Consider the following 288,358-nt stretch of genomic DNA (forward strand, 5'->3'; position numbering starts at 1 on the left):
AAGATTCATGAGAAATAGAAACAGCTGGAGATATACCTCCATTTCTCCCTTGGGGCGACTTTATAGTCATCTTTCTTGTATGCAGTTTTGGTTTAATAAATTGCGAAAAAAATACAATGATGAAATATCTTCTTTTTTTTTTTAAACTACTTATAATATCTGCTGAAAAAGTAACTTTAGCCATATTGGGTTAAATAGGGATATCCTAAATAGGCAGTAAAATGTTTAATCATATTCATTAAACATATTATTAGATTCTTATGTGCACGCATTAGGCTTTTTCATCTATTTACATAAGCTGGTGTATTTCTTTCCATCTATCCTTTCAAGGTGCCAAATGACTATCATTAGCCAAATGTTTGCCTTTTTTAATACATTTTACCATTATAATGGTCAACATACATTATTAGCCATATTTAGTGGAATTTTTTAAATGTAATGCCTAAGGCTATGGACACACATTGCGTTTTTGCAGCTCTTTTTCGTTGAGTTTTTTAAGCAAACTTTAGGCTATGTTCACACATTGGGTTTTTTCTGTGTTTTTTTCCACAGGCAAAACCTGTTCTTGCCAGTAAAGAAGCTGCTCACAAAAAAGCAGATTTGCTGCGTTTTTGCAGCTTTTTTTTATTGCTGCATTTTTATTGTCTTTTATGCGTGTTGATAAAGTTTAGTTTCCCCCCAAAAAGCATGATTTAACTTCCTTAGGTTTTTGCACTAAAAACGCAGCAAAAACTGATACCTGCGTTTTTTGCTATGTTTTTGCGCTAAGCCATTGTTTCCTATGGGTGAAAAGACGCTGAAAGAAGTGATCTTCTGCAGTTTGCAAAAATGCTGCCATTTTCCAAATCAGTCAAGAAAATAAAACCAATTTGTGTGCATGAGATTTGTGAAATGTCATAGACTTTGCCTCTACTGTAAAACGCTGCTAAAAATTTGCTGTAAAAAACACAGCAAAAAAACAATACAAAAAGGCAATGTGTCAACATAGCCTCACTGCATTTTCCAGTTTTTATTTTCCCGACTGATTTGGAAAACTGCTGCCTTTTTGCAAATGTGTGTCTATAATCTCACCAAGGCCACGTTCACATACTCAGTATTTGTTCAGTATTTTACCTCAGTATTTGTAAGCCAAAACCAGGCTTTATTTATATGTATTTATCACCCACTCCTGGTTTTGGTTAACAAATACTGAGGTAAAATACTGAACAAATACTGAACGTGTGAATGCGGTCTAAAATGAATTATGTCGATGCTACATATTAGTGAATAAAATAAAATAACTAATGATTAGGATATACCATAAGATTCAGATCGCTGGTGGTCCAACCCCTGTACTCCTAAAAATGAAATGCAAATTGTGGCCTGAGGGGGTGTCCGGTGCTGATATTTAATGAAGACTTTGTTCACATTGTGAAGAAAGTGTTCTGTTGTGAAGATGCGTGTACGAATGGATAGAGAAGTTCAAGAAACTTCCCAAAGTGTCAGTCGTAAAGAAGGAGTCACACACCTGTTCACATCCATGACTGATGACAACATTGAACATGCAAGTGAATTGTTTCTGTTGCCTAGATGAGTGACAGTAGATTATGCGGGAAATCAGCAATATGAGGCCATAGATTATTGTCTGATGAAGGGGAGAATATTTTTTTAATAAGGGAATGCGAAAGCTTGTTGACAGGTGGACAAAATGTATTGAAAAGCAGGGAGAAAAAGTCGAAGAATTATGTATTTGTCTTTTCTGAAATTTGAATGAAATCAATTGAATAGTCAGAATGTGGCTAATTTTTGACGCAGCCTTGTATTGTGTGTCTATATATACAGTACATATGTACAGTACATTTTAAAAGTTTTAGGGAGGTGTGGAAAAATACTGCAACATAATAACTGAAGATGAGTAGATCTTTTAAAATCAAATATTCCAGCTTTGCCTAATTTTTATTGGCGTTTGCGTGTTCCCGCTACTTAAAGGAATGAATATTCACTGCTCTCCACTCCCATAGGCGTGGAATGCAGTGAATATTCACTCCCTTTAGTAGCGGGCACACGTGAACGCCTGGCAGCTGCAGGAAGCAGGCGGATGCAACTAATACTGTGACGGCTATTAAGGAGCAATTAATATTTACTCCTCTTGATGCACATAGTCCCTGCGTGGGGAGCAGTGAGTTTTCTGGCAGCTGTCCTCGGCTTGTAAGCAGCGCATGATGTCACTGCCATGCACTGCTTACAAGCATAAAACAGCTGCTGGCATTTAAACATGACGCTGTGAGGGAGTGCAGGAAGGGGACCAATTATACCATGATAAGGGTGAGGGGGCAATGCCTACCATGATAGGGATGAGGGGGCCATGCCTACCAAGCTACGGATAAGGGTGAATGCCTACCAGGCTAGGGATAAGGGCCATGCATACCAGGATGGGGTTGAGGAGGGCGTGCATACCAGAATGGGGTTGAGGGGGGCCATGCATACCAGGATGAGGATGAGGAGCCATGCATACCACAATGGGGATGAGAGGGCCGTGCATTCCAGGATGGGATAGAGGGGGCCATGCATACTAGGATAGGGGTGAGGAAGTCATCCATACCAGGATAGGAATGAGGGGGCCATGTATATCAGGATAGGGATGAGGGGGCCATGCATACCAGTGTAGGGATGAGGTTGCCATGCATACCAGGGTAGGGATGAGGTGGCCATGCATACCAGGGTAGGGATGAGGGGGTCATATATACCAGGATAGGGATGAGGGGGCCATGTATACCAGGATAGGGATGAGGGGGCAATGCTTACCAGGATGAGGATGAGGGAACCATATATACCAGGATAGGGGATATTAGTACAGAATTGACCACATTTTTTTTGCTTCCTTTTTTTTTTACTAATTTCCTAAACCTAGGTGTTTCTTATGGTGTGAAAAATACGAAATACGTATATATATACAGTACAGACCAAAAGTTTGGACACATCTTCTCATTTAAAAATTCTTTTGTATAAACGTAACAAAAAAGTGTGAAACAACTGAAATTATGTCTTATATTCTAGGTTCTTCAAAGTAGCCACCTTTTGCTTTGATGATTGCTTTGCACACTCTTGGCATTCTCTTGATGAGCTTCAAGAGGTAGCCACAGTTAATGGTTTTCACTTCACAGGTGTGCCATGTCAGGTTTAAAAAGTGGAATTTCTTGCATTATAAATGGGGTTGGGACCATCAGTTGTGTTGTGCAGACATCTGGTGGATACACAGCTGATAGTCCTACTGAATAGACTGCTAGAATTTGTATTATGGCAAGAAAAAAGCAGCTAAGTAAAGAAAAATGAGTGGCCATCATTGCTTTAAGAAATGAAGGTCAGTCAGTTTGAAAAATAGGGAAAACTTTGAAAGTGTCCCCAAGTGCAGTGGCAAAAGCCATCAAGTGCTACAAAGAAACTGGCTCACATGAAGACCGCCCCAGGAAAGGAAGACCAAGAGTCACCTCTACTTCTGGGGATAAGTTTATCTCAGTTACCAGCCTCAGAAATCGCAGGTTAACAGCAGCTCAGATTAGAGACCAGGTCAATGCCACACGGAGTTCTAGCAGCAGAAACATCTCTACAACAACTGTTAAGAGGAGACTTTGTGCAGCAGGCCTTCATGGTAAAATAACTGCTAGGAAACCACTGCTAAGGACAGACAAGCAGAAGAGACTTGTTTGGGCTAAAGCACACAAGGAATGGACATTAGACCAGTGGAAATCGGTGCTTTGGTCTGATGAGTCTAAATTTAAGATCTTTGGTTCCAACCACGGTGTCTTTGTGTGACGTAGAAAAGGTGAACGGATGGACTCTACATGTCTGGTTCCCACCGTGAAGCATGGAGGAGGAGGTGTGATGGTGTGGGGGTGCTTTGCTGGTGACACTGTTGGGGATTTATTCAAAATTGAAGGCATACTGAACCAGCATGGCTACCACAGCATTTTGCAGTGGCATGCTATTCCATCCTGTTTGCGTTTGGTTGGACCATCATTTATTTTTCAACAGGACAATGACCCCAAACACACCTCCAGGCTGTGTAAGGGCTATTTGACCAAGAAGTAGAGTGATGGGGTGCTACGCCAGATGACCTGGCCTCCACATTCACCAGACCTGAACCCAATCGAGATGGTTTGGGGTGAGCTGGACCACAGAGTGAAGGCAAAAGGGCCAACAAGTGCTAAGCATCTCTGGGAACTCCTTCAAGATTGTTGGAAGACGATTCCCGGTGACTACCTCTTAAAGCTCATCAAGAGAATGCCAAAAGTGTGCAAAGCAATCATCAAAGCAAAAGGTGGCTACTTTGAAGAACCTAGAATATAAGACATAATTTCAGTTGTGAACTTCAGTGTGAATGTACAATTTTCATAGTCATGAAAATACTGAAAAATCTTTACATGGGAAAGTGTGTCCAAACTTGTGGTCTGTATTGTATTTGTATATGTATATATATATATATATATATATATATATATATATATATATATATATATATATATATATATATACAGTGGGTACGGAAAGAATTCATGCCCCTTTCAATTTTTCACTCTTTGTTTCATTGCAGCCATTTGGTAAATTCAAAAAAGTTCATTTTATTTTTTTTCTCATTAATGTACACTCCGCACCCCATCTTGACTTTAAAAAAACAGAAATGTAGTAATTTTTGCAAATTTATTAAAAAAGAAAAACTGAAAATCACATGGTCATAAGTATTCAGACCCTTTGCTCAGTATTGAATAGAAGCAACCTTTTGAGCTAGTACAGCCACGAATCTTCTTGGGAATAATCCAACAAGTTTTTTTTTCACCTGGATTAGGGGATTCTTCCATGCAGATCCTCTCCAGTTCCATCAGGTTGGATGGTGAACATTGGTGGACAGCCATTTTTAGGTTTCTCCAGAGATGCTCAATTGGGTTTAGGTCAGGGCTCTGGCTGGGCCAGTCAAGAATGGTCACAGATTTGTTCTGAAGCCATTCCATTGTTAATTTAGCTGTGTGCTTAGGGTCATTGTCTTATTGGAAGGTGAACCTTTGGCCAAGTCTGAGGTCAAGAACACTCTGGAAAAGGTTTTCATCCAGGATATCTCTGTGTTCATGTTTCCTTCAATTGCAACCAGCCGTCCTGTCCCTGCAGCTGAATAACGCCCCCATAGCATGATGCTGCCACCACCATGTTTCACTGTTGGGATTGTATTGGGCAGGTTTTCTCCACACATACCCCTTAGAATTATCACCAAAAAGGTCTATCTTCATCTCATCAGACTAGAGAATCTTATTTGTCATAGTCTGGTAGTCCTTCATGTGTTTTTTTTAGCAAACTCTATGCAGGCATTCATATGTCTTACACTGAGGAGAAGCTTCCGTCGGGCCACTGCCATAAAGGCCCGACTGGTGGAGGGCTGCAGTGATAGTTGACTTTGTGGAACTTTCTCCCATCTCCCTACTGCATCTCTGGAGCTCAGCCACAGTGATCTTGGGATTCTTTTTTACCTCTCTCACCAAGGCTCTTCTTCCACAATTTCTCAGTTTGGCTTTCTCAGAAGGAAGACTTCTGGTGGTCCCAAACTTCTTCCATTTAAGGATTATGGAAACCACTGTGCTTTTAGGAAACTTAAGTACTGCAGAAATTCTGTTGTTACCATGGCCAGATCTCTGCCTTGCCACAGTTCTGTCTCTGAGCTCCTTGGCCAGTTCCCTTGACCTCATGATTCTCATTTGGTCTGACATGCACTGTGAGCTGTGAGGTCTTATATAGACAGGTGTGTGCCTTTCCAAATCAAGTCCTATCAGTTTAATTAAACACAGCTGGACTCAAATGAAGGAGTAGAATCATCTCAAGGAGGATCACAAGGAAATGGACAGCATGTGGCTTAAATATGAGTGTCTGAGCAAAGGGTCTGAATACTTAAGACCATGGGATGTTTCACTTGTTCTTTTTTATTAAATTTGCAAAAATTTCTACATTTTTGGTTTTTTTTTCAGTCAAGATGGGGTGCAGAGTGTACATTAATGTGAAAAAGATGAACTTTTTTAATTTAACGAATGGCTGCAATGAAATAAAGAGTGACAAGTTGAAAGGGGTCTGAATACTTTCCGTACCAACTGTATATACACAGTCATGTCGAAAGTGTTTCCTCCCTGTTGGTGTGTATATATAAATATATTTTACATGTGTCTACTGCATGTTTTAGTATACAGTGTAAAATAATCACAAAATTTTCCTATTAGAAACTAAAGAAGCAGGCTATAAATGATTGCCATTAATGAGCCCATGTTTAACGCCTTCACGACCTTGGGATTTTCCGTTTTTCCGTGTTCGTTTTTCACTCTCCTCCTTCCCAGAGCCATAACTTTTTTATTTTTCCGTCAATTTGGCCATGCGAGGGCTTATTTTTTGTGGGACGAGTTGTACTTTTGAAAGACATCATTGGTTTTAGCACGTCGTGTACTAGAAAACGGGAAAAAAATTCCAAGTGCAGTGAAATTGCAAAAAAAGTGCAGTCCCACACTTGTTTTTTGTTTGGCTTTTAGCTAGGTTCACTAAATGCTAAAACTGACTGTTATTATGATTCTCCAGGTCACTAAGAGTTCATAGACACCTAACATGACAACATGACTAGGTTATTTTTTACCTAAGTGGTGAAAGAAAATTCCAAACTTTGGTAAAAAAAAAAAAATTGCGCCATTTTCCGATACTCGTAGCGTCTGCATTTTTCATGATCTGGGGTCGGGTGAGGGCTTATTTTTTGCGAACCAAGCTGACGTTTTTATTGATAGCATTTTGGTGCAGATACGTTCTTTTAATTGCCCGTTATTGCATTTTAATGCAATGTCGCGGCGACCAAAAAAACGTAATTCTGGTGTTTCTAATTTTTTTTTCTCGCTACGCCATTCAGCGATCAGGTTAATGCTTTTTTTTATTGATAGATCGGGCGATTCTGAACGCGGCGATACCAAATATGTGTAGGTTTGATTTTTTTTTATTGATTTATTTTGATTGGGGCGAAAGGGGGGTGATTTAAACTTTTTTATTTTTTTTATTTTTTTCACATTTTTTTTTAACTTTTTTTTTTTACTTTTGCCATGCTTCAATAGCCTCCATGTGATGCTAGAAGCTGGCACAGCGCGATCGCCTCTGCTACATAGCAGCGATCTGATGTTCGCTGCTATGTAGCAGAAATGCAGGTGTGCTGTGAGCGCCGACCACAGGGTGGCGCTCACAGCTACCGTGGATCAGTAACCATAGAGGTCTCAAGGACCTCTATGGTTACTATTCTGAAGCATCGCTGACCTCCGATCATGTGACAGGGGTCGGCGATGCCATCACTTCCGGCCGCCTGGCCGGATGCAGTAGTTAAATGCCGCTGTCTGCGTTTGACAGCGGCATTTAACTAGTTAATAGGCGTGGGCAGATAGCGATTCTGCCCGCGCCTATTACGGGCACATGTCAGCTGTTCAAAACAGCTGACATGTCCCGGCTTTGATGCGGGCTCACCGCGGAGCCCGCATCAAAGCGGGGCTTCTGACCTCGGACGTACTATCCCATCCGAGGTCAGAAAGGGGTTAAGCATAATGTAGTGTAAAAATTAAACATTTGAGAAAATACTATTTGCAATTGACTGGATTTCTTTCTATTCATTGATAGTATTTCTGGATCTCTCGCTCTTTCCGATGTATGAGATATATGTAAGCATATGTTCATCTCTCTTCATGAGATATTTCTGTCACTCAGTTAACAAACAGACCTCTCGTTTAGCCTCATATTGTTTGCTTGAGAGGGGTCTGAAAAAGGTGAGATAAGTAAAAATTCACACAGGGGAAATTAGTCCGACATAATCTCATTATAGATTGGTCCCCAGGCAACTCATTAACCCTTTTAATGAAGAGGTGTGGTCTTATCACAGCTCATCTTGAGCAAAGGTTTTAATAAACATCCTGGATTTGTATACATCTGCATTGTACTATATATATATATATATATATATATATATATATATATATATATACTGTACATATATAGCTGAAAAACAAAAGGGGGACACTAAAATACCACATCCTAGATATCACTGAATGAAATATTTCAGTTGCAAATCTTTATTACATAGTGGAATGTGTTGAGAGCAATAAACATTAAGATTGATCAATGCAAATCAAAATGAATATCCCATGGAGGTCTGGCTTTGGAATTCTACTCAAAATCAAAGTGGAAAATCAAATTACAGGCTGATTCAACATCAGTGCACATGCCTCAAGACAGGAAAATGAGGCTCAGTAATGTGGGTGGTCTCTCTACAACGCCTGGGCATGCTGCTGATGGATGTTCTCCTAAGGCATCTCCTTCCAGACCTGGATTAAAGCATCCGCCAACTCCTGGACAGTCTGTGGTGTAATGTGGCATTGGTGAATGGAACGAGACAAAATGTCCCAGATGTGCTCAATTGGAATCAGGTCTGAGAAATGGGCAGGACAGTCCATACCATCAATGACTTCACCATGCAGGAACTGCTGACGCACTTCAGTCACATGAGGTCTAGCATTGTCATGCATCCATGCATCAGAAGGAACCCAGGGCCGAGTGCACCTGCATATGGTCTCACAATGGGTCTGAGGATCTCATCCTGGCACCTAATGGCAGTCAGGCTACCTCTGGTTAGCACATGGATAGCTGTGCGGCCCTCCAAAAAAATGCCACCCCAAACTATTACTAACCCACTGCCACCGGTCATGCTGAAGGATGTCTGGCCCTCATACCACCATCATGGAGTCTGTTTCTGACAGTATAAGCAGATACATGGATGTTAGTGACCTGCTGGAGGTCATATTGCAGGACTCTGGCACTGATAATCCTGTTCCCCCTTGCACAATGGAGGAGGCAGCGGTCCTGCTGTTGTTTTTTTGCCCTCCTACGGCCCTCACCATGTCTCCTGGTGTACTGGCCTGTCTCCTGGTATCTGCTACACGCTCTGGACACTGTGCTGACAGACACAGCTACCCATCTTGCCACAGCTCGCATTGACGTACCATCCTGGATTAGACGTACTACCTGAGCAACTTCTGCGGGTTGCAGGCACCTCCTCATGCTACATCTAGGGGTGAGAGCAGTGATAGAATGCAAAAGTGACCAAAAACAACAGCCAAAAAGGATGAGAACAGAGAAATGATCTATGGTCACCACCTGCAAAACCACTATATACTGTATATCTATATCTCTTTCTCTCTCTCTATATATATATATATATATATATATATATATATATATATATATATATATATATATATATATATATATATACTAGATGGCAGCCCGATTCTAAAGAATCGGGAGTCTAGAATCCATATATACTTTATTTATTCAAATGTAAGAATAATACAATTAATAAATAATAGTAAGAAAGAACAAAAAATGGCTGCACTCACCAGCTCTTGACAATTCTTGTTATTTAAGGTACAGTTACACAGGATCCATGAACATGCTTATGAGGGGAGTGATGAAAGACATCAGACAACAACTTTGCGTGTTGTGGCAAATGCCACAACAACGGTTCTTTGCTTAAGAACAATAATGTAAATAATATGTATCAATAACTATGTATATTGGTATGTTCTTTCTTGGCACAAATTGCAGGAAGTACTAATTCTAGGCAATTATATATTAGATGGGCATTTCCTGAAGGAAATACATGGTGCTTGAACAGCGCTACCAGCTTTACAGCAGCACTTTTCACACACGGGACTGGGGGGCGCGCTTACTTTTGCACCCGGGGCCGGGGGCGCGCTTACTTTTGCACCCGGGGGCGCGCTTACTTTTGCACCCGGGGGCGCACTTACTTTTGCACCCGGGGGCGCACTTACTTTTGCACCCGGGGGCGCACTTACTTTTGCACCCGGGGGCGCACTTACTTTTGCACCCGGGGGCGCACTTACTTTTGCACCCGGGGGCGCACTTACTTTTGCACCCGGGGGCGCACTTACTTTTGCACCCGGGGGCGCACTTACTTTTGGGGCCGCACTTACTTTTGGTGGGCGGGGCTCCTCAGCCTCCGATTTGGTTGGTGGGACCCCTCATCCTCCGATTTGGTGGGTGGGGACCCTTGGCTTCCGATTTGGTGGGTGGGGACCGGCCTCCGATTTGGTGGGCGGGGACCCTCGGCCTCCGATTTGGTGGGCGGGGACCCTCGACCTCCGATTTGGTGGGCGGGGACCCTCGGCCTCCGCTTTGGTGGGCGGGGTCCCTCTGCCTCCGATTTGGTGGGCGGGGACCCTCGGCCTCCGCTTTGGTTGGCGGGGCCCCACGGCCTCCGATTTGGTGGGCGGGGTCCCTCTGCCTCTGCTTTGGTGGGCGGAGCCGCTCGGCCTTCGATTTGGTGGGCGGGGCTCCTCGGCCTCCGATTTGGTTGGTGGGGCCCCTCGGCCTCCGATTTGGTGGGCGGGGACCCTCGGCCTCTGATTTGGTGGGCGGGGCCCCTCGGCCTCCGATTTGGTGGGCGGGGCCCCTCGGCCTCCGATTTGGTTGGCGGGGCCCCTCGGCCTCCGATTTGGTGGGCAGGGACCCTCGGCCTCCAATTTGGTGGGCGGGGCCCCTCGGCCTCCGATTTGGTTGGTGGGGCCCCTCGGCCTCCAATTTGGTGGGCGGGGACCCTCGGCCTCCGATTTGGTGGGCGGGGACCCTCGGCCTACGATTTGGTGGGTAGGGACCCTCGGCCTCCGATTTGGTGGTCGGGGCCCCTCGGCCTCCGCTTTGGTGGGCGGGGCCCCTCGGCCTCCGATTTGGTGGGCGGGGTCCCTCTGCCTCCGATTTGGTGTGCAGAGACCCTCGGCCTCCGCTTTGGTGGGCGGGGACCCTCGACCTCCAATTTGGTGGGCGGGGACCCTCGGCCTCCGCTTTGGTTGGTGTGGACCCTCGGCCTCCGATTTGGTGGGCGGGGACCCTCGGCCTCCGATTTGGTGGGCGGGGACCCTCGGCCTCCGATTTGGTGGGCAGGGCCCCTCGGCCTCCGATTTGGTGGGCGGGGCACCTCGGCCTCCGATTTGGTGGGCGGGGCCCCTCGGCCTCCGATGTGGTGGTTGGGCCCACTCGGCCTCTGCTTTGGTGGGCGGGGCCAGGCCCCTCGGCCTCCGCTTTGGTGGGCGGGGCCGCTCGGCCTTCGATTTGTTGGGCGGGGCTCCTCGGCCTCCGATTTGGTTGGCGGGGCCCCTCGGCCTCCGATTTGGTTGGCGAGGCCCCTTATCCTCCGATTTGGTGGGCGGGGACTCTCGGCCTCCGATTTGGTGGGCGGGGACCCTCGGCCTCCGATTTGGTGGGCGGGGCCCCTCGGCCTCCGATTTGGTTGGCGGGGCCTCTCGGCCTCCGATTTGGTGGGCGGGGACCCTCGGCCTCCGATTTGGTGGGCGGGGCCCCTCGGCCTCTGATTTGGTTGGTGGGGCCCCTCGGCCTCCGATTTGGTGGGCGGGGACCCTCGGCCTCCGATTTGGTGGGCGGGGACCCTCGGCCTCCAATTTGGTGGGCGGGGACCCTCGGCCTCCGATTTGGATGGTGTGGACCCTCGGCCTCCGATTTGGTGGGCGGGGCCCCTCGGCCTCCGATTTGGTTGGCGGGGCCCCTCGGCCTCCGATTTGGTGGGCGGGGACCCTCGGCCTCTGATTTGGTGGGCGGGGACCCTCAGCCTCCGATTTGGTGGGCAGGGACCCTCGGCCTCCGATTTGGTGGGCGGGGACCCTCAGCCTCCGATTTGGTGGGCGGGGACTCTCGGCCTCCGATTTGGTGGGCGGGGACCCTCGGCCTCCGATTTGGTGGGCGGGGACCCTCGGCCTCCGATTTGGTGGGCGGGGACCCTCGGCCTCCGATTTGGTGGTCGGGGACCCTCGACCTCCGCTTTGGTGGGCGGGGCCCCTCGGCCTCCAATTTGGTGGGCGGGGTCCCGCTGCCTCCGATTTGGTGTGCGGGGACCCTCGGCCTCCGCTTTCGTGGGCGGGGCCCCTCGACCTTCGATTTGGTGGGCGGGGCTACTCGGCCTCCGATTTGGTTGGTGGGACCCCTCGGCCTCCAATTTGGTGGGCAGGGACCCTCGGCCTCCGATTTGGTGGTCGGGGACCCTCAGCCTCCGATTTGGTTGGCGAAGCCCCTCGGCCTCCGATTTGGTTGGCAGGGCCCCTCGGCCACCGATTTGGTGGGCGGGAACTCTCGGCCTCCGATTTGGTGGGCGGGGACCCTCGGCCTCCGATTTGGTGGGCGGGGACCCTCGGCCTCCGATTTGGTGGGCGGGGACCCTCGGCCTCCGATTTGGTGGTCGGGGACCCTCGACCTCCGCTTTGGTGGGCGGGGCCCCTCGGCCTCCGATTTGGTGGGCGGGGTCCCGCTGCCTCCGATTTGGTGTGCGGGGACCCTCGGCCTCCGCTTTCGTGGGCGGGGCCCCTCGACCTTCGATTTGGTGGGCGGGGCTACTCGGCCTCCGATTTGGTTGGTGGGGCCCCTCGGCCTCCAATTTGGTGGGCGGGGACCCTCGGCCTCCGATTTGGTGGGCGGGGACCCTCGGCCTCCGATTTGGTGGGTGAGGACCCTCGGCCTCCGCTTTGGTGGGTGGGGCCCGTCGGCCTCTGATTTGGTGGGCGGGGCCCCTCGGCCTCCGATTTGGATGGTGTGGACCCTCGGCCTCCGATTTGGTGGGCGGGACCCCTTGGCCTCCGATTTGGTTGGCGGGGCCCCTCGGCCTCCGATTTGGTGGGCGGGGACTCTCGGCCTCCGATTTGGTGGTCGGGGACCCTCGGCCTCCGATTTGGTGGGCGGGGACCCTCGGCCTCCGATTTGGTGGGCAGGGACCCTCGGCCTCCGATTTGGTGGTCGGGGACCCTCGGCCTCCGCTTTGGTGGGCGGGGCCCCTCGGCCTCCGATTTGGTGGGCGGGGTCCCTCTGCCTCCGATTTGGTGTGCAGGGACCCTCGGCCTCCGCTTTGGTGGGCGGGGCCCCTCGGCCTTCGATTTGGTGGGCGGGGCCCCTCGACCTCCGATTTGGTTGGTGTGGACCCTCGGCCTCCGATTTGGTGGGCGGGGACCCTCGGCCTCCGATTTGGTTGGCGAAGCCCCTCGGCCTCCGATTTGGTTGGCGGGGCCCCTCGGCCACCGATTTGGTGGGCGGGGACTCTCGGCCTCCGATTTGGTGGGCGGGGACCCTCGGCCTCCAATTTGGTGGGCGGGGACCCTCGGCCTCCGATTTGGTGGGCGGGGACCCTCGGCCTCCGATTTGGTGGGCGGGGACCCTCGGCCTCCGATTTGGTGGTCGGGGACCCTCGGCCTCCGCTTTGGTGGGCGGGGACCCTCGGCCTCCGATTTGGTGGGCGAGGTCCCGCTGCCTCCGATTTGGTGTGCGGGGACCCTCGGCCTCCGCTTTCGTGGGCGGGGCCCCTCAACCTTCGATTTGGTGGGCGGGGCTCCTCGGCCTCCGATTTGGTGGGCGGGGACCCTCGGCCTCCGATTTGGTGGGTGGGGACCCTCGGCCTCCGCTTTGGTGGGTGGGGCCCGTCGGCCTCCGATTTGGTGGGCGGGCTCCTCGGCCTCCGATTTGGATGGTGTGGACCCTCGGCCTCCGATTTGGTGGGCGGGGCCCCTCGGCCTCCGATTTGGTTGGCGGGGCCCCTCGGCCTCCGATTTGGTGGGCGGGGACTCTCGGCCTCATATTTGGTGGGCGGGGACCCTCGGCCTCCGATTTGGTGTGCAGGGACCCTCGGCCTCCGCTTTCGTGGGCGGGGCCCCTCGACCTTCGATTTGGTTGGGGGCGCTCCTCGGCCTCCGATTTGGTTGGTGGGGCCCCTCGGCCTCCAATTTGGTGGGCGGGGACCCTCGGCCTCCGATTTGGTGGGCGGGGACCCTCGGCCTCCGATTTGGTGGGCGGGGACCCTCGGCCTCCGATTTGGTGGGCGGGGACCCTCAGCCTCCGATTTGGTGGGTGGGGCCCGTCGGCCTCCGATTTGGTGGGCGGGGCCCCTCGGCCTCCGATTTGGATGGTGTGGACCATCGGCCTCCGATTTGGTGGGCGGGGCTACTCGGCCTCCGATTTGGTTGGCGGGGCCCCTCGGCCTCCGATTTGGTTGGCGGGGCCCCTTATCCTCCGATTTGGTGGGCGGGGACTCCCGGCCTCCGATTTGGTGGGCGGGGACCCTCGGCCTCCGATTTGGTGGGCGGGGCCCCTCGGCCTCCGATTTGGTTGGCGGGGCCCCTCGGCCTCCGATTTGGTGGGCGGGGACCCTCGGCCTCCGATTTGGTGGGCGGGGCCCCTCGGCCTCCGATTTGGTTGGTGGGGACCCTCGGCCTCCGATTTGGTGGGCGGGGACCCTCGGCCTCCGATTTGGTGGGCGGGGACCCTCGGCCTCCGATTTGGTGGTCGGGAACCCTCGGCCTCCGCTTTGGTGGGCGGGGACCCTCGGCCTCCGATTTGGTGGGCGGGGCCCCTCGGCCTTCGATTTGGTGGGCGGGGCTCCTCAGCCTCCGATTTGGTTGGCGAAGCCCCTCGGCCTCCGATTTGGTTGGCGGGGCCCCTCGGCCTCTGATTTGGTAGGCAGGGCCCCTCGGCCTCCGATTTGGTGGGCGGGGACCCTCGGCCTCCGATTTGGTGGGCGGGGACCCTCGGCCTCCGATTTGGTGGGCGAGGACCCTCGGCCTCCGATTTGGTGGGCGGGGACCCTCGGCCTCCGATTTGGTTGGCGGGGCCCCTCGGCCTCCGATTTGGTTGGCGGGGCCCCTCGGCCTCCGATTTGGTGTGTGCTCTGCCTGGGGCCACTGTGCTCTGCCTGGGGCCCCATATGCTGCCTGGGGCCCCTGTGCTCTGCCTGGGGCCCCTGTGCTCTGCCTGGGGCCCCATGTTCTGCCTGGGGCCCCTGTGCTCTGCCTGGGGCCTCTGTGCTCTGCCTGGGGCCCCATGTTCTGCCTGGGGCCACTGTGCTCTGCCTGGGGCCCCATAAGCTGCCTGGGGCCCCTGTTCTCTGCCTGGGACCACTGTGCTCTGCCTGGGGCCCCATATGCTGCCTGGGGCCCCTGTGCTCTGCCTGGGGCCACTGTGCTGTGCCTGGGGCCCCATATGCTGCCTGGGGCCACTGTGCTCTGCCTGGGGCCCCATATGCTGCCTGGGGCCCCTGTTCTCAGCCTGGGGCCCCATATGCTGCCTGGGGCCCCTGTGCTCTGCCTGGGGCCCCTGCGCTCTGCCTGGGGCCCCATGTTCTGCCTGGGGCCCCTGTGCTCTGCCTGGGGCCACTGTGCTCTGCCTGGGGCCCCATATGCTGCCTGGGGCCCCTGTGCTCTGCCTGGGGCCCCATATGCTGCCTGGGGCCCCTGTGCTTTGCCTGGGGCCCCTGTGCTCTGCCTGGGGCCCCATATGCTGCCTGGGGCCCCTGTGCTCTGCCTGGGGCCCCTGTGCTCTGCCTGGGGCCCCATGTTCTGCCTGGGGCCCCTGTGCTCTGCCTGGGGCCACTGTGCTCTGCCTGGGGTCCCATATGCTGCCTGGGGCCCCTGTGCTCTGCCTGGGGCCCCATATGCTGCCTGGGGCCCCTGTGCTCTGCCTGGGGCCACTGTGCTCTGCCTGGGGCCCCATAGGCTGCCTGGGGCCCCTGTGCTCTGCCTGGGACCACTGTGCTCTGCCTGGGGCCCCATATGCTGCCTGGGGCCCCTGTGCTCTGCCTGGGGCCACTGTGCTCTGCCTGGGGCCCCATATGCTGCCTGGGGCCCCTGTGCTCTGCCTGGGTGTAGGACACTGGTGACGTCACTTATCTCAGGACATTATCTCAGGACATTATCTCAGGACATTAGCTCCGGACAAAGCCACGGAAGTTGGCACAAATTGCAGGAAGTAGTATTCTAGGCAATTATATATTAGATATATATACAGTACGGACCAAAAGTTTGGACACACCTCATTTAAAGATTTTTCTGTATTTCCATGACAATGAAAATTGTAAATTCACGCTGAAGGCATCAAAACTATGAATTAACACATGTGGAATTATATTCTTAACAAAAAAGTGTGAAACAACTGAAAATATGTCTTATATTCTAGGTTCTTCAAAGTAGCCACCTTTTGCTTTGATGACTGCTTTGCACACTCTTGGCATTCTCTTGATGAGCTTCAAGATGTAGTCACCGGAAATAATTTTCACTTCACAGGTGTGCCCTGACAGGTTTAATAAGTGGGATTTCTTGCCTTATAAATGGGGTTGGGACCATCAGTTGTGTTGAGCAGAAGTCTGGTGGATACACAACTGATAGTTCTACTGAATAAACTGTTAGAATTTGTATTATGGCAAGAAAAAAGCAGCTAAGTAAAGAAAAACGAGTGGCCATCATTACTTTAAGAAATGAAGGTAGTCAGTCCGAAAAATTGGGAAAACTTTGAAAGTGTCCCCAAGTGCAGTTGCAAAAACCATCAAGCGCTACAAAGAAACTGGCTCACATGAGGACCGCCCCAGGAAAGGGAGACCAAGAGTCACCTCTGCTTCTGAGGATAAGTTTATCCGAGTCACCAGCCTCAGAAATCGCAGGTTAACAGCAGCTCAGATTAGAGACCAGGTCAATGCCACACGGAGTTCTAGCAGCAGACACATCTCTACAACAACTGTTAAGAGGAGACTTTGTGCAGCAGGCCTTCAAGGTAAAATAGCTGCTAGGAAACCACTGCTAAGGACAGACAACAAGCAGAAGAGGCTTGATTGGGCTAAAGAACACAAGCAATGGACATTAGACCAGTGGAAATCTGTGCTTTGGTCTGATGAGTCCAAATTTGAGATCTTTGGTTCCCACCACTGGGTCTTTGTGCGACGCAGAAAAGGTGAACGAATGGACTCTACATGCCTGGTTCCCATCGTGGAGCATGGAGGAGGAGGTGTGATGGTGTGAGGGTGCTTTGCTGGTGACACTGTTGGGGATTTATTCAAAATTGAAGGCATACTGAACCAGCATGGCTACCACAGCATCTTGCAGCAGCATGCTATTCCATCCGGTTTGCGTTTAGTTAGACCATCATTTATTTTTCAACAGGACAATGACCCCAAACACACCTCCAGGCTGTGTAAGAGCTATTTGACCAAGAAGGAGAGTGATGGGGTGCTACGCTAGATGACCTGGCCTCCACAGTTACCAGACCTGAACCCAATCGAGATGGTTTGAGGTGAGCTGGACCGCAGAGTGAAGACAAAAGGGCCAACAAGTGCTAAGCATCTCTGGGAACTCCTTCAAGATTGTTGGAAGACCATTTCTGGTGACTACCTCTTGAAGCTCATCAAGAGAATGCCAAGAGTGTGCAAAGCAGTCATCAAAGCAAAAGGTGGCTGCTTTGAAGAACCTAGAATATAAGACCTATTTTCAGTTGTTTCACACTTTTTTGTTAAGTATATAATTCCACATGTTAATTTATAGTTTTGATGCCTTCAGTGTAAATTTACAATTTTCATAGTCATTGAAATACAGAAAAATCTTTGAATGAGAAGGTGTGTCCAAACTTTTGGTCTGTACTGTATATGTATATATATATATATATACTTGCTTGCCAAGAAGATACAGGAACAGATAAGACAGTTATGTGATCCAAGGACTATGCATTCCACAGTCCAGATTTCTGCTTTTTAGGCATTTATAACAGTGATGGGGCGGATGATGGAGGTTGAAAATTAGGCATATACAGTCAAAATGTATTATATTTGACAAGGGCTTCTGCTTAGGTGCCAATAAATGCTTATTTTATATCTGGTTAATGATCTATTACCGATTACTAAACTCCATTACTCCATTCAATACAAGTGCCAGCACTACCCAAGGCAGTAGAGAACCACAAACTGTGCACATAAGCTGCCATAAGGTTGCTTTACAAATAAATAACTGTAGACAATATGGTTATAAAGGTTCTGGTATTGGTTCAATATAGTCTAAAGATAGATTGACACCCCAATTAGCGGCCACCAATCATAGAATCATAGAATGGTAGAGTTGGAAGGGACCTCCAGGGTCATCATGTCCAACCCCCTGCTCAATGCAGGATTCACTAAACCATCGCAGACGGATGTTTGTCCAGCCTCTATTTGAAGACTTCCATTGAAGGAGAACTCACCACCTCTCTTGGCAGCCTGTTACACTTATTAACCACTTTACCCCCAAGGGTGGTTTGCACGTTAATGACCGGGCCAATTTTTACAATTCTGACCACTGTCCCTTTATAAGGCTATAACTTTGGAACGCTTCAACGGATGCCGGTAATTCTGACATTGTTTTCTCGCAACATATTGTACTTCATGATAGTGATAAAATTTCTTTGATATTACCTGCGTTTATTTGTGAAAAAAACGGAAATTTGGTGAAAATTTAGAAAATTTCGCAATTTTCCAACTTTGAATTTTTATGCAATAAAATCACAGAGATATGTCACACAAAATACTTAATAAGTAACATTTCTCACATGTCTACTTTACATAAGCACAATTTTGGAACCAACATTTTTTTTTGTTAGTGAGTTATAAGGGTTAAAAGTTGACCAGCAATTTCTCATTTTTACAACACCATTTTTTTTTAGGGATCACATCTCATTTGAAGTCATTTTGAGGGGTCTATATGATAGAAAATAACCAAATGTGACACCATTCTAAAAACTGCACCCCTCAAGGTGCTCAAAACCACATTCAAGAAGTTTATTAACCCTTCAGGTGTTTCACAGGAATTTTTGGAATGTTTAAATAAAAATGAACATTTAACTTTTTTTCACAAAAAATTTATTTCAGCTCCAATTTGTTTTATTTTACCAAAGGTAACAGGAGAAAATGGACCCCAAAAGTTGTTGTACAATTTATCCTGAGTATGCCGATACCCCATATGTGGGAGTAAACCACTGTTTGGCTGCATGGTAGAGCTCGGAAGCAAAGGAGCGCCATTTGACTTTTTAATGCAAAATTGACTGGAACTGAGATGGAACGCCATGTTGCGTTTGGAGAGCCCCTGATGTGCCTAAACATTGAAACCCCCCACAAGTGACACCATTTTGGAAAGTAGACCCCCTAAGGAACTTATCTAGATGTGAGGTGAGCACTATGACCCATTAAGTGATTCACAGAAGTTTATAATGCAGAGCCGTAAAAATAAAAAATCATATTTTTCACAAAAATTATCTTTTCGCCCCCAATTCTTTATTTTCCCAAGGGTAAGAGAATAAATTGGACCCCAAAAGTTGTTGTACAATTTGTCCTGAGTACGCTGATACCCCATATGTGGGAGCAAACCACTGATTAGGCGCATGGGAGAGCTCGGAAGGGAAGGAGCGCTGTTTGACTTTTCAATGCAAAATTGACAGGAATTGAGATGGGACGCCATGTTTTGTTTGGAGAGCCACTGATGTGCCTAAACATTGAAACCCCCCACAAGTGACACCATTTTGGAAAGTAGATGCCCTAAGGAACTCATCTAGATGTGTTGTGAGAGCTTTGAACCCCCAAGTGTTTCACTACCGTTCATAACGCAGAGCCATGAAAATAAAAATTATTTTTTTTCCACAAAAAATATTTTTTAGCCCTGTTTTCTATTTTTCCAAGGCTAACAGTTGAAATTAGATGACAAATGTTGTTGTCCAATTTGTCCTGAGTACGCTGATACCCCATATGTGGGGGGAAACCACCGTTTGAGCGCATGGCAGAGCTCGGAAGGGAAGGAGCGTCATTTGGAATGCATACTTAGATGGATTGGTCTGCAGGCGTCACATTGCGTTTGCAGAGCCCCTAATGTACCTAAACAGAAACCCCCCACAAGTGACCCCATATTGGAAACTAGACCCCCCAAGGAACTTATCTAGATGTGTTGTGAGAACTTTGAACCCCCAAGTGTTTCACTACAGTTTATAATGCAGAGCCGTGAAAATAAAAAATCTTTTTTTTTTCCCACAAAAATTATTTTTTAGCCCCCAGTTTTGTATTTTCCCAAGGGTATCAGGAGAAATTGGACCCCAAAAATTGTTGTCCAATGTGTCTTGAGTACGCTGATACCCCATATGTTGGGGTAAACCCCTGTTTGGGCGCACGGGAGAGCTCGGAAGGGAAGGAGCACTGTTTTACTTTTTCAACGCAGAATTGGCTGGAATTGAGATCGGACGCCATGTCGCGTTTGGAGAGCCCCTGATTTGCCTAAACAGTGAAAAAAAACCAATTATAATGGAAACCCTAATCCAAACACATCCCTAACCCTAATCCCAACGGTAACCCTAACCACACCTCTAACCCTGACACACCCCTAACCCTTATCCCAACCCTATTTCCAACCGTAAATGTAATCCAAACTCTAACCCTAACTTTAGCCCCAACCCTAAAGGTAGCCTTAACCCTAGCCCCAACCCTACCCCTTGCCCTAACCCTAGCCCTAACCCTAAACCTAGCCCTAACCCTAACCCAAGCCCTAACCCTAACCCTAGCCCTAACCCTAGCCCTAGCCCTAACCCCAACCCTAGCCCTAACCCTAATGGGAAAATGGAAATAAATACATTTATTTAATTTTTTAATTTTTTGCTAACTAAGGGGGTGATAAAGGGGGTTTGATTTACTTTTATAGCGGGGTTTTTTAGCAGATTTTTATGATTGGCAGCCGTCACACACTGAAAGATGCTTTTTATTGCAAAAAATATTTTTTGCGTTACCACATTTTGAGAGCTATAATTTTTCCATATTTTGATCCACAGAGTCATGTGAGGTCTTGTTTTTTGCGGGACGAGTTGACATTTTTATTGTTAACATTTTCGGGCACGTGACATTTTTTGATCGCTTTTTATTCTGATTTTTGTGAGGCAGAATGACCAAAAACCAGCTATTCATGAATTTCTTTTGGGGGAGGCGCTTATACCGTTCCGCGTTTGGTAAAATGGATAAAGCAGTTTTATTCTTCGGGTCAGTACGATTACAGCGATACCTCATTTATATCATTTTTTTATGTTTTGGCACTTTTATACGCTAAAAACTATTTTATAGAAAAAATAATTATTTTTGCATCACTTTATTCTGAGGACTATAACTTTTTTATTTTTTCTTTGATGACGCTGTATGGCATCTTGTTTTTTGTGAGACAACATGACGTTTTTAGTGGTACCATGGATATTTATATCCGTCTTTTTGATCGCGTGTTATTCCACTTTTTATTTGGTGGTATGATAACAAAGCATTGTTTTTTGCCTCGTTTTTTTTTTTTTTTTCTTACGGTGTTAACTGAAGGGGTTAACTAGTGGGACAGTTTTATAGGTCGGGTCGCTACGGATGCGGCGATACTAAATATGTGTACTTTTATTGGTTTTTTTTTATTTAGATAAAGAAATGTATTTATAGGAACAATATATAATTTTTTTTTGCATTTTTTTAGGGAATTTTTTTTTTTTTTTTTTTTACACATGTGAAATTTTTTTTTTTACACTATAACATTGCCCCAGGGGGGCATGACGTTATAGTGTAAGATCGCCGATCTGAAGCTTTGCTGTGCACTCTGTCAGATCAGCGATCTGAAGTGCACAGATCCTGGAGGCTTCCCGGCGCCTGCTCTGAGCAGGCGCTGTGAAGCCACCTCCCTGCAGGACCAGGATGCCACGGCCATCTTGGATCTGGGCCTGCCGGAGGGAGGAAGAGGTAAGAGACCCTCGGAGTATCTCGATCACATCGCGTTGCTTCGGGGGTCTCAGGGAAGCACGCAGGGAGCCCCCTCCCTGTGCGATGCTTCCCTATACCGCTGGAACACTGCGATCATGTTTGATCGCAGTGTGCCGGGGATTAATGTGCTGGGGGCGGTCCGTGACCGCTCCTGGCACATAGTGCCGGATGTCAGCTGCGATAGTGAGTTGACGCCCGGTCGCGATCGGCCGCGCTCCCCCGGTGAGCGCGGCCGGTCGCACTGGATGTACTATCCCGTCGGTGGTTATACGGGCCCACCCCACCTCGACGGGATAGTACGTCCAATGTCAGAAAGGGGTTAATCAATCTCACTGTCAAAAAGTTTTTTCAAATATCTAATTTGTATCTTCTCTCTTTTATTTTCATTCCATTGCTTCTTGTGTTTCTATTTGCAAATGAGAATAAGGATGATCTCTCTACACTGTGGCATCCCTTCAGATATTTGTACAAAATATCAGCTATTTCTTTGCTACTTGGTGGGCTTTTAACCCCTTTCCGACAACGGGTGTAATAGAACGCCGATGTCGGACTCCCTCCCTTTGATGTGGGCTCTGGCGCTGAGCCCACATCTTTTCCAACACATGTCAGCTGTTTTGAATACCTGACATATGCGTCTAACTGCCGTGTGTGGAATCACGATCCACCCACGGCTGTTAAATGCATTTAACTTTTGTTTCTGGCAAGCGCACCGGAAATCACGCCCATTGGTGACCCCGTCACGTGATCGCAGGTCACCGATTGGTTGGCATGACAACCAGAGGTCACTGCCAGAATGCTATGAGTGCCGCCCAGCGCTCATAGCAAGTGAGCATTTATGATACATCTATATATACACTCACCGGCCACTTTATTAGGTACACCTGTCCAACTTCTTGTTAACACTTAATTTCTAATCAGCCAATCACATGGCGGCAACTCAGTGCATTTAGGCATGTAGACATGGTCAAGACAATCTCCTGCAGTTCAAACCGAGCATCAGTATGGGGAAGAAAGGTGATTTGAGTGCCTTTGAACGTGGCATGGTTGTTGGTGCCAGAAGGGCTGGTCTGAGTATTTCAGAAACTGCTGATCTACTGGGATTTTCACGCACAACCATCTCTAGGGTTTACAGAGAATGGTCCGAAAAAGAAAAAAAATCCAGTGAGCGGCAGTTCTGTGGGCAGAAATGCCTTGTTGATGCCAGAGGTCAGAGGAGAATGGGCAGACTGGTTCGAGCTGATAGAAAGGCAACAGTGACTCAAATCGCCACCCGTTACAACCAAGGTAGGCCTAAGAGCATCTCTGAACGCACAGTGCGTCGGACTTTGAGGCAGATGGGCTACAGCAGCAGAAGACCACACCGGGTACCACTCCTTTCAGCTAAGAACAGGAAACTGAGGCTACAATTTGTACAAGCTCATCGAAATTGGACAGTAGAAGATTGGAAAAACGTTGCTTGGTCTGATGAGTCTCGATTTCTGCTGCGACATTCGGATGGTAGGGTCAGAATTTGGCGTAACCAACATGAAAGCATGGATCCATCCTGCCTTGTATGGAGCATCTTTGGGATGTGCGGCCTGTGTTATATACTATGTGGGCTGTGTTATATATTATGCGGGCTGTGCTATATACTACGTGAGCTGTGCTACATACTACGTGGGCTGTGTTATATACTACGGTGGCTGTGCTATATACTACGTGGGCTGTGTTATATACTACGTGGGCTGTGTTATATACTACATGGATTGTGTTATATACTATGTGGGCTGTGTTATATACTACATGGACTGTGTTACCTGGGCTGTAAGCTACTTGGCTGTGCTATATTTCTCTGCTGTATCTGTGCATCATGAATCGTGGTATGTGTTAAAGAGGGGGGCCCACCTAGACTCTTTCGCCCGGGGCTCTCAAAAACCTGGAGCAGGCCCTGGCTTCACTGATTGGTCACGGCTGACCAATCAGCGACAGGTGCAAATTGGCGTGGAATTTGAACCACGCTTCGCTAATTGGTCGCGCTCGGCCGGCCGAATCCTGTGTATAAATTGCATTATTCTGAAAACTTCATAAATAAACTACATACACATCACCCCCCTTTTGTCCCGTTCAAAATAAAACAATAAAAAAAGCATACACATATTAGGTATCGCCGTGTTTAGAATCACCAGATCTATCAATATAAAAAAGAATTAACCCAATCACTGTATGGCTTAACGAGAAATAAAGTCAAAACTCCAGAATAATTTTTTCTTAGTCGCTGCAACATTGCATTAAACTTCAATAACGGGCAATGCAAATATTCGTATACACACCAAAATCGTATCATTAAAAATGTCAGCTCTGCATGCAAAAAAAAAAAACCCCTCACCTAACCGAAGATCACAAAAAATGGAGACACTATGGGTATTGGAATATGGCGATTTTTTTTTTCACAAACTTTGGAAAAAATTTTCATTGCTTCAATAAAAAAGAACCTAGGCACATTTGGTGTCTATGAACTTGTAATGACCTAGAGAATCCTAGTGGCAGGTCAGTTTTAGCATTTAGTAAACAATTTCCAATACAGGATATGTTAAAAACAAAAGTGTCATTCAAAAGTACAACTGCTCCCACAAAAAACAAGGCCTTTCATGGCCATTTTGACTAAAAAATAAAAAAGTTATGGCTCTGGGAAGAAGGGGAGCAAAAAAATGAAAATGCTAAACCAAAAATACCATTAACGGGTTAATAACATGTTTCTTTACATGGGCAGATCACATTTAATATGCTGGCAAACTGATGATAGAACGTTCCATGTGCTCCGACTGTCATTATTCTCAGTAGCACAGGTCCCGATTGCACAAAACGATGTGCTGCTATGATTAATATTTTTTAAGAAAACCAAAAGATTCCTTCACTCAACGAAACTTCACATGTCCAGAAACAAATCATAATAGATGACCATCTGTTATGAAAAGAGTAGATACAATGTTTAAAAACAGTGTTTCGCCGGGTCCCTTGCATCCTCAGGGACTGCAGAAAACAGTCCTAAAACACCTTATGATTTGATACTCATTTATCTTTGTTTTTGATCATTTTGATTTTTCTTTGTGGTGAAGCACTATGTTTTATATTGCATTATTTAATTTTTATACATTTTCTATGTCATGTTGTGCACACTAATGTCTACCATCGGCACCTTGAAGATTTGCTCATATTAGACAACTATTTGGAGGGTTTAGTCATATATTCTAATTGACTCCATGTTGTGTGGAGTTTGTGACCTTATTGTGGTCTGACACTGGTTTGTACACTTTTGTGTCTCTTCCATGTCTTAGAACGGTTCTTTTGATCATTTTTTGTAATGTTTTTGTGATCTCATAGTAAAGATGGTATATTTTTTATTCTTACTTTTTGGATCAGCCAATCTATCTGCTCTCTCCTTAGTTCATATGTCGCTGTGCATTGTGCCCTACTTTTCATATTGGTGTGATACATAACCATGGTTTATTCGTTCACATGTTGGCCTCTCGTTGCAGCTAAGTACTCGAACATTGCCACCAAAAACCACACTAACATGCAAATCGATGTGATGCTAAAATGTGTATTTCCTATAATATAACAATTCCGGAGCATACAAGTTATGCCATTCCTCTGTTATTCCTCCTAAGAAATTTATGAATAAATTGACAACTTGGCCCTTCCAGCTTGTGGTGTTGGGGTGGGGGTATCCTTCCTCACACAGTCTGACAATGTTCAATCAGTGCCAGACTGATAATGACACACCTATTTGACAAATGGAACGGGTAATGTCCAAATGCCAATTTTCCGTATTTTTTAAAGATTCAAAACTACAATTTTCAGAACAAATTCTCCCGAATTGCTATTTCCTGGACAATACAAGAATTTACTAAAACAGATAAGTTAGGAGAAATGATAGGTACCGGTTCTCTGAGATATCTGGAAACTTTATAGATTCAATTGAGACTTGGTTAATATATAATAATGTATAATAATGTGATTCTGTTTTAGGCATTCATATGATAAAAATTACTGTGTGTTCCCTTCTATATAATTACAAGCTCCTGCCAAGCTTCATAAACTTGATTGCCATGTGCACAGTTTTTAGCTGAGGTGTGCTTATTATTTATAAGAAGTGCTGTCTGGGAGAAATCTCCATATAGCTCAGACACGACATAGGCAAGAACCATTGGACCCTTCCAGATTTATCATTACCCGGGAAGAAGGAACAGTTGGTCAACATAAGGAAGAACAGAGCATCGTTGTGTCCTAAGCGAAGTGTACTCATTATTTAGATAGAGGAACTTGTTGATGGGTTTATTTAAAGTACCGCACAGTCTTGCAATTTCTACTTTTAGGGAATTAACATGCAGCATTTCTTCGAGTAACACCAAATGAAGAAATGAACAATAAGGGAAACGGGAGATTAAGTTGTCTGCTCGTTTTGTACCGGTAGGATTTTCTTCAGCTCCTGAAACAGTCTTATACCTTTTCCTACTGATTTTTTTCACTTTTTACTGGTTAATGTCTGAGAGGTGTGGTATAGTCAAGGGCGGGGTAAACATTCTGTGTCTCCGTATGGAGACAGAGTACTGGGGAGAGGCTCCTTCTGCAGCCATGCAAATAGATAGGGATGGTTGCTAGGATTTTTAAAATTAATCTGTTTAATATTATTTTAAAAAATTAGTACTGGAACTCAATGCTAAGAATATATTCTACTCTCAGATTCTCTAAGATTCCCATTAGATAAATGGTGCTGTAAAATACCTCACAAAATTGTAAAGTTTATTAAATATAAAATGTAACAGATTTTGTTAAAAATAGAGTAGCTCAATGAAGGATTAACAACCTCCCAAAGCTATAAACAGTATATAATTAGTATGCCCACATAGCTATTGCAGAACATTCCCTAATGGTTAACATATACATCAGATAAAAGATTAAAGGAGGAAAACATACATAGTAATAATGTGGAGCCTGTTAAGTGTGAAGCTTTTCAGTAAGCGGGGACATTTAATGGGCTCTAGAAAATTATAAAATAAAAGAGAAAATAAATTAATTGTAGTGCAGGACAGCCACCTAGGGCAGGCATGCTATCCATTCTCCAGGCATTAATAACACAATTATACATACCGTTATAATATAATCATTGTTTCTTTGTTTTTTAGCTACTTTCAGTTTAATCTCGGGTCATGTCGCCTCAATGGATGAATGACCTGTAGGACGATCTATCAAGCCATCGGGTTGATGGTCTAAAGGTACCTTCACATTAAGCGACGCTGCAGCGATAGCGACAACGATGCCGATCGCTGCAGCATCGCTGTTTGATCGCTGGAGAGCTGTCACACAGACCGCTCTCCAGCGACCAACAATGCCGGGGTCCCCGGGTAACCAGGGTAAACATCGGGTTACTAAGCGCAGGGCCACGCTTAGTAACCCGATGTTTACCCTGGTTACCAGCGTAAAATGTAAAAAAAATAAACAGTACATACTTACATTCGCATCCCCCGGCGTCCGCTTCCTGCACTGACTGAGCGCCGGCCCTAACAGCAGAGCGGTGACGTCACCGCTGTGCTGTACTTTCACTTTCACTTTACGGCGCTCAGTGAGTGTGGGAAGCGGACGCCGGGGGACGCGAAGGTGAGTATGTAGTTTGTTTTTTTTACATTTTACACTGGTAACCAGGGTAAACATCGGGTTACTAAGCGTGGCCCTGCGCTTAGTAACCCGATGTTTACCCTGGTTACCAGTGTAAAACATCGCTGGTATCGTTGCTTTTGGTGTCAAACACGACGATACACGCCAGTCTGACGACCAAATAAAGTTCTGAACTTTGTTCAACGACCAGCGATATCACAGCAGGATCCTGATCGCTGCTGCGTGTCAAACTAAACGATATCGCTAGCCAGGACGCTGCAACGTCACGGATCGCTAGAGATATCGTTTAGTGTGAAGGTACCTTTACTCTTCACCTTGTTCCTTCTATTCTCCCAATCATGATGTCTTTCTCCTTTATCAGTGATTGCCTAGTACTTAGTATGTATGACTGTGTATAATTAATTATTGAATTTAAACAAAAAACATCAATGTAACACTCAGTATAGATTAACACACATGGAATAAACAGAAAAATTAAGTATCAATTCTAACCTAAAGTGCAAAACTCGTTTTAAAAATCAGATTACTCTTTTTTAATTGTACTTCCCTCCTTGCCTGTCCATTATTACTGTAGATCGTGTCACTTATTGCTGCAAAGTCCAAAGATTTCTGTCACTGACAAGTGCAGATGGACTGAAGAAGAGCAGTAACACATATGTTCCTTTCATTGATGGTCACTTCCAGCTGGGCCTCCTACTGGGACAGGAAAAAGGTTCACAAACATTTGCTGATATCTGTAGGTTTATTCCTTCAGACCTTTATTCTGAACTTATTCCTTTATGTGCTCAGCACAAATATGGAGAACATAAATCAATGGTCTGATTTGTAGTACTAAGGACTAAAGAAGCAAGCTACAGAGAATGTGATCATGGACATCAGTATCTGCTCACTGAAGCTTACAATCTAATTCCCTTGTGATAGCAAATTGCAGAGGCACAGCAGAGCCAAATTTACGGAAAGTAGTTTACTCCGAAGATAATGTCCACATAGATTATAGATAGATTTAAGATCAGAGCTATTTCACCCAACTTTCTGACACACAGGAATACTCCACTCAGCTGAGTACACCAACGGCTTATCTCCAGGGAGAATAAACGGGTAAACCATTGGAAATCCAACAGGCCAGATCCTTCTCTCTCATCACATCATCTGCTGGGGGGGGATGTTGGTTGGCCTCCATTAGAGATGAGTGAACCTTTTAAGGTTTGGTTCAGCTTGGATTTCCCAATGTTCGCCAAACTTATCCAAACCCCATTGAATTCAATGGGAGGCAAAACCAAACGCATAGACAACCCCCTTCAGTAGGGGTTCAAAAGCTGCCAAAACAGCTCAAATTAGGGGCAGTGTTGTGAACTGTGTTTCTGGGCTCCCTCTGGTGGTCACTAACGGTATTGTGTTAGGTATGTCTTGTTGCAGGCCTGAGCTCCAGCTGTGTCGTTAAGCAGCGGGTGTTTCCTATTTGAGTCTCCTCTGGACTCAGTCTCTTGCCTGGCATCGTTGTATCCAGACCTATTTGGTCTCCTCCGGATTCCTTTCAGCCTGTGTTGTGAAATTGGATTTTGGGCTCCCCCGGTGGCCACTGGTGGAATTGAACTGGTGTGCATCATCCCCTCTGTTCACCTGTTTCCATCAGGATGTGGGAGTCGCTATTTAACCTTGCTCCTCTGTCACTTCCATGCCGGTCAACATTGTAATCAGAAGCCTTTCTGTGCATGTTCCTGCTGCTAGACAACTCCCAGCTAAGTTGGACTTTAGTCCTCGTTTGTTTTTGCATTTTGTTCCAGTTCACAGCTGTAGTTTCGTTTCTGTGTCTGGAAAGCTCTTGTGATCTGAAATTGCCACTCTGATGTTATGAGTTAATACTAGAGTCTTAAAGTAATTTCAGGATGGTATTTTGATAGGGTTTTCAGCTGACCATGAAAGTGCCCTTTCTGTCTTCCTGCTATCTAGTAAGCGGACCTCAATTTTGCTAAACCTATTTTCATACTACGTTTGTCATTTCATCTAAAATCACCGCCAATATATGTGGGGGCCTCTGTCTGCCTATCGGGGAAATTTCTCTAGAGGTGAGCCAGGACTATATTTTCCTCTGCCAGGATTAGTTAGTCCTCCGGCCGGCGCTGGGCGTCTAGGGATAAAAACGTAGGCAACGCTACCCGGCTACTGTTAGTTGTGCGGCAGGTTTAGTTCATGGTCAGTTTAGTTTCCATCCTTCCAAGAGCTGGTACTTATGTTTGCTGGGCTATGTTCTCTTGCCATTGAGAACCATAACAGTTTGACCGGCCCAAAAAGGGTTAAATTAATTGACAGAGAAAGGAGAGAAAAGAGAAGTCTGCTGAAGATTTTTTTTTTTTTTTCCCTTCTCTTCAGTTCTGAGTGTGCTTGTAATTGAATCTCTTGCTAGTCTGCCTATATTGCAGCCTTTCTCTCTCTCTCTCTCCTTCTAATCCTGGAATGGCTCTGTGTTCACCTGTTTAAAATGGATATTCAGAGTTTAGCTGCAGGTTTGAATAATCTCACCACGAAAGTTCAAAATTTACAAGATTTTGTTGTTCATGTTCCTATATCTGAACCTAGAATTCCTTTGCCTGAATTTTTCTCGGGGAATAGATCTTGCTTTCAAAATTTCAAAAATAATTGCAAGTTGTTTTTGTCCCTGAAATCTCGCTCTGCTGGAGATCCTGCTCAGCAGGTCAGGATTGTGATTTCCTTGCTCCGGGGCGACCCTCAGGATTGGGCTTTTGCATTGGCTCCAGGGGATCCTGCGTTGCTCAATGTGGATGCGTTTTTTCTGGCCTTGGGGTTGCTTTATGAGGAACCTCAGTTAGAGCTTCAGGCGGAAAAGGCCTTGATGTCCCTATCTCAGGGGCAAGACGAAGCTGAAATATACTGCCAGAAATTCCGTAAATGGGCTGTGCTTACTCAGTGGAATGAGTGCGCCCTGGCGGCGAATTTCAGAGAGGGTCTCTCTGATGCCATTAAGGATGTTATGGTGGGGTTCCCTGTGCCTGCGGGTCTGAATGAGTCCATGACAATGGCTATCCAGATCGATAGGCGTCTGCGGGAGCGCAAACCTGTGCACCATTTGGCGGTGTCTACTGAGAAGACGCCAGAGAATATGCAATGTGATAGAATTCTGTCCAGAAGTGAACGGCAGAATTTAAGACGAAAAAATGGGTTGTGCTTCTATTGCGGTGATTCAACTCATGTTATATCAGCATGCTCTAAGCGTACTAAGAAGCTTGATAAGTCTGTTTCAATTGGCACTTTACAGTCTAAGTTTATTCTATCTGTGACCCTGATTTGTTCTTTATCATCTATTACCGCGGATGCCTATGTCGACTCTGGCGCCGCTTTGAGTCTTATGGATTGGTCCTTTGCCAAACGCTGTGGGTATGATTTGGAGCCTCTTGAAACTCCTATACCCCTGAAGGGGATTGACTCCACCCCATTGGCTAGTAATAAACCACAATACTGGACACAAGTAACTATGCGGATTAATCCGGATCATCAGGAGATTATTCGCTTTCTTGTGCTGTATAACCTACATGATGTGTTGGTGCTTGGATTGCCATGGCTGCAATCTCATAACCCAGTCCTTGACTGGAAAGCTATGTCTGTGTTAAGCTGGGGATGTAAGGGGACGCATGGGGACGTACCTGTGGTTTCCATTTCATCATCTATTCCCTCTGAGATTCCTGAATTCTTGACTGAATATCGTGACGTTTTTGAAGAACCTAAGCTTGGTTCATTACCTCCGCACCGGGAGTGCGATTGTGCCATAGATTTGATTCCGGGTAGTAAATTCCCTAAGGGTCGTTTATTTAATCTGTCTGTGCCTGAACATGCTGCTATGCGAGAATATATAAAGGAGTCCATGGAAAAGGGACATATTCGTCCTTCGTCATCTCCCTTAGGAGCCGGTTTTTTCTTTGTGGCTAAGAAAGATGGCTCTTTGAGACCGTGTATTGATTATCGGCTTTTGAATAAAATCACGGTTAAATATCAATATCCGTTGCCACTGCTGACTGATTTGTTTGCTCGCATAAAGGGGGCCAAGTGGTTCTCTAAGATAGATCTCCGTGGGGCGTATAATTTGGTGCGAATTAAGCATGGGGATGAGTGGAAGACCGCATTTAATACGCCCGAGGGCCACTTTGAGTATTTGGTGATGCCTTTTGGTCTTTCAAATGCCCCTTCAGTCTTTCAGTCCTTTATGCATGACATTTTCCGTGATTATTTGGATAAATTTATGATTGTGTATCTGGATGATATTTTGATTTTTTCGGATGACTGGGACTCTCATGTCCAGCAGGTCAGGAGGGTTTTTCAGGTTTTGCGGTCTAATTCCTTGTGTGTGAAGGGTTCTAAGTGCGTTTTTGGGGTTCAAAAGATTTCCTTTTTGGGATATATTTTTTCCCCCTCTTCCATCGAGATGGATCCTGTCAAGGTTCAGGCTATTTGTGATTGGACGCAACCCTCTTCTCTTAAGAGTCTTCAGAAATTTTTGGGCTTTGCTAACTTTTATCGTCGATTTATTGCTGGTTTTTCTGATGTTGTTAAACCATTGACTGATTTGACTAAGAAGGGTGCTGATGTTGCTGATTGGTCCCCTGCTGCTGTGGAGGCCTTTCGGGAGCTTAAGCGCCGCTTTTCTTCCGCCCCTGTGTTGCGTCAGCCTGATGTTGCTCTTCCTTTTCAGGTTGAGGTCGACGCTTCTGAAATCGGAGCTGGGGCAGTTTTGTCGCAGAGAAGTTCCGATTGTTCCGTGATGAGACCTTGTGCCTTTTTCTCGCGTAAATTTTCGCCCGCCGAGCGGAATTATGATGTTGGGAATCGGGAGCTTTTGGCCATGAAGTGGGCTTTTGAGGAGTGGCGTCATTGGCTTGAGGGGGCTAGACATCAGGTGGTGGTATTGACTGACCACAAAAATCTAATTTATCTTGAGTCCGCCAGACGCCTGAATCCTAGACAGGCGCGCTGGTCGTTGTTTTTCTCTCGGTTTAATTTTGTGGTGTCCTACCTGCTGGGTTCTAAGAATGTTAAGGCGGATGCCCTTTCTAGGAGTTTTGAGCCTGACTCCCCTGGTAACTCTGAACCTACAGGTATCCTTAAGGATGGAGTGATATTGTCTGCCGTTTCTCCAGACCTGCGGCGGGCCTTGCAGGAGTTTCAGGCGGATAGACCTGATCGTTGCCCACCTGGTAGACTGTTTGTTCCTGATGATTGGACCAGTAAAGTCATTTCTGAGGTTCATTCTTCTGCGTTGACAGGTCATCCTGGAATCTTTGGTACCAGGGATTTGGTGGCAAGGTCCTTCTGGTGGCCTTCCCTGTCTCGAGATGTGCGAGGCTTTGTGCAGTCTTGTGACGTTTGTGCTCGGGCCAAGCCTTGTTGTTCTCGGGCTAGTGGATTGTTGTTGCCCTTGCCTATCCCGAAGAGGCCCTGGACGCACATCTCGATGGATTTTATTTCGGATCTTCCTGTTTCTCAGAAGATGTCTGTCATCTGGGTGGTGTGTGACCGTTTCTCTAAGATGGTCCATTTGGTTCCCCTGCCTAAGTTGCCTTCTTCTTCCGAGTTGGTTCCTCTGTTTTTTCAAAATGTGGTCCGTTTGCATGGTATTCCAGAGAATATCGTTTCTGACAGAGGAACCCAATTCGTGTCTAGATTTTGGCGAGCATTCTGTGCTAGGATGGGCATAGATTTGTCTTTCTCGTCTGCTTTCCATCCTCAGACAAATGGCCAGACCGAGCGGACGAATCAGACCTTGGAGACATATTTGAGGTGTTTTGTGTCTGCAGATCAGGATGATTGGGTTGCTTTTTTGCCTTTAGCGGAGTTTGCCCTCAATAATCGGGCCAGCTCTGCCACCTTGGTGTCTCCTTTTTTCTGTAATTCGGGGTTTCATCCTCGATTTTCTTCTGGTCAGGTGGAATCTTCGGATTGTCCTGGAGTGGATGCTGTGGTGGAGAGGTTGCATCAGATTTGGGGGCAGGTAGTGGACAATTTGAAGTTGTCCCAGGAGAAGACTCAGCTTTTTGCCAACCGCCGGCGTCGGGTTGGTCCTCGGCTTTGTGTTGGGGACTTGGTGTGGTTGTCTTCTCGTTTTGTCCCTATGAGGGTTTCTTCTCCTAAGTTTAAGCCTCGGTTCATCGGCCCGTACAAGATATTGGAGATTCTTAACCCTGTGTCCTTCCGTTTGGACCTCCCTGCATCTTTTTCTATTCATAATGTTTTTCATCGGTCATTGTTGCGCAGGTATGAGGTACCGGTTGTGCCTTCCGTTGAGCCTCCTGCTCCGGTGTTGGTTGAGGGCGAGTTGGAGTACGTTGTGGAAAAAATCTTGGACTCCCGTGTTTCCAGACGGAAACTCCAGTATCTGGTCAAATGGAAGGGATACGGTCAGGAGGATAATTCTTGGGTGACTGCCTCTGATGTTCATGCCTCCGATCTGGTCCGTGCCTTTCATAGGGCTCATCCTGATCGCCCTGGTGGTTCTGGTGAGGGTTCGGTGCCCCCTCCTTGAGGGGGGGGTACTGTTGTGAAATTGGATTTTGGGCTCCCCCGGTGGCCACTGGTGGAATTGAACTGGTGTGCATCATCCCCTCTGTTCACCTGTTTCCATCAGGATGTGGGAGTCGCTATTTAACCTTGCTCCTCTGTCACTTCCATGCCGTTCAACATTGTAATCAGAAGCCTTTCTGTGCATGTTCCTGCTGCTAGACAACTCCCAGCTAAGTTGGACTTTAGTCCTCGTTTGTTTTTGCATTTTGTTCCAGTTCACAGCTGTAGTTTCGTTTCTGTGTCTGGAAAGCTCTTGTGATCTGAAATTGCCACTCTGATGTTATGAGTTAATACTAGAGTCTTAAAGTAATTTCAGGATGGTATTTTGATAGGGTTTTCAGCTGACCATGAAAGTGCCCTTTCTGTCTTCCTGCTATCTAGTAAGCGGACCTCAATTTTGCTAAACCTATTTTCATACTACGTTTGTCATTTCATCTAAAATCACCGCCAATATATGTGGGGGCCTCTGTCTGCCTATCGGGGAAATTTCTCTAGAGGTGAGCCAGGACTATATTTTCCTCTGCCAGGATTAGTTAGTCCTCCGGCCGGCGCTGGGCGTCTAGGGATAAAAACGTAGGCAACGCTACCCGGCTACTGTTAGTTGTGCGGCAGGTTTAGTTCATGGTCAGTTTAGTTTCCATCCTTCCAAGAGCTGGTACTTATGTTTGCTGGGCTATGTTCTCTTGCCATTGAGAACCATAACAAGCCTGCCTCATGCAAGAAAAGCTAAGTCTGTTTTGTACAATTTGGATCGTTTGCATTATTCAGTGTTTTTGTCCAGCTTGCTTTACATTTGATTTTTGACTCGCTGGAAGCTCTAGGGGGCTGATATTCTCCCTCCACACCGTCAGTTGATGTGGGGGTTCTTGAATGTTCAGCGTGGATGTTTTGTAGGGTTTTCTGCTAACCGCATAGTCCACTATCTATTTTCTGCTATCTAGACTATTGGGCCTCACTTTGCTGAATCTAGTTCATCTCTACATTTGTGTTTTCCTCTTGCCTCACCGTTATTATTTGTTGGGGGCTTTCTATATCTTTGGGGTTCAATTTCTCTGGAGGCAAGCGAGGTCTTATTTTTTCCCTCTAGGGGTAGTCAGTTCTCCGGCTGGCTCGAGACGTCTAGAACCAACGTAGGCACGTTCACCGGCTACTTTTAGTTGTTTGTGTCAGGATCAGGTATGCGGTTAGCCCAGTTTCCACCTCCCTAGAGCAGTATTTATATTTTTGCTATCTTGCCGGAATATCAGAGATCCTCTGCCATTGGGGTCATAACAGGGCAGACACCAGGAAAAATGCTATCAATTGACTCAGAGTATAAATAGAATAATTGCATAGCATGGATGCATGGGACAGGGCCTGAACCAGTATTTGTAGCTTAAAAAATTGATCAGTAACAGATGGATGAGTGACAGGTGTAGGCCTGCTGTGCTGGGAGCCCCGTCAAATTCAGGCAACACATATGAAAGAGACTCAACTTGGAGTCCAAACATTTCCAAAAATTAGGGGCAGACACCAGGAAAAGTGACATCAATTGACCCACAGTAGAAATTTTATAATGGCGCGGCAATCAGACATGGACCATGCATGAGACAGGGACTGGGCCAGCATTCACAACTTTGAAATTAAATTTAAATTATAAGATGGGTGAGGGACTGGTGTGGGCCTGCTGTGCTGGGAGCCCTGCTAAATTCAGGCAACACACATGAAGGATACCGAACTTGGAGTCCAATCATTTCCAAAAATTAGGGGCAGACATCAGGAAAAGGGGTATCAATTGACCCACAGTAGATGGATGGATGGGACAAGGCCTGCCCCAGCATTTCCAACTTACAAATTGTTCATTAAGAGGTGGATAAGCGTAGGTGTAGGCCTGGTCTGAGACCCCTTCCACTACAGGCAACCCACTAGATGGAGACCCAACTTGGAGTCTCCACACTTCAAAAAATTATTGGCACACACTATTAAAGTGCCATAAATTTCCCTAGAGTAAAAATAGTATAATGGTGCTCTGAGACCCCTTCCACTACAGGCAACCCATCAGGCCGCCATCAGGGCATTACTGCCCTAACTGGAGAATGGGGCCCGGTGGGCAGAAGCCCCGACTCATCTGCCCATCAGACGTCAGCGCTGGACCGCGGCCAGGTACAAAGAAAGGTGCTTTTATTTTTATTGAATGCAGCAAGCTCGGGGTAGAATGGAAACACGGGGACAGGATGGAGACACGAGGACAGGATGGAGACACGGGGCAGAAGTGGAAACACAGGGGGCAGGAATAGAAACACAGGGGCAGGAATGTAAACAACACAGGGGGCAGGATGGAGACACAGGGGGCAGTATGTGAGTCACAGGGGGCAGGAATGGAAACAACACAGGGGCAGGATGGAGACACGGGGGAATGTGAGACACAGGGAGGCAGAATGTGAGACACAGTGTAATAATTATATTGGTACCACGGAATCTGATAGCATGGGATAAAGCCAGTCTGAGAGCAAAGTTGCAGCAAAAGAGGTATTTACTCAAAAACAGTAAAGTAAACAGAACTAACAGATATTTCTGCAATTGAAATGAGGTCCTGAGCTCTATATAGAAAATAGCCAACAGGATAGTGAACAAAACATAGTACAGATATTCCTGAAATAGTAACGGGGTCCTCAGCTCTATATAGAAAATCACAGCAAACGGAGTAGCGGGGCACAACCGCTAATGTGAACCAGTCCAGCAAGGAAATGATGTGGAAGCAAACAAGACACTTAAACAAAGAAGTCCAATAAGGTTATTAGTGCAAATGCACACAGCACTTAAATGATGAAGTCCAGCAAAACTTGCTCACACGTGCGCACAGTACTTGTTAGTAGGAGTCCAATAGTTCACAGATGGTGCATAATGTGAATGATGTCCTGGAAAAGAGAGGATGAGGGGAGAAAGAGGGAGAGCGCTATCTAAGCGTAGTAGATGAGTAGATCTTTCTTGAAGAAGTAAGCACAGCTTGAATTTTGCTCACCTGGTGTGGTTGTGCAAAGAGGCACTGGGAAAAGTTTTATAAACAAAGGAGATCCTTCCACTGGTGCGCAGCCCATCGCAGCAGTTCCAGAGGCGAGAGGTAGCTGAATGGAGTGAGGCAGACCACCAAGTAGTGAGCAGCAGAAGCAGGGATTTAACCAGCAAACAGGCAGATGATCAGGAGCCAGCAGCACAAAATACTCAGGCACAGTTGTACACAAGACCCAGACTTAAATAATCAGGACAGACAGGAAGTTCCATGACAGGGCGAGATCCAAGACTCCATCTTGGATCAGGGCGAACTGACACCAGGAAAGTCCGAAATCCTTACACACAGGTAGGCAGCATGTGAGACACCGAGGAAGAATGTGAGACACAGGGGCCACATTGTGAGACACAGGGGGGCACAATGTGAGACATGGTGGCAGGATGTGAGACACTGGGGCAGGATGTGAGACACAGGGAGTCAGAATGTGAGACACGGGGGCAGAATGTGAGACACGGGGGCAGAATGTGAGACAGGGGCAGAATGAGACACAAGGAGCAGAATGTGAGACACAGGGGGCAGGATGTGAGACTCAGGGGGCAGAATGTGAGACAGGGCAGGATGTTAGACACAGGGGTGCAGAATGTGAGACACGGGGGCAGGATGGGAGACACAGGGGTGCAGGGATATGGGGCAGGATGGAGACAAATGGGGCAGGATCATGGTGCAGGATGGAGACACATGGTGCAGGATCATGGGGAAGGATGGATACGATGGAGACAGATGGGGCGGTAGGATCATGAGACAGATGGTCAGGATCATGGGACAGATGGGGCAAGATCATGGGACAGATGGGGCAGGATCATGGGACATTACTGTGCAGAACGACACTATGTCGCCTTTTTTCTTCATCTGGTGTAGTGTAGAAGTTGGGAAAAAATAAGTAATGTGTTCTGCAAGCGGAGCTCTAGATAACTGCTATTTCCTGCAGAGACAAGTCATGGCTGGAGGACGTGAGGGCGGTCTGTGCTGGATGAAGATGAAAAGCGAAGCTGAAGGGCTTCACCTACAGACATCACTGGGGAGTCAATGTGTTACCTGTACACTGACACTATACACTATATACAGAGTTTCTGCGTACAATGTCACCAGTGATCACTGTATTGCCTGTACACTGGCACTATATACAGAGGTCCTATGTACAATGTCACCAGTGATCATTGTATTACCTTTACACTGACACTATATACAGAGCTCCTGTGTATATTTTCACTGGGGATCACTGTATTACCTGTACACTGACACTATATACAGAGCTCCTGTGTATAATATCAATGGTGATCACTGTATTACCTGTACACAGACACTGCATACTAAGTACAGATCTCCTGTGTATAATGACACTTTGGGTGATAGAATTGTGCTTTTCTTATTGATCAGTATTGTATTATTCAGTTACTATGTGGTGGTAATATGTTGTCCGACCATGGTATGGCAGTATTTGTCCCTTATATGTGCTATTATTCAGTCATTGTGGTGGTAATATGTGATCTGGCCATGTTACGGTGGTATTTGTTCCCTGTATGTGGTATTATTGGTCACCATATGGTGGTAATATGTGATCTTGACATGGTGTGGTGGTATTTGTTCCTTGTATGTGCTATTATTCGGTCACTGTGGTGGTAATACGTGATCTGGATATGATGTGGCAGTATTTGTTCCTTGTATGTGTTATTATAGGTCATTATGTGGTGATAATATGGTGTCCGGTCATGGTCCAGTGGTATTTGTCCCTGGATGTGATATTATTATTATAAATAAAAATATACCTAAATTGTATTGCATATTTTAACAAATTTTTAATAGGTTAGTGTAGAGTAGGGCCTGGCCAAAAGAGTCTGCCTTCTTGTGGTGGCAGATTAGAAAAATCTTTTGGCCAAAACAAAAGTTGCTGGCTATATGTGTGATCTGGTGATGGGAACTGTTAATGTGTGATTGGCGAGAAGTGGAGTTTTTCCAAGAGAGAACGGTGAGACTGTGGACAGTTAGAGGGGAGGAGGCGGGGCTGGGGTTGGAGCCTGGACGGAGTCTCAAGGGGGCCTAAAAATGTTGCCAGTATGGGCCCCGAAATTCCTAGTGGCAGCCCTGACTGTATGTAACAGTGCTGTGGGGAATAGGGATTCAATGCCTGTAGGATTTGAGCAAAACTCCTACAGGCATTGAATCTCTATTCCCAACCACAGTGCACCATATACAATCTATCTAAAGAAGGTCTTTTAGACCGAAAAGCCACTGCTTTTGGATTGCTTTGCTACTAAATCTGCTATTATTTTTCTGCAACTTGAGTGCTGGATTCTTTTTTCGTTGACTATATGGAGTTGTATCCTATCCTGGCACCATAATTTTATACAGAGTGACATACAATCTATCTATATCCTCCATAAAGTACAGTGGTCCTCCACACAATATGATAGTCCTCCACACAATATGATGGTCCCCACATGGTATAATGGCCTCGACTAGTCCTCTAAACTGTATAATGGCCCCCATATAGCCCTCTAAATAGTATGATAAAGCCCACACAACCCTCCAAATAGTATGATGGACAGCACACAATCCTCCACACTTTACAATAGCCCGTATACACTATAATGTCCTCCACAATCCCTCTAAACAATATAATAGCTCTCCACATAGCCCTCCAAACAGTGTAATGAACCCCACATAGCCCTTCAAACAGTGTAATGAACCCCACATAGTCCTTCAAACAGTATAATTTGCCTGCACATAGCATTCCAAACAGCATAATGGGTCACCACATAGCTCTCCAAACAGAATAACTGTCTCCTGCATAGCCTTCCAAACAGTGTAAATGGCCCCCGCTTAGCCCTCCAAACAGAATAATTGGCTCCTGCTCAGGGCTACAGCCCTATAATTGGCCTCCGCTTAGCTCTTCAAACAGTGTAATTGTCTCCCACAAAGCCCTCCAAATAGTATAATTGGCTCCTGCATAGCCCTCCAAACAGCCCTTCAAACATTATAATTGCAGTGCATATGCAGCGCCCCAGAGACCTGGTCGTTGCAGTAACGTCGCTCTGCCGCTAAGGGGAGTGATGGTACGTCTGATTGCGCTAAAAGAGTTCACCTGAAAAGAGTATCACAGTCACACATTACACTTCACACTCTGGCCACCAGGGGGAGCAAAAGGTTCTATGTATTAGGCCACTCCTCACACTCTGGTAAAACTGGGGGTTGGATAGGAAGTTAGGGAGAAGCTGACTGGGTTTTTCCCAGGTAACATCTAGTGAGAGGAGAGCATTGCTTGGGAAGATTCAGGGGGGTCCCTGTCAGGGGTGGGATCCTGGCAGAGGCCTAGCAAAGGACAGATCGTTATGGAGCCGTGCCTGCACCTCATTGCAGCGGCATCTTAAGCAAGGACACGAAGCGAATGAAGCAAAGTATATTGTGGAGAATTGAGAAACGAGATCACAGCACAAAGGCGATAGAACCAGAAGGAGTCGTGCCGCGAGATCGGCAACATCCTTCTGAGGCACGTAGCCGGCGGCCAGAATGCCGAGGAAGTAATAGACTCTACGCATTACTTTGAACTACGGCAGGGCAGTTAACTTTAGGTTGGCTGTCTCACCTTTTACACCTAATGAAGACAACGGAGGCAATTGTGGGAGAGGGGCGTCTCTAGGGTCCCTATAAAATAACTCCAGGCCTACCCCGTCATACGGGTGCGTCCTATCCATATCATCTGGGGGACGGAGAGAAAGAACAGAAACATACACGACAGTTGTGAGGACTATCCCATGGTGCTCAGCAGGGAAGTACTACAACACCCAGGCGCTAGTAGGTAGGCTACTGATTTCCACCTGAAAAGGGAACTCTGGATGTGCCTTCGGACCGGCCGGTCTCAGCCAGCCCTGTTAGCAGCGCTCTGGATTGCGGATGCTGAAGCCTTCAGTAAAGAGGTAAAGAGACTGCAACCCTGTGTCCTCGTCATTTACTGCGACCTACTCCGTCACCTACATCTTTAATTGGGCGCCCCTTAGCAGAGCCACGGACCGGGTCAGGCCACCGTGACGTCCCCCAGAACCGAGAGACCTGGTACCGAGTACCCCGCTGCCCTGCGTTTGGGGGCCGCTCCACATAAGTAACAGAGGACACAAATGACAACATTAGTTATAAAAAGTATTGGTGTACGTCTACCTATCGAAGTCCTGTGGAAATGACAATAACCCATTTTGGTGCAATGCCTCTGGGGGCCAGACGAAGGCATTGCACCAAAACACTTGTCGGGGCTGACGTCATTTGAGCAGGAGAGGAGGACTTTCATGAGAAGCTGTGCACCAATACTTTTTATTACTGTTGTCTCTTATGACTTCGGTCACTTATGCATTACCCTTTACAATTCCCATGAGATGATGTATGTCTGTTTACATAGTCGTCTCCTGCTGTGTATGACGCCCTTTTATACTGTTGTATTCATTCTCTGAACCTAGACTGTTTTTATCAAATCAAAGTTCTTTTGTTTCATTCATGTTGTTGTGGGGTCATTACCATTTCTTTTTATTGGTTGCTTTGCTGTTGGTCCTTTGGTTTTCCATAGAGTTAGTGCTTTATCAGATACACTTATTCAGGTCACTTGTCTCTATAGTGTATAGTACACATTTATACGTAAACAGGGAGGGTTTTTTTTATTTCTTATTGCACTAGTAATTAGAATATTGGGTGGATGGCCTCTTTAAGTACAAGAAAGTAACTTCTATAAAAGTTTGTCTACACTGTACAAACTGTCAGTCCATTTGTTTTTATTGCACCTGATGGCTGTTTAATGAAGCCTTGTAGCTTTTCCACCAGTGGCTCCAGTACCATTGTTTACATAGCCTTGGGAAGAAAAGATCATAAAAGTTTATTGCTCTTTTTAATTCACATTCATCAAGAATCTCAACAAATAATTATTATTTGTAACTTTACAGACAGAATCTTCATAGAGAGTTGTGCTCGGCGATGTGCAACTAATGACATGCTACTGTAGGAAATGACATTCTATAGATACCAGGTTTTTTAGATAATTGTTATTCTGGATTCACCTAACATTTCAATGAAATCTTTATAATCACACTGCTTGAATTTGTATGTTGCAACAACATCATCTTTTTTGCCATTTTTTTTTTTTACATCTTCTTTTTTGAGCCTTTTATTCATGAGGTTTTGAAAAATGTGACCTACTGGAAGAATTGCTTATGAAATGACTATATCTTCCATAATAGAAATCATTTAAAATTTTGATTTTTGGGGGATGTTAGAGGGATTACTCAAATTTAATCTGATCACACAGTCACAGTTATTAAAGACCCAGTAATTTGTGGGGAAGTCTTGGAGAATACATTTATTTCCATCAATCTCGTTAACAATACATAACACAGTACAACAAGTATAACTAATCACATCTTATTAAGAGACAGGTACAATGGGAGAGAGGACCCTGACCACAAGGACTTATAATCTACAAGAAGAGGAAGAATGGGCAGTAGGTGAAGGTAGAAGATGCTTATATACAGAGGAATGTAAAGCGTGGGCACCCCTGGTCAAAATTAATGTTTTTGTGAACAGTTAGGCAAGTTGAAGATGAAATGATCTCTAAAAGGCCTGAAGTTAAAAATGACACATTTCCTTTGTATGTTTTACGTTTTAAAAATGCAAAAAAGAAAATGAGCTGATGGTAAAGTTTGGGCACCTGCATGGTTAGTACCTAGTATAATCCACTTTTGAAAGCTTGTAAATGCTTTTCGCAGCCAGCCAAGAGTTTTTCAATTCTTGTTTGAAGGGTTTCCATCCATTCTTTCTTTGAAAATTCTTCCAGTTCTGTGAGATTCCTGGGTGGTCTTGCATGCACTGCTATTTTGATATCTAGCCACAAATTTTCAATTATGAAAAACATAAAGAAACAAGAGCCTTTAAATCCCAAAACATAATAAAGCATAAGAAGAAATAAATGACTAAAGTAAGGCCACCAAGTATAGAAAATATAACTTTATTAGTATATAAATATATAGGCCAGACACACAAGTACACTACATAAAAACAATAAAACAAAACAAACTGGACAGGTCTACTGAAAGATGATGCAAACTGGCAGGGGCCGGCAATCCATAGCAAGAGAGGGCGCTCACAAATGTACAGTATAACAAACACACATACCTAATACATAGTAAATAACCGACCAAGTGTCATATAGCGTGGTATGTGTGAATAACAGAGCAGCCAGATAAAAGTGCCCTGAGATAAACAGGGGTAAGATATGCCACGTGTCACAACGAGTAACAAGCCAAAGATATAACTCATAACAAGCTAGCCATGTGCCCATAAGACCAGCAATGCAATGTCAAATATACATAAATGTAAAGTTACGGGTATATCTCACCTATGGACGCCGTAGCCCGCTGCGCAGGTACCCCAAATTTTCAATTATGTTCAGATCAGGGGACTGTGAGGGCCATTGTAAAACCTTCAGTTTGCGCCATTTGAGATAGTCTATTGTAGATTTTTACATGTGTTTAGGAATATTACCTATTTGTAGAAGCCATCCTCTTTTCAAATTCAACTTTTTACAGCTGGTGTTAGGTTTGCATCAAGAATTTATTGAAATTTCATTGAATCCATTCTATCCTCTACCTGTGAAATGTTCCCTGTGCCATTGGCTGTAACACAACCCCAAAGCATGAGTGATCCACCCCATGGTTAATGATTGGAGAGACACTCTTTTACTGAAATTGTGTGCCCTTTTTTTCTCCATGCATACCTTTGATCATTGTGGCCAAAGCCAGCAAAGTGATATACTGGGTTCTACAGGGTGAAAAAAGCTCTTAAGGCTAGGTTCACATTGTGTTAGGGTGTTCCGTTTAATGGATCCGTTACTTAGCGGCACTAATGCAATGTAATGGATCCGTTAACGTGCCCATAGACTTCCATTATAGTAACACATCCTAAAGCATGTCAAAATCGGCATGCGTTATGTTGTGAATTCTGCTCTTGGGCTCCCTCCGGTGGTTGTTGGTGGTAGTGCAGTTGTCTTGGGGTTGTAATCCGGGCAGGTGTTTCTGCTGATTGCAGCTCTATTAGGTATTTAGGTGTGCATGCTCCATGAGTCAGTGCCAGTTGTCCATTGTACTTGGAGGGATTGCATCTCTCTCTGGCTCCTCATGCCATGCTGCCAATTCAGATAAGATAAGTGTCTGTTTTTTTGTCTCTGTGCACACATGCAGTGTGCTTTGCAATTCAGTGCAATTTATTGTGTTTTTTGTCCAGCTTTGTTTGGATTTTTCAGTCATGCTGGATTCTCAGGAGATGCAGATATACTTTCTATGTCTTTAGTTAGATGTGGAATATTTGTATTATCTGCTGTGGATATTTTTAGGATTTTAATACTGACCGCTTAGAATTCTGTCCTATCCTTTTCTATTTTAGCTAGAAGTGCCTCTTTTGCTAAATCCTGTTTTTCTGCCTGCGTGTGTCTTTCCTCTTATACTCACAGTCAATATTCGTGGGGGGCTGCCTATCCTTTGGGGTTCTGCTCTGAGGCAAGATAGAATTCCCATTTCTATCTATAGGGGTATTTAGTTCTCCGGCAGTGTCGAGGTGTCTAGGACGTGTTAGGTACATCCCACGGCTACTTCTAGTTGCGGTGTTAGTTTAGGGTTTGCGGTAAGTACAGGTACCACCTACTCCTGAGAAAATCTTTCATGCGGCTCCAAGGTTACCAGATCATAACAGCGTTAGCGATGATGCATTACTTTGTGATGCACCCTCGAATGCGGTCTACCACATTTTCCGGTACGTTAGGTCTAACGCACAGCGAATGGATTCGGTCACTGTGCATAGACCTCTATTCCTAACGCATGCCAATGCAATGGTGCCATGCATTAGCACATGCATTAGCGCGATTGTCAAAAAAAGATATTTTGGGCATCAGCGTTAGTGCATCCATTTAACGGATCCGTTAATCAGATGGCACTAATGCGATGTGAACTTAGCCTAACAATCACTTTCAACTCTGGATGATAATGTTGAATGGGGGATTCAAATTTGAACAGTTGGAACCAATATTTATTTATGTAAAACAAGTCGATTGCAATGTGTATAAGAAAATTTTAGTTTCAGAAAATTCTAGCAACAATTAAAATATGATAGAGGGTATTAAGAATCAGCAATAAGTGTGTTAAGGAAATAAATTAGTCCTAAAGGGGTATTCTTAGAGATAATAAAATCTTTTGAAATGGGAAATTGTCAGGTTCATCAAATTGTTACCAAAAATTGATTTGTAATTAAACAATTCACAGAAAAATTGCAATTCTGCAATGCCTATAATTGAGCAACACAAAGAGGTCTTCTAGAACTGTATTAAATCCCATTTATGCTCTTTCACACAAACACAGTTTTGGTAAAGCCAAAGTGACCACACCATAGAAAAGGATAGTATGTCAATAGTAACCAACAGTCCATTTAATGGGAACCTTTCAGCAGGAAAACTGACCCATTAGTGGCCATCAAAAGAGGGCATATGTCGCTCCTGTCTAAGGGTAAAAGTGTCCTGAAAATCTAGCAGCACGGGGAGCTCCTTAAAATATGGTGAGAGTCATCATATAAATATAACTGTGTGATATATCAGAAAGTGGAGTAACCCCAAGCCCAGTAATACAGAATAGAGGTTCTGTAGAGTCATCTCTCCTTAGGGCTGACAAGTTCTGAAACATGTGGCTTCCAAAGTGTTTTCTTTAACCGATTCTTCAGGGGAGGCTAAACATATCAGTGGACACAAACACAATTTGAAATAATAATAATATTGGCTGTGTTTGGATAAATATCCAAATTCCCCTAGGAGATAGCCACTGCCGATTGACTGAGGTGGCCGGTAGCCTAGTCAACAAGCAGTAAACTAGAAAATTAAAATTTCCTCTGTGCTTGGGAATGGAGATGATTTGTAATAAAAGGTAGATTGTCAAGTTCCTTTTTTTTTTACAAGCACTTTGCAATTTTACCCTTTTATGAACATGATACAACCCTTTTAATTAAATGCCCAGATTAGGAACTCTCTAGTTTTTTCTTTCATCCAGTCTTTCACTTGGTCCTCTTTCATTACTGTTCATTCATTTTTGCATCCAAAGTTTCTATCCATGTGTACATGATTTCCCTTTTTTGTCGAACATACAAATCTGGACATTAGGTGGGATCTGGTTGTCCAATCCAATTACCCATGTCGCCATTTGCGGCTGCACTCCCTGTAAATGAATGGCTGTGATGTACATCTAGAGATCTGATCCTATTATAAAGCAATGGGTGATGGTGTCAGCAGTTGAGATGATGAGCACCTTGAGATTTATACACCGCACCAACAAAGCAAAATCCAATTTCCGGCATCATATATGACTGCAAACATCTCATCTACCAAGCTTCACACTGTGTCCCATTTTCTCAAAGTATTGCTGACTGCTTTTTTTCAGTGGTATGTTTTACAAACTTCAGCTCATGTCAACACAGTAATGATGGAGAATGCCGCCTGCACACAGCGCGCTAACCTGCTTTTACCTGTGGGCTCTCAGGTAGTCACCAATTGTGGCCCAGACAATTGAATTAAATGTCAGGCTTCTGGTCCTGCAGTACAATTTAGATTGATAGAGTAAAAAAACCCTGCGTACATTTTCCTGTTTAACCCTTTGTAATGTTGCAGAATACTATGTAAATTCCATAGTATTGAAGGCGGGAAGGCGACTGCCTTTAATACCGTTGTCTGCGAAAACAAAATCATGAAGGAATATTATTCCGGTTAGCCTGGTCATTTTCTTTTAATGGTTTTCTCTAATCTTGCTTTTTATTTATTTATTTTTTTTAGATTAGGATTAGAATAAATACTCTGACATTATCTGGAATCATCGAATCCTATAAAAGACAATAGGGGGGACAATCCTTTACATGTGAAGCAAATATATTACAAATAGAGATTGACAAATTGATCTTTGAAAAGTTTTTCACAATTTGGAACTCAGTTCTTGATCCCCTATCCCTTAGTATTTATTGGGGAAATTATTTGACCTCCTGCCTTTGTTTGCCGATGGTTCTATATTTGGTTGATAATCTCTTCCAATCTCCACAAACAGGATTAAAGTTATTATAATTGTCTTCAAAGCAGGGTTCATCTAGGCATTTTGCAGGCATTCCTAATGAGAACTGGTGGGGCTAAAAGTGTGTGTGTATGTGAGTAATTACATTTTTTCGGGTTATTAAATGACTTATAGCCTGTATTTTTCATATTGTTTTCATATTTTTCTCTTTCACACTCACTGCTATAATACACAGCACATACAGGCACGAATGATCCCTGCTTTATTATACAGCTCTGGCAAAAATTAAGAGACCACTGCAAAATGTTCAGTTTGTCTGATTTTTCTCTTTATAGATATATTTTTGAGTAAAATGTAAATTGTTATTTTATTCTATAAACTTCTGACAACATGTCTCCGAATTTCCAAGCACTAAATTTGGGGGTTTTTTTCTGAAAAGGAGAAATGGTCCAAATTAAAAAAAACAACAACAGTGCTTTCAGATGTCAAATAATGCAAAGAAAACAAGTTCATAATCATTTAGAAACAACAATACTAATGTTTTAACTCAGGAAGAGTTCAGAAATCAATATTTTGTGGAATAACCATGACTTTTGATCACAGCTTTCATGTGTCTTGGCTGCTTTTCACCAGTCTTTCACACTGCTCCTGGAGCATTTAAGCAGTTCTTCTTTATTTGCTGGCCTGCGACTATCCATCATCCTCTTGATTACATTCCAGAAGTTTTCAATGGGGTTCAGGTCTGGAGATTGGGCTGCCTATGACAGGGTTTTGATGTGGTGGTCTCTTAATTTTTGCCAGCGCTGTATCTGTGTAGCAAATATTAAGAAGCAGCAGCTCGGAGGACATCATAAAACAGTACTGAGCATGGTATCTGGTAAACTTACTGAGCAGTGCAGATGTAAATCCAGAACTGAAGTGAGATAAATTACTTTTTAGAAGCTGCAGCACCGTATTTCTCTCTGTCTATTCTGCTGTTACTCATTCCACTCTCCATAAACTTTAGAATTGTGACCTGATATTTTAGTAAGCTGGCAAGAGGTCTTGCTTTGACCAGTTTCTCAGAGTAAATTGTGAGATTAGGCAAGGTGGGGGGCAGGAATAAGTGGCTCATAAGTGGAGAAAGAAGTACGTACGATAAGATATATTACACAATTTCTTATACATGATAGTTCTATTAATTTATGCAAACATTGTTGAAACAACAGGGATCATTTAGTATGTCCCATGATTTAGTTTTCAAATGTTGACAAAGTACCGGTATCTCTTTTACTCCTCTCCCTCTGTCAGCTTTTCCTGGAATCACCAGGTGACAAACCTCTGTGTACATACATGTCTACATTAATCTATGCTTACATATGAGAACTCACAGCTGTGAACTGCATAAAATGACAAAATCCCTGTTATACAGAATTTTTTTCTTAGTGATGCGAGACAATGTAGGATATAACAAATAGGAAAATATCTGCCTTATGTATTTCTATGCAAATCGCATAACAAATGCACGTAAGCACTGAGCAAATACAGAAAAATATACTGACAAGGGTTACTATCATCCTAGTGAATACTTTGTAGCTTAGCATGCTGGACAACATAATGCTGGTGAAATCCCGTTGTGATTTCACACATCATTGATGGCATATACCCAAAATGTTGTAATTCAAACCAATGGATTTTAGTTGTCTCCAAAATCTCTGCTCCCCTTTAATACTGTTTGAAATAATTTAAGGTAACACCTAGAGTTGAGCAAAAGGATTTCTGGTGCCCTGGTCTTGCTTCCTATCTAGTCCTCCATGGCACCTGAATCAGCCAGCATATTTGGGGGATGTTTCCTAGGTCCTTCAACATCAAGATGTTGTGGGGCTAGTATATGTCAAAAGTGTCCTATGTGCTTGGCCGAGAATGTCATCCGCAGAAGTGATGGCCTCTCTGGCTTGGATCTGGATTCATGGTTTGATAAGTATAAATGTCACTATTTTTGAGGGGGTATTTTTACTTTTATGGACAACATTGTTAAGGAACCAATAAGGAAGCATTGTTACTTCTCAAGGAGACACTCAGAGGACATTATTTTTCATGCATGGACACTTGGGTCATCATTAGCCATTAAAGTGGTTGTCCACTACTTGGACAACTTGTTCACATTACTCATGTTTGGTCCCGTAGAAATAATAACACTCATATTCCCATTCGGTGCCAGTGCCATTTCAACGGTATTGGCACTCACATTCCCGTGGCTCACATGATGTTGTGGGCATCACTGTCCCCACCTTTAGACAAGTTGAACATCAAGAGGAAATGGGAGAGCAGCCGCTGCCATGATTTCCTGCTGATGTTCAATTAGTCCGACAACGGGGACAGTGACACTAGAAATGATTGGGCACAGGCCTCGTGACAAGACAACCTCACGTGAACCCCAAGAACACGAGTGCCAACACTGCTGGAACGGCGGCAGCACGAGAAGTGAGTATAGATGTTTTTATTTTAACGGGGCCACACATAAGGAATGAGAAGGTTTTAATTGGGGCATTATGATCCGTTTAATGGGGATTTGAGTCATTATTTAAGGGGGAGACTTGGGGCATTATTATTTGCTAATGAAGCATTTTTCTAGTTCAAGGGATGCTCTAGGCATTACTACAGTCTGGGACAAAAGGCACTTTTAAAATGCACACAGGGGACTTTTTTTAGGGTATCACTGTCTAGAGAGAATATTACTATGTAAGGCATGAAGAATACTATTACTCTGGCACAAAACGTGGCACTTTTTCTGTGCTGTGCACAATATTGGGCACTATTCTGCACTATTATCAAAAAGGCCATCAGAAAGGACATGATCTGTGAGTGACTGTATGTAACTGTACTGTAACCTCACATATGATCAGCAGAGCTGGTATCTACCACTACATCTCCACTCTACGCTGGTGATAATGTGCTTTGGATTCAGTAACAGAATTGTCATTTGCTTCAGTGCCCACTATATCCCTGACCACCCTGTACACTTTCCATGAGCCGCCTTATAATGAGGGTTGGAAATAAATCCGTGGCCTGAAATTCAAGATGACGACCCTTATAGGAGGATCCTACCAGGAGATTGTCCAAAGCCATTTTTTTAATACGAAATGCTGGTTGTAGTCTACATTTCATTTTCAGAGCTACGCAAATCTTCAGAAGTATTTGGGTGATTGTCAACCTCTGGACCTACCAGGTTTTTTCTTACGGAAGCTAAATGATGTTTATATGGCTACATTCACACGTCAGTCTTTTTATCAGTATTTGTAAGACAAAAGCAATAAAAAAATCCAACAATCCTAAAGGAAAAATATTACAGTTAAAACATCATATTTAATGAAAATCCATTTAAAAACATATTGAAGAGGGAAAGGAAAAAGGGACATAAAATTTAGAGAAAGGATGAGTAAGAACCATGCTGGTTCGAAAAGCATCATCCTTTCTCTAAAATTTTATGTCCCTTTTTCCTATCCCACTTTAACATGTTTTTAACGGGTTTTCATTTAATGTGAAGTTTAGACTATAATATTTTTCCTTTGGGATTGGTGGATTTTTTTACTGCTTTTGGCTAACAAATACTGATTAAAATAGTGCCATGTGAATGTAGACTTATAAGCACTGGTGACGTTCCGTGAGAATAAACCTGGTAAGTCCAGAGGTTGACAATAACCCAAATACTTCTACCTCACCCATCCTTCAGCTGGAATTTTTTCCTTCCATGCATCCCTTCCTTGATTGAAAGATCCAAGGTCTACATTATATTTCGGGAGAGCTGATAAGTATTTTTTCTTTTTGTATTTATAAGCCAAAACCAGGAGTTGACCAGTCAGAGGAAAAGTATATTAGAAACACGTCACCGCTTCTGTATTTTTCACCCACTTCTGGTTTTGGCTTACAAATACTGAGGTAAAATACCGACCAAATACTGAATGTATGAACGTGGCTTATGAGTATAATATTAATTAATGAGTACATTATTACCCATTTAATGGTTTTATTACAGATATACAGGACGTCACAATAACTAATGACCTAATCTTCTTATGAAACCACAAACTAAAGATATCAAGCCAAGGGTTAGATACCCTTCTTGAAAGCACAGTTAACACATTGTTTGCCACACATCTGTGCTCTGCCCCACCACAGCTGCTCAGATATTCATTTTCAGTAGCATACAGCTTTTACAGCTATGGGGAAACTATAACTCCCAGCATTCTCCACCATCAAGAATACGTTGTAGTTCTGCAGGACTTGGATCGATGCAGGCCGTCTACCTGTAGTGAATTTTATGATGTATTTTATCAGATTACTAATTGATTATTTGACTCTTTCTGCACTTATCAATATGCTGTGAAATCCAGTTCCATTTCCAGTCACTGTTCCTCTGCGGTGATTATTATATTGATGTATGGTTTAAAGCAAACAATATAAATGATTAATGCTTTACCCTGTTAATTACCTTAATTAGCCATGTAAATGGATTTCCTGGGCAATGAATAGGCTTTGTGCAGTGACTGCAGTTGAGGATCTTCCAAGACAAGTTATTCCGTCGAGGTTGCCCGATCGAGTAAATCTACAACCTGAGTGTAAATACAAGCGTAGTCTTACAAGATTATAGCGTGAAACTGGATTATCATGCCACGATCTGGCAAAGATCTGGCATATGATTAAATTATTATAATTCTATACGCAGGCTAAATATTTTTAGTTCATTTCCATTTGAATAAAGAGCACCAACATATTCAACAGTGCAGCACAGAGATTGTGATCACTCATATCAGGTATTGTCTCATAGGGGAAAAATATTGTACAAGCAGACAACTGATTCTAAACCAATCAATTTCATTAACATTTTCCCAAAACGCGTGGATTCAGACAAATTCAAATCTTGTCTGTCCAGCATTTTGCTGGTCTCGCGGAGTTCAGTAATGTTTCCTTGACCCTATTCATACCGATATCACCGACACTCTCCACCCATACCTGTATTCAGCTCCTCTCCATTCTTCTTCTCCTTCTGGGTCGTCTGGAGGGCTTCCCTACTGACTAGGTTCCATGCTGGCAAATGGGATGTGATATACTTCAGTGTTATGCATTGCATCTAACATGACCATGTGGGGTGCAGTGTAGATCATTAACATCAACGATGTCCATCATCACGTTTCCTAGAAAAAGAAGAAAGAGGAGCCAATCAGAGGGTTGGGCAGGGAGTAATTGTAGGATAAGTATGTGGATGGGAAATGAGACGGTTTTTTAACTAATTTCTGGCAGAATAATTTTTCACTGAATTTATTCAAAGAAATCATATTCCCATCCTGATTTTTGAACCAGTTACAGAAGAAGAAGTAATCAGGCTCCTTACATCTTCTCGCCCAACCACTTGCACCAGTGACCCCATTCCGTCACATCTCCTCCAGTCCCTTTCCTCTGCTGTCACCTCTCACCTAACAAAAATATTCAACCTCTCTCTTCCAGTATCTTTCCCTCCTCATTTAAGCATGCCATCATACATCCATTACTTAAAAAACAATCACTCGACCAAAACTGTGCCGCTAAGTATAGACCTGTCTCTAATCTTCCCTTTATCTCTAAACTCCTCAAATGCCTGGTCCACTCTTGTCTTATCCGCTATCTCTCAGATAACTCTCTTCTTGACCCTCTTCAATCTGGTTTCCGCTCTTTACACTCTACTGAAACTGCCCTCACTAAAGTTTCTAATGATCTACCAACAGCTAAATGTAAAGGTCACTGCTCCATGCCAATTCTCTTCGATCTCTCCGCAGCGTTCGATACTGTGGATCATCGGCTCCTCCTCACTATGCTCCACTCCATCAGCCTCAAAGTCACTGTTCTTTCCTGGTTCTCCTCCTATCTCTCTGACCGCTCTTCAACTGTATCTTTTGCTGGGTCCTCCTCCTCTCATCTTCCCCTTACTGTTGGGGTTCCTCAAGGATCAGTCCCAGCCCCCCTCCTCTTCTCTTTGTATACCGCCTTTGTATACCCTATTGGACAAACAATCAGTAGATTTGGGTTCCAGTACCATCTATATGCTGAAGACACCCAATTATACACTTCTGCTCCTGATATCATACCTGTTTTTTTAGAAAACATCAGTGATTGTCTTACCGCTGTCCCTATCATCATGTCCTCCCTCTATCTGAAACTGAACCTGTCAAAAACTGAACTCCTCGTGTTTACTCCGTCTACTAACTTACCTTTGCCTGACATTGCCATCTCTGTGTGTGGTTCCACCTTTACTCCCAAGCATCATGCCCACTGCCTTGGAGTCATACTTGATTCCGAGGTTTCTTTCACCCCCACATCCGATCACTGGCTCGCTCTTGTTATCTGCACCTCAAAAACATTTCTAGAATTTGACCTTTTCTTACTTACAGCTCTGCAAAAACTCTTACTGTTTCTCTTAGGTTAGTTTCACACTAGCGTTCCAGGGCTGCGGATTTCCTCCGTGAAACCAGGCCCACTGTCACGCCTCTTCATTCAGCTCCGCCTACGGCTGCATGCGGGGTGCGTACCCTATTTTCAACACTGGGTGCGCATGCCATGTGGATGTATGCGGATGCCGCTGCAAATGTCGTTTTGACGGTGCTACGACCGCACAAAATTGCAACTTGTTGCGCTCTGTGCAGGTTGTCACACCATCAAAACGGCGCATGCGGCGGCATCTGCATGCATCGGCATGGCCTGAGTACCCAATGTTAAAGATAGGGTACGCACGCCGCATGCAGCCGTAGGCAGAGCTGAATGAAGAGGCACGGCAATGGGTGGGGTTTCATGGAGGAAGTCCGCAGCCCTCCGCAGCCCTGCTGAATGCTAGTGTGAAACAAGCCTAAGAGAAACAGTAAGAGTTTTTGGCTCAGTACCACCCTACATTTCCTCCCTGGTCTCAGCCTACCACCCTACCCATGCTCTCCGTTCTGCTTATGAGGTTAACATCCTCAATAATTAGAACCTCCCACTTCCATCTCCAATACTTTTTTCATGTGCTGCGCCAATTCTTTGGAATGCACAACCCAAGTTAATATGATTTATCCCTAATCTCCAGTTTTAAGTGTGGCCTAAAAACGCATTTGTTCAGACTGGCCTACCATCTCAACGCATTAACCTAACTATCCCTGTGTGGCCCATTCAAAAAACATAAACCATAATCAGGTTCCTCACATCATGTTCTCATACACTTTATGCACTTATTAGACCTCTGTGTCTGTATCGTTACATATTTAGGCTGTTAACTGGTTCATGCAGCTTTACACGAACACCTGATTCTTACACTGTGACTGGTCCAAACAATGAAAGCAATTGTTACCTTCCACCTCTCGTGTCTCCCCTTTTTCCTCATAGTTTGTAAGCTTGCGAGCAGGGCCTTCATTCCTCTTGGTATCTGTTTTGATCTGTTTATTGTTATGCTGTAATGTCTATTGTCTGTATAAATCCCCTCTATAATGTAAATTGCTAAGGAATATGTTGGCGCTATATAAATAAAAATTATTATTATTATTCAGTGAAAAATTTGTGAAAAATGTATTCAAGTTTGATAATTATGTGTTTCTGTGGTATGCAGATTAGCGCTATTCCAGAAGGATGTAAACTTTCTGTACTGCCAATTATAGATATCTATCCTATTAGTAAATATTCAATATTTAAAGGTAACCTGTCATCCCCTAAAATGGAAGGTGAGCTAAGCCCACCAGCATCAGGGGTTTATCTACAGCATTCTGTAGATACAGTATCCTAAAAGATGAGAAAAAAGGTTAGATTATACTCACCTGGGAGGGCGGTCTGGTCCAATGGGCGTCGCGGTCCGGTCCGGGGCCTGCCATCTTCTTAGGATCACGTCCTCTTCTTGTGTTCATGCCGCAGCTTTGGCGCAGGCGTAGTTTGTCTGCCCTGTTGAGGGCAGAGCAAAGTACTGCAGTGCGAAGGCGCCGGGAAAGGTCAGAGAGGCCCGGCGCCTGCGCACTGCAGTATTTTGCTCTGCCCTCAACAGCTTTACAGAATGCTGTAGATAAACCCATTGTCAGGACTCTGAACATTTTTTACCTTTTGTGATTACTGCCCTTTTCCAAGATGGCGTCTTTGGTCTCATGTGCACTGTGTCTTCCTGCTATAAAACTCCACCCCAGCTTTCAGTCTGTGCTAGAGTATTCTGCCTTGCATCCAGCTCCTGACCTCTGATTACTCCCTGGCTATACACCTGCTCCTGTGAACCTGTGTGGTGATCCTGCTACTCTGCTCTGAGTTCCTGCTGCATACACAAGTTTCCAGTAATCCTCCTTCATCTGCTGTTCATGTTTTACTTCCATCTGCATTTGCTGGACATGTAAGCTGTTTCTGCTTTGCAATAACCTGAGACTATTAAACAGGCCTCCCTGGTTGAGCTAAGATATGATTTGAACTGCCTAATAAGCATATCTATCTGTGCCTGGACTAAGACAAGGATTTATTCGTGTCAAGTATCCTCAAGAATAACTGTGCTTCATAGACTTTCTGCTTGATTGCATTTTCCTCTGAAGTGTCCTATAGACTGATAAGCTGCGTTTATTATTTGCACCAAGTGTTGTGGACTTGAGTTTCTCTCTGCACCTGTTTGAATCACCGCGTGATAATATAGACTTTACCACTTATAAAACTGTGTCCTGTAGTTGTCTTGTTCCACGCAAAGAGTCTCCTGAGTTATCCCCTATAATTATTACAGGATACTCTAGCCTAAAAAAAAAAAAAAAAGCGACTTTTCCCTCTGGGCAACCGCCACCAGCTAGCTCACCTAAGTTGCCCCCATTCAGATTTAATGGTGATCGTGACAAATTTTGTGGCTTTGTGAATCAATGTATGCTATATTTTGATGTGCATGCTGACCATTTTCCTACTGATAGAGCCAAAGTATTGTGTGTAATAATGTTACTGACCTCACGAGCGCTCGCATGGGAAAATCCGATGATTGAGTCTCGTGACCCACGGTTAAATGACTTGGATGATTTTTTGTTCACTATGGCATTAATGTTTGATGACCCTAATCTCTGTGCAACCGCTGAATCTGCTTTGTTGTCTTTACGCCAGGCTAAACGTTCTGTTATTGAGTATGCCACTGAATTCAGGAGATTGGCGGTAGATACCAATTGGGACAGTTATGCACAATTGCCTATTTTTAAAAGGGGTCTGTCTAGTATTGTAAAAGATGAACTAGCCCGCTCTGAGTCACCACAAGAGCTAGAGACATTTATACAGCATTGTGTGTGCATAGACATTCGCCTTACTGAGCGTAGTCAGGAGAAATTTGCTGCATATAACCGTGTTTCTAACTTTTCCCTTCCTTCCAAAGAGCCTGCAGGTAAAACCTGTTGGGAGCTGGAGGAGGTGCCCATGCAAATTGATTCTGTTCGGAGGCGCGAGATCAATGAGCGCCGGGAGCATCGCCTTCGTGAAAGTCTATGTTTCTACTGCGGCCAGTCTGACCACTTCTTGATCAATTGTCCTAAGTGTCCTAGACGGCCTAACAAGGTGCTAGCAGCAATAGGGGAGTATGACAACTGTGATGATGAATCTGACATCTCTGAATGTAGCCTGCCTTTAAACGCTTTATTCCATTCACTTTCTATGACTTCACCCCCCAAGGAGCTGAAGGAAAAGAACTCTCACTGTTCTCTCCCTATTAAGATCCTGTGTTCAGGACAGTGGATTTCCAGTGCAGCTATGATTGACTCTGGTGCAGGTGGCAATTTCATGGATATCACATTTGCCAAGGAACATGGTATTAAAAGTAAGCAAAGAGCCTCTCCAATTACCATGGAAACAGTGGATGGGTCACCTTTAATCTCTGGGCCTGTGGATCAGGAGACCATACCACTTGAAATTTTGTTGGAGCCTAATCATCAGGAGCAACTTTCTTTCTTGATAATTTCTTCTCTTCATTTTCCTGTGATTTTAGGCATTCCTTGGTTGCGTTCTCAGAACCCAATTATAAACTGGGAGACCAAGGAGATTATCTTCCCAACAAGGAGCAACTCAGCGTTAACAGGAGCTGTCCCTGAGTCCACGGCTACGGAACCACATGTATAGGTATTTTCTTTACCTCCAGCTTATAAAGAGTTCTCTGACATCTGTGACAAGAAGAATGCAGATCAGCTTCCTCCACACAGGCATTATGACTGTCCCATTGAGCTGCTTCCTGGGGCAGCCATTCCTTTTGGTAACGTATACCCTTTGGCAGCACGTGAGCTTCAAGCCTTAAAAGAGTATATTGATGAAAATCTGGCCAAAGGCTTCATACGTCCTTCTTCCTCACCAGCAGGGGCACCTATCTTTTTTGTAAAGAAAAAGGATAAGATCCTGAGACCCTGTGTTGACTATCGAGAACTCAATAAGGTAACCGTACGAAACCGTTACCCTTTGCCTCTGATTCCCGAATTACTGGAACGAGTCCGCCATGCTAAGGTGTTCTCTAAACTGGATCTTCGTGGGGCTTATAATTTGGTGCATATTCGTCCAGGGGATGAGTGGTAGACAGCATTCAGATGCCGGTATTGACACTTTGAATCTCTTGTGATGCCCTTCGGGCTTTGTAACGCCCCTGCAACATTTTAACACCTTGTTAATGACATTTTCAGAGATTTGTTGGACCAGTTTGTAGTGATCTATTTGGACAATATACTAATCTTTTCTGACTCTCTACAGGAACATGAAGAACATGTCAAAACTGTTTTAAGACGTCTGAAAGAGAACCATCTGTATATTAAGCCGGAGAAATGCGAGTTCCATCGTTCTGAGATACAGTTCTTAGGTTATATCATCTCTCCCCAGGGGCTGAACATGGAATCTGGTAAGATTCAGGCTATCCTTGACTGGCCGGTACCCAAGAACGTTAAGGAGGTCCAATGTTTTATTGGTTTTGTAAATTTCTAGAGACGCTTCATTCGAAATTTTTCTGATATTGTCCGTCCCATTACTTCCTTGACAAAGAAGGAAAAGCCCTTTAAGTGGTCATCACAGGCTCAAGAAGCTTTTGATCGGCTTAAGATCTGTTTCACATCAGCACCGCTGTTGATACACCCAGATCCAACACTTCCTTTCATTGTGTAGGTGGATGCTTCTGATAATCCTTTGGGGGCTATTCTCTCCCAAATAACGGGAGAGAAGGGTCTGCTACATCCTTGTGCTTTCTTTTCCCATAGACTAACCTCAGCAGAGAAGAATTACGACGTGGGAGACAAGGAATTGCTGGCTATTATTGTGGCTTTCAAAGAATGGAGGCATCATCTGCAAGGAGCTGCACAACAGATCATAGTGCTAACTGACCATCGCAATCTAGAGTTCCTTAGATCCGCTAGATGTCTTTCTCCTCGTCAGGCTCGTTGGAACTTATTTTTAAATCAATTTAACTTTGTTATCTCGTACTGTCCAGGTTCTCGTAATGGGAAGGCTGATGCTTTATCCCGAATCCATGCTGCGGATTCCATACCTGGAGCCCCGTCCAAGACCATTCTATCTGATGCCAATTTCATCGGAGTTATCCATGATCAGGACTTGAGGAAGGAGTGCAGGGAGGCCTATGAAGGTGATGTATTTCTGGCCAACCCACCTGTGGATATTAATCTTGTCTTTAAGTGTGGCATGTGGTTCAGAGATCGACGTATCTACGTCCCGGAGGTCGTCCGTCTGCAGATCCTCAAGTTGGTACATGACTCCAAGTTGGCTGGTCACAGGGGGTACAGAAGACACAAGAGTTCCTGAGCCGATTCTTCTGGTGGCAAACTTGCCTGAAGGATACCAAGGACTATGTTCTCTCTTGCGGAGTATGTGCCCGTTACAGGACTCCTCATGTGGCACCTACGGGTCTTCTGCAACCATTACCTGTTCCGTCCCGCCCTTGGGGGTCTATATCAATGGACTTTATTGTGGAGCTGCCTACATAGGGGGGCATGAATACAATCATGTTGGTAGTTGATCGCCTGACTAAAGCTGCTCATTTTGTTCCGTGCACCGGCCTCCCCTCAGCTAAAGTTACAGTGAACTTGGTTATACAGAATGTCTTTCGGTTGCACGGTGTTCCGGATGAGATCATCTCTGACCGTGGAGTACAGTTCACTTCAAGATTCTGGAAGGAGTTTTGCTCTGCACTCAATATTTATGTCTGTCTCTCTTCTGCTTACTATCCCCAGACAAATGGTCAGACTGAGCGTACCAACCAGACGCTGGAACAATATCTAAGATGTTATGTCAGCCATCTCCAGGATGATTGGTTGGGAGTTGTTGCCGTTAGCCAAATTTTCATATAATTCTCAGAGCGCCTCCACTAAATTTACACCTTTCTTTGCCAATCTGGGTTATCATCCGTGTATTTTACCTAGGTCTCCAATGAATTCTCCGGTTCCGGCAGTGGAGGAAAGGCTGTCTGTGATGAGACAGAATCTGGAGGTTCTGAAGGAATCCCTGACCACAGCTCAAGAACGTTATAAGAGATCGGCTGATAGATTCCGTAAACCTGCACCCATGTTCAAGGTAGGAGATTCCATGTGGTTAGCAACTAAGAATCTGAAGTTAAACGTTCCTTCACAAAAACTTGGACAGATATTTATTGGCCCTTTCAAGATCAACGGTATTGTGAGCTCTGTGGCCTGCCGGCTGAAGCTGCCTAGGACAATGAATGTACACCCAGTTTTTCATGTATTTTTACTAAAGCCTGTATCTCCTAATACCTTCCAGGGACGTGTTGTGCCACCTCCGCAGCCTGTGGTGATTCATGGGCAAGAACAATTCGTGGTGGAGGAAATTATTGATTCCAGGATTCGCAGGAATCGGCTCCAATATCTGATAAGATGGCAGGGATATCCCCCTGAGGAAGACTCTTGGGAACCTGTGGAAAACATCAATGCCCAACAGAAGATTTCTCGTTTTTATCAAAGATTCCCTGAGAAACCAGGTCCAGGATCGTCCTGAGGCCGCTTCTAAGGAGGGAGTAATGTCAGGACTTTGAACATTTTTTACCTTTTGTGATTACTGCCCTTTTCCAAGATGGCGTCTTTGGTCTCATGTGCACTGTGTCTTCCTGCTATAAAACTCCACCCCAGCCTTTAGTCTGTGCTAGAGTATTCTGCCTTGCATCAAGCTCCTGACCTCTGATTACTCCCTGGCTATACACCTGCTCCTGTGAACCTGTGTGGTGATCCTGCTACTCTGCTCTGAGTTCCTGCTGCATACACAAGTTTCCAGTAATCCTCCTTCATCTGCTGTTCGTGTTTTACTTCCATCTGCATTTGCTGGACATGTAAGCTGTTTCTGCTTTGCAATAACCTGAGACTATTAAACAGGCCTCCCTGGTTGAGCTAAGATATGATTTGAACTGCCTAATAAGCATATCTATCTGTGCCTGGACTAAGACAAGGATTTATTCGTGTCAAGTATCCTCAAGAATAACTGTGCTTCATAGACTTTCTGCTTGATTGCATTTTCCTCTGAAGTTTCCTATAGACTGCTAAGCTGCGTTTATTATTTGCACCAAGTGTTGTGGACTTGAGTTTCTCTCTGCACCTGTTTGAATCACCGTGTGATAATATAGACTTTACCACTTATAAAACTGTGTCCTGTAGTTGTCTTGTTCCACGTAAAGAGTCTCCTGAGTTATCCCCTATAATTATTACACCCCTGATGCCGATGGGCTTAGCTCACCTTCCATTTTGAGGGTGACAGGTTCCCTTTAAAGGTCTGTCCAGCCACTGAAGACTTTAAGGAGAGCTCACCACCTGTCGTGGCAGCCTGTTTCACTCATTGATCACCCTCACTGCCAAAACGTTTTTTCTAATATCTAATCTGTATCTTCTCCCTTTCAGTTTTGTTCCATTGCTTCTCATGTTTCCATGCACAAATAAGAATAATCATGCTCCCTCTACACTGTGACATCCCTTCAGATATTTGAAGACGGATATTAAGTCTCCTCTTAGCCTTTTTTTTGCAAGCTAAACAATTGCAGATTCTTTAACCATACCTCATCCTGGTAGCTCTTCTCTGAACATGATCTAGATTCTATGCTCCTCTTAATAATTCCCAGAACTGTTTGATTTTCTTGCTGCTGCATCACACTGTTCAGTCACATCACATGTGCAGTCTATCATCTATTAGTATACCCAAGTCTTTTTCACATGTGCTGTTGCTTAGTTCTATTCCTCCCATTCTGTAGATGTCATTTTTGTTTTCCTTGCTCAGATATAGTCTTTTATTTGTATTGTCTGCAAACTTGATTAGTTTACCTTTAGTTCCCTTATCTAGATCATTTATAAAAATGTTGCACAACACAGGGGCCAGGAGAGAGCCTTGTAGTACCCCACTTAAATATATTACTACTCTTTGAGTACGATCACTGAGCCAGTTCTGAATCCACCTAAATATAAGCCTTGTCAATTCCGTATTTGCTCATTTTTCAATAAGGATAGTATGAGATACCTTATTAAATACTTTTCTGAAGTCAAGATATACTATTTCTACCGTTCTGCTGCTGCAGGAAGTCGGCAGTTGCAGCTAACATGTGTGCATGCTATTAAAGAAGATGAATATTCACTGCTCCCCAAGCCTATAGTCCTGGGCGTGAGAGTAGTGATGGGATGGTGGCAATGTGTACTAGGATGGGGATGAGCAGCCATATATGTGTCAGTGTCAGCACCAGCTGCCCCCATAACTGTGTGTCATCATGACCACGTTTTTTGCTTCAATTTTTTTTTTCTATTTTCCTCCTCTAAATCCTAGGTGCGTCTTATGGTCAGGTGTGTCTGATAATCTGAAAAATATGGTAATTCATTTTAATTTAATGGCATAAAACAAGTATTTGATGAGATCTTGCATGGAGCCCTATACTGAGGAAGATTGACCATCATCTTGTGTTTCTTCTATTTTCTAATAATTATGCTAACAGTTGATGCTGTCTCACTTAGCTGCTGGCCTATTGTACTGTAGCCTATACCAGCCATGCGCAGGTCTACAATCTTGTCCCGTGTGTCCATAGACAGCTCTTTGGTGTTGGCCATGGTGGAGAGGTTGGAATATGATTTATTGAGTGTGTGGACACTGGACAGTTGTCTAATAAACAGCTAACAAATTCAAAACAAGTGCAATTAATACGGGTAATGAGTGCAGAGTAGGAGACTTATTAAAGAAAAACTAATAGGTTTGTGAGAGCCAGAATTCTTGCTGGTTGGTAGATGATCAAATACTTATTTCTAGAAATAAACTGCAATTTAATTGTTTAAAAATCATACAATGTAATTTTCTGTTTTTATTTTTAGATTCTGTCTCTCACTATTGAAGTGTACCTACTAGTGTTGAGCATTCCGATACTGCAAATATCGGGTATCGGCCGATATTCGCTGTATCGGAATTCCGATACCGAGTTCCTATATTTTTGCGATATTGGAAATCAGAATCGGGATCCATATTCATGTAAAAAATAAAGAATAAAAATAAAAAATATGGATATACTCACCCACCGACGGCCCCTGGCTCGCAGCGGTGCAACCGGCAGCCTCCGTTCCTAAGAATGCAGTGAGTGTAGGACCTGCGATGACGTCGCGGTCTTGTGATTGGTCGCGTGACCGCTCATGTGACCGCTCAAGTGACCGCGACGTCATCGAAGGTCCTTCACTCTCTGCATTCTTAGGAACGGAGGCAGACGCCTGCAGCGGTAACAGCCAGGGTTCGTCGGAGGGGTGAGTATATCCATATTTTTTATTTTTATTCTTTATTTTTTACATGAATATGGATCCCAGGGCCTGAAGGAGAGTTTCCTCTCCTTCAGACCCTAGGAACCATCCAGGATCGCTCCCTATTACGTTCCGATATTTGTGTCCCATTGACTTGTATTGGTATCGGGTATCGGCGATATCCGATATTTTTGGATATCGGCCGATCCAATCCGATACCGATACTTTCAAATATCGGAAGGTATCACTCAACACTAGTACCTACTATAATAATCACAGACGTCTCCATTCTTTGTAGGTGGAAAAACGTACAATATCGGCAGTGTATCAAATACTTATTTTCCCCACTGTACTTGCAGTTTGTAATTTGTTTAAAGGTCTTTTCTGGTATAAAATTAAGACTCACTGACGTGTAATTTCCTGGCTCCGTGTACGTCCCTTTTTTGAAGATAGGGACATTTGCCCTGCTTCAATCTTCTGGGACTTCTCCTATTTTCCAGGATTTTCAAAGATTCTGGCTAGTGGTTCTGCAATTTCCTCTGCTAACTATTTCAGTTCCCTAGGATGCAATTCATCTGGACCAGGAGATTTAAATTCTTTTAAATTAGCTAAGTGTTCCCTCACCATCTTTCTGCATTTAGAAAGTGTTTATTATTTTATTCCTTCAACGGCATCATGAAGATTAATTGATGTTGCATTTGTTTTCTTAGAGAACACAGATGCAAAAAAGGAAATTAAACGTTCGGTCTTCTCAACATCATTTTTGATCACTACACCCTGTAAAAATCCTATAGCATCTTTGACTTTTCTTTTGCTATTGACATACCCCCAAAATCATTTTTTAATGCTGTTGGTCTCCCTTACAAGTCTTACTTCATTACTGTCATTACTGGCTTTAGCTTTTCTAGCGCTTGTCCTGCATTCCCTACAGACAGCATTATATTCTTATTTAGATACTAGATGGTGGCCCGATTCTATTGCATCGGGTATTCTAGAATATGTATGTATGTATATAGCAGCCACATAGTATATAGCACAGGCCACGTAGTATATAGGAGGCATGTAGTATATAGCAGACAAATAGTACGTGGCCTGTGCTATATACTATGTGGCTGGAATATACATACATACATATTGTAGAATACCCGATGCGTTAATACAGGCCACGCAGTACATAACACAGCCCACGTACTATATAACACAGCCCACGCAGTATATAGCAGCCACGCAGTATATAACACAGGCGACGTAGTATATAACACAGGGCACGTAGTATATAGCACAGCCCACGCAGTATGTAACACAGCCCATGCAGTTTATAACACTGCCCATGTAGTATATAGCACAGCCCCTGCATTATATCACACAGCCCACGTAGTATATAACACTGCCCATGTAGTATATAGCACAGCCCCTGCAGTATATCACACAGCCCACGTAGTATATAACACTGCCCATGTAGTATATAGCACAGCCCCTGCAATATATCACACAGCCCACGTAATATATAACACTGCCCATGTAGTATATAGCACAGCCCCCGCAGTATATCACACAGCCCACGTAGTATATAACACTGCCCATGTAGTATATAGTACAGCCCCCGCAGTATATCACACAGCCCACATAGTATATAACACTGCCCATGTAGTATATAGCACAGCCCCCACAGTATATCACACAGCCCACGTAGTATATAGCACTGCCCATGTAGTATATAGCACAGCCCCTGCAGTATATCACACAGCCCACGTAGTATATAACACTGCCCATGTAGTATATAGCACAGCCCCCGCAGTATATCACACAGCCCATGCAGTATATCACACTGCCCATGTAGTACTGTATATAGCACAGCCCCCACAGTATATCACACAGCCCACGTAGTATATAACACTGCCCATGTAGTATATAGCACAACCCCCGCAGTATATCACACAGCCCACGCAGTATATCACACTGCCCATGTAGTATATAGCACAGCCCCCGCAGTATATCACACAGCCCACGTAGTATATAACACAGCCCATGTAGTATATAGCACAGCCCCCGCAGTATATCACACAGCCCACGCAGTATTTAGCAGTGTGGGCACCATATCCCTGTTAAAAAAAATAATTAAAATAAAACATAGTGATATACTCACCCACCGGGATCCACCAAAGCTCTAGCTATGCGCACGCGGCTGCCGCCATCTTCCGTTCCCAGGATGCATTGCGAAATTACCCAGAAGACTTAGCGGTCTTGCGAGAGCAGGTTTTTTGTTTTTTTATTATTTTTAACATTACATTTTTTTACTATTGATGCTGCATAGGCAGCATCAATAGTAAAAAGCTGGGGACACACAGGGTAAATAGCAGCGGTAACGGAGTGCATTACCCGCGGCATAACACGGTCTGTTACCGCTGCCATTAACCCTGTGTGAGCGCTGACTGGAGGGGAGTATGGAGCTGGAGCCGGGCACTGACTGCGGGGAGTAAGGAGCGGCCATTTTGCCGCCGGACTGTGCCCGTCGCTGATTGGTTGTGGCCGTTTTGTTGCGACCAATCAGCGACTTGGATTTCCATGACAGACAGAGGCCGTGACCAATGAATATCCATGACAGACAGACAGAAAGGACAGAAAGACGGAAGTGACCCTTAGACAATTATATAGTAGATTTCCCCTATTTCCAATTTGTATGTGTCATTTCTATGTGTCTTATACATCACACCTTATCGGTTAACTCATAGAAGCCCAAAATGATGATTCAGCACCTTTGCATGTAGATTAGATTTAGCCATATTAGTTGGCAAAATATCATTTCACAACACAGTGCAAGACATGATACATCGGATTTAGGGAGGGCAAGAAATGTCCTACAGTAACAACAAAAATGGTACAATAGTCATATGTTTTTCTTCTTCAGGGGGAGAATTCAAGCTGGTATGGCCACAACTACAAAGAAGTCCAATATTTAGGTAGCACTTGCAAATAAAGGTAATCACAAATGTTTAGTCCCTTACAAGATACATCTGTACGAGAACAAGAACATCCTCGGGGCACTGCATAAATTGCAACAAAATCCATTTACAGTTGTATTTAAACACTGTTTTTGGCCAAAACCAAGAGGCAACTTACCCTGTGGGTTATTGACCTAATAAGTTATCTTTTAAGTTGTCCCTTTTTCTACCCACAATAAGATGTCAGACAGCAGCCATTGTCCCCGATGCGCCTTTCTTTTCATCCTATGACAACTTCGCTTATTTGTTTACTCTCCACTTTAAGAAATTGACTTTGTCTTTCTTGAACAATTTCGACTAGTCTGCCCAGCTCTCAAAAAAAACCTTTTATGTTTCTACAGCCAAAGGGTTAAATACACACATTCAATTAAGTCTATGTTGACATTAGCAATGTTATATGTCAAAGTGATGGGCCAGGCTCTTTAATGAGGGTTACAGAAAATACACATTCACATGGAATCAGAGCACAGATCGGTGTGAGAGACGGCAGAGCTGTACCATAGTCATAACGGCTAATCATCCATGTTTTATTTACTGCAAGGTTTGTAATGAATTTCTATAGATATAGCAAAGATGAATTATTGCATTACTTTTTTAATATTTTTTTCCTAATTTTTATTTGAATATTTGGAGCTACATTGCTAATGCAGTGAGTAATAATTATACATAGCTTACAATCTTGCATATTAGGCAATTTTCTAAGAAATGCGCACAAGTCGATTGTTTCTACATAATAATAATAATAATAATAATAATACTCATAATGATAAATAAAGTTTAAAAAAAAACTTTAGAAACTTAAGGCTGTCGAAAAACTGGGCAGAGGTGCTGTTGTTAATTTCTATAGTTTCCCATAACTTAATTTTATCTTTACACTATACAATCATATAATAGGAATTGTGCATGGTGCGTTAAACCTGCTGAGCCATCCAAGAGACAGAAGGCTCAGTCTCTGTGATGTGTAAATGCGCGACATTTAATCAATTTAGTTTTTAGGTGCAAAATATTTGTCTAAAATAAACCACCGAAAAGGTGACCTAAGGAAGGAGAAATAGTCTAACGTACCTAGACACGACATATCTACACTTCTCAACATTGAAATTACAGCACCAAGAAGGACAAGTCGTAAGGTTTCAAGGAAGTAGCAGGGGTTGCTAAGATCTTCAAGTCATTACATTTTTAAGCACTTATTTCCAATCTGTGACCTGTGGGAAGGGAATAATGGCAGACTAAAACCAGATTTATTTTTTAGCCACCATGAAACCTCAAAAATTGGATCAAGTCTTGTGGGATGATTTTGCGTTGCTTTCTGTTAGTTGACCTATCAGTTATCGCCACTTGCCGCAAACTGAGAAGAACAGAATTCCTAAGATACCTTGGTTTATCCCTCCAGCAGACCATTATCCATGCAGGACTACACTGTGTTCCAAATTATTATGCAAATTGGACTTAAGTGTCTTAAAGATTTAATTGTTTTGTTTTTCAAATAAACTCGTGGATGGTATTGTGTCTCAGGGCTCAATGAATCACTGAAATCAATCTTAAACACATGTGATAATTAGTTTTCCAGGTGATTCTAATTAAAGGAAAACTACTCAAAAATGATGTTCCACATTATTATGCAGGTCACAGGTTTCAAGCAATATGGGAAATAAAAAGGATCTCTCTGCTGCTGAAAAGCGTTAAATAGTGCAATGCCTTGGACAAGGTATGAAAAAATTAGATATTTCACGAAAACTTAAGAGTGATCATCATACTCTGATGAGATTTGTGACTGAAACAGAGCACAGACAGAGTTCATGCAAATAAAGGCATAATGAGGAAGTTTTCTGGCAGACAAATTCATTGGATTAAGAGAGCAGCTGCCAAAATACCATTACAAAGCAGCAAACAGTTATTTGAAGCTGCTGGTGCGTCTGGAGTCCCTCGAACCTCAAGGTGTAGGATCCTTCAAAGGCTTGCTGTGGTGCATAAACCTACTATTCGGCCACTCCTAAACAGTGTTCACAAGCAGAAACGGTTGCAGTGGGCCCAGACATAAATGAAGACTAATTTTCAAACAGTCTTGTATACTGATGAGTGTCGAGCAACCCTGGATGGTCCAGATGGATGGAGTAGTGGATGGTTGGTGGATGGCCACCATGTCCCAACAAGGCTGCCACGTCAGCAAGGAGGTGGAGGAGTCATGTTTTGGGCTGGAATCATGGGGAACCAGCCCTTTAAGGTTCCTGAAGGTGTGAAAATGACCTCAGAAAAGTAAATAGAGTTTCTGACTGACAACTTTCTTCCATGGTCTAAAAAGCAGAAACGTGCCTTCAGGAACAAAATCATCTTCATGCATGACAATGAATACCTCTGAGTAATTGGCTGCTATGGGCATAAAAGGTGATAAACTCATGGTGTGGCCACCATCTTCCCCTGACCTCAACCCTATAGAGAACCTTTGGAGTACCATCAAACAAAAGATCTTTGAGGGTGGGAGGCAGTTCACATCAAAACAGCAGCTCTGGGAGGCTATTCTGACTTCATGCAAAGAAATACAAGCAGAAACTCCATAAACTCACAAGTTCAATGGATGCAAGAATTGTGAAGGAGATATTAATGAAGGGCTCCTATGTTAACATGTAACTTGGCCTGTTAGGATGTTTTGGAGTTAAATAGCTTTTTTGTTCAGTGAATGTGACCTCCTAATGCTGCAAATTCCACAAATGAGCATTTTCAGTTCTTTAAAACATATCAAATGTTTAGAAATACTACTGTGCCTAATAATTTGGAACAGTGCATTTTGAGTTATTATTCATTTTGGAGATTATACTGTTATCATTGGGAGGTTTCTTCAATAAAATTCGATGTATACTCTAACGGGTGATGACTTTTATTAGACTGACTGTCATTTGCACTGACCATTTAGGAAAATCCGAGAAAAATGTAATTTGCATAATAATTTGGAACATAGTGTAGATATCAGCACTGTTCAGCATTGGATGTCCGCCTCCTCCCCACCGTGGTTTGGAGAACAATGAAGAATTGGCATGACATCAAGAAGTGCACGGAGGCGAACTTCTGCATAGACAGTTAGGCTACTTTCACACTAGCGTCGGGCCCGGCCCGTCGCAGTGCGTCGGGCCGAGGTCACCGACGCTAGCGTTGTCTCCGCCGCACAACGGGGGCAGCGGATGCATTTTTCCAGCGCATCCGCTGCCCCATTGTGAGGTGCGGGGAAGTGCGGGGAGGTGGGGGCGGAGTTCCGGCCGCGCATGCTCGGTCGGAAAAAGCGGACCGTCGGGAGCAAAAAACGTTACATGTAACGTTGTTTGCTCCCAACGGTCCGCCACAACACGGCGCAACCGTCGCACGACGGTTGCGACGTGTGTCAATGCATCGCAAATGCGTCGCTAATGTTAGTCAATGCAGAAAAAACGCATCCTGCAAGGACTTTTGCAGGATGCGTTTTTTTGGCAAAACGACGCATTGCGACGTATTGCAGTTAACGCCAGTGTGAAAGTAGCCTTAGAAGAATCTTGCATAATGATCCATTCCGTGCTGCAAGGGAAATTGGACATCAAATACCAAGCCTCAGGCATCGAACAATTTCTACACACATCATCAGAAGATGTTTGCACGACATTTTGCTACAAGTCTGATGAACAGCAAAAGGTGTTCCATAGACCTCATGCTACTTCTGTCAAAGGCTATCTAGGTGTAAACTGGCAATGTAGGCTGGAATGGAAGTCTATCCTCTTCAACAATGAGTCCCATTTTTGTCTTGGGTGCAATGATAGCCAGAGATTGGTCTGGAGACCACGTAAGCAACGCCATGAAGGAGCCTTCATGAGGGAACGTCACTCTGGTCCTACTGCTGAACTTACAGTGAAGGGTGGCATAATGTATTCTAGCTGGACCCCTCTTGTCTTCATTCCAGGTCTATTATTTTGGTGGTGAAATCAGTAATATGGCCATTTCTCCAAAGTATCCCATGAGCCGTTCTTCATCATAACACCACCAGGCCAAGCTACTATGAGCAGCTAGCATGGCCTAAACATGCTATTCTACCAAGGCCGGCACAATCTGAAAACTTGTCTCCTATCAGGCACCTCAGGGAAATCATTGCGCAGCAATTTCAAAGGGGGCTGTGAGCAGAGGATCTTGATGATTTGCCTAAGTGAATTCAGCGTGGTAGAACATAACCCAAACAATCATTAATAACCTCATTGATAGCAGCCAAGGTGTCTATTTCTGAGAGTGTCACTCATCCTCAGTACTTAATATATTGTGATTTTTTTTTACTTTTTGTTTCCATTTTTCATCATTTGCATATCAGTGACATGTTTATCCTTCCTGTAATATCCATAATTCCTCTACTTTTCCTTCTTGGTGTTGCAAGTTCAATGCTGATGAGTGTTTAACACAAAAGATGCCACTTTGATAAGTTTAGATGAAGGCTGTAGGGAAGCAGAGCGCACCAGACCATAGGGTGATACCCTCATAAAAAATGCTATAGATCCAGGTAACATGCTCACCTGAGCGAGTTGTGCAGGCACAACTCTTGGGAAAGCTCAGTAATGGTTGCTGCTGCTTTGTGTCTGGGAAATGATCTCCACAAGTATGTATGAGAAGACATAACAATTCACGTTTTTTGGCTGCACTGCCAAAACAAAGATTCTTGATTCAGATATATAGGAAGTGGTTTTTATTCCACCACACGTTTCAATGCCAGGATGGGGTCTTTATCAGCTGTACTTATAGTTGGAATTTACCTGGAATCATTTGTGGAATAAAAAACGCTTATATCTCTGGATCAAGAATCTTTTGTTCAGTATCGTCACTGTAATAAGTTTGGCACATTTTTCCTACTTCTCTATGTTTTATTTTATTTAAAGGGGTTGTCCAGGCTTATCACAAAAGTCAGCAGTCACTCTACTGTATGTAACTATTGCAGACTCGTGAATCCACACATTCCACACAGGGCACACTGTAAGGATTCTCCGGTGCCGGTGACAAGACCTCGCAGTCTTGTGACCACTGCATGAGACGTAATGAGTTACACAGAGTGACTGCAGACTTTTGTGATAAGCCTTGACAACAGCTATCACATATCTATCTATTATCTATCTATCTTTGTATCTATCATCTATTAACTATCTATTATATTTATCTATTATCTATCTCATTTCTATCTATCCATTTATCTATCTGTCTATCCCTCTATCTATATCTATTATCTATCTATCTTTTATATCTATGTATTATATCTATCTCATATCTATCTATCTATGTATCTATCATCTATTACCTATCTATTATATCTATCTATTATCTATCTAATATCTATCTATCTATTACCTACTCATTATTTATCTGTCTATCCCTCTATGTATCCATTTATCTATCTATCTATCTATCTATCTATCTATCTATCTATCTATCTATCTATCTATCTATCTATCCCTCTGTTGTGAATTTGGATTCTGGGCTCCCCCGGTGGCTACTGGTGGAATTGAACTTGTGACATCATCTTCCCTGTTCACCTGTTCTGATTAGATCTGGGTGTCGCTATATAACCTGGCTTCTCTGTTAGATGCTTGCCGGTCAACAATGTTATCAGAAGCCTCTCTGTGCTTGTTCCTGCTCCCAGACATCTACTAGATAAGTTGGACATTCGTCCATGTTTTGTTTTTGTATTTTGGTTCCAGTTCACAGCTGCAGTTTCGTTACTGTGTCTGGAAAGCTCTTGTTGATCAGGAATTGCCACTCTGGTATTATGAGTTAATGCCAGAGTCCTAAAGTAATTTCTGGATGTGTTTTGTTAGGGTTTTCTACTGACCATGAAAGTATGCTTTCTGTCTTCTGCTATCTAGAAAGCGGACCTCAAATTTGCTAAAACTATTTTCCTGCTGCGTTTGTTGTTTCATCTCATATCACCGCCAATATATGTGGGGGGCTTCTGTCTCCTTTTTGGGCATTTCTCTAGAGGTGAGTCAGGTCTTATATTTCCCTCTGCTAGCATTATTTAGTTCTCCGGCCGGCGCTGGGCATATAGGGATAAAAAGTAGGACATGCTACCTGGCTACTTCTAGATGATGCGGTAGGTTTAGTTCATGGTCAGTACAGTTACATCTTCCAAGAGCTTGTTCCTATAGAGGCTTATGCTAGTTCTCTGGCCATGGAGATCATGACAGTTTGACCGGCCCACTAAAGGGTTAAAATCCTTGGCTGAGAAAGGAGAGAAATAAGAAGTCTGCTGAAAATTTTTTTTTTTTTTTTTTTTCTCTAGTAGTTAGTGTGCTCTTAATTGGATCACTTGCCAGTCTGTCTATGCTGCAGTCTTTCTTTTTTTTCTCTCTCCTTCTAATCTTTGAATGGCTCTATGTTCACCTGTCTATAATGGATCTACAGAGTGTAACTGCAGGTTTGAATAATCTCGCCACGAAAGTACAAAGTTTGCAAGATTTTGTTGTTCATGCTCCGGTATCAGAGCCGAGAATTCCTTTGCCGGAATTCTTCTCAGGGAATAGATCTAGCTTTCAGAATTTTAGAAATAATTGTAAGTTATTTTTGTCCCTGAAATCTCGTTCTGCTGGAGACCCTGCACAGCAGGTTGGGATTGTGATTTCCTTGCTCCGCGGCGACCCTCAAGATTGGGCTTTTGCATTGGCACCAGGGGATCCTGCGTTGCGCAATGTGGATGCGTTTTTTCTGGCCTTGGGCTTGCTGTATGAGGAACCTCATTTGGAACTTCAGGCAGAAAAAACTTTGATGTCCCTATCGCAGGGGCAAGATGAAGCTGAAATTTACTGCCAAAAATTCCGTAAATGGTCTGTGCTTACTCAGTGGAATGAGTGTGCCTTGGCGGCTACTTTCAGAGAGGGTCTTTCTGATGCCATTAAGGATGTTATGGTGGGGTTCCCTGTGCCTGCAAGTCTGAATGAGTCCATGACAATGGCCATTCAGATCGATAGGCGTCTGCGGGAGCGCAAACCAGTGCACCATCTGGCGGTGTCCACTGAGAAGACGCCAGAAAACATGCAGTGTGATAGAATTCTGTCCAGAAGCGAGCGGCAGAATTTTAGACGGAAAAATGGGTTGTGTTTCTATTGTGGGGATTCTACTCATGTTATATCAGCATGCTTTAAGCGTACTAAAAAGCTTGATAAATCCGTTCCCATTGGCACTTTACAGTCTAAATTTATTTTGTCTGTGACCCTGATTTGCTCTTTGTCATCTATTACTACGGACGCCTATATCGACTCTGGCGCCGCTTTGAGTCTTATGGATTGGTCCTTTGCCAATCGTTGTGGGTATGATTTAGAGCCTTTGGAGACTCTTATTCCTCTGAAGGGGATTGACTCCACCCCATTGGCTAATAATAAACCACAATACTGGACACAAGTGACTATGTGTATTAATCCGGATCACCAGGAGACTATTCGTTTTCTGGTGCTGTATAATCTACATGATGATTTGGTGCTGGGATTGCCATGGCTGCAGTCTCACAACCCAGTCCTTGACTGGAGAGCTATGTCTGTGTTGAGCTGGGGATGTAAGGGGACTCATGGGGACGTACCTTTGGTGTCCATTTCATCATCTATTCCCTCTGAAATCCCTGAGTTCCTGTCTGATTATCGTGACGTCTTTGAAGAACCCAAGCTGGGTTCACTACCTCCGCACCGTGAGTGCGATTGTGCTATAGATTTAATTCCGGGTAGTAAATACCCAAAGGGTCGTTTATTTAATCTGTCTGTGCCTGAACATACTGCTATGCGAGAATATATAAAGGAGTCCTTGGAAAAGGGACATATTCGTCCATCGTCATCTCCCTTAGGAGCCGGTTTTTTCTTTGTGTCAAAAAAAGACGGCTCTTTGAGACCATGTATTGATTATCGGCTTTTGAATAAAATCACGGTTAAATATCAATACCCATTGCCGTTGCTGACTGATTTGTTTGCTCGCATAAAGGGGGCCAAGTGGTTCTCTAAGATTGATCTCCGTGGGGCGTATAATTTGGTGCGGATCAGGCAGGGGGATGAGTGGAAAACCGCATTTAATACGCCCGAGGGCCACTTTGAGTATTTGGTGATGCCTTTTGGTCTTTCTAATGCCCCTTCAGTCTTCCAGTCCTTTATGCATGATATTTTCCGTGATTTTTTGGATAAATTTATGATAGTGTATCTGGATGATATTCTGATTTTTTCGGATGATTGGGACTCTCATGTCCGGCAAGTTAAGAGGGTTTTTCAGGTTTTGCGGTCTAATTCTCTGTGTGTCAAGGGTTCTAAGTGCGTTTTTGGGGTTCAGAGAATTTCCTTTTTGGGATATATTTTTTCTCCCTCTTCCATTGAGATGGATCCTGTCAAGGTTCAAGCTATTTGTGATTGGACGCAGCCCTCTTCTCTTAAAAGTCTTCAGAAATTTTTGGGCTTTGCCAACTTTTATCGTCGATTTATTTCTGGTTTTTCGGATGTCGTTAAGCCATTGACCGATTTGACTAGACAGGGTGCTGATGTTGCTAATTGGTCCCCTGATGCTGTGGAGGCCTTTCAGGAGCTTAAGCGCCGTTTTTCTTCTGCCCCTGTGTTGCGTCAGCCTGATGTGACTCTTCCTTTTCAGGTTGAGGTCGACGCTTCTGAGATCGGGGCTGGGGCAGTGTTGTCGCAGAAAAGTTCTGACTGCGCCGTGATGAGGCCTTGTGCCTTCTTTTCCCGTAAATTTTCGCCCGCTGAGCGGAATTATGATGTTGGGAATCGGGAGCTTTTGGCCATGAAGTGGGCGTTTGAGGAGTGGCGCCATTGGCTCGAGGGGGCCAGACATCAGGTGGTGGTATTGACTGACCACAAAAATTTGATCTATCTTGAGACCGCCAGGCGCCTGAATCCTAGACAGGCGCGCTGGTCATTATTTTTCTCTCGGTTTAATTTTGTGGTATCGTACCTACCGGGTTCTAAGAATGTTAAGGCGGATGCCCTTTCTAGGAGTTTTGAGCCTGATTCACCCGGCAACTCTGACCCCACAGGTATTCTTAAGGAGGGAGTTATCTTGTCAGCCGTTTTTCCAGACCTGCGGCGGGCCTTGCAGGAGTTTCAGGCGGATAGACCGGATCGTTGTCCGTCTGATAGGTTGTTTGTTCCTGATGATTGGACCAGTAGAGTCATCTCTGAGGTACATTCTTCTGCATTGGCAGGTCATCCTGGAGTTTTTGGTACCAGGGATTTGGTGGCAAGATCCTTCTGGTGGCCTTCCCTGTCACGAGATGTGCGAGGCTTTGTGCAGTCTTGTGACGTTTGTGCTCGGGCCAAGCCTTGTTGTTCTCGGGCTAGTGGATTATTGTTGCCCTTGCCTATTCCTAAGAGGCCTTGGACACACATCTCGATGGATTTTATTTCAGATCTGCCTGTTTCTCAGAAGATGTCTGTCATCTGGGTGGTGTGTGACCGTTTTTCTAAGATGGTCCATTTGGTTCCCCTGCCCAAATTGCCTTCTTCTTCCGAGTTGGTGCCCCTGTTTTTTCAAAATGTTGTTCGTTTGCATGGTATTCCTGAGAATATCGTTTCTGACAGAGGAACCCAATTTGTGTCTAGATTTTGGCGGGCATTCTGTGCTAGGATGGGCATAGATTTGTCTTTTTCGTCTGCTTTTCACCCTCAGACTAATGGCCAGACCGAGCGGACTAATCAGACCCTGGAGACATATCTGAGGTGTTTTGTGTCTGCTGACCAGGATGATTGGGTTGCTTTTTTGCCATTGGCGGAGTTCGCCCTCAATAATCGGGCCAGCTCTGCCACTTTGGTGTCCCCGTTTTTCTGTAATTCGGGGTTCCACCCTCGATTTTCCTCCGGTCAGATGGAATCCTCGGATTGTCCTGGAGTGGATGCGGTGGTGGAGAGATTGCATCATATCTGGGGGCAGGTGATGGACAATTTAAAGTTGTCCCAGGAGAAGACTCAGCTTTTTGCCAACCGTCACCGTCGTGTTGGTCCTCGGCTTTGTGTTGGAGATTTGGTGTGGTTGTCTTCTCGTTTTGTCCCTATGAGGGTCTCATCTCCTAAGTTTAAGCCTCGGTTCATCGGTCCGTATAAAATATTGGAGATTCTTAACCCTGTTTCCTTCCGTTTGGACCTCCCTGCATCCTTTTCTATTCATAACGTTTTTCATCGGTCGTTATTGCGCAGGTATGAGGCACCGGTTGTGCCTTCCGTTGAGCCTCCTGCTCCGGTGTTGGTTGAGGGTGAGTTGGAGTACGTTGTGGAAAAAATTCTAGACTCCCGTGTTTCCAGACGGAGACTCCAGTATCTGGTCAAGTGGAAGGGATACGGCCAGGAGGATAATTCTTGGGTCACTGCATCTGATGTTCATGCCTCTGATCTGGTTCGTGCCTTTCATAGGGCCCATCCTGATCGCCCTGGTGGTTCTGGTGAGGGTTCGGTGCCCCCTCCTTGAGGGGGGGGTACTGTTGTGAATTTGGATTCTGGGCTCCCCCGGTGGCTACTGGTGGAATTGAACTTGTGACATCATCTTCCCTGTTCACCTGTTCTGATTAGATCTGGGTGTCGCTATATAACCTGGCTTCTCTGTTAGATGCTTGCCGGTCAACAATGTTATCAGAAGCCTCTCTGTGCTTGTTCCTGCTCCCAGACATCTACTAGATAAGTTGGACATTCGTCCATGTTTTGTTTTTGTATTTTGGTTCCAGTTCACAGCTGCAGTTTCGTTACTGTGTCTGGAAAGCTCTTGTTGATCAGGAATTGCCACTCTGGTATTATGAGTTAATGCCAGAGTCCTAAAGTAATTTCTGGATGTGTTTTGTTAGGGTTTTCTACTGACCATGAAAGTATGCTTTCTGTCTTCTGCTATCTAGAAAGCGGACCTCAAATTTGCTAAAACTATTTTCCTGCTGCGTTTGTTGTTTCATCTCATATCACCGCCAATATATGTGGGGGGCTTCTGTCTCCTTTTTGGGCATTTCTCTAGAGGTGAGTCAGGTCTTATATTTCCCTCTGCTAGCATTATTTAGTTCTCCGGCCGGCGCTGGGCATATAGGGATAAAAAGTAGGACATGCTACCTGGCTACTTCTAGATGATGCGGTAGGTTTAGTTCATGGTCAGTACAGTTACATCTTCCAAGAGCTTGTTCCTATAGAGGCTTATGCTAGTTCTCTGGCCATGGAGATCATGACAGTCCTCTATCTATCCCTCTATCTATCCCTCTATCTGTCTATCTTATCTATCTATCTATCTATCTATCTATCTATCTATCTATCTATCTATCATCTTTCAGTCCGCCCGTCCGTCTGTCTATCTACCTGTCGATCTATTTATGAAAATAAAAAATGGCAGCACTACCATTTCAAAAAAGTGAAAAATGATATTTATTAGTGGCTGAAATGGATTTTCCTAGATTTCTGGGATACAATTATTTCCATCACTAAAATCATTGTGCCCCATCTGTTAATGGTTGTATCTGGTATTGCTGCCCAGCTACATTACAGTGAGTGAGACTGAGCTGCAGGACCAGACACAGGTATAGGGCTTCCTTCGGCAAGAGAAAAAACAAACCTGTTTTTCTAATCCTGGATAATCCTTTACTTGAATTTTAGGACACTGCTCACACCAGCACTGGAACCAGCTGCTGCAGAACATCTCTGAGAACAGCATGGGACAGTCTATACAGTGACATGAACCTCCTTCTAGAGAGAAGGTGTAATTGTGTGTATACACGTATAGATATGTGTGAATATATACTGTGTATATATATATATATTTATATTTATTTATACGTATAATGCGCTACATTCTGCTGCTTTCTCCTGCCAATAAGAAGACGGTTAATCATTCATTTGTTAGGAAGGGCTGTCGGAAAAAAAAAAATTAAAGCTGGTCACGGAACAAGAGTGTTAAGACATTATTATAAAAGGCATGAATGTAACTTTTACAAAACAATGCTCTCTGCAAAGTCAATAAAGGGAAGACAATTAAAAAGAGAACATTGATTGCAGTGGAATATGTTACCTCGCTCAGATCCACTGATAATATTTAACCTTTCTCATGCAGGAGGGGAATGTTCAATTTCTGGGCGTACAATGCTCCGCAGCCTTCGCTGCATGTGTAGGGTTAATATTAGAAATTGACTGCACTCCCATCAGTCAGCCCGCTCCATTATTTCACAGTTCAGTGTACTAAGGGTAGAGGGACTGACCTTTGCCCTATCTCTCAATAATTTACTGCAGTTTTATCATTAAATCAGAATCTCATTGCAAAGGAAATTAGTGTATTTTCACAGGGAGGGTAAAGTAACACTCTTAAGGTAATCACTTGGAGAAGAAGAAACTTTTTTTTTGCTGAAATTCTAATTCCCGTTTCCTAATTGAAGATTCTTTTGCTAATTTTTGTTAACATAATTTGGTGAAAAAAATAATATGCGTGTTCAGCTTTAAGAAAACTTCCTGCAAAAAGGTGAAATCTCCCACCACAGCGCCCCCTTCCACCCTCCTACCAAACTACAATACTATAATAATGATATAATAATAAAGTTATTAACCACATCCTCTTCTTCTTGTTTTCTTTCCTGGCTCATTCGACGATTGTTTCCTTGGGAAAAATTCCAAGCAAAATAATGGCGGAAGTGATTGCCTGTGCTTCATTTCCTGATATGATCTTAGTAATAAGTAATTACAGGTGGTGAGACACTTGTTCCCATAGACTGGGGAGTTAGGAGTCTTTAAAAGATGAGTGATGGACAACCCCTGAGGGTTAGACTTTATTCTAGTAGTCCCTCCAAAATACATATTTACAGTGGTTCCCCAGCCTTTCTTACCTTGGGAGCCATGTTCAGCTCTGATAGAGGATTGCAAGCCACATCCAGAGCTCCCCAAGTATTATAACATCCAACGCTTGCTCTCCACCATCCCCCTCAGAGTAATGACACTCAGATCCCCCAGGACCAGAATAATAATGGCCAAAGGGTCCCCAAAGAGATCACACCAAGGCAGTATACTTAGATCTGGGGTTCCCACCTTACCTACCTTTTGTATCCTCTCCTCAAGCATTCCAACCACACTATCGCATCAAGCTCTACTCTGACTGGCACTACCATCCCATACCAAGACCAGTATATGCTCGTGGCACTATAATAACCAATAATAATAATCCAGATCTGCTCCTCCATGTGGGGCTATTCACAAAACTCACCATCTGGAGACCTGCTCTTCATGGCTGTCTGATAGACCTGGTGTTAATGCAGCAAGCGGAATGACTCACATCAAAGGCTCTAAAGCTGCACGTGGCTCCAAAGCCACAGATTGGGGACCCCTGGTGTATAGTAAACATTCCCTGTGCCCTCCTTATGATGCACTGTGACACCGTTTCCGTTTTGTGGTTCCCAATGCTCCTCTTCCTAAAATCGACTCCACTGACCTAAACAGCGTTCTGAAGAATGCCGGAGAGGCTTAGACTTAACTCGGCTGAACCCGCCGATATCAACAGGTTTGGCCTATGGTGTAATGTGTATGCGGGTGCTGGCAGACTGATGGTTGGGAAAGGTCCAATTTCGGACTGCCGATCACATTGTTCTGCCTTAGATATGCCTCTGGCCGATGTGGCTTTCTCATAGAAAACACAGAAGCTCTTGACCAAACTCCTGTATGAGCATGTTCACTAGACATGTGCCATGTATAGTAAAATGTTAGGTATCGACTAGAGCAGGGGTGGGGAACCTCAGACCCCAGGGCCATTTACGGCTCTCGATGACCTTCTGTCAGGCCCCTGAGCAGATTCTCAGGGACTACATTTGTGGGCAAGGAGCTGTATTTTGATTGCCACAAGCTCATAAAGGCTACTTTCACACTAGCGTTTTTGGCTGTACGTCACAATGCATCGTTTAGGAGAAAAAAACGCATCCTGCAAAGTTGTCTGCAGGATGCGTTTTTTCCCCATAGACTAACATTAGCGACGCATTGCGACGTATGGCCACACGTCGCAACCGTCGTGCGACGGTTGCGTCGTGTTTTGGCGGACCGTCGGCACAAAAAAACGTTATATGTAACTTTTTTTGTGCGTCGAGTCCGCCATTTTCAACCGCGCATGCGCAGCCGAAACTCCGTCCCCTCCTCCCCGGACCTTGCAATGGGGCAGCGGAAAGTGTCGTAAGACTGCTTCCGCTGCCCACGTCAGGCATTTCTTTCACAATGCGCGTCGGCACGTCGGGCCGACGCTAGTGTGAAAGCAGCCTAATTTCTTCCTGCTCTGTTAGCACACATGCAGTGTTCACTACTGAACACTGAAGAAAATGCAAAGAAAGATTACAGCAGTGCCAGAATCAGAATGTACTTTGTGGGCGGAGTTTGTACGGAACCCGGAGGATGGTATAAATATGCAAATGGCCCTTGGCAGAAAAAAAATATTTCTCCCCTGGACTAGACGGTCACTTGAAGGAGATCAGTGAAAACATTCAGAGGACTGACTTAAAACCACAATTTTAAATTTCAACTGGAGGGTCACTTAAAGTTGGGCATACACCTTAAACAGCAATTTCTTCCACCCTCCCACCCCTATACACATGTGTGTTTAGTTCAGCTAAGCATGCATGTGCCTTCCATTGGGTCACTCCTGAAGGCAGCTTTCCCCATCTGTCTAGGGGAATGTCATGTCGGACGCTGTTCAGACCAGGTCGTTCGACAGACAGCGGTAATTCCGCTTTTGACCACTATTTGCTCATTGGCATCGGCTAGATTTTATCTAGCTGTTCCGGGGTTAATTTACATGATCCTCGGATTGGAAGCTGGGCCTTGCCCATTGCCTTTATATAGTTCTCCTGATCATTGGGCGTCGCCGATTATAGCTTCTGTCTTGAGCGTTGTTATCTCAGTCTGGAGTGGAGAGCTGGTTGTTGGAGATTCGTTGCTGGTGGTGTATTTTCCTTAGTCTTATTTACTCCTTCCTATATTTGTATTTATTTTGCCCTGCACATTTATAGTGTATTCCTGAGTGACTGCGGCGTGGTGTATATTTTCCTTTATCCTTGTCTGTGCTAACTGTGGGTATTGGTGTATTACCTCTTCACTGGGTGGTGGGCGAAGGTTTCAGCCTAGGGTTGAAACAGGAGACAGGGTGAGGTTCGAGGCCTGGACATGCACACCATCAGTGTAAACTCCAGGTAGAGGGTCAGTCAGGATTTCCCTAGTCTGAGGGAAATTGCAGGGGCCCGGGTTATTAGCTCTCGCTCACCTAGTCTCCCCGTGACATTATAATCGGCCCAACAACAACAAAAAAAAAAGAAAAAAAAAGGGTTTCTTTTTTTTCTTTTGTCATGGATCCCATGACTTCCATAACCTGCCAGTTGGAGGTGCTGTCCCTACAGGTCACTGAGTTGAGGGGGGCAGTTCAGCAACAGGGACTAGCAGTATCTAATGTGCAAGCTGGAGCGACAGGAAGAGTTGCTGAGCCTAAATTCCCTTTGCCTGAAAAATTTGCTGGGGAACGCAGTAAATTTGTTTCTTTTCGTGAAGCTTGCAAACTATATTTCCGTATGCGCCCGATCTCCTCGGGTAATGAGGCTCAGCGTGTGGGCCTGGTGTTGTCATTGTTAAGCGGGGATCCCCAAGCATGGGCGTTTTCTTTGCCATCTGATTCTGCTGCATTTGACTCTGTGGAGAGTTTTTTTTCCTGTCTTGGAAAAATCTACGATGAACCTGACAGAATGGCTCTAGCAGAATCTAAGATACGCACTATTCGCCAGGGGGAGCGAGTTGCAGAGGATTACTGTTCTGAATTTTGTCCCTGGGCGATCGATACACAATGGAATGATCCAGCATTGCGGAGTCAGATTATTCATGGGGTTTCTGGAAGGGTTAAAAAAGCCCTTCTGATGTACGAGACTCCTGCTTCTCTAGATTCCGCTATGAGTCTGGTTGTCCGCATTGATCGCCGTTTGCGTCAGGGGGAGCATGAGACGCCGCCTATGGGAGAAGGTGTAGGTTCACGTGAGGTTGCTGCAGGTGAGCCCACGGAGCCTATGCAAATCGCAGGGGTGTCACATGTTAAGCGTCGAGCCCCTGTGCTCAAGAAGCAGGGAGCCTGTTTTTACTGTGGTAAAACTGGTCATTTTATTAACATCTGTCCTCTGCTGTCTAAGAAAAACGCAACGGCGGAAAACTTCTAAGCTCAGAGGGTGTGGAGGAGACCAATCTGAGCTTATGTATATCCTCCATGGTGGTTCCTCAATGCATGCTCCCTGCTAAGGTTTTTGTCGCTGGCAGTGAGCTGCCAATTACTGTTTTTGTGGATAGTGGTTCAGCCACAAATCTTATTGATGAGGAGTTTGCGCGCACAGCAGGTTTTAGGATTGAAAAACTGTCTCAACCTATCCGCGTGGTCACCATCAATGCAGCTCCTCTCTCTCAGGGGGAGATTACTGAATTTGTGGCTGAGGTGAAACTCCACATTGGGATTCTACATTCCGAGCGGGTTACATGTAAGGTGCTCAGGAATCTTCCTGCTCAGGTGGTTTTGGGTTTTCCTTGGTTGTCCATGCACAATCCGGTAATTGACTGGAAAACTCAGGACATAATTCAGTGGAGCGAGTTCTGCCAGGAGAATTGCCTGGCCACATGTGTGGCTGCGGTGACTTCAAGCGTTCCGGAGTCACTTCTGGATTTTGTGGATGTGTTCTCTGAAAAGGGTTGTTCAGAGTTGCCGCCACATCGTCCCTATGACTGTTCTATCAGGTTTAAACCAGGGGCCAAGTTGCCTAAAGCAAAGATGTTTAACATCTCCGGTCCGGAGAGACAAGCGTTAAAAGATTATATTGCTGAAAGCTTGAGCAAAGGGCACATCAGGCCGTCATCCTCGCCGGTGGCAGCAGGGTTCTTCTTCGTGAAGAAGAAAGATGGCGGATTACGCCCGTGTTTGGATTTCAGGGAGTTGAACCAGATTACGGTTCGTGATCCATACCCGATGCCACTGATACCAGATTTGTTCAACCAGGTGGCGGGTGCTAAGTGGTTTACCAAGCTTGACCTCAGGGGGGCGTACAACCTCATAAGAGTCCGTCAAGGTGATGAGTGGAAGACAGCTTTTAATACCCCTGAGGGTCATTTTGAAAATTTGGTGATGCCTTTTGGGTTGACTAACGCACCTGCAGTGTTCCAACATTTCATCAATGATGTGTTCTCGCATGTTTTGGGGAAATTCGTTATCGTGTACCTAGATGACATCCTCATATATTCTTGCGACCGTGATGCTCATTTAAATCATGTCAGGCAGGTGTTACAGCTTCTCAGAGAGAATAAGCTGTATGCTAAACTTGAGAAATGTGTATTTTCTGTTCAAGAGTTGCCTTTCTTGGGTTATATTGTGTCTGCTTCTGGTTTTAAAATGGACGCCGCTAAGGTGCAAGCGGTGCTGCATTGGGAACATCCTGATAACCTGAAAGCACTTCAGCGGTTCCTTGGGTTTTCTAACTACTATAGGAAATTTATCAAGGATTTTTCCATCATTGCTAAACCGCTAACTGACATGACTAAAAAGGGTACCAATTTCTCCGTTTGGCCTGAGGCTGCGGTGCGCGCATTTGAATTTCTTCAGAACAGTTTTGTTTCAGCCCCCATTCTGGTGCAGCCAGACATATCAAAACCCTTTCTTGTGGAAGTCGATTCGTCTGAGGTTGGTGTGGGGGCGGTACTATCTCAAGGCTCATCTTTGAGTGGTTTGCGTCCGTGCGCCTATTTCTCAAAGAAGCTGTCGTCCGCCGAACGTAACTACGATATCGGCAACAGGGAGTTGTTGGCAATCAAGTTGGCCTTTGAGGAATGGCGACACTTCTTGGAGGGGTCGGTACATCAGGTTACTGTTATTACCGATCATAAGAATCTGCTGTATTTGGAGTCAGCCAAGCGTCTGTCCCCCAGGCAGGCTCGATGGGCATTGTTTTTCACGCGGTTCAATTTTGTTGTCACTTACAGACCGGGGTCTAAAAACACTAAGGCGGATGCTCTGTCCAGGTGTTTTCCGGGGGGTGAACCTCGGGAAGATCCAGTACCCATCCTCCAAAAGGATGTTGTGGTTTCGGCTCTCACTACCGAGGTTGAGGCTGAGATTACCGAGGCTCAGGAGGAGGTACCATCTGAGCTTCCCATCAACAAATCTTTTGTACCGCTTCATCTCCGCTTAAAGGTTTTGGCGGAGCATCATGATGCTGTCCTGGCTGGCCACCCAGGGGTTAGAGGTACCTTGGAGTTGGTGTCACGTCGGTTTTGGTGGCCCAAGATCCGACAGGACGTGGTCTCATACGTGTCAGCTTGTACCACGTGCGCTAGGGCTAAGACGCCCCGCTCCCGTCCTGTTGGCACTCTACTTCCTCTTGAAGTACCTAGTAAGCCATGGACGGAAATCTCCATGGATTTCATCACTGATTTGCCCTCATCAGCTGGGAACATGGTCATCTTGGTGATTGTTGATCGGTTTTCTAAAATGTCGCACTTTGTGTCTTTGCCTTCATTGCCTAATGCTAAGACTCTGGCTCAGGTATTTGTGCAGGAGGTGGTCAGACTTCATGGGGTTCCGTCTGACATCGTGTCTGATAGGGGGTCTCAGTTTGTGGCAAAATTTTGGAAAGCATTTTGCTCACGGCTGGGGATCAAGTTGTCTCATTCTTCGGCGTTCCATCGTCAGTCAAATGGTCAGACTGAGCGTATGAACCAAAATTTGGAACAGTACCTACGCTGCTTTGTCTCTGATAACCAGGAGGAGTGGTCTACCTTTCTTCCTTTGGCTGAGTTTGCCATCAATAATCACCGCCAGGAGTCGTCTGGGGAGTCTCCGTTTTTTTGTGTTTACGGGCTACAGCCTCAATTTTGTACCTTGAGTCAGAGGGGCTCTTCCGGCATTCCGGAGGAGGATCAGTTAGGAGCACAATTGTCATCAGTCTGGAGGAGAGTTAAACAGCGCCTGTTGAGTGTGGGTGCTAGGTACAAACGTGTGGCTGACAGTAGGCGTGTGCCAGGTCCGGACCTGAGTGTGGATGACTGGGTGTGGTTATCCACAAAAAACATAAGACTCAAAATACCGTCCCTTAAATTGGGTCCACGGTTTATTGGGCCATTTAGGGTCACCGCCGTCATTAACCCAGTAGCGTACCGATTGGAGCTCCCTACGGTGTATAAGATACACAACGTGTTCCACAGGTCTCTTCTAAAGAAGGTGATGGGTTCTGTGGACGCGGCGCCTATGCCACCTCCAGTCTTGGTGGATGGTAATTTGGAGTTTGAAGTCTCTTTCATGTAGTACGTCGCACTTTACAATACTTGGTACACTGGCGTGGTTATGGGCCTGAGAGGTCCTGGGTACCAGCCTCGGATATTCATGCGGTTCGGCTGGTCAGGTTTTTTCATCCAGACAAGCCGGGTCCTATAAGCCGTGAGGGCCCTGGGGTCCCTCGTAGAAGGCGGGGTATTGTCATGTTGGACGCTGTTCAGACCAGGTCGTTCGACAGACAGCGGTAATTCTGCTTTTGACCACTATTTGCTCATTGGCATCGGCTAGATTTTATCTAGCTGTTCCGGGGTTAATTTACCTGATCCTCGGATTGGAAGCTGGGCCTTGCCCATTGCCTTTAAATAGTTCTCCTGATCATTGGGCGTCGCCGATTATAGCTTCTGTCTTGTGCGTTGTTATCTTGGTCTGGAGTGGAGAGCTGGTTGTTGGAGATTCGTTGCTGGTGGTGCATTTTCCTTAGTCTTATTTACTCCTTCCTATATTTGTATTTATTTTGCCCTGCACATTTATAGTGTATTCCTGAGTGACTGCGGCGTGGTGTATATTTTCCTTTATCCTTGTCTGTGCTAACTGTGGGTTTTGGTGTATGATCTTATTGGTATTGGTGGTGGGCGGAGGTTTCAGCCTAGGGTTGAAACAGGAGACAGGGTGAGGTTCGAGGCCTGGACATGCACACCATCAGTGTAAACTCCAGGTAGAGGGTCAGTCAGGATTTCCCTAGTCTGAGGGAAATTGCAGGGGCCCGGGTTATTAGCTCTCGCTCACCTAGTCTCCCCGTGACAGGGAAGCCTGGAGACCTCAAACATATTAAAGAGATTATCCACTACAGTACAACCCACTGCTAAAGTGCTAAACTGGCACCAATAAAATGAAAAAAAAAAAAAAACCTCCACCCTAGGACTGCACTCCCCATGCCACTGCGGCGCCATCTTGAAAGCAGGAGGAACACAATGCTGATCTGAAGGGAGGATTCAGAGGGTGACATGTATAGCGATCATGTTCAGTCCCAGGGAGGACAGTCACGTTATAGACAACTTGTATGCGGTCCTTCCATTTTGACTCCAGCCGATCTTAAGGACGCAGTGATGCTCCATTCATTGTCTACAGGACTGCCAGTTCTAGCTAAGTAGAGAAGATCATTCAGCTTTTTCACCAGTTCTATATACAATGAATGGAGCAAAGTTTTGCATGGGAAACTACTGCTTAATTCCGACAGGGCATAATGATATGCCCCATTTTTGGGATCAGTGGGTGTCCCAGTGGTCAGCAAGTTGTCGCCTATCCTTAGAATACCTAGTAGTGTTAGGATTAACCCTTTATCTGTACAATAAAGATATTTTATAGATACAACGTAACTATCCTCAGTGCAGAGTTCAGCACATTGTAACTTTGTGTTGGATGTGCAGTTTACAGCTCGGACCATAGTCCTCCGGGAGACAGAAAGTTTGTACTTTACACATCTCACAGACGTGTCTCTGAACTTTGCATGACCAAAAACAAAACTTTTGTTTTGCTTTCACATGTTGCTACTGAAAACTCTGAAGGATTAAATTACACCTGACACTCCTCATCCTGCAGCCGCCAAGAGAAAGTGGTATACAGTAGGGCTAATTGCACACTGACTCTACAAATTACCACATTAATGCACAATTAGATTTTATTTGGGTCAGAACACCTACTACAGTGAAACCAACCCAAAAGACCACCTTTTTGAAAAAAAAAAAATGATTCCCATGTACAGGCCTTATTCAATGTGACAGATTTTTTGTTCCACCATATATTATACATACTGGTTATCTTGTTTAAGAAAACCACCCTTGAGAAGACCACCCCAAGAAGATCATCCCTGAGAAGACCATCCCCAAGAAGATCACCCTAGAGAAGACCACTCCCAAGATCACCCGAGACCATCCCCTAAAAGATCCCCCCTGAGAAGACCACTTCCAAGAAGATCACCCCCGAGAAGACCACTTTCATATTTGGATGATCGACTCAAAGAGGTCATACTACATGTCACCCTCACTTCCTCCACATTTGTGCATTTGGGACTGCACTATACACACTAGGTCTGCCTCATTGCATCGATCAATCGACTTATCCAGTGGGTGTAGTAGAGACGCACAATCATGGCGATTACGGGCCGTTCACTGCTTTGTGCAGAAGAGTCAATTCTCTGATATTTATAAAATATTGCTATCATGCCCACATAAATACAACCTACACTACACTCTTTCAATGTTCCCCAGTAATTATGAGGAAATTGCATAATTGGCAACTCCTTGTAATAATATTATTATTCCTTTAAGGTGCAGAAGAAATGAGAAAATACTAGATGAACATGGGAAATTTTCCACATCTCATCTACAGATCCAAAAACTGCATTGTGTGGTCTCCAAATGGGAGGCGATACTTGGGGACAAGTTTGTAGCGAGCGATGAGTGCACGAATGGGTAATTGTGTAAATGGGGGAAATATAGGCAAACAAATCTTCCTGCATATAGCGCCCCTTAAATTCAAGATGTGGGGTTTGATGGGTTGCATGTAAATAGACAGGCCATAGTACTGCTATGGGTGGGGAGTTGTAGTTTAAGGTCGGGGTCACACTTGCGTGTGCAATGCGGGAATCTCGAGCGAGTCTCTCACATCAATACCCGACACTGCAGCCGGCACTTGGGACCGGAGCCGCATGCTCCGGTCTCAAGTGCCGACGGCAGTGCCGGGTAGTGAGGTGAGAGACTCAGATTGCACACGCAAGTGTGACCCCGGCCTAAGAGTTGATTCTATGGAATAGAATTTTTCTTTTCAACACTAAACTTTATCAGCATGCACAAGAGACAAATCTAGCATGCCAAAAACACAGCAAAAAAACGCATCAAAACCGCTTGAAAAAACAAAGAAAATCTACTTTTTTCTGCACCTTTTTTCCTGCCAAGAGATCAGGTTTTACTGCAGAAAAAAAAAAAAACGCCTAGTGTGAACTTACCCTAAATTGGAAAGTTGCTTGTATCCAATAATGCCCATCAGTGAAGACGGGAATAACCCTTTAATGCTTCATCTATGGTAGCACTGCAGGTTGATGCTTTTTTTTTTTTGCGTACCTCAGGTTTATAAGTATATTATGTTATCCAGATGAAAAGCGGGGACGTAGGCATGTTTCATAAAAGGCTTGTGAAGGCCGCTTTCTATTCCAGAGCATGTAGAGCACCCTTCGGGCATTGATAAATGATCTCCTCCGTACATGCATATATCCTCTGCACTCAATTTCAGAACAGCTGCACCTGCACCTGAAAAAAAAAAAGCCCATTATCTCCTGAAGGTGGGTGGAAGACGTCCATATGTTTATTAGGCCTGGGTGGTGATTTTATCTGGTAAGTCTCTTTAGCTTGTGTTTGTGTGTGATGGGCTGTACACTGGGGGAGGCTGCGGCGGGGGAAGCCCTCCTGTACCTGACAGATAGAGGAGACACTAGAGAGAGTGACTGGCTTTGATGGCTCTCCCATGAGCAGACACAGATTAATGAAGTCACCAATGCGGCATCACTACAACATGGCTCTACATCCTTCATTTCTATCCATCGAGACAAATGCAGCTTTCATCTCGCCTCAAACCCATGTTAGAGAAGGGACAGATGTACATTTCAGTTTCACACATAAGGAACTGCCCACCGTTCTTAATGCGCTGGTCATGTCACAGGAGGAACCGAGCAGACGGATATGTCGTTTTTGTAGGACAGAACTTGCATGTCCTTCATTCATTATCCCGAGGTTTTGTATTCATAGGAGTCCAGTGGGAGGTCCGAGCTATTAGCTGCACACTCATACAGGAACGACAAAGACCTCATACCGGACTCCAAATCATAGAGGGGGGGCATTTAATTGTATAAAATTTTGCCACATAACTACTGTATGTGTCAATCTGATTGGCTTCATCCGCTCTTTAACATGCTGCCTGCAGATCAGACGACATATTTAATGTAGTAGATTCCCTTCAAATCTATTAACACCAAGATCAAAGCAACAGAAAAAAACAAGTAGAAAATTGATAGATAGATAGACTAGATAGATAGATAGATAAACAGACAGATAGATCTGAGATAGATATATAATAGATAGAATAGATAATAGATAGATAGATAGATAGATAGATAGATAGATAATAGATAAATAAGATAGATAGATAGATCTGAGATAGATAATAGATAGATAGATAATAAATAGAAGGATAATAATAATAATAATAATAATTTTTATTTATATAGCGCCAACATATTCCGCAGCACTTTAAAATTAGCGGGGACATGTACAGACAATAAATTCAATACAAGTTAAGACAATTTAAACAGTGACATTAGGAGTGAGATCCCTGCTCGCAAGCTTACAATCTACAAGGAAAAGGGGGGACACAATAGGTGAAAAGTGCTTGTTATATCAGGTCTGGCAATTATAATACATAGGGATTTTCATATAAAGCTGCATGATCCGGTCATCAGCCCATGTGTTTAAGTGCAATAGTCAAGTATCAAGTGCAGTTATCGTGTGCATGGAGGGTGTGGAGACAGATGAATAGTAGGGTGCAGATTCAGAGTAATATTTGGAAGGAGGGAACAGGGCAAAGTTAGTTTACTGAGAAGTTGATGTGGTAGGCTTGTTTGAAGAGATGGGCTTTTAAAGCGCGCTTGAATAGGTCGGGGCTAGGTATCAGTCTGATCGTCTGGGGAAGTGCATTCCAGAGAGCACGAGAGAAGTCTTGGAGACGGAGGTGTGAGGTTCGGATTATGGGGGATGTTAGTTTTAGGTCATTTGTAGAACGGAGGGCACTTGTAGGGCGATAGACAGAGATGAGAGAGGAGATATAAGGTGGTGCAGAACTGTGGAGAGCTTTGTGGGTGAGAGAGATGAGTTTATACTGGACCCTGTAGCGAATGGGTAGACAGTGTAATGACTGGCACAAGATGGAGGCATCGGTGAAGCGGCTGGACAGAAATATGACCCTGGCTGCCGCATTCAAGATGGATTGGAGAGGAGAAAGTTAGGAAAGAGGGAGACCGATCAGAAGAGACTTGCAGTAGTCCAGACGAGAATGAATAAGAGCGACAGTAAGAGTCTTAGCAGTTCCAATGGTGAGAAAAGGTCGAATTCTGGAGATGTTTTTAAGATGCAGGTGACAAGAGCCAGTGAGTGATCGGATATAGGTAGTAAAGGAAAGTTCGGTGTCGAATATGACCCCAAGACAGCGGGCATGCTACTTGGGAGTTATGGTTGAACCCTCCAGGGTAATTTCGATGTTGGGAAGAGTGAGGTTAGTAGAAGGGAGAAACACAAGAAGTTCCGTTTTGGAGAGATTTAGTTTCAGGTAGAGGGAGGACATGATGTTAGAGACAGCAGACAGACAATCCTTGATATTTTGAATTAGGGTAGGGGTGATGTCGGGGGAAGAAGTGTATAATTGGGTGTCATCAGCATAGAGATGATACTGGAACCCAAATCTGCTGATTGTTTGTCCAATAGTGGCCGTGTATAGAGAGAAGAGGAGGGGGCCTAGGACTCAGCCCTGCGGAACCCCAATAGTAAGGGGACGAGGAGAGGAAGAGGAGCCGGCAAAAGATACAGTGAAGGAGCGGTCAGAGAGGTAGGAGGAGAACCAGGAGAGGGCTGTGTCCTTGAGGCCTATAGAGCATAGGATAGACAGATAATATAGAAGGATAGATGATACATAGATAATAAATAGGATAGATAGATGATAGATAATAGATGATAGATAGATAATAGATAGCTATAGAGATAGATATAGAGATGGATAGATAGATAATAGATAGATAGATCTATAGATAGATAGATATTTGATAGGAGTCCAAAAAATCAAGAGGCTTGAGAAAGGCTCTCCATGGGCCGAAACGTTTCCATAATGGGCTATTAAATTTTGAACATCTTCTAAACTTTAATCTACAATGGTGTGCTGCCTCTGATTTTTTGGACTCCTACAATAAGGTTTGGTACATGCCTGGGGCCTTGCACCCTGGTTTTGTTTTTTGTTTCTTTGTGCTGCTCTTAACCTTTTTGCAATTAGACAGATAGATAGATTATAGATTGATAGATAAATATAGAGATGGATAGATAGATAATAGATACTGTAGATAGATCGATCGATCGATGGATAGACAGAATATATGTAAGGGGCATACAAGGACTGTATTGTGCCTCCAAGCATGGCCCGTTTCCATTTTGGTGAATGTTGCTTGTGTTACTTTGTATATCTCTTAATGCTGTCTATGGTACTACTGTATGTATAGTTTTTGCCCTATAATGTTTCTTAAATGTACATTATATGCTTTCTATAGTTGTCTAGGGACAGTGCAGTATAAAGTTAGCCCACTAGAGGGGGCAACATTAGGACTTAATAGAAGGATAGGAATAGATAATAGATAGTTAACATAGGAGTTAACTGGGATAAGGCAAAAACAGTTTGCTGGTTAGAGCCAGAAGGGCTAGGGAGTCCATACAACTTGGGTGGGCTTTAGATCCCGAGCTAGTAGATCCATAACGTTTAAGCTTGGAACCCAGCCATGCAAGGCCCAAGGGGCCAGAAGTACAGCTTTAGCAGCAGTGGTGGAGCGGAGGCTACAGCGAAGGCCACAACAGTATGGGGGTGCAGGTGGCTTAATAATGTGGCAGCTTACTGCATGGGCTGATGCCCTCAGATCTGGTGCGAAACGGATGAAACTCCTGAGCATACTGAGTCTGCACAGGGAGGACGCTGCGGTAATCCAAGAGTCAGTACAACCTGTGCACGTACTGAAGGCTGTAGGAAGAGATGCAGGGAAAGTGGAGAATGATGACTGTTTGGAGCCCTATGCTTATGTTGTATCTAATAAGGATGTGCTGCGAAGAGAAAAAAAGTAAAGTTCTACATTTTAAGTTACAACTGAACTGTGTCTGTGTGCAAACGTATGGAGAAGGCCTTCAGCAACTCAGAGAAGATCCTGATGGAGCAGAGAGAAGAGAGCCAAGTACATTGGTAAAAAGACATTGTTTGTATGTGAAGAGAGACCAGGGCACGCAAGAGCCATTAGTCTCAGCCACGACTACGGCCCTGCCTCTCCCTCACATATAGAAAGATAGATAGATACTAGATAGGATAATAGATAGATAGGATAGATAATAGATAGATAGATAGATAGATAATACAGTGGGTACGGAAAGTATTCAGACCCCCTTTACATGTTTCACTCTTAGTTTCATTGCAGCCATTTGGTAAATTCAAAAAAGTTCATTTTTTTTCTCATTAATGTACACTCTGCACCCCATCTTGACTGAAAAAACAAAAATGTAGAAACTTGTGCAAATTTATTAAAAAGGAAAAACTGAAATATCACATTGTCATAAATATTCAGACCCTTTGCACAGTATTGAGTAGAAGCACGTTTTTGAGCTAGTACAGCCATGAGTCTTCTTGGGAATGAGGCAACAAGTTTTTCACACCTGGATTTGGGGATCCTCTGTCATTCTTCCTTGGAGATCCTCTCCAGTTCCGTCATGTTGGATGGTGAACGTTGGTGGACAGCCATTTTCAGGTCTCTCCAGAGATGCTCAATTGGGTTTAGGTCAGGGCTCTGGCTGGGCCAGTCAAGAATGGTCGCAGAGTTATTCTGAAGTTACTCCTTTGTTATTTTAGCTGTGTGCTTAGGGTCATTGTCTCCTTGGAAGGTGAACCTTTGGCCAAATCTGAGGTCCAGAGCACTCTGGAAGAGGTTTTCATCCAGGATATCTCCGTACTTGGCCGCATTCATGTTTCCTTCAATTGCAACCAGTCGTCTTGTCCCTGCAGCTGAAAAACACCCCCATAGCATGATGCTGCCACCACCATGTTTCACTGTTGGGATTGTATTGGGCAGGGGATGAGCAGTGCCTGGTTTTCTCCACACATACCGCTTAGAATTATCACCAAAAAGGTCTATCTTCATCTCATCAGACCAGATAATCTTATTTCTCATAGTTTGGGAGTCCGTCATGTGTTTTTTAGCAAACTCTATGCGGGTTTTTATATGTCTGGCACTGAGAAGAGGCTTCCGTAGGGCCACTCTGCCATAAAGGCCTGAAGGTGGAGGGCTGCAGTCATAGTTGACTTTGTGGAACTTTCTCCCATCTCCCTACTGCATCTCTGGATATCAGCCACAGTGATTTTGGGGTTCTTCTTTACCTCTCACACCAAGGCTCTTCTCCAACGATTGCTCAGTTTGGCTGGACGGCCAGGTCTAGGAAGACTTCTGGTGGTCCCAAACTTCTTCCATTTAAGGATTATGGAGGCCACTGTGCTCTTATGAACCTTGAGTACTGCAGAAATTCTGTTGTAACCTTGGCCAGATCTGTGCCTTGCCACAATTCTGTCTCTGAGCTCATTGGCCAAGTTCCTTTGGCCTCATGAGTCTCATTTGGTCTGACATGCACTGTGAGCTGTGAGGTCTTATATAGACAGGTGTGTGCCTTTCCAAATCAAGTCCTATCAGTTTAATTAAACACAGCTGGCCTCCAATGAAGGAGTAGAACCATCTCAAGGAGGATCACAAGGAAATGGACAGCATGTGACTTAAATATGAGTGTCTGAGCAAAGGGTCTGAATACTTATGACTAGGGTTGAGCGAAACGGGTCGTTCATTTTCATAAGTCGCCGACTTTTGGCAAAGTCGGCGTCTCATGAAACCCGATCCGATCCCAGTGTGGGTCGGCCACGTGGAACGCGAACTTGGCGCCAAAGTCGCGTTTCGAATGACGCCTTCCCCGCCATTTTTTTGAGCCAATTAATTGTGGGCAGCGTGATGACATAGGTTCCGGCTCCTGCGGCATCATAGTGCTATGTTACGTTTTCGGACGTAGTAATTTCCGGAGTCAAAAAATAACATATGCCTTGCACGGAGGAGAGAGAGAGAGAGAGAGAGAGAGAGAGAGAGAGAGAGAATAAAAAAAATTATTTCATTGACATACACCCGACTTTACAGTAGAATCGGCCGATTCCATACGATCCGACATCCGAGAAGGTCGGGTTTCACAAAACCCACCTCGATCCTAAAAAAGCTAAGGTCGCTCAACCCTACTTATGACCATGTGATATTTCAGTTTTTCTTTTTCAATAAATTTGCAAAAATTTCTACATTTCTGTTTTTTTTTCAGGCAAGATGGGGTGCAGAGTGTACATTAATGAGAAAAAAATAAACTTTTTGAATTTACCGAACGGCTGCAATGAAACAAAGAGTGAAAAATTTAAAGGGGTCTGAGTACTTTCCGTACTCACTGTATATAGATAGATAGTTAGATAGATGGATAGTTAACATGAGAAATAAAAAAGAAAGCAAGAACATATAGATAAATAATAGACGGTAGATGAGACAGCACTCCAAAATAAGTGCAAAAAAAGATAGATAGATAGATAGATAGATAGATAGATAGATAGATAGATAGATAGATAGATAGATAGATAGATAGGTGGATAGAGTAGACTACAGAGGTGTGTATGTGTTAGTGTAAGTAGTATTTTGTAAATGAAGCTAACATGCCGGTCTGGTAGTGCTGTGATATTTACAGTAAACACCGCTCTCACATGTCGCTGCTCCACTTTCTCTGATAGTCTAGAGCCCCTGTGTTGTTTTGGAAAAAAAAAGAAAAAACTAAGTAAATTAAAATAAGATTTTAGGGATTTGGTCATTCTATGACAGACTATGTGATGGGGAGCGGTGGGGGAGGGGAGTGGCATTCAAATCTGCTTTTAATCAGTTGTGTGGTTTTGGACTCCATCTCCTGGGTAATATCGCTGTGGGGAGAGGCAGAGGGAGCTGCTGTGATCGCTCTCGTTTTGGACCATGCAGTCTGTGGATAGAGAAGCCAATGGCTAGTGACAGATCGTCTGGCATCCATAGTTAAACCATTGATAAAAACGGGGGTAGCTCTTGATTCCACTGTGGAGGGCTTTGGTAAGACTTTGTTAGGGATTCTGTGTTCCTTATTACCACGATATTGATACAGCAGTAAGGGGTCCATAGATGATTACCGGTAGTAGAAAATCTGAGCCATAAACGTCATCATGAAGTATGCCTATCCTTAAAGAAACAGCCTCTCCATCAAAAGATATCAGCTAAAAACAACAGGGAGAAGACTTGGGGTAGAGTGGAGTCTACTGGAAGAGCAGTGCTGGCTTAAAATAGACTTTCAGTAAATGTGGTCAACCATAACCTATGGTTCAATAGCCGCCCTGATGACATAAGGCCCTAGAGGCAGAGGGCTTTGGTCATTCATCCAAAGATTCAGCTCTGACTGCTCTTGCAGAACTGTCTGACAATGGCACCATGAATACAACCAAATACCCAGAGGCAAATGTCCAGCTACCCCTCCATAGCTATGCTCTTGGCGAGGAAGGGTTTCTATGTTGAAATGTCTCATTCTGATCCTCTGTGTGGACCCCTGGCTTTGAGATTTTTTCCCCATAGTTGTGGTAGCCATGTGAAGTGAATTTAAATGGGTTATGCTAGAATCAATGCACATCTCCTATCTACAGGAAAAATATCTGGTCTTGGCTATACGTATGCTGGGAGCTTCATGTAGCCATGGTTCAGCATGCGCTGCCTTGTGAAATGGTTAAGACCTTATTTTCAGGATCGGTAAAAGTCCCAATGGTGGGGTCCCAGCACGCTGATGAGCAATTATGTAGGTTGGTGATAAGGGTCTGTTTACACTAGTCACCAAACAAATGGCTGATCAGAAAGACCAATGGAATAGATGGAAGAGGCAAATGTATAGATAGAAGGGTAGATACATGAATAGGTAGAAAGATAGACAGATAATAGATGATAGATAACAGATAATAGATAGAAATGATAGATAATAGATATATAATAGATAGATAATAGATAGACAGATATATAATAGATAGATAGATCATAGATAGATAGATAGATAGATAGATAGATAGATAGATAGATAGATAGATAGATCATAAATAGATAGATAGATAGATAGATAGATAGATAGATAGATAGATAGATAGATAGAGTATGGGACAGATAATAGATATGGGATAGATAGATGATAAATAGATAATAGACAGATAACGGATAGATAATATATATATATATATATATATATATATATATATATAAGATAGATGATAGATAATATATATATAGATAGATGATAAGATAGATGATAGATAAATAATAGATAGAGATAATAGATAGATAGAGCTGATAGATAGATGATAATGGATTGATAGGAGATAGATAAAATAGATAAACTATATAGTTTAATAGCCTATTTACCTAGGCAGATCGGGCACTGAACGATCGGTAACAGATATACTGTCGTTTTTGGTAGCTCAGGTCTGATGATAATGATAATCTTTTGGATAAGCGTTGGTAAACGTTTTCTACATCGTTGGCTGATCGGTTCAGGATTTTTCACAATTATCTTATAAAGTTTCACGATTATTATGAAACACGCAGTCCTAGGGTCACTCGTCCTACCTTGGTTAGGGTGTATGACTACAAAGTTGCTATGACTCTACCTTAACACATTCATGGATAGGGACACATCATTGTTGCAACCCAGGGTCCCCAGAGGTAAGGAGGCCTACGGCCACCTCCTAAGCAGGTGGAATTGTGCATGATGATGGATTATTGGAACGCAAAGGGCCCATATATCGCTCTTGCACAGGGGTCCTCTTTGGTCTGTGTCCACCAGTGGGCAGAAGCCTCACCAACCATGGTCCACATGACATCTGCCAGTCTCCAGACCCCAAGATTTCCACCAACACCTCTTAGCTACCACCTGTATGCCCAACAAACACTTCCAAGTTGAGATATCTGACCCAGTCTTTGCTTGTTTGTCCGATCTAGCGGGAAAATAAAATAAAATCGTCCATCACTCTTGCTCACTTGTATAAGAGGAGAGCATGAAGCAATTCTACTCATCTCCTCCTCCTCCTCCTCCTGTAAGTCTCCGCAGTCCAAACCCAAAGCCTCGTCCCATCTCCTGGTGCTCACAGTCAGCTCCCACGGCAGGCTGCTTGTCCTGAGAGGGTTAAACGCGGAGGAATGGCCACACTGCAGTGTGAGCTGGGCTCTGGCAGCCTGGAGTTGGCATGGATGGATGGATGAGGAGGAGGAGGAGGGTGGCAGCCTGCTCCACCGCGGCGCGGAAGGGGTTAACCGCGGCTGGGAAGCTTCATTTCACAGGAGCTGGGTCTGCCTCGCCGTGACATCACACAGCTCGGAGGAGCAGCAGCAGCGGCGGCAGCAGCAGGGCAGGCAGAGGGGCAGACCAGCCTACTTTATAGCTGGGTCATGTGACTGGGAACAGTAGTAAGACAGGTGCCTTCAGCTGAGCCTCAGTGAGGGGCTAGTCGCCTGCATGAGTGTTCGCTCTGTGTGCGCCTGTGGATTGGACTTCCAAAGCTTTACTGCCGTCATTCAGGGACTGAATGGCGTGGGACATGTGCAACCAGGACTCTGTATGGAGTGACATAGAGGTGAGCATGCACACAAACCCTTTCGAAACCTACAGCCTTGCATTCTCTTTTTTTTTTTTTGCATGCACATTTTATTTTATTTTATTTTTTTTGCAATATTTTACAATTTTTTTTTTGCTTTTTTTTTATTTTTTATTATTATTCCTTTGCAATAGACTTGTAAGCCCCCAAACAGATGAAGCCTTGCACTGTATGGAGGAAGAAGTCTTCACATTTTCTGCAGGCTATTTTAAGGTTTTTTACTTGTATGATGCTGGAGCCAGAGATTAGCTGCTGTCATCAGTGCCTCTTGCAGTTGGAAACTATTTGCATGTGTCTTTGGCTGTGTCTCTCTCCAGTCACATGCAATATGTATGCTCCAAGATATTGATATGAATCAGTGTCTGAAGTCTTTCCAGTGGCCTGCTTGGAAGCCAGCCATGGCTATTTATATAACAATTAACTTAAAAATAATCGCACTTATTGCTGCCTGCATTCTGCTCGTCCATTGGGAGATGTATGGCTTATCCTATGCCTGGGTAATTATTATGGCATGGTTGTCAGGATGCTGCTGCTACTTTCTTCTATTATTATTTATGATGATAATATTGATGGTTATTACTGCTGGGGTTTGTCTGATGGTGGCTCCCTTTGCTGGCCAGAACAGGTCCATGTATCACTACTACTCTGCATGATGGAGATGAGCTGTTTATTCCCATTTGTGATAATAGGGTGAATGCTGGAGAATAGCAAGTGTATGGGATGGTGCTGTGTATGATGTTGCTGCTTGTGTAAAAATAGGTAGCCATACATCAATTCTACAGCTACAATTCATATTGAGGGGTGGGGGGATTAAAAAGCCAGCAGTTCTGGACTAGTCCCTGGAGTGTGATGTAGGAGATACAGTTCTGCAGGTTTGGCATTCTACAATTGTGATGTAGAATGGGAAGGAAACTTTGTATCCAAATAAACCAGAAATAATTGTATCAATATTTATTGATACATTTGACATATGTTTATCCTATTTTTATTCTATGCATGCATTTGGATTGTCATTTTTTTTGCATTACAGATGCTCTATTAATAATAATAATAATGCATGCAAACATTAATTCTTCTGATCGACTAACAGAACAGTAAGTGAAGCAGCTCCCGACTGCAAAGTCCTAATTGTTTTTGAGTAGCCCAGAGTCCTGTGGCTGGCTGTGGAAGCTGGTCGCTTGGGTCTCAGCTGCTGTATCCTCATTTTTCCATCATGCATTATTCCTGATGCCGCCTAGGAGCTGATTGAGGAGCAGCTAGCACGGAAATACCCGAGATTTATTTTTTGTAAAACCAATGATTGCAAGTAACGTATCAACAGTCATTGATCTTATGATCGCCATGGTTTGATCTGGCATATCTTATTATTGTATGCAGAAGCGGATTAACTCTTGGTGTTGCCTGAGTCACAATTTGCTGCTGGAGATGCATGCATACATCCCCGTTCCCCGTTGAACACTGTAGGCTTTTTTTTTTTTTCATATTGTACATGAAGCTAATTTGTGAAGCTTGGTAAACTGAAAAAAAAAAAAAAAAAACGCTGATTAAAAAGGGGAAAAAAAAACACTTGCTGGAAAATACAATCTGTCTGCTGCTCCCAGAACAGGACAGACCGATGCTCATATTAATAAAGGCCCACGTAGCTCAAGTCCCAGATGTTTCACGTTTTAATGAGGACGATGTGCGAGGAGATTGCGAAGATTGATAGAGCCGTTCTTACAGGACACATTGCAACAAGTTTACCATCCCCTGGCGCTCTTTCTAGGTCTATCTGCACTTCCCAAATGCCAAAATACAAGTCTGACGTTGAATTGACCCCTCAAATTGGTGTTTTCAGATGACAGATGACACCTGTCATCTTCTGCTTTAAGGCCACCTGAACCTGAAGTTCTACAGACACTTGCATGCAATGATATAGAATTCCATCAATGGTCATTTTTAGCCTATTTTTTCGATCCCTGTAAGCATAGAATTCCAACATAATCGATAACTTTTGCAGAGACCAATGGTCATTTTTTTGTCTGTTTTTTTTCGATCCCTCCCAGCATAGAATTCCAACATCGTCGATAACTTTTACAGTGACCAATGGTCATTTTCAGCCTGGTTTTGACATGTAGGGTATAGGAAGTGGATGGCGTAAAAAATTGATAAGCACCTGTTAGAGATGTGTGATAAAGTGGCAGGAATGTGACTGTGACAGGAGAGGACAGTTAGGCGTGTGAAGCCTGGAACCTACTGAAAGGTCAGATTACTTGGTTTTCCTTGGTCAACATGCTATCCAAAGCTCGCTAGATGAACTCATGAATAGAGTATCAATCTTTTACAGTCATCTGATTCTTTTGGCTCCAAAATGTTGCTTCCAGAAATGTTCTACCCAACTGATGCTTTTTGTAGATAGAATGACTTGCAAGTGTCCTAGATATATCAAAATAGGCATTGAAATGTCATCTTGTTACACCATGGCTATGCACTTTCAAGAAAAGCCTTTCTATGAAAATATTTATTGGCCAAGAATTAAAATATAGCAAGTGTGCCCCTGCTGACCCTCCTGAGTGAGGCTTTATGAAATGTGGCAGTGAGCCATATACTGATGAGACATTTTGATGGCCACATGTATGGTTGAAAGATTGTTCAATCTGGAAGGCTTCCAAACTTTTCAAGCATAGTGTAACCTTGATGGACACCAAGAAAAGAAATACCTGATCTCAAGATACAAGAGGCTGATTGTATGTCATCAGATGGTGGTAAAAAAAAGTGATGATTATTCTATGTTTCTTGCAGTGCGCTGCTCTGGTTGGCGAAGACCAGCCCCTTTGCCCCGATCTTCCGGAACTGGATCTTTCTGAACTTGATGTAAATGACTTGGATGCAGACAGCTTTTTGGGTGGATTAAAGTGGTACAGTGACCAATCAGAAAACATTTCCAATCAATACAGCAACGAGTCGTCAAACATATTTGAGGTACGGTACCTGCCGGTGGATCAGTTGATGTTTGTTTTTTTGTCATGTGCTTTTGAGTTACTCTTGTGAAATGTGTATACATTCAGATGCAATAATGCCCAACAAAACATGTGAAAGGTTTTGCAATATTTGGAAAGTATCTCATATGACTGGGAGATTTTCAAAAAAATACATCTCTGCAGATCATGAAGGATGATGCCTTATTGGCCACCAGCTTGTAGAGTATAAATAAAGTTATGTTCCCTCTGGCTGTTGGGTTTCTCGGGGTAGTTCTCGTAAGACTAAGGAAATTAAACATAGGATTTTACAAATATGCTGAATATTTAGCTGGAGTAGAACCTGTGGCCAAAAGTTTCTATTGGAAGTCATTGTTTCAAGTCTTGTAACGGGACTCGAGTGGCACTTATAAGCACTTATACGCGTTATATTGGCCCAGCGCCACGTGGGTAACTTGAGTCCTGCATGATGCATCATTTATACGGGGAACACATCTATATAGACATATCAAATGCAACTTATTTATCTCTACCCTTCATTATTATGGATTAGCGAGTTATACTTTTACTAGCACACTATCGTTTACATCACTTAGCGATTCTGTTACTGGAATTAAGGGCAGGAGCCAGGTAGTCATTTCACACAATTTGCTCCTGATATCTTAACATGTTGGGTTCATTTTTTTTTTATGAAAATTCTTATTCCATGGTTTCTTCAAACTCTACCAAACTTATAATATTGATTATTTTTTCAAAGCCTTTTCGAGGGGATAGATTCGGCCATTTTGAATTCTCGTTAAGACTCGTTGACTCAAGGATGTAATGAGTCCTTTATGTCACCAGTGCAAGTTTATTGAAATACTTAATTGCTCAATTATGTTTTGACCTCCCTGAGGTCATTTCTCTACCACAATGACCTCTTCCATAACATTCAGTATAGCTAAAATTTGGTTGAAACACATCGGCTTTTAATAACTCCCCCCCATTATATAGGCTACTGCCAGAAATTGTCTTTATTGATTTATGCCTCCAGTTCACAAGATGAGGGAAGAGACAGTGACAAATAAGGACTACTTTCATGTCTAAAGTGGAATGCCTTAAAAGACAGCTGCATCAATTGTTGTCCTTGAACTTCACCAGTGCTTCCTTTGTCAGTGTAACATTACACTGGCATGAAAAAACCCAAGTACACAACGAGGAGAGTGGCCTAGCCACGTGCCCTATTATGTTACAGCAGTTAGTTGATGGAAAAGCCTTAATTGAAATGGACAACATGTCTTTATTTAACCAGTTTGTCGCTGGTAGGCTATTTTAGGTCCATCACAAATAAGTTCCTATGCCTATGTAATGACATCAGATTGCACAGAGTGGAATGTTATATATAAATGTTGCATCGGCTCGTGAGATGGTGCGAGATTAATCAGACAGATGGCATTATAGATTCTTCATGAGTCATATCATTTCAAGAAGGACCTAGGAAAAAGGACTATCCAGGTATATAATTAACATCAGTACCAATCGTAGACTGAATTATTGCGTGAATAATGTTAAAGAAAAGAAAAAGTTGTAACTATTTAGAACTTATTTCCATGGTCCGGAAACTTTTCTCTTTCAGGAGTTCTCCCCTTTCAGAAAAGTTTTCCTGATATGTTCAATGACTGATCTTTACTCACCTCCCCGGGCCCAACACTGGGTCTCCACTAGTGACCAAGTCTCAGTTGTTTGACTGCAGCAATCGCTAAGCAGCAGCTCTGTCAGTGTGATATCACCACTGCAGCCAAGCAACAAAGACTGGGGCAGCTACAGAGACACCGAGCTGGACCTGGGAAGGGTGAGTAAAGCTCAGTTATTTTTAGTGATTAGATCAAATGGTGAAAACTTTTGTGAAAGGGCATCCTTTAAGGAGACCACGTGAGTATGAAGTCTTATTATCAGTGCTCCATGAAAAAAACATGTAAATTAGCTCTCCTTGACATAACGAAAGCCTCACTAGTGCCATCTATTTTAGGTAAGACAGTGTTAGACCCTTGAGAAGATGTGGACAGGGGCAAAAGCACGCACAAAAGAGGGCAATACCGTCTGGTGAAGGATAAGTGAAAGCGATGGTAGCTGTCACCCGAAGGAGTTGCCTGCAGGCGAAACACATATAAAATCATGGAAAGCCGCCGCTGCTGCACCATGGCTGGAGGAAATGGTTCTTCCTGGTGTATAAATGCAGAATTGGAATGGGCTTGTTTAAGCAGGGTGCACTGAGCAAATAAAGATCTTTGGGATTCCAAATTGGTTTTAATTAATACTAACTCGTTTCTGAGCCAGACAGATGCCTTTTTTCAAGTGTAAGACCCTTGCAACATTACTAGGCATAGTAGCCAATCCAGAAACCCATATACATACAGCTGTTTTGGGTTTCTTCAACCTCCTCAGTACAGAGCACGGTTTTCCTTACTGAATGCGACTCCCGGTTTAGTCACTCTTGATTTATTATACAAAATAGCTCTCTTTTGAGAGGATAAAGTCTGTAAAGTGTCAGCTATGGGTGGACATTAAAGGGAATCTGTCACCCCAAAAATCATATATGAGCTAAGGCCTCCGGCATCAGGGGCTTATATACAGCATTCTGTAATGCTGTAGATAAACCCCCAATGTAACCTGAAAGATAAGAAAAACAGGTTATATTATACTCACCCAGGGGCGGTCCCGCTGCGTTCTGGTCCGATGGGCATCGCGGTCCGGTCCGGGGCCTCCTATCTTCATCAGATGACGTCCTCTTCTTGTCTTCCTGCTGCGGCTCTGACGCAGGCGTACTTTGTCTGACCTGTTGAGGGCAGAGCAAAGTACTGCAGTGCTCAGGCACTGGGCCTCTCTGACCTTTCCCGGGACCTGCACACTGCAGTACTTTGCTCTGCCCTCAACAGGGCAGACAAAGTACGCCTGCGCCAGAGCTGCAGCAGGAAGACAAGAAGAGGACGTCATGAAGATGGGAGGCGCCGGACCCGGACCACGACGCCCATCGGACCGGACCGCACTGGGACCGCCCCTGGGTGAGTTTAATATAACCTGTTTTTCTCATCTTTCAGATTACATTGGGGGCTTATCTACAGCATTACAGAATGCTGTAGATAAGCCCCTGATGCCGGTGGCCTTAGCTTGTATACGATTTTTGGGGTGACAGATTCCCTTTAACTTGCACCATATCCACCAAAAGGGGCACTAGAAAGGCTCCATGTTATTCCGTATTTCCCAGGGGCATCACCCTAAGGCTGTGTTCACACGTTGCATTTTTTCTGCGTTTTTTAATGCAAATTAAAAGCTGCTTTTTACAGTACCAACAAAAGCTGTGAGAGATCAGAAATCTCATGCACACACATTGGTTTTATTTCCTGACTGAATTGGAAAACCTATGCGTTTTTGCAAACTACAGCATGTCCCTTCTTTCAGCGTTTTTGCAGCTCGTTTTTCACCCATAGAAAGCAACGAGTAAGTGCAAAAAAGCTGCAAAAAAAGCATAAAAACCTGCTTTTTTTAAAGCAGCTGCTTTACTGCCAAAAAAGCAGGTTTTACCTGCAGAAAAAATGCAGTATGTGAACATAGCCTTAGCTGGATCTCTGCATAGTAAATCAGTACCGTTCAGCAAGGTTTGCTATGGTCAGGGCTGGAAATGCTAATTCTTTCGTAGCTTTTTGTCTTTAATAATTTGCCAGACCCATGAAAGAGGTTTATATGTAATAAAATGCAATGCCTATAAGACATTTGACTCCTGACCTAGAAAAGAAAATTGGATGTATTACCGTTAATTTGGACAAAAGTATTTTATAATAGATCTTTGGCTTAATAACAGTCTCTGTAGGGTTAAAAAGACATTTTCTCCTTTTTTAGGGCAATTTGCCAGTTCCATCCCAACGTTCTTTTTAACTCCCCGGTATTCTCATTCCTGCTGACTTTATAATTATACCGTATTTTGCTGAAGCACATTAATATATCTGCCTAAACCATTTCATTATGCCTACCGGTGTAGACTGGAACAGAGTGAAAGAACGTGGCGTTACATATTTTATAGGACAGCGAGTCCCTACATTGTAGACCTCTTCGTAATACGACCCGTCTTTTGCCCCATTTCTTAGTAGGTCTTGTGACTTCTCCCACGAGAAGGTCGGAAGGGTTTACATTACACTGTTTCCTAAACTTGGCATCGCGTTACGTGTGAATATGACCAGACTTGTACTATGACTTTTAATCTCTCCATAAGCCAAACCCTGCAATTCCAAATATCCTGATTAATTTGATTACAAAGTAGAAGCGGGCTGGTATCACGCTGCCAATGATTTTCCTCTGCGTCCACTGCCCACTCAGGTTTCCCCTGTCATTATGTTCAGTCACATGCTCAGAGGAAGGCATGTCAGCGAGCGAGCGGCCTGCGTCTTCCTGCTCGGGTTTATGTGACTCCGGCTGTAGCTAGCAGGAGGCCGGTTGTTTCCAGACTCTAGGGAATTATGTGCCTTTCAGTGGGTGTGAGGGAGGCTGTCTTGGCTGAGTGCATTGCAAGAATAAAAAAAGTAATAAAGTCACAAGACTCAGACTTACAGGTATGACAACAGGTATATTGTCTCCTCAATAACCCCTGTCCCTGCGTCTGTGCAAGGACACCCGCTTTAGCGAGACACAAAGGCTAGCTTTGTTACAGGCTAGGTTTAGGAAAATAAGGGAGAACTGGCACCCGCTTTTCAGAACTTTGCATCATATCACCCTTGACTTGGGCTTTTGTGTTAGGGTTCTGCGTAACGCCAGATTGCTACAATCAGCTCTGTGTGACTGAAGCAATGACGTCCTACCGCGCTGCTTTCCCATGGCACGCTTAGCGTTCGCACTGGGCACAATCAGGTTTTTATGAATATATCTACACCTACTGGTTGGCATTGATATTATAATCCAATTAGTTAGTGTTCATGGAGTGTGTGTGTGGGGGGGGTGTTACCATTTGTTATACTACTATTAGCTCAATAGGGATCAGTTGATCCCGTCCGTATGGAAATGGGGAAGAAAGTGGTCCTCTTATTCTGCTAAGGCAACTCCAAGATCACCGCAGTAATGTATAGTCACTATTAATTTAGTAATAGTCATTTTCATATAGGTTAATGGTGACTTCACTTATGCTGGAACAAAGCTTATATACCCAAGAAAGTAATTCTTCTCACTCTTTTTCTAATTATTTACATAAATGTTTGCTGAAGGGGTCGAAATACTGCTCCTATAAAGAAAGCACCACTCCAGTGTTTGCTTTTTTTTATTACAGCGCTGGAGTGGTGCTACTAATCTAAGTTCCCTGCCCCATGTCTTATACTTACCAGCCGCCTTCTTCTTCTGTTATCGGCACCACTCGGGTCAGTCTCCAGCAGTTTGTGACCAGTTTGTGACGATCCGGAAGTCACATCTCAATGTAAGTCTATGAGAACCAGAATGAGGCCAGAACGAGGATCCCATAGACTTACATTGAGAGCTTCAGACCGTTACCTCTGACCTACTGAATCCATTAATCAGCCATGCATTTTTCTTTCATTTGCATCAATTTTCCAAAGACTTCAATGTTAAAAAAAAAACGGATCCAGCCTAGGTCTGTTATTTAAAAACTGACTGCAAAGTTGTTCTGCGACACTTTTTTTGGCCAATGGATTCTACTGGATCTGTTATAATTGATCATTACGGGACATGTGAACATAGCCTTACACATAGTCCAACATGTACCAAGAAGGGTTAGGCCTATACTCACAAACTTACAATCTATGAAAAAAACAAAAAATGGACGGACCTCAGGGTAATCCGTTGTCGCACCCCTCTGCTTATTCCGGTATTCCGTTTCCTAAAACATATCAGATGAATGAAATGTTCGAAGAAATAGTAGAGCCTAAGAAGTAAGGGTTAAATTGATGCAGAATTGAATAAATCCTATTTGGATCCTTTTCTTACTAACAGATTGGAGTTCTAAGATAATAATAAAAGAAAAAATATAGGATAGACTTTTTTTTTAATTAAAATGTTATACCCTTTGTATTTGCATTTTTTTTTTATTTGCATTTTTTATTTAATTTGGATGGATTTTCCTAGCAGCGAAGACGGGGTTAATAGTATCCTGTGGCCAATAAAGGATTTGGCCTTCCCAAAAAAATAAAATGCCTGTAGCATTGTTATTTTGTCAACCAGTAGGTGTCACCCGGTAATCAGTCTCTCGGCAGGGTGCTGAGTCAACATTACTCACAAGTATTCTCACTTAGGAATGCAATCTAAATCCTCTGCTTTATATCTATAGCTCAGTCTGTGAGCATTTTACAGGAGCTGGGACTCCGGCAAAGCACATTTACATAACAGAACGGTAATGTCGGCCTCATGAAATGCATAGTGTATATTAGCGGGAAAAGGCAAATTGTTTTACTGATGATCGAAATAGGCCGATATGATTGCAGCTGCCTCGTCTTCCGAATGAGGGCAGAGAATGAATCAGCTGGAAAAAAAAAATAATAAAAAAGCCGAGAGTTTGTCATTCTTGGCACAGGACAGATTTTACAAAGATGAATGACTTTCCGCCAACGTCACCCGCGTGCAGCTCTGTGGCATTGAGACGAATTTTGTAACTTTATCAGGTTGCGTAGAGTTAGATTACGAGCGTTCAGCAGATCTGCCAGCTTCGTTACTACTGCAGGTTATTCATTGTAAGACCGATTAATGAGTTACCAGATCTTGCGTAAAATGACTTGGCTTCACTTTAAAACAAGTATCGGCGTTGTATTCGCCAGTCTTGTGACCGATGTTAATGGGTTTTCAGTCAAACTAAACCTCTATAGAATTTTCTACTTTTTCCATTTTTAATTTCACTGTAATGGCAGTGCCTGGGGCTAAAAGTTGAAGGAGATGGAATTTAAACGGGGAAAAGTCATTGCGATGACTGCCGGGGCCTCAGGTTCTAGTAAGCAAGAACTAAATATGGCTCATTGGTTAGCACCACAGCCTTGCTGGGGTCAAATCCACCAAGGAGAACATCTACAAGGAGTTTGTATGTTCTCCCTGTGTTTGCCTGGGTTTCCTCCTGGTTCTCTGGTTTCCTCCCACACTCCATAGACATACTGATAGGGAATCTAGATTGTGAGCCCCAATGGGAACAGTGATGGTGATGTCTGTATAGCACTATATAAGCAATGCATAATAAATATATATGAATTGTACCGCCAACCACATATCATTTTTTTTCGATTGTTTCGCTTTTTTTTTTGTTCAGTGCCTCTAAATTACAGATCTGTGCATCGCCTGTACTTGTCTGGCCCTTGCCTGTGTGTAAGGGGCTGATTACACCCTGGGAAAATCATTCTTACTTTTACAGGATGAGCAGTCGGAAAAAAAAGGCAATCCTGTTGCCAAAAAGAAAGGTCCACTTTCAAGATAGTCAATGGGAATTTCTCACAACACTAGGAATCAGCACGGAACTTGAGGCTCACATTATCTATTACCTATTCTAAGATGAAGGGTTTCCCAAAATTTGAGGTATGGTGATGTGAACCAGAAATATAGGGGAAAAACTCTCCCTTGGAACCACCAATTTTTTTCCCCATTTAAATAGTACTTAAAGGAATTGTCAAGGAACACAAAACATGGACTAAAGGCAAGACATGCCTAAAAATGTTAAAAAAATAGTTTAATAACCATTTGCTCCAGTGCTGACACTGTAATGGTCCCCACAGATCTTTCTTATCTGAAGCGATGATGACATTATCGTGACCACTGCAGCCAATCACTGGTCTCAGCACTCTCCTAAAGCATCCCAATGAGGCCAGTGATTGGCTGCTGTGGTAATATGGGCAGTTGTGACTTTATTGCACAGGAGAGTAAACCGAGACAAGAGGGGCCACCCAAACACCGATGTTGGAGCTGTTGGAATTTGCTGGTTGCGACCCCATTCTCTTGCACTGTCGTGCGATGTAGCAGCGGCACCACATAGAAGAAAATGCGGGAACATTACCATGCGTGGTGATCCTATCTAGTCAGTGGCAGGATTATTTGCTCAATTTAGGGTACATTTAGGGTACGTGGCGATTTGTTGCGTGACACTCAGATCACAGCATCTTGTTGCGACCTCGTAATTAATGATTTCTTATGGTGTCACATTTAAACCGGTCACCTACCACAACTGTGATAGGGTCACAAATGTTTCCAGATGTTTTAGATTTTACACAGCTGCTTTCACGTAGCTCACGACTCACTTGCCGTAGACTTCTCAGCACTAAAATATCGTGCAAAAGCAAGTTGCAGGCAGTTGCGCAGAAAATATTGGTTGCATGGCTTGTCTAAAGGCAGCCATACACATTAGACTACTGTAGGCCACGTCTGCCTATATTGATGGGCTTGGCCAACCCTCTAATTTACAGTATATGGGAGCCCTATATACTGGGGCGGACACATAATTGGTGTGACCTATGCAGTCGCCTAGAGGCCCAAGAGATACGGGGGCCCATTTCTACTTCCAAGGCAGGTGGAATTGTGCACTATGATGATATATTGGACTGAAAAGGGCCCATACATTGTTCTTGCACAGGGGCACCCTCTGTTTATATCTGCCCGTATACATCCGTAATGTCTGATTTCGGATTGCCAATCTATTTTGTTCTGACAGAGATAAGCCACTACCAGACATATCTGATGGTGGCTGTCTTGTAGAGAGCACAAGAGCCCTCAGAGGAGTGAGAGTTTGTGTATATGGGAGAGCCGGCCAAGATGGCTGCTGGCCGAGCATTGTTCCGTTGACAGCCATATCGTGTACGGGAGGCTGTCGCGGCACACGTGTCGTAGCCCCATCATTATTGAATGTTCAACAAAAAGCCATTTTAACCCCTAAATCACCTTAACTCTGCTTGTCTAAGATCATAGATTGTCTTGGGTTGTTATACTTCTTCTAGACATATGTTTCTCCATTGTTAAGTGGTTAGGAGAGGTTATCTGACCGGTTACTTAACAACTGAGTGTTTCATGTATGCGATAGTATTATAAAACATTAAAGCCTATCAAAAGCTTTACAAGAGCGGATATTATATGCGCAGTTTAATGTCATATCTGTAGTTACAATGAAGGAACAAGATAGAGTAAGATACAGAGTACAAACATATCTAGATTACGATGAGCCAAGTTCAACTCGGGCCTAGTTGTTGCCTTTCTTAATCAAAACTACTCAAAGTTGCCCATGGCAACCTGTCACAGGGCAGATCTCATTTTACCATTGATCTTGTAAAAATGAAAGCAGGGCTGTAATAGCTATGGGCAACATAGACTTTTTATGTGGATGGTTTTGGATAAACAGGGTACAGTAAGTCACACGTATCAAAGCTGTCTGATGGTGAAACTGCCTTTGTTGCCTGTAGCAGCCAATTAAAAATCAGCTTTCTTTTTCCACAGAAGTTTTATGAAATTAAAACTGAGTTCTGATTGGTTGCTTTACAGTGAAGTCAGTTTTCAGACAGTTTTGATAAATGAGGCCTAATAAATGTATTACTGGCAGCATCGCTATTAGTTTTTATATGCTGCTCTGCCATTATTTATTTATTATGCTTTTGTAGCACCATCATATTTTGCAGCGCTTTACAGACATCATCATCACTGTCCCAATTGGGGCTCACAATCTAAATTCCCTAGCAGTATGTTTTTGGAGTGTGGGAGGAAAACGGAGTACCCAGAGGAAACCCACGCAAACACGGAGAGAACATGCAAACTCCTTGCAGATGTTGTCCTTGATGGAATTTGAACCCAAGGCCCCACTGCTGCAAGTCAACAGTAGTAACCACTGAGCCACCGTGCTGCTCTACCATCACCCATTGTTAGTAAACGTAGCCCTGCTGGTCGCACATGATCTATATAAGTCCAGGCTTTTGCATAGAGACATGTAACTAAAAGTATGCACTCATTTAGTGATCAATGGACATACAATTTCAGTTTTTCCTGCAAAATCACCATTAGTTATCTCTTTTGGTCCACTGGTTTCAGCTGCATGAAGCTCCTGCAACAGAGAATCTAGAAGGAAAAGTAATCCAGTGGATAACTGGAAATAGCTGATAAAGTCTATGGAGAACATTTCTTTCTAAAGCCGACTTAACACCCGAGTTCCGTGGACTGAGTAGGGGCCATGATGGATGAATTGGTCTTTGGTCTCCTGACCTGAACTAGACAGGCTGATAGGAATATATGAGAAGGTTGAGTGATACTCAGATCTGTGAAGTCGACCTAATACACAATCCTGCATGGTTTCATGAATAAACGTGATGCTCATTATCCATACGGTCTCAGGATGGGGCAGCAGAGTGATCAACCTTGGACAATTCGTAATTTTATTTAGTTTTTTTTTAATGGCCTTCGGCTTGATCTTGAGCCATGGTGACTTAATGGATGAATGATTTATAGGAAGATCGATCTTGTACAAGCCTAGATATTCGAACTAACCTCATCCTGAAAGCAAGACAACTGGTATCAGGAGTGAACCGCAAGCATTGATACAATACAGTTATATTCTCCATTCATGTTATAGCCTCTTGTATTGTCCTTCTAAAGTTAAAATGTCTCCTGGATGCAAAGTATCTACGTATCAGGTGTTGTGTAAGTTGCTCTCTTACAACCATTTCCATGCTGGGACAGGAAAACTGTCTTGGTCTCCTTCCAACTCTTGGCTTCTCTTGTAGAAGAGAAGGATTGTGTGACCCTTTGGCTGGTTTCCCACTTTCGTCATTTGCTAAGATTGCATTGCCTGTGCAGAAGGAGGACTGTAAGCAGGTTCACATTGACCATTCATGGGGAAGGAGAATAGGGGCCACTTGAAATAAGCCATGCTTTCCACAGATACACTTTATAGACATAAGTATTGGGACACACGTCTTGATCACTGAATTCAGCTTTTTCATTGAGTCCCATTACTACTTCGTATAAAATCCAACCTTTGACTGTGCCGTCTGCCTTTACTAACGTGTGACAGAATGGCTCCTTCTAAAAACTCACCAATGTAATTCCATAATAGGATGCCATCGTTTTAAGTTAGTTGATGATTTTTTTTCCCTAAATAATCCAAAATTAACACTGAGTGATGTTAATGAAAAGTAGAAGCATTTGGGAGCCACAGTTCTATTGAAAAGACATTTTAAAGAGGACCTAACGCTGGATTTTTTTTTAATTTAAACTGAGTTACTCCTCCAATTGGATCTGCTCCACTGATTTTCAAACAGGTTTTCTTTTTCTTCCATGCCCCTCCTTTCCAAAGTTATGCCCCTGGTTAATAATTTTGTCTTCAACCAACTGGGCGTATTCCACAGAACATTTGTATTTTTTTCTCTACCACTGGCCAATCAATGCACGGCCGTGCCCACTGTAGTATATGCCCAGTTGGTTGATGGTAAAATTTGCAACATTCATACCAGGGTGCATAATTTTGGAATGGAGAGGCACAGAGGAGAAAGAAAAACTGTTCCAGCATCAGTGAAGCCAGCACCAAGTGGAAGAGGAACTCACTTTAAAGGGAATCTGTCACCTCATTTTTCGTATATAAGCTGCGGCCACGTCATTAGGGGCTTATCTACTAGCCCCCGATGTAACCTGAAAGATAAGAAAAACAAGTTAGATTATACCACCCAGGGACGGTGCGGTCCGGGTCCGATGGGCATCGCAGTCCGGGTCTGGCGCCTCCCATCTTCATGCATCCTCATTGCTTCTGTCGCGGCTCATGTGCAGGCGTAATTCTCTGCCCTGTTGAGGGCTGATCGAAGTACTGCAGTGCGCAGGCGCCCGGAAAGCTCAGAGTGGCCCGGCACCTGCGCGCTGCAGTACTTCACTCTGCCCTCAACAGGGCAAATCAGTATGCCTGCGCAGGAGCCACGACAGACACAAGGATGATGACGACATCGTATGAAGATGGGAGGCGCCGGACCTGGACCTGCGACACCCAGCGGACCTGAACCGCACCGGGCCGCCCGTGGGTGAGTATAATCTAACTTATTTTTCTTATCTTTCAGGTTGCATCGGGGGCTTATCTACAGCATTATGGCGATGGCCGCAGCTTCTATGCAAAAAATGAGGTGACAGATTCCCTTTAAATTATGCAAAAAATCCAATGAAAGATCCTCTTTAATGTTTCAGCATGCAAAAACATTTTTGACAATTGTATGCTTCCAACTTAGTGTGAACAATTTGGGAAAGACCTCTTTCTTTGCAACTGTGAATCAGTGCGCAATGCCAAGACCGTAAAGGCATGGTTGGGTGAATTTGGAGGTTGAATGTGACTGGCCGCACAGAGTCTGCACCTCAACTCAATTGAACCTTTCAGATAATCTAGAATGGAAATTACAAGCCCGAGCCTCTTCTCCAACGTGAGTGTCTGACGTCACAAATTGTCTTCTGCATAAATGGGCAAAATTCCCACAGATACACTGCAAAATTTTGTAGAAAGCCCTTCCAGATGAGTAGAAGTTGTTATTTCGGCAAAGGGGTAACTAACTCCATATTAGTGCCTATGGATTTAGTATTGGAAGTCATAAAATCTCCTGTAGGAGGAATGTGGAGGTGTCCCAATAGGGTCTATTTGATGCACAATCTGTAAATCTTGGTTCATGCTTTACATTTGAGTAGTGATGAGCGAGTATACTTGTTGCTCGGGTTTTCCAGAGCACGCTGGGGTGACCTCCGAGTATTTATGACTGCTCGGAGATTTAGTTTTCATCGTGGCAGCTGAATGATTTACAGCTACTAGCCTGCTTGATTATGTGTGGGGATTCCCTAGCAACCAGGCAACCCCCACATGTACTCAGCGTGGCTAGTAGCTGTAAATCATTCAGCTGTGGCGATGAAAATTAAATCTCCGAGCAGTCATAAATACTCGGAGGTCACCCGAGCGTGCTCTGGAAAACCCGAGCAACGAGTTCACTCACTCATCACTACATTTGAGCAAGTTATTTTCCTCGTATTCTTGAACTTTATAAAAAAAAAAGAATTGACAGAACCATGTCTATTCAAATGATATCACCCAAATAGCTATTTGATTGAAATTCAAATGGTATGAATTGTTTCATGTTTCTCAACTTTACTGAGGACATTGTGCAATGCGGAGCTGTCTCTTGTAATGACGCTTCCCAGTGCCAGAAGCCATTTCAAATCACAGACTCTTCCCGTATTACAAAAGGAACAGGAAGGTACAGAAATCAAAGTGTGATTGCTTATACAATTTATACAGCAAATTGCTAGTCCTTCTTAACTCTATAAAAGTGAGCAGGTAAAACCCAGCGAGGTCCCAAAGTCTCCCGTTTATGGGAATATTAGATTTTATAGGACAGGTTTAGGAGACTCATGGCATTGTAATTTCTACCACAATAAATAAGAAACTAAGCTAATGCTGACTCGAGTTGTCAAACTTTACAAGAATAATAAAGCTTGAATGTAAAATATGGAATGACGGTATAGTTAAGCTTAATGTTCTAAGCGACACTACATACTGTATGACAAATTAAAATTTTCAAAAATAGTCATACGATATTGGAAAATGCTGAAATGTGACGGCTGCTGATTTGTAGTTATAGGTTACAGCATATTTATTCACGTACCACTATTATAAAATGCTGGTGAAATACTAAAATAATTCTGGTCAGTAATTTCTAATTTAGCTAGTTGATTCATAGCTATTAGATTGAAGAATAACAAGTTACATTTGGGTTCTTTCACTAAACCGTCACTATACCCCACTGTACCATGGCTATGGTTACTTGGATTTCTAGAGTGCACAGCAATAATGCACACAGTTATGTCACAATACAGGGATAATGCACACAGTGATGTGATAAAAATAGGATTATGGTCACAGCGATATTACAGCACAAAGTTAATGTGCACAGCAATGTCACAGTACAGGTAAAATGCATACAGTGCTGTCACAATACAAGGACAATGCACATTGGGATGTCACAGTACAGGGATAATACACACAGTGATGTCACAGTACAGGGATAATACACACAGTGATGTCACAGTACAGGGATAATATACAGTGATGTCACAGTACAGTGATAACACACACAGTGATGTCACAGTACAGGGATAATACACACAGTGATGTCACAGTACAGGGATAATACACACAGTGATGTCACAGTACAGGGATAACACACACAGTGATGTCACAGTACAGGGATAATACACACAGTGATGTCACAGTACAGGGATAATATACAGTGATGTCACAGTACAGTGATAACACACACAGTGCTGTCACAGTACAGGGATAATACACACAGTGATGTCACAGTACAGGGATAATACACACAGTGATGTCACAGTACAGGGATAATACACACAGTGCTGTCACAGTACAGGGATAATAAACACAGTGATGTCACAGTACAGGGATAATACACACAGTGCTGTCACAGTACAGGGATAATACACACAGTGATGTCACAGTACAGGGATAACACACACAGTGATGTCACAGTACAGGGATAATACACACAGTGATGTCACAGTACAGGGATAACACACACAGTGATGTCACAGTACAGGGATAATACACACAGTGATGTCACAGTACAGGGATAATACACACAGTGATGTCACAGTACAGGGATAATACACACAGTGATGTCACAGTACAGGGATAATACACACAGTGATGTCACAGTACAGGGATAATACACACAGTGATGTCACAGTACAGGGATAATACACACAGTGATGTCACATTACAGGGATAATACACACAGTGATGTCACAGTACAGGGATAATACACACAGTGCTGTCACAGTACAGGGATAACACACACAGTGCTGTCACAGTACAGGGATAATACACACAGTGATGTCACAGTACAGGGATAATACACAGTGCTGTCACAGTACAGGGATAATATACAGTGATGTCACAGTACAGGGATAATACGCACAGTGAAGTCACAGTACAGGGATAATACACACAGTGCTGTCACAGTACAGGGATAATACACAGTGATGTCACAGTACAGCGATAATACGCACAGTGCTGTCACAGTACAGGGATAACACACACAGTTTTGTCACAGTACAGGGATAATACACACAGTGCTGTCACAGTACAGGGATAATACACACAGTGCTGTCACAGTACAGGGATAACACACACAGTGCTGTCACAGTACAGGGATAATACACAGTGCTGTCACAGTACAGGGATAATACACAGTGATGTCACAGTACAGGGATTATACACACAGTGCTGTCACAGTACAGGGATAACACACACAGTGCTGTCACAGTACAGGGATAATACACACAGTGCTGTCACAGTACAGGGATAACACACACAGTGATGTCACAGTACAGGGATAACACACACAGTGCTGTCACAGTACAGGGATAATACACACAGTGCTGTCACAGTACAGGGATAATATACACAGTGCTGTCACAGTACAGGGATAATACACACAGTGATGTCACAGTACAGAGATAATAAACACAGTGCTGTCACAGTACAGGGATAACACACACAGTGATGTCACAGTACAGGGATAACACACACAGTGCTGTCACAGTACAGGGATAATACACAGTGCTGTCACAGTACAGGGATAACACACAGTGCTGTCACAGTACAGGGATAACACACAGTGATGTCACAGTACAGTAATAACACACACAGTGCTGTCACAGTACAGGGATAATACACACAGTGCTGTCACATTACAGGGATAACACACACAGTGCTGTCGCAGTGCAGGGATAACACACACAGTGATGTCACAGTACAGGGATAATACACACAGTGATGTCACAGTACAGCGATAACACACACAGTGATGTCACAGTACAGGGATAATACACACAGTGATGTCACAGTACAGGGATAATACACACAGTGATGTCACAGTACAGGGATAATACGCACAGTGATGTCACAGTACAGGGATAATACACAGTGATGTCACAGTACAGGGATAACACACACAGTTTTGTCACAGTACAGGGATAATACACACAGTGATGTCACAGTACATGGATAATACACACAGTGTTGTCACAGTACAGGGATAATACACACAGTGATGTCACAGTACAGGGATAATACACACAGTGATGTCACATTACAGGGATAATACACACAGTGATGTCACAGTACAGGGATAATACACACAGTGCTGTCACAGTACAGGGATAACACACACAGTGCTGTCACAGTACAGGGATAACACACACAGTGCTGTCACAGTACAGGGATAATACACACAGTGATGTCACAGTACAGGGATAATACACAGTGCTGTCACAGTACAGGGATAATATACAGTGATGTCACAGTACAGGGATAATACGCACAGTGCTGTCACAGTACAGCGATAATACGCACAGTGATGTCACAGTACAGCGATAATACGCACAGTGATGTCACAGTACAGGGATAACACACACAGTTTTGTCACAGTACAGGGATAATACACACAGTGCTGTCACAGTACAGGGATAACACACACAGTTTTGTCACAGTACAGGGATAATACACACAGTGCTGTCACAGTACAGGGATAATACACACAGTGCTGTCACAGTACAGGGATAATACACACAGTGCTGTCACAGTACAGGGATAACACACACAGTGCTGTCACAGTACAGGGATAATACACAGTGCTGTCACAGTACAGGGATAATATACAGTGATGTCACAGTACAGGGATAATACACAGTGATGTCACAGTACAGGGATTATACACACAGTGCTGTCACAGTACAGGGATAACACACACAGTGCTGTCACAGTACAGGGATAACACACACAGTGCTGTCACAGTACAGGGATAATACACACAGTGCTGTCACAGTACAGGGATAATATACACAGTGCTGTCACAGTACAGGGATAATATACACAGTGCTGTCACAGTACAGGGATAATACACACAGTGATGTCACAGTACAGGGATAACACACAGTGCTGTCACAGTACAGGGATAACACACACAGTGCTGTCACAGTACAGGGATAATACACACAGTGCTGTCACAGTACAGGGATAATACACACAGTGATGTCACAGTACAGGGATAACACACACAGTGCTGTCACAGTACAGGGATAATACACAGTGCTGTCACAGTACAGGGATAACACACAGTGCTGTCACAGTACAGGGATAATACACACAGTGATGTCACAGTACAGGGATAATACACACAGTGCTGTCACAGTACAGGGATAACACACAGTGCTGTCACAGTACAGGGATAACACACACAGTGCTGTCACAGTACAGGGATAACACACACAGTGATGTCACAGTACAGGGATAATACACAGTGCTGTCACAGTACAGGGATAACACACAGTGCTGTCACAGTACAGGGATAACACACAGTGCTGTCACAGTACAGGGATAACACACAGTGCTGTCACAGTACAGGGATAACACACAGTGCTGTCACAGTACAGGGATAACACACAGTGATGTCACAGTACAGTAATAACACACACAGTGCTGTCACAGTACAGGGATAATACACACAGTGCTGTCACATTACAGGGATAACACACACAGTGCTGTCGCAGTACAGGGATAACACACACAGTGATGTCACAGTACAGGGATAATACACACAGTGATGTCACAGTACAGCGATAACACACACAGTGATGTCACAGTACAGGGATAATACACACAGTGATGTCACAGTACAGGGATAATACACACAGTGATGTCACAGTACAGGGATAATACACACAGTGATGTCACAGTACAGGGATAATACACACAGTGTTGTCACAGTACAGGGATAATACACACAGTGATGTCACAGTACAGGGATAATACACACAGTGATGTCACAGTACAGGGATAATACGCACAGTGATGTCACAGTACAGCGATAATACGCACAGTGCTGTCACAGTACAGGGATAATACACACAGTGATGTCACAGTACAGGGATAATACACAGTGCTGTCACAGTACAGGGATAATATACAGTGATGTCACAGTACAGGGATAATACGCACAGTGAAGTCACAGTACAGGGATAATACACACAGTGAAGTCACAGTACAGGGATAATACACAGTGCTGTCACAGTACAGCGATAATACGCACAGTGATGTCACAGTACAGCGATAATACGCACAGTGATGTCACAGTACAGCGATAATACGCACAGTGATGTCACAGTACAGGGATAACACACACAGTTTTGTCACAGTACAGGGATAATACACACAGTGCTGTCACAGTACAGGGATAACACACACAGTTTTGTCACAGTACAGGGATAATACACACAGTGCTGTCACAGTACAGGGATAATACACACAGTGCTGTCACAGTACAGGGATAACACACACAGTGCTGTCACAGTACAGGGATAATATACAGTGATGTCACAGTACAGGGATAATACACAGTGCTGTCACAGTACTGGGATAACACACACAGTGCTGTCACAGTACAGGGATAACACACACAGTGCTGTCACAGTACAGGGATAATACACAGTGCTGTCACAGTACAGGGATAATACACACAGTGCTGTCACAGTACAGGGATAACACACACAGTGATGTCACAGTACAGGGATAATACACAGTGCTGTCACAGTACAGGGATAACACACACAGTGATGTCACAGTACAGGGATAACACACACAGTGCTGTCACAGTACAGGGATAATACACAGTGCTGTCACAGTACAGGGATAACACACAGTGCTGTCACAGTACAGGGATAATACACACAGTGATGTCACAGTACAGGGATAATACACACAGTGATGTCACAGTACAGGGATAACACACACAGTGCTGTCACAGTACAGGGATAATACACACAGTGATGTCACAGTACAGGGATAATACACAGTGCTGTCACAGTACAGGGATAATACACACAGTGCTGTCACAGTACAGGGATAACACACACAGTGATGTCACAGTACAGGGATAATACACAGTGCTGTCACAGTACAGGGATAACACACACAGTGATGTCACAGTACAGGGATAATACACACAGTGCTGTCACAGTACAGGGATAACACACACAGTGCTGTCACAGTACAGGGATAACACACACAGTGCTGTCACAGTACAGGGATAATACACAGTGCTGTCACAGTACAGGGATAACACACAGTGCTGTCACAGTACAGGGATAATACACACAGTGCTGTCACAGTACAGGGATAATACACACAGTGCTGTCACAGTACAGGGATAATACACAGTGCTGTCACAGTACAGGGATAATACACACAGTGCTGTCACAGTACAGGGATAACACACACAGTGATGTCACAGTACAGGGATAATACACAGTGCTGTCACAGTACAGGGATAACACACACAGTGATGTCACAGTACAGGGATAATACACACAGTGCTGTCACAGTACAGGGATAACACACACAGTGCTGTCACAGTACAGGGATAACACACACAGTGCTGTCACAGTACAGGGATAATACACAGTGCTGTCACAGTACAGGGATAACACACAGTGCTGTCACAGTACAGGGATAATACACACAGTGATGTCACAGTACAGGGATAATACACACAGTGATGTCACAGTACAGGGATAACACACACAGTGCTGTCACAGTACAGGGATAATACACACAGTGATGTCACAGTACAGGGATAATACACAGTGCTGTCACAGTACAGGGATAATATACAGTGATGTCACAGTACAGGGATAATACGCACAGTGAAGTCACAGTACAGGGATAATACACACAGTGAAGTCACAGTACAGGGATAATACACAGTGCTGTCACAGTACAGCGATAATACGCACAGTGATGTCACAGTACAGCGATAATACGCACAGTGATGTCACAGTACAGGGATAACACACACAGTGATGTCACAGTACAGCGATAATACACACAGTGCTGTCACAGTACAGGGATAACACACACAGTTTTGTCACAGTACAGGGATAATACACACAGTGCTGTCACAGTACAGGGATAATACACACAGTTTTGTCACAGTACAGGGATAATACACACAGTGCTGTCACAGTACAGGGATAATACACAGTGCTGTCACAGTACAGGGATAATACACAGTGCTGTCACAGTACAGGGATAACACACACAGTGCTGTCACAGTACAGGGATAATATACAGTGATGTCACAGTACAGGGATAATACACAGTGCTGTCACAGTACAGGGATAACACACACAGTGCTGTCACAGTACAGGGATAATACACACAGTGCTGTCACAGTACAGGGATAATATACACAGTGCTGTCACAGTACAGGGATAATACACACAGTGCTGTCACAGTACAGGGATAACACACAGTGCTGTCACAGTACAGGGATAACACACACAGTGCTGTCACAGTACAGGGATAACACACAGTGCTGTCACAGTACAGGGATAACACACAGTGCTGTCACAGTACAGGGATAACACACAGTGCTGTCACAGTACAGGGATAACACACAGTGCTGTCACAGTACAGGGATAACACACAGTGATGTCACAGTACAGTAATAACACACACAGTGCTGTCACAGTACAGGGATAACACACACAGTGCTGTCGCAGTACAGGGATAATACACACAGTGATGTCACAGTACAGGGATAATACACACAGTGATATCACAGTACAGCGATAACACACACAGTGATGTCACAGTACAGGGATAATACACACAGTGATGTCACAGTACAGGGATAATACACACAGTGCTGTCACAGTACAGGGATAATACACACAGTGATGTCACAGTACAGGGATAATACACACAGTGCTGTCACAGTACAGGGATAATACACACAGTGATGTCACAGTACAGGGATAATACACACAGTGCTGTCACAGTACAGGGATAACACACACAGTGATGTCACAGTACAGGGATAATATACAGTAATGTCACAGTACAGGGATAATACGCACAGTGATGTCACAGTACAGGGATAATATACAGTGATGTCACAGTACAGGGATAATACACACAGTGCTGTCACAGTACAGGGATAACACACAGTGATGTCACAGTACAGGGATAACACACAGTGATGTCACAGTACAGGGATAATACACACAGTGATGTCACAGTACAGGGATAATACACACAGTGCTGTCACAGTACAGGGATAATACACACAGAGCTGTCACATTACAGGGATAACACACACAGTGATGTCACAGTACAGGGATAATACACACAGTGATGTCACAGTACAGCGATAACACACACAGTGATATCACAGTACAGGGATAATACACACAGTGCTGTCACAGTACAGGGATAATAAACACAGTGATGTCACAGTACAAGAATAACACACACAGTGATGTCACAGTACAGGGATAATACACACAGTGATGTCACAGTACAGCGATAACACACACAGTGATGTCACAGTACAGGGATAATACAAAAACAGTGATGTCACAGTACAGGGATAATACACACAGTGCTGTGACAGTACAGGGATAATATACAGTGATGTCACAGTACAGTAATAACACACACAGTGCTGTCACAGTACAGGGATAACACACAGTGCAGTTATGGAACAGGGATAACACTTGCATGGTTGTCATCGTAAAGGGATAACATGCACATTACTGTAATGGTAGAGGTATTAAGCACAAGGTGATGTCATGAAATGGGATAAAGTTAGTGAAGTTAGCGCACAGAGGTATTTGACATAGTGATGTTACAACAAGGGATAATGCTCACAGTGACGTTACAGCAGATTGTTAATGGGCCCAGTGATGTCATTTTACAATGATAATACGCAAAGCAGTGTCATAATATAGGAATACTGCATATAGTGATGTCACAATTATGGTGTAACCTTGCTGTTATAGTGTACACAGTTATGTTAATGCACAGGAAAGCAACAATATAGAAATTATTTCAACAGTGATGTCACAGCACAGACATTATATATAAAGTGGTTCCATGGCACAGGGATAATGTACTGAGTGATATCCCCGCACAGTGATAATCTAGTGCATGATGCAGCAGCACAGGAATGATACTGGAAGTCACAGAGCAGAGCTGAGGTAATGTGCTCAGCAGGGATAACATGGGGATTCAGAGGAAGGCTGCCGTCACACGTTCAGTATTTGGTCAGTATTTTACCTCAGTATTTCCAGCCAAAACCAGGAGTGGAACAATTAGAGGAAAAGTATAATAGAAACACGTCACCACTTCTGCACTTGTCACCCACTCCTGGTTTTGGCTTACAAATACTGAGGTAAAATACTGACCAAATACTGATCGTGTGACGGCAGCCGCATGATTTGCATTTTTTGCTGCCTTTTTTTTTGCTTCATTTTTTTTTAATGCAAATTGTAAGCTGTGTTTTACAGTACCAGCAAAGTCTATGAGATTTCAGAAAACTCATGCACACACGTTGGTTTATTTTCCTGACTAAATTGGAAATCTGCTGCGCTTTTGTAAACTGCTACATGTCACGTATTTCAACATTTTTTGAAGCGTTTTTTTCACCTATAGAAAGCAATGGCAAAGTACAAAAATGCAGCAAAACGTGGAGGAATCAGTTTTTGGTCCAAAATCCCAAGGAAGTTAAATCAGGCCTTTTCTTGGGCCACTAAACTTTATCAACATGGACAAAAGACAAAAAATAACGCAGCAATAAAAGCTCAAAAAAACGCAGCAAAAACTCAGGAAAAGCTGTTTTTTCTAAGCAGCTTCTTTGTTGCCAAGTGTTGCCTGCGGCAAAAAAAACGCAGCAAAAACGCAACGTGTGAACATAGCCTACATGCATACAATTTTATTGTTTATTGTGAGCTGGGGGAATGACAAGGTAAACCTGGATATGCAGTCCAGCTCCAGACAACTTCAGACAAAGGCCATTATTTATTAACATGGAGGAAATAGCATGCTCACTCTCAATCATGTCAGCTAAGCAGCTATAGGTTTCCATTAGTCTAATGTGCTATAGAGTGATCACCACAGAAATCTGATTGTTTGCCTGTGGTTCTAGTCCACATGTGTTATATTCTTCACATTACTGTGGAAGATATTAGATGCATTTGAAGGATTACATATGACGAGACCCTACTACATCTCATTTTCATCTGTCCTCTACAGATAGACAGGCAACTAACAGGTAGTGGAAAATTCTGTGCAAGGACTTATGACTGCTCACGCGGTAATTGACGGTGTCTTTGTTTCTAAGGGTTAGTAAACCGGATTCGTTGCCTAGAATCTTGTAATTATTATTGAAGTCTGCATTCCTGAGAAATACGTTTTCTAACGTAAAGATATCTCGGAACAAAGTGTAATATTCTGCCCCCCAGTAGAGTCCATGTTGTTCATTATTTCAGCATGACTTCGGTGGTAGATTTACAAGACCATATTAGTTATTCCTATAGATCCTCACATGTTATCCAAGCATTCTCAGGTGTTATCCGAGTATCCTCAACTTTCTCGAATAATATTTTCGAGTCCCTGCGACTGCATGTTTCGCGGCGGTAGGCAGCCACAACACATGTGAGGATTGCCTAACAATCAGGCAATCCCTGCAAGCGTTTCGATTGTCTACTGACGCAAAACATGTCCCCCCTTGATACTCGGATAACACGTTATCTGAGCACATTCATTCATCACTAATCCTCACATATCTGATATAAACCTGATGTGAATGTGCCAGAGATGTGCTGCTGTGAGCAACAGATCCATCCAAGTATCTATTAATTTTTATTTTATATTATATACGGTAGTTTCATTAATTCCACAGCGCTTTGCCCCAACATCTTTACATATTACTAATTCTCTGCATTTTCGCCCAAAATAAGTAGCAAGTTACCTATTTCCACGATACATTTGTAGCAAGTTACCCATTTCCATGACAGATTTATTTCCATGTTGGCTACAAAAATTTTCCCCGAAAATTTCTGTTTCACATTTGTATACTTCATACTGTAGCTATGGTCAAATGTGGAGCCATTCGGAAATTACTCTCAGATGGCATTAGTCCTAAAAATGTTCTCTGCCATAGGTCCTACAGATTCTACTGCCATAAATAGCATATTTGGTCCAGTAACTGGTTCTTTATTACACTGGACCTTGATTAATTGAAAGACAGACAGGAGTGTAGCTATAAAGGAATCAGAGGTAGCAACAGCTTTAGGCCGGCCTCACACTCAGCGTATGTAAATACGGTCCGTTTTTTATGGCCGTAATACACAGAAAAGTCCCCAAAATAGTGATCCGTATGTCATCCGTAGGCAGGGTGTGTCAGTGTATTTTGCGCATGGCATCCTCCGTATGTAATCCGTATGGCATCCGTACTGCAATTTTTTTTTTCGTAGGCTTGCAAAACCGACATCTAATGGATTTATGTGCTCAAATGTTCGTTAAAGCATATATACAGTATATATATATATATATATATATATATATATATATATATATATATATATGTCATTGAGACACACATATATATATATATATATATATATATATATATATATATATATATATATATATATATATATATATATATATATATTCTGTATTTATATTTAATTCAGCGCGATGTATGTGAAAAGCCGGTAATTCAATTGCCGGCTTTTCATTTCTCCTTCCCAAACCCGACAGGATATGAGACATGGTTTACATACAGTAAACCATCTCATATCCCCTTTTTTTTTGCATATTCCACACTACTAATGTTAGTAGTGTGTATGTGCAAAATTTGGGCGCTGTAGCTTGAAAAATAAAGGGTTAAATCGCGGAAAAAATTGGCATGGGCTCCCGCGCAATTTTCTCCGCCAGAGTGGTAAAGCCAGTGACTGAGGGCAGATATTAATAGCCTCAGTCCATGGTTATTGGCCCCCCCGGCTACAAACATCTGCCCCCAGCCACCCCAGAAAAGGCACATCTGGAGGATGCGCCTATTCTGGCACTTGGCCACTCTCTTCCCACTCCCGTGTAGCGGTGGGATATGGGGTAATGAAGGGTTAATGTCACCTTGCTATTGTAAGGTGACATTAAGCCAGATTAATAATGGAGAGGCGTCAATTATGACACTTATCCATTATTAATCCAATAGTATGAAAGGGTTAATAACACACACACACTTGATTTCAAAGTATTTTAATGAAATAAAGACACATGTTGTTGTAATATTTTATTAGACTCTTAATCCCTCTGAAGACCATTGTCCTGAAACAAATTTAAAAAAACAAACAACAATATTCCATACCTTCCGTCGTTATGTCCCACGATGTAAATCCATCTGAAGGGGTTAAATCATTTTACAGCCAGGAGCTGTGCTAATGCACTCGCTCGTGCCTGTAAACCCCGGGTACTGAAAGGAAAGCTGGGTGATCTGTAGTTACCTTGAGTTGCGGTGATGCGCCCCCTGCTGGATGTCCTCATATGAACTCGAGCATGGGAACTTTTCCAAGGCTCCAGTTCATGAGGACATCCAGCAGAGGGCGCCTCACCGCAACTCAAGGTAAGTACAGATCATCCTGCTTTCCTTTCAGTATCCGGGGTTTACAGGCACGAGCGAGTGCATTAGCACAGCTCCTGGCTGTAAAATCATTTAACCCCTTCAGATGGATTTACTTCGTGGGGCGTGACAGATCATCGGAAGGTATGTATATTGTTGGTTTATTATTTTTCAGAGCGAGGGTCTTCAGGTGGATTGAGAGAGCAATAAAATATTAAAACAACCTGTGTTTATTTCATTAAAATACTTTCTAATCGTGTGTGTGTATGTTTTTTTAACCCTTTCATACAATTGGATTAATAATGGATAGGTGTCATAATTTACGCCTCTCCATTATTAATCTGGCTTAATGTCACCTTACAATAGCAAGGTGACATTAACCCTTCATTACCCCATATCCCACCGCTACACGGGAATGGGAAGAGAGTGGCCAAGTGCCAGAATAGGCGCATCTTCCAGATGTGCCTTTTCTGGGGTGGCTGGGGGTATATGTTTTTAGCCAGGGGGGGCCAATAACCATGGACCCTCTCCTGGCTATTAATATCTGCCCTCAGTCACTGGCTTTACCACTCTGGCGGAGAAAATTGCGCGGGAGCCCACGCCAAATTTTTCCGCCATTTAACCCTTTATTTTACAAGCTACAGCGCCCAAATTTTGCACATACACACTACTAACATTAGTAGTGTGGAATATGCAAAAAAAAAGGGGATATGAGATGGTTTACTGTATGTAAACCATGTCTCATATCCTGTCAGGTTTGTGAAGGAGAAATGAAAAGCCGGCAATTGAATTACCAGCTTTTCACTAACACCGCTGCGTATTTCTCGCAAGTCACACTGCTGGTCCGTGTGGAATCCGTATTTTTCTCGCCCCCATAGACTTTCATTGGCGATTTTTTTGCGCAATACGGTGACAAACGCAGCATGCTGCGATTTTCTACGGCCTTACAAGACCGTATATTACGGATGCGTAATATACGGCAGATAGGAGCTGGGCCATAGAGATTCATTGGGCCGTGTGTAATGCGTATTTTACGGACGTAGTTTATGCGCTCATACGTCCGTAAAACTCGCTAGTGTGAGGCCGGCCTTAGGGTTTCTACATTCTTACAAATTCAGCATTTTAGTATTTCTGCTACAAAAAAACAGAATAGAGTGTTGGCAGGAAAAATGCTGAGTAAAATACCCACATTTGTTCCTGCATTTTTATATGCATTTTTGTTATAAATGTTTACTTACTTTTCCCCCATTCATTTGAACGGGTGAAAAATGTTGTAGAAAAGCTGAAAAAAGGGGAAAAAAAGCAGCATGTTCATGAGATTTTTCTTATTCACTTTGCTTGTACTGGAAAATACGGCAAAATCGCACCATATGAACAAGCCTTTATAGGCATATATGAATCTGTAGAGTTTGGCTCAGAGGAAGTACGAGCGGTCTGGAGAAGTTCTGATGTCAGACTTTACACTGAGAACAAGCAATGTATCACATGGAGTAAAGTGTAAGATTCGGCCCTGTACATCCAGAAGTACGTCAGGTAAATGCACCCAGCTCAGATCTACCCAGAGGAGGCTGGGAGACGGCCTTGTGCTTCTGTCCTTTCCTCGTGTCCGAGCACGGCAATCTTTAAATGGCTCCTTCTCTTGCTAATTGCCTTATACCAATAACTTTTGACATTGGCTGCAACCTTTTCCGTACGTCCTTGATCGAGTAAGCGCTGAAAGATTAGGAGGACAAAAATGTACATATTAGTATGAGAAAGAATAAGACAATTACTCTGACAGCTCATATTGTATGATGGCTTATGTGGCTCTCTGCCATTTGTAATCATATGATCGAGGCACGAGAAGCAATGTGACAATCCAGCAGCCCGGTCATACACACATTCCATAGCGCTTGCCAATAGTTTACCTGCTAGGGGACAAGGTTTAAAGTACTCGATGTAATTCACACAAGAGTTGGATCAGGATTACAACTGTACTCTTATCCCTTATTTTTCAAAAATATTTTGTTTTACCTTTCTCTCATCCTGAAAAACAAGGCACAAAACAGAATGCATTTCTTAGAATCCAATGCAGTGCCCCACGATACATGATGTACTTTGCAGAGTCACACCTCGAAATACAAACTAGTCAGCTGCCTCACAGACACTTAGAGATAACCGCCCGGAGTGTGTAAAAATGCAGCAGGCGGCTGACATTTAGGTCAAAATCCATTCCAGTTATGGTACGATGCTTGATAATGAGGTTGTCCACTACTGTTCGACTGATGACCTATCCTTAGTGTAGGCCATCAATGGCTGATCGGCCGGGGTCTGACAGTGGCCACAGCAGGGTACTGCTCATCCATCTCCTAGTCTCTTATTGATTTGAACAGGAGGCAGATATGTAGTACCAAGCCGTGGTCACTAACAGAAGATGGAGCAAGTGAACACTTCCCGTGACCGCCACCAACACCGACAACAGCTGATCGAAGGGGGAGCCGGATGTCAAACGCCACCCGATCAGACTTTGATGACCGATACTAAGGATAGGTCCTCAATCAAATAGTAGTGGACAACCTCTTTAAGTATTTATTAAAACAACCGACTTCTCAAAAAATGGAAGGGTTATTATTAGTGATGAGTGAGTGTACTCGTTGCTCGGGTTTTCCAGAGCATGCTCAGGTGGTCTTCGAGTATTTGACTGCTCGGAGATTTAGTTTTCATCACGGCAGCTGAATGATTTACAGCTACTAGCCAGGCTGAGTAGATGTGGGGGTTGCCTGGTTGCTAGGGAATCCCCACATATAATCAAGCAGGCTAGTAGGTGTAAATCATTCAGCTGCCGCAATGAAAATGAAATCTCCGAGCAGTCATACATACTCGGAGGTCACCCGCGCGTGTTTGGAAAAACCCGAGCAACGAGTATACTCGCTCATCACTAGTAGTCAACCATCTTTTCCAAAGGAAAAAAAAAAGATTAATTTTGAATCAAATTTTTAACAACTTCATTAAAGTTGTCCCTTTCCATGAAAAGATTTTTCTTACCTGGTGTAAATGCCATTGTTCTCCTAAATCTGGCATTTTTCTTTTTGTTCCTACGCCTGTCTACTCCTGATTTTTGGCCACTAGTGAAAGGCGAACGTCCTCTGATAAGGTGTTATCTGCACATGCTCATTTGCTAATTGAGTATCTTGGGCACGCTCAAAAAATATGCTCAAGTCCCCGTGGCTGCATATCTCGCGGCTGTTAGACAGCCTTAACACATGCAGGGATTGCCTGTTTAACAGCCGCGAGACATATAGGCTTGGAGACTCAAACATATTATTCGAACATGCCTAAGTCACTCGGTTAGCACCCGAGCATGCCGGATAACATCTTTATACGAGGATGTTGGCTCATCACTATTGGCCACCTCTACACTGCATGTAAATCTAGTCTTTAGCCAAGTAGGTGTGGTCATTAACCCTTCTTTGCCAGCGTCTTCATGAGGGTCACACCCAGTTAGCTGGCAACGCTAAAATTTACATACAGGGAACAGGGAACATATATAAGGAATGGAGGGGTGCAGGAACAAAAAGAAATGCCAAATTCAAGAGAACAACAGAATTTAGACCAGATGAGAGAAATACAAATTTATGGCAAAAGACAGGTCCTCTTTAAAGAGAATGGTTAATACATTTATACCTACTGTTATTAATTGTTTGATGGGGAAAGTGCGATTTTGGGTTTTTGGTGATCACAGGAATACAAGTACCAGTGGTTTAAGCTGTTTTGCCCAAATATTTACAACTTCACGGTCATCATGGTGAACCTCCATATTGCCATTGGTGACTGCATGTTTTCTTCTGCCTTGTAGTGAATGGTAATGGCGACTTTCAAGGAAAAAATGTAAGAATTGTAATTACTAGCTGGCAACAATCACATTATCATGGCAATTTATCATCACAGCATATTTTCATATGTCATCAAAGCCAAACTAGCATCCTCATGACTGGATGCTGAATGCTTGTGTGTCTGCCAAGCCGAAATATACTCCAGATAAAGTTTCATCGTCCAATGCTAATGGCATCAAATATGCGCAGACAGGGTGACATTTAGACAAATGTCAATGATATTAACACCTATGATGCAATACAATTATTTAGTCGGTAGTATCTTAATAAAATAGTAAAAAAAAAAAAATTGAATGTACATCCTTATAAGAATATAATCCCAAACCAGTCACTGTTTTGAGACCGCCATTATTGAATCTATACCTGTAGACTGAGAAACACCATCTGATGTAAAATGGACAAAATGTCATCAGGAATGTTTAGAAAGAAAAAAAAAAAAAAACCATAGAATTCAGGGAAGGGTGCTCCTAGAGTCACATCAGTGAGTTAGGAAGTGGTGTCTATGTCTCGTTGGGTTTTATTCCTTTTTCTAACTCTTTGTTCTGGAAAACGTCAGGTAAGGGTGGGTTTTCATTACCCGATTCTGCGGCATTGCAGCGGTAAATATCTACCGTTAAGGCGGTCGTTTTATCACTTGTTTGCACAGACAGACCGCTCTTGATGTGCGTCGAATGATCTGTAATAGATCATTCAGTGAACATAAGCTGCCATTTTTCTTGAGTCTTGTTTATTTAACATGATGCTCAGCCGAGAAGCAAGAAAGATAATTTTCGTCTGACGTTTCATCGCTGGTCGGGTGATTGGCCGTCTGGTTAGAATGCAAGATCTTCATGAAATGAGCGTCTTGTGACATTGAAGTAAAGTAATTGGTCAAGTTTATATCTTCATCTGGGACGCTGTAGAACATTCTGTCAAATTAATTGGAATAAAAAGTGTAACATGCAGACCTGAATTTCCTATAAAGTGATAGACATTTTATGGGGACCTGGTGGACCCTTTCATGAATCTGTAGAGTCTGTCTGGCACCATTGGTATCTATTGTATGAAAGTTCTGTGCCATGGTCTACTTTTTAAATTGTCACCAGAGCACAAAGTTAATGACCCCAATTCACATTATAATGTCAAAGCACCCTTAAATCAAAGTGACCGTTCCTACCTAGCACACCGGCTGAGTATACCTTTGGCATGGCCAAACAGTTTAGTGCATCTATCTTTGCCCTTCTCTGACTCCTGTACAGTCAAAACTCTCAATAAAGGGGCATGGATGGATAGAAAATAAGTACGGTATATGGGAATTTGCACTGAACTGTTTGACGATGCCAAGGATGCACTGAGGACCTGTGCTGGGATTTATTGACCATTTTCTAGGCATAGACTCCCGTCAAAGTCATTTGATCTTGCCGATTTTGGTGGGACCATCAGACCAAGCATTAGGTTAAACCCCCCCCATACACTATAGTTAGATGTCAGTTGAACAATATTTTGGCTGATTGTTCCCATCCCTGTGTTCTCGATGAGGGAGCCATTGCCAGACTCCCCCGGAGGTGGGTTATCTTGGGGAGAGCAAAAGGATTGGCACTACGAAATGAGACGTGTCGAATCCTTCTCTCCCCAACTTTATTTTTGGGGTAAAGTCAAGAGGCCCATATACTCATTAGACTGTTGGCCAATCCCACCAATATTGGAGGGTTTGATTGATTTGAGTCTAATATGTTTGAAGGCCTTTAAGGGCCTCCTGACCCTCTGGCCATGTGCACACGTTCAGTATTTTTCGCGTTTTCTTCGCGTCTTTTCGCTATAAAAACGTGATAAAAACGCGAAAAAAACGCTTACATATGCCTCCCATTATTTTCAGTGTATTCCACATATCTTGTGCAAATGTTGCATTTTTTTCCGCGAAAAAAATCGCATTGCAGAAAAAAAAGCAACATGTTCATTAAATTTGCAGAATTGCGGGGATTCCGCACAACTAGGAATGCATTGATCTGCTTACTTTCCACATAGGCAGATAATGTCAGGAGAAAAAAGGATCAGGCATGATGAATTACAGTAGGCGCCTTACGTTTTTGTTTCCACAGAAGATAAGACACCGCAAGAGGTGTCTGGCAGCGGCTCCCTCCCTTCTCACACCAGGGCCAAAGATACATGTGTATGGGCGGTGGTGTAACTTGTAGCTTCTGTGAGCCAATTCAAAGTGTCCAACAGAGCCCCCAATTATCAAAGGTCTGTAATAATATTGATCTTGTGATGTGGACCAATGGGACCTAAGTACTGGAGAGATGCGTCTGGAGAGACCTTCCTAATGTACATGGCTCTCCTAACAGATTATTTCATCATTCATTTACATGCAATTCCAATAGTGAGAAAAGGGGAGCTGCTATCTCATGCACCTTCAATGCTGAACTATGTGAAAGAATAGGGTGTAACACATCATCTGAGCTAAATAAAAATTACTTTTTGAAACCTATGAACCCTTAAAGCTCACTAACCTGGTGCTTGAAAGTGCAAAAAAAAAGTTTAGCACCAGGGTGTCCCTTTAAGAAAGATGTATCTTGACGTAAACGGAAAGTCTTGATGGACTGGTTGGAATCTGTCATCGACATTCTGTATTTCTATTAGCTTCCATGGTGCAGATTTAGCCTCCTGTAGGGGTTCAAGTCATTAAAATCTCATGAGTTTTGGAGTCACTCAGGTCTGCCAGCACCTGTCATCGTAGCACACTGGCCCCGTAGTTCTTAATTAAACGTACAGATGTGTATCTGCTCAGCCGTAGTGAGCCGCAGCACTTTCCTGGGAGGACCTATGCACAGCCAAACTCTGCCGTGACGCTCGATATAATGGGCCTGCTGTCACTGCAAACACATCTTGACACCGGATCCTTACGCGTTCTCCACTCTTATCTAATACATATCTGTGAAGCTACGGAAGGATCTATCAGATAGTCTCCAAACCTAAAGTTTAGAGCAGGCTTGGTTCACTCCTATCAGTCTTTGGGTCCATTGATAAAAAAAAGAAAAAGATGCCACCTACGATGAGTGATGAGTACAACCATCATAAACTTACCAAATTACATAAAGATGCAAACCCGCAAAGCTGAGTGAAAGCTTATGTTCTCTTATCAGCCAGCCATTGATTGATTTCCTGTTGCTTACATAGCACCAACATATTTCGGAGCGATGTACAGTTTTTACCATTAACACTATTACTATATCTGACTTATCTTCCATTCTGAGAACATACATATGTATAAGGCTCTGCCAACATCTGAGTTTAGAGCATTCATGGAGGTATCTATCACATTTGCCTGCAAGGATTAAAGCAGCAAGGAGCAGTGTCGTAACTTGGATCTCATGGGCTCAACGGGGCCCCCAATTATTGCAAGTCTTTATTAGTATTGGTCTTTTCATGTGGGCCATAGGGAGTTATTGGCCCCCGTAGGCTCCATGGCCCAGGTGTGATTGCAATCTCTGCACCTATTGTTGTTACTCCCCTGACAAGTAGCGCTAGTCTTCATGTCCAAATAATGGGAACCTATACCAACCTTGTCATAGGGGTTCATAGGTCACTTTTCGGGTCTGTTTTGTGAAAAATGAGTTCACAGCAGCTTGGCTACTGTTATATACAGAAATTATAATACTAATGTATATAACCTTAAAGGGCCACTGTCACCCCCCTCCAGCCGTTATAAACTAAAAGAGCCACCTTGTGCAGCAGTAATGCTGCATTCTAACAAGGTGGCTCTTTTAGTTTTAGGTTCAAGTATACCCCCAAAAAAGCGATTTGATACTTAGCCACAATTCCTGTCTCTAGCCAGGGAGGCGGCTCCTCACTCCCCAGCTCGAAATGCTCCTCTGCCGTCACTCACATCTTCTTGGTCTTTCTGCGCCGCCCCCTCAGCGCTGTTTACGTTTTCAAACCGGCGCCTGCGCTGTGTAGTAATGTTCTGCGCAGGCGCAGTAAGCTCTGGCCGTCTGCCGTCCAAGCAAGGCTTGCACACTGCGCCTGCGCGGCAGTGCGGCCACCCACCTTTGGAATCCCAGCCCCGCACTGTGCATAATGCATAACACAGTGCGGGGGGGCTTTTTTTGGGGTATACTTGAACCTAAAACTAAAAGAGCCACCTTGTTAGAATGCAGCATTACTGCTGCACAAGGTGGCTCTTTTAGTTTATAACGGCTAGAGGGGGTGACAGTGGCCCTTTAAGTGGGTATTCCCATCACCAAATGCCTATCCCAATAGTAGGTGCAATAATAATTATAATAATACTAATACAAATATTAACAAATACCTACAATTATAAATATAGTATAGTTCTCCTAATTTAAGATGTCTGTTATTTTTTGGAGGCTGAAGACGCTTCTACAGATTAACATCATTTTACAGCTTACAGTGAACGCAGCTGATATCTTAATATCAGAATTATGAGCTGTAGAAATGGATAACTTATACTAAAAATGATTAATTAGGGTATGTTTCCACGGTCAGTATCAGCAGCGCTTTGAACGCAGCACATGTCCGCTCCGTCCAAAGTGCTGCCGGCTTTTGTATGCGCGGTGATTCCGCATGTGTTCACTGAACCGTGCGGAATGACCGCGCCAAATATATTGGACTGTGAAATTTATCTTGCGGAGACTGAGCGTCTCCACAAGATAAATAGACATGCTGCAGTCTGGAAAGACGCGCCGCATGTCCGGTTACGAAGGGAAGCCGGAGGCGTCCATGCACGCATAGCATAGTGGAGATGGGATTTCATAAAATCCCATCCACTATGCTGTAACATCTGGTCGCTGTGGAAGTACGCAGTGTCCAATCCGCAGTGTTTACTGACCGTGGAAACATAGCCTTAAGGTTCTCCAATGTGTCCATAAACAATGTTGTCTGACAGTGATTTTTTGATAAAAAATAAAAAGTCAAGTTGGCACCCCTGGTCCTTAGAAGCCTAATATCTCAGTACTTCTTTACATTTTCTGCTTCCATTCGGAATGTAAGCTTCTCTAAGATTACAAAAAAAAGTAGCATGAAAGCTGAAGACTACTTGTTCATCCAAATGTAAAAATAACTTGAAAAAAATCTAAAAAAATGTTTTCTTATCTACGATATATATATATATATATATATATATATATATATATATATATATATGTATGTATGTATGTATATGTATGTATGTATGTATATATATATATATATATATATATATAGATATATATATATAGATATAGTCCACATCCTGGACTGAAATGTCGCACATGGGCCAATAAACCACTTTCATTTTTTCTGTTGGAGTGCTGGCTTCATTTTTTTGGATAATAGCATGAGGTTTGGTATATACCTGCAAGGATTGTTTGCACCCTTTGTTTTCTTTTGGTGCTGCTTTTTGTTTTCTTTCTCTCTCTCTCTCTCTCTCTCTCTATATATATATATATATACACTCACCGGCCACTTTATTAGGTACACCATGCTAGTAACGGGTTGGACCCCCTTTTGCCTTCAGAACTGCCTCAATTCTTCGTGGCATAGATTCAACAAGGTGCTGGAAGCATTCCTCAGAGATTTTGGTCCATATTGACATGATGGCATCACACAGTTGCCGCAGATTTGTCGGCTGCACATCCCAAAGATGCTCCATACAAGGCAGGATGGATCCATGCTTTCATGTTGTTTACGCCAAATTCTGACCCTACCATCCGAATGTCGCAGCAGAAATCGAGACTCATCAGACCAAGCAACGTTTTTCCAATCTTCTACTGTCCAATTTCGATGAGCTTGTACAAATTGTAGCCTCAGTTTCCTGTTCTTAGCTGAAAGGAGTGGTACCCGGTGTGGTCTTCTGCTGCTGTAGCCCATCTGCCTCAAAGTTCGACGCACTGTGCGTTCAGAGATGCTCTTAGGCCTACCTTGGTTGTAACGGGTGGCGATTTGAGTCACTGTTGCCTTTCTATCAGCTCGAACCAGTCTGCCCATTCTCCTCTGACCTCTGGCATCAACAAGGCATTTCCGCCCACAGAACTGCCGCTCACTGGATTTTTTTCTTTTTCGGACCATTCTCTGTAAACCCTAGAGATGGTTGTGCGTGAAAATCCCAGTAGATCAGCAGTTTCTGAAATACTCAGACCAGCCCTTCTGGCACCAACAACCATGCCACGTTCAAAGGCACTCAAATCACCTTTCTTCCCCATACTGATGCTCGGTTTGAACTGCAGGAGATTGTCTTGACCATGTCTACATGCCTAAATGCACTGAGTTGCCGCCATGTGATTGGCTGATTAGAAATTAAGTGTTAACAAGAAGTTGGACAGGTGTACCCAATAAAGTGGCCAGTGAGTGTATATATATATATATATATATATATATATACACTCACCGGCCACTTTATTAGGTACACCATGCTAGTAACGGGTTGGACCCCCTTTTGCCTTCAGAACTGCCTCAATTCTTCGTGGCATAGATTCAACAAGGTGCTGGAAGCATTCCTCAGAGATTTTGGTCCATATTGACATGATGGCATCACACAGTTGCCGCAGATTTGTCGGCTGCACATCCCAAAGATGCTCCATACAAGGCAGGATGGATCCATGCTTTCATGTTGTTTACGCCAAATTCTGACCCTACCATCCGAATGTCGTAGCAGAAATCGAGACTCATCAGACCAAGCAACGTTTTTCCAATCTTCTACTGTCCAATTTCGATGAGCTTGTACAAATTGTAGCCTCAGTTTCCTGTTCTTAGCTGAAAGGAGTGGTACCCGGTGTGGTCTTCTGCTGCTGTAGCCCATCTGCCTCAAAGTTCGACGCACTGTGCGTTCAGAGATGCTCTTAGGCCTACCTTGGTTTTAACGGGTGGCGATTTGAGTCACTGTTGCCTTTCTATCAGCTCGAACCAGTCTGCCCATTCTCCTCTGACCTCTGGCATCAACAAGGCATTTCCGCCCACAGAACTGCCGCTCACTGGATTTTTTTTCTTTTTCGGACCATTCTCTGTAAACCCTAGAGATGGTTGTGCGTGAAAATCCCAGTAGATCAGCAGTTTCTGAAATACTCAGACCAGCCCTTCTGGCACCAACAACCATGCCACGTTCAAAGGCACTCAAATCACCTTTCTTCCCCATACTGATGCTCGGTTTGAACTGCAGGAGATTATCTTGACCATGTCTACATGCCTAAATGCACTGAGTTGCCGCCATGTGATTGGCTGATTAGAAATTAAGTGTTAACAAGAAGTTGGACAGGTGTACCTAATAAAGTGGCCAGTGAGTGTATATATATATATATATATATATATATATATATATATATATATATATATACATTAAGACGCCAATGTGCTTTTTTGTTCCTCTACTTTTCCTTCCCAGAACTTTTGCCCAGACGCTGGCCTGCTCCGTGTAGCAGATGATGAGGCGCTTTGTGCTGGTTTGTGCCTCTGATGCGCGGCAGCCAGGACTGGGCGACCCTATAATCAGTTCATGAGCTGGGATTTTTCAGTCACAGTCATAGTCATGATGTCTAAAAGCAGTTGCAAACACGCAGCTATTTTAGAGCCGCACTTTGAAATCGATCAGGTTGTTACATGCGTCCGTGTCAGGAATTTCTGTGCGGCCTGAAGCATGTCACTGTCCATACATTAATAGCCGGCGGTGCTGGACTAACAGAGTGGGGAACGGACGCCCGGACCTCGGGATCATACATGTGTTTTATCAGAATATTAAACAAAAAGCCGCTAGAACTTCACCTCCCTATGTTCTTATGGACCAACCAGGGGACATAAAAAACCCCTAAGTGGCTGAACACTCACTGCTGCATCCATAGCACATAGATACAGGAACAATACAAACTAATGAATGAGGAAACTCTTCCAATAGGCAGTTCTCTCATTTTGTTTACAAACCAGGAGGCTCTGGATGAACAGCGCTAGAGGTGGCAAATCAATATGTACACATGAGGAGCATGTATGGAACATAGCACATTTGTCTCAACACATTTCCTGATTGTCATCCACAGATTTATCAATAAATAGATAGTAAGAAGTAAGAAATAGTAACAGCCATAATGTAGACTATGGGGGGACAAGCCCCTAGACCCCGACCCTAGGTCCGCTATAGAAAATGTAAAAAAGGCAAGCAACACTACAAATAAAGTGTACAGAACAGTGGGGGGACATTACTGACACATCACAAATGTAATTTGAAGTTTCATAGGAGGGAAGAAGGAAAGGAAGGAAGGAAGAAGAGAGAAAAAGAAAGAAAAAAGAAAGAAAGAAGGAAAAAGAGGGATAGAAATATGGGAAGAGAGAAAGGGAGAAGAAAGGAAAGAAAGATAAATAAATAAAGAAGGAAAAAGAAAGAAGGAAGGGAAAAGAAAGAAGGAAAAAAAAGAAAGAATGAAACAGAAGCAAGGAAGGAAAACATAAAGAAAGAATGAAAGAGAGAAGGAAGGAACAAATGAAGGAAGAAAAAAACAAAGACGGAAACAGAGAAAGAAAGAAAAAGAGAGAAAGAAAGAAATGAAATAGATGGAAGGAATGATGAAAGATTGACAGAAAGAAAGGAAGAAGGAAAGAGAGAGAAGGAAAGAGAGTAAAAAATACATTTGGAATGGGGGAAAAAAGAAGGAAAGAAATAAAAAAACTGAATGGAGGAAAGAGAAGAAAGACAGAAGGAAGGCAAAAGAGATAAAGAAAAAAGGAAAGAGTGAGAAGAGTGAGAAGGAAGAGAAAAAAAGATAAGGAGAGAGGGAAGGAATAGAGGAAGGAAGGATAAAAAGATAAGGAAAGAAGGAAAGAGAGATTATGAGAAAGAAGGAATGAAGGAAAGATAGACAAAGAAAAAGAAAGGAAGGAAAGAAAGAGAGAGATAAACAGGAGAGAGACAAAGAAAGAAGTAAATAATGGAAAAGAAAGAAAAAAGAAAGAAAGAAAGAAAAGAGGAAAGAAAGAGAAAAAGATGGAAAAGGAAAAATGGAGAGATAACAGAAAAAGGTTGGAAAGAAAGAGAGTGAGAGGAATAAGAGAAGGAGCTGATAATTCTGCTTCCTGTACCATAAATGTTGCGTTTCCTACACGTTTTACCAATCCCGCTCACACTCCATTGGTTGCCATGGTTACAGTACCTACCAGTAACATTAAAATGTCAGCGGCTTAGAATTATGTGGTGGAGCGTTATCACTGATCCTATAATTTGTCTGTACGTCTTGTCATACCAAGCTGAAGGCAGAGATATCTTAGTTTGTATACTATTAATGCTGTCTGAGCTATTCCGAGATCGCTCTCAGATCATTTATAGACAACTGGGAATTCGGCGAAATCGTCTGAATCGTCTCTTTGCAGCATCTGGAGCAGCGCTTTATTATCTGAGAGGTGAAATAAAGGGTAGGAACTCACTTCATTTTGTATGCCAAGATATTGGTAGCTTTTATGTTGCAGATGTAGCAGAGCTGAGTTTGTCAAAAAACTGTCTCCTTAGGAAATCTGAGGCAGTGAAAGAACATCCAGAGATGGAATATGGTCGTGTGTATGAGCCTCAATGCTAAGAATGATCCCAAAATGACAAACTCAGCTCTGCTACATCTGTCATTGCTGATTATTTCATGGATAAAAAAAAAAAAAAATCTGTTTTATTTACATTTCTAAAAAGGTTGAGAAAATTCCATTTCCCCTCCCGGTGCGCAGCGACGGCCTGCGCTGTACGTGACCTTTTCTTTTATAATGCCCTTTTCATTTCATTTTGTTTTATATGTATATGTGGAGAGAGAAAAAAAAAAAAAAAAAGTTTTTGCCTGAATTAAAGAAAGATGAATCAGCCCTAACAGCAACACAAAGTCTGCCAAAAAGGTGGACGAGATAACGAGGACGTAGCGCCGTGAATCAGCGCTGCTATAAAAAGCCCAGCAATTACCAAAAAAGGAAGCATATGGCGGTTATCTGCTCCGACGAGGGCGAGCAAGTTTTCTAGTATTTAAGATAATTCTCTAGTGCTTGCTATTTAAAGTCTACGGGTAAGCTTCCGTAAGAGCCTTTTACCAAGGCCTCTGTGTAACCGCGCCGCGCAAACTAAGCCAATAATCCGTCTGACTTCCATATTACAAGAAACAGATCCACTAATGATTGTTAGCGTAGACACTACTGTGAAAATGTGACCCGGAGTGACGCCTTATTACACCCACGATGCCAGGATAATAAAGACTCGAGATTACTTCTTATATAATAATCATCATTGTGCTTAGAAAATGTCTAATAGGCTCTGTTTTCAATTTTAAAGGGAATCTTGCAGTGGGATGAACCCTCCCAAGCAGTCAATAAAGCCATGTAGGTCATAGGAAGCTGAATAAAAAATGATATATTGATATCTGTGATCCCATGATTTATTCCAGGGAAATTCATGTTTTTAATATGTAAATGAGCTGTTGAGAAATAATGGGCCGGACATAGATCTCCCCGAGAATCTGCCCCCAGAGATTATTTTAATTGAAAGGAGACGTTACAAGTGTGAGACATGTAGATCAGGGGAGCAAGCTGTCAGTCATTACATGTCTCACACTGAAAACTCCTCCTTTGATTTAAAATAATCTCTGGAGGCAGATTATCAGGGAGATCTATGTCCGGCCCATAGATCTTAACAGCTCACTTGCAGACGAGGGAATCTAGGATTTTAGGAATCTATGGGCCGGACATAGTTCTCCCTGAGAATGTGCCTCTAGAGATTATTTTAAAGGAAAGGAAACATTACAAGTGTGAGACATGTAGATCAGGAGAGCGGGCTGTCAGTCATTATAATGTCTCACATTGAAAACTCCTCCTTTGATTTAAAATAATCTCTGGAGGCAGATTATCAGGGAGATCTATGTCCGGCCCATAGATCTTAACAGCTCATTTGCATACTAGGAAATCTAGGATTTTAGGAATCTATGGGCCGGACATAGATCTCCCTGAGAATCTGCCTCCAGAGATTATTTTAAATCAAAGGAGGAGTTTTCGATATGAGACATGTAATGACTGACAGTCTGCTCTCCTGATCTACATATCTCACACTGGTAATGTCCCCTTTCAGTTAAAATAAGCTCTGGAGGCAGATTCTCGGGGAGATCTATGTCCGGCCCATAGATCTTAACAGCTCATTTACATATTAAGAAAAATGTGAATTTTTCATCAGATTGCAGACATCAAGGTGTAATTTTATTCAGCTTCCTATGACCAACATGCCCAGATAGAAGGTTGATCCTGCTGACAGATTTCCTTTAATCGTTCTTGCTTGCTGTTAGTGAATGTGAGCATGCTTTATATAGAGGATATACCATAGAAACTGAAAGGGATCCTGTCAGTGGATTCATGCTTCCCAAACCACTAGCAGGATAAATGGCTGCGTGACTGCAGCCAGGTATGTCTCAGGGTATGTGCACACTGAGGCCTCAAAACTAATCAAAACTCCAGAAAACTGGAGTAAAAAGCTTTGAAAAATTGCAAAATTGTTTGCGCAACGCGAGGCTGTACGAAAATGTTGCAACTTTTGGCGTCTTCATGCCATTTTTTGCCTGGCTCCTTCAAAGTAATCAGGGGCGTAATGTCTCTCGCTCATCAGATTCATCACGAGCAGCAGCATTCTGTACGCCACAAATCTTATTCTGATTCCTGACCGGAGTAAGATTTGTAGTGAGGCCCTCGGAGGCGAGCGCCACTTTGCACCTCACCTAATTCATTAATAGGTATATGCCTCCTAAAGAATTGGGCACCTCGCACTCTACCCCGCCATCTCATCAAGAATGGCATAAAAAACACCATTGTTGATTAATCGGGGCCTGAGTCTTTTTGCTGAGTTTTTGGAGTGGAAACTCACCAAATCCTTTCCAAAAACTCAAAACTCCTCAAAAACTTTGAATTTTTGCTCTGTTTCTGCTCCAAAAATGCAATAAAAAGCGTGTTACTCTGAAACTGGCTTCTCCTTGTTCCTGTGTGTTGACAGGTCTCTTCCATATGTGTATCTAGGGAGACACCTGTCAATGATCTGGAGTGGGGCAGAAGATGAAGTTGGACGTCATCAGACAGCTCAGGTCTCTCCCTATAGTCCCCGGTCTGCCTTTCAAGCTGTGTTTTATCAGAAAAGTACAGTGTGAGCATGAATGTATCGACAGGTTCCCTTTAATATTTTTCAATGGTGAATTTGCTACAATGTATCTAATACAATGTATCAGTAGAACATATTTGCTATCTGAGCTGATAGTTTAGAACATTGTGTCAGTGCAGTTAATGTATACCATGTAATTATATCCTCCTTTCATCTGTGAAAAGTCCTAGGATTTACTCACAGGTCTCGGATTACAATAACATGTGCCGCAGAGCCACACGAGGATTAGCTCTGTTGTCATTTTAGGGGACTGATCTGTAACCTCTCCATGCAGAGTATGGGGTAAGATACATTTTCTGCACCAACTACCTGTTATTCTTCTGTATTGCTGCCTGTATCCCCCAACGGTCTCTCCATCTGTTCTGGCTTAATCAGTGCGTGACCGCTGCAGTCAGTGTAGCACTCAAGCTACATGTGCCATGACACCATAAAGAGAAGAGGACGGAGACCTGGACAGCCTTACATAGGGGCGATAGGCAATCAGTAGGTGAGTCTGTGTTTTTTTTAATTGTTTTTAGATTGCACTCTGTTACTTTGTAAAGAATAAAAAAAATGGACAACCCCTTTAAATTCCCTATGTTCTTGTATTGGCTGTGCAATTGAGGAAGATTTTGTCTCAGGTTTCATGTTCATCAAATCACATGTTCATTTTCATCAAAATGACATGTGCCATATTTCCTATAGGCTCAGTCTGCAAAATAAGTTCCCCCGTGTCCCGCCGACTAATTGGTTTATTACAGATTCTCCAATGGAAAGTAAATTTGCAATTAGCGCCTGGTACTTCATCTGCACAATGTGACAGATCAGGTTTGGGAGGTTCGGTAAACTTTATAACACTACAAAACTAGTTGTAAGTATATGACAATCTGCAATAAATTCCTCCATGTAAATTCATGCCTGAAGGTCACTCCAAGGCTTATAAATCGGAATATTATGCTCTATAAACTGATTCCGCTAAGTGGAAAGCACAGTTCTATGCCGGCAGTGTATAAAACCTTCCCTCTAACTTCAAGAAACTCTTGTAAATGTAAAACGATCAGGTTGTTCTCTTCTACTGAGACATTTTATGGAGATTTTTCCACCACTTTTTTATGAGTAACATCCACTATGGCCGCCTTTCTGGCTCCCGTAGAGGTTTTCGGATATTTTTCCCTAAATGTTCTAAAAGCCGAATCTTCCTAGTCGTCTGGTGATTCATCATATGCTTCAATATCAAAGCCGAAACTGACACCTAAGTGACTTCCTCTGTGTGACACCAACCATGTCGGTGGTCTCCCAACTTGCCCCAAAATAGATGTAATGGCTAAAGTAATTATTAACAATCACTGATCCACTTATTAACTATGGCACTGCTGGAGCTCTTTACTCAACTTTCTCCAGCAGTCCCATAGGGAATAAATGGAGCGGCCAATGAGCATGCGCACTGCTGCTCCAGTCTGATGGGGCATAAGGTGCCCTCTTTAGGCTATCTCTTAGGGAGACCCCCCAGTCTAGAATTTATCACTTATCCTGTGGATAAGTGATAACTTCTCCCTAACAAAATACACTTTTAAGTATGGATCTTAGAGGGCTACACATTTTAAAGGAATTTTCTATGTTTCTTTTTAAAGGGTAATGCCAGGTACAGGAGCAGCCTGCATGAAATGCAATGTTCTGTCTTTCAGGTCTGTGTGGATAATCGCTCATGTGCACGGTCACATCAGGTACCATTGGTATGTGTGCTGTGCTCAAATGTGACCTATTGTATATTTGAAATCTCCCATCTGATCCAATGTTGCAACTCCGGTGGTCCCTACCCGTTACTTTGCCACAGTGATTACAAGACATGTAACCACACGACTGCTGCAGCCAATCACTGGCTGCAGCAGGATAGACTCCATGTGTCACATGAATGTATAACATGTCATGTGATAACTGCACAAAGAAAAAAGAGTGACAGAAACCACTGGAGGAATGAAAAAGGGAATGTGTCACTCCTCCTCACTGCCCAAACAATTTATATGCACAGGTAGCTCTTTCAAAGACAAGTCCAGCGGTATCTTGATTTAGACACTCCATTGGTCCGTTGGTTGGCTTTGGATGCATGGAAGCCCTTCCCAAGCCTCTGTCACTCCAGCTCTACTCCCCGTCCAATTCTTACTCCTGCCTAACTGACACCTTCTTCTTGGCTTTAAGTCATACATCGAAAGGAGCTGTCAGTCACTGTCAGTCACTCAGCACTGAGGCAAAATTAGAGCTGGAGAGAGCAGAGGCTTGTGAGGAGCTTCTACGCATCCAAGAAACTTCAACCTCATTTGCATATCCATTCAAAAGCTCATTTCTAAGTAACGGAGGATCGGACTGGCCATGTAAAGACTTGTCTTTGAAAGAGCTACATGTGCATAGAAATAGTTTGGAGAGAGAAATCTTGCTGCTAATTAAAAAAAAAAAAACCTTACAAGAAAACCTAAGGTCATTTCATGTTTTTACAATTTTTTTTATTTCTTGGACATCCTCTTTAAGACATTAGATGAATAGAAATGAGCAACGAGATTTGCAGCATCCTGGTCCGGCGACCAAGGTCCTTCAACCTTCCTTGCCCCACCTTGAAATGGCTACATCCTGGGCAACTCCAGCATTTACAGGACCCTCGTAATGTCATGAGGCCTAGTCACTAATACTTTGCCCGGACTTTTAAATACCATTTCAGGCGAACCCTGGTTGTCAGCTGCCACCGAGTACCAACGTAAATGCCGTACTTGGGTCCCGCAGATCGATTGGTCAACTGTTTAGATGGATGTACTGTATATATAATATATACGATGTAATCCAGCCATATTTGTTGAGAGGATCACCGTTCCTTGTAGACCACCATTTTGGCTGGTAGTTTAACTGTGTGAGTGTGTAGATACATAAAGCTATATATTCATTTAATGGAACATTCATTAATAGTTCTACAAAGTCAAGTTCTTGTGTTTCCAGGACATCCTCCCCCTAGTGATCTCAATCTAGTACAAATCATCTTGGCTACAGGTAATGCATTTATTTACTAATCAGCAAATTACTTTACTCCGTCAGTAAATGTTAAGGTCTAAAGAATGATAAGATCATTTGCTTTCAGGTGTTTTCTCAATATTGTTCTCAGCATCAAGTAGAAATTGAAAAGAGTGACCTTTTGATACTGACTTAAATTGACTGCATTTCTAAAGATTCAGTGGTTTCAATTACCATAAATTTTTCATATTGGGCCTACAACCAAAGCTGCGGCTCCAGAAAAACAGTATCTTATCGTCGTCTTGTTAATGCAGTCAGCTCGGCGATAGCTCGTTCCTAGACTTTTTTTTCTTTTCAGAATTAAAGCCTGGTGTCAAGGACAGAAAAGATATGAAGTTTACACAAATAAAATCTAATCATTAATTGACTTCAGAAATGTGAATAGCGTTCGTGGTCATGGGGTGGAATATTCCTCTAGAGGTTTGACTTCTTTGTGACTCATGGTGATGAGTCCAGCTTTACGCTTTCTATGGTTCTTTATATGTTCTCTTGTGCGTTCCTAGAAGATGTTCAATTAAGGACTTTACTGAAGTGTCCATCATGGAATGAACTTACAGTTTTAGGCACTAAGGAGGTGATCGATCATCACACATAGCATTATCATTTAAGTGGAGTTCATTCAACTGGCTGAACCTCCAAAGATGGGGTGTATACAGGCTCGGACTGGCTCATAGGGGAACAGGGGAATCCCCGGTGGGCCCCTGTGCAGACACGGGCCCCCAACCCTACTATATGGGCAGTACTTGATTCACTCAGTACATAAAAAAACAGCATATCATCATTCATTTATCATACTACCAAGTTTATTGTTGTATAGAGGTGTAGGTAAATTTTTGAAAGATAGTAGTGTAATATTTGCATGCAGATGAAAAGTTGCCCCCCCAAGTCAATGTTACTGGTGGGCCCTTGGCACACCAGTCCGACACTGGGCATAAAGGAAAAAAAAATATATATATTTTATATATATTTTATAAAGGTCTCCTCTTTTGAGTAGCCTCTTGAAGGCTAATATTAACTTTTAAAGGGAATCTGTCACCCGAAAAATCGTATATAAGCTAAGGCCACCGGCATCAGGGGCTTATCTACAGAATTCTGTAATGCTGTAGATAAGCCCCCAATGCATCCTGAAAGGTAAGAAAAACAGGTTATATTATACTCACCCAGGGGTGGTCCCACTGCGGTTCAGGTCCGATGGGTGGCGCGGTCTGGGTCCAGCGCTTCCTATCTTCATACGATCACGTCCTCTTGTCTTCCTGCTCCGGCGCAGGTATACTTTGTCTGGCCTGTTGAGGGCAGAGCAAAGTACTGCAGTGCGCAGGCACCGGGAAAGGTCAGAGCGGCCAGGCGCCTGCGCACTCCAGTACTTTGCTCTGCTCTCAACAGGTCAGACAAAGTACGCCTGCGCCGGAGCCGTGGCAGGAAGACAAGAAGAGGACGTGATCGTATGAAGATAGGAGGCGCCGCACCCAGACTGTGACGCCCATTGGACCTGAACCGCAGTGGGACCGCCCCTGGGTGAGTATAATATAACCTGTTTTTCTTACCTTTCAGGATACATCGGGGGCTTATCTACAGCACTAAAGAATGCTGTAGATAAGCCCCTGATGCCAGTGGCTATATCTCATATACGATTTTTGGGGTGACAGACTCCCTTTAAGGAGGACCTTTCCCTTTCACTATATTTTTTATTTAGGCCGGAGTCACACTAAACATCGCATAACACTCAGACCAATGTTAATCTATGGGGAAGCTCACATCACCGTTTTTTTTCTCAGGCGTATTCAACGTGCGAGTGAAATCACACCATGTTGCAATTGTACATGTACATCGCCCGAGTCTCGCCAATGCAAGTCTATGGGTGCGAGAAAAAATTGGACACAACACGGACCATCCATGTGACTTTTGAGAAATACGCACACATTTTCCTCATTTCAGCCCATTGAGCCATTAAATTCATTAGTGAAAAGCAGTGAGAAATGTAAAGCCATACGCATGTCATATGGATGTCGTACGGATACTTAGATGCAAGGAAATCGCATCATCACATTGCAAACGGATTACACACGGATGACCATACAGAGAACATTTGTGCGACTCTCTGCTTAGAATATCAGACCAATTTTTCATACGTTAAGTGTGACGCCGGCCTTAAACTGTATTCCTTCTCTAATTGTCGCTGTTCTGATTCTAGAACAGTTTTTTCCATGACAATGGGTATCCGTGACTCCTGTGAGCTTTTAGTATAAAAACCTTTACCTTACCTCATATTACCCCTGACATAAACGACCGCCACCCCCTTTATCTAAGAAAAAACAGAAAACGCCATTAAAACACACAGACAATTAGGTTGGATTAATTGGCCACAGCAGCCGTTTATTAACATTTAAACATATAAAATCATGAAACAATAAACCCCGGAAGTGGGTGACCCTCGAAGCCCGAAACATATGTCCAACATTTTTCCGCCAAACGTCCCGCCTATTTTTGGCCTTATATCCGCCTTACCCCCAGCCGCTATGCACCAGCTCAGAGGCAAACTCCACCCGCCAGGCCAAACCCGTACACCTGTTTTGGTTCCCCTACTAATCCCTTCCTGGGATTATCTGTGCCCCTTTGACCAATTTAAAATCACCCCGGGGAGTCCAGGACCTATTGAGATCCCCCCCATCCATCCACCATTTTCCACTTCCACCAACTTCGAGGATCACCACCCCATGCCATGCTGCCGCGACAGATCATTTACCATACTTAGTCATAGTTAAATATCTTCATAAACTATAAGCCTATTCTTAGCCCAAAATTACTAACACCCAAATCAATAACCTTAGACTAATGACAATAAAAGGGAGGGTGGGTGGGAGCTTTCGTCTGTGGCCGGTGAGTACCCAAAATGGTTGCCCCACTCACGTGGCCGCCCCTTTTTATAAAGTCCCCCCCCCCTGCCCATAACCCCTCCTCCGCTTTCAAATTAAAAAAACTCTTCCCCTCCCCTCAGCTCCTTTAACCTTGTCACCCCCAGCAATCCTAATAAGCTCACTTACGTCGCACGTTCCCCTGTCATGGCGGCCTCCCCTAATTGCCAGGGGCCCAGTACGGCCTTTCTTGACCCTTTGTTCCAAAGTTATGCATCCCTGTAAAGAAACAAAGTCCTCCTTTAGCCAACTAGGCGTTTGCCACAGAACTTCTGTCATAGAGGAGAGAAAGCAAACGCCCACAGAGAAGTTCCATGGTATACGCCCAGTTGATTGAAGTGAAAATGTGCATAGTGATTACTGGGGGTATTATCTTTAAACAGAGGGACACAGGAAAAAAAATGTTTGGAATCAGTTGAACAGTCACAATATAGAAGAGCTACACTATATGATAAATTAAAAACACTAGCGAGAAGTTCTCGTTGCCCCTCCCCTCTGACACTTCTAATGGTATGTTCCCACTGTCAGTAATCTGTATCGCTTTTGTGTTCACTGAAGCGTGCGGAATCACCACTCCCAATACATTGGATGGGAAATTTATCTTGAGGAGACTGAGCATCTCCGCAAGATAAATTGACATGCTGCGGTCTAGAAAGACGCGCCTCATGTCCGTCTCCGCAGGTCCTTGCACGCATAGTGGAGATGGGATTTCATAAAATCCCTCCACTATGCTGTAACATCTGGCCGCTGCAGGTTGGACGCTACGGAGGTACTCAGCATCTAACACGCAGCTTTTACTGACCGTCGGAACATACCCTTAGTCAATTAGCAGAGCTAATGTATAAGCCATAGAGCAGCAAAAGCCATTATTGAAGGGTCTGTCTCACAAAGACAACCCCTCTGTAAATAGCTGATTAATAAGGGAGTCCATACACATTGATAAAAACTTGAATAAAATGATTTTGATCATAATGAATGATTGTCGGATGGTTTGGGGTAACAAATGATCGTTCATTTCAACTGTCTAATGTCCAAAGTCAATCAAAACATTGGTCAGCATATTGGATTTTTTTGGCTTATGATCAGCAGTGGATGAATCACTGGCTGAAGAAATCCAATATTGGCCAATGTACTTTGTGGGTGTTGGGTACATCGGCGAACAAATGATCATTTGACCCATGAATGCTCATTCACCTGGCCATTTAAATCTAATGTCTGTAAAGACCTTAAAGAAAACCTGTCACATTCCCAAACACTATTAACCTTCAGATATGGGGTTAATCTTCAGGTTAATAGCGTTCTAAAGCTCCCCATACCTGCATTGAAAGCCCGTTTATCGGGAGGTTAATGAACTTTATTCCTCCCGGCAATCTCTAACTTTCAGTCATAAAGTTGAAACCAGTATGGCTTCAGTCACCATTCAGTATATAGTGAGAAGCAGTGCTCCTAACCATGCCCCGGCACTGACTGACAGCCGGCACACCGCTGATGCACTGCAGATCTGGCAGTCACACAGTGAATAGGTGCTCACTGTTTACTGAACGGTGACTAAAGTCACACCGGCCTCGTCTCTATGACTGAAAGCCGGAGACTGTGTGAAGGAATAAAGTTAATTTCCTCCCAGCAGTGGGGCTGTTAGTGTGGGCGCCGGGCAGCTTCACAAAGCTATTAACATGCAGATTAACCCCATATCTGCAGTGTAACAGCGTTTGAGGATGTGACAGGTTCCCTTTAAGCATCCAAATTCTCAATTACTTCACAATTCACTCAAATGAATGAGTGCATAATTGAGAATGCATGAATTCAGAGGGAGAATGTTGGTGTAAGAGGGAGTCAAAAGGGACAGACTTTCTGCCAACAGCTTTCTAAGGCCCCCTTCACACACCCAAAACAAAACTAGAAAAAAACAAACGGTGTCATCCTTGTTTTCCATCAGTGTGTCATCAGTGTTTTTCTGGCATGGATAAAGAAAGAATGAAATTGCAAACCTTCTCCTATAATTTCCAATGTTAAACATGCGTAACACATGGACAGAACACAGATTATACACTTATGCCATCTGTGTGCTGTTTCTATTTTTGACGGACCCATGGGCTTGTATTGGCCCCTGTCGTCCGTGCAGCCGGAAAAATACAGACATGTTTCCATGTGGACAAGTTCATAACACCATAGGTTATAATGGGAACTAGTGTTGAATCCATGAAAATAGATGCCACATATATTGGAAAAAAAAATGTGAAAGGGGGCTAAGATGTATGGACACCTTTTAAAGTAATTAAAGAGAAGCTGTCATCAAGTTTTTGTTAATTATATAATTCTAACATTTTTTACTATGTTTTTATTCTTACGCATTTCATGACTATCACTGTGTATATAAAGAAAAATTTTTTAGTAAATTTCACACTAGCCACTAGTCCCAATATTAGATTCCTGCTTCCTGTTAAGCACATGACCATCAGCAACAGTAGATTGACTGGGGCCCTATTTGTTTCTGTAGAAGCATTATCTGGGCACGCTCCAGTCAGGACCAAGGTCATTGGGAATGGTGGAACCTGTGTTATCATCTGTGTATAAAGGTGTGACCTGTCTCCATAATCCCGTCTGTTGTAGTAATGAGTGCTGAAAAGTCATCTGTACAGGACCGGAAGTGTCAGTTCAATATAAGGTCTTTTGTTCCATGTGAAAGCTGAAAAAAAAATATTTTTTTATAGATAGTAATGTAGAAAATTAAAAAAAGTATATAAAAATGTATTTTTCCATCAAAAAACTGATTTAGTTTAAATACATTTTATTTGGAATTTTTTAACAAATCGGAGAAAGTCTCCCATACAAGGGAGATAATTATTGAGAAACAAAGCATATAATAGAAAAGACAAAGGGCAGACTAGACTTACATAAATAAAGACAAAACAAGTACTAGGGGTAAGAGACACCAAGGTGGGGGATACAGAAGGTTTCCACAGAGTAGTAGATGACCGTTATATATAAAACGGTATTATGCATCTAAACTGACGATTGAGCCATCAGAAATTCTATGTAAACAAAGTCATGCATACATGTCCAGAATATAAAATTAAGGATTGCTTAATGAGATAGAAGCTTGTCCATAGGTTACAGGGGAGGCCATTCCAATAAAGGCGCAGCATCCAAGTCGTCTTCATTACACATGTACGTGGTTTATCATGGGGATAACGTGAGGGCTTGAGTCAGTTGAGCATTGGGGTCTAGGTCGAGCCAGGGGTTCCATATTTGAACAAAGGTATTCCAATCATCATTCCTAGTTGCTTGAATACGCTCATATAGTAAAATTGCATTCATCCTATCTCTGACTAAGGATATAGAGAGTGACAAAAAACTGATTTAAACAATAGATATTATATTTTCTGGTGACACGTATTTTTTAAGTAAAGAACTCATTAACTCCGCTTTGATATATCCCTACATACCGTAGATGGCTAAAATCTAAAATATAAAGGCTAGGCAAGATATTAACTAAAACCATGTGCACACGTTGAGTATATGCTGACTTTTTTACCTCAGTATTTGTAAGCCAAACCAGGAGTGGGTGATAAATACAGCATAGCTCCCAACCGTCCCTCATTGTGCGGGACTGTCCCGGTTTTCAGCCTTTGCCCCGCTGTCCAGCACAGGACGCTCTGATCCCGCAGACAGAAGGAGAACCAGCCGACACGCCCCCTTGTAAGCCATGCCCCGGGCCCTTACCCTTCCGTATGGCTGCCTGCTTTCTGTGCACAGGACCTGTGATGAGGTCACAGGAGGGGAGGAGTCAGGGGTCACATGATTGGGACCTCCGTGGATTGCAGGACTCGGCTGCCTTTGCTTGTTGCCAACTTGCTACATGGTGCTGCAGCCTCAGGATAAGGTAAGTAAGTAATGCCTTGTGTGGGGTCAGGAGGTGTACAGTGTGGATGTAGCAGAGCCGTATGTGTATGAGGTGTATGGAGCAGAGTCGTGTGTGTGCGCGAGGTGTATGGAGCGGAGCCGTGTGTTTACGATGTGTATGGAGCAGAGCCGTGTGTGTATGAGGTGTATGGAGCGGAGCCGTGTGTGTGCGATGTGTATGGAGCGGAGCCGTGTGTGTGCGAGGTGTATGGAGCGGAGCCGTGTGTGTGCGAGGTGTATGGAGCAGAGCCGTGTGTGTGCGAGGTGTATGGAGCAGAGCCGTGTGTGTGCGAGGTGTATGGAGCGGAGCCGTGTGTGTACAGTGTGGATGTAGCAGAGCCGTGTGTGTACGAGGTGTATGGAGCGGAGCCGTGTGTGTGCGAGGTGTATGGAGCGGAGCCGTGTGTGCAAAGTGTATGGAGCGCAGCCGCGTGTGTAGGAGTAGCTATGTGTGGCCATTATATGGTACGAAGTATCATGTGCGGCCAGTATACAGTATGGAGCATCATGTGCGGTCATTATACAGTATGGAGCATCATGCGCAGCCAATATACAGTATGGAGCATCATGTGCGGTCATTATATAGTATGGAGCATCATGCGCAGCCAATATACAGTATGGAGCATCATGTGCGGTCATTAAACAGTATGGAGCATCATGTGCAGTCATTATACAGTATGGAGCATCATGTGCGGTCATTATACAGTATTGAGCATCATGTGGGGTCATTATACAGTATGGAGCATCATGTGTGGCCATTGTACAGTATGGAGCATCATGTGTGGCCATAATACAGTATGGAGCATCATGTGCAGTCATTATACAGTATGGAGCATCATGTGCAGTCATTATACAGTATGGAGCATCATGTGCGGTCATTATACAGTATGGAACATCATGTGCGGTCATTATACAGTATGGAGCATCATGTGTGGCCATTATACAGTATGGAGCATCATGTGTAGCCATTATACAGTATGGAGCATCATGTGTGGCCATTATACAGTATGGAGCATCATGTGTGGCCATTATACAGTATGGAGCATCATGTGTGGCCATTATACAGTATGGAGCATCATGTGCGGCCATTATACAGTATGGAGCATCATGTGCGGTCATTATACAGTATGGAGCATCATGTGCAGTCTTTATACAGTATGGAGCATCATGTGCGGTCATTATACAGTATGGAGCATCATGTGTGGCTGTTATACAGTATGGAGCACTGCGTGGCCATATTTTTTTGTTTATAATTGTTGTATATGAAACAGTGGGATCAGCAGTGCTAAATGGGTGTGGTTGGGACGTGGATATGGGTGTGACTAATTATGAATGGGTGTGGTCAGAGGCGTGGCCTAAAATTTGCCGCGGCGCGCGACGCAAACGTTGTCCCTCTTTCCCATCTTCAAAAGTTGGGAGGTATGATACAGAAGTGGTGACATGTTTCTATTAGGCCATGTTCACACGTTCAGCATTTGGTCAGTATTTTACCTCAGTATTTGTAAGCCAAAACCAGGAGTGGGTGGTAAATACAGAAGTGGTGATGTGTTTCTATTATACTTTTCCTCTGATTTTTCCACTCCTGGTTTTGGCTTACAAATACTGATGTACAATGCTGACCAAGTACTGAATGCATGAATGTGGCCTTATAGTTCTGTAGCCTTTGGGATGGGGTTGTGATTAGTAAAGATCGAGCACTGAAACACTCGAGTGCTTGGTACTTGAATCGAGCATGAAACACTAGCATTTTTCCAGAGATCTCTCTCTTTCTCCCTCTCCTGTCCCCGGAGTTCTACAGCACACAAATATTCCGTCTGACAGAGGAAACCCTGGACTCCCAACAGCGGGATACCCCGCTTCAGTTCGACACTCGACTCATTATTAAAATGAGCTTTTTATGGGGACCCGAGCACTTGAGCACCATGCGATACTCGATCGAACATCCAGATGATCAATCAAGTATCGAGCAGTGCCGGTGACGCTCGCCCATCACTAGTTGTGATAACTGGTCCTTCAATATAAGGTGCCACCTTTGTGGTTTATTTTTGGTGTCATGCTAATAGCCCTTATAGACTAATTTTTCAAGATTCATTCTGCATTGAGTATTACTGCCCTGACATGCAGGAACTTTTTGCAATTTTTGTCAATATTAGTGGCCCATGCAGTCTTAGCATTGAGATCAATGGAATATATTAGGTCTTGATGGCAATGAAAAAAAGACATGTTATCAATTCCTGTTGTGTTTTAAAAATGCCGATTGAATAATGCTATTATCTCTTACACCCTGGCCTCTTTTATGACTTGACCCATAAATATGAACCGTCACTTACCGTAGTGCGACCGACATGGTCGTAACATCCACGGCTGTGATATACCATCTGTCTGCCAAGAGAGTACCTGAGTCCTAAACTCAAAGCTCTTGGTATTCATCTCTATGTCAATATCTCCAGCTGACATCTCCAATATTTTATTCTGGTTCTTTCTGACTCTATCTTTATGGCAATGTCCCCAAGGAACAACTTTATAGGCGCCATATTTCATCATTCATTCATCTCCAAGACTTGTATGAAGAAGCGAGGCCTGTAGCAGTATAAGAGGATGCAAATTCTTGACACCATAAAGCTATTGAATGCCCATGAAAAGCTACAGCGGATGTTTTTTTTTTTCTACCTTCAGATGAAAGGATGCGAGAAAAACTGCTTCCTAATCTATTATTTAGAAAGAAAGCAATATATCTCATTCAATTCTATATTCCCTAAAACAAATGTTCACGCGTAACCCTGTACATCACTCATTTTTCTTCATATATTATCCTGACACGCAGCCAAAAAATGTACCGTATATACATTTTTTTTCATATATCTGATTCTCTGCCAAGGAAAATTCTAGGGAAAAGGCCGTCAGGAAAAGAAAAATGTATTTTTAAGCTGGTGTTATTTGCTTCTTTTTCTTATTGTATTTTTTAGAATAGTTGTACAGTTATTGGACAGAGCTTTCTTGTAAAGCCTTATATACCTTGAATTTAGATGTTTTGCTTAAGGATCAAACTCTCACTTGGAATGTGGCAGTCAGATCGTTATGATGACTGTTTATACGTAAGTTATGAAAAAATTAGATTAGATTATAAATTGTGTTACATGAAACAGCAAAACTATAAGCCACCATTGAAAACATTAAATAGATTTTTGGAGACATTTTTAGTATTAGATTGGTGGGGTCCGACTCCTGACACCTGCACCGTTCAGATCATTGATTGTGCTGTGGCGCACTGGAAGTCACATAGCGCCGTACATAGTATAGTAGCCATGAGTGGTACTGCAAGCTTTCTCCCTTACGGCCACTGGATGGTGTAAGGAAATGTGCCTTTTGGATGCACTATGGCACCTTCAGTTGGCTGATCGGTAGGAGTGCTGAGTGTCAAACCCCCACTGACATATTGTTGATGACCCATTTATATTACATATTCCCTTAAATGTAAAAGGATTTTCTGGTACTTTAATTTTTTATCATATTCTATACGACATTGGTGGGATCCTACTTCTGTTTTGCTGATTGAAGGTGCTGCAATTGGCACAGCTCCATACATTGTATAATAGCCGTGAATCGTACGTATGCTTTTTACGTATGTCATACAAGTGATTCAGAAAAGCTGGTAGAACCATTCACGGCCACTACACGTTGTATGGAGCTGTGCCTTTTGGGGTGTGCTATTGGACCTTCAATCATCTGACCATTAGAAATGCTGAGTATTGAACCTCTACTGATCTAATTGTGATGACGTGTTCATTTAAGTTATTCTAAGGTGAAAATAACCCCTTTTTATAATGACGTTGGTCCAGAGATCTTCTAATTATGCAGATTCTGCTTCTTTTGATTAACCACAACCAAACACAAATGAAGCATGACATGGAGGCTATTGAGAATGGCCATCCATGTAAAACATGGATTTGCCAAGTTTGTATGAGTGACTATTTCCAATAATGACCATACAACATATTAGGGGTGATGGATTTTGTTCACAATTCCATGGGTAACATTTCTTTTCATCCATAAACAATGGCAATCATTGCAAATGCTCATGTGGGACAACATGTTCCCTAATCACACCTTTAATTCTATGTATCATATAAAAAAATCACCATAGAACATTACTCTAAGTGTAATTATCCCATTATGTTATTAAAGCTCATATGGATCTGTCATTCTAACGCCCAAGAACACAACCCATGTCTGCGGGGCACTCGTTCTAATGAAATGAATACTGGCAGAAATCTGAAATTTATCAAGCATGCTTTTCCATGGTTTGGCTTCACAAGGATTGAAATTCATCAATATTTCCAAGACTGTTGCTGGTTGTAACATATTCGTAAAATTGGTGCAAAAACTGCTCGAACGTGATAGGTGTGTGCATGGAAAGCATTCGTACGCTCACAGCTGTTTTATCAGCAACTTAACAACCTTGAAAAGGCAATTCCAATTGCCTAATTCTTCACAGCAATGACTTTCAAGCTAGTCCTCATGGAGCCCAGTACAAGACAGAACTCAGAATATGTAAGCTATTGCCATCTAGTAGGCCGATACTTGATTTTCTCACATATATATATATATATATATATATATATACACTTGAGTGTGTGTTTTTCATAAGCAAATTACCTCTTCTGAGAAAAAGAGGACTTAACTCTATAGCGCCACCTGTTGGAAGTAGCGATCCTACAAGTCACAATCAACCCTCTAACGAGTCGTGCAATATGACTTAGGATAAAAGCCAAATCAGTATCTCAATTCGCAGACACGGTGTTTCATGCTGTTGGCCCTCGTCAGTGCGAAGCATGAGAACTGATTTGGCTAGGTGAGAGGCTCTGGACTGGGGTCTTAGGGGTATCGTTTCTCCTTATGGAGAGTGACATACCATCTCTGGCTTTTCAAGGTAAGGAGGCTTATTTGCCGTACAATGCTCCTCTGGGAAATTAAATATGCAAATTACCTCTTCTGAGAAAAAGAGGACTTAACTCTATAGCGCCACCTGTTTTTCATAATACATCTTTGGTACACAGGTTGACTATATTTTATCTGCATTGTCACAAGCAACCTCATAGCCTATAAATGCATAATAATGGCGCCCAAAGTAGAAGACCAGGAGGTTTGTAGCATAGGTGTTCCATGTACCCTAACCAGGCAAAAGAAATTATGGATTGACATCAACTAAGTCCCAGTCCATGCAGTTTTTTAATCAGAATTAGTGATTAGCGAGTGTGCTCGTTACTCGAGTTTTCCGTGCATGCTTGGGTGGTCTCCGAGTATTTTGGGCGTGCTCGTAGATTATGTTTGTGTCATCGCAGCTGCATGATTTGTGGCTGTTAGACAACCTGAATACATCTGGTGATTCCCTAACAAACTGGCAATCCCTGCATGTGTTCAGGTTGTCTATCAGCTGCAAATCATGCAGCTGCGGGGACACAAACATAATCTACGAGCACGACCAAGATACTCAGAGACCACACAAGCATGCACGGAAAACTCGAGTAATGAGCACACTCGCTCATCACTAATCAGAATATGTCAAAAGATTACTGGGCTATGTGAACATGATCTAAAGTTTCCCATGTAGATAAAAGCCAATCAGGTCATACCTCCTCAATTCAGTTGATTGCCAGTTGTTAGCTGTTGGCCAAATGAAAATATGGATGACATCCATGTCACTCTACATTCCCATATTCAGGAATGATCGATTCAACTGCTGCCGAGGAGTCTTATATCTGCCCCAAACCAAGGAACCATGATTGAAATTCAACAGGCCAGATCCTTTGCTCCCCTGAAATCATCTTTAGAGGCAAAGTCTGGCGGTCTCCATACACATTAGACTGGCTATCGCTCCTGCCCATATCAGCGAGTTTGGCTGACTTTATTCTAAAGTGTATGGAGGCCTTAAATGTGACCACACACCTTACCTGTTGTCTTTCGCTCATGTTTTTTTCTGACCTCCTTTCACAATAGGAAGAGGAAAATAGGGTTTATCACTCTTGAAAAAAGCATTGCTGGATCTTTTCTTATTCAACATGTAAACATGAGTATTGGCCGAAAACTTACGCAATACAGATTTACAATGGGTTTGGGTGCCATTAATCCTTTTTATTGTATAAGGGCAATTCACATAACACCTAAGGACAGATGTTAGCGAAAAGCTAGATGGGACCTGTTGCATCTGAGCATGTCCTATACTTGGTCACCATAGTTGTTGCCTTACTCCTTAGTATGTGTGTCTAGATGTGGTTTGGGGAACCTACGTGATATTAGTCGGATCAAACATTATATTATTGAGGTGTAACCACAGTATTAATTGTAGCATGGAGACAAAATATATATTTATTTCTGGTTAAACAAAACAACAAGAGTAAATTTATTTCTTCTGATCCATTGAGAAGTGAGTAGAAGGCATTATGAAGCTGTATCACTTCAAGTGTGGTTTGATGTGTCCAGGATTAGGTGTGAGGGTGTTATAAAGTGCCAATCTTTTTACCAGTTGTAATTTGACCATTAAACAGTATTCCTCTTTGGTGCTCACACAGCCTATAAATATGGCTGTCTCCAAATTGAGCAAGGGGCGCTTTAAGTGACAAAATCGAATATTCTCTCTTGTTATCTCGCAGAACAATTGGTTCCGAGCTTGTGTTCTTCCCACCTTTTGATTGATTTCTCGCTCTCAAACTCCATCCATCCCTCCGCAGTTAATAAATTTGTTTCTATATAAATAGCAATTTGCGATAATTAGAAATAATGGCTTCGTCAAAAATATAAAGGTTACCTTGCAGAGTCGTTTTAGTAAGTAATGGGCTGCTCTGCCATGTCACTTTCTAAACAGACATGTGTTAGTCGGCAAGTGCACCTTATTTATTGTGACGTTGATTTATTTGCTGTGTAAATTGGGACACGGGCGATAATATAATGTGACATTAATTGTTTAGCGAAGTCATCTTTGTTACATACAGAGCTTTCTCCTGAGCGTTTGATTGCTGAAACTTGTAGAAAACTAATTGAGACTGCTCCGTAGAAGACCTGTGCCCACAGTATGTGTCAGCCTGAGCCCGGTGCCAGTCTATCTATGACTGCAGTAACTAATCACCCACTTTGTACGTTCATTGTCTCTAGGCACAATGCTAAAATGGAGTGTAAGAGGCTTCAATTGTGATATTATTATAGATATTGGCTTTGATATTGTGCCAATTTTTGTAGATTTATATGTAAATATTTGCCAAGCTTACACGAGCCTGGAATACAGTAAATAAAACAGGCCGTGGTTTACCGGTAGACGGTCTACCGTAGACCCATTGTATGTGTCTAATGCACAGGCACTGCTTTGTCTCCACTGACAAATGCAGAAAGAGTGCGCTGTTAGGTGACAGCTTTGACTTTTAGTGTCACACATTCACTCCGTAAACAGCCAAGATTGTGCCACAGCTGGAGAGATGGCACCATGCCATAGCAATATAGGGCATCTGTTTGACTGCACTGCAAAGCCCCTCTCACAGCTTAATAAATTGCTTACTGATTTGTTCTGTTCTGGAAAGTTGTATCCATTTATTTTAGCTTCTATACAATCTTTTTTTTTTTGTGAAGATTTTTACTGCTGGAGAAGTTTGACATCCAAGGATCTAACAATTGCCGTCATCTTCCGTTGTACGCAGGCCTGTCTGTATCATTACTGTGGCTATTATGTTAAAAATATATGCTGACGGCAAAACTTACTTGGTTACGTGGTAATCTATAGGGAGTTTATCTAGGAAAGTGGATAACTAATATATTAAATGTGAACTGGCCGTATGAACATGTTACTTTGGCAGCGTTTGAAAGCCAGCCATGTTTACAAATCAGAACATGCCCTTGCTTCTCTCAAACCTAGACCAGATAATGCTCTTATTTATTGCCAACAGGCCAGGTTATCAGTATACCTCCAGCTATAGATGAAATGGCCAATATATGTAGCTGATAAGTGGTCTTCCTGGGTACTAAAGATAATGCTGGTCGTGTTTGGACAACATTTCTGCTGACCAACTTTCTGACTCTACAGACACACACGGATTATTGTATCAATATCGTTTAATTGTTTTTTTGAGAATCAAAATAATAGACCAGAGTGGAAAGTGATTGACTTGAAATTTGGTTATCCTCTGCTGGACCTTTAAGGTCCATTAATCTGCCATTTGTTTTGAGCATCGTCCCAACATGAAAGTGCTTAGATGGGCCAGTCTGATCTAAAAGTTTCCATACACATTTGATGAAAATGGGCCACGAACAGTCAAACATTTGTTTGTTGGTCAAACTTTCATTTATTGATGAACCCAAGCACATCACAGACTATTTCAACCAATATTGGATTTTTCTGCCCATGATGCAGCCTGTGCATGTTTTGAAAGGGTATGAACATTTGTCAGTTGGTCATCGGTTGAAACAAAGAATCAGTTGTTTCACCACATCATCTAACAATCAGTTTTTATAGTCAAAATCATCCATTTTGTTTGAGTTTTACCAAATGGGTGTGACTTTTCTTACTGTGATTATAGAATTGGTGGTCTTACGAAATAGCGTCATGTACACATGGTCAGTGATAGACCAAATTTAGACTTTTGACGACTCCACAAACCTGCCTTTTGAAGTATTTTTTAAGCCCCCATACACATTAGATCAAAGTATGTTGCTGGTTGAACAATCATAATACTGATACAGCCATACATCAGTAGTCATTCCACATTGTCATAAAGGTTCTATGACATCGGGCTACTAACAAATGGTCGTTCTGGTAATATTCTTTCAATAAAAGGACGTTCATGGATGATCTATCTTTGATCAAAAGAACTTTCATCCAAAAATGATAAACATGGCAGATTTCACTTGAAACGATGAATGCCTGTGATTGGTCAGCTATCGCAATAATTTGTTCTTGAGTTTTTACCCAAGAATGATGGATTTGGTCGATGGTGGAATGTATGTTTATGGAGCATTTAATCAGCAGCAGAAGACAACTCAACAATGTCCCAGCCTTGCTGCTATCTGTCTTAGGGCTCTCACACGAGCGTATAACTCCAAAGAATCCGATGTTTTAAATGTATGTGTCCCTGGCCTCAGTTGAATTATCTACTTTTGGCTACATGATTGACATCCATTCATGTCTCATAGACTGACGCTCTTTAAAATCTTCTAGATTTTTCTGATCATTGTGGTTGTTGTTTCAAGGAAAACAGGCAATTGCAATAAAAGGTTTATCACGTATACATAGTGACTGGTAATGTTAGAATTTAAAAGGTTATTACATTTCAAGACACCTTAGTGGAAGGATGTTCGAGATACAACAGTGCTCACATTACATCCTATTGACCAATCTGCCATTATGGTTTCCTACATTACGATATGGATTATATGGTTGAAACTGTAGATACAGGACGTGTAGTGCACACTATTATGCCTATAGGTGTCCATAGTCCTAAAAGATGTTTTGTTAATTTGCTTTCATGGGGCAAAGGAAGATAAGCATCTTCCAGGCAGTTATCTCAGGGGAAACAATAAAATTGGTCAGGAAATCCAACCTGTCCAATCTATTTTTCCATTGACCTCTGACACTGGTAGAAAGATCATTGCACTAAACAGAAGTTTACTCGTCATCTTGGCTAACGTATGTGTGTGTGGCCTCTGATGGGCTTTGCTGTGACACCATACTTCAGGAACCCCATAGTAAATCCTGCATCAAGGCCATAAAGCCGCCAGTTAACAGCAGCTAATGATAAGCCAGTGACATCTAATTATAAACCAGTGACATTGAATGTATGTACTTGGTGTAGGGTGACTACTGGTGAAATGATGGCAGTTTATTATATTATTGACACTTTCAATTATTGGTCTTGCAGAAAATAGAAGAGGAGAATGAAGAAAACCTGCTAGCAGTTCTTACTGAGACACTGGACAGTCTCCCAGTGGATGAGGATGGATTGCCTTCATTTGATGCACTGACAGATGGAGATGTGACCAGTGAACATGATCCCAGCCTTTCATCTATGCCTGACGGCACCCCTCCAACACAGGAGGCAGAAGAGCCGTCACTAGTAAGAACCCTTCCTACTGTTTAACAGGAATTGGATGTGCCTCTGGCTACCCCCTGCATGGGTATGATGTAGTCAAAATAAGGTTTGGACTTTAATTTTAGGTCTAAAAAAAAGAATGACGTAGCTGTAATAAGATTGCACATGAAATGCTGACCTTTGAGTTGGGAAGTGCATGGATGCTTTTTTATATAGGGAGGTTTATTTTTAACTTCTAACATTGATTTGAAATGTTATCTGGGACCCATAATCAATATCATCCATTTCACCACTTTCAAGGCAAGAGTGCTCTTCTCCTGGTTTATTGACCAGATTACAGATACTTGCGTGTAACCTCAAATTATTTTAGTCACTGTAATGGAATTGTCCGTACTTGGCCAAAGGAGGTGCTTCAAAGCAATGTGATGGGAAGGTGTTAGTAAATGAGGCCAGTGACAAATCTCCCTATTTACAGTAATGCTACTCTATTATGTAATATGAAGAGGATGGTAGGAATCTAAGTTTGCATTTAAACAGATATTTGGGAAGTCTACTTCCCAGGCTTTTTCTTTTCAGGGAGGACCCGCCACTTGGCAATAATATGTAATTCCTTTGTCTGGTCAAAATTCCGCTGTTCTCTTTTGTTTCTGTATTTCCATTCCTGAGATATGGTCCCATCTTTCCTTTATATAAATCCAGTTTTGTTAGCCAAGAAAAGTGGGATGGGGGTGTAATTCTCATTAAGACACCCTCAAAGAAGATGTGAAGGCAATTCCCCATTGGCTAGCAAGACTAGATTCACATACAAGGAAGATGTGGCCATGTTTCAGGGACGGAGAGCCTATAAGAACAAGCCGAGCTATAATGTAAAGCATCACAGAAGGAACCTCAGCCATGTACAGGTGCATCTCACAAAAGTAGAATATCATCAAAAAGTTTATTTATTTCAGTTCTTCAATACATGAAGTGAAACTCATATATTTTATAGAGTCATTACAAACAGAGTGATCTATTTCAAGTGTTTATTTCTGTTAATGTTGATGATTATGGCTTACAGCCAATGAAAACCCAAAAGTCATAATCTCAGTAAATTAGAATACTTTATAACACCACCTAGAAAAAATGATTTTAACATCAGAAATGTTGGCCTACTGAAATGTATGTTCAGTAAATGACTCAATACTTGGTCGATGCTCCTTTTACATCAATTACTGCATCAATGCGGCATGGCATGGAGGCGATCAGCCTGTGGCACTGCTGAGGTGTTATGGAAGCTCAGGTTGCTTTGATAGCAGCCTTCAGCTCGTCTGCATTGTTGGGTCTGGTGTCTCTTATCTTCCTCTTGACAATACACCATAGATTCTCTGGGGTTAAGGTCAGATGAGTTTGCTGGCCAATCAAGCACAGTGATGCTGTTGTTTTTAAACCAGATATTTTTACTTTTAGCAGTGTGGACAGGTGCCAAGTCCTGCTGGAGAATGAAACTTCCATCTCCAAAAAGCTTGTTGGCAGAGGGAATCATGAGGTGCTCTAAAATTTCCTGGTAGATGGCTGTTTTGGCATTGGTCTTGATAAAACACAGTGGACCTACACCAGCAGATGACATGGCTCCTGAAACCATCAATGATTGTGGACATTTCACACTAGTCCTTGGAAATCAAGGTCCAAGAGTCTGAAGGAAGAATGAAGAGGCACACAATCCAAGCTGCTTGAGGTCTAGTGTGAATTTTTCACAATCAGTGATGGTTTGGGGAGCCATGTCATCTGCTGGTGGAGCTCCACTGTGTTTGATCAAGACCAAAGTCAGCGGCAGCTGTCTACTTGGAAATTTTAGAGCACTTCATGCTTCCCTCTGCCGACAAGCTTTTTGGAGATGGAAATTTCATTCTCCAGCAGGACTTGGCAGCTGTCCACACTGCCAAAAGTACCAATACCTGGTTTAAAAACAACAGTATCACTGTGCTTTATTGGCCAACAAACTCGCCTGACCTTAACCTCATAGAGAATATATGGGGTATTGTCAAGAGGAAGATGATAGACACCAAACACAACAATGCAGACGAGTTAAAGGCTGCTATCAAAGCAACCTGGGCTTCCATAACACCTCAGCAGTGCCACAGGCTGATCGCCTCCATGCCACGCCACATTGATGCAGTAATTGATGCAAAAGGAGCCCCAACCAAGTATTGAGTGCATTTACTGAACATGCATTTCAGTAGGCCAATATTTCTGATGTTAAAATCATTTTTTCAATGTGGTGTTATAAAGTATTCTAATTTACTGAGATAATGATTTTTGGGTTTTCTTTGGCTGTAAGCCGTAATCATCAATATTAACAGAAATAAACACTTGAAATAGATCACTCTGTTTGTAATAACTCTATAAAATATATGAGTTTCACTTTATGTATTGAAGAACTGAAATAAATTAACTTTTTGATATTCTAATTTTGTGAGATGCACCTGTATCTATAGAATAAAGGTCTGGTAACTCATTGTTTTATATAAGTATCACTTTAAAAGGGGTATGCTTTTGTAAAAGGTGTAATTCCATGTGTGTAATATATCAATATAGGAAAGTATGAGAATACAGCACGCCATGGAGCCATGAGAAGACCTCTGTATGTCTCCAGTACATTGAGATATATCATGGGCTTATACCAGGCTTATACCAGACATTGTAGGCCTATATTAGGCTGTGAGTGGCACATTACAGATCTCTTACAGTATGGGCCTATACCAGGCTATGGGTGCCACATTACAGATCTGGTACAGTATGGGCCCATACCATCCTATGGGTGCCACATTACAGATCTGGTACAGTATGGGCCTATACCAGGCTATGGGTGCCACATTACAGATCTGGTACAGTATGGGCCTATACCATCCTATGGGTGCCACATTACAGATCTGGTACAGTATGGGCCTATACCAGGCTATGGGTGCCACATTACAGATCTGGTACAGTATGGGCCTATACCATCCTATGGGTGCCACATTACAGATCTGGTACAGTATGGGCCTATACCAGGCTATGGGTGCCACATTACAGATCTGGTACAGTATGGGCCTATACCAGGCAAACAGTGCCACATTACAGATCTGGTACAGTATAAGCCTATACCAGGCTATGGGTGCCACATAACAGATCTGGTACAGTATGGGCCTATACCAGGCAAAGGGTGCCACATTACAGATCTGGTACAGTATGGGCCTATACCAGGCAAAGAGTGCCACATTACAGATCTGGTACAGTATAAGCCTATACCAGGTTATGGGTGCCACATTACAGATCTGGTACAGTATGAGCCTATACCAGGCTATGGGTGCCAGACTACAGGTCTGGTACAGTATGGGCCTATACCAGCTTATGGGTGCCACATTACAGATCTGGTACAGTATAGGCCTATACCAGGCTATGGGTGTCACATTACAGATCTGGTACAGTATGGGCCTATTCCAGGCTATGGGTGCCACATTACAGATCTGGTACAGTACGGGCCTATACCAGGCTATGGGTGTCACATTACAGGTCTGGTACAGTTGGGGTCTATACCAGCCTATGGGTGCCACATTACAGATCTGGTACAGTATGGGCCTATACCAGGCAAAGGGTGCCACATTACAGATCTGGTACAGTATAAGCCTATACCAGGCTATGGGTGCCACATTACAGATCTGGTACAGTATGAGCCTATACCAGGCTATGGGTGCCAGACTACAGGTCTGGTACAGTATGGGCCTATACCAGCTTATGGGTGCCACATTACTGATCTGGTACAGTATGGGCCTATACCAGGCTATGGGTGTCACATTACAGATCTGGTACAGTATGGGCCTATACCAGGCTATGGGTGCCACATTACAGATCTGGTACAGTACGGGCCTATACCAGGCTATGGGTGTCACATTACAGGTCTGGTACAGTTGGGGTCTATACCAGCCTATGGGTGCCACATTACAGATCTGGTACAGTATGGGCCTATACCAGGCAAAGGGTGCCACATTACAGATTTGGTACTGTGTAGACCTATATTAGGCTATGAGTGCCACATTACACGTCTGGTACAGTATAGGCCTATATTAGGCTAGGGGTGCCACATTACAGATCTGGTACAGTATAGGCCTATATTAGGCTATGGGTGCCACATTACATGTCTGGTACAGTATGGGCCTATACCAAGCTATGGGTGCCACATTATAGATCTGGTACAGTATGGGCCTATACCAGGCTATGGGTGCCACATTGCAGGTCTGGTACAGTATGGGCATAAACCAGGCTATGGGTGCCACAGTACAGATCTGGTACAGTATGTGCCTATACCAGGCTATGAGTGCCACATTACAGATCTGGTACAGTATAGGCCTATATTAGGCTATGGGTGCCACATTACAGATCTGGTACAGTATAGGCCTATATTAGGCTATGGGTGCCACATTACATGTCTGGTACAGTATGGGCCTATACCAAGCTATGGGTGCCACATTATAGATCTGGTACAGTATGGGCCTATACCAGGCTATGGGTGCCACATTGCAGGTCTGGTACAGTATGGGCATAAACCAGGCTATGGGTGCCACAGTACAGATCTGGTAGAGTATGTGCCTATACCAGGCTATGAGTGCCACATTACAGATCTGGTACAGTATAGGCCTATATTAGGCTATGGGTGCCACATTACATGTCTGGTACAGTATGGGCCTATACCAGGCTATGGGTGCCACATTGCAGGTCTGGTACAGTATGGGCATAAACCAGGCTATGGGTGTCACATTACATGTCTGGTACAGTATGGGCCTATATCAGGCTATGGGTGCCACATTACAGATCTGGTACAGTATGAGCATAAACCAGGCTATGGGTGCCACAGTACAGATCTGGTACATTATGGGCTAATACCAGGCTATGGATGCCACATTACAGGTCTGGTAAAGTATGGGCCTATATTAGGCTATGGGTGCCACATTACAGATCTGGTACAGTATGGGCCTATACCAGGCTATGGGTGCCACATTGCAGGTCTGGTACAGTATGGGCATAAACCAGGCTATGGGTGCCACAGTACAGATCTGGTACAGTATGGGCCAATACCAGGCTATGAGTGCCACATTACAGGTCTGGTACAGTATGGGCCAATACCAGGCTATGGATGCCACATTACAGGTCTGGTAAAGTATGGGCCTATATTAGGCTATGGGTGCCACATTACAGATCTGGTATAGTATAGGCCTATACCAGGCTATGGGTGCCACATTACAGGTCTGGTACAGTATAGGCATAAACCAGGCTATGGGTGCCACATTACAGGTCTGGTACAGTATGGGCCTATACCAGGCTATGGGTGCCACATTACAGGTCTGGTACAGTATGGGCCTATACCAGCCTATGGGTGCCACATTACAGATCTGGTACAGTATGGGCCTATACCAGGCTATGGGTGCCACATTACAGATCTGGTACAGTATGGGTCTCTACCAGCCTATGGGTGCCACATTACAGATCTGGTGCAGTATGGGTTTATACCAGGCTATGGGTGCCACATTACAGATCTGGTACAGTATGGGTCTCTACCAGCCTATGGGTGCCACATTACAGGTCTGGTACAGTATGGGCCTATACCAGGCTATGGGTGCCACATTACAGGTCTGGTACAGTATGGGCCTATACCAGGCTATGGGTGCCACATTACAGATCTGGTACAGTATGGCCCTATACCAGCCTATGGGTGCCACATTACAGATCTGGTACAGGATGGATTTATACCAGGCTATGGGTGCCACATTACAGATCTGGTACAGTATGGGTCTCTACCAGCCTATGGGTGCCACATTACAGATCTGGTGCAGTATGGGTTTATACCAGGCTATGGGTGCCACATTACAGATCTGGTACAGTATGGGCCTATACCAGCCTATGGGTGCCACATTACAGGTCTGGTACAGTATGGGCCTATACCAGGCTATGGGTGCCACATTACAGATCTGGTACAGTATGGGCCTATACCAGCCTATGGGTGCCACATTACAGATCTGGTACAGTATGGGTTTATACCAGGCTATGGGTGCCACATTACATGTCTGGTGTAGTATGGGTTGATACCAGGCTGTGGTGCTTATTTCAGATTTGTACGTCATGGACATCTGTTTTCATGAAATGAAAGACAAAATTATGTATATTTATTTTTTAGAGTTAATAACATACACCTATTGTCTGTACATGTGGGACCTGATCTGTTAACAAAGAAACTGCAATTGTTGCCCATAGCAACCAATCACATCACAGAATTCATTTTCCAGAGCTGTTTAAAAAAATAAAAGCTGAGCTCTGATTGGTTGTATGAGCAGCACAGTCAGAGGCCCAATGTGTATACAATATACTATGGGGCGGGACGGTTGGTGTTTGTAGCAATACAGTGCTGTTAATTAATCCATAATTCCCAGCATGCCGTGTGTACATAATTGGTCAAGTGCTGTCGGATGTCACAATTAACTAATTAAAGATGCTGTGGCTTTAGCTGTTTTTTTTTTTATAATTGTTTTCCTTTTTTTATATAAATGTATTTGTATTTCTTTAGCTTTTAGCTTTTTTAGGTTATTTTGCATAAGTCTATTCTAATTGTGTTGATTGCATTCTTTTTTTTTTGTAAGTAAATATTTAGTCCTCATTACTAATTGGAATTAATGTTTTAAAATTGCGGAGACCTCATTGTAATTTGTCATTGTCTTGTAACTGTGCCCCTTCTCGGTTTATGTTTCCAGCTTAAAAAGCTCTTACTGGCTCCATCCAACACTCAGCTGATTTATAATGAATGCGTCGGACTCAGTGCACACAACCATGCGAGCCCTCACCAGAGGATGCGGACCAGCCCTGCGCCCGTCAAGGTACAATGGCTTCCTTTACATCCATCCAGAGAGCAAAGGAATGATGAGTGGTGAAAGCCGAGCTGGGGTGACACCGTCCTATATTCTCTGTGTCGTGCCGAGCCACATCATACTCATGTTGTCATTTCATAGTGATATCATTGGCTTTATATCATTATTAGAGGTGGAGGGCAGCGATGTGCAGGACCTGTCAGTAATGGGGGCCCCAGGAACCTCCTCTTATCTCCCGTCACCATCTGCTCTACTTCTGATTAGCTGATATGACGTCATCACATGTGCATCAAAAGGAGAGCCGTTCTTGTGGCCCAAAGATTACAGGGTTTTTTTGTGTGAAATGTATGTTGTTAAAAAATGTTTGCAATATTTTGGTTTATAACATATATTTCACAATTCATATTTTAAAAAAAATTGCAAATCTTGCGAATTTTACACTGGCCATTGAGGCTAGTTTACTCTCACACATTCTGTTTTTACATAAGATTTTTTAGCAGGCTCATTATCATTGCAGGCAGAACCATAAGAACCCTCACACATTATGTTCTTATATAACACCTTTCAGCAGGCTCATTATCATTACTGACAAAGCCATAAAAACCCTCACAGATTCTGTTCTTACATAAGACTTTTCAGCAGGCTCATTATCAGTACAGACAAAGCCATAAAAACCCTCACAGATTCTGTTCTTACAGAAGACTTTTCAGCAGGCTCATTATCATTACTGAAAAAGCCATAAGAACCCTCGCACATTATGTTTTTATATAAGACCTTTCAGCAGGCTCATTATCAGTACAGACAGAGCCATAAAAACCCTCACACATTCTGTTCTTACATAAGACTTTTCAGCAGGCTCATTATCATTACAAACTGAGCCCTAAGAACATTCAATTCTTACTTAAGACTTTTCAGCAGGCTCATTATCATTACAGATATAAGCCCACTGCTCTTCTTATGATTAGCAACATAAGGCTCTATGGTATGTGCCTCAAACAGCAAGCATGACGTCGTGACAGTCCAGCTAATCAAAAGAAGAGCCTTTCTTAGGTCTCCCATCCAGGGGCCACAGATTACTAACATGGTTGATGGACAGGGTCCTGAAAATCGATTCACATTAGCTCTAATCATTATGACATTACTCATGATGGTTGCTCCACGAATCTTAAAGGGGGTTGTCTGAAGTTAGAATACAGCACCACTCTTGTTCACTGGCTGAATGTGGTACTCCACCTCTGACGTATTTATTTGATTTGGACTAATCTGCAATGTAATTGCCATAGATTTCACTGCAAGTCACTTGCCACTGTGACTTACCTGGGACTTTGCTGTGATTTTGCCATATTTTGTAGCAAAATCACAGCTCTAAAACAGTTGTGTGACGGCTAGTCACAGACAAGTGGCAGAGATGTTTTTGGTCACGTGAGTTGTCCGACACACATGTCACCGTGCAGCTCCTGCCTAATTGGCACAGCATTTTTTCAAGTTCCTGAGCCCCTTTATTCTATTGATTGGCAGGACACTTTACTCCCTACTGAAGGCATCTTTGGACATTCTGACTTACTGCTTAAGTCAGGTAATTTTGTATGAATTGTATTTTTTTAATTTTTTCTTACAATTTGTTTTATTACATATATAACACATTCCGTGTTTTTTTTTTTAAATTACAAATCTTGGAAATTTCACACTGGCCTTTGAGGCTATTTTACACTTATACATTATATTTGTACATTAGACTTTTCAGCCAGCTCATTGTCATTACAGACAGAGCCCTAAGAACACTTTCACATTCTGTTCTTACATAAGACTTTTCAGCCAGCTCATTGTCATTACAGACAGAGCCCTAAGAACACTTTCACATTCTGTTCTTACATAAGACTTTTCAGCCAGCTCATTGTCATTACAGATAGAGCCCTAAGAGCACTCACACATTCTGTTCTTACATAAGACTTTTCAGCAGGCTTATTGTCATTACAGACAGAGCCCTAAGAACACACACATTCTGTTCTTACATAAGACTTTTCAGCAGGCTCATTGTCATTACAGACAGAGCCCTAAGAACACTCTCACATTCTGTTCTTACCTAAGACTTTTCAGCCAGCTCATTGTCATTACAGACAGAGCCCTAAGAACACTCTCACATTCTGTTCTTACCTAAGACTTTTCAGCAGGCTCATTGTCATTACAGACAGAGCCCTAAGAACACTCACACATTCAATTCTTACATAAGAGCTTTCAGCAGTCTCATTATCATTAGAGGTAGAAACCCTAAGAACACTCTCACATTCTGTTCTTACATAAAACTTTTCAGCAGGCTCATTGTCATTACAGACAGAGCCCTTAGAACACACACATTTAGTTCTTACATAAGATCTTTCAGCAGTCTCATTATCATTAGAGGTAGAAGCCCTAAGAACCACCTCTTCCCTCCTGTCATCAGCTGCTCTTTTTTTGATTAACCGACTTGTCACGCTGTCACAGGATTACAATGACTGGTACTATCTCTATACACAGCTGATAAAGTGGATCCATTTTTTGCAATAGGCGATGTCACAGCTGATCCTGCTCCCCCTTCCTTCGCAGTGGCTTTTGCACACGCTCATTAGATGCTTGAATACAAAGCTAGGGAGTTGAGTGCCAGTTGCTGCTAATGTATATCTATATGTGAATTTCCTAAAAGTACAGGAAGCATACGCCTAGAATAGCCCTAGTGGCCATTGTGAAAATTGCAAGATTTCTTATTTTTTGTTTGCAATTAATAATATAAGAAAAAGAATCACCAACATTTTTTAAAATTACACTTAACATAAATACCTGATTTAAACAGTAGGATATTTTCTGATAGCACTTTTCCTTTAGTTAGAGGCTGAAGATGTTAAAATGGGTATATGGCTCTTACCCTGTGATGGCATCATTTATTGTATATTTTTGCACCACTTTTAATCTTGGTCCCACCATTGTTCTATCACGTAGAAATAACAGATGAAGAAGATTAATGCAAAGAATTGAATTGGATCAGGAGCATTATTGCTACTTTCTATTTAGCCTTAAATAATAATTAGTGATGAGCGAGTATACTCGTTACTCGAGACTTCCCGAGCATGCGCGGGGGTCCTCCAAGTATTTTTTTAGTGCTCGGAGATTGTTTTCTTGCTGCAGCTGAATTATTTACATCTATTAGCCAGCTTGATTACATGTGGGGATTCCCTAGCAACCAGGCAACCCCCACATGTACTTATGTTGGCTAACAGATGTAAATCATTCAGCTGCGGCAATAAAAATGAAATCTCAGAGCACTAAAAAATACTCGGAGGACACCGAGCATGCTCGAGAAATCTCGAGTAACGAGTATATTCGCTCATCACTAATAATAATCTTTCCTTACTGTCCATGCTAGCCAAAAGCAGAGCATTTTAATAAGGACACTTAGGAGAGCCGGGCAGCGCTGGGCTGTAGCATCTAGCAACAAATAAACTTTAAGTGGTTTTAATCCCATCCTTTATTACAAGAAGCCTGTAAAAACAAGTTGTCTCTATGTTTCCGAGGATAAAAATGGGAGAAATGAAATAAAACTTTGCATAAGTGGCATCGGGGAATATTAAATGCAATTTTCTTGCCTTGTTCTGCAAACAATTATTCACATATCATAGAGCTACACTTATTGTGAACACTTCACAAAATTAATAAAAGACCAGATAGGATGATTTGTAATTTTTTTATTTTTTTCACTGAGGACTGCGCTCACTAATTTTATATTGCCTATTTTTTTTTTCCCCTGCGAAGAGCGAGAACTATTGGAGTAATAAACCCAGAAACATTTGTCAACCGCAGAAGCCACAAAGACGCCCCTGCTCTGAGCTCCTTAAGTACCTGACTGCAAATGATGACTCTCCTCAGACCAAATCGACAGAGAGCAGGACGAACAACAGACTTGATAAATGCACCAAAAAGAAGCCCTGCCTGCATCCTCAGCCACATTTTCAAGGTAGATCGGGGACTCATAGATGTGGCGCCCAACGTGGTAAATTTAATGTCGTCTTTACTCATTGAAATGGCTCTGCATGCTGAAAGCGTCTTGTGGCGTACCGTATGAAAGGACGGCCCTGAGCTTGCCCTCGCTCAGTCCTGCGCGCGTGATGGCAATGTTTCAGCCTTTTGTCTTCTAGAACAATAGAAGATGTTTTTATCAGCGCAGGATACTTATAATAATGAATGTAATAAAGTGTCACACTGGGTGCAAAGGGCCGACCAGTAACCAACGCCAAGGCCCCAAATGATCAAATTATCCTCAATCAAAAATTTATATAACAATGAACGGGGTAGATTGTTACATGAATAAGATGCCGCCTTTACCTGTACATAGGGAAGCAAATATATTGTGCCAAGTATTACTCATTTAATATGGTGGTGGCCAACTCTTCCACAGGGACCCACCGGAGGATTCTCCTGTTCTCCTGTGGGCCAGTCCAAGCCTGGCGTTGGGTCTTCTGTCCGCTACCTACCTTTGGTCTGTCTCATATTTGGTCTGTCTCAAATTTGGTCTGTCTCATATGAACTTCTTATACTGTACTACAGCACGAGAGGGATGTCCTGATGGGAATAGCCATTTATACCTTTACACTGCCCTGTTTTTGCACTGCCATACCTTTTTGAATTAAAAGAGATTTAAAAGGGATCTTATAAATGAATGGCATATTGGTAGGATGTATCATCAGTTTATGATTGTCCTGTGTTCGACCCTTGAGGCCTCCTCCAATCATGAGGTTTAAGGAGGATATAGTTCTAGTGAAACACTGCATCTCTTTCCAAATTTCCCCTGTACAGCTGTGCTGACGACTACTTGACTGTGAAGGGAACAGGATGAAAATTCCTGCATAAGTGATATCATAGCATTATGCAATCACTTTATTAAATGGGAAAACTTGTTTAAAATAAACAGTTGGATCACTTGCAGTCTTAGGTATAACATATCCAGTAGGATCACTTGTAGTCTTAGGTATAACATATCCAGTTGGATCACTTGCAGTCTTAGGTATAACATATCCAGTTGGATCACTTGTAGTCTTAGCTATAACATATCCAGTAGGATCACTTGCAGTCTTAGGTATAACATATCCAGTTGGATCACTTGTAGTCTTAGCTATAACATATCCAGTAGGATCACTTGCAGTCTTAGGTATAACATATCCAGTAGGATCACTTGCAGTCTTAGGTATAGCATATCCAGTAGGATCACTTGTAGTCTTAGGTATAACATATCCAGTAGGATCACTTGTAGTCTTAGGTATAACATATCCAGTAGGATCACTTGCAGTCTTAGGTATAACATATCCAGTAGGATCACTTGCAGTCTTAGGTATAACATATCCAGTAGGATCACTTGCAGTCTTAGGTATAACATATCCAGTAGGATCACTTGCAGTCTTAGGTATAACATATCCAGTTGGATCACTTGTAGTCTTAGCTATAACATATCCAGTAGGATCACTTGCAGTCTTAGGTATAACATATCCAGTTGGATCACTTGTAGTCTTAGCTATAACATATCCAGTAGGATCACTTGCAGTCTTAGGTATAACATATCCAGTAGGATCACTTGCAGTCTTAGGTATAACATATCCAGTATGATCACTTGTAGTCTTAGGTATAACATATCCAGTAGGATCACTTGTAGTCTTAGGTATAACATATCCAGTAGGATCACTTGCAGTCTTAGGTATAACATATCCAGTAGGATCACTTGCAGTCTTAGGTATAACATATCCAGTAGGATCACTTGCAGTCTTAGGTATAACATATCCAGTAGGATCACTTGCAGTCTTAGGTATAACATATCCAGTATGATCACTTGTAGTCTTAGGTATAACATATCCAGTAGGATCACTTGCAGTCTTAGCTATACCATATCCAGTAGGATCACTTGCAGTCTTAGGTATACCATATCCAGTAGGATAACTTGCAGTCTTAGGTATAACATATCCAGTAGGATCACTTGTAGTCTTAAGGTACCTTCACACGAAGCGACGCTGCAGCGATAGCGACAACGATGTCGATCGCTGCAGCGTCGCTGTTTGGTCGCTGGAGAGCTGTCACACAGACCGCTCTCCAGCGATCAACTATGCCGAGGTCCCCTGGTAACCAGGGTAAACATCGGGTAACTAAGCGCAGGGCCGCGCTTAGTAACCCGATGTTTACCCTGGTTACCAGCGTAAAATCTAAAAAAAACAAACAGCACATACTTACATTCACGTCCCCCTGCGTCCACTTCCTGACTGACTGAGCGCCGTACAGTGAGAGCAGAGCGGTGACGTCACCGCTGTGCTGCTTTCACTTTCACTTTGCGGCGCTGAGTCAGAGGAGGAAGCAGACTGCAGGGGACGCAATGTGAGTATGTGCTGTTTGTTTTTTTTACATTTTACGCTAGTAACCAGGGTAAACATCGGGTAACTAAGCGCGGCCCTGCGCTTAGTAACCCGATGTTTACCCTGGTTACCAGTGTAAAATATCGCTGGTATCGTTGCTTTTGCTTTCAAACACAACGATACACAGCGATCGGACGACCAAATAAAGTTCTGGACTTTATTCAGCGACCAGCGACATCACAGCAGGATCCTGATCGCTGCTGCGTGTCAAACTAAACGATATCGCTAGCGAGGACGCTGCAACGTCACGGATTGCTAGCGATATCGTTATAATGTCGTTTCGTGTGAAGGTACCTTTAGGTATAACATATGCAGTAGGATCACTTGTAGTCTTAGGTATAACATATGCAGTAGGATCACTTGTAGTCTTAGGTATAACATATGCAGTAGGATCACTTGTAGTCTTAGCTATACCATATGCAGTAGGATCACTTGCAGTCTTAGGTATAACATAGCCAGTAGGATCACTTGCAGTCTTAGGTATAACATATCCAGTTGGATCACTTGCAGTCTTAGGTATAACATATCCAGTAGGATCACTTGTAGTCTTAGGTATAACATATCCAGTTGGATCACTTGCAGTCTTAGGTATAACATATCCAGTTGGATCACTTGTAGTCTTAGCTATAACATATCCAGTAGGATCACTTGCAGTCATAGGTATAACATATCCAGTAGGATCACTTGTAGTCTTAGCTATAACATATCCAGTAGGATCACTTGCAGTCTTAGGTATAACATATCCAGTAGGATCACTTGTAGTCTTAGGTATAACATATCCAGTAGGATCACTTGCAGTCTTAGGTATAACATATCCAGTAGGATCACTTGCAGTCTTAGGTATAACATATCCAGTAGGATCACTTGTAGTCTTAGGTATAACATATCCAGTTGGATCACTTGCAGTCTTAGGTATAACATATCCAGTTGGATCACTTGTAGTCTTAGCTATAACATATCCAGTAGGATCACTTGCAGTCTTAGGTATAACATATCCAGTAGGATCACTTGTAGTCTTAGCTATAACATATCCAGTAGGATCACTTGCAGTCTTAGGTATAACATATCCAGTAGGATCACTTGCAGTCTTAGGTATAACATATCCAGTAGGATCACTTGTAGTCTTAGGTATAACATATCCAGTAGGATCACTTGCAGTCTTAGGTATAACATATCCAGTAGGATCACTTGCAGTCTTAGGTATAACATATCCAGTAGGATCACTTGCAGTCTTAGGTATAACATATCCAGTAGGATCACTTGTAGTCTTAGGTATACCATATCCAGTAGGATCACTTGCAGTCTTAGGTATAACATATGCAGTAGGATCACTTGTAGTCTTAGGTATAACATATGCAGTAGGATCACTTGTAGTCTTAGGTATAACATATGCAGTAGGATCACTTGCAGTCTTAGCTATACCATATGCAGTAGGATCACTTGCAGTCTTAGGTATAACATATGCAGTAGGATCAGTGGCAGTCTTCGCTATACCATATCCAGTAGGATCACTTGCAGTCTTAGGTATAACATAGCCAATAGGATCACTTGCAGTCTTAGGTATAACATATGCAGTAGGATCACTTGCAGTCTTAGGTATAACATAGCCAGTAGGATCACTTGCAGTCTTAGGTATAACATATCCAGTAGGATCACTTGCAGTCCTAAATTGTAATGTAGCTCTGCTCGTGGTAGCCTGACAGCTCTTAATAGGGTTTCCACTAATAGACTTTCAAGAAGCTATTACATTTAGTATTTCTCAGGGGACCCCTGGCCTTCACCCTTTAACCCACATACAGAGATTTGGACTTGTGCATGGCCACCTGGAGTGACCTGGCAGAGAGATATGTCATTGATATGGGTAGCTACGAGAAGGTGAAGGTCAGGAGCAAAATGGAATTACACTCGGGTACTGGAAATAACCCAGTGGAAAGTTCACTTTAAATAGAGTGTGGCCCCGACAAAGGGTCACAGCAGGGAGATAATTAGATGAATAATGTTACAGTGTTAACCCAAAAGCTTCCTGCACCACAAGTCCCAGAAATCACTTAATCACTTGACAGAGCTGTTCTTGTGTTGCTTTGCATTGTCCGCAATTAAAGTGCGTCACCGCCTAGCGACAGATCCAGAGGTTGTAGGAGCGAGTTCAGATATCGATGTTACAATGATAAATAACACACAGCAATACAAGTATGAGTTGTGCCGAATGAAATGAAAAATTCTAATATACTGCAACTGATAGATTTTACATGTACAGATGCAGCAGGGTTGAATATAATGAAATTTGTCACCAGGTTTCAGCTATGTAATCTGAGAACACCATAATGTAGGAGCAGAGACCCTGATTATAGTGATGTGTCACTTACTGGACTTTGTTTTTCTGTTTCAATACAATCAATGCTTTATGAGCGGGAGATTATCATTACAGGACAAGGGGCCTTGTGCTTCCTAGTCTAACCATGCCCTCAGCACTGACTAACAGCTCTCTGTCACTATACAATATACACAGATATCTTCCAATCAGTGGTGTTGGCCGGGTTATACAGGGCTCAGTATTCCGAGATCTGCTAAATTTGCAGCAGAGAAAACTGTGAGTCTATCACAGCTACTTGGCCCAGCAAACAAAGTGATACATCGCTGGAATCAGGGTCTCTGCCCCTAAATAATGATGGTGTATGAGTGCATAGGAAAAACCTGCTTGACAGATTCCCTTTAAAGTCGTTAGATATAACTCAGAAAATAATTTAAAAATCCCTAGTTTTCCACAGAAGTGTAGGTAAACCTGTGGACATCATAGTGTGTAAGAGAGAGAGATACTGACAGATAGATAGTAGATAGATAGATAATAGAAAGATAGATAATAGATAATACATAGACAGATAGATAGATAATAGATAGATGATAGATGTGAGATATATAATAGATAGATGATAAATATCAGATTGATAGATATATAGATAGATAGATAATAGATCGATATGGGGTAGATAATGAATAGATAGATGATGGATGGATGGACGGAGAGATCCATGAGTCCACATACCTCATTCTCTGATCCGGCTCCGGTGCCCTCCTGCCATCCTTCCTGTGCCTTGTACCTGTCATACACCGGTCCCCCAGTCAGAGCTGAGGACGAGCCCTAGAGACACATTTCTATGAAATGTCTGCACTTTTGTCTATTTTATGCCTGATGGCGTACTTTTCTACATTACTATTCCTTATGTAACTCGGGTAATATCCATTGTAGCTCCCTTTCATTTTTATTGCTAAATAGCATGCTTAATGGGTAATTTTCCACATGGTAATTCCAGAAGGGCTTTAGAATTTTTTTCCTCTAGTGTACACTTGCTTGTCTATAAATCACATCACTTTACTCCTACATGAAAAACAAAGCAATAAGCTATTTCCTTAAAGAGAAACTATCAGCAAAATATACTTTTATATGAGCCATAACTAGAAATGTTTACAGTCTTTATGGTATTTCTATTGTAATTAGTTTGCTAGTATAATCCGCTGCAAATACCAATACGACTGGTCTAAAGTCATCCATAGATAAATTAATATATTTACATACACTATGTACAGTAGTGCTCAAAAGTTTACATACCCTGGCAGAATTTATGCTTTCTTGGACTTTTTTCTGAGAATATGAATGATAGCACCAAACCTTTTCTCCACTCATGGTTAGTGGTTGGGTGAAGCCATTTATTGTCAAACTGCTGTGTGTTCTCTTTATAAATTATAATGACAACCCAAAACATCCAAATGACCCTGATCAAAAGTTTACATGCCCCATTTCTAATACCATGTATTGCCCGCTCTAACATCAATGACAGCTTGAAGTCTTTTGTGGTAGTTGTGGATGAGGTTCTTTATTTTCTCAAATGGCAAAGCTGCCCACTCTTCCTGGCAGAAAGCCTCCAGTTCCTGTAAATTCCTAGGCTGTCTAGCATGAACTGCGCATTAGAGATCTCCCCAGAGTGGCTCAATGATATTGAGGTCAGGAGACTGAGATGGCCACTCCAGAACCTTCACTTTGTCCTGCTGTAGCCAATGACAGGTCGACTTGGCCTTGTGTTTTAGATCATTGTCATGTTGGAACATCCAGGTACGTCCCATTTGCAGCTTCCGGGCTGTGAGTGGCAATCTTCCTCCAGTATTTGCTGATAATGTGCTGTATTCATCTTTCCATCAACTTTGACCAAGTTTCCTGTGCCTTTGTAGCTCACACATCCCCAAAACATCAGCGATCCACTCCCATATTTTACAGTAGGAATGGTGTTCCTTTCATCATAGGCCTTGTTGACCTCTCTCCAAAAGTAACATTTATGGTTGTGGCCAAAAAGTTCAATTTTAGTCTCATCAGTATTTGTAACTGCTCGGAGATTTAGTTTTCCTTGCCGCAGCTGTATGATTTGCGACTGTTATACAGCTTGATTACATGTGGGGATTCCCTAGCAACCAGGCAACCCCCACATATAGTCAGGCTAATTAGCAGCCGTAAATCATGCCGCTGCGTAAACAAAAACAAAATATCTCAGCAGTAACAAATAGTCGGAGACTACCCGAGCGTGCTCGGGAAAACCCCAGCAATGAGTATACTCGCTCATCATTACTCATCACTACAAATTACCTTGTTCCAGAAGTTTTGAGGCTTGTCTCTGTGCTGTTTAGTGCATTGTAGGCGAGATACTTTGTGGCATTTATGCAGTAATTTCTCTCTTCTGGCAACTTGACCATGCAGCCCATTTTTCCTCAAGTGCCTTTTTATTGTGCATCTTGAAACAGCCACACCGCTAGTTTTCAGAGAGTCCTGTATTTCAGCTGATGTTATTTGTGGGTTTTTCTTTGCATCCCGAACAATTTTCCTGGCAGTTGTGGATGACGTTTTGTTGGTTTTCCCTGACTGTGGTTTTGTTTTTACAGAGCCCCTGATTTTCCATTTGTTAATCATTATCAATTCCTTGGATATCGTTTTGTATCCCTTTCCTGTTTTATACAGTTCAGCTACCTTTTCCCGTAGATCCATTGCCAATTCTTTTGTTTTCCCCATGACTCACAATCCAGAAACATCAGTGGCTGGATGAAAGATGCAAGAGTCTGCCTGGATGCCAGAAACACACTCAGTTTTTATGCACACACACTGATTACAAGCAAACAGGTCACAGATGAGGATGTTACCTTTAGTAGACATTCAAACCCATTTGTGTCAACTTCTGTGCATGTTATCAGGCCAAAATCACCAGGGTATGTGAACTTTTGATCAGGGTCATTTGGACGTTTTGGGTTGTCATTATGATTTAAAAAGAGAAAACACAGAAAAAAACACAGTAGTTTGACAATAAATGGCGTCAACCAACCACTAACCATGAGTGGAGAAAAAAGTCTTGGCGTTATCATTCATATTCTCTGAAAAAAGGCCAAGAAAGCTAAAATTTTGCCAGGGTATGTAAACTTTTGAGCACAACTGTATCTACAAGATTATATCAGCAAACTAACCAGGTGAGTATATTAGGAAAGTGATATCATGTTTTCATTTATTAGATCATACTGGTCACATTAAAATGTTTAAGGGACAACCCCTTTAAATATTTTATTATTATAACTAGGTTAGTATTATAAAATATATGATCAATTAATTGGGGCAGCACTGCAGCCTTGCAGCGCTGGAGTCCTGGGTTCAAATCCCACCAAGGACAACATCTGCAAGGAGTTTGTATGTTCTCCCCGTGTTTGCGTGGGTTTCCTCCGGATTCTCCGGTTTCCTCCCACATTCCAAAGACATACTGATAGGGAATTTAGATTGTGAGCCTCATCGGGGACAGCTATATCTATGAATATTTACCTCTTGGACCTATGACACTCCTTTGCACTTGGCACTGTGTTTGATCCTGTTTGAGCGAAGTGCCCATGAGCCATTTTCCACACGTTACCTAGGTTGAGCCCGATCCTTGCCCGGTTTGCAGATTTTCAAAAGTTCATGTAATGGCCGGCAGCTGCGCACCCAAAACAATGTACATCTGAACCCGGCCTCCTCATCTGAACCCAACCTCCTCGTCTGAACCCGGCCTCCTCGTCTGAACCCAGCCTCTCTAGGTGCCACTTTTGGTTGTGTTGCATCCAGTTCGATGAAAACTTAGTTGGGCTGCCCTGCTGAAGGAAATCAATTCTTCTGAAATAATAAGAATAGGATTTTTTATTGACAACACATTTCAATGCCATACCGGCATCTTTATTAAGTGTAAAAGCCAAAACATTCAGTTGTGTGACCCCTTTAAAAAGATTTTAATGACTTGGGTTATCAGTAGACTTGTGTTTAGGGGATGGCATACTGGACAATGAATGTAAAATATTGTCTCCTAGACAAATGAGAAGGGCTTTGTAAACCATCACCTCCCTAAACTTCTGTGGATAACATAACATGAACATTCATTGCCCCAGTCCACCAGTATCCAGCATTGTATAGGAAATGTCCAGCAGTACTATGTAGACACTTATTGTAGTAGTATGTCATTACTATATGTACTGTTAGTAGTATTATTTAGGCATTGCATTGGAGTACTATACAGCATTGTGTTGCAGTTTTCAGGTAGAAACATTAGAGAGGTTGTCCGCTCGTATTAGGATTGTTCATCAGTATTGGTGGGGGACCAACTCCTGGCACCCACGCCTATCAACCTCAGCCGTGGATGGCACTGAGAGCTCCACTCTGTTTAGCAGCTGCTGGTCTGATCTGCAGCTCCGTTCAGTGTTCACATGCTTCCAGAGCCTCTAGCAGCTGATCAGTGGTGGTGCCTGGTGTTGGACCCCAATGGACTGATAGTAATGACATATCAAAAAGGTAGATCATCAATATCATATGAGTGGACGTGGACAACCACTTTAGGATTTTTTATTAAATTATGGTACTGGCTACCTAACCTAGCAAGAGGAGAAGGGGGTGCTTGTAGCCCACAGAGGCCCCACTTTCTTTAAAATCAACCTGGTAAGATAAACCAAAGTAGAGACATTCATTTGGATTTGGTGCTGTACAAACGATGTGTGAGATGCCACGGGCGCTGCTCAACTAGAAATTCTGGTTCTTCTTGCCAAGAGCCACCCAAGGGTCGGGGTGGACCTTGACTTCCAATTTATCTTGGATTTTCCTGCAGCTTTTAATTCCAACACTTACACCTTAATAAAAAATAGAGGAAAAGCCAAAAAATATAACTAGTCAATATATCGAAACTGTCGATAACTGGTCTGTTATAATTGAGGCTCGACCTATTCTGATCCAATCTATCACAGTTATTTTTTATGTATGATTACCCTAAAGAACGCATTTAGATTTAATATTTTTTAAAAACTCCATAAAAGTAGCACTTCTTAAAAAAAAAACGGTAATACCTTGAAAATCGTAATGTGCAAAGTATCTCGTGAATCTTTATCCTCGGGAAAATGTGCGAAAATGTCAGAAATCACCAGAAAAAAAAAAAAAATTACAATATAAGACATGAGAGATTTGCATCAAATAATATATTCCTCATTGCGGCGAGGAGATAAGCGAAGAATCTATATAAGGCGGTTTATTATTCAACAGCTTGTGCCACTTGTAATCTTTGTGCTGGAACAAAAGCTAAGTATTTTGTAAGGCTTAACCCTTTATGGCAGGTCTAGATACAGTGGTCTGAGGAAGGCACTTAGCGCCTAGTCCATGTTTAATGAGAAGCCCTTACAACGAGATGATTTCTATGCGGTTAGTGATGGCATATGCCGTGTGTCCGTTCATTATACTTTAGCCTCACCTGTATGGCAGTAGTGCTCGGAAGCTTCAAAGCACATAGAACTATATCTCCTAAGCCTTCCTTGTCCATGAGTGCCGAGGTTATAGTGAGATGAAGTCAGTCTTCTTTAGGAATCTGAATTTATTAATAGGGAATATTGTTTTTACCCAAGTAAACATTGAAAGGATAGCAAAAAGTAGGCAACCACCTAGATTTCCTTAAAGGGAACCTGTCACCCCCAAAATCGATGATGAGCTAAGCCCACCGGCATCAGGGGCTTATCTACAGCATTCTGTAATGCTGTAGATAACCCCTCAATGCATCCTGAAAGATGAGAAAAAGAGGTTAGATTATACTCACCCAGGGGCGGTCCCACTTCGGTCCGGTCCGATGGGCGTCGCTGTCTGGTCCGGCGCCTCCTATCTACCAATACTGATGTAAAATACTGAACATGTGAATGTGGCCTTAAGGTAGTATTGACTTGCACAGTGCAGGGGTTCACTTCCACCTCTCAGTCTGTACATACCTTGCAGTTTTGTGCCATATTTGTCCCTTTTTTTTCGTGCAGATTTGCCCCAGACCTGAAGGGTTTCCTAGTCCCAGCAATGTGACTAAGATCCCTGAAGTCTCATTCACACTGATTTTTTTTCCTCGTGGATTTGCAGCAGGTTTATATCTGCAGCATGTCAATTCTTTTAGTATTTTGGCTGCAGTGTTCACCCATTCTAATTAATGGCAAAGGCATAAAAAATGCATGCAAAAAAAGGCGTCAAAAAGCACTTCTTTTATACTGTGTTTTAATGACCAACACATCAGTATATGCAGCAGATTTCTCTGATGCAAATACTGAATGTGTGCACATACCCTTTCAGCGTTTTTGCTGTAGATTTATCACACACTAATTAATGGGTAAATGCATCAAAACCACGTGAAAAATGCATCAAAAACGTGCCAAAAAACGCATAAAAAATCCACCTATTTTATGGTGCAATTCATCAAGTACTTTCAGCAGATTTACAGCAATTTTTTTCTGCTGCCAATACTGCACATACGAGGGGTGTTCATGAAAGATTTCACCTGACCCACTTCCTGTGGACTGAGAGCAATGAAACTTGGCCCAGTTATTAGTCCTTCTCTACATAGGTGTCACCTAGGGACAAACACTTGTCCCATCTCTTTAAGCAACTGTAAACGCTTTGCTTGTAGAAGTCGACAGGTTGCTCCAGAAGCCACGTTGTGACTTCGAAAATCAGAGTCTCATCGTGTGGAAAATGCTTGCCCTTCAACAATAACTTAATTGGTGGAAAGAGGTGGAAGTCCGATGGTGCGAGGTCAGGCAAATAAGGGGGATGCGGAAGAATTTCAGTAGTATGCTTCCATTTGGGCAACATGTGAGTTGTCAATTGGTGCATTGTCTTGCAGAAGGCTTACACCTTTGGTGAGCATGCCACATCTCTTGGTTTTGATGGCCTCCCGCAATTTCCGCAGCAGTGAAGCATAGTATGCCCCAGTGATCATGGTACCCTTTGCTAGGAAATCCATCAAAACTACTCCGTGCTGGTCCCAAAATACTGTAATCCTGACCTTGCCTGCCGAGGATTGGGCACGTGCCTTCTTTGGAGGCGGTGAGTCATGATGCTTCCATTGCATCGACTGGACTTTAGTCTCAGGATCATAATGATGGACACAGCTTTCATCCTGTGTGATCAGTTTGTGGAAAAAGTCCTCCTGGTTTCCATGGCACATTGTCAATAGAGCTTGAGAGCATTCAACTCGTTCCTGCTTCTGGAAAGGTGTGAGCAGCCAGGGAACCAAGTGAGTGGATACCTTATGCATGTGAAGATGGTTTTGGATGATTTTTTCCATGAACCCCACACTAATCTTCACATTTTGGGATAGGTGGCGAATGGTTATCCGGCGATTTTCCAAAGTGGCGACCTCCACTTACTGGATGGTGTGTTCATCAATAGCAGAGTGGGGTCACCCTGGAATTGGAGCTGTTTCCACTGAAGTCCGACCACATTTGTATTGACGATGCCAGTTCTTGACTGCATCATATGATGAGAAATCATCACCATAAACCTCTTTCATCTCTCGAACGTCTCCTTTGGTGTGCGACCTTTCAAGTGAAGTGACTTAATGACTGCTCTGTATTCCACTGGGTCCGTTATCAAACCTCACACCACTTCAGCACCTGTAAAATCAAGACCGTTATCAGTTCTGAGTTGCAAATTGGCACGTAACCTATAGAAACTGATATTATTACACATGTGCAGTTTCAGGGTCCTGTGATAAATATAATTGGGTCAGGGGAAATCTTTAATGAATGCCCCTCGTACCTTATCTATAGCTAGAATATTATCCATACAGCAATGAATGGCAGCTCTCGAAACTAGTGAAAATAACCTGTGGCCTTTATGCCCCCATGTATGTGCAACGTTTCGGCTCTTCATACTGTGAGCCTTTCTCAAGAAAATTACCCACCTACAATATTTTATTGGAGTAACACAATTATTATTCGGAATGATAGACTTTATACACTGAACGGTGGAGAATTTACCAGTATTTTAACAGAAAGGTATTCAGGAAGGAACATTCCTATGTGATTCCTTAATTAGGGTATTAAAATCTGCCCCTACAACAGATGTGTCTACCCTTACTTTATCATATGTCAATTCAAACAATAGCCCAACTTGCTAGCAAAACCTTCTATATCACTGTCCATATTAGGCTGATTGATTCCTAGGATGTAACTTCACCTCGCTTACACCCATAATATATCTGTCTCCTTCATGTGCAGCTAGGGGTGACTTTCACTTGGGTTCTCTAGGCTGAGGCTGACACTTTAACACATATTTCCACCAACACCTACCGAAGCTATCATTGCCTAACAGTTTTAATACTTAATTAGTTGTGAAGTATTCTGCCTCTTCTAAAATTAGGTATTCACCTGTTAACAATTCATTTGGCAAGAGGCCCAACCAAGCTGCTTCCCTCCTCGGTTGCACACATTGTAATGTCAGGCCAGCTGATGTCTACAAATCGAAAAGCAGGCGCTTGGCAGCTTTACCACCTGTTATTTACCTTCTTCTGGGGGTCGTTTCTGAAGAGGAGTGACAGGGTAGTCCATTCATAATGAATAAATTGTAATAAATGTACAGTACTTCGCATTTTTCTGTACAAAAATACATGCAGAATTGAATGGATAAACTCTTCCATGGCAAAATCTATTGCGCGACGTTGAATTCTTTAAGGGAAAAGGTTAATGCATCAGCTGTTCTGCAGTATTATGATTTATTGAATCTAAAGCTAGCCGACAGATATATCCCCTTGGCATCCTCATTTACGCTCTTACCTCAATTAAGACTAAAAGACTGGGCATGTTCAGATTCAGCATGCCCGATTTTCTTTTTTTTTTCTTCGACATCTGCTGAACAGATGTCAGCCAAACACAGAATCATGAGATTATTGGCGATTTGTGACCAGCGGGTTTCACCACTAGACATCTTCATTCTGAAATTGTAGATGGGTTATCACTCCAGGAATCAGAAATAGAAACACTGACACATTCTCAGGGGTAATGGTCTATTTAAAATGGCTGAATACAGCACATTAATGAGCGTCAGTTGATTATTTACACATTGGTCGGCACTCGTTAATTGGCCTGTTTTTTGGCCGAAAAACTGATCATCATATCCCCATATAGCATCATGTTGTTGGCAGCACATCACCTGTTTACACGGGCCAATGTGCTGCCTATAAGGACCCGTGCACATGAACGATTATATTGGATGAGTGATATCCATGGTTTTCATACTCATGTTATTCTATGGGGCTGTGCACATGTCTGATTTTTTCCTTGGACCGAGTCATCCAAGGAAAAAAAGTCGGTGACATGACTGATTTTGATCAGTATCAGATCAATATTGGCAAAGTAATTTTACGGGTCTGTGGAAAACATTGGTATGATTCTTACGGCTTGACATAATGGAGAACATGGAGAAACTTATTTTTTTTCTCTTCACCTCCGTGAAAGACTGATCCCGCTCTGATCAACATAATTGGACCCTTTCTTCTTGGATGGAGGGAAAAATGGTTGTGTGCACCTGCCCCATCAGTGATTTTTATGCCAGCATAAATTATCTGACCGTCTTACAAAAAAGCATTTTACTCATTCCTTGTGTGAGCACTGGCTTATTCACACTTCATTGGTTTGAATGGATCTTTAGATTGTGGGGTAATCCCCCAGCAGCTTGTGATCACCAGCCGATTGATGACCACCAGAAGATTGCAGCATGTTTCCTGCTGATCTTCTTTGGGTAAATTGTTGGAGTATTTCCGCTCCTGCTTTGTTTAGGCTGAAGATATTATTTTCCTATGGATACATATAACTTTTTTAAAACTGATCTGATAGGAGCCAGACTGTCTCCTTTTTAAATTTTTGTAGAACAATATAGAGAATGTTGAAAGGTGGAGATCCTAAAAGTAGACCAACCATGACAGTGCCAACATAAGGCAAAGGTTAGCAGCATGTAAGAACAAGACTCCTTCCACTTCTACAAATTTAAGTTGTTTTTAAGAGGACACCTTTCATAACGATGAGCGACAAATTACTTGAATTTTGCCTCCCCACCAACATTTGCCCCTTCAGTTAGCAAACAACTAAGAATAACTTGAACTTTCCAAGTGTGTCTGTTAATTGGCCCATAGTGTTACTAGACTTTGGGCCATTGAACTCAGCGAGTCAACATCTGAATACAATGTGCATGTTCTTTGTTTCTTTATTTTTTTCCTACACTTTTGATTTGATTCTTGACTTTTCATAAAACTGGCCCTGGTTTGTGTGAATTGGTTTGGAATAAGTAATATAATAACTGAGACTAAATATTCCAGAATCGGAGCAAATATCGATTGTTAGATGCAAAAATACAAACACCTTTTCTAGAACAGCTTTAACCTTATTGAAGTATCTACATCAGTGCTTGAACATATTTTTTTTCTGTCTTATTCACAGTCAAGTCAACAAGTCTGTCACTTCCTCTGACACCCGAGTCACCAAAGTAAGTATTAAGCAAAGGGTAGATTTGTTGGCAAGGGATGGGTTTCTTCTCATCTTGGCTACAATAGCTCCATTTCAGCTTGTTTTTATAATTATGCGCTGTCTTCCAGTGACCCCAAGGGTTCCCCATTTGAGAGCAAGACTATTGAACGAACCTTAAGTGTGGAGCTCTCTGGAACTGCAGGTTAGTACTAATTATTAATATTTTTGGACAATGTTTTTTGGTGGAGATGTTTTGGGAAACTTCTGGAGAAAAGCTTTAGAAATTCCTTAATTGATGTCGTTGGATGAGTATTTCATAGAACATTCTGGTGTCTCGGGTTCGAATCCAAGCATCCGTGTAGAATTTGTTTGTTCTTCTGATATTGGTGTGGATTTACACCGGGTTTTCTGGTTTCCTCTCACGCTTCAAAACTGGAGAAATCAATAATTCCATTTAGAGGATAGTTGACTACTAAAGGAACATGAACAGTTTTGTCCCAGTGAGTTTTGTAATTTTTGTCACTGCCTATGCAGAGTGCTGTATACTGTGACAAACTCATTTTGCTGTGTGCTGTGCATAGGCAGTGACAGCATTGAAATCAAACATAATATAACAATTTAGGACTTTGATTTTTTTAAAATGTTATGTCAGATTTCTGAAAAAAGTAGAAAAACACTAGAGGGTCAAAGGGAAAACTATTACATCAGTATTTTCTTAAAATAGAGTACATGTCCTTGGGGGATGAGTTCACTATTGGACTGTTGGAAGGGACTATACCACTAGTGCCTGATGTCTAATCCCTTTTCCTTATTGATGTCCCATGTCCCGGCGCAATGTAATCGTGCACATGTTTTTACCAACTAGTCTATAAAGGGGATGAGATTGAAAAATGTGGCCTTTTCTCTAAGTGCTTTCACAGTCTATACATGTATGTCTTTTGGTTTGTATGTTCTTTATCCTTCAGAAATAATGCCTCTTTTTATTATCTGTTAAAAGAGATCATGAAAATAGTAAAGAATTAACATTTTTTTTACAAATGTGTGTATTTTAATTTCCACAAAATCACTAATTTTGTTGAATGCCCTATTTTATGCCACTTTTCTATAGAGCGGGTAGGACCTTGTGTTGGGTCGGTACCAACAAAGTTCTAAAATATTCACTAGAATGTGCACTAGTAATTGGTTTAGACACTTGCGAAGATCTACACAAGCTCATATCTGGTCAGGTTATGGCGTTCGGACCACCCAAAAGCGCCATATTTATACAATTGCACGTGTCAACTTTCATTTGCCAGTCGTAAGTCGTTGGCTGGAGTAAGGGGGCACCATATTTATATAAAAGAGTGCAACTCTTACTAAATCAGCCATCTCTCACTTTGGGTGGACTTATCATTAAGACTGGCATATGAAACCATAGTCATTTTCCCATAAATTGTTTTAGAAAGTTGAGGAAGTTTTGCTACATAAAATCCCTGTTAACTTTTCTTCTCTTTTCGGAATATTCCCATTTTAATTGAGAAAATATTTCTTCTTTATCTATGTGTCTTTTTTTCTTTTTCCCTCTCTGCATTAAAAATTAGCACCGAAATAACAGACTGTGCGGCATGTACACTGAATCCATCAGTCTGGGCTTTATGAGAGAGCTTATCTTCAGCCGGGATTATCACTTTTTCTTCTTTTTTTTTTTTGTTATTGTTGCCAAAACAGATTTATCACAGACTAGTTGCAGGAGACAGTTTCCATATTTTCTCTTATAAGCTTGTCATTTTGTCTGTTAATTACATTGTTACATTCTTTCAATGCAGACAGGTCCCTTCCAGTCTGTCAGTACACGGAGAGGCAATGGTGGCTGATGGTTTAGTTAAACGAGTGGAACAGGCTCCTGCGAGGAGCAGTAACACATTTCATCTTCAGGTGAAATATCTTTATGTTTTAAGTAGTGTGAGGTTGATCAAATAAGAGAAGCCTAAGGCTGTGAGACTTGTCTTTCCAGAATCTTATGTAGTCAGGTTCCTCCGCTGATAATGTAATGTCAAAACTCGAGGATGGATGGTTCTCCTGCAAGTGCTGAATGCTGGAAACTATGGGGGAGAGATCCTTACTGACTCTTCTAACTCCAGCCTTAAACTCTTTTTCAGCCGGAGCATAATGCGTCAAATGTATTAGAGGTGTATAATGTTTGGCCAATTTTTTTTTTTGTACTTAACCCCAGAAAATGAAGTGCACCCCTTCTATGTTTGTGCTATTCTGTGACGGTAAATCTGTTACTGTCTAGAATCCCCCTCACCTAAAATGTGTCTTCTTTCTGCACTACTTCTAAAAAGTAACTTTCTACTTACACTATGTACTTTCAGATGGTTTTCTACATTGTTCATGTGCTATTGAAGATCTTAGCAATTTTATTCATTTTGAATGATCTGCAGAGATAGATAATGGATAGACAGATAGATAGATAGATAGATAGATAGATAGATAGATAGATAGATAGATAGATAGATAATAGATAGATAGAAATGAGATAGATAATAGATAGATAATAGATAGATAGAGAGATAACAGATAGATAGATAGATAATAGATAGATAATAGATAATAGATAGAAATGAGATAGATAATAGATAGAGAGATAACAGATAGATAGATAGATAATAGATAGATAATAGATAATAGATAGAAATGAGATAGATAATAGATAGAGAGATAACAGATAGATAGATAATAGATAGACATATAGATAGATAGATGATAGATAGATAGATAGCAGATAGATAATAGATAAATAGATAATAGAAAGAAATGACATAGATAATAGATATATAGATAGATAATAGATAGATAGATGATAGATCATAGATAGCAGATTGACAGATAATAGAGAGATAGATAGAAAGATATAGATATATAGATAATATATAGATGGAAATGAGATAGATAATAGATATATAGATAGATAATAGATATATATATAGATAGATAGACAGATAATAGATAGATGATAGATATTAAATAGGTAGATAATAGATAGATAGAGAGATAGAAGGATAGATAAATAATAGATATTAGATAGATAATAGATAGATAGAGATAGATACCAATGAGTACAGCAGCACACTGTGTGAGCCAAATAAATAGATAGCTTTGAAAAAGAGGTTTTCCCGCAAACAAAAGTTGATTTTAATCAATAGATCTTTGAGTAATAATAACTTCCACAATTGGATGTGTTTAAAAAAAATGTTCCTGTGCTGAGATAATCTTATAACTGTGCCCCTGCTGTGTACTGTGTAATGGCTGTGTCTGCAGGAACATGGTCTGATCATACCACAGCTCCTGGGAAGGGGGCAAAGCAAAATATACAGACAGGACGGCATGGGATCACAGATTATTCTTTCTTTGAAGTAAAACATTTAATCGCCTGTTTTTAAACAATGTTTTACTTCCAAGAAAGAATCAGCTGTGATCTCCTCCTGTAATGTCTGTAGTCTTTTTTGCTTCCTCCCCTGCCCAGGAGCTGTGGTATGATCAGACCATGTTCCTGCAGACACAGCCATTACACAGTACACAGCAGGGACACATTTATAAGATTATCTCAGCACAGGAACATTTTATTTAAACACATCCAATTGTGGAACTTATTATTATTCCAAGATCTATTACCGTAATAAAAATCAACTTTTGTACGTGAGAAAACCTCTTTAACTCCTTTTTGCCATTGGATGTACTATTCCGTCCATGTGGGGTGGGCCTTACTTCCCAAGGACGGAATAGTACATCCAGCACGATCAGCCGCGCTCACGGGGGGAGCGCGGCCGACCGCGGCCGGGTGTCAGCTGACTATCGCAGCTGACATCCAGCACTATGTGCCAGGAGCGGTCAAGGACCGCCCCCGGCACATTAACCCCCGGCACACTGCGATTAAACATGATCGCAGTGTTCCGGCGGTATAGGGAAGCATCGCGCAGGGAGGGGGCTCCCTGCGGTCTTCCCGGAGACCCCCGGAGCAGTTGCTCCGAGGATCTCTTACCTCCTCCTCCCTGCAGCAGGCCCGGATCCAAGATGGCCACGGCATCCGGGTCCTGCAGGGAGGTGGCTTCACAGCGCCTGCTTAGAGCAGGCGCCGGGAAGCCTGAATCTGTGCACCTCAGATCGCCGATCTGACACAGGGGCAATGTTATAGTGTAAAAAAAAAAATATTCACATGTGTAAAAAAAATAAAAAACAATTCCCCCAAAAAATTAAAAAAAATATATATATCTATTGTTCCTATAAATAAATTTCTTTATCTAAATAAAAAAAAAAAAAACAATAAAAGTACACATATTTAGTATCGCCGCGTCCGTACCGACCCGACCTATAAAACTGTCCCACTAGTTAACCCCTTCAGTGAACACCGTAAAAAAAAAAAAGAGCCAAAAAACAACGCTTTATTATCATACCACCAAACAAAAAGTGGAATAACACGCGATCAAAAAGACGGATATAAATAACCATGGTACCGCTGAAAACGTCATCTTGTCCCGCAAAAAACGAGCTGCCATACAGCATCATCAAAGAAAAAAGTTATAGTCCTCAGAATAAAGCGATGCCAAAATAATAATTTTTTCTATAAAATAGTTTTTATCGTATAAAAGCACTAAAACATAAAAAATGATATAAATGAGGTATCGCTGTAATCGTACTGTCCCGAGGAATAAAACAGCTTTATCCAACGGTATAAACGCCTCCCCCAAAAGAAATTCATGAATAGCTGGTTTTTGGTCATTCTGCCTCACAAAAATCAGAATAAAAAGCGATAAAAAATGTCATGTGCCCGAAAATGTTACCAATAAAAACGCCAACTTGTCCCGCAAAAAACAAGACCTCACATGACTCTGTGGACGAAAATATGGAAAAATTATAGCGCTCAAAATGTGGTAACGCAAAAAATATTTTTTGCAATAAAAAGCGTCTTTCAGTGTGTGACGGCTGCCAATCATAAAAATCCGCTAAAAAACCCGCAATAAAAGTAAATCAAACCCCCCTTCATCACCCCCTTAGTTAGCGAAAAATTACAAAAATGTATTTATTTCCATTTCCCCATTAGGGCTAGGGTTAGGGCTAGGGTTAGGGTTAGGGCTAGGGTTAGGGGTAGGGTTAGGGGTAGGGTTTGGATTACATTTACGGTTGGGAATAGGGTTGGGATTAGGGTTAGGGGTGTGGTTAGGGTTACCGTTGGGATTAGGGTTAGGGATGTGTTTGGATTAGAGTTTCAGTTATAATTGGGGGGTTTCCACTGTTTAGGCACATCAGGGGCTCTCCAAATGCGACATGGCGTCCGATCTCAATTCCAGCCAATTCTGCGTTGAAAAAGTAAGACAGTGCTCCTTCCCTTCCGAGCTCTCCCGTGTGCCCAAACAGGGGTTTACCCCAACATATGGGGTATCGGCGTACTCAGGACACATTGGACAACAACTTTTGGGGTCCAACTTCTCTTGCTACCCTTGGGAAAATACCAAACTGGGGGCTAAAAAATAATTTTTGTGGAAAAAAAAAGATTTTTTATTTTCACGGCTCTGCGTTATAAACTGTAGTGAAACACTTGGGGGTTCAAAGTTCTCAACACATCTAGATAAGTTCCTTGGGGGGTCTAGTTTCCAATATGGGGTCACTTGTGGGGGGTTTCTACTGTTTAGGTACATTAGGGGCTCTGCAAACGCAATGTGACGCCTGGAGACCAATCCATCTAAGTCTGCATTCCAAATGACGCTCTTTCCCTTCCGAGCTCTGCCATGCGCTCAAACGGTGGTTCCCCCCCACATATGGGGTATCAGCGTACTCAGGACAAATTGAACAACAACTTTTGTTGTAAAAAAAAAAAGCAGCTTTATTAACATACCAAAAAGAGACAAAAGCCACAGCATCAAAAATGCAATAAAAATGCGTGAAAAAAATGGGCAATGAAAAAACGCAAGTGACCTAATTTACCTAACAGATGCAGGAATGGTACAGAAACACCAGAACACTAAAAAGTCACCTAACACTCATCATGGGAACTTAGCCTAAAAGGGTTGTCCTATAACAAATATACAGGATACATGATAAATGTATAATTACTGGGGATACGACTCCTATGATCGTCCCAAAGGATCCGTTGTAAATGCAGTGGTAGCGCGCGAGTGACCACAGCACCATTTACTGTCTGTAGGAGAGGTGGTCGTACCTGATCACTAACAATCCAGGTGCAGAGAGGATTCGGGTTTACCCCCACATATGGGGTATCGGCGTTCTCAGGACAAATTGTACAACAACTTTTGGGGTCCATTTTCTCCTGTTATCCTTGGTAAAATAAAACAAATTGGAGCTGAAGTAATTTTTTTGTGAAAAAAAGTTAAATGTTCATTTTTATTTAAACATTCCAAAAATTCCTGTGAAACACCTGAAGGGTTAATAATCTTCTTGAATGTGGTTTTGAGCACCTTGAGGGGTGCAGTTTTTAGAATGGTGTCACACTTGGTTATTTTCTATCATATAGACCCCTCAAAATGACGTCAAATGAGATGTGGTCCTTAAAAAAAAAATGGTGTTGTAAAAATGAGAAATTGCTGGTCAACTTTTAACCCTTATAACTCCCTAACAAAAAAAAATGTGTGTTCCAAAATTGTGCTGATGTAAAGTAGACATGTGGGAAATGTTACTTATTAAGTATTTCGTGTGACATATCTCTGTGATTTAATTGCATAAAAATTCAAAGTTGGAAAATTGCGAAATTTTCTAAATTTTCACCACATTTCTGTTTTTTTCACAAATAAACGCGGTTTAATATCAAATAAATTTTACCACTATCATGAAGTACAATATGTCTCAAGAAAACAGTGTCAGAATCACCAGGATCCGTTGAAGCGTTCCAGAGTTATAACCTCATAAAGGGACAGTGGTCAGAATTGTAAAAATTGGCCCGGTCATTAACGTGCAAACCACCCTTGGGGGTAAAGGGGTTAAGTGGAGAGACAAAAGTTGTCAGTTTTAGTCTAAAAGGTGAGCTAGAGTGAACAAAGAAGACTTTGTAGTGTAGATCCAGCCACTGGACCAGAAGCATAAAACAGTACGATGGTGTCCAGGTGGATACCGTCATTGTCAGCACATGAAAGAATTATGAAAATCTTGTAACACCAGTAAGAGGATGGGGTGAGATAAGATTCCTCTGCGAATACATAGTGTAGATACATACGTACAGGCCAGCGTTGTCAGGATGTGTTTGCCCGGCCATGGAGATGTGTGTTGGTTTCCTGTTCATCCATTGTCCCCGGCGGCCCCCAGGTCTGTTTGTTAGCAGAGGGGCTCATTAGCAGTTGCCAGGACAGGTAACAGGTAGCCCCTATCCTCTATCCATCTACATTGGAGTGACTTTTTGCTGGTCTGTTTGTTTGAAGCCTATGGAGCAGATGTCTTGTTGGCAAATCTGTCACTGACAACGGCTTATATATCTCTTTTTATGTGATATATGCAATTTAAACGCAAATTTGCTGATTCGGCTAACAAATGGCTGTAATGCCATTGTATTGCTGCGCTGATAGCCCTAAATCTTAGCTCTTTGCCAACAGATTACAAGAGCTTCATAAAGTGTTTTTTTTTATAGTTTTATCGGGGAAAATGTTTACATCAGCCTGGAACATTTGTCCTAGCGCTGGTTATAGTAAGCTATGTGTGCATAGATTTGATAAGCCGTAAAATGTCATTTCAATTATGAGACAAAAAAACATAAAACGTGCCTTTCATGTAAGTGAATTCTTTGTGGCGGACGAGGATTCTCGCGCGCCACGTATTATGTTATAGCTTCATTGTCACATTGTGTTTGTGGCGTCGTACTAACATGGCGTTCTAATAAAGTGTAATAAGGGACACGCTCGAGTTCAGGCCATAACCGTCCTCGCAGGAACATTGCCCTCGGTAATTATGCAGATATACTTGAGTGACCTTGAAGACGTCGTTCGTTGGGTGTCCTCTCAACCAAAGTTATTTTTCATTTGGTAGAATGAAGGACGCTTGGACGTTCTCCACGTCATGGAAGATCATTAGATAAAGGCTTCGCTTGTTGTCTCGTATCAGCCATTTATTTGTGAAATGTCTTTTCCAGGTTGGGAGATTTCATATTGTAGCTACATTCCCATTGAGTCATCAGGGTGCGAGAATCATTTCATTGGCTTGCATTATTATTATCATTTATATTTGCTAATGTATTAGTTTGGGGTTTTTTCTATTTTATGTTTGTTTTTTTTTTACTGTTGAGGAACCATTTAGAAACCAGAAGATATGGACAATGTTTGTTGTTCTTAGTAAAGGAGTAAAGTATTAACATCTCCGAGTGTTCAATTATAGGTGGACCTCAATGGGCTTGTGACTTCCTTCAGTCTTCTAACAATGAGACTATAAGGGGGCTGTCCCATGAATAACATAAAGGGAGTCCCAGCAAGGGGTTGTCGTATGGATCATATTTGTCACTTGTCCACAGGATAAATAAATGATTACTGTGAATTTGGTTGCTGAGACCCCCATTGATTGTAAGAACATGGGGCCCGAATCCTCTCTGCACCTGGATTGTTAGTGATCAGGTGCGACCACCTCTCCTACAGACAGTAAATGGTGCTGTGGTCACTCGCGCGCTACCACTGCATGTACAATGGGGTCTTTGGGACGATCATTGGAGTCGTATCCCCAGTAATCATACATTTATCATGTATCCTGTATATATGTTATAGGACAACCCTTTTAGGCGAAGTTCCCATGATGAGTGTTAGGTGACTTTTTAGTGTTCTGGTTTTTCTGTACCATTCCTGCATCTGTTAGGTAAATTAGGTTACTTGCGTTTTTTCATTGCCCGTTTTTTTCACGCGTTTTTATTGCGTGTTTGATGCTGTAGCTTTTGTCTCTTTTTGGTATGTTATATTTTTAATTAAGCTGCTTTGTTTTTGATACTTCCTGTTATTTGGGTTTGACAAAATTGTATTGATCTAGTCATTTGTGGATCACATGCATTTTTAATTAGTTTCCTCAAGGGAGAGAAAAAGGACTTGATCTCTCGCGCTACCTATTGGAAGTAGCAATCCTAAAAGTTAATATTGACTCATTAGCGAGCCTTGCAACATGACTTATGATAAAAGCAAACCAGAATCTCAATTTGACACATGTTTGGGGAGTGTTGCTTCTCATCAGTGCAAAGCATGAGATCTGATTTAGCTGTGTTAGAGGCCTCTGACTAAGATGATTAGTCCTCATAGTTTGTAAGCTTGCGAGCAGGACCCTCATTCCTCCTGGTATCTGTTTTGAACTGTGATTTCTGTTATGCTGTAATGTCTATTGTCGGTACAAGTCCCCTCTATAATTTGTAAAGCGCTGCGGAATATGTTGGCGCTATATAAATAAATATTATTATTATTATTATTATTATTAGTTTCCTTGCTGTATGTAGATAGAAGTCACCCTGCAAGAACTGGAAACATATGGTAAAACCAAATGGTATGCGTACACTGGCCAAGCCCGTCCAACCACTGCTTGGAGGTAGGGTGCTATAAGCTGCACATAAAGACAGAGCCAATAAAATCAGATAGTATCACAATATTAAAAGATTTCCCATGGATTATTCCATGAACATTTACATTGTCATGCACTACTAGTTCTCAAGTAGTTGACACAGGTGACCTTTCCATCCGATGAGGCTTATTGCTTTGGTCAATAAGTTATGTAAGATAAAGTAATCTAATATATAAAGCTGAATGTGTGTATGTATGTATGTGTGTGTGTGTGTATGTCCGGGATTGGCATCTGAACCGTCGCAGCTACAGCCACAAAATTTTGCACAGTCACACGTCTGGACCCCGAGAGCGTCATAGGCTATATTGTGAGGTGAAATTTTAACCCCGCGCTTTCCAATTCACCAAACAATTTTGCCCCTATCTACATAATGGGGAAAAAGTGAAAGGAAAAGTGTTGGAGGCGTCGCAGCTACAGGCCCAAAATTTTGCACAGTCACACGTCTGGACCCTGAGAGCGTCAAAGCTATGTTGTGAGGTGAAATTTTAACCCCGCGCTTTCCAATTCACCAAACAATTTTGCCCCTATCTACATAATGGGGAAAAAATGAAAGGAAAAGTGTTGGAGGCAAATTAACAGCTGCCAGATGTGAACAAGGGGGACTTAAAGAATGAGAGCGATGGCGCCAAAGAGTATATACTGTACAGTTGCTAACGTGGTGCCCCGACATGGGATACTCACCACACCACCACGGGGATATGAACACACACACAAAATGCGCCACACACTACCACATGCTCGAACACATACCACCCTCAGCGCACATTTCACCACACATACACCAACCTCGCCACATAAAAGTTGAAACACAAAAGTCGCCGCTCAAAACTCGCCACGCGCTAAACTCTCCACATGCAAAACTCGCCACACATGCAAAACTCACCTCATGGAAAACTCGCCACACGCAAAACTTGCACACGCGGAAAAATTGCCACATGCACAAAAGTTGCAACACATGCAAAAGTTGCCTCACACAAAACTTGCACATACTCAAAAGGCACCACACATAAAACTCGCCACGTGCAAAACTCGCCATGCGCAAAACTTGCTGCACACAACTTGCTACACTAACCTGTCACATGCAACTCGAGACAAAAAGTTGCTACACGCATGTCGCCACACAAAACTCATCTCACAAAAGTCGCTACATGCATGTCGCCACACGCAACTCAACACACACAACTTAACACACGAAACTCGCCCTAAAACACACACAAGTCTGGTATTATCCTTCAAAAATAAAAATCTGATTAATAAGCTGACAAACTACAAGAGCAACAAATGTACCATATAGGAATCCGGCAGCTGTCAGTCACATGACTAGTCTATTATGTGTATGTGTGAGCTAATATATACTGCCAGGGGGTGGGCTTACTGTTGGCTGGGGATTTATCAGGCTGCCAATTTAGCTTACAAATACTGAGGTAAAAATACTGACCAAATAACGTGTGAACGAGGTCTAATACAGGAGGAGATGACATACAGATATATACTATATACAGGAGGAGATGACACTCAGGTATATACTATTTACAGGGGAGATGACACACAGGTATATACTATATGCAGGAGGAGATGACACACAGATATATACTATATACAGGAGAGATGACACACAGGTATATACTATATAGAGGAGGAGATGACATACAGGTACATACTACATACAGCAGGAGATGACATACAGGTATATACTATATACATACGGAGATGACACACAGGTATATACTATATACAGGAGCAGACTACCTACAGGTATATAGTATATACAGGAGGAGATGACATACAAGTATATGCTATGTATAGGAGGAGATGACATACAGATATATACTATATACAGGAGGAGATGACACACAGATATATACTATATATAGGTGAGATGACACACAGGTATATACTATATACAGGAGGAGATTACATACAGGTATATACTATATATAGGAGGAGATGACATACAGGTATATACTATATACAGGGGAGATGACACACAGCAGGTATATACTATATACAGGGGAGATGACATACAGGTATATACTATATACAGGAGATGACATACAGGTGTATACTATATATAAGGGAGATGACAAACATGTATATACTGAGGTGAAAATGAGAGGTGTGAGGTGAAAATGAAAAGGTGTGAGTGCAAAATGAGAGGAGTGAGGGAAAATAGTGGAGTGATCGGAAAATGACAGATGTGAGGTCGAAATGACAAGTGTTAGGGGGGAATGAGAGGAGTGAGGGGGAAAATAAGAGGAGTGAGGGGGAAAATGAGAGGTGTGAGGGAGAAAATGAGAGATGTGAGGGGGAAAATGAAAGATGTGATGGGGAAAATGAGAGGCGTGATGGGAAAATAAGAGAAGTGAGGTGCTATAACTAACCACAGATATTTACTATGCCCAGGCAACGCCGGGCTCTTCAGCTAGCTTAGATTTACAATCTCCATGCTTTTCTCATGGTCAACTTTATGTGGCCTGTTCAAGAGTTGGAACAGCCAAAAATCTGTTTGTCTTTGCACCTGAAGGAAAAACTAAGAATGTCGTTTATCAAAAGGCTCTCGAATAAGTAGTAGAAGATTACTTCACATTACTTGGCCAATTTAGTTAAATCTGTGTGGAATATCTCTGGTGTTGAAATATATGTTGTAAAATGCTTCTATTAGCTTAGTTTTTGCCTTTTAATAATTACATTTCTATCTATTTGTTTTGTGTGTTTTTTTGTGCAGAATAAATTTTTGTTAACACATTCTATTTTGCTAACAGCAGTTATTACCCCGGGCGAAGCCGGGTAGTACAGCTAGTAATAAATATAAGTAATACTGAATGAGGCTATTGTAGCAGAATATTGTAGCCAGCCCTTATCATGTACTTATTGTATGTACACGGCTATTACAGGTTGTCAGGCCGTAATAAACACATCACTATTGTCAACGAGAGCTAGACAACGTTTAATTAATTAGCTCGTTTTCATCAAGTTTTCCCATTTTTCAGCAGCAATCACCTATGCGATTCAGCATGTAGCTGATATGTTATCTTACAGATTAGATAAGAAAGCCTAATAAACTGAACTCCTTTGTGTTTTCATGTTTTTTCACGTTTCAGCCCATTTCCCACGTGGTGTATATGTGACATAAGATTACATCCCGAATCGTCCGCTTATTCTAAACAGTATGAGCATTATGTGTGATAGTGACCCGTGCTCACGGAATGGCCATTGGGTCTGAGACTTACATATAAAAATGTTCCTGGTGTATAAGCAAAACATATCCCTACGATTCCCAGTCACCTGACCGTGGCCAAAAGAGCCTCTTTTTGGTCTTTGACGAGGTTGTACATATTGGTTTACCTATTTTTCAAACTGTATAGAGAAGCATAGTATGAATGGGTGACAGACGTGAGTGTATGCCCATACAGTGTCATAGGTTGGAGGCTCCAGGTGTGGACAGAAGAGGCAAGAACAATATGTGGACCCTTAGCAGCAGTCCACTAGCTCATTATCATGCACAATTCCACCTGCTTTGGAGGTGCCAGTAGGCCTCCTTACCTCTTAGGCCCCTTGCGGTTGCACCAATGGTATGTCCGCCCCTGGTTGGAGCCTTAAATTGCATTAATACATTTTGAGCATACACCTTCGGATAAAAGCGGGAACACCCTTCTATCACTGTATTTGGAGAGACTACAGCTGTAACATGTTTTTTAGTAGAGCATCTAATAAGTCCCACTTTCAAGAACCAATGTTGCCACCTTGACGTGACTGTCTGGTATCGCTTCAGCTGATAACAGTGGAGCCATTATTTAGTAAAGAGCCACTGACATATGGCAGTCATGTGTAGCAAAGGTACAGTATATGCAGCATTTTAACAGTTTGTTCACTGCATGGGCATAGTGATTGGAAGATACGTGAACAGTCAAGCGAACATGCTTCTCTCAGCAATCCCATGTCAACCATCATCATGAAAATATTGGGGATATCTGAATGTTATGGTCTTTCTCATGGATAGTCTAACCACTATTTGCTGTAGCCTAAAGTAGCATTCCTATAATAAAAAGTTACTTTGCTGATATAGTCAGACACTTTAAAAATGATCTGTACTTTCAGTAAAGTTTGCCTAAATCAATAGTACATGTGAATATAGGAATCTCTGTAATAACTCATCTGAGAATTCAGCTCCTTTCTTCACTTGTGAGACACTTCTTGTTACCCTTCTTTTTCCTGAACTCACCATCCACTCTGAAGAGTAACTCAACTTTGTCTTTCTCAGGACAAAACATTGTGCCGGCACAGTGAGATGTCAAGTTACACAGACTATTATTCTTCATAGAGATGATGGGCAGGGACATGAGGAGTGAAGAAGAGAATGAGAAAACGTGCAGAGGGAGACACAGAAAGATCGTGCGATATTTCTAACAATTTGTGTAACTCACCAATAGCTGGGTTCACATCTACACAGTTCAGTACTGTTGTCTAAGTTCCTCCATGTTGCTGCTCCTTTTCGCTGTGTACTAAGGAAATAGGAGAAGGAATCTATTCCTGCATGCTAGTTTTCTTCCACTCCAGTTTAGTATTAATTGCTAATTAAAAGATGGAGTCTGCAGGGGAGAAACGGATGAAAATGCAAGATACAAGTAATGTAATGGCCAGACGTAGTGTTATCCATCAGGCACACACGCATGACAACTTACTCAGAATTTTACTGAAAAGTACTGTTGCCCTTAAATGATTGTTGGGTGGCGGAGATCTGGGTTCTGCAACTACCACCTGATATCCTGTTTTTTCATGCACAAGAGTTCTTCTATCATTCAGGGAACTTTCGCACAATCTCGTTCACCACAGTCGGTGAAACACTGTGGGTGCGAAAAAGCTGTAATGTTTTCTGGACACTTTCTATGCAGAATGCCGTAACTTTTGATGGTGTAAAAACTTTAAGTCACAGTAGCTCCATAGACACAGGACCGATATGTGACCAGGAAGTAGACACTTATACACAAGACCACCAAATTATATTTTTGAGGTTATTTATTTATCTTGAAACTTTAGGCAGGTAAGGGGGCCCACTTCTATCACCAAAGCAGGTGGAATTGTTCACTATGATGAGCTATTGGGCTCCAAAGGGCCCATATATTGTTCTTGCACAGGGGCCCTCTTCTGTCTGTGTCCACCAGAGTAAGAGATGATACTTCACCATGATACACGATATTTGTGCATTCAGCCTGTGACTGCCTGTGACCTGTTCTACGCAGGTTTACCTGGGGAAAAGTGAACATCCCTTATCATTTTAGCATTTTTTTTCATGTTTGTGTTATGACATTTGATTCGCATCTTCGCAATTGATTGTTTACATATAGTATAAGAACAGCGAGGAAATATTCCACTGTAGAAAAAAATATCCAGACAAAATATGCCTAGCTTTCAGCTGCACCTGGTACAACTTGTTTCTGACATTTCCCAGCTCCGAACATCCATTTCTAGATGCGGAGGATTAAAATTGTTCGTCTCCTCTCCAATCCGAGTGTTTGTTTCTTAAGTCTTCCCGTTGTTTCCTTGTTGTCGTCTCGGCGGATATTGTTGTTTACAAATTGTAAGATGTACATCTTTAAAGATAAAAATGGCTGTCGCTGGCTGTGTATGCCCATTACTTTGTCGTCTTTGTGTCACCGGAGACCTGAGCCTGTTTTTTTTTGCCTCGGGCAGATGCAGCCGTGCTAGTCTCTGACAGTCTTTGTATTAAATGATTTTGCCTCGTCGCTGCCAATGTGGCCGGGTTTGTAAGTCATCAGGGGAATACAACTTGCAGTCTGTAGCTTATGCTGATTTATGGTTGATGCTGGTTCACAGTTTATACTGGTTCATCCTTATGCTGGTTCGTGGCTTAAACTGGTTTCCTACTTATGCCGGTTCATGTTTGGATTAGCGTAAATTAGAATTATGCTTCATCGCTCATGCCGGTTGGTGACATATGCTGCTCAGTTACTTATTTTATTCTGACGGACATTTCTTTCTAATAACGCTTCTTATTGTAAAAGCAGCAGGTGGTTGTAATAGACTGAACTCTACAGCGCTGCTATTCCTCTGCCTCTTAAAGACGATATAAAGATGTTTGGGAAATGAATGTGGTGCATAGAAAGATAATATTTTGGTTATTTTTATTGATTATGTTATTCATTCTTGTATAATATTATGTCTAATTTATTATTCTTTTTAATTTTATTTTTTGACTATTATTATAGCATTTATTTTTTTTGGGGGGGTCTGTGTATTCTGGCTAGTAGTGTCATAGTATTTGCTTGAAACATTTCTATCACTTTATCTCAAAAAATATATTACCCATTTTAAAGTCGTATTTCTAAGCAATCTAGTAGCTATAGAGGCAGCTAGAGGTTCTTAAATGGGTTTTTTGGCCTTAGTCTACAAGTCTGCAGTCACTCTAGGTGACTGCAGACTTGTGAATGTTCATATTGTGTGCACTGCACGCTGTGAGGAGGCCAGGAGTGGTGTGACCTAAAGTATGTGATTGACAAGCATGTGGTTATGTGCTGATTAGATAGGCATGGCTTCTCTCAATGCAAGGTCATTGAGCCAGGCTGGACACAGTCTAGTCGGAATGTGGCCAAAGTCTTCAAGTTGCATATTTGTTGTCACATGATCGCCTGCTCCTGGCGCCGAGAACGGTGAATCCTCGCAGAGCGCTTTGTGAGTATTCACAAGTCTGCAGTCACATAGTGACTGCAGACTTGTAGCCCAAGACCAGACAACCTTTTTAAGGCACATTCATACATCACAATTATCGGAAGCAAATAATTTTCCTGATAATTGAGCAGCGCAACCAGACTATTAGTCACCGGACTAATAGGTAAAGTGCTCGTTCATTGCAGAAATTTATTTTTAAGCTTACTTAAACATCATCAACCTCGGCAGCACATTGTCCTATGTTAACAGGTCCTGTGCTGCAGAGAACAGTGACAGCTTATGTGCCCAGTATGATTCATTAAGAATCATTCTGTTCACATCAACATTGCGGTCAGCGTGTCTAAACAGGCTATTAAATGACCTCCTATCGGCAAACATGTAGTCGATTGTTAAAACTCGTTTAGATGAGAACTATACTTTCAGCAAACTTTGGATAAATTAATAGTATAAGTAAATGTAAGAAATAAAACACATCTTATCAGAGAAATGTTTTTCTTTCTCTTATTATGAACCACTTCTTCCCCTCTCCCATTTTGTCAGCTCATTATTCTGAGTGTTTACTGTATGGGCAATATCATAACAGCTAGTGTCTACCCACTAGCTCAGAGTCAATTGCAAATTAGTGATAGAGCCAGCAGCAAGAAAAACTGGAGAAAATGGAGGATGCAGAAAGCATATAATGGCCAGAAATAATATGTTCTTCCTAATGTACCCACGCATGACCGCTTATTCTGAAAAGTTACTTTAAAGCTTTAAAGTATAGTTTATTTGAAATTGCATTCCTGTTAATTATTAAATGTTTATTATATCATGTATATGGCCTGTGTAGGGATCATCTAGAGATTAGCTGATAACTGCGGGAGTAGCAGCTGAAATCCTCACTGTTCAGCTTTTATCAATTCCCATAGAGAGGTGGTGTTACATAGAACTCATTCCAAAAAATAGGCAATTATGTAATACAGGGATGCACAATAGTTTTTGGTCCAAGCAACACAAGCAAATTTAAAGTGATATTTAGAGAACTACATCACCAGAACCACTATCAGTATATAAATACATTATCAGAACCAAGTGTGAGTAGTTTTGAAAATGATTTTCTGCCTCGTTTCTGCTCCCAGTTTGAATACACCCAAATTTACACTAACTTTTAAGAGCAGAAACTCAACTAAATCCACTTCATAATCTCAAAACTAAGGTTTCGTGTTTTTTCAGTTTTAGCATAGCCATGAAACACGTTTTGGAATGCTACATGTGGAGAAGACCAGAATCATTTTCAATACATGAATTCACCACCTAAATCACCATCAGTACATGAATACAGCACCAGAACCACTATCAGTACATAAATACATCACTAGGACATCATCATTACATATATACAGCACCAGAGCCACCATCAGTACAGGAATACATCACCAAGCTTAGTACAGTGATCAATTGCAGTTTTAGGTCATCCCTATATACACTTATATCATGTGAACTTGCAAGTTCCAGTATGTCCTTAACAATGTTACCTGTCATCATCAGATTGTAGACTATACAGGAACTTTAGTACTGATGAGACTTAGTCAGTGTTACAAATAAACACTTGCATCCAGGTAATTTATAGGTGACATCTTCTCTGATTAAAGTTATTTCCATCTCTTTTTTTCTTTCTTTCTTTTTGTCATAGTACAGATGCCATAACGATGTTTGACATCCATAGCTTGTCTCTTCAGACTTCCCTCTTCTCTGGTCTTTGGTAGCAGTTTCTGACATAATGCCATTAAAAATAAAAGTATCGTTATAATGATCAACAAATTATAATATTTCCCATGCTGTGCCCCTGAATAAATAATTGCCACTCTACATAATGTCCCTCCCCCACTCTGCCCCTCTCCATAATGTCTCCCTACACTGCTCCTGTTTATAATAAAAATCTGCATGTAGTAGCACAGTTCTTTCTCAAAGAGGGTTTTTTTTGTAGGAAACCTCCTTTTGTTGTCCATGTACCATTAGAGCGCATGAACATGCTGGTAATATACTCCTTGTCACTATACAGCCCTCCAAAGCTAAGTAGGCATCCCCAAAAAAATATTCAGGTATTATCATTTAGATGGCACAACAGCCTCCATAGTTACTAAACATTTATGGAACATTAGTCTTTTTAGAAATCTCAATTTGTTATCATCTATATCACAAACAACTAATTGTTTCCCATAAATCTTTCTCGAATTATTGAGATCAAAATGTGCATTTTGCAACCTCAGAAAAGGCATTCGAAAAATAATGATTGTTGAGCGCGTATAACCGGCAAAAGATCTGAGTGCAAAAAAATCTGTAAGTGTGAGTGATATAGAGGCACTTGTTTATTATAGAACACATTTCAATGCAGTAATCATAAATACTGCTAAGGTTGTGCTCCGCTGAAATATGGCCTACATAGTGTTGATTGTTTGTGTTATGTGATTTGTCTGACACCCATTACATTCTGGGTAATGGCAGCTATTTGTTGCTGTGCGCAGCAGGCTCCTTTGACAAAAGAAAATAGACAGCAATAAAAACCATAGTCAGAATTTCATTCTGAGAGCAGCTTCACTGCCTATAGTTTGTGCAAGTGTGATAACAGTGTTCTGCACCGTCTTTTGTCAGTTCGCAGCCTGTAACAGTCACCTGTCTTTTCATAAATCTGGCAGTGCTCAGTAGCGGCAAACAAAACATTTTTGGGAAGAACGCCCTCAAAAAATGAAGGGTCAGATTTTGACCGTTTGAGATTTAAGCACTTGTACTAAAGTCTGAATCTGCTCATCAATAAGTGCACATGGAAATTGCTCATCAAACACTTCCATCAGATATGTGGGTGAAACATAAGGCCACTTTACTACGATAGGTTTTTCTTCAGTTTTGTATGCTACATATTTTTGAATAAATGCAAGTAGCCTATTTTACATAATATGTGCAGAAAATCTGTGACATCAAAAACTCACCAAAAGCTAATCGTGGGAACGTAGCCTTATGGTGCCAAAAGCAGTCACCTAAGGTTGACCATACACATTAGATGGCTGACATCCATCTCAGCCAACTCTCCCATACACAGTAGCGCTAGTTTGGCTCCTGTGTTCTCTGTAAGAAAACTGCTGACTGATACATCTTATCTCAAATAGAACAATGCAATCAGGAGTCCAAAGTCAGACATGTCTGATCAACATCTCTCCCGACCATCAGTTGACCGGCACCCTATACACGTTAGACCATTGGTCGAGCACATAGAAATCGGCAAATTCGGCAGAACTTAGTTTAATGTGTATTGGGGTTTTAAGCCTGAAAAATGTCAGTGAAACTAGCCAACTATCTTATCTGTATGGAAGTCTCCTAACTATCCCCCGATAAACGATGTTGACGGAAAGAAAGATTGGGCTTGTTCATTTTCATCTCCCTTTATTTTTTTCCTTGGAAGAGAGAGTCATCTATCAGAGGTGTCTGAGAAGCACGTAGTCCCATCTCGGCATTAAGAAGACATGTTCAGCTGAGCCGAATGTGCATGAGTATTGCAGGGTCGGGAGGAATAGCTGTTGGCTGAATTCTCAACTATTGAAGATGTTTAGGCATCGTCATCATAGGGCTTGCAAAATCCAGGGGTGACAGGATTGCCGCCTGTGCTTTTAATGACCTTTTAAAGTTTTACAATTTTATAAGTATTTGCTATGGGATATTAACGGGCACTGTCGCTCCACTATCTTCCACGTTGGGTGATGAGCAGGTCCAGTGCCGTGACGTCTACTGCTACCTGCTGGGTATGTACAACACTTCTGCACACAACCCAGCAGGTATCAGCAGTCGTGAACGGCTCTGCTCCCTTCCCAGTGCAGAAGTGAGCTGACCATAGACATGGGTGACTTTTCTAAGGAATCCGCCCACAGTCTGTATGGGAAGCTATCTAATTTTACAAGGTCTGTCAACAGGGATTAAAAAGATTGAGCAAGCTATATTTTTTTGCATATATATTGTATATTGATAATTATTGCAAATTACCTATGGAAATATATTTTGCCTACCAGATAATCCGACCTGCAGACCATTGGTTGTTTTAACATATAGATGGTCATCATGAGGAAGACCCCACTGAGAAGGATAGCCGTCTTATGATCATGGCAATCATTTTTCCTGTAAATATAGTTCACATAGTAGCAAAACATCTACAGACGAGCATCCTAATATATAATACTGAATTATCAGAACATTTATATGACTGTAGGCACCACAGCTGCAGCCTGGAAGTCATGCTGATCAATGCAAAATGCCTGAACTAATATACCAGACGCGGATACATTAGCGTATCTCACACCGGCTCATGTTTAGAAGATAATATCAAGAGGTCTCAATCACTCAAACAAAACAAGGCTGCATTGTGCAATAGGGTAAATGGAGTCATCTCTAGCACTTAAAAACCATGGAAACACTTTAATAGCACCAAAAAAAGATTCACTAATATGCATTTTATACTCTGAATAACTCATACTAAAAAAATAACCGCATAACCGATCACAGCACCTTTCCGAATGTGCAGAGATAATGCTTCTAATCAGTGATCCTATGCTTCTTATATAATGGGCTGTACTAGTCAACCATAGTACTAGAGGAACATCAGACTTGTAGGAGCCATTTCGACATCTCTAGTATTAAGTAGTATTTTCAGGGTAGTTGTAAACAGGGTTGGAATATCTCACCAGAGACGTGGCAGACCAGTAGGAGCCATTAGACATTCTCTGTATGTCGTGTTTTTGGGGTAAGTCTGCAAAGGGTTGTATTAGCCAATTACTGGACCAGACGACTTACTGCTACAGGGAGCCATTAGACCTTCCCTGTATGTCGTGTTTTTGGGGTAAGTCTGCAAAGGGTTGTATTAGCCTATTATTGGACCAGACGACTTACTGCTACAGGGAGCCATTAGACATTCTCTGTATGTCGTGTTTTTGTGGTAAGTCTACAAAGGGTTGTATTAGCCTATTATTGGACCAGACGACTTACTGCTACAGGGAGCCATTAGACATTCTCTGTATGTCGTGTTTTTGTGGTAAGTCTACAAAGGGTTGTATTAGCCTATTATTGGACCAGACGACTTACTGCTACAGGGAGCCATTAGACATTCTCTGTATGTCGTGTTTTTGTGGTAAGTCTACAAAGGGTTGTATTAGCCTATTATTGGACCAGACGACTTACTGCTACAGGGAGCCATTAGACATTCTCTGTATGTCGTGTTTTTGGGGTAAGTCTATAAAGGGTTGTATTAGCCACCCACAGTCCCAGAGGAGTATCAGACTAGTAGGCACCATTAGAAGATGTCCTGTTTTTTACGTAGATCTATAAAGAGTTGTATTAGTCAACCTCAGTTAACAGAGTAGTATCAGACTAGTGGGAGCCTTTAGAGGTTCTTCTGTATGTTATGTTTTTGGGGTTGGTCTATAAAGTGTTGTATTAGCCATCCACAGTACCAGTATTAACCAAACACCAGTACCACAGGCTACTAGGAACCATTACACGTTCTTCTGTAGTTAGGTTAAGTCTACCGAGGGGTGTATACCACAGTACCAAAGGAGTATGAGATTAGTAGGACTCAATTTGATTTCATGTTATGTACTATTTTAGGGTAGGATTGTACAGGGTTGTATCAGCTAATGACACTACCATATGTTTGTAAAAGGAATCTGTCAGCAGTTTTTTTTGCCTTGAAATCTGAGAGCAGCATGATATATGGGCAGAAAGCCTGATTCTAGCAATGTATCACTTACTGGGCAGATTTGTGCAGTTTTGATGAAATCCCTGTTTTCTCTGCTGTAGTTGCAGCAGTGCTGTGAATGCTGAGCCTTGTATGATCCCACCCACACCACTGATTGGCAGCTTTCTAGCAAGCTGCCAATCAGTGGTGAGGGCGGAGTTACACAGATTATCTAGACTGCCTTACACATGAAACCTAGTCGAGCAGTGACATTCTCATGATGATAAAACACTGATTGTTTTGAAACTGCAAGATGCTAAACAAGTGAGGCATCTCTGGAATCAGGCACCCCACCCCTACATTTTGCTGTTCTCAGATTTAATAAAAACCTACTGACAGATTACTTTTAAGGTAGATATATCTAGGGTTGAACAGTCCTACCAGTATACCAGAGCTGGTCTTCAGAATGTTTCCTTTACTGGGCACAAGGTATCCTGCTGGTCTGTAACTACCGATGATGCTGATATTTGGCTTGTTTCATGGTGTCGGCGGAGAGATAGGGTGAATTGAATCTGGTGACACTTTTCCCTGAATCACTCTTCTATTTCTCAAGTATTTTTAGATTCTTTTGTCATTTCATTTTTAATGAACTTTATCATTAAAAACATCAGGATATAATTATGCTCTTTTAATATCAATAGCCTGGTGCGTCTGTACACATAATTACTTATTAGTACTAATTATAATTGTTTTTTTATTTGAAAAGAAATGCACAGAAAGTAAATGGAGAAAATCATTTTATTTACATCCCCTATAGCTAATGATTTAACATTATTACTTCTCGTTTTGCATTTTAATTGAGCAAATTACATAAGTTGAGGAAAATTAAACCCCCATCTTATCGCCTTGCCGGATGCTCGGCTTTTCATTGTTAGTGAGTTGCTTCATTTTTGGTACACAAATACTTGTGTTAATCATGAGCAGGAAATAATAACGAACTGTAGAGTAATGATATTGAGCCTCTTCCGTATAATTATCTGCATGATGTATTAGTACATGGTAATGAGCTGGTATTGTTTATGTATGAGGTATATAGTAGTTTAAAAACAGAAGATCATGTGGTCATAGAGAATTGTAAATTTATTGGTATGTAAAGCTACCAATAATTTTTAAGTAGTTATGAACCAATTGATCATAAAAGTTGGCCAGTACTTTTTTGTTGATGGCCTACCCTTAGAATAAGCCATCAAAGTTTGATCGGTTGATCACAGATGCTGCCAGAATACTGCTGCAGCTCCTTGAAAATTATAGTGGCCGCGGCCGGGTACTGCAACTCCACCCCCTATGGATCTGCAGCACCTGGCTGCGGCCACTGTAGAAATCACAGAGGTGCTGGGTTCCAGCAGTATCCCAAAATTTCCGGGCACTGCCAGTAACAGCTTATCGGCAAGGGTGCCCTCACTGATCACATGTTGATGGCCTAACCTAAGAATAGGCCATAAATAACAAAGTACTGGCCAACTTCTTTAAGCTGACAATTGTTCCTCTGGACTTTCCCATGGATGCTCAGTTCTGCTGAGCAAACATCTGTTTTTAAAAATGAGAAGGAAGTACGTAGCTGCCAGCTCCTGTTAGGTGACGTTAGATTGTCTCCTGTTAGAATAAAAGGAAAAATAGAGAAATATGGAGCGCACTCAGCGTTAATGAGAGGGTGCAGGTTTTGAATTGGTAGACCCAAGTTGTAGACTTGTAGAAAATCAACCACACTCACACAAAGGATTTCAGTTTGATGCTGGTTTATTTAACACAATAGTTCACCGTTGATATCCTACAAAACACCGACAAATTTGAAAAAGACCTGGGACATGTCGAATGTCAAGCTTCTAGCACTACTTGTCACTTTTCTGTCCCTTACCCAGGACTATGTTGAACTATTGTGTTAAATAAACCAGCATAAACTGAAATCCTTCGTGTGAGTGTGGTTGATTTTCTACAAGAATAAAAGGAAAGGACATTGTGAAATTCAACATGTCCAACCTTTTTTTTTTTCACATTATTTGGAAAGAATTTAGACACTCTTATATGCATTAAATAATTGGCTGGTCCCACTGAAATTGTCCAGTTCGGAAAATGCATGGCTGCATTTAAGGTACCAACCTTAGCTAGCAACATGGCACCTCTATTTGTTTGATTGGTTATAAATGATGGAAATACTAGAATGGCTATTGAGGGTATAAATTCTTTCTTTTTTTTAATTTTAGGACTAACCCCACCAACAACCCCACCTCATAAAGCCAACCAAGATAACCCATTCAGGACTTCTCCAAAGCCGAAGTCTTCTTGTAAGTCTGGTGTGCCACCCGCTAAGAAATCTCGTTACATTGAGTCTTCCAGCATCCAAGTAATTAACTCAAAAAAGGGTCCTGAACAATCCGAACTATATGCACAGCTTAGCAAAACCTCTGTGGTCATTGGACAAGACGAGAAAAAGGTGAAGAGACCTAGTTTACGGCTTTTTGGAGACCATGACTACTGTCAGTTTATGAATTCAAAATCAGAAATACATATTAGCTTATCACAAGATTTACAGGCCTCAAGACAACTTGAATGTAAAGATTCCCTGCCCGGGAAAAAATCACAAGTCTGTTCATTAAAAAATCAAAAGGAAAGTCCAAAAGACAGTTTTGAGGGAACCATGACAAGCTCTCAGAACTGCAGTCGCAAACCACTGCAAGACCAGGAAATCCGTGCAGAACTCAATAAGCACTTTGGAGACCCAACCCAAGCGGTTTATGAAGACGAAAACAAAAACAGTGACCTGGGAAACAATGGTTACAATGATGATCAGTTCTCTAGACTACCTATGTTTTTAACGTCTGGACTGGGTATGGATAGCTTGTTTGATGACAGCGAGGATGAGAATGATAAACTGTGTTATTCCTGGGATGGAATGCAATCCTATTCATTATTTGATGTATCACCATCTTGTTCATCCTTCAGTTCTCCAAGCAGATATTCTGTATCCCCACCAACATTCTTATTTTCACAAAGGTCACAACGGATTTGTTCTCGATCAAGGTCTAGATCTTTTTCTCAACATAGATCATGTTCACAGTCTCCATATTCACGTTCAAGATCCAGATCACCATCAAGCAGATCTTCATCAGGGTAGGTAAAAAGTAATGATATTATGAAGGATTTTATTAGACCTTTGATGTCCTGCTAAAAGCCTTGATCACATATCGACGTGTTTCGCTCTTGTTATGATATAAAATAGGCGAGAAGAATAAAAATATGCGTGGCAACCATGCCGTGGCAACCATGCTATCGTAACCCAACTTTATAGTGTTGTTAAACTTGCTGGCTATTAAGTCGGGGACAAAACTAAGTTTTAAAAACTTGTCTTTTCTTAATTCTTCTCTTACCCTGGGCTTATTCTGTGATGATATGACCAGCTGTGGAATGAAACTATGAGTTTGTGATAAATTTTTTCCACATTTTTTCACATTATATCCAAAAATGTAAATGTGTTTTATTGGGGTTTTATGTTATGTATACCACCAGTAAGAAGCCAGTATTTGTAAAGTGTAAATGAAATGGCACATGGTTTCTAAATATTTTAAAAATATAAGTTTGAAAATTGTAATGTGCATTTGTATTCAGCCCCTCCTAGTCAATACTTTGTAGGACCACCTTTCGCTGCAGATACTGCTGCAAGTCTTTTGTAGTCTGTCTCTACCAGCTTTGCACATCTAGAGGCTGAAATGTTTGCCCATTCTACTGTGCACACTAGCGTTAGCCGAGTGAGACTGGTTGGAGGCTTCCATGACCAGCAATTTTCAAGTCTTGCCACAGATTCTTAATGAGATTTAGGTCTGGACTTTGACTGGGCCAATCACACACATAAATATGCTTTGATCTAAACCAATCCATTGCAGCTATGGAAGTATGTTTAGGGTCCTGTTGGAAGGTGAACTTATGCCTCAGTCTCAAGTATTTTGCAGCTTCTAGCAGGTTTTCCTCCAGGATTGCCCTGTATTTAGCTCCATCCATTTTCCCACCAACTCTGACCAGCTTCTCTGTCTCTGTTGAAGAAAAGCATCTCCACAGCATGATGCTGCCACTACCATGTTTGACGGTGCCGGTGGGGATGATGTTTTCAAGATTATGTGCAGGGGTAATTTTCCACCACACATAGCGTTTTGCATTTAGCTCAAAATGTTTGACTTTAGTCTCATCTGAACAGAGCACCTTCTTCCAAAAGCTAGCTGTGTCCCCTATTAGCTTTTTGCAAACTGCAAACTTGACTTCTTATGGCTTGCTTTCAAAAAATGCTTTCTTCTTGCCACTATTCCATAAAGGTCAGGTTTGTGGAGTATACATCAAATAGCTGTCCTGTGGACAGATTCTCGCATGTGAACTCTGGATCTCTGCATCTCCTCCAGGGGGACAGTGGGCCTCTTGGCTGCTTCTCTAATTAGTGCTCTCCTTGTTTGGGATGTCAGTTTAGGTGCCATATCTTAGGTTTGTAGTTGTGCCATACTCCTTCCATTTTTGGAAGATGGATTGAACAGTGTTCCATGAGACGCTTGGGCTATTTTGTTATAATCTAACCCTGCTTTACTTTACTACACAACTTTATCCCTGACCTGTCTGGTGAGTTCCTTGGTTTTCATTGTACTGTTTGATGCATAATGTTCTTAAACAAACCTCTGAGGCATTCACTGAGCTTCTGTGGTGACACCGAGAATAAACTACAGGCATGTGGACTCAATTTACAAATTATCTGATTTCTGGAGGCAATTGGTTACTCATGATTTTTCTTAAGGGTATCAAGACTACAGTAGGCTAAACACAAATGCAGCTCACAATTTTTTATATTTTAAAAAAACCTATCATTTCCTTTACACTTCAAAAATATTTGCTACTTTGTGTTGGTATATCCCACAAAATCCCAATAAAATGCATTTCAGTTTGTGGCTTTAATGTAAAAAGGTGTGGAAAATTTCTGTTTTGATAATGTTGTTCAATTGGAGTCCTTAACAAAATTTAAGAAAAAGAAAGGGTGGAAAGATCTGTATTTTTATGTAGCCAGTAATGTATGGCCACCAAGATTGTAATCTTTATATTGATTTATCTGCAAGAATGAAAGATATTATCAGCTACTAATAATTATTTGGTGTTCGAGGCCAACCAAGCAATTCACGTCTTTTTAGTTTTATTTAGTATTTCTTTTCTTGAGCATTGTCAACTGACAGGAACATTTAATAACTCACTATTTATTGCTTTAGCGGAAAGAGTGCAGCAGGCTGTTGATTTTTCAGATCTGGATGTGATGGTCAGCCCAAGGGCTTGGTCAAAATGTCAACTGTCTTGGGAAAAACTAGATTTATGTTGAAGGCCAACATTAAAAACAACTTTTTTTGACCTCCTAGTATTATGTCAACTATACTTAAAATGCTCTGTACTGTCATGCTTGTCCAGCACAGGGCGTTCATTGCCTTATATTTGGTAGCTACATACAGGAAAGCTGATTTTCAATACGTTGGCTGTTATAGACATAGAGAAAATTGGCATTGTTGAATTATAGCGGTGTGTCTTCGGAGTGTGGGAGGAAAGAGGAGAACTTAGAGGAAACCCACTCAAACAAGGGGAGAACATACAAACGTTTTGGTGGCATTTGAACCCAGGTCCATTGAATGAAGCAAAGGAGAGTCTAGTTGACACGTGACTGCAGCTGTGTAATTCGTATACATGAGGTCATCTGACCACCCACTCTCATGGAGCATAGTGACGAGTTTTCGCATCGTACTCTGTCATGATTCGATAGTCTGCAGTCACATAGAGTGACTGCAGACTTTTCTTCTCAGCCCTGAAATCCCCTTTAAGTGGTACATCTCAAGCTAAAATTTGTATGTTAAAATAAACCATGTCCCCGATTCATCAAGACCCGCGTTGTTGACTCCAGTCTTGATGAGTGGTCATGTGGTAGTCAGATGTGCCAGATTCATTAAGTGGTGAATGCTTCTTAAAGGGAACCTGTCATGTGAAAAAGGTGCTGTTAACCAGCAGATATGGGGTCAGTCTGCAGGTTAATAGCATTCTGCAAACTTCCCAGCTCTGGCACTGAGAGCTCTCTGCCGAGAGGAAATTAACTTTATTCCTCACGGTAGCATTGGGATTGCAGTCACCGGGGTAGTTCATAGTGCGGGTTCATTCACATCTCATTGTATAGGGAGCGGCGGCTGTAATCGCATCCCCGGCACTGACTGACTAGAAGTCTCCACCCCCGTGACTGAAGCCCAAACACTAGTGGGAGGAATAAAATTAATTTACTCCTGGCAGCAGGGCTCTCAGTGCAGGCACCAGGCAGGTCCAGAATGCTATTAACCTGCAGATTAACCAGGTTAATAGTTTTTTTTCTTCACATGACAGGTTTCCTTTAATAAATCTAGAAAGCCTGAAAAAGTGGATTGTGGAGTATGCAAGACATGAATTAAACAAACTGTGGCGTCACATCCCTGTCGTGCCCCAGTTCTGCCCATTTTGGTGGAGCTGGAAGAAACTTGCTTGAAAACTTCAAAAGTGGCCAAATTTTTGCATAACCTCAAGTTGCACAAAAAATTATGAGTTAACATTATGTTTTACTCTATATTTCTAGGGAAAACACTTTGTTAAATCAGTGCATCTGGGTTTTTTTTAAGTTTGTTTGCAGAATTTGAAATTCATGGGTTTTTTTTAGGTTAATTTATATTTTGAGGGATTTTTATTTTATAGCTTTTCTCAGAAGGACAGCTTAATGATTGAAATCCAGATAATGTACATTGTATTTATCACACAGATCTATGATGTTGTCCGTCAGAATTTCAGCTTTTCCCAATCAGTCTTGAAGTAGCAGAGAGCAATATTCATTAAGCCTCAATGATTAACCCTTGTGATAAAATTACGGAACTGTAACGCATTCCCCTAAACGTAGTGTCAGTTCCTTCTTTATAAATGATTGCGATGGTGTTAGAAAAGCTAAAGAATGCTCTGGTGACAATATATGGAACGCACTTGGGTTTATTGAGTGGAATGGAAACGATAACGGGAACAATATACTTATTTTAATCAATCAAAGCGATTGATTTCTCGCACGCTTTGTCCAATTTATAAAAAGGATAAAGTATTGGAATAAGATAGCAGCGTATCAGCGCAATCAGCCTTAGATTGTGTAATGGTTCACCGGAGCAGAATCTACGTCAAACGCGTTCCCTTGAAACATACATTCTGCAGGTCACTGAACTCAGCGGGGTTCACACGGAATTAACAGACATTAATTAATGAAACATTCCGATTGATTCTAATTCTCTGCTGGATATCATAGACCATTCCCTATGATGCCGTAAAATCTTTTTTTTTAATTTCTTGTTCCCATTTATTTCCCCTTTTCTTTTAGCTTTCCTTTTTTCTTACTTTTCTCATAATAACATCGATTTTGCTTTTTGCAACATTTTTAACATGTTGACAATGAAATATGAGATTACAATTTCTGCTTTAGATATTGAATGTAACCAGGGATCCTCACAAAAACAGTTAATTTTCTTGGTTAAAAACTATTTTCGGGACAGCAATAGCAGTATATCATTTACCTGAAGGGGCAGCAAATTAAGGTAAAATGATTTTATTTATTTTTTAAATAAAAAGGCGGATAAGATTGGTAAAATGTGTCATCTTACCTTTCTACACGAGTTATTGGGTTGTGTTCAAGTCTAGCTTTGTGGAAGTGGGCTGCAATACCACATACAACCTGTGGACAGATGTGGCACTGTTTTTGGGAAGACAGCTACCATGTTTATCCTATTTTGAACAACCCTTTTGAAAGGATTGCTCCATTAGAGACAACCCGATTCCAATAGGGAGCCACAGCTGTGACGTATCTGTCTTTCAAGACCCCTGGGAAATATCTGATTTTGTCAGGGTAGTTGCTGTTGGCATTAACTTTAACCTGGGGAAATGTAGCATCAGAGGGTGTCCATTTGGAGACATGACTGTCTTTGCAATACATAAATAGTCTGCTTAAGCAAGGACAAATGGTTTTTGGTGGCTTTCCATATTGACTTCTTAAAGATGCTCCTCTATCATGTCCTTAAACCCTACTGACAAAATGGAGATGCTTTGCCCCAGTTGGAAGTCCTTTAAAAAGACTGTCAGAAGTGGCCAGATTTTGTTCTCTTTACTCTCCCTAAGTTTTCTTTCTTTCTTTCTTTTTCTTTCTTTCTCTCTTTCTCGCTTTCTTTCTTTCCTTCTTTCTTTCTATCTCGCACACAGTTTTAGAGGAATGTCGCTTTTAATTTAGTACTAGTTTTTATGGTCTTTACCAACGGGTCGTTGCTCATAGGGTCTAAAAACCTAAAGTCATGCCCCCAGGGAATTGTGCAAGCATTGCCCCCTTGGAAAAGAGCTTTAAAAATTAGAACTAAATAAAGACCCCGATCTCTGGAAACATATGGCTGATAAGAAAAATTTTAAAAATGGAGAGGCGGAAATATAATGAAAAGAAAAACTGGCCACAGAGGACCTGTTAACAGGTTATCAACCTAAATTAGAGTTTCATGAACTTGGGTGGAACAAGGCTCACAAACTGAAAACATACAGTATGTCTATTGTTATATGTATATATGCCTCCCTAGTGCCACCTCTAGGTAGCCACATAGTAAGTCATTGTCTGACTTCTTGGAGCTGTGAAATATGATTAGGGATTCAGCCAAACAAAACAAAGCTTTTAATATCCAGAATCATATTTGAATCATATTTTTAGGCTCAGTAGTGGATCAGATGTCGACTTACAGGGTCATTACCAGTAGCTAGCATCGGAGAGGCAGTTTTTTGGAGGAGAGCTATTTTGAATATTTTTTCCCACTAGCGTTGTCTGTAAGACATCCTACATCATTCCAAGGACAACAAACACTCTATCAGTAGAAAAAATAAGCAGCCCTCACCTTAGAGATCATTTCACATCTGGCTAGATGTGTAAATCCAGAAGTGGGAAACAGAGCGCTCAATAGGGTGATACTCTATGGAGGGAGACAGGGGAATCAGAACAGAATGCGTAATCATAACATCCTAAATATAGTCCCTTGCCTGAAAAATTGGGACCTGGGTAGTACCTACATAGACACTCCTCATGTATACAGCAAAACAGAAAACTAACCCGGAGTAACTAGTCCAAAAGGAAAAATATGTGCTAAAACATTTATTTTATTATATCACAAAAAGGCACATAATTTTACAAAAAATATTTTATCATAACAACAATAGTTAATGCAGAGAGGGATTGGAAACAAAAAGATATGGGTCTCAAAAATTCTATCATGAAGTGGGTACAGCATTTATGGCCCCCCGAAGAAGCCATCGCTAAACGCGCGTTGGGGCTACGGCTGTGGTGTCTTAGCGAGGGACTATGGGTAAGAGCATTCTGATATCTATGGGATAGGCTGTGGTGTTTTCTTTATATTAGTATATGGCACCTTATGGATTCTGGTTAGCAGTGATTGTACACAATTAACATGGTACCATATAAACATTTAATATGCACCTTTCCATCCCAGCACAAGCACTTTATATACCTTGATGAATGCTGTACCCACCTCATGACAGAATTTTTGAGACCCATATATTTTTGTTTCCAATCCCTCTCTGCATTAACTATTGTTGTTATGATATAATATTTTTGTAAATTTATGTGCCTTTTTGTGATATAATAAAATAAATGTTTTAGCACTTCTTTTTCCTTTTGGACTAATTACTCCAGGTTTTCTGTTTTGCTCTATGGAGGGAGAGTAGGAGAGTGCTGGTAACTCTCACCCGGAGGAGTTGTGGCAACTCCTGTGTAGGCATGAAGAAGAACAGCTGCTGTTGCCCTAAGGCTGGTGGGTAAATCCTCCAGGAGATATTGAATCCAGTTGGATGAACACGTGGTTGGGCTTTGCTGCTGAAGTAAGTCAATTCTTGTGAAATGATGAGGAAAAGATTTTTTATTTACATTGCGTTTCAGTGTCATACCGGCTTCTTTATCAAGTGAAAAAAGACAAACCTGTTTTTCACTTGATAAGGATGCGCTGAAACACATTGTGAAAAAAAACCTTTTCCTCATCATCATTTCTTTAGAATTGACTTACTTCAGCAGCGCAGCCCATCCACGTGTTCACCCAACTGGATCCAACATGTGGCCAGATGAACCACTAGTTCCATTGCGAAACAGCCATTGCCTGCTTGATGCAGCTTGAATGCACAACCCACAAACACCACTTTTCGTGTTGATAGAATAAAGCAATATTCAAGGGTGATTGCTGCTTATTTATTTTACTGGAAGTATCGTGTATATATGTTGCTCATTGCAAGTTTTGCACCATCCCAAAGGTTGTGAGTTTGGTGACCCCACGACATGTGTGGTGACTTGCCATTCTTTGACGCAGTCGTAATACGATTGTGCCAGCTCTTTTTCCATTGCAATCATAACCAATATCCTCCTAAAACAGTATTTTTAGCAACTATGGAACAAATGGTTAGCATACGAAGCATAAATGTCACAGTGTGGAGAGAAATATACATAGTAAATATACACAGTAGAAAGTGACATATGTAGTTTATCATGATTGCTATAGAATTATGATGGGCTTCTGCTTGCAGGATGAGCAACTTTCATCAGCCAAAACAAAACTGGATGTTTAATCTATATGCTAACGTATACTTATTTGAAGGAATTTTTTGACCTGCATATTAGAGCATCTGACATATGGCCAATGTCAATCATTTCGTTGGTGCGATTGGGTCTACTAGGTCTGCAGCCATAAAATATCATACTGATATGTTAATATGGAGGAAACCTGTCCTGTTGAGATCTTCCTTTGCCAAGCTGCACTTTAGTTTATTTTTTACTACGACATTGAATTATATCTGAATTTTCCTTCTATTTTAAGGTCTTACTGCTGTTACGAGACAGATCATTGTAAACAGAACTCTCCAGTGTATGAACGATCTAGATCAAGGTCACCATACAGTCGTAGACCAAGGTAGGAAGCTCCACAAGGCTATTGCAGCAAACTATTGATAGAATCCCATGCTTCTCATACTGCATTAATTGCTTATATCAATTTCTAGATATGACAGTTATGAGGAATACCAACACGAGTGCCTGAAGAGGGAAGAGTATCGCAAGGAATACGAAAAACGGGAGTCAGAGCGAGCAAAACAGAGGGAACGACAAAGGCAAAAAGCAATTGTAAGCAATACTGGAAATACTTCATCTCAGTTTGTCAAAATGAGGGAAATCTTTTCATGTATCTACCTACAAATATATCATATTATTTATGTATGCTGCTTCCTTCCTTTTCTTTTTTCATTCTTCCTTACTTTCTTTTTTCCTTCTTCCTTCCTTTCCTTATTTCTTTCTATCCTTTGTTATTCCTTTTCTTATTTCCTTTCCTTCTTCCTTTCCTTCTTCCTTTCCTTCTTCCTTTCCTTCATTCTTCCTTCTTTCCTTCTTCCTTCCTTTCGTTATTCCTTTCTATCCTTTGTTCTTCTTTTTCTTATTTCCCTTTTCTCTCCTTTCCCTATTCTTCATTCCCTTCCTTCTTTCTTCTTTCTTTTCCTTCTATACTTGTTCCTTCCTTTCCTTATTACTTTCTATCCCTTGTCCTTCCTTTTTTCTATCCTTCTTCCTTCCCTTCATGCTTTTGTTTTTTATTCCTTTCCTTCCTTCCTACCTTGCTTCCTTGCCTCCCTCTCTCCATCTATCTATTATGATTCACTTTTCTATTTGCCTATCTATCTGGTTTGTTTTATTACCTCTAATCTGTCAATGTCTATCCTTTTATCATTTATTATTTCTAAAATTGCCAAAAATGTAAAAGAAACAAATAAAAACAAACAGCCGTGTCAAAACAGTAAAGATGAATTTTTTGATGAGGGTGACGAATGGTTAAGGACATATACTTAGCAGTGGTTCAAGGCCATGGATGGTGACATATGTGTCTGAGCAGGTGCTGAAGGACATTGCTATAAAGCATATGCATGGTATAGATTTCCACAAGTTGCTTGAAGTGATGGCCTCATAACTCACTAGGGGTCAATACAGATAAATCACTATCTTGCTGTTCATTACACAGTCTACTGTAGGCAGCAGTGAGGTCACAACATGTCAGCCTGGGCAAATAGCGTGGATTTTATCAATGGGCCTGATGTATGGTATTATCTTCTGTAAGGAATAAACAAGCAGCCAAGAAGCTGGATGTACATTTTCTGGTTCACCATATGATATATCAGTATGAAAAGTGACCAAGCATATTTCTATCTATCTATCTATCTATCTATCTATCTATCTATCTATCTATCTATCTATCTATCAAACGAAACCGGGCAGCACCTCCAAATAGTCACAGTGAAAAAAAATGATTTATTCCATGCAGAATTATACAAAGTTTGGGCTCTAAGAGTTTGGCATGGAATAAATCACCATCCTTTTACCATGACCATTTGGAAGCACTGCTTGTTTTTTCTTTTTTTTTTTTTTTTCCTGCCCTTTGGTCTTTGAGCTTAAACCATAGCACTCACATTCTTAGCATAGTGCATATCATTTGACTTTCCATGTGCAAATAATATAGCTCGCACAGCTGCCCCCTTGGTAGCATACCCTTATCTCTTTGTTGATGTTCTGATACCTTTTTCATAGCTCGATCCAGCAATTAATTCACCTTCATGGGGTGTCAATCAATACCAATCGACTCACTCTCATAGGAAGTCTGTCTGACTCTTAACTGATTACAGTTGCTCTCAAAAGTTTACATACCCCTGCAGAATTTTTGCTTTCTTGGCCTTTCTTCAGAGAATATGAATAATAACAGCAAAACTTTTTTCTCCACTCATGGTTAGTGGTTGGGTGAAGCCATTTATTGTCATAATACTGTGTTTTCTCTTAAAATCATAATGACAACCCACAACATCCAAATGACCCTGATCAAAAGTTCACATACCCTGATGATTTTGGCCTGATAACATGCACAGAAGTTGACACAAATGTGTGTAACATCCTCACCTGTGACCTGTTTGCCTGTAATCAGTGTCAGACAGACAGACTCTTGCATCTTTCATCCAGCCACTGACATTTCTGGATTGTGAGTTATGGGGGAAAGCAGAAGAATTGTCAATGGATCTACGAGAAATTGAACTGTACAAAACAGGAAAGGGATACAAAAAGATATCCAAGGAATTGATAATGCCAGTAAGCAGCGTTCAAACTGTGATTAACAAATGGAAAATCAGGGGCTCTGTAAAAACAAAACCACGGTCAGGTAGACCAACAAAATGTCATCCACAACTAGAAAATTGCTTGGGATGCAAAGAAAACCCCACAAATAACATCAGCTGAAATACAGAACTCTCTGAAAACTAGTGGTGTGGCTGTTTCAAGATGCACAATAAGGAGGCACTTGAAGAGAATTGGGCTGCATGGTCGAGTTGCCAGAAGAAAGCCATTACTGCACAAATGCTACAAAGTATCTCGCCTAAAATATGCAAAACAGCACAAAGACAAAACCTCACAACTTCTGGAATGAGGTAATTTGGAGTGATGAGATCAAAATTGAACTTTTTGGCCACAAGCATAAACGTTACATTTGGAGAGAGGTCAACAAGGCCCATGATGAAAGGAACATCATTCCTACTGTAAAGTACTGTTTTGGGGATGTGTGAGCTACAAAGGCACAGGAAGCTTGATCAAAGTTGAATGAAGAATGAATGCAGCACATTATCAGCAAATACTGGAGACAAATTTGCACTCATCAGCCCGGAAGCTGCGCATGGGATGTACTTGGACGTTCCTTCATGACAATGATCCAAAACACAAGGCAAAGTTGACCTATCATTAGTTACAGCATAACAAAGTGAAGGTTCTGGAGTGGCCATCTCAGTCTCCAGATCTCAATATCATTGAGCCACTCTGGGGAGATCTCAAGAGCACAGATCATTCTAGACAGCCCAGGAATTTACTGGAACTGGAGGCTTTTTGCCAAGAAGAATGGGCAGTTTTACCATCTGAGAAAATAAAGAACCTCATCCACAACTACCACAAAAGACTTCAAGCTGTCATTGATGTTAGATGGGGCAATATACCGTATTAAGAAATAGGGTACGTGAACTTTTGATCAGGGTCATTTGGATGTTTTTGGTTGTCATTATGAATTAAAAAGAGAAAACACAGTATTTTGACAATAAATGGCTTCACCCAACCACTAACTATGAGTGGAGAAAAAGTTTTGGAGTTATCATTCATATTCTCTGAAAAAAGGCCAAAAAAGCAAAAATTCTGCCGGGATATGTAAACTTTTGAGCACAACTGTATGATGAGGCTTCTTCTACCCCTTTAAAGTGGGATTCCGACGCAAATGAAGTTATGAAAAATTGCTTATTTTGCACCCCACATGCAACGAGACGTAATTCCTATATGGAAAGGGGAGCGTTATGTCAGTCTTAGAAAGGACAACTCTGCTCCAAAAAAAAGGTTCTACAGCAGCCAGGATGTGCATCATAAGACATAATGTGCATCTCCTGGAAATTCTAAATATTAGAAGTCACGGTTTCAAAGGTCTGACTTATTATTCACATTTACATTAGAAATTACATAATCCCATAATCCCATCTATAATTCTATAATTTATTTTACTTGATGTCTATATAAAAACCATTTGAAGCACCAAAGCAATTTATTAATTTATTAACTGTTCCTTTGATAAAGCAATATGAAAACCCTCTTCGCTTGAATTTATTGCCCAATGCTCCCAGTATCCTAAAAAGGTATATTTTGATCCACATTTAATGACTCCATATGCATATGTATTGAATCCATCTACCTAATGCACACATGAACCATTCTATAATAAGCTGAGCTTTACTGTGCCGAGAAAAATGTTATATTGAGTGGGTTTTAATAAAAAGGAGATATGGATGGAGTTTCTGTCCTATTCCACTTGATATTAATATATGCCAAATACATCAAAACATTCCATAAGTTTAGTCATCCGGGCTACATAGTGTTAATTAAACCCTGAAAAAACATAACTGGAAGTTATAAAATTGCTGCCAAGGACACATTTATATTAATTCCATCATTCCAGAAGAAGTAGTTTCAGCTTTATGGTCGGTAGCTGATCGTTGGGATGGAATTAGTGTTTGCCGGTCATTCTATTTACAGACACATATTTCAGATTGCTCGGGTTGTTTGTAGGTGTTTTAGCCTTTACGGAATAGGAAACAAAATATCAGTTGTATAACGTTACAGCGTCGTGAGATATAAATAGTGGACAACTATGATGTACGACTGTGTACTCTCCCTTTTTGAAAGAAGGTGTCATCCATATTAAGCTGACCGCAGGGATTCCCTATTCTGACACCAACATCAGTCAGCTCCGATCTAAAGAAGAACCTGCCAGCAAGTGTTTAGTTTCTCTACAGCACCCCCGCAGGTGAAATGAAGCATTGGCATGTATGTGCAATACATGGATTATTTTGAAGTCCTTCAGTTTGGGTCAGAGATGAGGCTACAGAACAGAGATCCCTTATTATAAACTTTTCATACGATATTTGTAAATAGGTTTTGTATGCCGAAAAACATCATTAAGGTCACTTAATATAGTATTTATTTTACATTTGTGCCTATTTCCTTGTAGGAGGAGCACAGAGTTATCTACATTGGTAAGATGAGAACTAACATGAATCGCGGTGAACTGCGAGCTCGGTTTGAAGTTTTTGGTGAAATTGAAGAATGTACGGTCAATCTGCGGGATGATGGGTGAGTGTCATTTTGGCCCAACCAGCTGATGATGATAATGGGATTGTTAGATTTTAGCATGCCCAATCCTGTGTTCTCATGAGAGATAAATGGTCATCAAAGGTGTCTGGCATTCCATCCTCAAGGAGGAGCATAATACAATGCAGAGATGTTTTATATAAGTGGGTTTATACCTCCTGCACTCATTTATTTGATTTTTACCCTTCTCGTTGCAGAGACTGTTACGGCTTCATCACCTACCGCTATACATGTGACGCTTTTGCTGCTCTTGAGAATGGATACACCCTGCGCAGATCTAGCGAACCCGATTTTGAGCTGTGCTTTTGCGAAAGAAAGCAGTTTTGCAAGTCCAACTATGCAGATTTAGGTATGGATTGCATTTCTTAGATCCTGATGGTTCTTGCCATTTTCACACAATAGGATTTACCTTGACAGAGTTAGTTGCCGGCTGTCAGTGATTTACTCAACTCCTCATTTATTGCTAATTTGTTGTGAGAAATGAATTGCCTAACATAAAGTACCAGCATATGGTAGAAGCTAATATATGTCCTATATTCTTTATAGCTCAGTAATTAATTTACACGGCTTTGCCACTGGCCACAGGCAGGCAATGCTAAAATAAATGCTTAAGACGCAAAAGGCCATGGGTTATAAAACTTATTTTTACATCACAAGGTTTTAACATGTTCATATGTTTTCAGTTGAAGCTTGAATGTATTGAACCTTAGGCTAGGATTGACTAGAGAAGTGCCTTGGCACAATTTTATTTCTATGGAGAGCTTTGTGGGAACCTTTGTCACCGTAAAATCACATTATTTTCTCAGTGATGTCCTGATCATTCCAAAAAGTCCAAACCAGTCAGATATTTTCTTGAGGTATACAATTTTATGTTCCATAGCTAAACATTGTGGTTGCTTTGTGGTAATGAGAGTGAAATTTTTTTACTAGAGCTTATTGCAACTGTATTGGGAACTCCTGCCCTTCCCAGCTCCCTGCTTGCCAGAGGGTGGTGCACTCCTCAAGATTGATCGTTCAGACCAGCGACATGGCCACTGGCTCAAGTTGTGCTCTCTCCAATACTTAAATCAAAGACACCTTTGCTTCTGCAGAATCAGTGGATGTGCGATGGATCTAGAGATCGAGTTAACTTGAGAGCAGTGCTTCAAAGCTCTATAGCAAAGAGCTTGCAAGCGCTGCACTTTTTTTTAGCTAGGAAACCTCTAGATTGCAGAAGTGGCCGGTAACCTGAACAATGAATTATAAAACTATAAAATTAATAATTCCTTAATTCCTTAGAAAGTAGAGGATTTTTAATTAAAGGTAAATAGCAGAATTGCTTGTTTTTACAAGTGCTTTGATAATTTTACCAATTTGAGTAATTGGCAAAACCCTTTTAAGTGATGGCATTATCCAATCATGAATTTTCTTTATGCAGACCTGTTTCTAATAATCCTATAAGGAGAGGATGTACTATTACTGTAGTATTACTTGATATATGGGTGATAATGCAAAACTCGGTCATGGCGAGCCATCCAGAATGGCACCAAATGTTTTCATTGGGCCTTTTTGCAAATGGTAATATAGGGAAGTAGGGACCGTCTGTATAATGTCCATATTAAAAGGGATCGATCTGATTTAATAAGCCCTCCCAGTGGCACAGTATGAGAAGTCACAATAAATCCTGAAATTGACTGAATTTTCTATGTGTGACTGGTACGACACGTCCGCCATGCACGTTCTGAATATGAGCCAGCTTTATGTCTCTTGACCTGAGCTCACCAGCCTTTTATATGCCTTTGTCAGGAGACCTGTAGCTTGTTGTGGTCTGTACTTGCAGTGTGAATGTTGGAAGTGTGAAACCAGCACAAGAGATGAATGATTTTTCTCCATCTAGTATTTGTACTTTTATAAAGATCCGCTGCACAGGGTTTACATCGGCATGTGACCAAAAAAAAAAGACTAGTCAACGTTAAATATGTAATTTGCATTGCACTTAGGTGCATTGAACCTGAGCCATGCACCATGCACCCAGCAGAGAGGTCACTGTCTAACCTCAGCCGAAAAATACACTAATTATTATTACATAGAACAATGCGTATGGTCATAGCCTCTTCAGAAATAAAGAGCAGGGCCTCTAGGGTAATTTCTTTGTAACAGCAAACCAATAGATCAGTATCAACCTTTTAAAGAGCCTTACCACATTGCTTACCCCCATCCCATGCACTTTTGATGGCCAATTGTTTGGCCAGTAGCCATCTTGGCTGTGTCTGCCAAGCACAGGAATGCTCAGTGCCAGTCAAACATTCCTGTGTTCTCCATGTAAGAGCCACTGCCAGACATGTCTGACGGAGACTTATTTCCGGGAGAATGAAAGGATCGGCAGTCCGAAATTGGACATGTTGATTCTTAATTTTTCTGACAATCAATTGTACGGTGTTCCTACACCCATTAGACTGTCGTATGAGCTCATCGTTATCAGCGGGTTGGGACGACATTAGTCTAATGTGTATGGGGGGCTCTTATATATAAAGCCAAACCAGAATCATCATGTCATGTGGCAAGGCTCAATATTGACTTAACGGATTACCACGTTCAAGAGGAGGCACATGAGACCCTGTTTTCTTCATCTTATTAAAGGCGATTTTTGTATATTTTATTACCCAAGTAAGTATTTCATGACCTTTAAAGACTACCTATCATATTTCTATGGCTACACTTTTTTAAAAACAACAGTGGGCAGCTATAGACTGATCATTTTTAATACGGAACTTCTTAAAATATAAATTCTTAGGACCCCGCTATCGAGCAAAAGTTGGATCTGATCTTCCAGGTTGTGGGACTCCAGCATGCAGAACGAGATCTCACAACCTAAGGCCTTTTCACTGTGAAAGTGCGAGATCGCACTACCAAACTATGCACACCACAGTAGTGAGGCTGAGGAGTCGGAGATGAGGTGAATCTGTGCTGCACTTTATGTACATGCTCAGTAGTGACCAGTGCTGTGGGGTTGTAGTTGAGATGAGTCTGTACTGCACTATATGTACATGCTCAGTAGTGACCAGTGCTGTGGGGTTGGGAATGAGATGAATCTGTGTTGCACTTTATGTACATGCTCAGTAGTGAGGCTGTGGAGTCAGAGATTAGATGAATCTGTGCTGCACTTTATGTACATGCTCAGTAGTGACCAGTGCTGTAGGGTTGGAGATGAGATAAATCTGTGCTGCACTTTATGTACATGATCAGTAGTGATCAGGGCTGTGGAGTTGGAGATGGGATGAATCTGTGCTGCACTTTATGTACATGCTCAGTAGTGAGGCTGAGGAGTCGTAGATAAGATGAATCTGTGCTGCACTATATGTACATGCTCAGTAGTGAGGCTGTGAAGTCAGAGAAGAGATGAATCTGTGTTGCACTTTATGTACATGCTCAGTAGTGAGGCAGGGCTGTGGGGTTGGAGTCATGGAGTTGGGAGTCAGGGCATTTAAGGAGTAGGAGTCGGAGGTTTGGCTTACTGACTCCACTGTCCTGTCTCCCACTCCCACCACTGAGTAGCAGCTTTCTGTCAACATACAGTGTGCACAGCTAGCTGCCAATCAATGGTGGGGGCGGGATAATTCACAACCCAGCATTCAGAGCACTGCTAGATCTGCAGCAGAGAAAATTGTAATTCTATGTTAACTGCTGCATCCAATAAACTAAGTTATACATGTGACGGGGTATGCGACAGAGCAGGAAGAGACACCAGGCCGATAAACAATTCAACAAGATTTATTGGAACAGGGAACTAGAACAACACAAATGAAAGTAATTCTGCAGCGTCTGTAATAAGTCCACAATGAGTCTACAGAAAGGGAGCAGATCCGGGGTCGCCACCCGGCAATCCGACACCAGGGAAAAAAACAAATCATCCTGGGATGGGTTCACTGGATCCAAGAGATGAGGGGCATAACACTATTCCATGTGGCAGCTTTTAACCCTCCACACACGGGCACCAGGATCTCGCCTCAGCATAAGATCCCAGCCCTTCCCAAGTCACCACACAACTGAATCAGCCAACACATGAGTCTATTGTTCTGTGTCCTGGGATCCATCCCTCCATGGGGGAGGGCTCCCTCCACTGGTTGTTGACTCAAGCCTGATTACATGGCAGTCCAGGGACACAGGCTGGGGGAGGGACATGCTGTTACAACCCATCACTGGAATCAGGGTTTCAGACCCAACATCATGCTGCTGTCATATTACATAGCACAAACCTGCTGACAGATTCCTTTAAAATGCTGTCTGGCTATCGTATTGAAAGCGTTGACTATTGGGAGAAAATTAACTTTTTTCCTCTGAGGAGCTGCCAGCTTTCAGGCACAGAGGTGTGGTGGCGTGCCTACGGTCACCGCTCTGTGCATAGACCTGCCTCGGTGCTTTGAGTGACAGTTCGCTCTGCACAGATGAGCTGCAGAGATAACTGTCAGTCAATGTACCAGTGCATGTTTACAGGTGCCGCTCACTATGTGCAAAGCTTAACAAATTAGTGTTTGGGTACATGACAGGTTCCCATTGCATAAAGAGGTCAGCCCGATGATGGATTTTCCACACCAGCTTCTTATGGAGTATCTTTACCCCTTAGAATGTATCCATATAGAGTATTGCATGCAATACATGACATCTGACACATAATAACAGATATGAATATCTTGCTTCTGAATTCTCACAATATGCAAAAAAAAAGAACTGATAAATTACAGTTTCCCTTTAACCGACGCTCACAAGTATCAGCCATATTTACTCTTATTTTTTCCATGTACTGTATGATATAAATGTGAGAAAGACTCCATCCACTCTTCAGCTCGAGCTCACCCTTGCGTGCAATCCAAGATTTATTTTCTGTTTACTTGATGGTGGATTGAAATAGTCAGATGCGGCATGACGCTCCGTGTCTACCTTATTTAACACCTCGGTAATGTAGAGGGGCTTAGACAGAGCTGGAGAGTAAACACAGCTGTTTGAGGAACAGGACTCCGGTTAGTACGCTTTAATCAACTCAAACAAAATAACGATGCTCCAGGGAGATGTGGGAAAATAAAGGAAATGGCAGTGCCAGGGTATTGTTATTTATTTAGTATTTTACGTGACGGATTCACATTTAAAACTATTCCGAATGATTTGATTACTTACATTTTATTTGCTTCTAGTATTCGCTGGAAAAGTCATTTTAATTTAGAGGTAGAAGAAGCTCAGCGTAATATACGTGCGATGGATCAGTATCAGAAAAGAATCTTATTTCTAAAGATATACCGTGTTTAGTTCTTTGTGCTTTAGGTTAGAGTCCATCATTTACGTTATTGTTCTTATCTTCCTGATGAATTCCAATCATGAAAATTTGGAAACAATGGAATCCTTTTGTATCATAAAATCTCGAAATACAATATATGATTAGAGTGTGTCATTAGAAAAAGTTAATATGGTAAATTAAAGTAATATTGTCATATGAAAAAATAGGAATTAAATCATGTAATTAAATATATACTACCGTATATTTATTATTTATTTACTATTATGCTCACTTATATAGCGCTATCATATTCCACAGCGCTTTACAGACATCATCATTGTCCCCATTGGGGCTCACAATGTATACATTCCCTATCAGTATGTCTTTGGAGAGTTGGAGGAAACCAGAGAAACCCGGCTGTAACCAGCATAAATTCAGAGGTTTTCCTTGGTGGGATGTGAACCCAGGACACAGTGCTGCAAAGCAACAGTACTAACCACTGAGCCACCATGCTGCCCAATACATATATTATATAGATAGAAAGCTATATATTTATATATTTTTTTAGTATTTTTTTAATATGGTGATATAAGACAATGTAAAAAGACAATGGTATTATTAATACTAATATTGTTTTAAAACAGCCTAAAAGGGAACCTGTAAGGTCCCTGAGGTCTAACAAACCGCCCCATTTAGGTCCTTAATCCTGGATCCCATGCCCATGTCTGACCAGACCAGTTGTTATCATTGTAAAAGTGAATATGTAATGCCATTCTCAGGATATGCATGATGCAGTGTCTAATCTGGAAGACATCTCTTCACCAACAGGAGTCTGTCACTATTTGCTTTAATTACGCCGCTCTTGACATCCTCCTTTCTTGTTTAATAATTTCACATGTGATTGAAATCTTGTGCTTACACGAGACTTCATGTTTGGCCATCCACAATGCTCCATTGAAGCCAAGGAGAGCACACCCTGAGAGCATAAAATAAGGTAGAAAACAAGTACAATAAACAAGACTAAATCAGTGACCTAAATGGGTGATCTCAGTGTAGGTTCACACTATTGTGTTTCAGAACTGGAGGATTCAGTATTGTCCAAAAGCTATAGTAAGAAATAACCCTGTATACTAGAATCATAGAATGGTAGAGTTGGAAGGGACCTCCAGGGTCGTCGTGTCCAACCCCCTGCTCAATGCAGGATTCACTAAATCATCCCAGACAGATGTCTGTCCGGCCTCTATTTGAAGACTTCCATGGAAGGAGCACCCACCACCTCTCGTGGCAGCCTGTTCCACTCATTGATCACCCTGTCAAAAAGTTTTTTCTAATATCTAATCTGTGTCTCCTCCCATTCAGTTTCATCACATTGCTTCTAGTCTTTCTTTGTGCAAATGATAATAAAGATGATCCTTCCACAGTGTGACAGCCCTTGAGATATTTGTAGACAGCTATTAAGTCTCCTCTCAGTCTTTTTTTTTGCAAGCTAAACATTCCCAAATCCTGTAACCGTTCCTCATAGGATAAGGTTTGCAGACCGGTCACCATTCTGGTCCCTCTTCTCTGAACTTGCTCCAGTTTGTTGATGTCTTTTTTAAAATGTGGTGCCCAAAACTGGACACAGTATTCCAGATGAGGTCTGACCAACGAGGGAGTAGAGGACAATAATGACGTTGCGTGATCTAGACTGTATGCTTCTGCTAATACATCCCAGAATTGCATTTGCCTTTTTTGCTGCTGCATCACACTGTTGACTCATGTTCAGTTTATGGTCTATTAGTATACCCAAGTCTTTTTCACATGTGCTGTTGCTTAGCCCTATTCCTCCCATTCCGTATATGCTTTTTTCATTTTTATTGCCCAGATGTAGTACTTTGCATTTTTCCCTGTTAAAAACCATTCTGTTAGTTGCTGCCCAATGCTCCAGTTTATTTATATCTTTTTGAATCTTCTCTAGTATTAGCTATCCCTCCTAGCTTTGTGTCATCAGCAAATTTAATCAGTTTACCCTCAATTCCCTCATCTAAATCATTGATAATGATGAACAATACAGGCCCCAGGACAGAGCCCTGTGGTACCCTACTTGAGACATTCTTCCAACTGGATGTGCAGCCGTTTACGACCACTCTTTGGGTCCGATCACTAAGCCAGTTATGAATCCAACAATTCAACACTACTGCAGTTGCAGTGGTACACATATTTTATCATTGTGGTCACTCTGAGAAGACTTTTTATGGCCGCAATTCTCAGATAAGATACAAAAGTGCAGTGGTCATAGATACTTACCAGGTGATACTTTTAGGCCATGTGCACACATTCAGTATTTTTCGCGTTTTTCTCGCGTTTTTTCGCTATAAAAACGTGATAAAAACGCGAAAAAAACGCTAACATATGCCTCCCATTATTTTCAGTGTATTACGCATTTTTTGTGCAAATGTAGCCTTTTTTTCCGCGAATAAATCGCATCGCGGAAAAAAAAGCAACATGTTCATTAAAATGCGGAATTGCAGGGGATTCCGCACACCTGCAGGAGTGCATTGATCTGCTTACTTCCCGCATGGGGCTGTGCACACCATGCGGGAAGTAAGCAGATTATGTGCGGTTGGTACCCAGGGTGGAGGAGAGGAGACTCTCCTCCACGGACTGGGCACCATATAATTGGTAATAAAAAAGAATTAAAATAAAAAATAGTCATATACTCACCTTCGATGTCTTCCCGCCTCTCAGCTGCATGCTGCCGCTTCGGTTTCTACAGCCGGTGTGCGGTGAAGGACCTGCGATGACGTCACGGTCTTGTGATTGGTCAAGACCGGTCATGTGACCGCTCACGTGACCGCGACGTCATGGAAGGTCCTGAACCACACCAGCATTTATAGGAACGGACGCCTGCAGGTGAGTATAACCATTTTTTTTATTTTTTTTATTATTTTTAAACATTCTATCTTTTACTATAGATGCTGCATAGGCAGCATCTATAGTAAAAAGATGGTCACACTTGTCAAACGCTATGTTTGACAAGTGTGACCAACCTGTCAGTTTTCCAAGCGATGCTACAGATCGCTTGGAAAACTTTAGCATTCTGCAAGCTAATTACGCTTGCAGAATGCTAAAAAATTGCAAAAAATGCGGATTTCATGCAGAAAATTTCCGGTTTTCTTCAGGAAATTTCTGCAAGAAATCCGGACGTGTGAACATACCCTTACTCTGATTGTCTGAACAGAGTATAACAAGAGAAGTGTCGCAATCATCTGTCTGACTCGTTTACTCCACAACAGTCTAACCCAACTATTCACTTATCTTGCATTGGCTATGAAATGTTTCTTGCACTCTCATCTCAGCCCTTGACACTTTTCTTATCCTCTACTAAGCAGAAGTTAACCCACAAAGACTCTCATTGAATACGGCTTCAGTGGTAGCCTGCATCATATACATGTAAACCTTTCTCTTCTACAGTTAGCCTTCTTAGACCCCCAATCTGTATTGTGGTAGCCGAATTACCTAATTTTGTGGTCCGATGATGGGTCACTTTGCTGAACCACTTTCAGTCACCTCTCCATCACTCGATCCACTCCTTGAAGAAGTTTAGGTCTTGGCAGGTTCCAAGTAGGCAAACAGTTGTCTGATCTAACCATCCTATGGGCAGAAGCTCTAATAGGCCTAGCACAATGGTCATACATGCACTATTTTGGTGACAACCCTCTCCTTTTATCTGCACCCCAAATGCTCTTCTCAATGTTACGGACCATGCTTATTCTTTCCAACCTTGTGGTTGTGAGGAAAGAAGACACTTCGGCTGCCAATGTAACCTGTCCTGTCCAGACAACCATCCACACACAATTTGTATACAGTATACAAAATTGCAGTGGATATGTGGCTAGGGTGGAGAGTACAGGGGTTTACTTGTTGGCAAGGACAAATCAATGGCAATGACAACTTCCAAAAACAGCATATAGAACACATCTAAGAGCTAGAATGTTTTGCTGTGGTAGATTGCATGTATGAACCCATTCTTAATATGTTGGCAATAATTAATTTCTCAGCTTCATTCATTCTTCTAATTTCTCTGTCTTCTAGATTCAAATTCAGATGACTTCGATCCTGCTTCCACCAAAAGCAAATATGACTCCATGGATTTTGACAGTTTGCTTAAAGAGGCACAAAGAAGCCTGCGCAGGTAACATGCATCACCACCCCGCCCAATGGAATGATGGAGAATACCTCACGGACAACTCGTCCTCCAATAAGAGACTCTTGAAAGTCAAACCTAGGAATTTCTCCTACTTTACACTCTCCGTTCTTCAATGGTTTACATGAACACAGCTGCTGAAGACTAAAGAGGCAATGGGAAAGCCATGGGTGTCAGATGATTCCTCACTTTCACAGTCGCCGTCGTATCACTCGGATAAAGACGAGACATGCTTTTCATTGGAGATGAAAGTGCCAGCCAACTGTGAAAATTTCTCCGCTTAAAACTGATTATTCTGGAAAAGTCGAGAGATCACTATTTATCATGGAAAATATTGGAGGATTCGTAAGCTGCTGATGCTCAACTGCAATGCAATCTTTACTGTGTCTAATTTTGATCATCCCATAGGAAAAAAAAAATATATATATATAAAACAAGAAAAAAAAACATTGCAATATAGATAACGCCTTAGTAACTTTTTTTTTATTGGGAATCTTGTGAAGAAACCTAAAAAAAATGGCATTTTCAGCACACGCAAGTCTCTTTACTCTACATTAGTCTTGGATTCTGACACCCATGCAATTGTCTACAATGTTGTATGTCAACAACGAAAGCCTTGTACATGGTCGATTTCACAGCTTGTTCAGCATTATATCTATATATATATATATAAATATATATATAAATATATTTTATTTTCTGATGAGTGCTTGTGGTGTTACATAATAAACGAGAGCTGAGTACAACTATCTGAATCAGTGTCCAGGTAGTTTATACCACTGCATTGTACTGGTCAAGTATTTACAGATGTTCCCTGCTCTTCTGCTTGGGAGATGTGCAAGCGGACATATTGCCCGTGTCTCTGGCAGAGAATGGGTTCTATGGAGTATTTTTATTTTGTGTACATAGAGTATGACTATGTTCTTTATTTGTTACTGCTATGCACTGTAAATGCAGCCTTCTTTTCAATACGGAAACAAAAAACAAAAAAAATTTCTTAAAACTCGAGAATATTCAAAATGTAACTGTATAAGGTGAAACACCTGTTGTATACTAACCCATTTAGGAGCTGACTTTATGCTTATATATATTTGATTGTAAGAAGAAGAAGAACAAAACAAAAATGACAATGTGTGCGTGTTTTAGTTTTTTAATTTTCCTTTTTTTGGGGGTGCACAATTATCGCTTTAAGCACATTCATCCCTATTTTTTTATTTTATTTTTTTTTCCGGTGAGCTTCCATATAACTGTTTTCGAGAAGGATTCCATTAGCCTGGAAAAGGCTTTTGTCGCATGGAGAACATGTCTCATCCTTCCGTGTAAGTGTCTTCATCCGCGGTAAAACATAATCAGTTCTAGATTTACCATATCAGAGGTCTTGTTAACGTTCGTAGTGATTTTTAAAAAATATATATATATATATTCGTATTATTGTGAGTCAGGAATGAATGTACAATTTAATTACTTTCACGATAGGCCATTGTGCGTTTTTTTTTCTTTTTTTCTAAGCCGCTGGGTGTCCTTGCACTCTGCACCATATGGTGGTGATACATTTTTGTCTAAACACTGTTTAATAAGCCAGTAACTTTTTTTTTTTTTTTTGGGGGGGGGCACTGTTGGAATTTTTTGGCAAAAGCCAATATTTTTACTGTTGTGCATCCTTTTTGAGAAACTGATATTCCATTCCTTTGTTTACTGAAGACATATTCATCAGTTAACGCTCTCATATTTGTTACAGTAATATGCTGATTAAACAAGATATGGCCAGTTGGAAGGATGCTAACACTCTTCTTCATGCTATCATATGCTACGGGTGAAATCTCCCGTTTCACGATAGTGTTGACTATGCATTAGTGTGGTCTCAGCTCTACCGCTGTACTACTGATCCTTTAAGACGTCGTCTTGGTATAAGGAGACCTCCCGGAATGTTGGTTTCCATATGAACAAAGTTCTTCTACACTGAATCGTTTTAATCTCTACACGCACAGCTTTTTCCCATATTGCTATCCCTCTTACGGGTTAACCCTTGCTCCGCTAACTTAATGTATTCAAACACAAGTGGAATTAATTACGAGAACCACGTTTCCTCTCTCTCCATCGGCTCATAGCTGACTGAACTCCTACGTTACGTGTGGTGCGTGTTTAGCAATGCAAATATTTTTTCACAAATGTTAATCAGTCACAGTTTTTTGCAACAGTTTGTAAAAAAATAAATAAAAGTATTTTGGGTGAATATTGCTACTATTCTAAATGGTTTCAAAAGAATACATTTTTAGGACTAATTGGTGAATGTACACGAAAAATATTACTGATTTTGCTAGAATCCTTTTTGTTCTGTAATGTAACCAGGTTCAGTGCGAGAAGGAATGGGGACAAGCCATTTGCATCAGGAATTCAGTGCTCTGGTTGCTGCTGCCCACGTCAGTTTGGTGACTGCCGTGCACAATTAACTGGAGTGCCAAAGATTGTTTAACCTGTCATGATTTTTCACTCTTTTTGCCATTTGAACAACACTTCAGGCCATTTTAACATCACTTGGGGTCATTTTTCAACATTACATATACACAACTAGTTTTTTAAAAATGTTACTTGCAACCTACCAGCAGATTTTTGCTTTGTAAGCAGCATGATGTAGGGGCTGAAACGCTGATTCCAGTGATGTAGCACTTGCTGGTCTGTATGCTGCCATTTTTTATGCAATCACAATTTTCTCTGCTGCAGATCTAGCAGAGCTCAAATGCTGAGCTCTGTATGACCCCGCCCACATCACTGATTGGCAGCTTTCTCTGTACACTGTATATTGACAAAAAGATGGCAGTCTGTGGTGTGGGTATGGTTGGACTAGTGTACACGAGTCACCTAGTCCTCTAGTGATAATTTCCTGCTGATAAAACACTAATTTTATTGAAACTGCAAGACACAGCCTAGGAAGTGACACATCACCGGAATCAGGGTCTCAGACCCTACATCATGCTGCTCTCAGATTATATAGCAAAATCCTGCTGCATTTTATGGTCGCATCCAAAATATTCCTTTCCTTCTCCTTTATTTTTATCTAAAAAATAGATATATATATTGTATATATGTATGTGTATGTATGTATATATATACGGTATATATATATATATATATGTATGTATGTATGTATATATATATATATATATATATATATATATATATATATATATATATATATATATATATATATATATATATATATATATATACTTTGTCCTCTTTTATCCCAACGTTTAGAATTTTGGAGGAGAATAGCAATTCTAGGACAATTGTTTGAATCTACCATATGCATTAACTTGGAAAAGACCAAGCAAGGCTTGGCATTTTTCCAAAAGTGCGTCTGCACAAAAATATTCCTGTGCACAAAAATTTTCCTGTTTTACCAAAATCTCTACTGATTTCTTTCCACGTCCGATGCATCTACAAATATTTTATGATCCTTTAGTTTTTAATCTTTCCACAAAAATGGGACAGGTTTCTATGTGGAGGCTTAGACTTTAGATATTCAGCGCTATCGAGAAAGCATCAACACGAGTAATCAAAATGCGTAACGACGTCCGAAATTTGCAAACAAAAATGCTGATTTTGAACGGATTTTTTACAGAAACAGCGCCTTTATTATCCACAGGTTGTGTCTGGTATTGCAGCTCAGCCTTATTCAAAGGGATTAAGATAGAACAAAAGTGACCCGTCTTCCAGGAAAACATTTAAACCCTTTCTTTTTTTTTTAAATCTACAACTAGATCACAAACCATGTAGTTTATATTGACATATTTGGTGAAAAATGACCCCGTGTGCTGTATAAAGTGGGCCACACATGTACACAAAATGGTGGAAGTTACTCCATTTAACCAATATGCATCCTACCAGTATTCCAGAAAACAAAGACATTATTCTAAGGCCCTACCTCACTAATATTTATGAGGTCGGCCTCATATTTATGAGTTGCTGGGCCCTACTTGGTCTTGGGGAATATTTATAGGCTGTATTCTCCTGAATATCAATATAAGACAACTCCACCAGGCTGCTTCTATTACATTAATATTAATTTTGTGTTCATTTTTTTTTAGTACCATAGCAGATCATCTAACAATTAGTTAAAGCAGTCTACACAATGGCTGTGTTCATGGTTTATCACCAGCAATTCTTTTTTTTTTTTAATTTTTAATTTTTCTTTTTTATAATTCCACTGTCCGTAAAATGCCGAAGGCTTTTTTTTTTATTTCATTTCAATGTAGGTAGACAGCAATAAATTAGAAAAAAAAAAAAAACAACCTATAAACACACATGTTATTTTCACGGGTTCCCTGTTACATTATAGACAGCTTTAATCCGTGTAATGGTTGTATTTATGTAGGTTACAAAAAAATAAAATGCAGGTATTTTATCTTGTTTAATTATGTGATCGCCAAACGAAAAACTAAAGTTTACAGATTCTTTTTTTTCTTTCTCAATTTTCTGTTGTACAAAAAAAATAAAATAAAAGTATATATTAAAAGCAATAAATTATTTTTAAGAAATCAATGTTTAATATATCATATTATGTGTTGAAGACCAGATGCATTGCCTATTTTGCCTTTAAATTATGTAATCAGATGTTTTAATACATTCTATTTTTTCCCTGTATTGCTGAAATGAATTGAACGTGTGTTGATTTGTTTCTTTTTAAGCGGATAAAATATTGTTGATTTTTTTTTTTTTTTTTAGATTTTTTTTTTTTTTCGGCAGACCTGACAATTGTTCTCTCCTAAAATCACAAGTTCCTCTGTGTTCAATATATATATAAGAACAGAAATGTGTGTATCTAGGGGCATTTAAACATATTTTGGGATCATATATAATTGGCTGATTTAATTTTTATGGGTTTTTTCACAGTTACCATACATTTAAAAAAAAAAAAAATCTAATAGAAAACAAACCACTAACGTTCTGTGGATGAAAATAATAATAATAATTATAATGAAAAAAAAATATGAAAAATTCTGTAAAACCGCTAGATTTGACGTGTAGTAGCTGCTTTTTTCTGCTTTATGGTAGTTTAAATTCTATGGCCGTGCCCTTTGTGGAAGTAAAAAAAATAAAATTAAAAAAAAGTAAATTTTAAACAATTTTTTTTTTTTCAAAAACGAACTATTTAATGTTAGATCTGAAATTTTACCATAAAAGTAGCCTATAAGATTGTGCTAACCATTTGCCAAAGAAGGTTGCACAGGACGGAACGATTGTGCAATCGTAGGGAGAGACGTTGGGTCATTTGAATATATAATAAAAAATAAAAATGAAAAGCACTTCATCCCCTTTAGATTTAGTTGATAATTATGTGTCCTTTTTGATATCTGTAAATCTGAGAACTTCAATCATTGTAGTTTCCAACCTAACTGATGAACTAGAATAGCCATATACGATAATGTGATGATTCGGAATCTGTACTCGTGTGACAGACATTATCAATACTATGAACAACCGACTGGATTGCGCTACTGTAAGATTTGTAGATGAAAATGTACTAATGGTGGTAAAATTGTGCTTAACGGGCAATCAAAGCTTTTAGTTAGCCCGCCCCATTGCCCGGGGTTGAGGTTCCACCTGCCAAGTCTACATGTACTGTGGTTTTATTCATTGTATACAAATTCCTGTGATTATTTTTTTAATGTGCAGAACACATTGGCCTCACTGAGCTAATAAAGGGAAACAAATGTTTCAAATAAAACATCGGTTTACTCTCATTTTTCGAAACGATACTGATTTGAAATGTAAAGCTAGTAGACGGATCCGAATGGAATTTTAATGGTGGCCTGAAAAATAGCTTGTTGAATGGATGTGTCCTATTTACATGAGAAGGGTAGGATCGCACGAACGAAAAATTGTTCAAAATTTCATCCAGAAAACTCAATTTTTTTATCACTTGTTATCCGTATACAATCCAATTTTACAGCAGCTGCTAATAGTCATTTACAAGACCATTTACCATTTCCTATGTTACAGAATTACAATGTTGCCATATATATCAGATCAAATATATATACTCATTTTTTTCATGCACCCAAAACGGGTGAATCTCATCCAATTTACAGAAGAAACTCGTGCATGCATGATATGTCTCCACACTCTGTCATGCCATACCTGGCTTGTCACTCTCCACAAGGCGATCCCAGTCTTAAGCCTCTTACCTAGCAAACTAAGATCTCATACTTTGCGTTGACGAGGGGCAAAACCCCGAAACATTGTCTGCAAAATGAGATTCTGGTTTGGCTTTTATCCAAGTCACGTGGCAAGGCTCATTAAAGGGTCGATATTGACTTTTAAGATTGCCGCTTCCAGTATGTGGCTCTAAAGTTCTAGTTCTCTTTCTCTATGAAGAGGAGATTTTCATATTTAATTTTTCAGAGGAACATTGCATGGCATATAAGTCTCCTCACTTTAACATGCCAGGCTTGGCTTGTCACTCCCCCTATGTGAAATGTTACCCCTTAGATCACAATATTTTTAACATGCAGATTCGATCAGTGAAAATATCGCTCATCTGCTGTGCCCCATTGAATAACATTGGTCCAAGTGCTGTCCGTTTTTCCACAAACAGCACTTGGACTGAAAATGCATTTGTGTGAATGAGCCTGATAGGTGATAAATGTTAGCTAGTTGGGACACCATAAAATCTTCCCATTCTTCCATTTCCAATATGCCCATAGCGTTTTACAGTGTTGGAGCAAACATGTTTGACCAACACTCTACAGACCCCTTCTTACTACCTGCAGTACAGTGAGGAAAAAAGATATTTATTAGCCACCAATTGTGCAAGTTCTCCCATTTAAAAAGATGAGAAAGGCCTGTAATTGACATCATAGGTAGACCACAACTATGAGAGTCAAAATGAGTAAACAAATCCAGAAACTCACCTTGTCTGATTTGGCAAGATTCATGTACTCATGTACTGATGATGATTCTGGTGTTGTATTAATAAACTGGTGGTGGTCCTAGTGACCTAGTAATTTTTATGATGATGGTTCTGGTACCGTTTTTATGTACTGTTTATGGCTCTGGTGATCATTTGGGTTTCATATTTTTGGTGATGAATACAGCCCCAGAACCATCATCACTACATGAATACATCACCAGAGTCATCAATAGTACATGAATATAGCACCCGAACAACCATCACTACACGAAGATGACACCACAATCACAGTTATTGAAATACGATCCCAGAATACCATCAGTACATGAAGACGTCACCAGAACCATTATCCATACAGGAATATGGCACGAGAACCACCATTAATTTTGTTACAAACTGTATTTGTTGTCTGACATATAAAAATATCCTTTTATAATGCGGTCTGTTTAGCTTCTATTGGGGTATTCGCCAAATGCTGCACACCTTAATTGAAACCAAACAGCCCCATTATAGTTAAGTAATATTAGTTTCTATGACCGTTCTTGGGTTTGACATTTAAAATATAGGATGTCAGGGATGAATATTGCTATTTTTCCCTGGTATTGTGTAAATGGTCCACAAAAAATGAATGATCCATATCTACAGTAATCATGAAAACATACTCACCTCTAAAAGTATACCACTTTTTTTACTTGTTTTAGTATTTTTTGGTAACACGTTGAGAGAGATTTCTAGAAACTCTTTAGAAGTAAAACTACTTTGTTGTCAATTTGAAAAATTAATGAAGCACTCACATCAAAATTTTAATTGTCTTAGTATATTGCAGTTATTACATTATACAGTTGTGCTCAAAGGTTTACATACCCCAAAAGATTTTTTGATTTCTTGGCCTTTTTTCAGAGAATATGAATGATAATGCCAACATTTTTTCACCACTCACGATTAATGGTTGGGTGAAGCCATTTATTGTCAAACTACTGTTTTCTCTTTTCAAATCATAATGATAACCCAAAACATTGAAATGACCCTGATCAAAAGTTTACATACCCTATTAATACCATGTATTGCCCCCTCTAACATCAATGACAGCTTGAAGTCTTTTGTGGTAGTTGTGGATGAGGTTCTTTATTTTCTCAGATGGTAAAGCTGCTACTCTTCTTGGCAAAAAGCCTCCAGTTCCTGAAAAATACCTGGCCTAAGTGCTATGCGATGTTTTACCACATAGCACTCAGTCGAGTTATACGGCAGTGTGACTCCACACTGTGCCGGACTTGTCTTTGAAAGAGCTATATGTGAATATAAACAGTCTGGGGTATGAAATCCTACTGATAGATTCCCTTTAAAGGGAACCTGTCACCCCAAAAATCGAAGATGAGCTGCAGCCACCGGCATCAGGGGCTTATATACAGAATTCTGTAATGCTGTAGATAAGCCCCCGATGTATCCTGAAACATGAGAAAAAGAGGTTATATTATACTCACCCAGGGCGGTCCCGCTGTGGTCGGGGTCCGATGGGCGTCGCAGTCCGGTCCGGGGCCTCCTATCTTCATACGATGACGTCCTCTTCTTGTCTTCCTGCCGTGGCTACGGCGCAGGCATACTTTGTCTGCAAAGTACTGCAGTGCGCAGGCGCCGGGAAAGGTCAAAGAGGCCCAGCGCCTGCGCACTGCAGTACTTTTCTCGGGTCCGATGGGCGTCGAGGTCCGGTCCGGGGCCTCCTATATTCTTACGATGATGTCCTCTTCTTATCTTCATGCTGCAGCTCTGGTGCAGAGCAAAGTACTGCAGCTCATCTTCGATTTTTGGGGTGACAGGTTCCCTTTAAGATCTCCTCAAAGAATCACATTGTCACTCTTAGGCCACGTTCACACTTTCATTATTTGGTCAGTATTTTACATTAGTAATTCTAAGCCAAAACCTGGAGTGGTTGAAAAATGCAGAATTGGTGATGTGTTTCTATTATACTTTTCCTCTGATTGTTCCACTCCTGGTTTTGGCTTACAAATACTGAGGTAAAATACTGAATGTGTTGTGGTAGTTCAACTCACGTGGTGGTATACGGAGGTAGAAAATGGGAACATTGTCTATTTAAATTCTCGCTGGTTTATTATAAGGCAGCATAAACCAACAGGAAGGGATAATAAACACAGCCAGGAAAAACAGCAAAGAAAAACTAAACGCTGCAACACAGTCCATACGTGGCGAGTGGCACCCTCATCTGGAGCAATCCAGATTCAGTCTATGCTCGACAAGACACAAAGAAACTGGAGACTCCTCTCTCCAGTCTTGCTAAACCCCAACTGCCTGTAGAGTCCATTTACTTAAACCCCAGACCATGTGACTCTTTCCATCATCTGCCTGACCACATGATCATGACATCACACAGTGTTGTGATCCTAATGGCAGAGGATCGCAGGGTCTTCAGCAAAATCTGCAAACATAAAAACTAGCTCTTAGGGAGGTGGTAACTGAGCTGACCACATACCTGATCCTAGCCCACAAATAATAGCAGCCGGGGAACGTGCCTACGTTGGTTCTAGACGTCTCGCGCCAGCCGGAGATCTAACTAACCCTTTCAGAGAAAATACAGACCTCACTTGCCTCCAGAGAAATACCCCAAAGTAGATACAGGCCCCCAACAAATAATAACGGTGAGGTAAGAGGAAAGGACAAACGTAAGTATGAACTAGATTCAGCAAAGAGAGGCCCACTAAATAATAGCAGAAGTATAAAAAGCGGACTTATGTGGTCAGCGAAAAACCCTACCAAAATATCCACGCTGAATATCCAAGAACCCCCGTACCGACTAACGGTATGGGGGGAGAATATCAGCGCCCTAAGAGCTTCCAGCAAAATCAGGAATCACATTATGAACAAGCTGGACAAAAACAGAATAATACAAATACAAAAAAACAAGAAAGCAGGACTTAGCTTATGTTGCAAAAATCAGGACCAGTAGACAAGAGCAACCAGACAAGGACTGATTACATGGATGCCAGGCAATGGACTAAGACTCCAGGAAGTTTAAATAGAAACACCCAGAGTCTTAACGAAGCAGGTGACTACCAACCTGAGGAAAGAGATCCAAGAGCCATACCGCGAGTGACCACAAGAGGGAGCCCCAAAAGTATAGTTCATAACAGTACCCCCCCTTTAAGGAGGGGTCACCGAACCCTCACCACGACCACCAGGGCGATCAGGATGGGTAGCGTGAAAGGCACGAACCAAATCGGCCGCATGAACATCAGAGGCGACCACCCAGGAATTATCCTCCTGACCATAGCCCTTCCATTTGACCAGATACTGAAGCCTCCGTCTAGAGAGACGAGAATCTAAGATCTTCTCCACCACATACTCCAACTCGCCCTCAACCAAGACCGGAGCAGGAGGGTCAACAGCAGGAACCACAGGCACAATGTACCGCCGCAACAAAGACCTATGGAACACATTGTGAATGGCAAACGAGGCAGGAAGATCCAAACGAAAAGACACCGGATTAAGGACCTCCAAAATTCTATAAGGACCAATAAAGCGAGGCTTAAACTTAGGAGAGGAAACCTTCAGAGGGACAAACCGAGAAGATAACCAAACCAAATCCCCAACACGAAGTCGGGGACCCACACCGCGGCGGCGGTTGGCAAAACGCTGAGCCTTCTCCTGTGACAACTTCAAGTTGTCCACCACATGATTCCAAGTCCGCTGCAACCTATCAACCACAGAATCCACCCCAGGACAGTCAGAAGGCTCAACATGATCCGAGGAGAAACGAGGATGAAAACCAGAGTTGCAGAAAAATGGCAAAACCAAAGTAGCGGAACTAGCCTGATTATTGAGGGCAAACTCAGCTAATGGCAAGAAGGTCACCCAATCATCCTGATCCGCAGAAACAAAACATCTCAAATAAGCCTCCAGCGTCTGATTAGTTCGCTCCATTTGGCCATTAGTCTGAGGATGAAAGGCAGACGAGAACGACAGATCAATGCCCATTTTAGCACAAAAGATCGCCAGAATCTGGACACAAACTGGGATCCTCTGTCAGACACGATATTCTCAGGAATGCCGTGCAAACGAACCACATTCTGAAAAAACAAAGGAACCAGATCGGAAGAGGAAGGCAACTTAGGCAAGGGCACCAAATGGACCATCTTAGAAAAACGATCACACACCACCCAGATGACAGACATTCCCTGAGACACCGGAAGATCTGAAATGAAATCCATGGAAATGTGTGTCCAAGGCCTCTTCGGGACGGGCAAGGGCAAAAGCAACCCGCTGGCACGAGAACAGCAAGGCTTAGCCCGAGCACAAGTCCCACAGGACTGCACAAAAGCACGCACATCCCATGACAAGGAAGGCCACCAAAAGGACCTAGCCACCAAATCTCTGCTACCAAAAATCCCAGGATGCCCTGCCAACACTGAGGAATGAACCTCGGAAATAACTCTGCTGGTCCATTTATCAGGAACAAACAGTCTATCAGGTGGGCAAGAGTCAGGTCTACCAGCCTGAAATCTCTGCAACACACGTCGCAAATCAGGAGAAATGGCCGACAAAATCACTCCCTCTTTAAGAATACCAGCCGGCGCTGAGACTCCAGGAGAATCAGGCACAAAGCTCCTAGAGAGAGCATCAGCCTTCACATTTTTCGAACCAGGCAGGTATGAGACCACAAAGTCAAAACGGGAGAAAAACAATGACCAACTAGCCTGTCTAGGATTCAGGCGTTTAGCAGACTCGAGATACATCAGGTTCTTGCGATCAGTCAAGACCACCACACGAGCTTAGCTCCCTCGAGCCAATGACGCCACTCCTCAAATGCCCACTTCATGGCCAACAACTCCCGATTACCAACATCATAGTTCCGCTCAGCCGGCGAAAACTTCCTGGAAAAGAAAGCACATGGTTTCATCATAGAGGAACCAGAGCCTCTCTGCGACAAAACAGCTCCTGCACCAATCTCAGAAGCATCCACTTCAACCTGAAAGGGAAGTGAGACATCAGGCTGGCACAAAACAGGCGCCGAAGTAAACCGGCGCTTCAGCTCCCGGAAGGCCTCAATGGCCGCAGGAGCCCAATTAGCGACATCAGAACCTTTCTTGGTCATATCCGTCAGAGGTTTAACAACGCTAGAAAAGTTAGCAATAAAAGGACGGTAGAAATTAGCAAAACCCAAAAACTTCTGAAGACTCTTAACAGACGTGGGTTGAGTCCAATCATGAATAGCTCGGACCTTGACTGGGTCCATCTCCACAGCAGAAGGGGAAAAGATAAAACCCAAAAAGGAAACCTTCTGCACTCCAAAGAGACACTTTGAGCCCTTCACAAACAAAGCATTATCACGCAAAACCTGAAACACCATCCTGACCTGCTTTACATGAGAATCCCAATCATCAGAAAAAACTAAAATGTCATCCAGATAAACAATCACAAATTTATCTAGATACTTCCGGAAGATGTCATGCATAAAGGATTGAAACACTGAAGGGGCATTAGAGAGCCCAAAAGGCATCACCAAGTACTCAAAATGACCTTCGGGCGTATTAAATGCAGTTTTCCATTCATCTCCCTGCCTAATGCGCACAAGGTTGTACGCACCACGAAGATCTATCTTGGTGAACCAACAGGCACCCTTAATCCGAGCAAACAAGTCCGACAATAGTGGCAGAGGGTACTGAAATTTAACCGTGATTTTATTCACAAGCCGATAGTCTATACAAGGTCTCAAAGATCCGTCTTTCTTGGCCACAAAAAAGAATCCCGCACCAAGAGGGGAAGAGGATGGACGAATATGTCCTTTCTCCAAAGACTCCTTTATATAAGAACGCATCGCAGCATGCTCAGGTACCGACAGATTAAACAATCGTCCCTTAGGAAACTTGCTACCAGGAATCAAATCTATAGCGCAGTCACAGTCCCTATGAGGAGGAAGAGCACTGGACCTGGACTCACTGAACACATCCTGATAGTCAAGCAAAAACTCAGGAACTTCTGAAGGAGTGGAGGAAGCAATAGACACCGACGGGGAATCGCAATGAATTCCCTGACAACCCCAACTTGACACAGACATAGCCCTCCTATCCAGAACAGGATTATGAGCCTGTAACCATGGCAGACCCAAAACGACCAAATCATGCATTTTATGCAGAACAAGAAAACGAATCACCTCCCGATGTTCAGGAGTCATGCACATGGTCACTTGTGTCCAATACTGCGGTTTATTCTCTGCCAATGGCGTAGCATCAATTCCTCTAAGAGGAATAGGATTTTCTAAAGGCTCCAGGACAAAACCACAGCGCCTGGCAATCCACAAGTCCATAAGACTCAGGGCAGTGCCTGAATCCACAAACGCCATAACAGGATAGGAAGACAATGAGCAAATTAAAGTCACAGACAAAATAAATTTAGGCTGCAAGTTACCAACGGCGACAGGACTAACAAACTTTGTTAGGCGTTTAGAGCATGCTGATATAACATGTGTAGAATCACCACAGTAAAAACACAACCCATTCTGACGTCTATGATTTTGCCGTTCAGTTCTAGTCTGAATTCTATCACATTGCATTAAATCAGGCGTCTGTTCAGACAACACCGCCAAAGGTTTAGCGGATTTGCGCTCCCGCAAACGCCGATCAATCTGAATGGCCAGCGTCATAGAATCATTCAGACTTGTAGGAATGGGAAAGCCCACCATCACATTCTTAATGGTTTCAGAAAGGCCATTTCTGAAATTTGCGGCCAGAGCACACTCATTCCACTGAGTAAGCACGGACCATTTCCGAAATTTTTGGCAATACACTTCGGCTGCATCCTGGCCCTGAGAAATAGCCAGCAAGGTTTTTTCTGCCTGAATTTCAAGATTGGGCTCCTCATAAAGCAATCCGAGCGCCAGAAAAAACGCATCAATATTCGCCAATGCCGGATCTCCTGGCGCCAATGAGAAAGCCCAATCCTGAGGGTCGCCCCGCAAGAAGGAGATAACAATTTTAACTTGCTGAGCTGAGTCTCCAGACGAACGAGGTCTCAAAGATAGAAATAATTCACAATTATTCCTAAAATTCCTAAATGTAAATCGATCTCCAGAGAACAGCTCAGGAATAGGAATCTTAGGCTCTGACATAGGACTGCCAATTACAAAATCCTGAATGCCCTGCACACGAGCAGCAAGCTGATCCACACTAGTAATCAGAGTTTGCACATTCATGTCTGCAGCAGAGTTTCAAGCCATTCAGAGGTAAAGGGGAAGGAAGAAAAAAAAAAACAAACTCAGGACTTCTTTCTTTTCTTTTAATCCCACTTCTGCAATGCATTAACTATTCAGTGGCCTGGCATACTGTTGTGATCCTAATGGCAGAGGATCGCAGGGTCTTCAGCAAAGTCTGCAAACATAAAAACTAGCTCTTAGGGAGGTGGTAACTGAGCTGACCACATACCTGATCCTAGCCCACAAATAATAGCAGCCGGGGAAGGTGCCTACGTTGGTTCTAGACGTCTCGCGCCAGCCGGAGATCTAACTAACCCTTTCAGAGAAAATACAGACCTCACTTGCCTCCAGAGAAATACCCCAAAGTAGGCCCCCAACAAATAATAACGGTGAGGTAAGAGGAAAGGACAAACGTAAGTATGAACTAGATTCAGCAAAGAGAGGCCCACTAAATAATAGCAGAAGTATAGAAAGCGGACTTATGTGGTCAGCGAAAAACCCTACCAAAATATCCACGCTGAATATCCAAGAACCCCCGTACCGACTAACGGTATGGGGGGAGAATATCAGCGCCCTAAGAGCTTCCAGCAAAATCAGGAATCACATTATGAACAAGCTGGACAAAAACAGAATAATACAAATACAAAAAAACAAGAAAGCAGGACTTAGCTTATGTTGCAAAAATCAGGACCAGTAGACAAGAGCAACCAGACAAGGACTGATTACATGGATGCCAGGCAATGGACTAAGACTCCAGGAAGTTTAAATAGAAACACCCAGAGTCTTAACGAAGCAGGTGACTACCAACCTGAGGAAAGAGATCCAAGAGCCATACCGCGAGTGACCACAAGAGGGAGCCCCAAAAGTATAGTTCATAACACACAGGTCCTGGCAGCTCTGCAAGTGGAGATAAGGTGGACACTCTCCCACCCACTCTATGAATGTCCACATGAAACCAACCCTTTATGCAACTTTAACTTAACCCTCAAAACACATAGTGTGCTGGAGGAACATACTCTGGTTTCATATCACTGATGCCATTAAGCGCAGTGATCCATATCTCCTCTTTATTACCTTACCAGTGACTTTGTCACATATTACCGCCCTCTGCCCAAAGTCAGGGGTTTTGGCCCCATCACTCACTAAGCAGGGGAGTCTGGACAGGGCATCTGCATTCCCGTGCAACTTTCCTGGCCTATACTCCACATGAAAAGTGAAATCTTGGAGGCCTAAGAACATCTAGTCACCAGAGCATTTTTACACTTTTCCCTCAACCTGCTCAGAGGGGCATGGTCAGATACCAGCTTAAACCTATGTCCTAGCAGTTAGTACCTCAGAGCAGGGGCGGGCACAGACTGCTTGGGGTCCCTGTGCAGGAAATGTGCCTGGGCCCCCCTCCTTTTAAGGCGACAAAGCTAAGGGACTGTGCTATACATAAGTGAGGACACTTTATACTAAGGGACTGTTAGACATAATAATCGATAATAATGTCTTCCTCCACCTCCCCCTGTTCTTAAACCCATTATAAATCCCCCGCATCCCATTATTGTCCTCTCCCCCACCCCCCATGATTGACCTCTTCACCACCTCCATTATTGCTTTCTCCCCCACCACCCCATATCATTGCCCATTCTACCACCTCCATCATTGCCTCCTCCCCACCACCCCCATCATTGTCCTTTCCACTGCCACCATCATTTCCTCCTGCCCCACCACCCCTATCATTGCCCTTTCCATCAACCCAATCATTGCCTTCGGCCCCGTTACCCCCATCATTGCCCTCTCCTCCACCTACACACACACACAGCACCATTCACCTCTCTGCACACACACACCTCACCTCTGCTCACACAGTATCCTGAAGCCGCACCATCGCTGGCAGCTTCCTGTCTCACACAGCTGCGGCGCTAAATGATGATGTAATTCAGCCTGCCGTGGCAGGAAGCAGGATGGATCCATTCCCTGCAGCTCCGCTGCCTTTTTCTCTTGCAGGCAGCGGAGCTGCAATCCCATGATGGTAATCTGGCCAGGGGCCCCCCAGAGACGGATAAACTGGCCAGATTGCCCTCATTATTAGCCACCCTGCAGGCAGGGATGGTTTTAGGCAAAGTGGGGCCCTAGGCAAAGTTTAAAATGGGGCCTCAAATCCTAACATATTGCACATGACACAGAAGCATTTCTGTTGTATTTACAAGCGCTGAGTTCAGGCCACTAAAGGAATGTGATCGACAATACTTAAGTTGTTCAACGCTTGTTTCCCGGCCTCTTTACACCGTCTGAGAAAGAATGATGGGAACAGAACAATCACTAATAGATCACTAACAGATCACCATACAGTATCATGTTACCAGCAGCACACCTACAGTTTACAACGGCGATGTGCTGCTGAGAACAATGATTTCTGTTCCGGCATAACCAATCCAATCAATGGATGAATAGGCAGCATTTTAATTGTTTAGTATAATACACCTCATAGTCCTCAATATATTATAATGTGCACCACAGTCCTCCATATTGTAAAATACACACCGCATAATCCTCCATATAGTATAATACACTCCTCAGTCCTCAGTCCTATAATTCACTTCCCACAGTATAATGCACCCCATAGTTCTTCATATAGTATGATGTATTCCCCATAGTCCTTGATACAGTATAATGCAGTATGCGGAGCTGCAATCCCATGATGGTAATCTGGCCAGGGGCCCCCCAGAGACGGATAAACTGGCCAGATTGCCCTCATTATTAGCCACCCTGCAGGCAGGGATGGTTTTAGGCAAAGTGGGGCCCTAGGCAAAGTTTAAAATGGGGCCTCAAATCCTAACATATTGCACATGACACAGAAGCATTTCTGTTGTATTTACAAGCGCTGAGTTCAGGCCACTAAAGGAATGTGATCGACAATACTTAAGTTGTTCAACGCTTGTTTCCCGGCCTCTTTACACCGTCTGAGAAAGAATGATGGGAACAGAACAATCACTAATAGATCACTAACAGATCACCATACAGTATCATGTTACCAGCAGCACACCTACAGTTTACAACGGCGATGTGCTGCTGAGAACAATGATTTCTGTTCCGGCATAACCAATCCAATCAATGGATGAATAGGCAGCATTTTACTTGTTTAGTATAATACACCTCATAGTCCTCAATATATTATAATGTGCACCACAGTCCTCCATATTGTAAAATACACACCGCATAATCCTCCATATAGTATAATACACTCCTCAGTCCTCAGTCCTATAATTCACTTCCCACAGTATAATGCACCCCATAGTTCTTCATATAGTATGATGTATTCCCCATAGTCCTTGATACAGTATAATGCAGCCCACATATAGTATAATGCAGCCACCCCATAGAGCATAATGCAGCCACCCCACAGAGTATGATGTAACCCCCATGGAATATAATGCAGCCACCCTCATATAGTATAATGTAGCCCCCCATAAAGTATGATGCAATCACCCCTCATAGAATATAAATATAATACAGCCCCCCATAGAATATAATACAGCCCACCTCCCCATAGAATATAATGTAGCCCCATCAAAGAGTATGATGCAATATGATATGATAATAATATGATGCAGTATATAACACAGCCTTCCCCATAGAATATAATGCACCCCCCATAGTATATAACACAGCCTCCCCCATAGAAGATAACGTATAATGTACCCACCTTACTATACAACACAGCCCGCATAGTATACAGCACTGCCCGCATAGTATACAGCACTGCCCGCATAGTATACAGCACAGCCTCATAGTATACAGAACAGCTTCATAGTATACAGCGCAGCCTCATAGTATACAGAACTGCCCGCATAGTATACAGCGCAGCCTCATAGTATACAGTGCAGCCTCATAGTATACAGCGCAGCCTCATAGTATACAGCGCAGCCTCATGGTATACAGCACTGCCTCATAGTATACAGCGCAGCCTCATGGTATACAGCACACAGCCTCATGGTATACAGCACACAGCTTCATGGTATACAGCGCAGCCTCATAGTATACAGCACACTGCCTCATAGTATACAGCGCAGCTCCCCCTCAGAATGGCCCCACAGTCCAGTTCTCAGTTATAGAGTAAAAAAAAAAACAACAAACAACACAGCACACTCCTCACCTCTCCTCGTGCCCGCGCTGCTTCCAGTTCCTTCTCCTGCTGGCATACAGTGAGTGCGCGGCAGTGTCTGTCAGAGGCAGAGCGGGGAATGATGAGAGAGGGAGCATCAGCTGACTCTCCTCCATCATTGCTTTGAACTGTACTGGCAGACGCCGGTATAGTTAAATGCGGCGGGGGAGTCGGCACTGGCGGCAGGCGGGCCCCCTGCCTCACAGGGGCCCCATAGCAGCTGCGTGATGTGCCGCTAGCTGGAGGCCCCTGGGTGAGCGAGGTCCTAGGCAGCTGCCTGCCCCTAACGCCGGCCCAACCTGCAGGGGCCCCCTGGAGCCTCCGGGCCCCTGTGCAGCTGTACAGGTTGAACAGGCGGTATGTCCGCCCATGCCTCAGAGTATCTACGTCCCATTTCATGGCCAAGCATTCCTCGATGATGGCATAGTTTCTCTCACATGAAGAGAGCTTCCTGCTCAGATACAGGATGGGATGTTCCTCCCTATTCACTTCTTGAGACAGCACGGCTCCGAAGCTGACTTCTGACGCACGAATTCCTTGCTGAAGTCTGGTGCGACCAGAAACGGATGTTTACATAGAGCCTTCTTCAGCTCCTGGAACACCATCTCAGTCTCAGCAGACCATTTAATTATCATCGATCTTGTGCCTTGAAGGAGGTCGGTGAAAGGCATGGCAATTATGGCGAACCTTGAGATAAACTGTAACCCACAATTCTAAGAAACGCTCTCACTTGCTTCTTTTAAAGTGGTTGTGGCCATTTCTGGATCGCCCCAATCTTGTTTACCTGGGGCTTGATCTCTCCCCTCCCAACAACATAGCCTAGGTATTGGCCTCTTCCTTTCCTATGGCACATTTTTGGGGGTTTATGGTAAACCCCGCATTCCTCAATGCATCTAGAACTGCCTGTACCTTTGGTAGATGACTACCCCAGTCAGGGCTGAAGACCATAATGTCATCTAGGTATGCGGTGGCATACTTCTATGTGGAGCCAGGAGCCAATCCATAGTCTTCTGGAAGGTTTCTGGAGCCCCCTGTAGACCGAAAGGCATTCAGGTGTATTGGAAACACCCATCAGGTGTCAAGAAGGCTGTCTTCTCTTTAGCACTCTGGGACATGGGGATCTGCCAGTAGCCCTTTGTCAGGTCGAGGGTTGTAATGTACCTCGCTATTCCCAGTCTCTCAATGAGTTCATTCACCTGGGGCATCAGATATGAATCAAATTTGGAGTGCTCATTCAGTTTGCGGTAATCATTGCAGAACCACCACTCACCGTCAGGCTTCGGCACAAGGATGATGGGACTCTAACATTCACTTTTCAACTCCTCAATCACCCCAAGGTCTAACATCCTCTTGACCTCATTGGCTATTATCTCCCAACATGCTTCAGGAATTCTATAGGGCCTGAGATTCACCTTCTCATGTGGCTCTGCAACAGTGACATCGTCCACTGTGGCTTTATGACTGGTTCCCGGGCAAGGGGTTTCCAGCAATTTCCGATCTCGCCATGGCTTGAGCAAGTTCACATGGTATAATTGTTGTGGCTTCCTTCGGCCTGGCTGGTGTACCTTGTAATTCACCTCACTCAGTTTTTCCACCACCTTGTTTGGGCCTTGCCACTTGGCTAGGAACTTGCTCTCTACCTTGGGGATAAGCAATAGCACACGGTCCCCGAGCTGGAACTGCTTCACTCTCATCGAATGATTAATACCAGGTGGTATTTCCTGATGAAGGGGGCATGAGACCCCTGAAACGCGTTGAATAAAACCACTGTGAATCAACTATACTCCTGAAATTCATCTTAGCGGCAGCGCAGAATTTTAACTACAAATCTCCCTTTGAAGACATTATTTTCTCTGGTCGGTGAAGACCTGTGGATCTGCTGCAGCCGCTATCTACATGCTCTAATCTCATCCTAACCAGGTGAGCAAATTTGGTGTATATTCTCCTCTGTGTAACGTGGATAAGACCCTATTGCGCTTTTTGTCTCCCCATTGTTTTGCAATAGTAACCCAGACCTCATGGGACTCAGCGCCACAGTTGGTTATTATATACACTCTGGCAACAGGTAAGTCCTTGGCAGTGCCATGAATACAGCAGAATCCCACGTGTTTCCCGGGGATCAACTGGTAGGGGAGTGTGGGTCACCAAACTCCCTGAGTTCAATAGTCCTGACGCCTGCACCCCATTTATGGTCACAAGACATAACTGAGGCCCATCTCCTGGCTGATGGTACACACTGCAAGCAGGATAAGCAAAATACGAGCAGCGCCTGCCTAGGCTGCAGTCCATCTGCTCAGAAGTCACAGGACAACAGGCAGTGATGTGTCCAGGACTGTGTCTCCGCCAACAGATCAGGTCTTTACCAGCAGTCTTTTGCAACCCTTCAACGGCTCCTTGGGATCTCGGACTTTCCCCATTGGTGGCTCTGCTACTCCTGTTTTGTGACTTGGGATTTTGCTGTGCTCCCCAATATGGAGAAGCACACCCCCCCCCCCCCGCTTCCTTAGGGACCTCTCAACCACCTGGTACCTTTCTACTAGGCCGACCAGGTCATCCGCATTCCAGGATCCCCCTGGGCAACACATGTCTGTACCGGCCTTGGAAGGGAATGGATAAACCTGTCCATTACAACCCGCTCCACCATCTGGGCTGGGGTGTAGGAATCCGGCTGCAACCATTTTTGCACCAGATGCAGCAAGTCGAACATTTGGGAGCAAAGAGGTTTATCCCCGCAATAGCCCAGTGATGAACCCTTTGTGCTCGGACAGACATAGTCACCCTTGAGAGCGCCAGTAAATAAGATTTTAGTTTGGCATATTCTCAGGCATAGAAGGATGGGGTCGCATGCGCGTATAAGAAAAATCAGTCCCATTCTCATCCAGAAAAATGGGACGATTTTTTTCTCATCCCTGTGCTGTCTGTATACAGTGTTGTTTTTTTAAACACCAGCTATTAATATTTTACAGGACCATTTACAGTTTCCTATGCTACAGCTTGTAGTGTATCCGTAAAAATCGGGCACCCTGCTGATGGTCCATATGTCATCCAATTTTTTTTCTCACACTTATGCGATTTCAGAGCCAATTTGTAGCATGCTGTGATTTTTTTTCCTCACATGTAATATAGCTTAGAAAAAAAGCAGATCTGAACTGCCGCAATAAATAACATTCGTCCACATGCAATATCTTTTTTAATCGATTTGCACTCATCCTATTTAAACGCTCGTGAAAGTGAGTCATTGAGAAAACCAAGGAGTGCCTCATAAGATGCTAAACAAAATGGCCAACTCCAATCATGACTGTGGATACCTGCCTTGGACTGATGAGATCAAATTTCGGAAGCTAAATAATTATGTTCCATTATTTTCAGCTAACAATTTTACTTTGGTCTTCAAAGTGTCTTATCCAAAAAAAAACATTGAACCAGCATCACCAATGATCCCCAAAAAGATAACGTGTATGTGTTTTATCCTGAGGAAGAAATAACAAAATACTCAGGAAACACTTCTATAAAAGTGAAATGGTGTTACAGGTCTCACACGATGGATTCAGAAATATAACACAAGAGGATACCGCTGAGATAAGGGCCCGACCTACTCCATCTTGTATCGTATATTCTCCCGAACAGACAGATTTCCTATGGTCATAGTGCAGCAGATACAAGTATTGCTGACGAGGATCCAGTCTGTGTCCTCTACCATTTCCTTCATATAAGCAGTCTGCAAGGGGGGGATCAAGGTCATGAATAGTACAGTACTTAGAGGTTTGTAACATTGTAATTCAACCCTCGGAAAGATAGAATCAAAAGTTGAATATCGCCCTTGGGAGCTATGTTTCTATGTATTTCTATGGATAGACACTGAGTATTCAATTTCCATTATGCAGCAAAGTATTTGTTAATATTTTCTTCTCTTTGTGTATTGATTCCCCAAGAAAAAAGAAGCATTAAGTTTCCCTGAGGTAGAAGAAAAAAATGAATGCTTCATATATACAGTAGCTCCAAACTCCTTTAAAAGACTAAACCATCTGCTACAATCCAGTTTCATAACAATTTGTGAATGAAAAAAATGCTTTTACTACATCCAGGATATGGCATTGAAACATTCTGTATTCTGAAAAGGGTAAGATATGTTCGAAATTAACAATTTGCCATCCTGCACCTGGATGTATAACTAGGACTGAATTCAAGTTCAGTAAGTTCATTTCTCCAGATTTTGTATATTTTAAGGCAGGCATGGCTAATTTTCATCACTTTATGGCTAGTTCTCTTGTCCTTGTTAGATATTGTATAACACAGACAAGGAACAAAGAATGGGAATCTGGTCCAAAAGATTTTTCCACAATTATTATTTATTATTATAATATATCAGATAAATGCTTTTTAGTAGACAAATCAATAAAACCTGTGATCATATAATCAATTAAAGAAATATTAAAAATAAAAATAAATGTTCAAATAGAGCAAAATATCTAGTTGCTCTCACCATTTGCCGGCTTCATGTATGCGAAATGCGTGTGAGCTTTTTCATCCAAGGGAAACAGACCAATTTTTTCTTCCTATTTGATTTCATTTTTTTCTCTTCCGATATCGCACTGAAGCAGAAGTAAACTAACCTTTTTTTTCAGCTATTGACTCAATGGATCAGTTAAAAACAGACGAGTTTCTATGGTACTTTGAAGTTCAAAGGATCTCCTCTGTGTCATCTTTTTTATATGGATCCACATAGACTTACATGGCTGAATCTGATGCACAAGATCGGATCCAATTAATTTGCATTTGCCCTGATTCATACGGATCTCACTCTCGGAAACTTGATTTAAACTCTATGGGTCCAAGTGCTGTATGATAAAAAAAAATGCATGGTGTAGTGTTAACGTAAATATGGATATTTTGAGTCAATATTGAAATATACAGAATGCATTCAAACCATGACAGAGCAGCATTACTGGTCATACATTTACAGGCAGACAATGCTCATAGTGACCCAATCTTGAGAAATGTTTAATCCCAATGTCTGACGGTTTATACCTTACAAATAGTTCTGTTTGTTGTTTGTTATTGTAAAACATGGACATTTATTTAACCTTTGTCTGCTGTCGGTTTGTGTTATCCTTGGGAGGTTTTGAATTGTGTGGGGCTTATTGCCCCATTGTCTGATGTTTGCCTTGTATCTCTGACTCATCTTATTCCAAAGGCTGGCCACTGGAGGGCAAGGGTGAACCAAACCTACACATAGTACAAATCACTATTTAAGGCCAGAGAAACATGACTAAGACAGACATAGAAGTTGAGTCTCTGTACTTATACGTGTACAGTGTTGTGATACATGCATAAGTTGGGATGCCAATGCAGTGTTGCGAAATCTCCAGGAGTTCTCTGTCTTGGTGCTTGCTTCTCTGATATTCCAGACGGATGATTTTTAAATTGCTCCTTCATGATGATGTGAGTATATGTATTTAATCTTTATATGTACTTAACCTTTGTATATTAAAATATCCAAATCTTACTTCAGTCAAGAACTGGAGTAAGATTTCTATGTAGAGCAATATGGAGCGCACTCAGTGTTGATAAGGGGGTGCAGGTTGAACTGGAAGACCCAGAAATTTATTGCAATTATACGATTTGTAATACACATGTTTATTTCCTTTGTGTGTATTGAAACAGCACAAAAAAAGGCAATTTGGACATGATTTCACTCAAAACCCCCAAAATGGCTGGACAAAATGTTTGTCAATCTCAACCTAACATTTGGCTCCACTTAAGCTAATTAATATGACAGCAGATAATCACCATACAAAGTGATGGAATTGGAAATGCACATAAAGTGATATATGTCATGTCTGATATTATCAATGGGTCCAGAAGATAAATATAGAATGTCTGTCAAGATATCACAGCACGCGAAGGTCACGCAGTACCATCCTCTGTGATCTTTGTGTCGAACAGCTCACTGCTGCCCCCTATCATCCGGACAATTACATAATTGAACAACGATTAATGGGGGCGTCTGAAGGCTGTTTCCACTAAAAGGCTCGTAATTGGGAAACTAACAGTGAGCGTATGGTATATACACCTCCATTTCCACTGCATGGAATATATTTATATACCCCCGATACAGTAACTGCGAATTCCACGATAATCCCAGGGTACTCACTGTCACCGCCAGTCGATTTTTTTATATACAGGCTGCCTGGATGCCTAGTTCTGGTAGCATAGGGCTTTGAGGTTACAAATCAAAAGGAACAGAACTATTACATTTTACATTTAATCCAAACGTTAGGCACTGTTTATAAAAAATATACAACAGATGTTACAAAAGGGACAAAACTATACAGCATATACAGTACATAAAATAAAAAAGAATAATGGAATAAACTTACTACGTCGCTCACAGAGATGAGTTAACTTAACTGAAGGAAAGCTCTTCACTTGGGGATGTCCAATGACCGAAATTCATGCATACACTATCTGTATCTCTCTGCAGGAGCCAAGATCATAATTTGGCTTGATCTTTTATCAGTACATGAGTTACACCGTGATGAACTCACGTGGGCCGGATTGTGGGATGTCCTCAGCCCTTCTGGATTTTATGAAATTCCCAATTTATGAGATAACTTCTCTCCAGATGATGGCAGAAGTTCAAGATTGTTGCAATATTTTTCATTGGGATTTTACCTTTCCCCAGAGATCAAACATGAGATGGCTGTTATCAGTTGTCTGACTACTATGGATTTGTGGCTTATAGGCAGGGGTTACAGCTATGAGAAAACATGCATATTCTTCCCCGATTAACCCTGAAGTCAAAAATGTATGTCCCATCACTATTGGATTGTACAAGCCCCAATATTCATCTGATTTTCTATTGGTGCCAGTTGTCTGATATAGATGTTTGGATTAAAGGAATATGAACCTGTGAAGAGCAATATATACCCTCAGACAGTGTGAAGTATCAACTGTAAGGGTATGTGCACTCGTCCGGATTTCTTGCAGAAATTTCCTGAAGAAAACCGGAAATTTTCTGCATGAAATCCGCATTTTTTTTTGCGTTTTTTTTCCGTTTTTTTAGCATTCTGCAAGCGTAATTAGCTTGCAGAATGCTAAAGTTTTCCAAGCGATCTGTAGCATCCCTTGGAAAACTGACTGACAGGCTGGTCACACTTGTCAAACATAGCGTTTGACAAGTGTGACCATCTTTTTACTATAGATGCTGCCTATGCAGCATCTATAGTAAAAGATAGAATGTTTAAAAATAATAAAAAAAATAAAAAAAATGGTTATACTCACCTGCAGGTGTCCGTTCCTATAGATGCCGGTGTGGTTCAGGACCTTCCATGACGTCGCAGTCACGTGAGCGGTCACATGACCGGTCTCGACCAATCACAAGACCGTGACGTCATCGCAGGTCCTTCACCGCACACCAGCTATAGAAACCGAAGTGGCAGCATGCAGCGGAGAGGCGGGAAGACATCGAAGGTGAGTATAGGACTATTTTTTATTTTAATTCTTTTTTTTTGACCAATTATATGGTGCCCAGTCCGTGGAGGAGAGTCTCCTCTCCTCCACCCTGGGTACCAACCGCACATAATCTGCTTACTTCCCGCATGGTGTGCACAGCCCCGTGCGGGAAGTAAGCAGATCAATGCACTCCTAGGTGTGCGGAATCCCCTGTAATTCCGCATTTTAATGAACATGTTGCTTTTTTTTCCGCGATGCGATTTTTTCGCGGAAAAAAAAGCTACATTTGCACAAAAAATGCGGAATACACTGAAAATAATGGGAGGCATATGTTAGCGTTTTTTTCGCGTTTTTATCACGTTTTTATAGCGAAAAAACGCGAAAAAAACGCAAAAAATACTGAACGTGTGCACATGGCCTAATTCTTTCCAAAACTTAAAATCCCTTTCTTTACTTATTTGTCCAATCTGTTACTCTTTGTCCTTACACAATAGACATCCTTGTTCAGTCACCTGGTCACTTTTGTCCTAAAAGGAGCTCCTGCATGTTAATTAAGATGGTTCTCTTTGTCTCCAATCTATACCACACAGTAATACTCATTCCCCATATGTTAAACTATGTAATTCACTACTTTCCTTTGTCCATTGTAAGTCTATTTCTAAGAGACTCAAATTGTCAGCCAGATTGCAAGCTCTTGACCCACTGCAAAAGAAAGATGGGAGGAGGGAAAAGAGAGGAGATTTTAATATTTTTAGTGACGATAGACATTACAGATTTGTTGATAGGATGATTTGATAATGTAATGCCTGTGGCTATCTAATCCTTTCCCACTCTTACTGGGTCCGGCACTGAGTCTTTGCCGCTTCTTCCGATATTTGTTATTGTCCATTTGTTACTGAGCTCAACAGCTCTGGCCAAGTACACGGCATGGGCAACTCAAAGACTTTGAGCTCAATGATTGGCTGCAACGCTGTCATCCTGACATCAGCTCTGCAGACAATATCAGACATTGAGACAGTGGCCGAGAGCTGTAGACAGGGTTGATGAAAAAATTATAGTTTCTTTTTTATTTTTTTTAAATGTAACTGAGCCTGGGGACACAGGTTTTTCTGACAATGAAAATTCCTTTTAACATATTCTTGTTTTAAATATTGGGACCTTTGGTTATGGACAATAGATGAGTGGCATCCATCCACGCATCCATCTGACTTTACATTTTTTCATCATGTTTGGTTAATATTGTACTTTATATACCTCAGGATATGTCTGATTTAGAAAGAAATTAAAGGACACATCTGTATTTGTTTTTACAGGAGCATATTATTGCGCATAGGTCCACTTTTTAATGCTAGGCACCATATTTGCAGCGTCGTCCTCGACACAAGATGAATAATTTAAACATTTTCTGTAGAGAATGGCATTCTTAAAGCTGCCAATCAATGAGACAACGCCAAGGTAAATGTTGCATTTAAACACAGACAGTGTACATGGAATAAGTAATTCAATGCATTTTGGCAATCACTGGTCCAAAAATTATGCTTGTTTGGGGCGCAGTAAGAGATTATTTATTTTTTCGTTAAATGACTAAGAAATAGCTTTTTAACTTCCCAAAAAATCTTCCAAAAAAATCTTCCAAAAATGATTCATTTATTGGAAGCAGCAATAGGTTTGTTGTTTGAAAGTGAAGAAGAAGCAATTGCTTTTTTTTAAAATGTCCAAAAATGTGACCACTGCACAGAAACAATAGTACTACCTCTTATCTGCTCACATCTATGGCTCTTCTTTTGATTAATTGAGCTGGTGCGACAGTACATATGCATCATGTAACAACAATAACATCATGTCAGGTCATCTTATTAAAAGAGACACAGATGCATGTAAAAGGTTGGATTCACACTCCGGTGCAGAGGCCACAGTCCGCTGCCATGGCCACTGGAATGAGTGAGACGTGTGAAGCGATTTTCACCGATTGAAGCACTGATCTATGCCTGATTTATTTTGTAAGGTTTGCCAAACTTATGGAGGATTATCTGGTACACTTGGGGTATGCTGAATACCCTCTCTGACAGTACACCGGAGTGTGCATATGAAAGAACAAACATGGTAAACTGGGCTAATTCATGCCACTGGTTAAATCTACTGACTCAGAAGCCCCTGGTGTTGAGGCTCAGTGTATTTGTTGGATAATAATGGACACAGGGCCAATATGACTGAACTTGTCTGTTCAAGCAGTGTATCTCTGCTTGCTAATGTGCGTCATGATGGTGCAGATAAAACATCTGATTCATCATGTCAAATGTACTATAGTTGACCCTGATGCTGTCTCAGTTACTTGTTGTAGCCCTAGCATTGGCTTTGCAGTGTGTGGACAGGGGTCTCCTATTCAGATGTGCCATCTTGTGCTATCAAAGAGGGAACACAGCTTATACTGCTATTGCACAACTTTGGACAACCCTTCAGAAGTTGGAAAAAATACTCCCCCATTTCTCTTTTGTAGTGAGGGTCTGAAAGCATGGGTCTCCAATAGTCATCACTTTTCTTGATACTAATGATAGTCCACAAGAAATTGAGCAAGCAGTTTGTTTGCCAGCATGACTGAGGATCCTGTTGGTTTACTTTCCACATCCCACTGCGATGGTTGTTCATCATAGCCAGCAGCGTTGTCATAATCTATTTCACACTGATCGTCAACCTCAATGTCTGCCTGTGCCAGTGTAACATGGTGCTGGGCGGTAGGTGTGAGCAAGGTACTTGTCTCTCTGCCCCCTCACGTTACATGAAGGTGGGGGTCCTGGTTGGGTGTGTGGACTTGTGCTATGGGGTTGATATGCATAGCGCCAGTGACTTTAGCTGGCCAGAACCGGGTGTTGAACAGTTCAAAAAGGGAGACCACAACTCAAAAATAAAGTCTTTTACTAAACAGAAACTTGGTAGGAACTATGTACAGTAGCTAACGGGTGCAATACTTAATGAACGTTTCATTTAACATATGGAACATATTCAACATCTCCACATACGTTTTCCCTGTCCTTTTCAGAATGGCTCGGATTTGTCTCACTCTGTCCTATATCTTCATCACTGCCCAGCCTCGTACTACAGTCCAGTAAGTGAGAGTTCTATTTTCAATCCGCAGTTCCTCATTCTCTCTCCATCCTCAGGAGCCTAGTTTGCCAATACAGCTGGTACTTAGCTTCTCTGTTTCTGATGCCTTGGTACTCTCAAACAGAGAATGCTCTTCGTCTTGCAGTCTCTGTTCCATGCCTGTCCATTATCTCTCTGAGATGTAAATTCAGGGCCACACTGCTGGGCTAAGGACCCATCTCCCATTGATCACTCTGTCCATTGGTCAATTCTCTCTCTCTCGTTTTTCTCAAGATTGTGCTATCTACTGCCTCGGTCTCCACTCACATCAGGGACACGTCATGCCTCTATGCAGATTAGCCAAATCTGAGGTCTGCTTTTATGCCATGCTGGACCCTTTCTGATGAGAAACTGTCTCTGTCCCTTCACCTTATCCCCTCCTACTCTGCGCTAATCCCAAACAATAGCCCTAACTCTGACTACAGTTGGGCAATACGCAATGCTATCACCAACAATGTATGTCACAATACACATTACAACAATACACGTGTCTTCAAGCGGTAACCTGAGCAGTATGTCCATCTCTTTACACCTGCAATAACTTATTGTCTCCCTCCACATCCATCTGCTGCTACTTCTTGCCCTCACTTTCATACATATCCTGCTGCAAGTCACAATGACCTTGAGGGACCCCAACATCCCGAGGACAATGATGAAAATATAAAAGTTGCTGTCAGCCTTGTATTGCTTTTACAATCATCTGCATTGTGTGAAAACATGGTGGGCGTTTTTTTGTCTATTTGAACAAATTGAATCATAAATTCCTCAAATTTGCCAGGTCCAGCAAAATTACCTAACATTCAACATGAATTCACTGATCAATTCAAATCAATTCACTCATCTCTAGAAGACATTTCACAAAAGCCATCAAGTCAAAACATAGTGGCAATGTTTAGTGACAAGAAGGAAATAACATACAGTATATGTCAGACTTTTCTCTTTGCTTTTAATTATGCTTTATCCCTTCTCACTTTATGCATTTTCTTAGAGAATCCGATTGAAATATATTTTTTTAAAGTATCATTACGTATTTATCGGATATATACTGCATTTTTTTGTCATAGCAACTGAAACATGAAGATAAATGTACATTTGAAATAAGTTTTTATAAAAATATTTATTCCATTTTGTGCATTCAGCTCATTATTGGACCTTTATATTTTTTATATTTTCACTGTTACAAACTACAAACAAATGTTTTGCTCAGTCTGTTTCATCGGTCATGTTTTACATGCACTTCTGTGTACATAGGGACTGTATACATACAATGGTAGGATGTTGTTAGGCTGAGCGATCCGTAAAGTTGCCCCTTTTTAATACTAAACTATGAATAAGATTTTTTTCTAAAGAAATGCTTTTTGTCTTTGCCCATTAAGCCATATTGTGTTATTTACATCAGGTGATCAAAACTCTTCCAAAAGTTAATAGTTTGGTTCAAAACTTTAGATTTATTTTTATATATCAACCCAGTGACTATTAATGTAAGTTCCAGCAATGTATTTTGTTTATCACTTAGATCGAACTCTACCTCTGTGGATGTCGCTGTATGGACTAATGTTAGTGAGTTTTCAAGGACAGAGAAAATGATTATAAACTCATTCTTCCATTAGGCAAGCAGTCATCCTGCAAAGTTGCCAATTTGGAAAAAGCTGTTCCATTCTGAAGAAGCACTACTGTATGTTCCTCCTGGGGGAAGTGCGGAAGTAGACAATTTTCTGTTATGATTAGACTCTGACCATTGGGAATATCATGCTCAGCTTTAAGGTGTCATTGAAAGAATAAAGAATCAATGAATCCAGCAAACTTCGATACCTTGAAGAAGAACTGGAAAGGAAATAATACAAACATAGTCTTCAGTCTATGGTTAGAAAGTGTTATCAAACTTCACTATTGTTATTTAATTCAAGAGTTTCGCAATGGCCAATGTACAGACAGATGTCTCGGCTCGAGTAAAGCCATTTATTCCAGTTATGGGATATCATTTGACTACTTTCTGCCATATAGCCTTTGTTAGACAATCAATGAAGTTAATAGGCAAAGGAACAACAGGACCCACATCCAATTGTATCATTTTACCTTATATAGTTTAGTTTTACTTAAAGGGATTAAATAAGATTAGGCACAATGTTTGCTTTTATTACAAAACAGCACCACTATAGGTAATTTGCTGTGACTGGCATTGCAACTCAACCCCATTTACTTCAATAGGGTTAAGTGAGAATATTATACACCCATGGACAGCACTGGTGGTAAAATTTGTGCATTCTGTGCTGTGCATTCTACCCTGAGTGATATTACCATCCACAGGATGTAGCGCAAATGTCTTGTAGAGATTCCATCTCTAGGATCCATGCTTATTACTCTCTGAGTGCAGGGGTAGCATAAGCATCTGGTGCCTGAAGAGTCCTAAATGTTTGTTTTTTTTCACATAGGATGACAGCGGTGTTATAAATGGTAACACAGTAGGTGGGGTATACCGTAAAAGAGTTTATTGGGGCCAAGGAATGTACCCCTAACCACTATGCAGGGACCAACAAATATGGGAAGAATGGGGCCCCAGTTGTGCACCCTAGAAACTAGCATGTGAGGCAGCTATGAATGACTTGCACGCTCCTCTGGGAAATTAAATATGCAAATTCTCTCTTCAGAGAGGAAGAGGACTAGAACTCTAGTGCCACTTATAGGAAGAAGCAATCCTAATGGGTAAATATCGATCCTTTAACGAACCTTGCAATATGACTTAGAATAAAAGCCAAACCAGAATCCCAGTTTGCTGACACAGTGTTTCGGGGTATTGCCCCTCATCAGTGCAAAGTATGAGATTTGATTTGGCTAGGTGAGATGCTAAGACTGGTATCTAAGGGGTGAGGTTTCAGTAATGCTATGGCAGGTGCCTTTTGTACAGGGACGCCGGCTTACTCACTGCCCTAGCCCCCTGGCGTGGTCCTTGGTGTCCTCTTGTTTTCCTGACACTTCCTGGTCTGTGTGTGCACACCGCAATCTGGGGGCACCCCTAGTAAGTGTGTGCCAATGATTCCCCATTCTTAAATGGACAGCAACGGATTTGGCTAAATTACATCAGCTTGTAGCGGAAAGGCCTTTAGCATAATTAGTACACCTGCATGATGGTTCCCACCCAATAGCTAGAAGGAATCTTGTATAAAAGACTCCCTCTACTCTTGGGAGTCACCAAGCAACGTGTAAAATTATTAGTTTGGACGTAAGGTGTACTGCTAATGAGTTGTGAGGTCCCCAAGTCCCGGTAGGCCAAAGCCTGAACGTTATCCCCTGATCTGGGTGTGGCTAGTCTTGAATCCTCATCACCTTGTCCCAGAGTGTACAGTGCCTGAACCTAGTCCCCTGGTCCTAGAGTAGCCAGTGCCCAAGCCTTGCCCCCTGGACCCAGAGTGGCCAGTGCCTAAACCTTGTCCCCTGGTCCCAGAGTGGCCAAGGCCTGAACCTTGTCCCCTGGTCCTGGAGCAGCCAGTGCCTAAACCTATTCCCTGGTCCCAGAGCGGCCAGTACCTGAACCCTTTCCCCTGGTCCCAGAGCGGTGAGTCCTTAACCCTGCCATCTGGTCACAGAGTGGCCAGTGCCTAAACATTGTTCCTTGGTCCCTGAGCAGCCAGTCTTCTTCTCAAAGTCCCCTGGTCCCCATGCGGCTAGTGCATGAACACTATTCCCTGGCCCATGAGTAGTCTAACCGTGATCCTGAATCCTAAACCAGCATGTCTGAACTAAGCGCTAAAGTAGCGTCAGTGTACCTGACCCCTGGGATCAGCAGATGCATTACCGGATTCTGCCCAGGGGTGGTACCTGATGGCTACCTGCCACACAAGCTTGACCTCATCACTAGTAGGTGTCACTACAGTTAAAGTCCTCTTCCTCTCTGAGGAGACAATTTGCAACTGCAAGCTGAAATTGCAACATTTCATAGATTTTTTTTCTCTGGTCTTGAAGGGAATTTGTCGGGAAGATCAAACCTCCTAAGCCGTATATAGTATATTAGCATGTAGGTCCTCGGAAGACAAATAAATAAACTGATATGATTTCTGCAATAAGATGTTTTATTCCAGAGAAATCCATGTTTTTCTTATATATAAATAAGCTGTTCAGGACTATGGCTTGGACATAGATCCCGCTGAAAATCTGTCTCCAGAGCCTATTTTACAAGAAGGGGGAGTTACCAGTGAGAGACATGAAGCTAACACAGAACAGTAGGATAGCAGATATCAAGGTATAGTTGTATTCGGTTTCCTATGACCTGTGTGTCCATATAGACACACAGTAGAGTTGATCCTACTGACAGATTCCCTTTAAAGGATAGCTGCTGTTTTATTTAATATCTAGATCCTTCCTAACATGTGCATCACTTAGACCAGGTGCCCACAATCCGGAACTAGAAGAGCTAGTATGTTCGCTGCGTCCAAAGCGCTGCCTTCTATTGAACGCAGGTAAATCCACATGTGTTCACTGAATCATGCGGATATACCGCTTCCAATACATTCTATTGAAGCAATTTCTCTTGTGGAGACACAAAATAAATTGACACTGTTGGTGTGTGATCCGTAAGCAACTATGCACGCATAGTGGACATTGTATTTCTAGAAATCCCATCCACTATGCTGTAACATCTGGTCGCTGCAGGTTTGGTGCTGCATATACTGTATACGCAGCGACAAACCCGCAGTAGTTCCTGACCGTGGGAACACACCCTTATAAATATGCCATGCAGCAATGCTGCTCATTAGACAGAAGTGCTGAGCACCTGCATAAGCATGATAGGGCAGTGTATGGGCTTGGAAGAAAATCTATTGGTCTGTAGATAGATCGAATTAAGGGCTGGTATACTTTCCATTAAGCTCATGTGCTGCTTTGTGAGCATACTAATGCTGGAGCTCAGGACTTTACTCTGCTGAGTACCACATTCTTCAGCATTTTTTGAGTCACCAGTGGAGGTCTCAGTGTCCAGTTCTCTGTGATTTGTTGCAAGGAGAAGGGGCCAGATATTAAATAAAAAGTAGTGATGAGCGAGTGTGCTCATTACTCGGGTTTTCCGAGCATGCTCGGGTGGTCTCCGAGTATTTTGGGCGTGCTCGGAGATTTAGTTTTTGTCGTCGCAGCTGCATGATTTGCGGCTGTTAGACAACCTGAACACGTGCAAGGATTGCCTGTTTGTTAGGGAATCCCCACATGCATTCAGGCCGTCTAGCAGCCGCAAATCAAAACTAAATCTCCGAGCACGCCCAAAATACTCGGAGACCACCCGAGCATGCTCGGAAAACCCGAGTAACGAGCACACTCGCTCATCACTAATAAAAAGTAAAACCATAGGTTATCTTCTCTAGCTAAATCTAATGGTGATAAATTGAGACAAGGCCTAATTAAGAGAGTAGGTTCACATGACTGTGCAAAAAAATCATTCAGACTTTCATCGTCATTCAGAGTTTTCCTATGTTACAGAATTGTAACGTATCCATAAACAAATGAGATTATTATTATTATTATTCATTATTATAGTGCCATTTATTCCATGGCACTTTACATGTGGAAAGGGGTGTACATAATAAAAACGAGTACAGTAATCATAAACAATAAAAGTCACGACTGGTACAGGAGGAGAGAAGGCCCTATTTGGTTGATCAGTGGTTACTGCAGGTTGTAGGCTTGTCGGAAGAGGTGGGTCTTCAGGTTCCTTTTGAAGCTTTCCATGGTAGCCGAGAGTCTGAAATGTTGGGGTAGAGAGTTCCAGAGTAGGGGGGGATGTGCAGGTGAAGTCTTGTATACGATTGTGGGAAGAGGATGTAACAAGGGAATAGAGAAGGAGATCTTGTGAGGATCGGAGGTTGCGTGCAGGCAAGTGTCCGGAGACGAGGTCACAGATGTATGGAGGACACATGTTATGGATGGCTTTGTATGTCATGGTTAGGGTTTTGAATTGGAGTCTCTGGGTAATGGCAAACCATTGAAGGGATTGGCAAAGGGGAGAGGCCGGGGAATAGCGGGGGAACAGGGGGATTAGTCGGGCAGCTGAGTTTAGAATAGATTGGAGAGGCGCGAGAGTGTTAGAGGAGAGGCCACAAAACAGGAGGTTGCAGTAGTCAAGAAGGGAGATGATGAAGGCATGGACTAGTGTTTTTGCAGATTGTTGGTTGAGGAATGTACGGATCCGGGAAATATATTTGAGTTTAAGTTGGCAGGAGGTGGAATGGGCTTGGATATGTGGTTTGAAAGAGAAATCAGCGTCAAGGATTACCTCAAGACAGTGAGCTTGTGGGACTGGGGAGAGTGGGAAGCCAATGACTATGTCTGTTGGAGGAGTCGAGTGAGATCGGGGAAAGATGATGAATCCTGTTTTGTCCAAATTAAGTCTAGCAGAGAAAGAGGATGAAATAGTGGGCAGACATTGTGGGATTCTGGTTAGTAAGGAGGTGATATTGAGTCCAGAGAGGTAAATCTGTGTGTCATCAGCATAGAGGTGATACTGATTTTATGAGCTGTCCCAGGTTGAAGGTGTAGATGGAGAAAAGCAGGGGTCCTAGGACTGAACCTTGGGGGACACCGCCAGATAGGGGGCGAGGTGAGGAGGTGGTGTGTGAGTGGGAGATGCTATACTGTGGCTCCATATGGCATCCAATTTTTTGTGCAACCCACAAACTTCAATTTACTGATGTAACCATGCTGCAATTTTTTTCACACGACTATTTGGTCAGTGAAAAAAATTGTTCATCTGCACTGCCACATTGAATAGCATTGATCCAAGTTCTGTCCTTTGTTTTCACGAACAGCACTGGTGCTGAAAATACGGTGGTGTGAATGTGCCCTAACTGTAATACTAAAATTATAGGGAGGCAAAAAAGAAAAATTCCAAAATTGTCTGGGTTTTATTGGGCATAAAATGCATTAGATACATTATCAAGTAAACTATAAAGTAAATAGTAAACAAAATAAATCTAGAAGAATAATAGTGACCATGTGTATGAAATTTTGATGCCTATTTTATACTGGTTTGTTACGTATGAGACTCCAATGCCCATTTCATACTGGTTTGATGCTCCCGTTAATTTAATTATCTTTTCTTGTAAAAGTAACCAATTGAACAAATTGACTATGAATGTATCCGCAACTTGTAGGATTACTGAGCTGAAAAAGTAAAGGCCCCGTCTCACACAGCGACGCTGCAGCGATACAGACAACGATGCTGATCGCTGCAGCGTCGCTGTTTTGTCGCTGTGTGGTCGCTGGGGAGCTGTCACACAGACAGCTCTCTCCAGCGACCAACGATCAGGGGAACGACTTCGGCATCGTTGAAACTGTCATCAACGATGCCGAAGTCCCCCTGCAGCACCCGGTAACCAGGGTAAACATCGGGTTACTAAGCGCAGGGCCGCGCTTAGTAACCCGATGTTTACCCTGGTTACCAAAAAAAACAAACAGTACATACTCGCCTTTCGGTGTCCAGGTCCCTTGCCGTCTGCTTCCTGCTCTGACAGTGCCGCTGTACACTGAGAGCAGAGCGCAGCGGTGACGTCACTGCTGTGATCTGCTCTCACTTTCCGGCCGGCAGTCAGAGCAGGAAGCGGACGGCAAGGGACCTGGACACCGAAAGGCGAGTATGTACTGTTTGTTTTTTTGGTAACCAGGGTAAACATCGGGTTACTAAGCGCGGCCCTGCGCTTAGTAACCCGATGTTTACCCTGGTTACCAGTGAAGACATCGCTGGATCGGTGTCACACACACCGATTTAGCGATGTCAGCGGGACCTCAACGACCAAAAAAAGGTCCAGGCCATTCCGACACGACCAGCGATCTCACAGCAGGGGCCTGATCGCTGGTACGTGTCACACATAGCGAGATCGCTACTGAGATCGCTGTTGCGTCACAAAACTTGTGACTCAGCAGCGATCTCGCTAGCGATCTCGCTATGTGAGACGGGGCCTTAAACAATAGATTTGGCTTCCCAAGGAGGATCCACCAGGGTGAGTATTGAGGGCTCCACTTGGTTTGTCAAATCTTTCATATGTGACTTCATAGCAATAATTTACTGATTCTGTGTTTCGGAGACTTCAATATTTGACATATCGATTAGTTTTGCATGTAGGAGTCAGAGGGCGAAGTTGAAAGGTTTATAAAAATATCAGTAAAAGTTCTTTTCCCAGTGTCTCCCAGGAGATGTTATTTTTTTTCTCCATCTTTTGATATATGTGCATTTATTAAGTGAAGAACGTAAAATGACACAGATTGAAGGTGAAACAGTTCTCTCTATTTAAATGCAAGCTATGCATGGATGTGAATATCTGGCTTCACTTTGCCTGCAGCACTTTGATTTTCTTGCTCAATCACTTTTGTTAAAATAGCATATTCAAGAGTATCGAGGGGGAAGGCCAAAACAGTGGCAATTAAATTGTACCTGGTGACTACAGACTGGTAAAACAATGTAGGAAAGATCTAATGCTGGACTAAGTATATTATAGCACTTCACTAACTCAAGACAGGTTTTTGGTTTTTTTTGCAAATTTCTGTGTAAATACCCCCTTGGATTCACATTAATAACTAATAAGTTATTATAAAGGTAAATTAAAGAGGTAATAATGTAAAATGTAATGCGCCTCTGAAATTGAAATGTACACAGACAAGTGATTTAAAAAAAATCATAGGATCAGTACACACGTGGTCAAAATTGTTGGTACCCCTCGTTTAATGACAGAAAACATATAGGGCCAGGGCCGGACTGGCCATCAGTCAGTTCTGGCAAATGCCAGGAGGGCCGCTGCACGCCGACTCACCCTTCCCCCCCAAGCGCCGCCGCTGCCGCATTCAACTATACCAGCGTCTATGACACCGGTACAGTTGAATGCAATGATGGAGGAGAGAGCGTCACCTGACGCTCCCTCTCCCATCATTCCGCACTCACTGTGTCCCAGGCAGTGCAGCGGCAGCCGCCGAGACAGGAGCAGGGAGCATCGCAGGCACGAGGGGAAGTGAGGAGTGTTTTTTTTTTTACTGGACTGTGGGGCCATTCTAGGGGGGAGGGCTCTGCTGTATACTACTATGTGGGCAGTGCTGTATATTACTGTGTGGGCAGTGCTGTATACTACTATGTGGGCAGCGCTGTATAGTACTGTGTGGGCTCTGCTGTATACTACTGTGTGGGCTGTGCTGTATACTACTACGTGGGCTGTGCTATATACTACTATGTGGGCTGTGCTATACACTACTATGTGGGCTCTGCTCTATACCACTATGTGGGCTCTGCTCTATACTACTATGTGGGCAGTACTGTATACTACTATGTGGGCTGTGCTGTATACTGCTACATGGGCTGTGTTATCTGATATGCAGTTTGTGCTATATACTATGGGGGTATATTATATTCTATGGGGAAGGCCGTGTTATATGCTATGTGGCTGTTATATACTATTGTGTGGGCATATTATATTCTATGGGGGAGGCTGTGTTATACTATGGGGGGCTGCATTATATTCTATGGGGGCTACATTATATATTATGGGGAGGTGGGCTATTTTATATTCTATGGAGTGGCTGCATTATACTCTGGGGTGGCTGCGTTATACTCTGGGGTGGCTGCATTATATTCTGTAGGGTGGTGGCTGCATTATACTATATGTGGGCTGCATTATACTGTATCGAGGATTATGGGGAATACATTTTACTATATGAAGAACTATGGGGTGCATGGGAAGTGAATTGTACTACATGGATGACAATGGCGGTGCATTACACTATATGGAGCACTATGAGGAGTGTATTATGCTATATGGAGGACTATGAGGAGTGTATTATGCTATATGGAGGACTGAGCAGTGTATTTTAATATATGGAGGACTATAGGGAGTGTATTATACTATATGGAGGACTGTGGTGTACATTATAATATATGGAGGACTACGGGGTGTATTTTACTAAACAAGTAAAATGCTGCATATTCAGATTGTTTTTGCTGGAACAAAAATCCTTGTTCTCAGCAGCACATCGCCGGCATGAACTGTAGATGTGCTGCTGATAACATGATACTGTATGGTGATCTGTTAGTGATCTATTAGTGATGGTTCTGTCCCATCATTATTCCTCAGCTGGTGGAAAGAGGCAGTGAAACAAGCGTTGAACAGTATTGTTGATCAAACTCATTTAGCGGCCTGAACTCAGCGCTTGTAAATACAACCAAAATGCTTTTGTGTGATGTGTAATATGTTAGCATTTGGGGCCCCATTTTAAACTTTGCCTAGGCATAGGGCCCCACTTTGCCTAAAACCGGCCCTGCCTACAAGTGTACAAAGATATTATACAGTCACCATGTGACAAGTGGGCCTGTGTAACTTCAAATGCCAGGGCTGAATTTTAGTCCCAGTCAGGCCCTGTATAAGGCTATATATGTATATAGGGCTACAGATACTCATTGTGCTCTTTGGTGACATGTTGTGTATCATGCACAACATGGAACAGAGGAAGCAAAGGAAAGAGTGGTCTCAGGAGATTAGAAAGAAAATTATAGACAAACATGTTAAAGCTAAAAGTTATAAGACCATCTCGTAGCAGCTTGATGTTCCTGTGACTACAGTTGCACATATTATTCAGAAATTTAAGATCCATGGGACTGTAGCTAACCTCCCTGGATGTGGCCGCAGGACGAAAATTGATGACAAATCAAAGAGACAGATAATACGAATGGTAACAAAGAGCCCAGAGAAACTTCTAAACAGATTAAAGGTGAACTTCATGCTCAAGGAACATCAGTGTCAGATCGTTGTATGGGCCTAAGTGGACTTCATGGGAAACGACCAGGGAGGACACCATTGTTAAAATAAATCATAAAAAAGCCAGACTGGAATTTGCCAAACTACATGTTGAAAAGCCACAAAGTGTCTGGGAGAATGTCCTATGGACAGATGAGACAAAAATGGAACTTTTTGGCAAGGCAAATAAGCTCTATGTTCACAGATGGAACAATTAAGTGTAAGCAGAAGGACAGGGCTGGGGGTACATTCCTTGTGCTGGGTCCGGAACTGTCGGGGCTGTCTTCCATTTTGTCTGGGGGAAGACTTAGAGAATCGTACCAACTTTGCACTTGGCAGCAGGGGGCATGTCTGAGCATAAAAAGAAAAAACGTGCACTGAAGAAGACAGACTTGGCGGGAATAGACAGCGCGCAGCAGGGGGAGGTGAGTGCTTCGTCCTTCAAGCACCGTAGCAGCGCAGGCCCACGCCTGAATATCCCCACTGTCACCCTCTAAGACTGTGAGCAGATGACATGCACCCGTTGGCCCCCGCAGAGCAAGGTGCCAAACGCCCCAGGCCCGTGACTGCTGTGCGTATACCACCTAAGAAGCACTGGGAGTGTGACAGTGAACTGTACCCTGACCTCCCGATGCATATTTGCCAGGTCACGATGAGCCCCAACAGCGCTGTGGTCTGTGACTTACTCCCCCACAGCTACCCCTGGACTAAGGTTCCTGCAGAATCTATCAGAGAATAACCACTGTCGCCAGGACCCAGCTCGACTTAGTCTCTAAGACTACACCGGATCAACTCCGTGCTGACCATTGTTGGTGCCATCACTTGTTTCATGGACTCTACAGTCTGGAAGTCATCTGATCAGATAATCATAGAATCATTAGAATGATAGAGTTGGAAGGGAGTTCCTGGGTCATCTGGTCCAACCCCCTGCACAAAGCAGGGTTCACTGGATCATCCCAGGCAGATGTCTGTCCAGCCTCTATTTGAAGACTTCATTTGAAGGGAGAACTCACCACCTCTCATGGCAGCCTGTTCCACTCATTGATCACCCTGTCAAAAGTTTTTTCTAATATTTAATCTGTGTCTCCTCCCAATCAGTTTCATCCCATAGCTTTTATTCGTTCCTTGCACAATTGTTATGACCCCAGTGGACAGGGTCTCAGAGGAACGTGTAAGTCTGCAAGATACAAAAATCCAGCTCATAGGGCTGTGGTAACTGGGTTGACCAAATAGCTACTCCTAACGCCAACACTAGAAGTAGCCGGGGATCATGCCTACGGTGATAGCTAGATGACTCGCGCCAGCCGGAGAATCTAACTACCCCTAGGAGAAGAAAACAAAGACCTCTCTTGCCTCCAGAGAAAGGGACCCCAAAGCAAGATACAAGCCCCCCACAAATAATAACGGTGAGGTAAGAGGAAATGACAAACACAGAAATGAACCAGGTTCAGCAAAGAGAGGCCAGCTTACTAATAGCAGAATATAGCAAGATAACTTATCTGGTCAACAAAAACCCTATAAAAATCCACGCTGGAGATTCAAGAACCCCCGAACCGTCTAACGGTCCGGGGGGAGAACACCAGCCCCCTAGAGCTTCCAGCAAAGGTCAGGATACAGATAGGAACAAGCTGGACAAAAATACCAAACAAAACAAAAGCAAAAAGCAAAGAAGCAGACTTAGCTTGAAAAACAGGAACCAGGATCAGAGGACAAGAGCACAACAGATTAGCTCTGATTTCAACGATGCCAGGCATTGAACTGAAGGTCCAGGGAGCTTATATAGCAACGCCCCTGAACTAACGGCCCAGGTGAGGATATAGGAAAAGACAGACGCTCCAGAGTCAAATCACTAATGACCACTAGAGGGAGCAAAAAGCAAAATCACAACAGTACCCCCCCTTAGTGAGGGGTCACCGAACCCTCACCACGACCACCAGGGCGATCAGGATGAGCGGCGTGAAAGGCACGAACTAAATCGGCCGCATGAACATCAGAGGCGACCACCCAGGAATTATCTTCCTGACCATAGCCCTTCCACTTGACCAGGTACTGAAGCCTCCGCCTGGAGAGACGAGAATCCAAGATCTTCTCCACTACATACTCCAACTCGCCCTCAACCAACACCGGAGCAGGAGGCTCAGCAGAAGGAACCACAGGCACAACGTACCGCCGCAACAAGGACCTATGAAACACGTTGTGGATAGCAAACGACACAGGTAGATCCAGGCGAAAGGATACAGGATTAAGAATTTCCAATATCTTGTAAGGACCAATAAAACGAGGTTTAAATTTGGGAGAGGAAACCTTCATAGGAACAAAGCGGGAAGAAAGCCACACCAAATCCCCAACACGTAGTCGGGGACCCACACCGCGGCGGCGGTTGGCAAAGCGCTGAGCCCTCTCCTGTGACAACTTCAAGTTGTCCACCACAAGATTCCAGATCCGCTGCAACCTATCCACCACAGAATCCACCCCAGGGCAGTCAGAAGGTTCCACATGACCTGAAGAAAAACGAGGGTGGAAACCAGAGTTGCAGAAAAACGGCGAAACCAAGGTGGCGGAACTAGCCCGATTATTAAGGGCAAACTCAGCTAACGGCAAGAAGGTCACCCAATCGTCCTGATCAGCAGAGACAAAACACCTCAAATAAGCCTCCAAAGTCTGATTAGTTCGCTCCGTCTGTCCATTAGTCTGAGGATGGAAAGCAGACGAAAACGACAAGTCAATGCCCATCCTACTACAAAAGGATCGCCAGAATCTGGAAACGAACTGGGATCCTCTGTCTGACACAATATTCTCAGGGATGCCGTGCAAACGAACCACGTTCTGGAAAAACACAGGAACCAGATCGGAAGAGGAAGGCAGTTTAGGCAAAGGAACCAAATGGACCATCTTGGAGAAGCGATCACATATCACCCAGATAACAGACATGCCCTGAGACACCGGAAGATCAGAAATGAAATCCATGGAGATATGTGTCCAAGGTCTCTTAGGGACAGGCAAGGGCAAGAGCAACCCGCTGGCACGAGAACAGCAAGGCTTAGCTCGAGCACAAGTCCCACAGGACTGTACAAATGACCGCACATCCCTAGACAAGGAAGGCCACCAAAAGGATCTGGCCACCAGATCTCTGGTGCCAAAAATTCCTGGGTGACCTGCCAACACCGAGGAATGAACCTCGGAAATGACTCTGCTGGTCCACTTATCAGGCACAAACAGTCTGTCAGGTGGACAAGAATCAGGCCTATCAGCCTGAAATCTCTGCAACACACGTCGCAGATCAGGAGAAATAGCTGACAAGATAATACCATCCTTAAGAATACCAACAGGTTCAGCGACTCCAGGAGCATCAGGCACAAAGCTCCTGGAAAGAGCATCGGCCTTCACATTCTTTGAACCTGGTAAATATGAGACAACAAAGTCAAATCGGGAGAAAAACAATGACCAGCGGGCCTGTCTAGGATTCAGGCGTTTAGCAGACTCGAGATACATCAGATTTTTGTGATCAGTCAAGACCACCACACGATGCTTAGCACCCTCGAGCCAATGACGCCACTCCTCAAATGCCCATTTCATGGCCAACAACTCCCGATTGCCCACATCATAATTTCGCTCCGCAGGCGAAAACTTCCTAGAGAAAAAGGCGCAAGGTCTCATAACAGAGCAACCAGGGCCTCTCTGCGACAAAACGGCCCCTGCTCCAATCTCTGAAGCATCCACCTCAACTTGAAAGGGAAGCGAGACATCAGGCTGGCACAAAACAGGCGCCGAAGTAAACCGACGTTTCAACTCCTGGAAAGCCTCCACGGCAGCAGGAGCCCAATTAACCACATCGGAGCCCTTCTTGGTCATATCCGTCAAAGGTTTCACAATGCTAGAAAAGTTAGCGATAAAACGACGGTAGAAGTTAGCGAAACCCAAGAACTTCTGAAGACTCTTAACTGACGAGGGCTGAGTCCAATCAAGAATAGCTCGGACCTTGACTGGGTCCATCTCCACAGCAGAAGGGGAAAAAATGAACCCCAAAAAGGGAACCTTCTGTACACCAAAAAGACACTTTGAGCCCTTGACAAACAAAGAATTTTCACGCAAAATTTTAAAGACCATCCTGACCTGCTCCACATGCGAGTCCCAATTATCAGAAAAAACCAGAATATCATCCAGATAAACGATCAGAAATTTATCCAGATAGTTCCGGAAAATGTCATGCATAAAGGACTGAAAAACTGAAGGGGCATTAGAGAGCCCAAAAGGCATCACCAAGTACTCAAAATGACCTTCGGGCGTATTGAATGCGGTTTTCCATTCATCCCCTTGCTTAATGCGCACAAGGTTGTACGCACCACGAAGGTCTATCTTGGTAAACCACTTGGCACCTTTAATCCGGGCAAACAAGTCAGACAACAGCGGCAAAGGATACTGAAATTTGACAGTGATCTTATTTAAAAGCCGATAGTCAATACAAGGCCTCAAAGATCCGTCCTTTTTAGCCACAAAAAAGAATCCCGCACCAAGAGGGGAAGAAGACGGACGGATGTGTCCTTTCTCCAGAGACTCCTTGATATATGAACGCATAGCGGTATGTTCAGGTATCGACAGATTAAACAGTCTTCCCTTAGGAAATTTACTGCCTGGAATCAAATATATTGCACAGTCACATTCCCTATGAGGAGGCAATGCACTGGACCTGGACTCGCTAAAGACATCCTGATAATCAGACAAGTACTCCGGAACTTCCAAAGGCGTAGAAGAAGCAATAGACACAGGCAGGGAATCCTCATGAATACCACAACAGCCCCAACTAGACACTGACATAGCCTTCCAGTCAAGGACTGGATTATGGGTCTGTAACCATGGCAGCCCCAAAACAACCAAATCATGCATTTTATGTAGAACGAGAAAACGTATCACCTCGCGGTGTTCAGGAGTCATGCACATGGTAACCTGTGTCCAATACTGCGGCTTATTTTCTGCCAATGGCGTAGCATCAATACCCCTAAGAGGGATAGGATTTTCTAATGGTTCAAGAATAAAACCACAGCGCTTAGCAAATGAGAGATCCATAAGACTCAGGGCAGCACCCGAATCTACAAACGCCATGACAGGATAAGATGACAGTGAGCAAATCAAAGTTACAGACAGAATAAACTTAGGATGCAAATTACCAACGGTGACAGGACTAACAACCTTAGATATACGTTTAGAGCATGCTGAGATAACATGTGTAGAATCACCACAGTAGTAGCACAAGCCATTCCGGCGTCTATGAATTTTCCTCTCATTTCTAGTCAGGATTCTATCACATTGCATCAAATCAGGTGTCCGTTCAGACAACACCATGAGGGAATTTGCGGTTTTTCTATCACATTGCATCACATCAGGTGTCTGTTCAGACAACAACATGAGGGAATTTGCGGTTTTGCGCTCCCGCAACCGCCGGTCAATTTGAATAGCCAGGGACATGGTATCATTCAGACCTGTGGGAATGGGAAAACCCACCATAACATTCTTAATGGCCTCAGAAAGGCCATTTCTAAAATTAGCGGCCAGTGCACACTCGTTCCAATGTGTCAGCACGGACCATTTCCGAAATTTTTGGCAATACACCTCAGCCTCGTCCTGGCCCTGAGACATAGCCAGCAAGGCTTTCTCTGCCTGAATCTCAAGATTGGGTTCCTCATAAAGTAAACCGAGCGCCAGAAAAAACGCATCAATATCAGCCAATGCCGGATCTCCTGGCGCCAACGAAAAAGCCCAATCCTGAGGGTCACCCCGTAAGAATGAAATAACAATTTTTACTTGTTGAGCAGAGTCTCCAGACGAACAAGGTTTCAGGGACAAAAATAATTTACAATTATTCCTGAAATTCCTAAACTTAAATCGGTCTCCTGAAAACAGTTCAGGAATCGGAATCTTGGGTTCAGACCTAGGATTTCTGGTAACATAATCTTGTATACCCTGCACACGAGCGGCAAGCTGGTCCACACTTGTAATCAAGGTCTGGACATTCATGTCTGCAGCAAGCTCAAGCCACTCTGAGGTAAAGGGGAAAAGAAAAAAAAAAATGAGAGAGGGAAAAAAAAACCTCAAAATTTTCTTTCTTATAATCCCACTTCTGCAATGCATTAAACATTTAATACTGGCCTGGCATACTGTTATGACCCCAGTGGACAGGGTCTCAGAGGAACGTGTAAGTCTGCAAGATACAAAAATCCAGCTCATAGGGCTGTGGTAACTGGGTTGACCAAATAGCTACTCCTAACGCCAACACTAGAAGTAGCCGGGGATCATGCCTACGGTGATAGCTAGATGACTCGCGCCAGCCGGAGAATCTAACTACCCCTAGGAGAAGAAAACAAAGACCTCTCTTGCCTCCAGAGAAAGGGACCCCAAAGCAAGATACAAGCCCCCCACAAATAATAACGGTGAGGTAAGAGGAAATGACAAACACAGAAATGAACCAGGTTCAGCAAAGAGAGGCCAGCTTACTAATAGCAGAATATAGCAAGATAACTTATCTGGTCAACAAAAACCCTATAAAAATCCACGCTGGAGATTCAAGAACCCCCGAACCGTCTAACGGTCCGGGGGGAGAACACCAGCCCCCTAGAGCTTCCAGCAAAGGTCAGGATACAGATAGGAACAAGCTGGACAAAAATACCAAACAAAACAAAAGCAAAAAGCAAAGAAGCAGACTTAGCTTGAAAAACAGGAACCAGGATCAGAGGACAAGAGCACAACAGATTAGCTCTGATTTCAACGATGCCAGGCATTGAACTGAAGGTCCAGGGAGCTTATATAGCAACGCCCCTGAACTAACGGCCCAGGTGAGGATATAGGAAAAGACAGACGCTCCAGAGTCAAATCACTAATGACCACTAGAGGGAGCAAAAAGCAAAATCACAACAACAATTGAGAATAAAGATGATCCTTCTACAATGTGACAGCTCTTGAAATATTTGTAGACAGCTATTAAGTCTCCTCTCAGTCTTCTTTTTTGCAAGCTAAACATTCCCAAATCCTGTAAACGATCCTCATAGGACGTGGTTTGCAGAACAGTCACCATTCTGGTCGCTCTTCTCTGAAATTGCTCCAGTTTGTTGATGTCTTTTTTAAATTGTGGTGCCCAAAACTAGACACAGTATTCCAGATGAGGTCTGACCAGAGAGGAGTAGAGGGCAATAATGACTTCACGTGATCTAGACTGTATGCTTCTGTTAATACATCTCAGAATTGTATTTGCCTTTTTTGCTGCTGCATCACACTGTTGACTCATGTTCAGTTTATGATCTATTAGTATAAGATAAGATAAGTCGCACCTTAAAAACTTTTACTGCTATTATAACCTGCATTATCCAACCTGCATACCCTGTCTTCATATTACCCGCATTACCCCTTTATAACTCTTTATCGCCCTACGTGGAGTACATACATACGTACAAAGTAAACATGTTAATCCTTGCTCTGTCTCCTGTCCTTCACTGCATCCCACAACCTGCTCACAGAAGCATATCAAGAAAAGAACACTGTCCCTACTGTGAACATGGAGGAGGCTCTGTTATGTTCTGGGGTTGCTTTGCTGAATCTGGCACAGGGTGTCTGGAATCTGTGCAGGGTACAATGAAATCTGAAGACTATCAAGGGATTCTAGAGAGAAATGTGCTGCCCAGTGTCAGAAATCTTGGTCTCAGTCGCAGGTTATGGGTCTTGCAACAGGATAACCCAAAGCACAGCTAAAAACACCCAGGAATAGCTAAGAGGAAAACTTTGGACTATTCTGAAGTGGCCTTCTATAAGCCCTGACCTAAATCCTATTAAGCATCTTTAGAAAGAGCTGAAACATGCCGTCTGGAAAATGGAACCTTCAAACACGAGACTACTAGAGCAGTTTGCTCTTGAGGAGTGGGCAAAAATACCTGTCGAGAGGTGCAGAAGTCTCATTGACAGTTACAGGAATCGTTTGATTGCAATGATTGCCTTAAAGGGAACCTGTCACCCCCAAAATCGAAGATGAGCTGAGCCCACCGGCATCAGGGGCTTATCTACAGCATTCTGTAATGCTGTAGATAAGCCCCCGATGTATCCTGAAAGATGAGAAAAAGAGGTTACATTATACTCACCCAGGGGCGGTCCCGCTGCGGTCCGGTCCACTGGGCATCGCGGTCCGGTCTGGGGCCTCCCATCTTCTTATGATGATGTCCTCTTCTTGTATTCACGCTGCGGCTCCGGCGCAGGCGTACTTTGTCTGCCCTGTTGAGGGTATAGCAAAGTACTGCAGTGTGCAGGTGCCGGAAAGGTCAGAGAGGCCCGGTGCCTGCGCGAAGACAAGAAGAGGACGTCATCCTATGAAGATAGGAGGCGTCAGACCGGACCGCGACGCCCATCGGATCGGACCGCCCCCCCAGGTGAGTATAATCTAAACTCTTTTTATCATCTTTCAGGATACATCGGGGGCTTATCTACAGCATTACAGAATGCTGTAGATAATCCCCTGATGCCGGTGGGCTCAGCTCATCTTCGATTTTGGGGGTGACAGGTTCCCTTTAAGGCAATCATTGCAATCAAATGATTCCTGTAACTGTCAATGAGACTTCTGCACCTCTCAACAGGTATTTTTGCCCACTCCTCAAGAGCAAACTGCTCCAGTAGTCTCGTGTTTGAAGGTTCCATTTTCCAGACGGCATGTTTCAGCTCTTTCCAAAGATGCTTAATAGGATTTAGGTCAGGGCTCATTTTCGATTTTGGGGGTGACAGGTTCCCTTTAAAAGGTGTTGGGTACCATCATTTCTGTTCTGACCTATTTCATGAGTTTTATTTTTTTTTAGTTCTGTGGAAGCATGGTTGAAAAGCAATGTCTGACTTTCATTTGTTCATTTTCATAGATATTTTTATTTATTATTACTTTTGTCTGATTCAAGTTATTTCTGTGACCATTTTGGATGTTTCTGTCATTAAAAAACTTTAATGTCTGTATTTTTTCAAGTTTTTCAATACTTGTAAGAAATGTTGCCTAGAGCTGAGTATTAAAATGATATAGTGCCCAAATGAACAATGACCGAAACGCCAATCTTGACAGGAGAATGCGGCTATCTAATATGTATGAGTAGATCATTTGCCGCCATAGGAGTTTGTCAGGAGCTTATTTTCCTCTCCTCATTGAGAACTGAGCCAAGCATAAAAGTCAAAGTTGCTATGACTAAGATGCATATTGTACTTGAACGCGAAAGCAGTTCCGCTCATTATTTCCAAACTTCACCTGTATGGGTCTTTTAATGTATTTCTAAATAAAGCCTGTACTGCTTTTATCCCACCGGCTACATTTTCTTCTTCTGCTGCAGATACATGCTGAACCAGAGGTGATCCACATGCTTGATGAGTTGGCTTCTGCATTCAAATGCACAGGAGCTATGGAAACAAAGGAGCAAGCAGACCCTCACCAATATTTTTTGCATGCTTGATGAACATGCCATTAGTGTCTGAAATGGGAAAACCCTTTGTAAAAATGAGCAACTTTGCAATTTTTAAAAAATTCTCCCTGTTCTCAAGAATAGAATGATTTTAAAATGTATAGTGTACATCTCATTGCCAAGGTTAAAGGGGTTGTCCGGCCATAGGCTACAAGTCTGCAGTCACTTTATGTGACTGCAGACTTGTGAATCCTCACATTACACACACTGTGTGCTTTGAGGAATCTCTGGTGCTAATACAGGGAGCAGGCGGTCATGTGATCGCAATAAAGTGATTTACATACTTCCGGCCATATTCTGACTACACATGTATTCACTCATGTCATGAGAGGATTCACAAGTCTGCAGTTCCTTAGAGTGACTATAGATATGTAGCTTAAAGCTGGGCAACCCCTTTAAGGTGGTCTGTAAGAGTAATTAGTTGCATAAGAAAGTAGCATGCATACGCACAGCTTGGCGCCATGCGGCTGGCAGCCCATTGCAGCAGCAGCAGCTACTCTTTTGTTTCTTTTTTCTCTGTTTGTTGTCTGTTCTTTTGGACTTTCTTTTGGACTTTCTACTGGATTTGGAACCTTTATGGACTCCTAATTTGTAACCGCTGATTGATGGATGGTTTATACTCTGTAGATCGCCCTGTTCCTGTATGACAGACCATTGTGGGAAGGCGGAAACCATTCACCCATACATCCAACTGCCTCTGGACACGCAGTGCTGGATCAGCACCCAGATCTGCCACTAGTACGAACATCCCTTCTACAGGTACATGCAACTCCTAAATGGATACCAGTGATACGACGCACCCATGGACATGAATCTAATGCAACCACTACCAGCCACAGTTCCACAATACACAAAGCTTCTACCTTGTTGGTTACTGATGCAGCCATCCGTGTACAGAGGAGAACACTGGAAACAGTCAGATACAGCACGGACTGGAGCGAAGGACAGGGGCACTGATCTGCTGATTGCCCCTAAAGTCTGTCACTAAATGTGTGTATTCAAGGGATCGACTTCTGGAGCTGAGCAGGATGAAGGCTACTCCAGCTGTGGCCATACCACTTGTTCCCCGTGAAGTGTGGAGACCTTTCAGAGACTGCAGAGCAGGATAAAAAAAAGAAGAAGTCCAGGAGAAGAAGGTTTAAACCAGCAATCCCATCCATTATCATGGGTAATGTACGCTCGCTGGGAAATAAGACGGATGAACTGCTAGCCCGGTGTAAAACCCAGACGGAGTTCAAGGAATGCAGTCTCATGTGCTTTACAGAAATCTGGTTACATTGGGAGGTCCCTGATTCAAGTGTCTCGATTCCAGGGTTTCACATGGTCTGGGCTGATAGAGACAAAGCTAAGTGTGGTAAGAAGAAGGGTGGTGGGGTGGTATTATACATTAGTAACAGATGGTGCAATCAGCGGCATATTACTGTTAAGGAAAGTCACTGCAGTCAAAATATTGAACTCTTAGCAGGTGGCCTCATGCCCTACTATCTATCTAGGGAATTCTCCATTTGCATTACAGTAGTCATGTATACACCTCCATCCGCAAACCAAGAGGCAGCTGGGGAAGTATTGTTTGGGGTGTTAGATCACATTCAGACAAAGCACCCAAACTCGTTAACTAATCTCTGGGGACTTTAATAGATCCATGATCTCAAAGGCTCTCACAAAGTTCTATCAATATGTAAAATGTGCAACAAGGGACAACAGTATATTGGATCTCCTCTATGCGAATGTTAAAGATGCCTATTCATCGTCTGCACTGCCCCCCCTGGGGAAATCAGACCACAACCTCATACTATTGTCTTCATCATACCAACCTGTTGTTAGTAACCAACCAGCGACATTAGAACTAATCAGGAAGTGGACTCCAGTGGCGGAGACGGTTCTACAAGACCGCTTTGACCTCACAGACTGGGAGGTGATATGTGACAGGGGAGAGCATGATGATGTAAATGATATTGTCGGGCTAGTAATGAATTATATAAATTTTTGTACTGACATTGTTGTACCAGCTAAAAAGATTCAATGTTACACGAATAACAAGCCTTGGATTACAAAAGAATTGAAACACTTACTAAACAAGAAAAAAATGGCATTTAAAATGAAGGATACAAAGAAACTGAAATTGATACAAAGGGATTTAAAGGGGAAAATTAAGAATGCCCGTGAGGTGTTTTGAATTAAATTAGAAAATAAATTGTCACACAACAATTCCATTAAGGTGTGATCTGGCATGAAACAGCTAACTGGGTTTAAGGCAAAGCCGGAGCGTGGGGAAGTGGATCTGCCCTTGGCTAATGATATGAACGAACTGATTCACCAACACAAGCACAGCGTCATCAGGAATGGGGGATGGAGCTGGGAAAGGATTGGCAGAATTGACATTGGGGGGATAAACTGCCTGCTTTCACCATCTCCCAAAACGACGTGAGAAAACAGTTTAGTAGACTTGTTATTGGCAAAGCAGCTGGGCCCGTTGGCCTCATTCTACTTGTCTTCAGAGCGTGTGCAAACCAACTGTGTACTGTCTTCCAGGACCTGTTTAACTGGAGTCTTCAATTACAGGGTGTACCAGAACTGTGGAAGACCACCTGTCTGTTGCCGGTTCCTAAGAATACTTTTCCTACTTCCCTACAAGACTATCATCCAGTTGCCTTAACATCACATGCTATGAAGTCCTTGGAGAGAATAATACTCGCCTACTTGTGTTCGATGGTGGAGGCTTTTATTGACCCCCTACAGTTTGCCTACCAGCAGAGATTGGAGGTGGATGATGCTGTAGTGTCTCTGCTACATACAGTACGTTCATTCTTGGACAATGATGGATCTGTAGTTCGCGCCATGTTCTTTGACTTCTCAAGTGCTTTCAATACCTTACAGCAGCCCTTACTACGTAATAAGTGACCTCCAAAAATTCTCAGATGACTCAGTGATTGTAGGGGGCATTGTGGGGGGCCGGGGTGAGGAGGAATATAGAAGGGTGGTTTCTGACTTTGTGGATTGGTGCCGGACTAACTGTCTAGAACTAAATGTAAAGAAAACCAAGGAGTTGGTGGTAAGTTTAGAAAGAAAAAGGAGGGTTACTTACCGATCAATATTGCTGGCCAGGAGGTTGAGATTGTTGAGAGCTACAAATATTTGGGGGTTCACCTTGACAGTAAACTCGATTGGAGGTGTCATACAGAAAAGGTTTACAAGAAGGGAATGAGCAGACTGTACTTTCTTCGGAAGCTCAGGTCGTTCAATGTGTGCAGTAAAATGCTGGAAATGTTCTACCAGTCCGTTGTGGCAAGCGCCATTTTTTTTCTATTATATGCTGGGGCAGTAGTGTGCGAGTATCTGATGCTAATAAGCTCAACAAACTTATCAAGAAGGAAAGAGCGGCTGTTGGCCGCCATCTGGACTCTTTTGAGGAGGTTTTGGAGGACAGAATTCAGAAGAAGTGTAGGGCTATAATGAACAATAATACACACCCACTATACGAGCTGTTCTTGAAGCAGAAGAGCACATTCAGCAGCCGCCTAATCCTACTAAGGTGTAAGAGCGAGAAATTCAGGAAATCATTTGTACCTACTGCTGTGGGGATGTATAATAATTTCTTAAGGGTGGTAGACAACAATGACTGATTGCTGGTGTACTAATGTCAATTAAGTGACTTATATACCTGAACTACCCACATTTATTTGTTATGTAATGTTGGTATACTTGTGCAACATTTGTGTCCTAATATTTTATGTACTGCTGGTTGTATTGCTGCTGTAATACCGTAATTTCCCCCGGGATCAATAAAGTGTATCGTATTGTATCGTAAAATTTAGAGCCTGTTTGCCCTACTTTGAAGCAGTGTTGTATAAATTCATCCTTAGCCCCCTGTGCTCTTAATGTGCTGCAGAGGTAAAGCTGTATCTGGTAGCAGCCTGGGAAAGTGCACAGTTCATACCAGATAGGGCTGGAAGGGGCACAGCTAGTGGAAGCCCCGACATGACATGAGTTTGAAATTAGGGGGTAGGGAAAGGGTTACTGATAGTTGCTGCAGATATGCATGAAGAGGGGGAAAAGGGGGCGTGTGTTAAAAGGACAGGTCACACAAGGGGCAATAGCTTTTCATTGGGCAAAAGTTATAGGGGAGAA

At 42.5% G+C, this 288,358-nt stretch overlaps 1 protein-coding gene across 3 annotated transcripts; it reads left to right on the forward strand.

Annotated features, from left to right (window-relative positions):
• The first annotated feature begins 97,211 nt into the window (after positions 1-97,211).
• Positions 97,212-238,253, forward strand: PPARGC1A (PPARG coactivator 1 alpha). 3 transcript variants are annotated; one of them, XM_077279963.1, is made up of 13 exons: positions 97,212-97,460; positions 100,263-100,442; positions 161,657-161,851; positions 168,586-168,708; positions 172,483-172,720; positions 187,899-187,944; positions 188,054-188,127; positions 212,133-213,039; positions 220,833-220,925; positions 221,014-221,134; positions 225,576-225,697; positions 225,913-226,064; positions 235,038-238,253. In XM_077279963.1, the coding sequence occupies exons 1-13, from the start codon at positions 97,413-97,415 to the stop codon at positions 235,139-235,141; spliced, it is 2,403 nt and encodes an 800-aa protein (XP_077136078.1). In that variant the 5' UTR covers positions 97,212-97,412; the 3' UTR covers positions 235,142-238,253. The 3 variants fall into 3 exon arrangements, with proteins under 3 accessions (XP_077136078.1, XP_077136079.1, XP_077136080.1); XM_077279964.1 differs by having other exon boundaries at positions 172,483-172,684; XM_077279965.1 differs by lacking the exons at positions 97,212-97,460; positions 100,263-100,442 and having other exon boundaries at positions 161,808-161,912.
• Positions 238,254-288,358: the final 50,105 nt, after the last annotated feature.

The sequence above is a fragment of the Ranitomeya variabilis genome, chromosome 1 (genome assembly GCF_051348905.1).
Source record: "Ranitomeya variabilis isolate aRanVar5 chromosome 1, aRanVar5.hap1, whole genome shotgun sequence".
NCBI classification, from domain to species: domain Eukaryota; kingdom Metazoa; phylum Chordata; class Amphibia; order Anura; family Dendrobatidae; genus Ranitomeya; species Ranitomeya variabilis.

Excerpts from the sequence above, each read along its gene's own strand:
- PPARGC1A (XM_077279963.1), top strand. The coding sequence starts at position 97,413 with ATGGCGTGGGACATGTGCAACCAGGACTCTGTATGGAGTGACATAGAG. Across the intron at positions 188,128-212,132 it reads GGAGCTCTCTGGAACTGCAG|GACTAACCCCACCAACAACC; the intron begins GTTAGTACTAAT and ends TTTTAATTTTAG. Across the intron at positions 221,135-225,575 it reads GACAAAGGCAAAAAGCAATT|GAGGAGCACAGAGTTATCTA; the intron begins GTAAGCAATACT and ends ATTTCCTTGTAG.